At 40.3% G+C, this 288,358-nt stretch overlaps 9 protein-coding genes, 1 long non-coding RNA gene and 1 other non-coding gene across 13 annotated transcripts in view; 5 read left to right on the top strand and 6 right to left on the bottom strand.

Annotated features, from left to right (window-relative positions):
- Positions 1–293: 293 nt before the first annotated feature.
- On the bottom strand, positions 294–44,155 carry LOC108875761 (nucleosome-remodeling factor subunit BPTF). The gene is given in 38 exon segments (XM_018664878.2): positions 294–2,817; positions 5,147–5,333; positions 7,604–7,688; positions 8,327–8,519; positions 8,767–8,940; positions 9,614–9,936; positions 10,120–10,345; positions 13,175–13,257; positions 13,755–13,916; positions 14,222–14,335; positions 14,762–15,045; positions 15,189–15,429; positions 15,637–15,854; positions 15,983–16,097; positions 16,421–16,551; positions 19,349–19,498; positions 19,711–19,936; positions 20,228–20,267; positions 20,584–20,734; positions 20,970–21,098; positions 21,552–21,676; positions 23,746–25,843; positions 26,037–26,100; positions 26,102–26,340; positions 26,789–26,924; positions 27,581–27,710; positions 28,560–28,691; positions 28,940–29,121; positions 29,424–29,603; positions 29,767–29,942; positions 30,270–30,452; positions 31,501–31,707; positions 32,468–32,719; positions 35,212–35,380; positions 35,643–35,694; positions 38,825–39,647; positions 42,247–43,122; positions 43,964–44,155. Coding segments are annotated over 38 exon segments (9,363 nt in total). The 5' UTR covers positions 44,034–44,155; the 3' UTR covers positions 294–2,780.
- Positions 44,156–44,238: 83 nt separating this feature from the next.
- trnas-aga (transfer RNA serine (anticodon AGA)) lies at positions 44,239–44,320 on the top strand. Its single transcript has one exon. It is a non-coding gene; the product is annotated as a tRNA-Ser (tRNA).
- A 462-nt stretch (positions 44,321–44,782) lies between these two features.
- Positions 44,783–53,217, bottom strand: nol11 (nucleolar protein 11). The gene is made up of 18 exons (XM_018664870.2): positions 53,039–53,217; positions 52,415–52,528; positions 51,833–51,889; positions 51,464–51,612; positions 51,169–51,226; positions 50,787–50,928; positions 49,930–50,136; positions 49,450–49,526; positions 48,860–48,983; positions 48,550–48,641; positions 48,105–48,170; positions 47,800–47,984; positions 47,439–47,564; positions 46,919–47,170; positions 46,602–46,680; positions 46,291–46,383; positions 45,709–45,816; positions 44,783–45,513 (listed from the first exon to the last, which is right to left on the bottom strand). The coding sequence occupies exons 1-18, from the start codon at positions 53,183–53,185 to the stop codon at positions 45,400–45,402; spliced, it is 2,190 nt and encodes a 729-aa protein (XP_018520386.1). The 5' UTR covers positions 53,186–53,217; the 3' UTR covers positions 44,783–45,399.
- A 599-nt stretch (positions 53,218–53,816) lies between these two features.
- LOC108875760 (beta-2-glycoprotein 1) lies at positions 53,817–58,446 on the bottom strand. Its single transcript, XM_018664875.2, has 8 exons — positions 58,223–58,446; positions 57,616–57,792; positions 57,234–57,330; positions 56,754–56,830; positions 56,361–56,549; positions 55,272–55,451; positions 54,641–54,838; positions 53,817–54,360 (listed from the first exon to the last, which is right to left on the bottom strand). The coding sequence occupies exons 1-8, from the start codon at positions 58,296–58,298 to the stop codon at positions 54,296–54,298; spliced, it is 1,059 nt and encodes a 352-aa protein (XP_018520391.1). The 5' UTR covers positions 58,299–58,446; the 3' UTR covers positions 53,817–54,295.
- Positions 58,447–59,220: 774 nt separating this feature from the next.
- LOC108875759 (beta-2-glycoprotein 1) lies at positions 59,221–62,818 on the bottom strand. Its single transcript, XM_018664872.2, has 8 exons — positions 62,651–62,818; positions 62,290–62,469; positions 62,010–62,106; positions 61,793–61,869; positions 60,813–60,998; positions 60,542–60,721; positions 60,092–60,289; positions 59,221–59,603 (listed from the first exon to the last, which is right to left on the bottom strand). Exons 1-8 carry the CDS (start codon positions 62,724–62,726, stop codon positions 59,506–59,508), a joined length of 1,092 nt encoding a protein of 363 aa, XP_018520388.1. The 5' UTR covers positions 62,727–62,818; the 3' UTR covers positions 59,221–59,505.
- Positions 62,819–65,866: 3,048 nt separating this feature from the next.
- prkcaa (protein kinase C, alpha, a) lies at positions 65,867–202,959 on the top strand. 2 transcript variants are annotated; one of them, XM_018664871.2, is made up of 17 exons: positions 65,867–66,255; positions 68,716–68,747; positions 117,828–117,910; positions 141,517–141,628; positions 142,862–142,990; positions 154,411–154,567; positions 154,877–155,011; positions 155,898–155,991; positions 162,242–162,385; positions 162,521–162,694; positions 165,213–165,304; positions 165,539–165,601; positions 165,878–166,016; positions 183,827–183,907; positions 185,433–185,540; positions 191,956–192,096; positions 201,933–202,959. In XM_018664871.2, exons 1-17 carry the CDS (start codon positions 66,089–66,091, stop codon positions 202,095–202,097), a joined length of 2,016 nt encoding a protein of 671 aa, XP_018520387.1. In that variant the 5' UTR covers positions 65,867–66,088; the 3' UTR covers positions 202,098–202,959. The 2 variants fall into 2 exon arrangements, with proteins under 2 accessions (XP_018520387.1, XP_050926670.1); XM_051070713.1 differs by lacking the exons at positions 65,867–66,255; positions 68,716–68,747 and adding an exon at positions 88,873–89,083.
- Positions 178,099–179,663, bottom strand: LOC127142492 (uncharacterized). The gene is made up of 2 exons (XR_007813277.1): positions 179,172–179,663; positions 178,099–179,043 (listed from the first exon to the last, which is right to left on the bottom strand). It is a non-coding gene; the product is annotated as an uncharacterized LOC127142492 (long non-coding RNA).
- Positions 202,960–210,561: 7,602 nt separating the features above from the next.
- Positions 210,562–231,404, top strand: cacng5a (calcium channel, voltage-dependent, gamma subunit 5a). The gene is made up of 6 exons (XM_018664898.2): positions 210,562–210,760; positions 220,352–220,596; positions 224,652–224,738; positions 227,229–227,369; positions 227,577–227,722; positions 228,611–231,404. The coding sequence occupies exons 2-6, from the start codon at positions 220,401–220,403 to the stop codon at positions 228,872–228,874; spliced, it is 834 nt and encodes a 277-aa protein (XP_018520414.1). The 5' UTR covers positions 210,562–210,760; positions 220,352–220,400; the 3' UTR covers positions 228,875–231,404.
- A 13,966-nt stretch (positions 231,405–245,370) lies between these two features.
- On the top strand, positions 245,371–255,492 carry LOC108875768 (voltage-dependent calcium channel gamma-4 subunit). Its single transcript, XM_018664895.2, has 4 exons — positions 245,371–246,043; positions 251,340–251,423; positions 252,775–252,915; positions 253,354–255,492. The coding sequence occupies exons 1-4, from the start codon at positions 245,821–245,823 to the stop codon at positions 253,926–253,928; spliced, it is 1,023 nt and encodes a 340-aa protein (XP_018520411.1). The 5' UTR covers positions 245,371–245,820; the 3' UTR covers positions 253,929–255,492.
- An 8,064-nt stretch (positions 255,493–263,556) lies between these two features.
- Positions 263,557–279,271, top strand: cacng1a (calcium channel, voltage-dependent, gamma subunit 1a). 2 transcript variants are annotated; one of them, XM_018664899.2, is made up of 4 exons: positions 263,570–264,217; positions 271,809–271,883; positions 275,151–275,297; positions 275,413–279,271. In XM_018664899.2, exons 1-4 carry the CDS (start codon positions 263,980–263,982, stop codon positions 275,643–275,645), a joined length of 693 nt encoding a protein of 230 aa, XP_018520415.1. In that variant the 5' UTR covers positions 263,570–263,979; the 3' UTR covers positions 275,646–279,271. The 2 variants fall into 2 exon arrangements, with proteins under 2 accessions (XP_018520416.1, XP_018520415.1); XM_018664900.2 differs by lacking the exons at positions 275,151–275,297; positions 275,413–279,271 and adding an exon at positions 273,730–274,032 and having other exon boundaries at positions 263,557–264,217.
- helz (helicase with zinc finger) overlaps positions 278,178–288,358 on the bottom strand; it is a 52,439-nt gene continuing 42,258 nt past the window's right edge. The window contains 9 exon segments of the mRNA XM_051070714.1: positions 278,178–282,569; positions 282,646–282,776; positions 282,930–283,221; positions 284,185–284,563; positions 284,565–284,876; positions 284,982–285,258; positions 286,983–287,496; positions 287,653–287,735; positions 287,876–288,080. Coding sequence (XP_050926671.1) covers positions 282,336–282,569; positions 282,646–282,776; positions 282,930–283,221; positions 284,185–284,563; positions 284,565–284,876; positions 284,982–285,258; positions 286,983–287,496; positions 287,653–287,735; positions 287,876–288,080 — 2,427 coding nt within the window. The 3' untranslated portion in view covers positions 278,178–282,335.

Here is a 288,358-nt window from a genome sequence, read left to right on the forward strand (position 1 = left end):
ACTTAGATTTGCTTTTACATATTTTTTGTATTTTTTTCTATTTATGTTGTTTTTTTTTTCTCCTACAGTCTGTATTTTATGCTTGTCACTATACATGTTTCTATATTTTTTTAATCATGAAGCACTGCTCTTGAAAGGTGCTGTGTAAATAAACATACTTTTAATTCAAGAACTACATAATAATACAGTTCACAGTTACACAGTAACTTTGTATGATGAAGTAAGATAAACTACACCCTAGTGTGTTGGTAATGAGCAGAGGCAACCAAAGAAAACACAACTCGTTTAAAAACTGGTGTCAAAAACATTACTTTATTATCTAGGATGAAATGTCCTATCAAGTACAAAAGAGAATCTCTTCAGAGTTGCCACAATCTGTTAAAAACATAGAGTACTTTTTTTAATCTGCAGTTTTGTTGCTTCAACATTACTCAAAAAAACTGAGAACTTTTCATTGATATGAATAAATAATACAAGAAATGCAATGTCAATATAGAAGTTATGTTGAACTGGTTGGTTTCTTACAAAAAAAAAGAAAAACTCTTTACAAGAGTTACTGTGTCACTCTACCTCATTCAAAACCTTTATGCTCACAATATGCAGCACTTTTAATATAAAGGGCAATTTCACCTAAATGTAGAGTTCACTTCAATTAAAGAGAAAAATAAACAGTTAAAATATACAGGCGGGCTTAGTTGCTGGTTCAAAGAGTGAAAAATAAAAGTTTCTACTGCTCTAAAAATCTTTCATCTCTACATATTTGGACAGCAATAATATACAATAGAGATTACAAACAGTGGATGAAACACATCATCGTCAGATTACAAAGTGAAGGACATTTGTGTGAAAGACACACAAACAGAAAAGAAGACAGAAGCTACATTATCTCTCAACTCTTACACACAGAAAAATAAAATTATGATCGAAACTGAAACGTTTGCTGAATTGAAAGTTGTTTTTCACATCAACTTAAGAGACAACTGTGACTGTGTCTTATAACTGCTCCCCTCCTAAAAAACTGATAATCACACGTTACAAAAATGTTCCCAAATATGCTAAAAATGCAGCTATAAAATTTTCATACAAACCCCGCGGTACAAAGACTCCCCAGTCCCCACTCAAAGTTTACTCCCAGACATGCTGCCACAGACCGCAACATAACTGAGTTGATGCTGAGTGGAAAAGTCCATTATCCAATTACTTAACCACGCTTTGAGGGTGAGTTGAGAGACATGTGTGAGCCAACCTGTCAACTTCAATGAAATATGCTGGAAGAAGTGGCTGATAGATAAGGAGGAGAGAGTGACTTACAGACTCAGCCACCGACAGAAACAGACACAGAGCTTTGAGGAGACTGTGTGTGTGTGTGTGTGTGTGTGTGGAGGTACAGTACAACATGTGGGTTAATTAAGCCTTGTACAAGTTTCACCTTCCCTGAAGGCCTAACAGTCTCTTTTCCTCTCTGCTTGTCTTTGACCTTCTTCAAAAGGTCAGGTTTCAAAGGAGATCAGGACTTCACTTGCATTTGAGAAAAGTTCAGAATGGGAAATGGTTGGAGGAGGAAGGGGGAGGATGTGGTGGCTGGCATGGCCTGGTCTGGGTGGTTCCCTCTGGAAATTAAGGTGAAGGCAACACAGCCCTCAGACAGAAGAGGACTCCTTAAATCACTTGACTAAGTGCTGTCTACACCCATAGACGGTGATGTTACCCTGACAGAAAAAGACTTTTTTTTAAAAACTAGCTTATGATAAAGTGGAGCATCTTAGCATCAGGCTACCGTGATAGGGAATGTAAATGAAATGTACCATTAACAGACATATTCAGATTCTATGTGCCTGGTTCATGCTTCGAACAGGCCTACACACCTGAGGGTATAGTAATAGCATGGGCTGGGTCCAGTGGAGTTAAGTGTGAAACATGACACTGCAAATTCGACCAAGACTGGCTGAATAAAGTTGGACCTGAAATCTGACTGGTGTTGGGGGTGGGGGGGTGGGGTTGACGAATACTCCTACAGCACCAATAAAATGCTGCTTTCAGGCATGCGGGTGTTAAATATGAGAAGAATGAACTCCAAGCTACTGTATATGGATGTTACGCCTGCAGATCCTGCGCATTTAGCCTCATGTGAAGCATGAACAGAGCATTTTTGTTTGACTGTGCACGCTTGCAGCCATTTCCATTTGAAGCAGCTTTCAATGGGATGTTAGAAAGATGAAAATGTGACAGGATGAAATTAAAGTTGGACCTCTGGGTGGGAAGAACAAAGCTGACACTTTGCTATATAGGATACACAAAAATAGTGATCAGCTACAGAATGAACACAACTCTTTAAGAGTATGCTGCTGCTGCTGGGGGACCAGATTGCCACTGCACGTCCAACCAGCTGACTTATCAATCCTATCCGCCATCTTGCCTCCCCATCTGGATCTTCCCTTCTCATGGTAAGAGTGGCTGGTTGGGATGAAACAGGCTGCCGAACAGTGTCCGCGGCCGCCCGGCCCCCTGGTATGAAGGTGGGACTTCTCTGTCATCATGTCCCACTGATGCTTTGGATGATAAAGGGGCCATTGAATTTGCTTCTTACCCCTTAGCACTGAAGTGGAGGTGCCAGAGGTTGGGCTCTTTTGACACCCATCTGAGCTGATTTTTAGGTGGGAGTGCGCTCTCCTCTAGAGAGGGCTCAGGTTCAGGTGCAGCCTGACTGGGACCACAGGGCTTAATCATTCAGAGGAAACCACAAGCCTTGTCTTTTTTGACACTTGGTTTTTAGGAGGGAGCTAAGAGGCTGCTGATTGTAGTTTGTTGTTATGAGACCTACAGAGACGGGCAAAGAGAGGAGGAAGAAACAGTTGGAAAACTTCTTTTCATTTCCCTTTTTATTAAAAGTTTTACAATATGACAAAAATATGCACTAAGGGAAATACAAAAAAACAAAACAAACAAAAAAAAAAAAAACATGTATTGGATGCCAGTGGGTCAGACACTTTGACAGAGACCAAGCAGCCATGTTGGTGAAATGTTATCGAAGTGTATAATGTGATGTTGGCCCGACAGTGTATATATACAAGGGCTTTTTTCAAATCGGAGACTGCCAAGCTTGCCATATTTAGAACAGGAAAGCTAAACTAGATTTTTCTCCAATCTATTTTTACAGTTCCTACCATTATTTCCTTTAGAACATAAAAATAGTCCTTCACAAAAAGATATACTATGCACATAAAATAACATTATACATGGGTACAGCCAATAAAAAGAAACTAATAAATGTTGCATGCTTTTTTAAAAAATTCTCAGCTAAGAAATGAGGTAAAAATGTTCTGCTGCAGCATGTTATGACCAGTACAATAAACAACAGTTCTGTCAAATTAAAAGATAAGTTATCTGTGTGTTTGTGGAACTTAAGTCAGATTTCACAATAAAAATCAATAGCTTTTTGTTTTTGTTTTTTTCTAAATTGACTCTCAAGAAAGAGAATGGCAAACCTAGGTAAACTTCATATTTTGCCTCATATCTAACTCAGACATAAACAAAATATCAGTCATCTGTTGCAAGAAGTGTAAGAAAATACATTTTCCCTTGAATGCTTTGTGTTACCAACATGGCTGCCATTATTAGACAGTAGAAACTTTTTTTTTCTTTCATTTTCTTCTAAAATAAAAAAGGATCACACCTACAGTGTGGCTTAATATATGCACTTTTTTACAAAGTTTGTAACGCTGTTTTAAACAAGTAAAAACAGCAACACCCGGGATAGCAAATTATTACTATGTTTTGTTTTGTTTTAAGAGTGACCCCGGCACCCAGGAGTTTGACATCACAATCTGCAAGAGAGGGAGAGAGAGAGAGAGAGAGGGAGAATGGATGGTGTAAATACATGCAGGTGAAGCACATCACCGTTTTAGGCACATAAAGCTGGATGCAAACCACAAGACTTAACATCGGAGCTGAAATATTCAGACTGAGATCCACTATGAATACCTCCACTTAACTCACCATGAAGTGTTTAGCTTCATCTTGAATAAATAAACATAATAATCAATGAAGTTAAAAGCTACATTAAACCATGATGTGCATAAATCGATCGAAACTGCAGTTAAATGTTGCCAGAATCTTGTAGTATGCATCCACCCAAAGCAATCACATCACTCAGCGAGGGTAATGTAGTGAGGTGAGTTTAGAGGAATAACCAAGCACAAGATAGTAGAATTATTAGGGCTGAATCGTTGCACAGGGTTCAAACAGCTGCTTCCGTACTATGGACAGCAACAGTGGCATCAGCATAAAGGCCAAAAAGACTAGGAGCTACATTCCCGCTCGAAATTAGGTTGCAAATATCTGTCTCTAACTCACAGCCTGAAACCAAACAGGCCTGAAAATGTTGGCTTTTCATTGGTCTGGTTTCACTTAAAATATTAAATAATGGCAGAAACTGCACCTTACATGGTGAAAGCTGAAGCAGACATGTTGTTATGGGTGTAAAATCAGCTGACTGAATGTGTGTGAAATGAAGATCCCAGTGAAATGGAGCAAGAGTGTGACTGAAATGCTCATACTGTGCGCAGAGAAATGCTCATGTCGGCAAATGCCAAGCATCAACTTCAAAACTTCAGCGCAAAAGCAAACGAGGCTTTCAAAATGACACAAACATAATACATCACTCTTCAACTCGTACATCTGCTGAGATTTATCCGTGTCAGTGTTTTATGCTGACTTGTTCCGGAGACAGAACAAGCCTGCTGGTTGTATGAGCATTCAATCATGACATGTGGATGACAGAGAGGCCTGGAAGAAACACAAAATGGCGACCCAGGAAATCAAAGAGAGGAAGGAGTCAATGAACTCCACTGGTGTTTGACAATGTGTTTTTTTCCATGAGCAGTTAAATTTTTATTGCTCTTTCTGGAGAAAGCCTGTGTCTAACGAACCTCCAGGGAGGTCAGGGGTCAGAGTCAGCTACACAGCAGCACAGCTGGAGCCGCTAATGACTTGGTCTTTTTTCTTACGGACACTTCATTCACCAGGGTGGATGCTCTGCGACTCAGGGACTTAACTGTCTCAATTTCACCAGCTGCCATTTTGTGTTCCTTTTTCTAATCATTGCTCATCTTTATCTTTATTGTCACCACCACCAGCACCATCTTACCTGCTGGCTTTGAAGCCTTTGAGCTTCTGGACAAAGAAGTTCTCCAGAACCTCGGCACACTGGTAGAAGGGCGAGTCACTGGGGTTGTAGTAGCGGCAGTTATCGAAGATTTTGGTCATGTCCGCTACAAACTCTGTCAGCTTCACGTACTCGCGCTTCTGTAACCTCTCCTCCATGGTGGAAAGGTCTAAGGAAAGGGGATTTAAAAATTATATTTGGTTAAAGACTGTATGTACAGTACGCAAAAGTATCGAAACGAACCTCACAAATTTAATCGCGAAACAAACATCATATATGTGGAAGCAGCAGATAAATGGTTTTTCTAACTCGACTTTGTTCCACAAATCAGCTTGTCTGCTTCAAAGTAATTGCAGCTTATGTGGCATGTTTTTGACAACTTTGAAATATGTTTCCTGGGAGCACAGTTCATCACTTTATATGTGACAGCAAAAATCCAGAACCTCTGCCAGCTTCAACCTCGATCTACTCAGCCTTTCAGATCAGTAACTGAGATCTGACCGATTTGTCATTCCTGAGGAGAGCGTCATTATCCGAGTGTCATTCCTGAGAAATAAAATCCACGCGAAATTAATGGAACCTTTGAGAGTCCAATGGATATCAGTTTCGATTGCCCTTGAGAAGGAGCTTTCAGCGTTACTAACCTGGTTGAATCAAGTTAGAAACCGAAATGAAATTAAGATTGAGTTAGCGAGGAGGCTAACTGGCAACAGTCGAGGCTTCATATAATCTGCTGCTGCCGGTGGGTTGCTCTGCTCTGGGTTGCTCGGGCTGCGTTTTAAACAAACATATCCGACTCTTAACCTCCTTAACCCCCACCCAGCTGGCCCAGGGTCTTACAAACTTCATGGTCAATATCAAAGACCTCCTTCTTCTCTGTCATCAGATTTCAACTCAAAACCTTCCAAAAACTACCAACGGCTGCAGCTACACCAGCCAAATGCTCTTTTTATTTTTTGAAAATCAACAAGGACTTTTTCTTGCGGTGGAAGGGAGAGGGGAGCGCTAGAGTTTCCAGGACCAGGCCAACAGGAGCTGAGTGTGGGGCTGGTCCCTTTCCACAGGGAGCCCGGCGGACCTGGACCAGCTCATTAACGGTTTGTTTGTGTGGAAGTTCAAAAAGGCCCTGTTGACGTAAGTCCCCATTTACATGGCCGGTTTGATCTGAGTTGGAGGGCTTCCTCCCCGCTGGCCTCCTGGCGGCTGTGATTTAATGTTCAAGATATAGAGAGAGGGTGTTACTTCCAATGCCTAAAGCAATTACAAAATGAAAACAGTACTACTGAGGCAATTTTATCTACCAAAGAGGAATTGCTCCCAAACCCAGAGTAATTCAGTATTAAGTATCTGCTGATTCACGAGTCATGATCTGATATTTTCCTACATACTACAGCCACAAAGTGCAACACTAAAAGTAGGCACACATTAAAATTAATGAGGCAAGCCTACAGCTGATTTTCAGAAAATTCATTCAGAAAATATTGCCTGGACCACTGCTTTCCTTTCATAGTTCCCCATAGCATTTTGGATTGTGCCCTGTAATTATTTTGTATGATATAATCTATGGCTGCAACTTTATTGATTACTTTCATTATCAGTTACTATGAGTGTATTTTATTAGTCTGTAAAGTGTCAGAAAATAGTGAAATTCCTGTAACATTTTGCATGAGCCCAGAGAGAAATTGTTAGGTTACTTATTTTGCCAAACCAACAGTCCACGTATTATAGTAATGATGATAGAAAAGACAGAAGAATCAGCTGATTCTTCTGTCTTTTGTATCACATATGTATATGTGTGACATATATCTATTATTATATTTATTATTTACATTATATGGGTTGTTTTTTTGCCGTTGCAGTTCAATAGTTAACAATGCTGTGTTTTGAGTGTTGAACTACATTCAACTACACTAACCTGCAGCACAGATAAAATGAATGGAAAACAAGGCTGAGCTGATTGGTCAACTTCAAAAACAGATGGTATGCTGTGGAAAATAGTCACCACCTAAGTATACACAATTTTAAGTAAATGAGCTAAAGCATGCAACATCTGTACGGTGCTTTATATGATTATCATTTCAAGATTTTCCTCAGCGATAAGAATTTTATTTCAAAAGGCTATCAACAGGAAACAGTGGAAAAAACACTTCCCGAGTGGGTCAGTGATAATACTCGGAAAAAAGAGGGAGAGCCATCAAAGTGAGAAAAGTTAATATGCTCAATATGTGCAAAAATACATGCCCTGGGTGGCATAAAGAACACGGAAAAGGCTTGAGTCCAACAGTAGCTGGTGACCTAAAAGGGAATGAAGGCTAATTACCAAATATTGTTGGACTACAGTAGCTGGGAAACGTCCAATTACACACCTTGTCTTCAATATTCACTACTGCGGTTGTGTGTGTTATGTGGACAAAGTCTTTCCACATTTCCTCCACTCACCCATTGGTTCCTTGATGACCCTGTAGTAGTCCGGGGCGTCATTTGTATCCACTGGCTCCAGGAATGGCCACGCCATTTTATGTGCCTGCAGATGAGGGAGGGCCCCGAAAGAGAGAGAGATAAAGAGAAAGACAAGACAGTTGAGAAAGCTGAAACCAATGAAGAAAAACAAACAGCACCATGAAAATGACACTGGAAGCAGGTGGGTCAACACAGATGTTCTCCCTCGCTCTCCTCCCCATCTCTCTCTCCCTCTCTCTCACATACACACACACACACACCACTGGACAGAGGAGGAGGAGAAAATGAGAGGAAAAGAGGTAGGAGGTGGAGGAAGAGAAAAGAAAGGGAAGCTAGAAAAAAAAAATGCTGAGGCCAGGCAGCTGTCCAAGTAGCGCTCTGGGGAGCCAAACCCATCAGATAAGACACACACAGAGGACTTTTGTTTGCTGCTCTTACACTGTAGTGGGGCGACAAGGAGCTGTGTTAGTGTTCAGTCTATTGCTGGTAATAAGAAGAAAACCACTACAATGTTACTGCTGCTTCAGCTGCTGCTAAGAGTGTGTGCCTCACAGATTTTTTGGCTATACTGCTGAATATGCATTATGATTATCACCAACCGCTCTGATATATATACATATTTTTTTTACCATTTCATTCACCACTGCATCTCTGGATACAGTACACTGTAAGCATGTGCAGTAACGCATGTCTCCTCTTTACCTGTAAAGAACGCAGGATTCTCCGCAGGCCCTCGTAGTCCTTGTCAGTGAGCGGAGTGAAGACCGTCATGGCGTCCTCTGTCGACTGACATTGCGGGCACACGTACTCGTCGATGTGGTTGGCTTCGCTCTGCAGGATGCCCACACAGCGACCGTGGTACCAGTTTTGACACCGATCGCAGCCGATGTAAAACCTAGAAGGACAGGAAGTGTTTTTAATACATGATTTTTCTTACCTGAATAACAATCTACAAAAACTAACTTTTGGAATATATTTTCACTGTACATTCATCTATTTATGTCTCACAAGTCTTACTACTCATATTTTACACACTCACAGTACTGCAATTTTTCAAATCCTCATGTCTCTCTGTTGTTTTCATCTATGATTTTCTGGAGCTACAACCCACCCCACACACACACACAACTGCAAATGCTTACTGGGACTCATCGTATGGTGTCTGACAGATGCAGTATAACTCTTCTGTGCTGCCCTCCTGTCCCCGTTTACACTCCACGCAGATGTAGTCGTCCATTTTCTTGGCCTCCTTCTCTGTGATGCCTACACAGTCACCATGGTACCAGTTGGTACAAAGGTCGCAGCCAATGTAAAACCTTTGAAGAGAGCAAGGACACAAAATTGTTGTCACTTATGTCTCACAGTAGATGGTGACTGGTTTACAGTGTTTCCACTGTTTTTAAAATATACAAGACTATGTCTTTTATAATTATGTTGTTATGATAAAGTCTGGAAAGAAAAGGCTTAATGTAAACTGAGAGATGGGTTTAATTCAATGATATCAGAGCAGTAATGATTCAAAGCTACCACACCAATGTATGTGTTGTGTTGGAGCTACGAAATTTTACGTGCAATGGATTACACTTTAGTATACGTCCACATCTAATGAGGTTAAGTTTTGGCTTCACTTGTTTTCTTTTTTGACTACTCAGGAAGTGAGCCACATAACTCATGTTTAAACATCAGTAACTTTAAACTAAATTCCATCCCTTGTCCTAATATTGGTTCTGCAACCGCTGCTTGCTTATAGGCTGAATGAATGCTCTACACATGTTGCTGCGGTCTTGAGGCTTGTGTTTGACTGCAGGACCTGGGACTGTTAGGGAGTCAAGAATCAAAATCCAGGAACCAAACTGAAGGTACCTGAGGAAGTTTCTGTGTTCAAAAAGGGCAACCATGCATAAAAGTGCCTGCTGCTGTCACCCATGGGGAAATGCCCCTGGGAAATAAAGTATTTCATGTGTGAATTCAAAGAGAGCACGATCATACTTGGTCTCGTCATAAGGCGTCTTGCAGATGCAGTAGAGCTTGGTGTCCTTCTTGCTCTCCTTGGTACTTGTCGTCGAGATCATCTTCTTCTTCTTGGACTTAGCTGACGTTGCGGTCTCCCTCTCCTCCTCCCGTTTCCTCTTGTGTGTAGAGGCGACGGTTGTGGTGAGGTGGTGCTGAGCGGCGATGCCATGTGCATGTGCCAGAGTGTGTTGCTGCTTGTTGTGGGCGGCGGCAGCTGCAGCCTGGGCTGCCTGTTGAGCTGCAGCCTGAGCCCTCTCCTTCTCCCTCCGCATCCGCAACAGGTCCCGCTTTAGCTCCTCCTGTGTTGTAATGTTGGGACAGAAGGGGTCAAAACAAATAGAAATCACCTAAATTAAAATCTGATTCAGTCATTTCTGTTCAATGATGGGATAAAAACGTTTCCAATTAAATTCATCATACACACTGAGAATTTTGACCTAATTTTTCTGCTGTTAAATCTCTCCCCCTCCTTTCCTCCGTACCTGGGCCTCCAGTTGCAGTTCCTTGTCGAGAAGCGCCCGCTTCTTCAGGATCTCCATCTTGAGGCTCTCTTTGTGCCGATAAAGGAGCGAGGAGAGCTTGCTGGCGTTGGCCAATCTCCTTTTCGCCTCCACCACCTCCTCCTTCTTCCTCCTCTTGGCCGCCTGCCTCTCATCCTTGTCTATCCGGTCCAGGATGTACTTCATCACCTGGTTGCATACGATCATCCTGGACAGGCACAAAAAACAGGAGAAGGGAAAATGAAAAAGGACTTCATTACAGATTTTTATCCTACTGACCTTTTAAAAGTTACAGTGGGCCACAAACGCATATTGTATAGAATAGCAAAGTACTGTATATTGAGGATGAACAGTTCCTTTAATGCAGTAGAAAAGCTCAAGAAATAGCCCTACTGAACCTAATGAGGACCCATGTGAAATAGGGCAGTGGCCCATTAAGGGTATTTTAAAATGATGTAAAAGACAAATAATACTCCTGCTGAGAGAGGAGAAGGATAAAAGAGCAGGGAGGGAAAGGATTATCACATATCTGAATCTTGAATTCAGAAAGCCAGTACAGTCAAAGTCACAGAGGAAGAAAGTTATCCCTCTGACACACCAGTGGGAAGGAGCCGAATATTAATCCAAACAATGCTTCAATGTTTCAGAAAGTACAACCTGCACAACTACTGGCTACTTCAAAAATGTGAACATCTAACTTTCCACATGTAAGAAATAGCAGTGCGTGTCAATGAACAATGAGAGCATTTCTCTCAGCACATGTCCTTGAGGCATTCCGGTGGCTCGCTTGTGTAAAGTATGCGACTACAAAGTCCTGGGTTTGACTCTGTTTCTGGAGACTCTTCTTGTATCGCATCCATATCTGGCTCTAAATCTTTCCGTTCTCCACTGTGAACGATCAAACATGAGCTAAAATGCAAAAAAGAAAACAAAGTCTTGGAAATCCCAACTGCTTGCTTTCCCCAACAATTTCTATCAGGACTGATCGGAAATGCTGCGGGGGTAGACCGTCTCATTGCTCTAAAAACAGGAGTGTGAACACTTTCGGCATGACTTGACAGATGAATCACACAATCAAACAACACAGCCTTTTAAAATCCTGAACCCACAGGCTTCACTTGTTTTCACGCTACCTTGTGAAAGTGATGAAAAGTAGCAACAGTTGTGTCGTCATACCTAGTCCCCTGGTTGTGGTACTGGACCAAGTGTCTTACAGATGTTAGAGGGTTATTTGGTTGTCCATTGTTTATTTGTGTGAGACTCTGTGATTGAGTAGCAGGGAGTGGAGCTGAGAGTTGGAAGAGAAGTATGGTGAGAGATGGACAGATAGAGGATGACTGGGAAGCCACACTGCTCTTGTAAACATTGTAAAGTGAGGAAGAGGGGTCAAACACACAATTTCAAACAAATTAAAATGCATTAGGGGATTCAGGGTTGTGTGTAAGGTCCAATACTGTGTGATGATGTAACATCCTGGAAATCAAATGGAACTACAAGAAATACAAAAAATTTTGGGAGATACAGAAACAGATAAAAACCATCTCCACTGTCAGATTATGACATATATGTAACTCTAGATAATTTATGGCTCTGCGTCCACAGTATGTTCACTTGTGTTCGCCAACATTCACAACTAAGATTGAAAATCGCTCCGAATGCCTCGTTCAGGGCATGTTTGTGTGAATGACACACAAACACGTCCATGGCTGCTGAGGTCAAAGATGGGCCAGGGTTCCTGCAGCATGTACTGAAGTACACACTGCAAATGCAGCATGTACTGAAGTACACACTGCAAATGCAGCATGAAAGTGGAGGAGCCTAATGAAACGGGACACGCAAACACAGCTGATGTCAGAGTCCCAGGTTATTGCTGCGTTTTCAAGGAAAAGCCAGAGAAAAGGATGACATGAAGGAATGGAAAAAGGATGAAAAGTAAGCAGAGAGACAGACAACAGACAGAGTGGCTGTAGTGATGTCACGGTAGTCTGGGTTTGGTATTTCAGGTCTGTGTGAATGGGCACAGTGTTGACACACCTGTCTGTGGACATAAACACGGGGTTGTCAGAGTCAACTGTAGGTCAGCGTATAATCTATCTACAGCATATGAAAAGGGAAGGAAGGAGGGAGCACGCCTTTCTAAATATTCCACTACTGGTTTTGATTTTATAGATTTTATTTGGATGTTTACAGAAGTAGTAGCTCTCCTAACTCCACTGACAGAATAAACAGCCCCTCTTTGATGGTAAACATGAACTAAAAAACATCTCTGCTATAAAGATGTCACTCTGGGTCTTCGGACACTACTGAACATAATATATATAACAGTGCTTGTACACCAGCAGTAGAACCGGTCACTGGAGTGATACAAAGACAATCAGTACCTCAGAATCAATGCATGTGATGTTAGTAATAAAAGTGAGACTGCTTAATTTTCTGCCCATTTTAGACAGACTGAGAGGGAGGCTACAAAGAAAAACATATGATAAGCTGAGAGATTGTTTATATAAAAGTGAACTTGCTACATCCCCACAAATCAGTAGAGGGGCTGTTAGGGCCTTGCTCGATGTTATTGTACAACTCATCTCATTTATAAATGGATTTGTCTTTGTGTTCATGCTTGTAGGGTCACAGTGAGGACATGCAGCTGTTGGTGGTTACACACCCAAAAGTTCCCATGCTGCGTAGTACCTCCCAGTGTGGTGCTGAATCAAAATCAAATGGAGAAGAAGAGAACATAGCGTATAGAGTGCCTAAGTGATGAAGTTACAGTTCCATATGATCAGAGCACAGACACACAAAGGCGTCACGATTCAAAGAAGTAGCACTGTCCCACAGATAAACATCATTTTCTCTGCTGTTATTGTTCGCCGCTTCAAAAACATGTCACCACAGTCGTTTATGTGAATGGTGAGGAGAGTTCAATCCTTCCTATGACCCGCAGCACTCCAGGATAAACCTCTCCAGTTTCCAAAATGACGTCCCTGAACATGAGCAAAATATCATGCCTATAAATTTTCACACACACTGTGACACAAACCTCTGGTTCTCTTCTCTCTCTGCAGGCGTCATGGTCTTCTTCTGCTTCAGATGCTCGATCACAGCGTTTTGCTTCATCACCACCTGAAACACACGACGCAGGGAGATGTCAGAACAAACCACATGTTGAAGGACAGAAAAGATATTTACAGCTTGAGGGGAAATAGTTATACTGATGAATAAAGATCATGTTCATATAACACACTTTAATCAAAGACTGGCAAAAATGTGGATTTAAGTGATGTTTGATATGTGCTACAATTATAAATTAAAAGAATTATTATTAAATAGGACCAGGTGGAAGTATTAAAGGTTAACTAATAATCAGAAAGAAAAACTGAAACATAAGAACACACACACACACACACACACACGCACACACACACACACACACAGCAGTAGCAGTATTAAGCCCAACAAACAGAGACAGGGGCAGAGCTGTAAAAATAAACCCAGTCTTAGTGGAGGGCTGCAGGTTGGAGGACGGTGACTGTTTATGTACTGATGGCAGGGAGACAGAGAACTTTGGACTGAGATGGATGGCCTGGCTGCGATGGCTTCCTGAGCGCTCACATACACACCTGTTTCTGAATGATGTCGCTCTGGCTGGCTGCGTTGAGGGCTTGCTCTCTCTTGGCCTCTGCCGCTTGTCTCTTCTTCTGCTGCTGCTGTTCTCTGAGCTGCTGAATCCTCTGCAGCTGCTCCTGGACAGAAGCTGCCTGGATGGTCACAACGTTCCCAATCTGTGCAGATAGCATAGTGTGATAATCAAAATGGAACTTCTATAACTGTAATTTACAAAATTTAAAAGAATAGTTTGAAGTGAAGAGCTCTCATTATGTTAAATTTACTCTTCCATCATGTCATGAGCTAGATGACACACTTTGTGGTAAGTAGTCATCAAACTTATGGATTATGGATCAGTTACAACTAGTCAGAGTATAAAATACAAAAAGCAAAACCCAATTTTCTCCAATTTTTTCACTGTGATCAAAACCCTAAAAACAAATATAAATTTGGCTCTGGTTTATCAGGCTTGCTGCAATACCTGTCCTCCCTGAGCTGAGGTGGTCCCAGTCTGTTGTATCTGGATAGGAAGCTGCAGTTTGATGTGCTGTGGCAGTGAGCCTCCGCCCTGCTGGGCCTGCAGCTGAGCCAGCACCTGCAGACACGACACAGGAGATACACAGATTTAACAAAACTGAAAAGAAAGTCACAGTTTTGCTTGTACATTTATATAAAGCATTTATTTAGATGGTTAGATCACACGGTCAGCTACATCACAGGTCAAAGCTGTTGTTACAAAATGTAAAATGGTGACAAAGAGCAGACTTTGTTTGAACGGCTGAATGAATGGCTGGATGGATCAAATTAGCAGCTCACAGTATGACCTCTGTTTACCAGTTTGAGCGACGAGAACTTTTTCTCAGCCTTACCACAGAGCTAGTTACACTGCCCAGTACAGTGAGGTCTCCTTCTGCTGGACACTATGCAGTTTCACCTGAGTGTTAAGTCGCTGATTTGGTCAGGTGTTTGGGGAAAAGGACTGAGGTTCTACTTAAGTTTCCAGTCTCTTTGCTAATCATACCTGTACCTGCTGCTGCAGCCCAGACATGCTGATGAGCTGAGGCGTCTGTTGCAGCTGCAGCTGGGCAGTTCCTCCCTGTGTTTTAACCTGCAGCGAGGTGGGTGACTGGATGGGCATGTGGGCCTGCGTCTGAGGGGGCAGCTGGCCCTGCGGGGTGGCTGAAGTAGGGCTGCTGGTGGTGGCCAGTGGAGACGCCCCTGCCTGGACGGGGGCTGCTGCCTGCTGGGCAGGCTGGGCCGGGGTTTTGGTGGAGGTGGAGTTGGGCTGACCGGGAACTGTGGTGGCTGAAGAGAGTGAGAGGGAAAAAGCAGAGAGAGCATTTTAGAGATAAGCAGGAAAATGTAAGTGTTAGCTGTCAGCTTTAAAACATGGCACATATGCACAGTCTGATAACTGGCAGGTGATCCTTGCTCGTGTGTTGCAGTACCTGTGCTTGATGTGGGTGTGGCAGCGGAGGCCAAGGGGGTGAAGAGGAAGCGCTGCACCTGGCCGTTGGGCAATGCCGCCTGCATGAGCTGCTGCCCGGGTCCTGGGATGACCGTGACCCCGTGAGGTATGACCTGCAGCTGGCCGGTGGTCTGGCCCTGGCCCTGAACCATCACCGTCAGAGCCTGTTGGGCACCACTGACACCTGCCTGCCGATCCACACCTGACCCAGCCTGCTGCTTCTACGGGAGGCAGAGCAGAGAAGAGAAGCTTGTGAGTAGGTGGATAAATGAGAACAGTGCTGTTTAATCCAAAATAAGTTGGATCTATTCTTTGTACAAACTGCTGATGACAGCATCAAAAACACATTCCTTTTGTCAGATTGTAAAAAGAAGTCACAGATTTGAATCTGAATACTGTATACATTTTTTTGTATCTCCCTCACTAACCTGTGTGAGCTGGGTGAGCTGTGCCAGGGTGAGTTTAACCTGGCCTTGCCCCTGTGCCCGTGGGGTGCCGGGCGGTGTTTGGCCCGTTGCCTGTCCTGCTGCGGTGGGGCTGGCCGCCCCCTGGCCAGTGACCGTAGCAACAGGGCTGGCACCAGATATTGCCGTGGAAACAGCCTGACCTCGAATGATCTGCGTCACTACTTGCTGGCCACCCTGACCTGGAACAGAGAGGTGTGGCAAAGTTGACACACAGACAATGGACACGTACAGACACCATACAAGTCATCAGTTATTCTTTGAGGACAAGTTGCTCTTTGTTCACAAACTCTCACGAGGAGTATACTACCTTGCTGGACCACGAGGGGTGTTCGGAGTATTGTCTTTCCCATGGGTCCCGTCTGCTGGATCGGTGTTCGGATCACTGTCATTCCTGGACGGATCTGACCACCAGCTGACAGAACCTAGAGGAATATTTTCGTCAAGATTTTACTAGTAATTATTTCAATGCCAGCAGGTTGTTCCCTAATCTGACAAAAAAGTGAGGTGTAGGATAAAGGTACACATAAAATTCATAATCTTCCACTGTTAAAAGTAACATACAGAGACAGAGAAGGTAGATGTTTTCTGCTGTGTAAAATCTTAAATGTTCAAAAATCAAAGACAACTGAGACAGTAATGCATAACAAAGCAGAAAGCAATAGATGGAAAGGAAGGAAAGAGACAAAACTGATTATATATATATAGATTATATAGATACCTCAGAGCAAAAAGAAGGCAGATGTACCTGTTGCTGGGAGCCTGGGGTGTTGGGCCTGATGTTGAGCGTGGTCGTGCGGGGCTGGAATGTGGTGTAGGTCTGGGCGCCACCCGCTGTGCTGGATGGGATGATACCCAACACTTTCTGCTGAACCACACCTGCAAAGAGCAGAGGAGTAGAAAGACACAAGAGTGAACAAAGAAGAAGAAATGCGAGGAGAGAGGCACGAGGAGAGGGGTGGGGTGAAGGCGAGGAGCATTTTGTCAATTTCAATTATTAAGTAAGTTTAACTCATAACTGGAGGAATGATGAGAGAAAGACGATGAGAAATATTTTGAGCAATTTTAAGATATAAATCTATAATCTATCTTTGTAGGATTGCTTATCAACTTTTGTAAAGATCAGTGATATTTATGTCACATACCTGCCTTTAATTACACCAAACACATCAATCAACAAATTCTAAAATGCTCTAACATCTCTAATACAATTACATGTTTGCATGTTAGAGAGCAGTTGTACAGAGCTCCTACATTGACACAACTCAATACATCAGTTGTGGGCTTCTCTCCTTGCTAGATGGCCAGCTTTTGATCACAGCAATGGTAAATATTAGTTGAGCAGGTAAACAAAAATCTTCAAAGACTCACTGAAAGCTTAGTTGGGTTTCCCCCAACATATCTGAACTCCCTTATAAATTATGCATGAGTTCAGATCCTACTTTTAATCTGACAAAGGGAGCGTTTCATATTTGTTCACCAGGCTCTTTGCCTTCACGAGCTCACGTGAAGCTGATGGCAGAAATGGAAACCATGAGAGTGTAGCTCTTTTTCCTCTGCTGCCTTGTTGCTGCGGTTTTTCAACCACAACCGAGCAGGTAAACCTATACATCAAGGGTTTCCCTCTTCAAACAGGGATGTTAAGCCCGGTCATAAGACGTGGGGAGTAGCTGCTCTGGTCACACACATCAAACACTTGTTTCTATGGACTGGCTGTTTGGAGAGGTCGGGGAGTTGGGACTCCGGTGAGTGGAGAGGTATACTTCTATTTGAAAAAAACGGAGGGGAAAAAAAGAAAAATGGAATCCCACTATAGAGGGCTACCTGTCTGGGAAGCAGACCTCAGGGTAAACTTGTTTTCCTCCCTAACTTCCTTAAGCCCTTCCAAAACAAACAGGGCGCCCAACAGTCATGCTGGATAAACACACATGTCCATTAAATGGCTACACTCCACCTGAACTTAGTTTCTCCTTCATGGTAACTTCAAAGGCAAGAAAAGTCACTTTCTTCATACCCTTGGTGAATATCATTCTCTTTATCTGGTGATTGCATGTATGTATTTAACAGTGCATTTACTGTATATTGAAATGCTCTTTTCAATGGCACCATCATTTTTTTTTTTTGCTTGAAAATTCTCTTCAGTGTTTTCTTTTCCAATTTTCAGTTTTTGTGTGAAATTTTCAATCTTGAAATAGGACATTTTAATTTTAAAAAGCTACATTGAGTGTGTGCAGCATTTAGTCCAGTAATTGATTTTTGAATACTGAAAATGACCTATGTGACTCACACATGAGCAGTCAGCAGCTTTAATGGAGCCTGTCAACGTGTCAGACCACCTCTGCCAAGTGTTGAGTGGTATCCATCATCTGATAACTTGAAAGGACCACAGACAGGCCAGACGGTGCTTACAACAAACCAAGGCCTCATCTGCGGTGTCAATATTGACATTTCAAAAAAAACACCTAACTTAAGATAGCCCAATTCTGAGTCCCCAGTCTGGATTCAGAACCTCAGACTACACAAGCCTACCATCCCCAAAAACCATCCACCCAAAATAACAGCTTTCTATTAGATTACCATGCCGACAAGACACAACCAGACATGATGTGCCACTCCAAACTGAGCTGCTGACTCATGAGGTTGGCACATTATGGGCACCACAATGGGGTTGGTGCAGAGCGTGCTGCCACAGTAGCACAAAAGACAGTAACCGGCTGGCTGCTTCTCAGATGGAAGCACCTTTTATGTCTGTGGCATCTGGAACCAGGTGGAACAAAAGGCTCAGCTCAGCTTTACATTTCAAGTATTCTGTGTTCATTTATTTCACCATCTCCGTCCTCCTTTCTTACTTAGGTTGTGGCTTTAAATTCCTAAATTACATTTTTATCATTTGAAAAATACATTATAGAGTTATAAATCTGTGTATACCACAAATAATAACCACACATCATCCTTGAATATCTTTATTCATTCTATTATCTAACTGAATTTCAGGGAATCCCTATAACATCACTTAAATACAAACTGAAACAGATGGTAAAATGCTTAACTAAGCAGGGATGTGGGTTATGACTCTGAGGTCTGGAACCAGGCTAAATGAAGTGTGTGTAATTTCAAGCATTTAGGGGAAAACACAACTGCATTAGGGCCGTGGTAAAACTAACTGTGACAACTGTGTGACTGATTCAGAAAAAGTGTATTTAGTTTAATGTTTAATGGAGGTCAGCATCTGAACACTTGAGCCCTATAGTTCTTCTAAGATGTGGGGTTTTGAAAATGATCGTCTACTTGTGTACTTGGCTCACTGACAGCGGCAATCAAGGGCAGGGGGAATGTCTAATTTGTGTCTGATTTGTAGATTTCAAAATATTTGGGCCTGCGGTGGCTGGCAACAGCAACATTTAAAAAGACTGAAGACAGGCTCAGTCCCTCCAGAGCGCCATACGCGTGGTTGGCATGCTAATTTGCTTACACAATGCCATGCAATTAACGAGCCAGATCTAATTTGGCTCCTTTGACACATTTGAAAAGTCTCAGCTGTGGTTCCGAGGTGAAGAAACGAAAACACAAACGCATCCTGAAATGGTGGTGGATGGAAAGAAACGTCTACACTGAATAACTGTAACTTGTGCTCTGTGTTTGCCTCGAAGGTGTGACTTATTAAAATCTGCCATACCTCCTTGTGAAGTTGGCACGTTGACTGTGACGATCTTGCTGTTGGCGGGCAGCGGCAGTTTGGTGGTCACTACCTTTCCACCCACTGAGGTTCCTGTAATCTGGAAGGTGTGCCCACCAGACGTGGCCACTGTGGTCTCCGTGCTTGCTCCTAATAAAGCAAACAAACAAACAATTACAACAAATTCTGTTACTACTGTCAATCCAGTACTATCAAACCACGATGACTACCCTGGCACTACTGGCAGTGGTGATCACCAATCATATACATGAAACAAGAAAACAACACATTTACATGAAATAGAAAAAACAAGCCATATCCTGCTCCTTGAACACTAACAGTTACACTCCTCTATAACACACCTTGTGTGCTTTGACCCTGCTTGACCCAGGTGGCAAATGACTGCTGGAAGTTCTTGTTCTGTTGGAATGTGACAGGGGTGCCCATCTTGGTGGATAGCACCACCTTGGTGTTCGGGGTGCCCTGGCCTGACAACGAACCGACAATGACTTTGGGTGTGACAGCAGATGTTGCCGGAGTCCCTGTTGGAGTAGCTGTGGCTGCACCTGGTTTCTGGTCCAGTCGTTTCTGAAATGGTAAATAAAATGGTCAGAACATTAATGTGGGAACCAATGACAGAAGTACTGAAACTAAAAACCAGAACCTGTAATGGCAGTAAATGCTCAAAAGACTTAAATGGGTGAAAATCCAAGTGATAGAACATTAACCGAAGCTTTTTCCTCCTAAAAACAGTAAGACACAAGCCTCACTTGCACCAAATTTGAAAAAGACCTACTTCCACAATCTTTGTTAAAATAAACACATATGCCTTTGAAGTGAAGTTTTAGTGGAAAGATTATTGAACTAAGCCACACTCACCTTGGCCTGTTCTGCTGCCTGAGCTTTCTCTTTCTCCACCCTGTCAAAGAAAAAAGAACCTTCAAGCTTAAAACACAGCAAAACAGACATAAAATTAATAAGACAAAAGAGATATTTTTTCCACACACTTTACAAATCAGAAACAATGATAGTTAGGGTAAGTTTAAAAAAAGATAAGGTTAGCAGGACAAAGCAATTTCACACTAGAAGAACACCAGCATTCACCTACTTAGTCAGTTAAAATCTCCACCCGTGATAATATCTGAATGTATAACATGTTCATTCTGACAGATTACATGATTGATGCTCCAAGGCAAGTGTAGGCAACACATGTTTGACTGTTGTGACCCTCTGACCTTTCTGAGAAGGCTCTGATCTCCCAGAGGTCCAGCTCCTCCTCAGCGACCCATGTCTCGATCACCACCGGGCCTGTCTGCTTGGCAGGCTCTGGCTTCTTGGGACGCAAGGCACTGGAGCGCAACCCCTTCCTCTGAGGGGTGTGGGTTTCTGGAATGGTGGACAGATGGATAAATTAAAGGCAAGAAGGCTGTTTGAATGTTTGTATTTTGCGCTTGGTTACAACATCAAAAAGGAGCAATATGATCAATGGATAGACGTAGAAACATCTGGCTGAATTCATACTTATTTCTCAGCATGGTTTTGTTAAAGTAGTCCAAAGCTTCCATTTTTTTGTTTGGGGGCTCTTCAACTCTAAAATAAAAATGTAAAAAAAACACCTTACCTTTTGGAGTCTCAGGCACTCCAAGGGGGCAGATGATTTTGCGGATGCAGTACTCTGAGCGAATGCCGTAAGGTCCCACGTCACGGCGCTTGATGATCTCTGTGGTGGTGATTTCAGTATCCGATGTCTCTGTAGCAATGAGTGGGGATAGGGCTGGGTTGGTATGGTGATGAGGAGGAAAGCCCGAGAAGATGGAGGAAATGCACTCCAACATAAAAACAGTGACACCCAAATGAGACTGAGGGCTGTCTCGTTCAGACAGATGTTTCGGTGGGTGCCGAAAACATCAGGGTTTTTTGATTATCGGGGTGGAGTTCAGCAATTTTTGGGGAAACACCAGCTGCATCTACGTCAGTCGACAAAATACAACTAAAAATGCATTAACTGGAAATACCGGTAAGTACGCAGTAAATATCTTATATCTTACATATCAAACAACACAATCAATTCCACCCTCAAAAGCAGCTGGTGATCTCATTCAGCACCAGTTTTTTTTGCTTTTAGATTTGTTGTTGCATTTTACCCCTTCCTCCCAGAACGAAGGAAATCTTTATTTGATGATTTGGGAGGGTATGGTTCTACCTGTACGTGTGGTGCCGACAGCAGCGGACGGTTTCACAGCCATGTCGTCCCATCTCAGACAGGCCCACAGCAGCCTCAGCATCAGACTCACACCGGCCAGAGACTTCACAGTCTGCAGGCGATATCTATAACACAACCCAGAGAGTCAAGTATTAGTCATAAATAATTGCATATGTGTGTTACTCACAACTTTGCACCTACACAACTGTAGAACACAGCAAAAATACAGCTATATTGAAATAAACTCCTTGTCTGTTATGTACACTTTTCTGAAAATTGGAAAGATTGAAGGACCAGTTGTTCTACAGCTGTGGGTCGGAGGAAGGGTAGCTAGCGCTCCCCACTACCCAGTGTCATACAGTTCATTAGAGCAGTGCAACAGACCGCCACTGACTCGCTCAGCATTACAGAAAACACATTGCAGCACAATCATGGAACAGGAAGAGGCAGAGTAAAAACAGACTGAGGTTTTTTTTTGGTGATGTTGCTGTCCTCTCATGACCACTTCCATGAAAGAAACAGAACAACTGTCTGCCATCTTTCATAAATCATTTTAAGCGCTTATTTGGTTGAGGAAAAGATATTATCTCTGATTACAAAAGCACATAAAACAACAGTTTTAAGTCACTAAGTTCAAAGTGGAATCTTGTGCATATTTCATTTGGTCCTTTTTAATTTAATAAACAATTTTGGGTGTAACAGACTGTTCTCATTGTAGAATTAGCTGACAAGACGTCATCCATCAATGAATAATTTCCAAAAGTTTTATCTTGGATGAAATACTCCTTCCGTGCATCATTACGGCCGGGGTTGCCAGCAATGAACTTGTCATAGAGGATATGGTCATTTAAAATATCTTGAACATCTACACAAACATGATCACAAGGCTGTGTGTGTTGTACGGGGTTTGGTAGATACTCCTTTTCCCATTTGTGACCACAGGCGGGAAAATATCCCTGGGTTGCAGGGCTGGGTCATTGCACAAAGTGAACATCCTGACACTTCCCCCCGACCGCTGGATGATTCATGTCTGCTTCGGAACTCTGAGGTCCGGTCAAAATAACCAGAGGTCCCTTTGTGACACCCGGCTCAGAGCCACAACATCGCTCAAGGCCAAAGCCACGAATGGCAGACAGGGAAGGAAAAGACATAACCAACGACAACTCAACAGAACATTGTATTCGGACAACCAGGAGAGAGTTTAAAGGTGAGTAATGAAGATAAATAGCATTGTCTTTAGGCTTTTAGTCCTTTTCCTGTAAATAACACAAATATCCTTTTTACATAGTCAGAAAACAGTGTGGTTAACATTTCAACTTAAACATGTAACAATCTCTGACGCACATAAAGCTACCACAAGAGACAGCATTTAGATTGTTTCCTTGTTTTGAGTAAATTTACTGGAGACGGATATTCCAACAAAAACATGTGACACGCAATTACTATGAAATTGATTTTTTTTGGTTCAAAAGAAAAATAAATGTACAAATGTAAGGCACACAAACCTGGTACAAAATACAAATAAACTTTTAAAAAACATCAGAGGTTGTCCTCTGATTTGAGTTTTTTTTTTTTTAAAATATATATTACCCTGAAGTGGTCATTCATAAAGTAATGCCATAAGTAAATTCTAAATTTTCCTAATTTTTATTAAAAAATTAATTTGCTATACTGCCATTGTGGGATTTTTAATAAAAAGTTTTCCTGGGAGTTGGTAGATATAAATCATGTCTCACTGTCAAACACTAAAACTTGTTCTGTTTGAAATAAATCAAAAATTAGATTTGAGCTATGTATATGGGAATTTCCCTCCGTGTATCTGGATAAAAGTTGCACAGTAATTTTGTGTTGTACCTGTCGTGCCTTGTGCCTTTCTGTGTTTGCATGTCACCTGACTTCACTACAACCGTTGCTCCTGAACAAGAGGTTGGCCTTAAAAGTCCCACTGATCACTGAAATTGCCGTGATCGATTATACAGGATGAATTTCACCATGGAGCTCAATTAAGTGCTACTTACCTAGTGACTTTCTCAGTGAATGCAGTGCATATTATGTGCAAAGTGAGGGGGACACTTGTCACTGTTAGGACCATAACAGCACAGACAGGAAGAAACTTTTATAACCACATAATGATTGTGGTTTGGGTGGGTGAGAAGCTCAAGTGAGAAAAACAGACAGAGAGAGCAAAGCTTACCTCCAGGTGATGCCAAACGTGGGCCTGGGTGACGGGTATGGCCAGATATCCAGGGCTGGCTTAGCATTGTAGCTAAACACGGGCACCTCACGGAATCCGCCTCGCCTCGCCAGCACCTTCAAGTCGTCATGTGGCAGTACAAAAATACTCTTGCGGTTGCTCTTGGTGACAAACTTGCGGTAAGAGGGAAGAGCCGTGTCCGAGCGTGTCTTCTTTGTGCGGGAGAATTTGAGGAGGCGGACGCGACCCCGTGTTGATGAAGAGTCCTCGTGACTCACGGCAACAGATGTTACCGAGGTTTTACCGCTGCTGTCAGTTGTTGACTTACTGACAGAGGCCAAGAGCATTGTCCTCTGTTCTTGTGTCACCGTTTCACCCTGGCTGTCTTCTGACTGACCATCAAGCCCAGACGAACAGATTTTGGTCACAGTTGTTTTGGTCATGGTCGTAAGGGTGGACACTGCACTGCTTTCAGTTGTTGACACCATTTCTCCAGATGTATTCAATGGTGCGTTGGCTACCCTCGTCTCTGTGGAAACTACTGTTGTGGTGGTGGTGGTGGAGGTTGTGGTTACCTGGGTGATGACAGTCTTGAGTGGCTCTGTCGTGCCACTGTTACTATTCTCCTCTGCGAAGTCGTCACTCAGACTGGACTCCTCTGCTGAAGGTATAGGAGAGGGTGCCATTCTGATGATCTTTACCACAGGACTGGGTTTGGTCTCCACAGACTGAAACGGTGATGTGCTGTTGTGCTGTAGAGTGCTCTGAGTATTACCTCCAAGTGCATCTATGTTGTTTTCCAGCCTTGTTATCTTCAGTGGAGGTTTGTAGTCCTGGTCCGATACCATTGTCTTACCCTCTACCTTAGAAGCTAGGCTTGGTTCTGTACTATCATTTACAGGGGCCACATCTCCATTGACCAAAGGCTTCTGCTGCGTGCTGTCCTTCAGCGAGACAGCTAGTCCCTGCTCTTCGATTTTACCAGTGCTGTTCACCTTGGGCTGGGGACTGTCGGCGAGCACACCATTATTAGAGCTCATAACCGAGTTACTCAACATGCTTTCGCTCCCCAAGCCATCATTACCGTTTACCTGAGGGAGAGGAGAAACTGGCTCGGGAGTGCAAATGCTTCCGGTTCTGTGTTGTCCAATTTCTTGCATATTTTCTTGGTTTCCCTCTGGGCCCATGCCATTTTCCTCAGTGCCCGAATGCGCTGAGCTTAAAGTTTCTGGGTTTTGCTGAACAGTTTTAGAGGGAGATGTGGTTTGACCGCTTTTTTGGTCAAGAATACTTGTAGAGGTCCTTACAGGGTCCGATTTCAAGTTGGGTACCTCGCACCCTGTATTTTCAGTATGTGCAGCCTTGGTAGCATCTGATGGTACACTGGCTGTTTGTTGCTCTAAAGAGCTATGAGTTCCCACTGCTGTTATTTTCTCTACATCAGGCTGTTTGACACCCTCTTGCCCTGAAATGTCTGAACTGGTTTCTTTTGGCCCCGTAGTCCTTTCCACTAAGTCTGCCTCCAGTTCCTGGGGCAGGGAGGTGGTTTGGTTTTGTGGTGAAGCTAAATCTCCACCTGTACCTGTACTGCAACTGTCTTTGGATGTGGAGTCCAGAACAGGAGAAGGAAGAGGAGGAGTGAAGACATCCTCTGTAGTTTTAGAGAGTTCAGCCTGACTCTCCCCTTCAACTTCTCCTCCTCCAACGTCTCCTGTCCCTGGAGTTTGTGTCGTGGAAGATTTCTCCTCCACTTTCACAGCGCTGCCCAGCGCAAGCTGTGTGTGAGCGAGAGTATGGGGCTTGAGTGGTGACCGTGGCCGGACTGGAGTGCTCAGAGCAGGGGTTGAGGTGGGTGAAACTGGTGCTGGAGTTCGGGGTTTGGAGGCAGACGCTTGCTGCCGCTGCTTCTCTTCAATAATGTGCTGCTTCACTCGGCGCTCCAGCAGGCTGTCCAGCTTGGAGGACTTGACCTTCTTCTTGTAGGCAACACGGGTGAGGAAGCCCTTGCTGACATCCACTACATCGTAGTTAAATGGTCGCTGAGGGTCTTCTGTCGGCTCCTCCTTCATGGAAGCCTTATCATCCTGAATACTGGACCCTGGAGAGAAAATGAATTTAGATTTGAATTTGTATTGATTAAAAAATGGATACTTCTACACAATTCTCAATATTAAGGTGAATGTATTTCAAACTTGGTAATTAAACAAGACAAATATGACATGGAGCACTGCTCATACTGTACATGCGATTGAATACAATGCTATTAGACACTAAGTCGCACTCTGTCATACTTTGCTCTTCATCTGATGGTGATTCTGTGGGGTCCACCTCCATTTTTGCAGGTGATTCATCAACTGATAATTCCTTTGTCTATTTCTTTTTCATCTGCCTCTTCCGTCTTTTCTTCTTCCATCTTCTCATTAGATGCAAAACCTTCATCAGACAGAAGATGATCTGTTGCTGATTTGGAGGGGCTACATAATCCTTGATCTTTTGCTTCACTGCTTAAAGCAGCAGCTCCCTGAGCTTCTGGTGCAGCTACACTGGGCCGTCGACTCAAGTCCAGCAGGGTACACTTCTTGCCAAGTTTAGCATCTTTGGGAAAAAAGAACGAGAGTGAGAGTTTATTTTTCTAAATAGTCTAAGGGAGCTACAGATAATTGCTATTAATCAGGCAACTCAGGAGCACAAGCCATCCATTATTATCTTGTGGTCTCTGAGATGAAAAAAAAAGGTAAAAGGTATGACTCTGCAGTTTGACACCACATTTCAAATAATTACACAAAGTTAAAAGTGAATGAATAATAAAAACATTAACTATCTGTGAGGTCTTTGATTGAAGTTATAATATACAACTCATCCACAGAAACATCAAAAGAGAGACTTAATTGATTAGAGGCCAACCAACACACAATGACATCGTTGAGATTACTAAACGAGAGACTAATTCCCTCTCAGAGTCAAAGAGACTTTAAATTCGAGAAACCCAAATTCCAAATAACTAAAAACCACATTTTAGGCCCCAAAGTTTCTCATTCCAGACCTTCCAGTTCTTTGCGGTAGTTGGCATTGGTGTTGCCGGGAAGCCTCGGGACAAACCGCTGCACATAAGTCTTACTGATCCAACTCCAGCCCCCGTAGCCCGTAACACGATACTCTTCTCCTTTCTGCTTCCACACCTTCACATAAGGCAAGGAAGGAGAAGCGACATGAGAAAAGGAGGGATAAAGAAACAACAGGAGGTGAGAGGTTTAAAAGGAGAAAAGTGAATTTGGAGAGACATTAAAAAGTGGTGGGAAAGGAGAGAGTGAAGGTATAAAGAGAGATTAAACGTTTACAGGTTATTCACACATTGATCACTAATTGCTGAGGGAAATGACTCACAGCAGAGCTCAACTTGCTGCATCAAAGAGCCCTTGATAGTCAGTCATGCATGTACGCACAACATACACACCAGTGTTTCCCACTGCAATGACTCAGTTTTCCAGGCATTAATGTCTCACCCAAGAGGCAGACTAGACTGAAACAGTATTACCGCCATCCCATTATCAATATGTGTTTCATGCTTTGCTGGTGCAGACAACAGATCTAGAATAGTTAGGATAGCTGCACACAAGATATCAACATTTCACAGATCAGTAACAATATAACATTATCTTAAAACTGTAATGTCAGCCATTCTGGACATCAAGTGTCTATATACACTGTACAGCGACAGAGTGGATTGTCTTGGGTTGTACGTACACCTAGAGAATGTCAGACTTGCTTTCAGCCTTTGCCTTTGTGCAACCTAAACTGCTTGTGACCAGGGGGTCAGCCTCAACACTGAACCTACCTGGTGTTTAATTGGGAAGGTGTACTTGACCCAAGTGGCCTGCTGCATCGTCTCTTCATCCTCCAGCTTCTTCTCCCTCTTTTTCACTTTCTCCTTCTCCTCACGCTCCATGGATGTCATGCGATTTAACCTGAAAATATTTTTGAATTGTCATGCAGCTTCTTAAACTGAAAATCAGCTGTATTTACATGAAGTCTGATGATTGCTTCAAGTTGTGTTTTAGCAACAGAACCTTTTTGGACTTCACAGACAACAATGTGATTTGTTTACTTGCAAAAATCTATTGTATGATGATCACAACCATTTCTATCTTTTAAACCCTCAAGTCTACCTATTCAGCAGTGTGGAGCTTATACATACTCAAGTCTGTATGACAACCTTACAACATTAATAATTATTTTCCATATAACTGGAAACCTTACTGAGAGAGTATAAAGCTCTGATTAAAGATGAGAGGATGATAGTTGCTCTTGGAACAGTTCCATGAAACACCACACACTTGTCCGAAACATTGCTGAACTGCAACGTGTGGAGCTTGCTCTCTCTTCCTTTGATGCTCACAGTTGAGTCACGCACATACACACACTTTGGGCCTGACCTTGTGAAATCTTGGACAATCGCTTCTTTAAAGGGGCGTTGTGGTGTTGAAGCAGTAGTAGAGGCAGAGGTGGGTGGTACTGGTAGTGGACTCGCAGTCTAAATATTATGCCTCACAGCCAGGGTGGGCCTTTTGATCTGATCTGGTTATGATCGCCTTTGCCTGCTAACCTGACCACACATCCCCAGTGTGCAGGCACTGAATGCTTGTTTGAGTTTATAACTTTTTTTTGAAGTATTTGAATGTGTTGTATTTAAACTGAACTTGTGGATGATCGTATAACTATTATTTTGTTTATGTGTCTTTGAGAAATTATATCAGCAAGTAGAAGCACAGATTTATCAATATGTATATAGTATAGTGTATATACTATGTGTGTACCTGGTATGGCCCAGTGAGTCCTTCCAGACAGGCAGCATAGCCACAGGTTTAATGGCACACTCCAGGATGGCCAGAGCCAGTGCAAACTCTCTGGCCTTACTGCACATCTGAACTGCTTTGATCCAATTGGTCCTACAAAACAAAAAAACAGACAAACAAACACTTTTCAACTTCTCTATTTTCTCTAGCTACTTTCACATTGAGTCTACATTTGGTTTTATGGTATGCTTTTGTATGCTTTTGCTTTTTGGTTAGAAAATCACAGTTCTGACCGTGCTTTCACTCTCACATGAAATGATAGATTTACCACACTTAGTGTAGTTAAAATCAAATAGATAACATACATAGCATACAACATACACAATTCTCTAATTCTCTACCTGTGTGAAGCCCAGTTAGGGTGCATGAATGGTGCTGGAACGTTGTTCTCCAGCTGGATGATGGTGAGTCTCAGTGTAGAGATGGTCAGAAGCTTAGAGCTATGAATAGACCCATTCCACTTAAATTCTCCTGCAGGTGTCATGCAGAACTTGTGTGAGAGATGCCGCCTCTTGTCATGGTCCTGAGGAAAGACAGATTAAGTGTATTTTAGTCAGGAAATGAGCTCAAGAATCTGAAAGACTGGGGACATTTCACTGTCCCATGGTCAATATCTGTCAAATAACTGTTCCAGTTTGCAAACTGCTAAGCACAACATAGCATAATCCATCCAATCCATCTGACTTGGGCGTTTTGGTAATAGAGGAAGAAACCGTTGCAATAATGAGAAGAATTACATGTCTAGAAAGGTCGAGCAACCACCGGGCTTATTTTTGTATTAATGAATGTTCAAATGGTAAAAGCAGAAGTTGTTGTGCTACTTGCCTCTCTGTGCTGGTGCTTGTTGAGGGCTAGGGCATTGGAGCTGTACTGGTTATGATAGACGCGGTACTTGCCCTCCTGGCCAAGCTTGAAGTATTGGCTGAGGGTCCCCTTCATCACCACCTCCTTGCTGCTGCGCGTGCTGACACGGGTGACGTCACCTTGTGCATTTACTACAAGTACCTATGGAGATAAGAAAATCCAGTCAGAACTCATTGCAGCTTGTTGCTTTGAATCAGGCGTCACTGTCACGATTGTTTCAACTTTGAAATCAGCTATAGTTTCCTTGTTTTTGCTTGATTTCTTGCTTAAACATTGCTTAGTCATTTTCATCTATGTTTCTCACCTCTTTGCCCTCTTTAAAGCCCTTGTTGGCTTCATGAACAGCAGCAGCCACCTGTTGGTTCTTCATCTGGCTCAACTTGCTTTCTGGGTTCCTCAGCCTGGTCACCATGCGAGTTGCTGAAGACTTCTTACTGCTGAGACCTGTCGTCTCACCGTTGGCCGAATCTTTACTGTCCCCTGCAAATGCAATGCCCGTTTCAGACAAAGACATGAGAAGCAAAGTCATACACAGTGGTAAATTCGTCTGGAACTACAGTGGTATACAGAGATTATTGAAGGAGAAAATTCCTTGATGGTGATTCTATACCATAAAACATGGTGCATGTGCATTTCCCATGTAAAATGTGTTTAAGGCCTGTCAATAGGCGTGTGCAACATGTAGATGAATAGTCTGACATAGGGGACAGTTATCCAAAGCTTTTTCTGGCATCATTTTTAGCTATTATATTTAGCTATTACATTACAACTCAACAAAGTGTAATTATAATGTTTTTATTGCCAGACCTGTGTCATCGAGGCTCGCCAGGGATGACTGGGAGGACTTGTCAGCCAGGTCTGGGGGTTCAGGGCCCCTTGGAGGGACCCCAGCTCCCACACTGCTGTTACTGTTCTCTTCGCTGGGCTGGGGGGGCTGGCTCAGGCTCGGGATTCCATCTCCACTGACAGAATCTAATGATGGGTTTTCTGCTACACAGACAGAAAATCACAAACGTTATTGACCATTAGATAAACACGGCTTGCACGTCTCGACTGTGCTATTCGTGCTGTCGAGTCATCATTTGAGACATCTTTCATGGATTGGTTTGCCCAGCTAGATGCAGGTGTTAGCCCAGACTCAAATTACTGAACTAGAAAAAACATGACAAATTGTAGCATCAAAGCTGTCAACACTGACAAATAAACACAAGGTTCTGCACAAGTAGAAGCTCAGTCTTAGTGAAGACAGAAACTTTCATGTGATAGTTCTGAAACAGTTAATAGTTAAGGCTGTGGCTCCCTCTACTGATAAGTCATACTTAATGCATGCACCAAATAACCACTTCAACTGGAGGGATTGGTCATTTGAAAAGCAACCAGTCTAGTCCTGGCAGGCCAAGGCTTGTGCACACATGACCACAACACCAGACTAGAAGAATGAATGGTGTTCTGTAATTTTTACGGTAGAGTATGTGTGGATCATCACAGAACAATTTTACAACAAAAGCACTTCTTAAACAGGACGCTATCTAATCAAAGGTGCCAATAACAAGCAAGCAGCTGAAGAGACATTTTTCATAATTGCTGCAATGCGATCACTGTCCCCAGTTGACTGAAGCTCGGTGAGGCCAGTCATGCTGATTGCAGTGACAATGCCACCTGATTGCAAATCAATTGATGCAATCAGCTTCTCCGCTCTTTGGAGAAAAAGAGAGCACGAGGGACTACAAGTTCAAGTGCAAAAGGCGCTGGTGTGTTCCAAAAGCTGAAGCCAGAATTCAAGACATAAAAATTGAACGACTGAACACAAAAGCCAGCAGATGGAATGAGAGCCACATGCAAAAAAGAGGCAGGCTGGGAAATGGTCAGGAGCAACATCAAAGCACTGGGGGTGTATGGCGGAACACACAAGTCACAGGTGATGTTAGGGTTATGGGATTCATCACACAATCTGGTAAAGCTGCAGACTGTGGCAGTAAAGCGCATCCCCAAAACAAGCTTAATGTGGGTAACTTCACCCTGAAATGTCCTTGTATACCTTCTGTGTTGTTAGAGGCCTCCATATGGGAACACCCCTCTGTCCGAGCCTCTATGGTGGAGGCAGTGAGGGGCTTTGGAGCCTCAGTGGCCATGCTAGAGCTCAAGATGGTGGTTTGTGTTGGAACAGAGGTTGCTGGAGGTATCGGTCCATCTGAGATGTTGCTGCCACTACTGCCTTCTTGGCCAGCGGGTGGAGCTTCAGCGACTACAGATGAACAGCAGCAATGTTGTAAATATTGTAGATTTTAGTTGATAAAGCATAGATAACTTGGAGACACTGGAGAGGAGCAGTGATGGTTGAGGCTGACAAATATGGTCAAATCATAAAATCATACAACATACATCACCAACAGGTGAAAAAAAGAAGTTTAATTTTAGACATTGAAGGCGAAGCCACATAATTTACCTGCAAAATGCTATTTTATCTTCTAGGATTATCTAAATTAGCTTTTTAAGATTATGCAACCATGCATTCATAGGAATACAGACATTTATGTTCATTAAGCTCTCAAGGCTAATTAGACACCCCCTACCAAACCTGTAATATTTACTCTCAACTCGCTTACAGCAAGATGTTTGTGTTTTGTTCTGCTGCCAGTGCAATAAAGGTCTAGTTATTCTGTGTAAGAGCCTCTTAATTGCACTGGATACTACATATCCAGCAACACACCAATATAAATTAACATATGTGCTTTGTGAGTGCCAAACTTGTCACTTGCATCTTGAAAAACAGCATTTCTAATTGGTCTAGCAGCCAGATAACTGTGGAATTGATTTTCAAATCAATAACTAATTACACAATTGTGATGATGTCCTTTTTTCCAAGGCTCAAAAAACAGAATAGAGCAGCGGCACTGGTGGTTACAAAAACAGCTTTTCAGGTTGGATGTTACGGTTTTTATGCTACTTTCATTATTACTTTGTGCTCCATATTTGTCCATGTGAAATATAAACATCATTATTACCTCCAGTTTTGACCCCATCCTTTTTCTCCTCCACAGCATCTTCGTTTGTCTCCTCCTCCTCCTTTGTCATATCTTTGCCCCTGCCCTCCTGTTGTCCCTCGTCTTTCAGCTTGACCTCTCCGTCCTCCTTCTCCACATCTATGTCCTTCTTCTCTTTCTCCAACCGCGCTTTCTGGGCCTCCTCAGCAGCCCGTCTTTTCACCTCCTCCAGCTCCTCTTCCTTCTTAGCCCGCAACCGCTCCAGGATCTCCTCTGGATGAGACAGGAAGAGGTAAACAAATGAAGCTCGATAGTTATAACAACAGAAATAGCCCAAGAAAAAAAAGTGATTGAGAGATTTTATAATAATCCTGCTCAGGAATGTGATCAGTGACACAGCACAGGGAAAAACACACAAAATTATCAATTCAACAGTGTGTACAAAAAGACAGAGTTTTGTGAGACACTCAGAACACCCTTCACAAAATTGAGAACAAAAAACTTCTAAACTTCTAGACATAATAATTAACTATGTGAACAGAAAAGAAAACAAATCTAGATTTCAAGAATAAACAATAGCATCAAACTAAAATTCAGTGTAAGTATAGGCATCAAATATAAAATATAACTTGAAAAAAGCATGAATGGTAATTAAAAAAAAAAAGGATGGGGTGTTTTGGGGGCCAGATTATGACACCAAAACTAGGAGAAGTCACAGAATTACCTTCCAACTGACCTCCTTGTTAAGACTTTGCAAATGGTATCGGCAACATACTGTTTATATGCTGATTTAAATGTCATGATTTGCATGTAAAATGTTTTAAAAACCTGCTGTAAGACTCCACAGTAAAGTTACATTCTTGTGTGTGGTCAGAGAGCACAGTGGCACCATGCTGCGTCTTAGATTGATCACTCCAGTGATACTGAGGAGTAAGCATGTTGGGTCATTAATGCACAGTGGAAGACTGTGAAGCCCTTTATGAGAGTATGACTCGTCAGTAGCACCATTACAGATTAACATAAAACGAGCCATGTAAAACCACCATCTGCACTGATAGGCAATTTGTATAATAACAAAGCAGAACATAGATTATTATGTTTTGTTTTGTTTATTATCCTACTCCAGCTATTAAATCACAGAGGACGATGTGAGCAGAGCAGCACAAACAAAATAGAAAAAGAGAATTAAATGCAGGAAGGAAAGTCATCTCTCCAAAATACTGAACAGACAGGAAAATCTAAATCCTGAATAGAGAGAAAAAAGAAAAAAAAAAACACTGGAAAGTGGAAACACCAAAAATGTGAACGACTTGAATCTGTCTTTTATTACCGAGGCACACAAAAGCTCTGATGGACGACTCTGTGGTTGAGTTGTTTTTGTTCAGTACATCAAGTCTATCTTTGTGTAATGTCATAATCTGTGTTTACTCTGCCTCCCCTGAATAGGAAATTTTGAATCAAGCAGAAATAACACTACAGTATGCAAATGTTTTACTGAAACACAAAACAGGAATCACCAGCTTGTTCTTTCTTTTTTTCCTCTTAAAAATCTCCTTTGTTTAAACACCGATTTACCAATGCCGAGGCAGGACTGATACATGCAGAGCCACTAAACAGGTATGAAACTTGCAGGAAAGAAAAGGACAATGTGTGATGATAACGTGAAAAAATATGTCAACACTAATCTTCACACCAAGTTTGAGGAAATACCACACATTTTATATGTGATAGTCATAGGGTGTGTGAAATTGAGCTTAAACAAAAATGTAACTCTAACTAAATTTATAAAACTCTATCCATTTTCTACATAATGACACTATTACTTCATTTTCTGTCTTTTTCTGTTTTGTCATTTTAATGAAGCCTCATGGATTAGTTGTGAATATGGCTGCACATATACAAACCACAACAAAGCAATGAGTGCATACTTTCTGGCCATTAAGTGCCTTTTCTAACTTACTGAACAATTATATTCAGAATGTTGCTGAGCTAGCTTGTACTGTGCAAGAAAAAGACCATAGTGGCAGCACAGGGCTGAAGCTGCTGTAGGCAGTCTGAAAAGGTTTGACAAAAGCTGCATTTATTCTTTCAAGTGACATGCTTTTTTTATGCTTGTGTTATCTACCTCCTGGGGGGTGAAAAAGGGTTAAAGACGCCTGTCAGTGAGAACCTTTAATTTATCTGTGCACTGCAGATGCTTGTTCGGAGGGTTAGTTGACACTCAAGCTGTTGCATCAAAAGTTAACACCACATTCTGCTACACCATTTAAAGTGTATCACTATTTCCCAAAGCTTCACTGTAATGAACTTGGATTGCACAGCAGACTGAATGCTATAAATGTGTTGTGCTGACTATGTGCTCACAAGTGGACCATTTTCACCACCGCCGCAAGCCAAAAAAACATACACATGGATTTGGTGGATACTCTATGGACAGAAAGGAAGAGATGAGGAACTGAAGGGAAGCTTAAGACCTGGATACTGGCCAGAGTGGGACCAGAGTAAGGTTACATAATAGCTGGGTTGATTCCTATGGCCCAGCCATCTATGACTGGGTGGCATTCATGAGCACTGGGGAGAGAGCAGGAAGAGGAGTGAGGGGGAGAAGAGAGAGAGAGCAAGAGAAAGAGAGGAGAAATACTTTGCGCTTAAAGAGATCCTTCTTCCACTCTGATAAATGATTAAACTCTGTGACAAAATGCATCTCAGATTCTCCGGAAATGATTTTATTGGATTGAAAGGAGAAAGAATTATGGTCTCTTTACCATTGGCGGCAGTAAGAAAACACTTGTTGCTGCCACGGGCCTTGTTTGTTAGGTCTTCGGTGATGTCCATATGCGTGTGCACCTCGTCCCTTATCTCCTCGAGGGCTGCATACAGGTCGGCCTCCCAGTACTCCTTATCCAAGCAATCTATCAGCTCAGCCAGCTGGACCTGGGAAGGACAGAGTTAAGGGAGAGCTCGAGAAGTGCAATGTAAGATTACCTCAATGTTACGACAGACCGCACTGCCAAAAACCAGGGAATGTTTGGATGTATTTTGTTAATTAAAAGAAATAGCAGGGTTGTGACACACACACATATACATATATAAAGGAAAAAATAACTAGGGAGGAAGAACAAAGTTATCAAACCTGACTGTATAAAGAAGATACAACCGCAGTTGGAGAAAATGATCACACACAATTCACATTTACCTTGGTGCTGTAGTACCAGATGGCTTTGTCCTCCTGCTCACCATCCTCTTCACTGTAGGGGAGAAATGAGAGAGGAGAAAAAGGAGAAACAATTTGGTAAAAAAAAAAAATTAGGAGACACAACAGGGAGGAGTAGAACATATGCTTGCTTTCTCTATGCTGGTGTGCATCTGTATGTGCTTTGATAATAACTGCTTGTCCTTTGTTTTGTCAGTAGATGCAATTCTCTTTCTTTATTTTAATTTCACATCAAATTATCAGGGTCTGCAGATGTAGACTTGTTTAACTCTAAACTTTTAAATCACACACATATGATGTCACCTTATGTGTATTGCACCTGTTAAATAAACAAATAATATACTCATATGAAAAATATATAATCAGAGGCAACGGCGAATTTATCATGTGAGCAATTATCTTTTGAAGTGTCTGAGATAACAGACATTTTGCTGAGAAGATCCAACCATTATAAATGTTCATTTTACAGTTAGCCTGCTTAATTTACTATCAGCAACAAAGTGGACCTTACCAAAGGTATTAAAGCACATTTCCATCTCTCTGTGGTGACACAGTGGTGTCTTTTTCTCATCACAGACAATACACTTAACATCAACTCATTCACTCCTCAAAAAGAAGAGCAGGTGTGAACAGTTGTGCAAAATATACAAGTTGCCAGTAGGAAATGGAGGACAATAAATCCACTGAAGAATCTTTCACACTGTAAAACTGTTCATCCGACTGTCATTTCTTTAATTGTTCTTCAGAGTGTTTTTCATCTGGGTTTGCCAGACTCACTCATCAGTATGTAGTGTGTGTGACAAAACACACGATTAACAACAGATGCGTAGTATTTATATGCTGCAACTGTATATGCAATATATACAAAATATTTCAAGAGCTATGATAAAGATAAACATGTACAATTATTACAGCCTCAGAGCTGGCTCAGGTTTTCCCAAACAACAACAACAACAACAGCAGTTCAGAGCCAGTGCACACGACTGGCTGTTAGGAGCATCTTGGAGACACTGGCTGTCCATGTTGAAGAGAATTCTCGACTGATGTTAAAGCTACAAATTGTGTTAAACAAATGAAACAATAGAAGCATTTATACAGAGTGAATAATCATGCTGAGTGGGGCTGGATGACATGATTAAAATCAATATCATTAAACATATTTTTGATACTGATATATGTAGCAAATTCTTCAAATATCTTAACTACTATGTCATAAATGTTTTTGGTTGCTTTTAGTTACTCTTTGCTTGAAATCATTAATCTTCACACGGACACTTGAGTTTATGTAGCAGCAGCTATAGAGTGGCATATTTGACAGCTTTTTGCTCAGCGTGATCCATGCCCAGGGACTATAAAGCCTGAGGCCGTGTAACAGTACTGTCTATTCAGCATCCTTCCAGAACTTCACTGGAGGCCCGCGCACGCGGCGCACACACACACACACACACACACACACACACACACACACACACACACACACACACACACACACACACACACCTGAACTTTGTGCACATCCATCCAGTTAAAAAACTATTTTCCTGCTCAAATTACTTGTGCACACACACACAACCTCTGAAGGGACACTGAATATCAGCACCTGCTGGGGGCCAATTTGGTGAGCAGTTCGTAGCAGAAAAAGAAGAGAGGTGGTGAAATGCAGCGATGACAAACCTCAGGCCACCTACCCTTATAAATCTTATACTGTTCAAGTGATCCATGCTCCTTTATGGTTTATGTAGCAGGCCTTCTGCTGCTGCTGACCCAGCACACATACCATCTGTGACAGCTCAATACCAAGATAATTTGCTAACATACAGGACCAATACTGCTGATGGTCAGGTTATGTTAGATACTATGGAGGGATGCAGTTATTTTGGGTTTATTAAACAGCAGGTCTACCAATATGCAGATCTGTACTCCTCTGCAAGCCTTTAATTAAACCTGTGGTATGCTAAGATCTCATTGCGTTTTGTCACTGAGAGCTGTCACAATATTCAGTCCTGTATCCTGTTTCCTGACTGTCTGCCACTACATAATAGTTTGAAACACAGCATATGGAACTTGTTTGTTGTAATAGTCCTACAATAGTGTATTATCTGTTCTACAAATCTATTCTCATTTAACAAATCTGTGGTATGAATGTTTGACTTTTTAAGTGCTGGCCTATGTTTTTCAAGTGACACAGTTCATTTGTAGTTCAGTCTGAATGGGTCACTGCAGGTCATTCAACCTAGCTTCATTACTTTCCTCCAGACCTGGGTGGGCTCAGAGTGGACAGGAGCCTGGCTCTGGACTCTAGGCAACTCTTATGGGATGGGAATTTTATTTGATATCAGCTAACACTGACAGTTTTCTGTGGTTAAGCAATACTGTGTAAAATATTCTGGCGCTAACATGGGGATTAACCTCTGACAACAGTCTTTTATGAATGGAAGGTGTGTGGGGGGGGGGTCAAATGCAGGCTGAACACATGTTCAGTAAAGCACAGGTCTTTTAAATCAAATTGGTATCATTAATGTCTTGGATTAGCAAGGAGACTACAGGCTATATAAAGCCAGCCACGCAGAGCTTCACAGACATTGTAACATTACATGGAGTATCTCGAGAAGATCACAGTTCTCACAATTGGCAATCTTCAGATAAGTGCTTGGGACAAAGTAAACTGACCCACAGATAATGTGGTGCATCAGCTGCACAGACAGCAGCTACAATATCACATCAGGAATGAGCAAAGAGGAAATTACAGAAATAGTGGCCATATCGCTCTTCCTTATGGTGTTGTTTGTAATTGTACAAGCAGATGATTTGTGGTATTCTTTACTACAAATTTGCTATGAAAAGGACACTGCTTTTCTGCTGATTACCCTCACTGTGTGAGTTGGTTGTGTGTTGGTAGTGTACTGTAACTGTGCTACTCTTCTGGCAAGGACCCTCTTTAAAAAAACAAGGCTAATGAAGATCAAACAAACTTGCTTCACAGAATCACTAAGTCCTAATCAAATGTTTTAAGTGATATTTGGATATTTTGGATGTTAACTTTGTTAACTTTAACTTTGTTGTAAATGGCATATTATCAATGTTCAGGAGTGTAACAAGATTCAGTCACTCATACTGACACCTCTAATGTTGAATCACACATAAATGAAACATCGTAAACTTACACAACAACGCGGCGGTTCAGGAACCAGTATTTGCGGTGGTGTCGGTCATAGCCGACTGGCAGTTGACGAATGAACGGCCTGCTCTTCTGAACTTCAGGGATGCAGTCCGCAACACCAGGTACCTTGTGTGCTACACACACTTCGCACTGCCACTCGTCCTCCGGCACTTCCTGCAGCGGCGGCTTCACACACTCCAGATGGTAAACGGCTGAACATGTCTCGCAGCACAGCAGGTCACCAAGACGATGACACACCCTGCAGTGGTCATCATAGGCAACCACCCCTTCTGACATAAGCTCCTCCCGGGCAATATTTGTCGCCAAGAACTGGTCCACCAAAAACTGAAGAACTTTAATTTTGCTTTCCAATGGTTCATACGGATAATCCTCACCCTCCTGGAAGGGCAGAATATGCCGGTACTCCGGGTCACTCTCACAGTACGCCCGCACCACCTCTGGCCAAGTCATACCATCCACAAAATACAGAGTGGAGTTAACGGAGTCCTTCACGTCAGCAGGACCAAATGTGGTGTTGGAAGTGTCCTCTTCTCTGAGAATAGCTTTGAGCAGGGAGATGTGGGTCTCTGCCAGCAGCGTGCACTGCTCCTGGCTGGCCAAAGCTGCACAGAAATCCTCAAAGCGGAACGGAGAGAGCCGCAGCACTGAGCCAAAGTTGCGGAGGACCTCGTAGACGGCAGAAATATTGAGGAGTTGTGAGGTAGGAACCAAGAGGTCCTCGGAGGACTTGGGAAGCTCCAATGGAGGAATGTCCTTTGCCTCAAGGATGGGAGACCGCGGTCGCATAGCCCGACTCCTTCTCCGGCCTGTGAGAAATGAAAAGAGCCAGGAGATGAGGGAGAGAAGGGAAGCACATAAACAAAGGGAAAAAATTAAAAGGTGATGTAAACCACTTCAAGCACTGTGTGTCTACTCTTTACAATAAATGGAAAGTTAACAGACAGTAACTCTAAGCATGTGAAATACATATATTTTGAAGTGTCCAAACATGACAACTATAAGCATTTTCATGAGATACACACAGTATACCCCATGTTTAAGTCAGTTATTAGTCAGTGCAACCTAATGCCTGAACTTATCAGCATCCTTGATGTCTCTCTGAACTGTAGTCTCTGATGTTGGAACAGCACAGTGCTTGCAACAATGCAGGCACTGGGAGGGTACCCCTGGGCTGAACAGTCTGGGTAGATTCCCTCTTCCAGCTTGCCTGGTGGTACTTGGGGATCCCCCAAAGTGCCACTGCATACTCAAAGAACTCAAACCCAACTAAATCTAACGTGCCGTCCCTTCCAGATTCTACAAAGGACTAGTGGAATGTCTAATTTGGGGGAATCACAAGCTAGTGCTGATATGAACGGGGTTATTTGTAATACAGTGTGACAGTGTGGACATGACATTAGAAGAGGTAAACAAGAACATTCTTGTCCCAAGACAATAAGCTAAGTACTGCCTCTGTTTCTGCAAGAGAAATATATGCATATGTTGCAGCATAACTGCTGTACCTGTGTATTCCCCCTGGACTGTGCAATTCTGTGTACATTAGCCTTGCATCATTCATTACTGAACACAGTAATGCGGAATAAGCCTGTATTTAAACTTGATCTGAGTGGGTCAGTTTAGGTCGTCTGACCCAGCCTCATGACCCTGCTCCTGACCAGGTTTATTCACAGTTTGTAAAATTAGCATTATATAGTAGATATCGCTGTGCAACTCTAGCTTTCTCATGAGCATCTTCTGTAACATCCCTGTGGAGTGCAAGTTCCTGCATTAACTTTTCATAAGGAGACTGAATAAACAAATCCTATAAAATTACACCACTACAACTGCACTGTCTGCCATGTTGTATCTTCCCTGTAAACACTGCAGCAAATAAATTGGACAAAGATAAATTGGATTTTGCTTTATTTTTAGGAAATGTATTTATGTTGGGCCTGGTATGATTGGCTGGTTTAGCAGTGATGTGTAATCAGAGAAACTGATGCGACTACAGCAGCAGAAATGGCTGTTTCACAAATGGTGATGGCAAGGAATTAACCTGTGACAGCAGTAGGGTATGAATAGGTGAAACAGGGGTTGATGGTGGGTTTATTGTTCAGAATCAAACACAAAGTTATGTGTACGTGCATGCATTGTGTTTGAAAACAGCAGGGACATATGTGCCTATGTGCCATGACAGTTAAAGCATCGTAATGTTTGTCTGTCTGTCACCAATGGTCTTATGAAAGACCCCTCTCACTCTGCTGCACAATACTTCCATGTTCACATGTCTTTAGAAAAATCAGACAGCCTGACCACTGGAAGTTGAGAGGTATGTGTGTAATCCCTGAACCACTTAAATTGCAACTAAGCCGGACCAGAGAGTTGTTAAGTGTGTACAGCGAACAAATCAAGAAATACAGTCTTCACATTTGTTTTCCCCAGAGAACATTTCTGTTTCAAAAACATATTTATAAATGCACATAACACTCAAGTCTGGATCACCATTGAACTATTTTTCTAATCCTATTTAGAATTACTTCTAGTGGCTGGGCCACACTACCGCCAGTACATTAATTTACATAACATGATCTGTCAATCGGTTTTTGCAGACACAACTTTAATAACGTGACTGTTCATAACTGGGAACGTGATGGACCTAACTTGCACACCTGATAAACATTAAGAGTGGTTACTATGGTAACGGTGTACCGCGTAATACTGTAATGAGGCGTTTGCAACAAGTGAAAAAAGAGCGCCTCTCTTCAAAACAAAGGCCTGTCAAACTCATTTAGCAGCATTAAGTCACTAAAATATGTCGTCTGAAATCGAGCTCGAAAAAGTACGTATCTATTGACTTTGCATAAAAAATACAATGATTATCATTTATGTAATGGGTAATACTTCAATTAAGTACGAAGCTTGAAAATAACTATGAACTGTCAGATAGCGGTTAATGGGGAACAATGTTTACAAACTACGTATTTTGATAAAGCGTAGTTCACATAGTAAAAAGTGCACGTACTATACTTTCGCATAACTAGAAAAGCTGAATGAATGAAATGAATGGAAAGTAGCAAACGCAGTCTATACATCTTGTTTCTCATTGTGTGTGTGAAAACACGTAACTGAGTTGCTAATGAAAAAAGGTCCGGTAAGAAAAAAGGGGGTAGGAATTCTTCATTATAAATTGACAACAAAAATGTGCTGATCCCGCAAAAATTAAAAACGTGAGAGCCGGTTGAAGCGTGGAGCAAATCTGCAAGCCAGCGGCCAGCAGAGCACACGGTAAACAAAGGCCTGTTTCTGAGTGCAAGCTCCATTTTGAACAATGCGGCTTCGTTTCTGTACTGAGCTAAAAATAAAATGATCACTTTTGGTAATGCAAACATGCTTTGCTAAAGTGCGTGCACTTGCAAACGAACGTACCTGGGGTGCTACCGAGCGTGCTGTGGCTCCTAAAACTACTCTCGGTACAGTAGCTGGCATCATCATCATACGGTAGTTCCTCCAGATAGTCAGAGTCGTTTCCCAAGGCCTCCTCTTCTTCAAGATCCGACGAGGGGTTGTCGTTCAGGAGTTCATCTTCGTCTGACCTGTAGCTTAAATTATCATCCTCCTCGTCGCTGTTGTCGTCGTAGACCACCTTGGTTTGAGGCCGCCTCACCCCGCCTCTGCTGCCGCGGCCGCCTCTCGACCCCCTGCCTCTCCCTCTGCCTCCTCTGCCCCGCGATGCCGCGGCCGCCGCCGTGATGGAGGCTCCAACTTTCCTGCGGCCCCGGGACGAATGAAAGTTCTCTCGGCCGGAGATTTCTGTATCCACCTCGGCTGAGCCAGTGCCGCAAACGCCGCCACTTCCTCCCCGTCCCCGACCCCGTCCTCTGCCTCTTCCCCGTCCACGCATCCCTCTATTCCTGCCGCCCCGCGAGCCGCGGACTGGCCCGGGTGAACCTTCCCGCATCACGGCTGCTTGTTTGGGCGGCCTTCCTCTTCTCCCCCTCATTGTAGGAGAGAGTCTCTTCTGTTCCGCTTCAATCTCGGTGCTTGAATGAGCCACGCACACCGGAGAAAAACGGGGTAGAAAAAAAATTGTGGATCTGGCGACGGTTTCCGATAAGTCCCCGCCAAGCCCCGGTCTCAATTTCAGGGCGGAAAGCTCAAACTGAATGGCCGGTGTCCCGCTCTGGGTCGCCTGCAGACGCCATTTTTCTTCTCGGCTCTCCCTCCGTTGAAAACACAGCAGGCCCCAGAGCTGCGTCAAGTTACACGCAGATAGAGTGGTGGTACTGGAAGTACAGTGCCTTCCTTTCAAAGTAAAAGCAAGGAAAACGTTTAGAAAATATATAATAATAATAAATATCTTGGTGTACAGGACATAACATAAGTACAAGAGCCGATCATATTTATTATTTGTGTTCACAGCGGCAATTTAAATAATCAAAAAACGAGCTTTTGACGTCTTCGTTTTAACGACCTCACTGTCGGGGAGTGGGAAGTGTTGCTTTATTCTCTAACTTGACCGAGTTACTTGACGAGGCCTGAATAGATGCGAGGTCACGTGATTCACTATTCTACAATAGACGCAATTGCCGTGCTAGTTCATAAAATTAGTTATCCATGCAAACGCTGTCCGGCAATAGTGTCTTATTAGCGCTGGCCGGTCTTACAAGGTGGTTTTGGTCACAGGTGGGTCGAGTGTATTCAGTAGAACACCATCGTTTATTTCGGCCCTGTCGCCATCATCGTCGCAGCAATGCGAGGCGAGAAGATAAGCATACGTCCGACATTGAGCACTGTTACACGGACCTAAATAAGTCCTCGTAAAAGTTAACGGCGCACAAATTTTAAGCTTTAAAGTGGCGTGAATGTGTTAACTGCTGTAAATTATTACTTGATCAAATGCATCTTACACAGTGTTCAAATTACTCATTAATAATAACCATTCATATATCTGGCTCAATTTACAATCATTTCAGTAAACCTAACTGTTATAGAGTCAGGAGCGATGCCGAGCTCCTGTTCAACAAACACACTATGATCTCTTGCAACACTGAGCCCACAATAACCCAGTAGCGGGTAGTAGTAAGTGAAACATCGTGATCCGGTGGCCCGCAACACCCTCACTTTTACCTTTATTAAGACTTACCCTTTGGGCTTGACGTGCTGTCTTTAGATACGTTAGAATTGATATAAATTTTTGAGGTTTTCCGCTGCATTCATTTGCTTTCCTTTCCTTAATCCTACCTAAGCCTAGCTTCTTCAGCAGTAGAAAAAACACAGCACAAGTAGCTAGTTAGCCGGTTAAACACAAGGAAATCTCTATCTGTCTGCTGCTATCGCAGGATAATTTCATAAACCAATGTGGTGCGAGCCATATCTGTGAATGTTTATAGGGATACCAGAATCCCTTTTAGTACAACAGTTGTCGTGGCCGAGTGGTTAAGGCGATGGACTAGAAATCCATTGGGGTCTCCCCGCGCAGGTTCGAATCCTGCCGACAACGTAGTGGTTTTTTGTTGGTGATTACAACACTTGGGAGGGAAACAGTCACAGTGTAAACATACATACCAATTAATAACTTAGTAAGCTAAAGAGAAACAAAGCAACCCAAAAGCAAAAAAAAAAAACGTACCGCGTACCACGTGGCATAAAATGTAAACCAGCACCTAACATTTTTCCATCAATATAGCAATTAGCACAGTTTCTTAGCTGTTGGATTTACTCTAACCGCTTGTACACTTTTATCTCTGCCCTCATAACCCTCCCCAAAAAAGTCCAAATGTTTTACTGTAGGTAATCTGTATGGGTGATGTGTTCCTGTTCCAAGTACAACTGATGTGTCAAATGTTAGGTGTATCACATCAGCTCAGTGTTTTAAGGACCTAATACTACTACTGCCAATAAACAACTAAAATATTAATATGAAATAAATAAAACAATTAAAAAAATAAATCACAACACTAACTTCCATGAATCCAACACTGATTGACTGTGCTTGTATGTGAGCTTGATCTTTTAATAAAAATAAAACATTCACACGTGGATTAACAATTTTCTCATTGTTATATAATTGCATTCAACACAAAAAGGCTTTCCTGTGGAAAACCCAGTACAGTCACAGTTGAGAGATTTACACATATTCTGCTGTGTTGGGACAAATACAGAATACAGCCATTCACTCTCACCAGTTACATATTCAAAGGCAGAGTCCTGTTATGAATGTTAAAAACCTTGACCACACTGCTGGTATTAGGTTGCTTTTGCATCTATTTTACAAACCTATCATCAACCAGGTTGAAACATGAGCAGAGTGTAAATTAATCATGCAATTCATGTTGACTGAATGGGCAAATTGTCATTGGCTTGAACAAGTTTAAAACACTGTTCATACACATCTGCGAGTTAATTCAACGTCTAACAGTAAAACTCATGCAGCATGAGTTCTGACAGCTGGTGGCATCTGTGCCAAAAAGCACTTAAAATATCAGTCGAGACATGTAAACAACCCCAAAACCACTTAAGGTGAAAAGTTGGAAGGAGACAATATGCTCGAAGATTTATTAAAAGTATTCTGTACACATTCTAAAACAGTTCAATGATTTCAATGGAGTATTGTCCCACGTCCTTATTCACTTTCATCTTGTTGAGCTCCTGGAGGCTGCCCTCGATCTTTCCAAGCTCAGAAACCAGTCTCACCTGAGGACACAAGAAAGCAAATTGGTTCAAATTCTTTCCCAGATACAACTTTTTTTTCCCCTGCTAAAACTGCCATACTGTACTGGCTATTATAAACAAAGTCTCCACACAACTACAGTAACAGAGTCTCACAGAATGAACATTATCAAACCCACATGCAGCCGGTTAGAGAGCAGACAAAGGGGAGACTGTTACCTGAGACTTGACAAAGCTGTGGAGGTTCAGCAGTAAGCCTTTGGCCTCTGGAGTCATCACGAGCACTGTGAAATGTGCATCCAACACCAAGCATACCCAATCCATGATCTACAATCAAATGTAAAGAAAAAGTTAGAAGTGTTAACAGTGTGTGAGGTCTGGGAGTTTCTTGAGAAATTCTGTCTATCACGACAGCAGTGATTTTACATGTTAGATATCAGAAGGTTCTAAAAATGATGGGGAAACTAAAAATAAATGTGATTTTTGAGATCAGGCCATATTGGCAAATCACACTGTGGCTCTATTTCTTTGAGCCTATCTCATTATAACCCTCCATCTCTTAACACCAATATATGCGCTGTGGCTTGCACTGAATTCAGTCTGCACACACTCAGGTTAAAATAAAAGTCTGATAAAAGTCTGACCTTATCTAGATTTGAAAATACGTCAGCAAAGTGAGCGAATACTTTTTTCCCATGCCTCCAGCTTTGTCACACAATGTGTCCTGCTGTGACAGAAACTACCTGTACTCCTATGTCAAGTGTGGGCACCCTCATTATCTAGTTTGACACTGATACAGACCTGAGTCAGACTTGGTGATCTCAATCCATGCATCTGTGGGAAAGCATCTTGGGAATATTTCAGGTAGAGGAACTGCAGATACTGGAGGAAAAGCTGATTGGATGAGAAAGAAAATTAACATTATAAATGCAGGACCTATGGTTGGACTGGCTAAGAATCTGACAAGTTACAGACCATTACACATGTAGCATGAAATTAAGTATGTCTACTATAACTATCACTGGTTTAACCTGAATACAAATGTTGGTAAATTGTAACTACAGTTAACACATGATGAACTCCCACAATAACCCAAACTATCTGTTACTTACAACAACATGCTGGGAGGAGAGATCTTTTAGGTGTGGGAGGAGGAAATTGTCGCTGTACGCCGTCTGCAGAACCTCGTTTCTTTACAGCTTGAGTTAAGATCTCATACTTTTGAAATTGACCTATGGTTTTCTTCCTGACTACTGTACCTTTTTACTTTATAACTTTTTTTTTCTTTTTTTTTTACTAATACATAAAATGTGAAGCAACGGAGGATACAAGGTATAAAAACAGACGAATGTTCAGTTGAGTGTGAAAGCTGCTTCACAGACAGAATGGTGAAATGCTGCATTTGAGTGACTACGCATTAGGAGGATACAGTAGAACAGCCTTGTGTAATCCCATGGGACAGATCAGTTCTGATGGAGCTGTGGTCGTCTTCTTGTCCTCCGCTCCGGTCTTTATGACGTCACCACCTCCGCTGAGGGCGTCTGAGCGGTCCTCGTCGTAGGAGGTGGGGCTAAAACCATTCTGCAAGCCAACCTGACCACGCTCTCTAGAGATGAGGGTTTCCATGAAGGAGACGCTGTCAGGATCCAGGCTCGCTTTCTCTGCATCGGTGTCTGGCATACTGCAAGATGAAGGTGCAACCGCACACTGTTATTTTATCAGTTTATATTACACCAAGTCAGGCTAATGATCTAATCATTAAACAATGCAGGATATTATCTACATCAACACTTCAATCACCTGTTGGAAGCCACTAGTTGCATAATTTGAAAAATGTATTACTTTGGTGCCCCCCTGTGGTTGTATCAAAGGACACTGGCAGAGGCATCAATTCATGCCTGTGTCATAAAACCATCAGTTAACATACTTTATAAAAATGTTCATTTTACCTGATAAAGGCCTTGAGGCAGGCACAAGTGACAGCCTCAGGGATGTCAGGGAAGAACTGCAAACAGAGCTGACAGAGAAAATAATCCTTCTTCTCCAGGGCCAACAGCACAAGGTCTGGACACACACTGTAGAGGAATATAATGGTAAGTGGTCACATATAACAGAAATAATAGTTGATTTACTGGTTGTTGTACAATTTGTGTTTACCACATCACTGCAACAGCAGTGCAAACCATCGCATTTTCATTCAATGGCAGGTTTTGGTATTTACCAGAGTATTAAAGTTCAGGAATACTTTCTGTAGAATAAATTCCTAGATACATCATTTTAATCTTTCAGTTAATTCCTGGTCCTACTGACCTGTGGCAGAGGCACTGAGTGTGTACTAGCTGTGCCAGGGTGCTAGGGGTGTAGAAGGCTGGATCAGTCAGGCTCCGGGACACAAGGACTGATACTAGCTGCCCTACTGAAGGCTGCAAGTCCTGGATGTCTGATCTGGAGAGAAGCCCTTCCACTTCTTTCTCGACATCTTCTACTGGTGCTGTCTAATTTGGGAAAATAAAATATTTTGTTAATTACTATAGGTTAGAATTTGTCAACCTAGTTATGTGAAAGCATGCAGATTCAGTATGTTGCTATTGAGCCATGAAAAATGTCATTTTTACCTTGATGAGCTCCAGAACTTGGTCAGTTGTTAAACTAGGTGTTGATTGAGTTTTACGGCTCATTCTCTGCATGGAAAGAAGAGTAAAATTTATTTGGTTTGCCATTATAGATAACACTACAAATACAGTAACAAATCCTACACAATACAATGCAGTTGTTTTTTAGCAGTATAAATTTAGCCAAGTTACATAACTTAATACATTTTGTGAATGATGCACCACCGTTTCAGGCAGCAACTACTGTAATTCACAATTTGATATGGAGGCAGTGTTAATTAGTATAATGAATAAAGTTCTTTGGAAACACTGTTGGTCCGACACTGTAAGCCCAATTGGGGTTAATGCACTAGCAATTCATGCAGCAAAAAATCTGGCCTTGTTGTAACTAAGTAATTTGCCTTCTTTTGCCTTGAAAACTCATTTAAAACACAGTTAGCCAACATACCGTCTTCCTGGTCTCTACTGTTCTGGAGGGCTGAGCTTTCTCTCCATGCAGAATGTTATTCCAAGATGGTACGGAGGCTGGAGCTTTGGACTCTGTGGCAGTTAGAAAAACACATAGACTTGACTATCAGTGCTGTAGCGTCAGTTGGGACAACTGACCACATGACTGAACATATGATAAAATAATATGTTACTGCTGTATTAATTACTTGTGCTAAATCAGGCACACAGGTTTAGTAGGTTACAGGCTTGTGTCTTGTGTATGTCATTTGTTCTTTTACAGTCACAGTACTAAAACTGTTTTAGCTCACCTTCAGTCTTGGCCTGCTTTAGCTTTCCCAGTGCAGAGGCCAGGGAAGATTTGGGGCAAACAAATGGTATAACAGAGAGGGTTTTCCCATGTGGAATGAATAATTTGTTGGAATAACACCAAAGCTAAATCGGAGAGAGAAGAACATGAATACAAATTGGAATTCCTGGTACACATAAGCATGACACAGATAAAACAGACTGCCCAACCAGTCTATTTATGTGTCTATTTTAAGATTGTAAACTGCCATAAAGTTGTGAGGAGGGACAGTGAGCCCCATCACAGTGGAGTGCAGGCACAATGCTCTACCAAAGTCATACAGTCCTCCATCAGCACCCAGCAGCTGGAAGGACAGGGAACCTTGGCATGCAGTAATAACAATGAGGGAAGTCTGAGTGGGTGGATCATGCATACTTCAAATGTCAGCAACTACAGCTCATTTACACACTGATGATTGTGTATGAGCTCTAAGGCCCAGCCATTGACATGGCTAAAAATCATTATCAGTATAATGTTTCATCTGCTGATTATGAAACAAGAAACATTAGAAAACTTAATATTTTAATATTTAATACACCAAAGCATCCCTACCTGCCCGTAGATTTTACCCGCCATCTCTTTTCCTGCCTGGAGTGTCTGAAAATTGGTATTCCAGATGCAGAGAAAGTCTGAAAAAAATCAAAGACAGAGCCATTCAGGAACACACACAGACACTGGAGTCACATGGCTTCATCGCTCTCATAGATTTATTCTGACAACATGATCCACATGGTCAGAATTTAATGCAGCTCCAGACTACAGTATTGTTGGCCTTAATTTCAGTTCTAATAATTTTTGGACCTATAAACTCTTCTTCAGTGTCAGTAAACAAAATTCCCTGTTTATATGTGGAGATCATACATGCATCATAAATTGAATTCAGGTCAGTCAGACACCTTAAAAACCTTTTAAAACGTGCTCTAAGCTTGTATCAAGTGATGCTTGCTTTTCTACTTTTCTTAGATTTCTAGTGTGAACTTTTCATACCTAAAACATTTGGGACACAGACAGGTGACTGGCTGTTTACTGTACCTTTACCAGCTCCAGCAGAGGGATGTGGAACCCCCACGACAGCTACATGGGCTTCATCCAGGACCATGGCCGACGCTGCCTCCAGCAGGCCCTCGCCGACAGGGAGACTCAGCAGCAGGCTACGGGGGAGCGGGAGGGCCTGAGTCCCCTCTTCAGTCCCCAGGCCCCGCACAGAGACCACACTCTGGTACACATGACCGTTAGGGTCTGGATGGCAGGAAAATGAAGAGCCACAAAAAGGTGAAAAGGATTATTGTTTATCTCAAGCAGCTAAGGGCACAAGGTCCTGAATTAATCCTTTCAATCAAGATTATGCTTTATATGTTACTCCCTGAATCAGATGGACACTTGTGTGTTCAAGAGGGTATTGAACTCTGTGTGAGCAAAACCACAACTCAAACTGTGAAACACTTGTAAAGAATTCACATTCACTCTTTCATACACCCACTGATTTGCTGTTGGCCTTTCTGCCCCTAGTGGCCATTAGTTGGCTTGTCAATATCTGCTGATAATAACATACTGAACCAGGATCGTTCACTTCTCTCTGCAGTAATCCTGAACTGCGCAGGGTGTCCTGTCCATGTCTGATCTCCATTAGTGGTACTACTGCACCAAATTTAAATGGTGCACAATGGTGGTTCTGGAGAGCACCAGTTCACATGTCCTTTACTGCAAACCTCCTACGTACAAAGCAGCAAAATTGGCTAGCACAGTCAGCAATTAAATGTTATTTCACTGCCTTTAGAAATTCATGTCACCCACTGTGTTGAGCCCATTTTCATTCCCAGGTCCATGAAACTTGCCTGTGCTGTCAAATACCAACACTAAAGATATTTTAACAGGAAATTCAGGCTTACAGAGATAAAGAAGGTGGATGTGTTTATCCCTGTAGGAGGCAGAGAAGCTGAGCGGGCCAAGACCAGGCTCTTCTCTCTCCAGCCGATACCTCTGTAGGGTGTTGGGGTTCAGTCTCTGCAGGTAGAGGAAATGATCCCCTTTCTGTGGAAAGACAGTAACAGCCATTTAAGGCAAAAGGGTATTTAGTAACTAAGAGTTCACACTGATGCCTGTGGAGAAAACAAAGACAGACTAAATTATGTTTGACTAAATTCATGTCGTTCACATGCAGGCACATAAACATGCCACTGACTTAATTGTCTTTATGATACAAGTCCAATGAATACCTAAAATCAAATTAACTGAACTGTGTTGAAAGCCAAACATTTAAAATGTATTTACCTGTTCAGTTGTGAAGATGACAAACTGCTGTGTCTCTGCCACTATGTTGGTGCTCCACCTAAAGACAAAAGGAAGACTCATTAAAATGGCACAAGGAAATGACAGGTCAAACTGCAGCACAACATTAGCAATCAGGTTATTCTATTTTGTTGTCTGCATCAAAATTGGGAGATGTAGCCTTATAATAAATATTAACTGATGAAATGTAACATGACTTTGGGGGCAGATTCTGAACCTCACTCTGAGGACACAACACAAAGGATTCACTGAGGTTGTAAGGCATGATGATACTGACCTGATGGCCTCTTCTTGAACCAAGATTTCCTCTATGGGCTGCTGGGGAGCAGAAAGCAGAGAGTCCAGCAGCCTTACAGCTCCTCTCTGGAACAAGACCACGGGCTCCCCTCCATGCACACAGTGGACCCTCCAGACATCAGACGACACCTACACAAAGGAAGCAGGTCTGAGAATGACTTCAGTCTTATTAACAATCAGTGAGTGCTGCACTTATAATGACATTTTTGGCTGTTTGCTCTGCATACTATGGATAAATTTTCAGATTAATGAGTACAATAACGTAGTGTGTTAAATAATCACAGCCAATAATAATACCATGTACAATGTGAGCAGATGTTTTGAGATGAATATCCATGTTCAGACTTACAGTTGCTTTGAAGGCCTTATCTAAGAGAATGTCTTCTTCCTTCCAAATTCTTATCACCTTTAGGACAAAAACAAAAAAGAGAAAAGAACGGAAGAATGGACATTATAAGGTGCCAGATATTTCTGAAAGACCAGCTCTACAGAGACATCTAGGAGTTAATATAATAAAGTAAGATACATATTTGTTTACGATCAAACTATAAAATACAGTAAATACAGTAATAATACAGTATAACAGTTTAAGTACTAAAACTGTGTGCTGGATCGGTGTAACAAAATGGAAGAGGGAAACTGATAATGCAAACCTGGTAAACAAGTGAATGGAAGAACAAAATCATGCAAAATGAAGCAGTGAACTCACAAACACAGTTAGCACAAGTTTATTGAAAAAGCAAGTTTTCCATAATTGCTTTTCAATAAACGTGATGATAAAACTTAGACGATCACTGGCTTTAATTGTACGAAAAATGAAAATAAATGAAAAAGCTTGGTTGATTCATTTTTGTACATTTGCAATCTGACAGCAAGTCGGTGGGGCTCTGTACGAATATGTACAATACAGAAATAGGATGAGAAGTTTTACCCTGTTGTCTGAGACGGCCACATATTCCTTGGTCTGTGAGTTGAAGACTGCTGAGCAGACCAGAGATTGACCTTGTTTGACTGTCCAGCTGCCCAGGGGCTTCTGGTCTGACACCTGTCAGGATCACAAAAGGCAGCAACAGTTAATATCAACCTTTTCTCCAAGACTGTGTTACCAATGGTATCACCGTTTCCCTTTACCTACAGCTTCACTGCTGAATGTAAAACAGGTCGCACAACAAAGAGAAAAAAAAAAAAAGGTCAGGAAGATGGAAGGAGAAAGCTGATATTGAAATGTGCGGCTCTATATCAGCTAATAAATGACCTACCGAGTAGAAGTAATTATTAAGCAAAATGTGTGTGGATACAGCTAACGTTAGCTAGCCTACCTCGCCTGTTTTGGTAAACTAGCATGGTTTTACTGCAAGCTGCGCGACCCTTACCGTTGGTTTTCATGAAAAATGCCTAAAATAACCATCACAGCTGGAAGCTATGTCTCCTCTTGTCTATGATTTCTGTCACTGATGCTGAAAAGAGCCGATAATGCGAACACGAGTGTTACAGGTCGCACTGATCAGCTGGCCCAGGGTAGAAGAGCCTCCTCAAAACAAACACTAAACCCTACCTTGTACAGAGTGACGGATCTGGTTGAGTCCGTGACGACGACATGATCGCTGTCTCTCTCCTGTTCGATGCCCTGAATGCCTGAATGTGATAGATTTTGAGCTGGAACAAGTCCGCACAACGTGTATCCCTCATACAGCGCGGCCATGCTGGACGAGAAGAGTAGAACTCGTAAAATATCGCGAGAATAGACGAAAGCCACCCGGAACCACGAGACTGTGTAGTGCTGCCAATATGTCCACGCTACAGCTACTTGAGGTTGTGTACATTGAATTTAGCCTTAGCTTTTATGTAGTTTCTTGTTGGAATTGAATGTTACTTTGAGTTTGTTACTTGTAACGAATGAAAGAAGAAATTCTTCTCAGTGGTTAAAAAAAAAGAAATTAGGTTGTCAAAATAACTTGTGGCACACTGACTAATTAAATGCTATATCAGCTTGTGCTGACTTGAAGCGACATGATGTTAACACTAAGTGAAATAGTTCAAACATGAAATGCTATGTTATTTTATGGCTGCTTTCAAGAACATGAAAATATTCCACATTTCTTGATGTATTAACCCAAACTCTACAGACAAAAATCCTCCAAATTCATCTTAACATGTGTGTAACAGTATAGATAAAAAACACATATTAATTCAAACCAAACCCCAATAAATGTCTGAATGATGCATATCTATTCACAAATTATAATTACAAAAGCTTACTATACCCTAAGATTTATGAAGTCCATTATGTTACATTCATTCTGAGATTGTGTCATAGGTGTTAGAGATCAAGATATGATTCAAATTTTTATTTGTATAGTGCCAAGTCACAACATACATTATTTCAAGACACTTTACAGAGTAAACAATAACAATTGCAAGCTTAAGGAAAAACCAAATTCCTAGCACAGGGCTGATCCCACTATGGATCTCTATATTCCTCATTTTGTTGAGGACAGTATAGAGGAGGTTTTGTTTATTTGCAGGACACAACAAGAGATTAAAGAGATGTGACAGACCACCTCATAAATGCCTGGTGTATCTTCTCCAAATTCACATTTTGAGAGGTGAAGTAGCGGAACAACACACTTTTAAAGCAGAACCGAGTCAGATAAAATCACGTCTGAAATGTTAAATTTGTAGGAACTGTGTCACATACAACAAAAAGACAGCTTAAGTTAGACCATGTTCTTTATGTTAAGAGACCAGAACACACCCACATGTATTCCATATTACAGTGGCTTAATCATCAGAGAAGCGATCTGCTGCTGTTTCAGCACTGTTGAATTTCTGATGGGAGCGAACTTGAATGAAGGTTATAATCAAGAGAGCCGGGCTCTAAAAAGAGATAGACACACACAGATACACAGAAGAAGTTAGAAAGGGCATAAAAACTGTGAACTATGATTTGACATTCACCAAGTTACAAAGAACAAATTCAAGTCATGTTTATCATTCCAGGAACAGCTCTAGAGAATTATGCCCTGTTGGCCATCTGGAAAAAACAGACGCTTCAGGTTATGAGGTTGAGGGATGATGGTAAGTTAACAAAACTACATGTATATCAATGAGTAAAATAAAACAGATATGTTTTGCTTTTTAATTGCATGTTCCTTACGTTCGAAGCATTCTGGTATTTTGAGTTTTCCATCGATGCACTGGGTTGGAACTGCGTAACCACAGTTATTGACCTTGTTCATGCAGTAGAGTGAGACAATTTCTTTGTGTAAGACTCTGTTAGGAGACAGGTCTTTGATCCAGACTTTTTGGCCTTTGTATAATATCCTTCCTCTCTGTATGCCAACACTGCAAGGAGCTATAAGTCACAAGGAGTAAAAAAGACAAAAACAAATTACACTGGAGAAACTAGTGTTGTGCATTTTGATGAGGCAATAATAATGAAATACATTAACTGATCAGATTGATTTTTAAATGTTAAGCTCTGGTCCCCATGAGTCACTGTCAGGGAATTGTGAAGAATTTAAATAATTTTGTGACTGACAGGTTATTTTATTGTGCTACAGTTCATTAAGGTAATGTTGTTTAATTAGTAACCTTAGCCCTGACCTGATAATCACTAACAAAAGTCACAGAACAACTCAGGAACAGAAATACATTATTTCAAACTGCATGAAAAATGTGAAGAAAATTCCACCTCTATGCCACTCTGTGCTATAAAGGTAAACTCTCAAAAAAACAAACCAAAAACATGAAATGTAAAATGCCTATAATATTAGCTGTGGTTGTACCCTTGCAGGATGGCTTTTCAGACCAAGTCCCATCCTGCTGACAAACAATCTGCAGGTTTCCTTCTAGTACATAGTGTCCAGTGCAGCCATATTTGACTGTTTCCATGTAGTCGTAGTCTCTCTGTTCGTCGGTTGACATGTAGCCTTTGTCAATGTTCTCTGGTGGAGGGCATGTCACCACTGTAAAGAAACAAATTTAGTTCATCCATTACAGAGATAGCTGATGAAAGTGGATATTTCATGTTGTTTTTCTGCTTTTATCATTTGGTTGCTAATTAGAAAAGTGTATTGTAAAATTTCCCCTAAAGATAGTTCTGACCAAATTTGCATCTAATTTATTCTAATGTGTTATCCTTTTCAGGTCCCACTGTTACATAATGGCCTTCTAACGGTGAAAGTGTTTTCTTTCCCCTGCTAGAGTGAGAAATCCACCCATATTCTTTTTTGACTCTCATACAGTCTCATACAGTTATATACAAAAAGACATACAAATGATGATTATTAGATTCATTGGACCAATCACTGAGATTGTGTGATTTAAGTTGAGGTGGATGTCTGCAGTGACTGCAGTTATATTAAGGAATGAAATGTTTTCTTTGGTGTACAGTTTTGGATTGCCCTGTAGTCTCTAGTAAACAGTTAGCAAGACCATATCTAACATCTAAGTCAGAGTAACTTATTCATTTCCCAACTGTCCAATACCTAAATGATGAATCTTTGCTGTACTTATTATGGTCTCAACAATATGTGTATCTTATGGGTCTGACAGCAGCAAAACAGCCTCTAGCTGTCTACTGGACTCACATCTCAGAGTCATTGATTACTTTTCTTTACCCGGAGCAAAGAATAGCAAGCGAAGAAGCAGAACAGGAGTAGTAGAAAAAGAACAGTTTACTTACAAAAATGTGTGCAATTCAATTTTATGTTAGACAAAATGGAAATATGAGCATTTACAATAACACAAAATCAGGACAAACTACATAAGAGGACCTTGCGGTGAGATCGTTCTCCCATATGCTGATATAAGATCAAAAACATTATTAAGAGGTTTGACTCTGAATGGTGAATATGTCTTGCAGTGCATCATACCTTGACATTCAGGTATCTTGGTCCAGGTGCCGCTGGCTGTGCACTCTGCTCTTGCATTGCCAATAAGTACATACGGAGGCAGGCACTTGTACGTCCCTGTGACGCCATAATCAGTTGTGTTCCCTCTTATCCTCTTGTCATAAGTTATCATCCCAAACTGTGGGATCGGAGCGAGACCACAGGTCACAGCTGTGAGAGAGGAGACAGAATACCTCAGTTTATGTTTTGGTACACTTGTACTGTATGTGACTGTGTCTATAAACCATCACAAATTGAGTGATTGTTTTCACTGGCCTACTAATGCCACAGAAAATTTTGCATGAGAGCATCTATACAATAACATCTGTATCTTTATTTTCCTGGTCTCTTAGAGGGATGCAATTGAGTACATACGCTTGCACTCTGGTACTGGTGCACTCCATGTTCCATTGGCTTGGCACACAGCAGCGCTGGCTCCAATCAAAATATACCTGCAGAGCAGCCACCTCATTCAGTCAGTTCATGCTTAGATTGCAAAGACACTGCACACGCAAAATACTTGATAATTGATTCAAATCAAGTAAAATGCATTTGAAGACAGATATTTGTAGATCAGAATGTTAAAATAGCTGTTAAAATAATTTGATGTTATGGACTTCAAAGACTTCCAATTCCAGCATTACATTTTTATAAGGTTCATCTTTACACTCAACTCACAGGATGATATCAGTTGCCAGCAAGGTGACTAAGGGATAAAAGGACAAAATTTGGATTCAAACTGCACTTCAGACACTAACAGCAGCCTCTGCATCTAATTTATCAGGGAATCTCATTCAGGTTTATTAGCAGATTATCTCCAAGGTTATGAAATTCAACTAGATGTTCTTGCTTTACCCTTCTTCACAAGTGTAGTTGATCATACTCTGGTACACAGTATCCTCGTAGTACATTTCTCCATTAGTCAGTGGATCAGGATAGGGACATCGCTTTGCTGCAGGAGAGAACACATAAGAGAACGTGAGTGTAAGTCAAAGTTTTTTTTTTTGTTTTTTTTTACCTAAATATTGACAATACAAATAGTCAAAGAGTATAATTATAAGAATCTGTTAGAAATGGTTCACACTGTTTCACATGCTTGAGAAATATTCCTCCCAAAATGTTTTTTTCTATTTTGTCTCAGCAATACATGAAGTAGTGAGTATTAAGTACAGAAATTTGAAGTACAAGATTTTCTGTTGCAAGACCTTAAGTTCTCACTAGAATAATGGAGACCCACGTAAGCACATTAATTTGGTTTTTGTCCACTGTCCACTTGCGGAGCAAACAATCATCCGAGGGCCCGACACGGGGGTGTACCCTGGTTTACAGGACAGCACTAACTCTGCGCCAGGGTTGTAGAACCTCTGGACCCCATCCATCTCAATGTTGGTACTCAGCTCAGGCCTCATACACACTGCAAGGACACATGGATTTAATGATGATTGTGGACACATTCTCAAACTAAAAAAAAACCTTTGGAGATTTGACAATGTGACAAAGGGAATCAGAAACAGAAAATGTATATAAACATAAAAAATTAAAATCCAAATCTATTTCTGTAAAATGAGTTAAAGTATCTTATACAGACAAGAAAAAAGCTTTTTCTGTCAGCCTCTTGTTAGAAGAACAACAGAAGTGAAACAAATCATTCCAAATACCAGATGAAATGAAATAATCACCTTATATCCCTGTACTTAAAACTAAATATGATCATTACTACTTAAACAAATGCCTCACAAATCTATCTTGTCAGATACTGAGACTGAGCAGTGAAGTAACAAATGTGCATTCATGCAGTTCAAACCAAATAATGTCAAATAAAAGTCAGTAATACCAGCAAATACCATTTTCTTGTTGGGTTGTCACAGTGGTAAGAAATACAAATGAACATAGCAGAGACAAAGTCAGCATGCGTTCCATCCTTGTCTGTGTGCAGACGGTCCTCGGTTCTTTCCTGTGGTCTGCGGTTCAAATACTGAATCTCTGTCCGCTCTCTCACTGCTGTTTGTGTTTCTCTAAAAGTAAATAGATAAGAGCAGCATGAAGTAACTGCTCACTGCTGATCCTCATTTTGTTTGCTGTTTATTTGCTGGCCATTTGCAGTAACAGATTGAAATCCATGTGACATTTTACTGGAAGTGGGAAGCTCCAGCAGTGGACTTTCCCTCCTTGATGCAATATTGTGAAACAGGAACAGAAGACTTTTTCTGCTTGTTTTTTTTTTCTTTTGCACAATTTGTGTATTTAGCCTCATTTTATGTGTTTTTAAATCCTTTATTAAAAGCTTAGCATTATCTGTCAAAACAAAAGAATACAAAGGCATCAGGGCATCACTTAAAATGTAATCTCAGGAGAAATAAACTATAGAGAAGAAAAAAATCTGTTGCTTTCTCTCACATTCACATTAAGAAACACTTGTCCATGCCTTTGTCACCAGAAGACTGGATTACTTTAATACCCTTTTTAGCTAAAAGTCACTCACTGGCTTCAGCTCATTAAAATTACAGCTGTCCCTGTATTGATCAGCTACACTGTCTACCTGTCTATTACGGAATTTAATTTAAGATTTTGCTCCTGATCTATAAAGCACAAATTGGTGTGGCCCAAAAGATATTCATCTGACTTGCCTTCATTTTATCAACCTGGCAGATTCCTCAGGTCGTCTTTTTTCCCCCAAATGCCCAGAGTTCATTCAGAATTTGACAACGGAGCATTCATGCACCTGTGCTCTCTTCATTTAAGAATAAACTCAGGATATTTTTGTTTATTTTAGCTTTTAACGAGATTGAATGTCAGCATAAAATGATATTGTTTTGGAGACAATAAAAATAGCAGTAGAATATTTGTGTCATGATAAAACAGTTTTTATTGTAACCTGGGTCCTGGGTACAGGTATGTACATACAGTATGTACTGTATGTATGTGTGGAAGCTACACAGGTTCTTCAAGTTGTCGACTCTCTCAGGTCCCACACCACCATTTTACTGAAAACTTTCATTATATTATTCACAATTACAACTATCACTTTATTATTAGATTAAAATTTGATGACAGATTTATTAAGTCTTGATCTGGTGATTCATATCCTGTCAGTGTTCGTGGTGTTTCATGTCATTCTGGCCGAGGTCTAGTTGGGGTTCACGGGGCTTGCTGTGGGTGAAGCGCACATTGTGATTTCTGATGGAAGGGTTTTGGGCCTCAAGTTGTACTCCACCTTGCCTGGTTCTGAAAGAAAGAAAAAGACAGGCAGATATATCACTGCGATCATAAAATATTTTTAAAGTGACTGCATGAAACATCTCAGACATCTCACACAAACATCTGTCAGCCACCTGACAGACTTATTATGTAACAATTTTATGGGGAAAAGCACTGTATTGCTACCAGTGTGCAGACATTAGAAGAAGTTGTATCCAAATTATGTTTTGAAATATCTTGAAGACTTTCTTTTCCAATGGTCGCTCACCCCAATATATTCCAAATAAAAACTACTTCTTCTGCCTATTAGAAAACATGAAAATGTGTAGGTATAGATGTGTTCAACTTTTTTCCAGCACTAGACACAGTTTTAGGTAGATGTTTTGCATCTGCACTCATACTTATGGTGTCTAGGTATAAGTTTAAAGCATATCTCCTCTGTTGAAAGCTTTTGAAAGTTGATCATTGGTTGGTTGGTCTTAGACCATTAGATTTATTGAGCAGCAAGAACTCACCCTCAAAGCACTCTGGGATGGGCAGGGTTCCATCGTTACAGGTGCTGACCACAGGATAGCCACACCTCTCAGCTTTGTTCAGACAATAGAAGGCCACGTGTTCTCCATGGAGGACTCTGTTGGGTTTCAGGTCTGCGATCCAGAGCTTCCTGGCATTGTAGAAGATACGGCCTCTTTTGATGCCAACTGTGCAGGGAGCTGGATGGAAAACATTAGAGCAGTTTTCATCAGCCGTTGCAGATCCAGTCAGCAGTTTGTAAAATTAACCTCAGCTTGATGCTCACTTGAATTTCCACTCCGAGATTTGCATGAATTTATTGTTTCGCTTTACCACTTACTCCTTTTCAGAATCAGGGGCCTGGAGACTGTCAGCTTACAATGCACAACTGAATCCATAAATGCACAAATTTAGCTCTGAGGGAATGTTTTTAAGATTTCTCCATGACTCACCTCTGCAGACTGGCTTAGAAGACCAGTTTCCTGTGTTTTGGCACTGTAGCTCAGCCTCACCGTCCATAACATAGTGCTCATTGCAGGCGTATTTGACCTTCTCCTTGTAACCATGAGGTCTCATCACAGCAAAGGTGATGACTCCATTGGGTATACTTGGTGGAATGGAGCATCTCACCTCTGGGGTGATCAAAAACAGATGAAAAGCGTTAGGCTGTCTGCCAAAGAAAACATTTTTAAAATGTTGAGAATATCGACATCTCCTGTGCACCTCGGCACACTGGTGGCTCAGTTGCAGTCCCATCAGCCCTGCAGGATCCCCTCTCATGACTTGGTGCTTTAGGTCGGTCACACTCATATGTCCAGCTTTGCCCATACATGATGGTCCTTCCAGTAACTGGTTTATCATGGACAATTCTTCCATCTCTAGGTGGCGTGGGCAGAGGACAGTTCACAGCTGTAAGGGCAAAAAAACAAACTGGCATTAACTCTGAAAACTTTGAATCATACCCTGCACCTGCACTCACTTGGCACTTCGTTAGAAACACCCAGCCAAAACTAATGCAGTCTAATGCAAAAGTATTGGAACCAATCCTCTGTCGTGAGGGTTACAATGTTCAGTTTTTGTTCCAACTGTTTCAGAGAGGTGTTGGTTCAACTGTATAATCATTTTTGGGGGGTGGAGTTTGTGATGTTGTTGAACTGTGTTGCATTATGGAGTGAAGTATTTTTGTTATTTAGCCTGCCCTCAATGATTTGAATAGGGTGGACAAAATAATAGAATCACCTCTCTTCATAGTGCAGTGTAGTTCAACAGCACCACAAATTGCAGGCACCAAACAAAAACAACCAGACAGTTGAATCAACACACCTCTGAAACAGTGTGAAGAAAAAACATTAGAACCTTCATAGAAGGAAGATTTATTGCAGGACTATATTAGCTTCAGCTAGGTGTCCCTAATAAACCAGCAACTGGGTCTATGTCACCATGTTCACACATCACTTTAAAAGTCAGACATATTCTGCCTTCTGCTAACAATGAACATTGAACAAAAAATAGCAACTTTATGAATACAAATCTACAGTAACAGAATGAAGCAAAGAGCATTAATAAAAATCAAGAGAACAGATTTTTGATTGGATCAAAAATATTAATAAAATTCAGTTCTTATGCCACACAGTGTGTAATGGATGCTGTGTGCACCGATCAAGTCTGTTGCCATTTCTATGATGTATATTTTCCACCAGTACCTTTGCAGAGAGGTGGTGGGTTACTCCAGGTGCCATCGTGTAAACACTTGCTTTCATTGGCTCCTTGCATGACATACCTGATGAACAAAAGCTCACATGACTCATATATATATATATATATATATTTATCATATATGACATATATCTTACTGTAACAAACAACTTGGAATGATCTGTTTGGAACAGGAAAGTGATCCTTCCTGCCATTCGCTCTTACCCATCATCACATGTATAGTTAAGCACACTCTTGTATGGAGCTTCTGTCCTCCCCATTGCTAATGGCTGCAGGGGTCTGGGGATCGCACACATCTTAGCTATAGAAATATAAGATAATACAACAATGACAACACTGGTTCTACATCTCATTTACAGTGATATTGTGGAGAGAAACATCAGGACAATAGACAAATATAGTCACAATACATTGCTGTTCATACAGCTGTTCTATTGTTGCACCTCTGTGATTAAGTATTTCTAACACCACAGTTCCAACTCACGGGAACATGCCAGGTTTGACTGTGTCCATTCTCCTGTGCCGGTGCAGGTTATCCGTCGAGGGGCTGTTGTTGAAGGCAAGTACCCCCTCTCACATGTGAGGGTCACCCCTTCTCCGACCTCATACACTCTTTTCAGGGTTGTCTCGTCAATCCCGTCAGTGATAGGTGGGCGACCACATACTGGTTACAGACATAATATGACAAATGTAAGATGTGCACATTTTACCTTTGATTTGACACCATACACCATGTGCATAAGGTGTGTAAGACACAAAGGATAGTTATCGACAGCCAGTCAATCAAGAATATTTGCAGCATATTACCAAACAACCAAACACATAACTGTCCTTCTCCATTTTACCTGTCTTAGATGTTACAGTTGTGTATAAAGTCACTTGGCAGAGGAGCAACAAAGCCAAAGTCGGAGCCATCTTCATGAAAGTGGAGTCTCCTCAGTATCACCTGCACCCGGATGGGGGGGTGGGGGTGGTGCCAACATAAGGGCTGCTGGGTAACAGGCCCATGATACCGTGATCCAATCAGATGCCGGTGCAAGCTGCTATTGATTGAGTACAAAGGTCTTAACTCCTGCATATTTACCTAGAGGTGATCGATAATCTTGATTTGGTATGAGAGCCAGTTGGAGACGCGCGGCGAGATGTGAACCATCATGAGAGGGAGACTCACACAGCACTGTGCAAACACACACACACACACACACACACACACACACAAAAGCACATACAGATTTTCAATACACAGTACTTCAACGATTTGATGGCCTTTTTAGTAATGCTCAATTGCTGCTCTAATGAAGCAGAGTAACAACATTACAGCAATAATGTCAAACAACACAGGGCGGTGTCGGTTAACAAAAAGTTGTCGTTGGTGGTTTGGTTAGGGAAATGTAGACGGTCGACTTGAATGCGAGATGAGATTGTTCACTTTATTGAAAAATAATAAAAAATAGAAACTCTTTGTCTGTGACCTGCACAACCATAATCACCAAAATGATGCAATATCTAACTGGGTCAAATGATTTTGTTGATCAGTAATACTGTGTGTCCTTCCCATGGGTGGCTTCAGCTAGACAGATAGGCTGCATTGTTTGAATGAAATATATACATTATCATGTCAGTGACAGCTTAAAGCTTTCACTCCTCAGTACTATTTTGTTACTGAAATGGTGGATATTTTCAGTGAGCTTGAGCTCAGTATCATATGATTTCAGGGAATGGTAGATCTGGTTTATCTAACCTGATTTCATTTGCAAATATTTGTCTTTCACAAGGACTGAGACGGCTGGGCTGCTCTGCTGGTCAGTGAACCTGCAGGAATTGGTAAAGAGTTTGTGAGCTGTGAGAAAATGTCTTAAATGGGAAGAAATGTAACCCAGCCGAGGCAAACACCAGCAGTGTTGTGTGTGTAACTAAGTAAGTTAAAGACATATTCATTACTACAACAGGAGAGCTTTAGGGACAGTTTGAAAAACACAGTAAAAAACATTATCAGACACTGCAAGCTTAAATGGATAATAAAACATTATTCATCAAGAAGGAAATGGATCTGAACAGTGGCTCATGTTGATATTCATTCATAAAATACCCTGAACAGGTGTAGGTGTGTATCTTATTCTAAAAGGCTACATGATATTTCACTTCAGCATTAGGCAGCCTCTCTTCTCAAATGTTGGTATAAATTGTATTGCATGATAAAAATGTATGATAAACTGCGTAGAAAAAATCTGTATGAAGTAGCACAAAAAGTCACTGGAACACAGCTCTAATATGTGTGAACATAATGAACATTTTCTCCTGGGTGGCTACAAATATGTAATGCTTTGCTTTTCCACACGGTGACGCCTCGATCCCAAATTCCTGCAGCGGGACCAGGGGCCTCCTCCCTCCCACGGTGGGTCCTGTTGCGTGACATCAGCCGGAGTGACAAGGAGGAAGAGGAGCGCAGAAGCGTTAAATTACACAAAGATACGTAGACCACGGCCAGGAAGTTTTCCTTCAAAATAAAACTAGTAACAGAGCATTTTTTTTTAAATCAACTCTGCCACAACTATAGGATTAAAAGACTTATTTAAAAATAACCAAAATGCTGTATAATTTGATTGGTAGCTCCACAGGGTTGAGATTATACTGGTACATAAAATAAGATTAATTTGGGCAATATAATCTCAAATTTAGCTTTTAAATCCACTGAGTTCTGGGCCTGTATGTTCTTACCTTTCTCACTGACTTGATTAAAACTAAAACAACTGCTGTAAAAACCCAGGAAATGCAGCTGTCTGGCTAAATCTGAGATTAATACTAATTTCCTGTTCATTCCATCTTCTCCAAGAACTAATAGTAATCCACAGTGTTCAGCATTTAACAGCAGAAGACTGAATATGTAGAAAGGTTTCCTGGGTTCTGTTTTAGAATTTAAAAGGTTGGTGGGTGTTTCTTTCATGTATTGTTTAACAAAAAGGACATAGTGAACCCCTTTGTGACAGTGACAGAGATTAAAGGCTGCACAGATACAAGGCTACACTGAGGACACAGTGAACCATTTTTTATTTTTTTTTATTTTTTAATGGCACTTTGAGGATTTTCAAATTATAATCCAGTTATACACTCAACTGCCAGTTTATTAAGTGCTCCAGATTATTCCGGTCTTCATGAGGCTTATAAAATTCACTTAATGAATCAGTTTTGGAGAGCTGTTCAACTATCCATTTGTGGTTTGTGGTGCTGTTGAACTGTACTGCATTATACTGGGAGGTTTGTATAAATAGTTTACCCTCACTGGACAATGTAAATGGGGTGGACACTCAAACACAGCCAAAAAAGTCTCAGTAAAAGCTTAGCATGACATTAAAAATGGAACTATTGTATTAAACTGTATAGCTCGTAACTCCACTCAGTTGAAAGTTGAGCAAGGCATTGCATATGTAACTTCAAATAATAAAAATAACAGTGTAGTCTGACTGTACTACTTGTGCATTTCTAAACTAACAAACAAAGCAAACTCTCAGCCATAAAAGCTCCACGTGTACGCTGCACATTTGCTGCTTCAGACTAACTCGCATTTATTTCTAGAAATAAATCAACTATAGAACAAATCTTCTCCTTATTTTTCTCGCAGATGACACACTTGATTCATCTGATATATTTCTCAGGTGTAGATCAGTTGCTAAATAAACTGCAGGGAGTAAAGGTCAGAACAAGTGTGTAATTACATGTCCATAAAAAAAAAACACACATTAGTTAATCTTCAAACATGTTTCTCTGTGGTGAGAGCTGCAGTCACGGTTTCAATAGTTCTGAAGTCTAAACCACGGTCCTGCACATAAACCTGCAGTGACTGAACTTATTGAACAGTGAGAGATTTTCATTCCATCTGCGATCCTACCGGGCAGCTGCCCGGTATGAATGTAGACACTTGTGTGTAAGTTAGTAGAAAGCAGCCTCTAAACATCTGACTTGGGGGAAAAAAAAAAAAAAAAAAAAAGACAAGGAAAATGGGCTTTTAATTTGAAGGCGTGGCCGGACGTAATATTTTCCCACCGTGGCCAGCTTCACGGCGCTCAGAGCTGTCAGTGGAGCAGCCCAGTGGTAACGACAGGCAGGGAAAGCCCTCAGACAGTAAATACAGTGTCTCCGGTGAAGACTGCCGCTCTGCACTCCGCTGGCTCAACACCGAGGGCTGCGCGTCTAAACGGACTGAAAGAAAGAAAGAAAATTAACAATAACACTTCGAGACAGCAAAGGCGAAGCTGTAGCATTGATTTGTTTTTAAGAGGGGGGACATGGCTGATGGAAGTTCAAACGAGTCGTCCACCGGGGACGTAGCGAACAGGTTTGCTCGCAAAGGTGCTTTGAGGCAAAAAAACGTCCACGAAGTCAAGAACCACAAGTTCATAGCCAGGTTCTTCAAGCAGCCGACTTTCTGCAGCCACTGCACCGACTTCATCTGGTAAGGCTTCCGTCTCCCACCTCCACCCCCCTGAACTGCTGCTGCCTGTTGCATATTGGATAACTTCGGTCGAGTAGGCTACACTCTGCTCGATGATGTAACACAACTTCAGGCTAACTTTCCCTCCTTAATCCTGCAATCCCTACATCTCTGGCAGACTTTCTCACTGGTGAAGTAGCAGTACACGGGTGTTTGAAAGTCTTCAGCCCCCCACCCCCACCCCTTTAGTTGATTTCCATCCAGGGATCCCACACTGTGGAGATTTTTCTCTAAGCAGTCCCATATGGGAGGAGTTGGGCTGTTGTTTATGTCATTAGTTGAATTTAATGACTGGTTTTAGGTGAGTCACTGGAGCTTGTATTTAGGATTGTAGGATCTGATAAAGAATCACAGACTGGGAAAATTCCCAGTGAGGAAAAAGTGAAAATAAAGCAGTTATTTTCATGTTTGTGGCTCCAGGATTCGTGTGTGAGAACACCTTGAACTGTGCATAAATATAAGTTAACACATTTCTGCAGGAGTGGCATTGTGTGATGTCTTTACAGGCGACTAACTGATAACAGGTCCTGCGGTTAAAGTCCACTCTTCCTAGTGTATTTCCTGATTAACTCATTTGGTCCTGGTTTAAGTGTCAGGATGAGTAATAGGTTCCCCTTCCTTGGCATGCAGCGGAGCTATTAAAACACTCCACCTACAGCTACTGGGTTTTAACTGAGGAGAACGACTCAAGTATTTACAGTATTGATGAAAAACTCTGGTGCAGCTCCTCACCAGCTTTTTTTTTTTTTTTTTGGGTGGGTGGGTGGGTTGGGGACTCTGTAGTTTACTGGCAGTGAGAACCTGTACGGAAAAAAAATTCACTTTCCCCAGTGAAATGTTTCGACATATGCACATGATGTTTAGCTGAAACACGCTTGAAGTGGGCAGTAAATGGCAGAGGTGCACAGCTCTGCCTTTATGCTGCTGTTCTTTCCATAAGTGGCTCATGGAGACAAAATGTATATGGAAAATATGACAAAACATTAACTTCTCAAAATTATATCCAGACTTATTCTAAGTACATGTTTGGGTCACTATGCACTATGCCTTCTTTTTTCTTTTTTCTTTCTCCCAGTCTGTGATATGATAATCAGAAGTTAATATTTCGACATTGAGAAAGTCATCACATAGTGTTAAATGTCACCTCTCAGACCTCTGTGTAGTCTTCAGTTTAGCTCTAGGTGTTTAAATATCTTGTTATTGTGAGGTTTTTCTAGTGAAATATCAACTTAGTAATATCTCAACTGTGAGAGGAGTGAACTTGTAGACAACTTGGTAAGAGTTGCACCCACGTTGGCAATCACCCTCTGCTGGTACAGGTGGGAGTGTGATCTCAGGACCTTTATAGCTAGTGGCTTATAACCTTCATTGTTTGTCCTTCTAAACTCCACTCCTTAACACTCCAGAAACTTTAAGCTAACATCTTGTTGTTTTGCTTTATAAATTAAGGCAGAGAGCGCCTTCATTCTGGTTTCCATGTTCAATAAGATTGTGAATCTTCTTTGGGAAGCTGTGTTATATTTAGGTGTCAGCATTTATCTCACACTTTTAGTTTCAGTTTGAGTCCTGGGGTTTGATATTTTTGTTACAGGCGGAGCTATAGAAACAAATAATGCTCTTTCGACCTGTCATTTAAAGGAATATACTAAAAATACATGCACGTACAGTATTTATGTATGCATAATGAAATCTACGTATATTGTGTATATATGTGCTAATAAGTGTCAGTTTAAAAACAAGTTTTCTGCCCTGACAATTACTTAGACTGCAGTAGAGCTATATGGCCAAAAGTATGTGGACACCTGAACATTTTGCTCATATCTGATTGTCCATTGTTTTTATCTCCTGCTATAACAGCCTCCACTCCTCTGCTAAGACCTTCTGTAAGATTTCTGAACTCGCTTCATTCGGTCACAGTCATTAGTCAGGGTCAGGCACAAATGCTGGACAATAAGGTCTGACACTCGCTTGGCGTTTAGGTTCATCCCTGAGATGTTGGATGGGGCTGAATTTAGAGGCTCTTTTCTGCAAATTAAAGGTCCTAATGTCTAAAATATATCACTGTACACTGACACAGCAAGATTTTATTAGAATTAAGAGAACCTATCTCAAACTATGAAAAACAGTGGGGTGTCCACACACTTTTGGTCATAAAGTCTAGTTTAAAGTTGTGTTTTTTGAATATTTGTCTCATTACTTTGGTTGGGGACAATAGTAATAAATGCCACTAGCTCCACATTCCTCTTGTTCAGTAGTGGTGTACATTGTGCAACACCCTGTCCCTGGAATTAACAAACAGATCTATGTATGAATGAACAAATGTGCTATGTGTATGAGAGAGAGAGAGAGAGAGAGAGAGAGAGAGAGAGAGAGAGAGAGAGAGAAAACCACTATTTAATTCAGCCTTCTTTGTTTTCACAGGGGGTTTGGAAAACAAGGATTCCAGTGCCAAGGTAATATAACATTGACTGACATCTGACTCATTCAAACATTATGAGAGCTGTGTGTATCTCTGTGTGTGACATACAGTATTATAGTTACTCCTTTGCTGCTTTACACTCCACTGTTGTAAAGCCTGTCACATAAACCATCACATTTAGGACTGATCTTTTCATATTTTTCCTATTGTGTCTGATGCTTTTGACACAGTAGCTCCATTTAATTTATGCAGCTAACATAAGAGAAGGACATTTGGTGGCCTGTCTTATGAAGAGAATCACAGATACATATCAAAGATAACGTAACAGAATTATGAACAAGCTGACCACCCCAGCCTAGAGGGAATATTCATCAAACTTATTGTGTCCAAATGTTCATAAACTTCATTTTCATGCACCAGCACTATTTCCATTCTCCTCATGATTTGTTTGCTATTTTGCAAACATGAGATTATTTGTTTACCCACAGTCAGGGTAGTGTTATTGTGGTCATGATGCATCTAAATCATGTGGCCTGAAGGAATCAGCCTAGAATAACATTGTCTTTCATAATTTTATAGCATAGCTGGCAGTGTAGAGAGGGGTTTGTTGTTCATTTCTGGGGTCTAACATCATGAATTAATGCTTAGGGTATCTATGACACTATGAGCAGTCTCTGTGAAACTTGTGATATGGTGCTAGATTACATTTAAAATTATTATCTCAGTGATAAACAGAATTAAATAAGGTATTATTAGTGAAGTGCTTCCTAATATGTGAAGCTTTTGCTTAGTAAAAACAGGCCTGTTGGAAGGGATCACTTTGGCAGAAAGGGAGCGTGTTGGCTTTCAGCGGTGCAAGCTGAAGACAAAAGAATGGCACGTATTTTACAGAAAAGGTGGGACAGAAAGTCAAAGATGAAAAAAGAGAGAAGGATAGAGAAGCACAACGTGCACAAATATGGAGAGATGTTGCGGCTCGCATCAGCTCCTTAGTCGCCAACCTCACACTGAAGGTAGATTTCCTATCAACCCGCCATTTTGAGTTTCAGCATGCATCGACTCTCAGAATTCCTCATCTGATGTGGAAACTTTTAGGCTTGCCAAGGTCTGACTCTGACTGCGAGTGCCCAGGTAACAGTGCAGATGATGTCAAACTCCTGTTTCACTTAGCTATAGACACTTAATGTCTCTAGTGTGTCAGCTCCTCAGTATATACACTACAGGCAGCATTGAAGTGCATTGCAGGACTTCTTACACTGAATTAAAGGTGCCAAACAAAAGTTACATTTATATTCAGTATTCCTCACTAAATCCACTGTGTGTATATCCTTGAAGTTCAACAAATGTGTGAAGTACATTTCCTCATGAAACATTTGCAAAGCCATTTTTAAAATAATTTCAAAGCCTGCATTGTTTACATCCATGTTTCCTTGCTTGCGATTTTCTTCTTTGCTGCCTTTGTCGGTGCATTTTTAAATTCACTGGCATGTTAAAGTAACCAACTGTTGATCAGTGGAATGACATGAAGTAATGTCAGGATCTAACTTGTATATGTGCGTCCTGCATGCAAACAAACAAGTCAGTGATCCACTCATAAAAACACTGCTACACAGCGAAACAAGGTGCCTTTAACATCAGTACTATCACATGTTGACTATTGACAATGTCATCTGGAATAAGTGTGATAAAGGGAGATGATAGAGTGGTAAAGAGTCAGAACAATAAACTTTACATCCAGCGAATGACTTGATTGGAAAAACTTGATGTATTTCTTCTTAGGGAGCAGAAGACAGTCTCTCTCTGTTGGAGACTTAAACATAAACACTCTGCCATGCAAGGCGTTTGATCTCAATGATTCAGAAGCTCCTCTCCTGAGAGCATCAGTGAGTGAGATATACAGAAGTCTTATTACTCATCATACCAGTAAATTTAGATGGTTCATAGCTTCTCGTGTGTCTGCAGGGGCCTTTGTCTGTACTGTATAGGACCACGCATATTAACCCATGTCTGCATGTAAATCCATCAACAACCCGTCACCCCATCCTCTATGTGATCTCCTCTCGCAGAGGTGAGATGCAGTCTGCTCTCAGGCTTCCAGTATTTGCTCCCACTTGGGTGAAACCAGGCTCAGCAATGAGTCAGTCCAAGGTGTCGGAGTGTTGACAGCTTAACGTGTTTTTGCATAACCTGACAATATCGTCAGCGTATCCGCCAACACGCCTCCTCTGCTTTCACAGCAAATTGTCATTTTCATCCTGCCTCATTGTTACGGTCACACTGCTTTTGGTACAGGAGATGAGAAAACTGAATGATTAGAAGGAAGTCAGAAAACAGCAGTGCTGCATGAAAGAGGTCTTGAACACAAACGGTGCTCTGGAGCTTTTTCTGTTGTGTGAAACACAGAGGCCGTTTGCTAAACTCCTTAACTGACCACTTATTTTGTTCTACCATAAATCCTTGCCTCGGGCTGCTGAATAAATAATGTCTGACTTATCAAGATGAAGGTGATTGGTTACACTGCAGCTATTCAAAGAGAGAAAGGTCCCCGCTCTATAATACGCTATCTGTTTAGCCATCAAATATTAATCTTAAGCTTCTATAAAATGAGGGTCAGGTCCTCCAGCAGAGACGGCGAGCCTCACAGTCAATGCTTGAAAATGACAAAGTGATAAACTGGAGAGTGGCATTTCTGTAACAAGAGTGACATTTAACTTTCAGCCCTGCAAAATGTCCCTTTTCCAAGAATAGGGCGGGTTTGTGTTGCATCACAAGTGTTGTTTATAGTGTTGTGAGTTTTGAATCAAATTTGAACGTTATATTTGCGAGCTCATGTATTGTGTTTTTGCTTGTGTGATTATTTTTTTAAATCAAATTTATAATCTCAAACTGGGAATAAGAATCAAAATAATAAGTCAATGAATTTATTAGTCAATTAAGTTTTTAAAGCAAAAATGCCAAAATTGAATCGGTTTCAGCTTCTGGTATGTGAATGTTTCCTAGTTTTCTTTATGATCTTTAATGCACTTTGTGTCTTTTGGTTTTGTACAGTGGGTTGGACAAACAGTGTGAACGTAACTCGGACTTTGGGAAATTGATTATTTGCTGACATTCTACAGACAAATCAGAAATCAGATCATCCAGGGAGTAATTGTCAGATTAATGAAAACAACTCTGAGTTGCAGCACTAATGATATTATATATGTGTGTAGGATGTAGTGATAATGCTGTATTGCACTGCACGATGTGAGGGTATACTGGAAGATGTGAGCATTGTCCACTGAGCAGCACATTCAAATCATTAGAGTTTATTTATTAGTGCTGAACGTGAACTTATGTAAATGGAGGTGGGAAAAAAAATCAAACCACTCTCAGTGTGACACTTGCAATGACATATTAGAGCAAAGTTACTGCTGAGGAGAGTTCATGTTGTGGAAACAAACAAGCCTATCAGTAACCACCTTTCTAGATGGTATCTGTGTTGTGAACGATCTGTCTGTCGTCTCCTGGCTACTTTTCCTGTGGAGTCGCATTTCAGGTCCCTGGCCTGCTGCCGTCGGTTGTGCGGCGAGGTGTCTCAAATCACCATTTAGTTGACATTGTAATACAGCCGGGCAATTTGTACCAGTGTCACTCAGCAGATTTACCCACTCAGATCTGGTTGAGCGCACAAAGTCTGTCTCTGGAAGCCTTGCAGTCAGGGGTTGAGGGTTAGGGATTCTCATTTGGTTTTTGTCTCTTGATGTCCCGATTTACCAAGGGGTTAATCCCACAGTGTAATTCTGGTCTCTTGACCTGGTTCACCTTCACTCAGCTAAACATATTCATAGTTAGCCACAGTCATTCGTTGGCCATTAAGCATCCCTCCTTAAGTGTTTCAGGGTCAAGTGTGTGCTTCATGGGCACCTGTGCAGACACTTACTGAATGAAGTGTCAGTGTAGTATATTTTTTCTTGCTCCAGCTTCTCTAGCCAGTTCAGACTTTCTGTCTTAAAATGGCTTTTCTAACAGGGTGTAGTTGGTTTCACGAGGCCATTGTGTCCTGCCACTGCACTCTAAAACACAAAGCCATTAGTAGAGCATACAGTCTCACATTATTGATCCAATATCAGATTTTATTAATAACAAGCTTTTTAGTCCATCAAACTCAGCTAATGCTCACTATTGTCTCTTTTGACTGAAGCAGGAAATCATTAGTTAGATCCTAAAACTACTTCTTGGTGAATTCAAAATCAGTTTAAAAACACCTCTGTAAAGTGCTGCTTTGTACTGACTATAATTTTAAAATGTCTCCATGAGATTCCTTATAGAAGCCACTTTTCAACAGAAAGATAAATGGATGTGAGAAAAGAAGGGAATAAATGAAAGCTAAGGTACCTTGGTATTCCAGGAGAAAAGGTATTCCAGTGCCGAAGTGACTGTAGAAGTTTCATGCCGAAGTCTGAGTCTCATAACACAGATCATTTCTGCAGTGTTGATGCAATCGATTTGTTCTCTCTTAATTGTTTCTTCTGGAGGACCGCTGAGTTCCTCAGTGGATTTGACATTTATTGGCAGACTATAGACAACTGAATTTCACCCGAAGCATTCCAATGTTCCCTGATGCACAAGAGGAGAAACTAATGAGTTTTGCTGTTGGCCTCCCCAAAAGAGAAGATTACTTGATGTCCAACCATACATGTGAAGTGAGAGTGACATGTTCAGATCAATGGTGGTGCATTTTTTACCCCTGTTTTAGCCTGCTTGCGACATGCAGTTTGGGCCAGCTGTTAATTGGTATGGTTGTGACTCTGTAATGAGGATGGAAAAAACTGTCCTACAATATGAGCCTGACAGCATGCATTATGACAGCCCTAACCAACCTGCCACCCATACCTAAACCAACCCTGCCTTTTTGCTCTTTTGATGGTTAGTGGTCTTCTTTGATGTGTTACATCAAACTTTGATAGTGTCAAATAATGATGACTACAAATGGTTTTATCTGCCAAACTCCATTGATGCACAGTGACTTTGTTAACCTTGTGCTGTTCAGTGTTTGGACAGTGTTCAGTATATCCTTGTGCACATCCGCCACATTATCATCCCAGTATGGCCTCTGTTGACAGTCTGTGGAAAGGTAAACTCCCTTAGTGTCCATGGTCCCCTTCCTGGCTGGCCCATGAATTCACCATACTTTCACTTCTTATTGTTGTTTTATCTTTCATTTTCATCTTTGGTTAAACAGTGCATGATCCATTTGAGTCCCACATCATGAAGTAGAGGCAAAGTGTCTCAAATAGAGGTTTGGTTATAATGCTCCAGGTTTAACACCAATGTATCGTTAGTGGTAGTACCGACAGCTTATCTAAACTATGGCCTGGATTCATTACATATCATTGCAAGGTTCTAGTGTAATGACTGCGGATTCTCCAACATGGTCATGAAAATATGGACATCACCAGCAAGCAACCAGCATCTTGAAAGCGCCACAGTTCCATCACGGTGATACATTGGTTCATGCTTATATTTCTCCAGGGGGTTACACAGCTGATAATAAACTCCATCTTTTCATGTGAGACGTGAGCGTTTATTACAATTTTGACCTCAGGTGGCCTGAAATAAACCACGCTGATGTGTGCCTCAGTGTAATAGTCAAGCAGGTATTTTTAATTGTGTTTTCAGTAGGCAGCAAAAGACATTATGAAAGTAAAACATCAAAATCACTCTCCATGTATTTGATATGTAGAAGTACAACAGTTTATTTTCAGAGATGTGTGCTTTGTGCAATTATAGTAATTTAATGGTGTTACAGCAATGAGCAGAAAACTAACGAGATGGAAGATTCAGTGTCAAAATTTGTGGGTTCCACAGATTTTGTTTCTCCACTTTATGTTTATGTATTTATTAGCTGACACAAGTACAGGGAAATGACGCAAACTTCGAACGAAAAAAAGGGCACAGCCTGTGCCTCTTTTTCCATTTCTGTAACAATTTCAGCCATGAAAAGCTTAAATTTCATTCCTTCAATTGGCCCTCCAAGAACTGATTCTGAGAGGAAAAGATTTGTGACCGAGAAATGAAAACCCTGTTTACTGTGGTCCCAGGATTCTCTCATAAGCCCTCAGCCTCAGTCAGTCACGGATGTGAATCCACAGACCACCCTGCTGCATCTGTTGCTTTATCTCTGCCACCTTAGTGGCCGTGCCTTTGTTTGTGCCATCGTCTCTGTTCTTTTTTACCCTCTCTGTTGTAAAGCATCGTACTTAGAACAAAGACGCAGATTCAGTGCTAAAAGCTTTGATGCCAACAGCTGAATTTTGTATCTGTGCTTCCCTGTTTCTTCTCTTTTCGTCTCTCTCTCGGCACTTAGTTGCTTCTTTCTCTGTCATTTCTTGGGCTCTCTGCTGGAAAACTGCCCTCTACAGTGTCCTCTGCCCTGGGTGGCTGCCCATGGGGTTGCTCCAACATGACCGTTACCCCCCTCTCTTTCTACACACACACTTTATACAGTAATGTTGCGTGGCAGTGCTCTCAGGGTTAAAATGTTCCAACTGCTTCTTCCTTGATACTGGTTTGGCCCAGAGTTAGATAGACATGAAGATACAAGATTTAGAGATTGTTTGAATGGAGCAGAGCAGAGAAGAGGCATCATGACGTGTGTGTGTGTGTGTGTGTGTGTGTGTGTCTGCACACGCGTGTGTGTTCATGAGACGGAGAGGGAAGGGGGCAGAGTTCACCATAGGCTATATTTAGAGCTGCTTCTCGGTCCCCTGAAGAGATACACTGCTATGCATAGCGTCGGTTCTGTTTATAGGAGGACACTCGCCCTATCTTTTTAGATAGCCACTGTGTGATTACATAAGGCTTTTGTCTGGGGACACACACATCGGTTAAGTTCTGCAGATGTTAGCTACTTAGTGACTTGAGTCGGGATTTACGGTCAAGCCACACCCCCTGTGGCTGGTTTATGATTTTTAGCTTCTTTATGTTGTTTTCTCAAAACAATCAAGATAGTCAGATGATAGCACTACAAAAGGAACTTTAGGTTTCAACTGGTAATTTTGCAATTTTTATACTGTTTCAGTTTCAGCACATTGGCTTCAACTAAATCCACATGTTCTGCTGTATATAAACTCTGTTACCCTACTGACGGCCACTGGTGGTTATTTCTAAAGACATGTATTTGTCTTTTACACAAAGGAAACAGAGGCAGAGTCGCAAATCCAGTTCAGTCAGTTGAAAAAGACAGAGCAGTAAACTGATACAGTCTAACAGTGCATGAAAAAACATGAAAAAAGAATGCATGCCACTCATCTAATTACCCTTTACTTAAATACAGAGCATATAGTAGCTTCTGTTATTAATTATGAATTTCACAAGATTTTAGTATGAAAGATATTTATATGACAAAACCACTGTTACCACTGACCAAAGAGTAGCATTTTTTTGATAAGTCTGTGTGGGTGAATTAAACAGTTTGATATGTGATTTGCTATAGTGGTCATTAAGAAGTAGTAGTCTATTAAGAATTTCAGGGCAAAGATATACTTGCTATAGATCTGCATTTTGTCCTAAGCCATAAAAATAGTAAATGTGTATCCTGATAAGGCTGTTATCACCAGTATCAACCAACAATATCACTGTACCAGTACAGGTGTGGTAATTTTCCTTATTACAGTTGGAACAAGCGTGTCACGTTCACTGACACTTGTACCTAAAATATAATTAGCATTACTGTGATTGACAGCTTTAAATTGTGCACTGTGATCATGACCATGACCTGTGCAATATTTAAAGGGACAGGGAGAGATATGGCCTCTCTGACAGTGACCATAATAACTAATGCTGCTCTAGCGAATCCCCAGCATTAAAACAGCTTAGTCCTAAAGCCTCCCGAGCTGTAAAAGACTCATCACTGTTCACCATAGAAAGTAGTTAAAACAACTTTAAGCTGTCAGTTTTTGTTGTTTTCTGTCCACACTACTGTCTGGTCAATAAGCACAAAAAGCAGTGAAGATTTCTGTAAACTCAACATTAATGGGGCAGTGAGTTACTCACTGGCAGTGATAGCAATGCATCAAGCTCCAAGCTCTGGAGGTGGAGATCTCAGGAGTGGCTTGTCAGACGAGAATGAAACGGCAATGAAAACACACAAAATCTCTTGAAAACCTCATTAACTATGTGCTGCTCATTTTTGTCTGGCTGGTCAGTGGTCACTCAGTCTTCAGCTGGAGACAGCAGTAACCTGCAGAATAAATATGGACAGCAACATTGCATACACAAACTGTGCCTTAATTCTACAGTCTGTGGAGCACTGGTGGTTGTGATGCAACACCACTCTTCTGAAAGAAAAGAAGCTATAATATCAAGTATTGTCTAAGACCAAACTGACATTGTCCACCTCACTTGAAAGCTATTCTTATTTTGGCCCATTCTGCAAATTTGACCCATTTAGTTGTGTAAGTGTTAGCCGCTACCATCACATCCTCTTTCAGTTATGCTGAAAACTGAATTAATTCCTTCAGTTTGTCTGACCTCTTTCCCTGTATTTGTAGAACAGATGTAATTTTGCTGTATACTTAACAGAAAAAATACTGAGCTGATTATATTCTGTCATCAAGGACAAAAAATACAGATAATTTCAGTTTTCTTGTTTAATCTCTCTGCATTATTTGGATGAATGTGTTGTTTTGGGAATACTGGGTGCTGTAAACTGGCAGAGATATAGATTTTAATGTTTTCTATTAGCATAAATCTGTTCCAGAGGATTATATGTTTTGATTTGCACAAGCGTGAATCACAACACAATTCTAGATAAAATTGATGTAAGGCATATGGCTAAAAATGTATGAGATGGTGGACAGCTAGTTTACAGTGCCTTTGAGCAGCCTCACTGTTAAAAAAAAAAAGCGTAATGCTTTTTAACAGACATACATATTTCCTAATTAGGTGTTTTGTCGTTAAACACCAGCTGAATAAAGCCTTAATAGTAACTGAAAATAACTGAAATGAAAACTGACCAGATATAGCATTGCCAAAGTAAACTGTAAGGCCAGTTTGGACTTCCCTGAAAGCCTCTCATCTCTCTTCCTGTTTCTCAACAATCAATGCAGACCAGCTGCATTAAGATTAGACTAATCCATCATGGCGGTCTGCATTATTTATCACCTGAATTCCCACTATGCATTTGGGGGAAATGTCGTGTTGCGTTCAAAATATGGCTCATAGCTCTCACATGTTTGGCACTATACATAAGCGAGTGTTTGCAGAAAAAAATGCTGCTGTTTATCATATTTGTCAGCCTAGAGGGAGTGTGTTGGAATATGTAAATCCCAGTGCTTGCAGAATGAGCATTCATTATAAACATAGCTTTAAAATTTATGTGCCTGAGCACTGATGTTCAGTCAAATATGTCAATATTTTAAATGGTGTTGTGATGTTTGTTGCTCCCTTGCTGCAGTGCTTCTCTCTACGTTTCTGAGTCTGTATTAGATTACCTCCTGGGCTCCCATGGAGCCCTGGACGACACGTTGATGCAAACCTCCTTGTCTCTTGGCACAGGACGGCTCCTGCAAGGAGGGAAATACATCCTCTGACACCTGCATGTCATGAGATAATAGAGCCCTGTTCGGTTCCTGATTGCATGCTGTCATGATGCAGCCCAAATCTGTTTCACAGTTTGATAAGGGGATTTGAGTGCAGGAAGGGGACTGACTGAGCAGTCCCAGGTGGGATGACGTCCGTGTTCCTGCTGTCATGCTGATGTCACATGGAATTTGGATGGTCAGATTTTTCTGCCTCTCGCTGTCAGATGAGAGACACAGCTAGGGCAAAGCCTTGTGGGGCTTTTTAGTCAAATTTTGACAGACAGCTCAGAGCTCCTGGATTTGTGTGTTTGTTGCCTCAAACACAGGATTTGACCTTAATGCCCACAGCCCTCTTCACGTCTAACTAAGGTATGCCCATTTATTTTAATGGGCTTTCAGTGTGTTAGTTTTATCCTTCTTCCACTGTTGGTATCTTCTGTAGAAGAATACATGCATCTATTTTTACTATAAAGGTCATATTTTTTTTCCATGTTTAGAGTGACAGAATTTGTAAAGTTAGCTTAGTTATTTAGTTTTAGAGAAAATTGGCAAATGTTAAATTTTCTCCTACACACAGTCACAGTAATAACAAAGATGGAATAGCATTTTTACATAGTAATGCCTTTTTTAATGATGGGCTGTGCAATTCCACACATATCATTGCTTGATACTGGAGTAGTCTCCATGTCTCCAACCCTTCACATGTAATTCCTGGGAAAACTGACCGACCGTCTCAATAATACGCCCACACTTTTTAAATGTGGGAAAACTTGAAGACAACCAGAGTTGATACAAACAGCTGTTTGGTGTTTTTCTGACACACTGATGGAATAATGTGAACCACACTTGAGTATCATTCATTAGTTTCTATTGGATGAATGTTACATTTCATGTAAACATACAACACTGCAGTCTGTCGCTACTTTCAAAACAGCCCTTTTAGCTTCTGCATTGACTTGTAAAGCAGAATTATGTGTTAACGTGTGTTTGCCTGCACTGATGCATGTGGAAGACATTTGTGTGGACAGTATTCCCATGTAGAGTAAGGTTAAAGAGCTTTATGTTGTGGCATCTGCTCTATATTTCCTCTGGGACCTTGAGCTCCTGCAGGAGGAAGCATTTGGCAGTTTGGTCATAATGGACTCAGGTTGAGAGCATGCAGATACGGCATGGTGAGCCAAAGTCTCTTAGTCTCAGCTCATAGTGTTTCCCCCCCTTTGGCTTGTCTAGAATGGTTACAGTTGATATTTATCTTGCCTAGCTAGGGCTTGAATTTGTCATATTCATCATGGGAAATTATTTTCGTTATTTTGCTCCGGCACTGTAACATCTAAATGTAATAGATGACCATAAAACACGTGACAGCCATAAAACAGCCATAAAGCATATGACACTGTTTATTACCAGTAAGACATGAGTGTTTCCCAGGACTAATATAGCAGTGGCTTATTTTATGACTCACTGTTTTGCAGCAGCAATTTAGCAATCTTACATGTAAAAAAAAAAAAATCATTTTGGAAGAGAACTGTGATACTGTTTCTGCACTGACAGCAGCCTGTATACTCTACAGCATAATGCAATGCAGCCACAAACCATTTTGCATTTCCAGTAAGGGGTGTGACATGTTTTTTCTCGACTGGAAAGTCAGACTCGTATGTTGCCCGCTCTTACCTACTCTTATGCAGCGGTCTTGCCGAGTTGTTTGGGTGTTGTTGAAAGGCATTCAGGGAAGTGTGGGAACATAACTGAATTTGAAGGAGATGAGGCACGCTGTGGGCAAACGGAAACAACAGAAGGGCAGCTTGCAATCACAAGTGTTACCTAGTGTCATCACACATTATCCCTGCAGATACAGTGTCCTTCCAGAATGCACCAATTTGTAGTAGTTAGGCTAGTTTTGACTTATTAAAGTGACGTCTGCAGCAGACATAATGGTTTATAAAATCATCCATTTAGATGATTAAAGCCATGTCTATGGTTTCATTGTTAAATCTACTCTCAGATGGTTGATGGTAATGTTTTAAGGGGCAGAATGGTATCATAGGTGCTTAATGGGAGCTTAACGAATGGTAGCTTTTACTTGATTGAAACACTCATTCATCCTGTTTTTTTTTTTTTTTTTTGTGAATGGAACCACCTGTTGTTCCGTCATTTGCTCGTAGGAAGTGTGCCCACTCACTGGGATTAACTTTTGGGCTGGATGTGAGCACCAGGGAACAGTCCTTCCCTGCACTTCTGAATGGATGCTGTAACATCGACAAGTCACAAATCCCACATCTGTCTGTATGCAAAGTAGGCCTCTGGCTGCAGTGTCCCTAAGCTGGATTGTCTGCCTTGTCATTTAATACAGACCCCATGTTTCCCTCTGCAGTTAAATGAAATCTTTGGTTTTAGCTCACTGTTTTACATCAATGGCTGGTGATCTTCAGAGATCCCCAGAGGTCAGCGTCTCGGGACCAGGCACTCGTAGGATTTATCGATCAGTGTTGGTCTTCCAAATCACTGTGGCTCTATAAGCTGCTGGTTGGATTGAATTTACCTTTAATTAATAGCGTTTATCTCATCAGCTTTAAAAGGTAGGCCTGACATAAAGACATGAAGAAAATCGAAGCAGGAAATATCCTCCTCTCCTTCTGAAAATAAAAAGGAGCAATGTGATAGGGTGTGGGTGTTTAAAACAAATGGAGGAAAGAATGCCTTTTAGGACCGGCTGAGTCAAAAACAACAGGCTTTGGAAATATCACATTACAATAGTTTCCAGAGTTTTCTTTTGATAGATAGGGTGAATTGCCTGTGTATGAACAAGCTATCTTAGGGGTGAGTGGGTGCACAACCTCCTATATTTTTCCTCTTAATATGGTGAAGTAACATTGGACGACATGACTCTGAGCCTCCTGCTACTGCTAGTCTCCTCCCTCCTGCCTCTCATGTCTTTGAAATTTGATCTTGGCAGCTGCAGAGACGTGGAGTGGTTTTTCACCCTAAACACAGCTTGAAAACCTGTTGAAATGAACCTCTTGTCCGCTCTTGCCTTTTCTTCACAGTTGCTTTGCTGAGCATTTGAAATACCTAGTGCTAGTGCTTATCTGCTCTCTCAAAAGCTTTTTGCAGTAATGAGCTACTGCAATTCATAAAGAGGATGCAGGTTTCATCAATCAGTTACCCAAACAGATTTCAAACGCCTCTCTTGTCATTTCCTTGGGGAATTTGTGAATCAGGCACATCAGGTGTTTCTCTTGAGTAAACAGCCCCACCCTCCTGTGCATTACACCACAGCAAAAGTTCCAAATCACTGCCATCAGTGGCACTGAAGTCACTCATGGATTACAGAGTGCTGAAAAATCCTGATGATGATAAGTTTCATTGGGCTCTATCGTCTCTATCATCACCAGTAGTTACAGCCGCATGTGGTTCGCTAAGCCTCTGTGTAACCAAATGCGCAGTATGTCGTCCGTCCTGCTGTATTAGTTTGCTCCAGTTTTTACACAAACAAATGCAGGGATGTACAAAGACTCACTGACACACATTAACTCATGCACACAGGCAGATTGGTTTTAAGTTATTAAAAGTACCATTTAGGTCTGTATGTCAACATCTGCTCCCTGAAAGTGATGAGTGATGGCTGACAACTTAATCCATACACAGAGCATATGGCTTGATTTGTAATTGTTGTTTTATTCTTTCACCTTCCTTGTGGTTTTCTACATCGTTTCTTGTTTATCATGCATTTTTAATGTATTTTTTTCTTTTTTTATTTCCTCCTGGCATGATTTTATCCACATGTATCATTTTTAATCTTTTCCTATTTACTAATGCATGGAACACACATAATCATATACCTTACAGGTGGATATCCTGGAAAAGTGACAAGTTATGATGCTTGATACAAGTTTAGAATTGCTGTCCTCATAAAAAATACACTACAGAGAGATTTTAATACAGGCACATGTGTGTGTTGAGGTAGGTATGGACAGCAGACTGATGATCTTCTCCTGCCTCGGACTCGGTGATGGAAGCGTTATGTAATCATTTCTGGGGTAAAATAACTAGGGAGTATCAAGCTCATCCCATCATCCTCATGCCTTGGATGCAATGAGATGGAAATCTGCATGAAAACAGCAGTGAATTCCGAGTGAGCTTTCACTTAAGCTACAGTTTCATCAAGAGGTCCAGGAGAATGATAGCCTTCCCATCTGGACTGGAAAAAAGTAAAAAAAAAAAAAAAGAAACCTTTGAAAACTTTGAGTTTCACTTTCAGCCAAAAAACATTGCGTTTGAAGTGAATCCATGCCACACAGCGACAGACAGAAAGCCAATTAAAACTGTATTTTTTAGCTCAGGAGGTAAACATTTTCCTGAAGAGGAGGGATTTCTTTCTTTCTTTCTTTCGTTCTCTTTCTTTTTTGCTTGCTTTTGCCTTCTCCCCAGAGTTTGAATTGTCCACAGAGGCTGAGGTTGGTTTGACAGCAAACACGTCAAAGGTTCTGAGGCTGACACCTTGTCGCCCTAGAATAACCCAAACCAGAGTTAACAATTATACCGGATTTTAAGTTGAGTCACAGGATTGACATGGTGTTGCATAAGTGATGATCCACAGGAATTCATGAACAAATTTCTGAGTGAGTTCAGCTGAGGTGTAGAGTAGAAATTAAACTTTACTGGATAAAAAAGTCCATATTGTGGAAAAGCAGTTGTTGTTTTCTGGTCATGTATTGCTTCCTCCGCTTTTGATACTGATGTAGAACAGGCATCATTACTTTGTACTACTTCAGGCCAGTGTGCTGTTGGCTGATGAGGATGGCAACTCTGTTTCCTCTTTTAAGCTAATGACTGTTAAGCCTTTTATTTACAACCGGTAGACTTTTCTTGTCTGTATGTTTATCTCTCTGTCATTCTGTTTACACAGATCATGCATATACTGCAGCTCTGTGATTCAGAGGTAACATGAGCGTGGCGATCATAACAAGACTCCTGCTAATGCTTGGCTGGGTGAACTGTTAAATTGGTCTGGCTCTCAACCATCGTCATTATGGTTGTGACATGTCTTTACACGCGTGTTAGGATGTTGTAGTGGTGAGCAGTTCCTCTTCTCCAGTCTCTATTTTTTGCCTTTGCTTTTATGTCATTATATCCAAACATTTAAAAAACACACACACAATGCCCCAGTGTAAAGTAAAAGTAACAGATTTGCACTGTAATATCATTTGGCACCCAACTGGGAAAACATCCAGGAAAATATGAAAGGCTAGTTGTTACCTTTCTGCCAGAATGCAGTAATCGAAATCTGTGGACAATGTGAAGTCAGTTATCTCAATCAGAATTCAACCAACAATGACATACTAATAATTAATTACTAATAATTTGAGCATATCATACATTGTTAACACAGGAGCATCATTTGGCAAAATAGCTTGAGACATGATTACATCTGGCTCCACAGTAAGGGCACATAGAAGTAGGCTTTTATACAAGAAATTTGTCGTGTTGAGTTGCTGAAGGTTGTATATTGTATAATGTTGGAGGAGGAGTGTCCTCAAAAGCTTTTCAAAAATGAAGCTTTTGTTGAATGCTGATGTTAACATTAACATTAAGTGGAACATTAAAGACAAACTGCAGCTCAATAGATTCAGGTGTGTAATAGTTTCTGTATTAATTCTGTCTTCATTCTAATTTAGTAGCTTCTGTGCAGCATTCACGTCTTTAAAGGAAGAGATAAATGCGTGCATGTTTTCAGTTATGCATATCACATGGACAAGGCCATGTTATGCGCAACCAGATATACTGCGCTTTAAGAAATTCTGACACAGTGATATAATTTTTCAGATCTGTGTTGACTGTTGTATTTTCCCTTCCCCTTATTTGTGGGTTGGAGCTCCCCTTCATATCTCTGTCTGTGGTGATGTTTATTCTTTCTGAACAAGAGTGCAAGGTAAAAGGCCACAGCAGATATGTGAAAACATGTTGTGTGTTTCCATTTTCACATCAACTTCACTTTAATTTTATTGATGAGCGCAATAAAATTTCTTTATAAAAATAAAATAAAATTTCACTTCCACATTAACCCTAGCAAATGTCAGTAGCATCCATAACTGGAGGAATGAACTGGTTTCACTCTGACGGACCTGAATTTACCCCTTGCAGACTATTTCTAATAATGCACATTGGTAAAAATACCGCTTTTCAGAGAGACATGGATTCAACTTAATAAAAGGTGTACCTTCCAGAGGTGCACACCACTTTGGGTACGGATCAGAATGCTTTTAAAACTGAGAGGGTTTGGTTAATCCATGGGGAGGTGCAGCACCGAACATTACCAAGGATTATAGAGGGATATTACTGTCTGAATGCATTAGAGGTGTATTAGATAGCTCCATGATGGAGCACAGACTAATGCACCAGGCTCTGAATTACAGCGTAATCTGCATTTAATTGCCCTGAGTTTTGTTGTGATAATGGCATTATCTAATGGAAGAGCTCTAGAAGGGTTTGTATGAAGAACAAAAAGCTAGGGGAAATGGAACGGGCTGAGTTGCAGTTACAGATGTGGGACTCTCACTTTATGATGATTACACAGGCCAGCGAACTGGCGAGATATTTTCTGACCTCAGTTACACAAAGATCCCTTTCATTAGAACAGAGATGTTTCTCAACAGTGGAAATGTCAAGAGTGCAAAAACAAGATTTTTTTTTTATTCAATACTATTGAATTACATCGTACAGCATGGAAATGAAACACTTGTTTTAGAAGAGGTCCTTTGTGAGTAATTTTCATGCCTTCCAGCTATTGTCAAGACTTACAGGATCTTGCTGACGCCCAACTAAAATTAAAACCAAGGGCATATCAAGTTAGCATAAGTCACTCTGGCAAGTTAAGAGTGCTAAGAAAGACCAATAGAAAAACAATAAAAACATAATTTGTGGAACTCTGTGTCAGTTTTTAAGATCTGAGGGCTCATTGTTTACAAGGCATTTCATCTTTTGGACATGATGCATGTGACTACTAACATAAATACACAAGCACACACAGAGCTAAAGTAAACGAAGTATTGATTTGCCCAGTCCCTCACTTGGTTGTCCTTGAAAAAGCCACAAACATAGCCTGATTATCTCCCCTGTGTTCACCACTGTCTGTGAAAGAACAGGGATGCCTTGTATCCCCTGTATCCTATTAATAATAATTTACTGGGTCTTGAGTCTACAGAAAATACTTCATGATTCAAACATGTCCTTGAAGTGTCAAGTCAGATTTATTTCTATACCGCCAAATCGCAACAGAAATTATTTCAAAGCACTTTTCATATAGAGCAGGTCTGGACTGTACTCTTCACATTTAGAGAGACCCAACAATTCCTACCATGAGCAAACACTAGGCATCATTGGAAAGGAAAAACATCCTTTTAAGAGGCAGAAATCTTGAGCAAGTGTGAAATTGTAGCAATATTTGGCTGTCAAATTGAAACAATAATAAATTAATTTTCTGTTTTTTTTTAAATATAATTTGTCAGCGCCTCTGCCAAGCTCTCACAGTCAATTGGCTCTAGTACGGAAATCTTCTTTGTCTGTTACAACAAGTCAACCTCTCTGTGTGAGGACATGAAAATACACGATGAGGGGATTTCAGGACTGGTATTTGCCCAATACAACATGGACTGCACTGTTGACTTACCTAAGATGAAAAATACCAAGCTTGAATGTCGCAGGCTGAGAAACGGGGTTGTTAGCTGAAGCACCAAGACTGATCACTGTTTCAATTTATGCAGTGAGGGATCAATGCAAGTATTGTTGGTTTGATGAACATTGATCAGCATTGATGAGCTGCCAATACAGTTCAGAGTCAAAACGGTGTTGGTAATTTGGTAAGTAATTTGAGACTCTCTGGCAGCTGAAACCACAGACAATATCTGTGTTACTCTACTTACTGCAGAATGTTTCACAAACTCAGAATGAAACTGGAACTTGGACAAGTAATACCGCAAGACAAAATTCCATAGACTTTTTTTTATTTGTATCTTCTTGTGCAACACAGAAAATATTCAAGGGCTGAGCAGATTTTGAATATGACCTGTCACTGAAAACAATGAAGCCTCTACCTTGAAATTTCACAGCCTGAAGCCTCTCTCACAAAACAGTGTTGTAGCATTGCTTTCATAGTTTGTCACTGGTTGACAGTTAATTACTAAATCACAGAGCTAACTGACATTTTCAAAGTGCAAACCCGAAGCACATGTAGACCTAATAACATTTCTAAACTCTGACAGTCAGGAACATTTTCTTTATAGAAAACATGACAGAAATATTCATCCTTTCCTTTTCATCTTGGAAATCTTCCTGCACACCTCCCTTGCTTGTGTAAGATAACTGTCTGTAAGCTTCACCTTAATTAAACAAGACCTGTCAATCGATACTGATAAGATTCTGTGTGTTTGGTTCAGGAGAAGGGGGGACAGCGTGCTAAATTCCTTATCGGCTTGTAAGCTTGTAGTCTTACTGCATGCCAACAAGAACCCCTGTTAAAGCTACACAGATACTCATATTGAAAATTCAGCTGTTCAGTTCAATCATATTTTAGTCTGTTTAAATTTCAGTTGGAATTTAGGATTGAGTTATTCTGAGCATTGGATAGGAAGTAGCACGCCTTTTGAATAGAACAGTGATGCATTTAATGGGTAACACACAAATTAATGATCTAAACATTTATAGCAGAAGTCATGAAACCATAATGTGGTACCAGGGGATTTTCATCCAGTCAGGATTAATGCTTACTTGACATCCTTGCCTTTGATCTGATATGGGGGAGGAAACTTGCAAAACCGATTACCATAAATCACTGATGCACTGATAATTAAATGAAGCAACGCACGATGAGACTGTGACATACTTCTCCTTGCACCTCTTCTATTGTTTTACAGCTCTGATTCATTTTTTAACACATCAGAAACGGAAAAGTTCAATATCAATCTTTTTTTTTTTCTGTGTTTAAATAGTTAATGTTCATCTTGCAGTCCTTTTCTAAAATGTTCCCTTTGTTCCTCTAATAGATCATCTAAATGCCTAGTTAATCCTGCCACAGATTGCAAAGTGCTTTATAATCCATTTGCACAAAGACAAGATGAGACTAAAGTGACTTTAAGCCGATGTGATATTGTAAACATTAAAAAAAACAATGCTTTTTCTCAATACAAGGGGCAAAAATTGACCCAACTGACCCAACAATATAAACATACAGCTCATCTCTAATGCTACTCTGGCTTCAGTGAAAGCAGAGAAAGGGTTTTAGAGGGAAAAATAATCATGTTCTGTTCATTTTCTGTCCTGATATTTCAACGAACCAGGAGGGTTTAACCAATCCAACAAATTTAACTTAAAACCTCTCTCTTTGTTTTTTTAATGCACCCAATGCATTTTGTGAAAACACAGTGACTCCAGTGGTTTATAAAACATGATAAGTTTGTCATGTGGTTGGCTAAGATGGCAGCTGTCTGTCAGTTGTAATCCATTAAAACTAGCATAGAAAAAAGGAGATCATGGCTGCAAAGCAATGGGAGTTAACACTGTGGACATAGAGTCCTAGTTTCAACCATTAAGTTCTTCGACAATGGCCTGATGGTCGCACCTGGAGAACCAAGTTACACATGGAGACCTGTCTTAATTTCAACATATCACTGCTTCACCAAACACCACTGCAGAGATTTCTTTCAAACAGCACCATCACCATCCACAGTGCAACCCTCTATGCAGACTGACCCTTTGAGAGGTTTGTTTGAACTGGAGCATTTATTCACTTGGGCTGATTCCAGTGTCCATTAAAATGCAGTAAGATGCCTTAAAATGTGTCCCTGTGTTCTCCAAAGGAAACAGTGGTGAAGTTTGTTTGGATGAGGGACAAATTTCAAAACCATCAACAGGAAACAACTCCAATGCACAAGAATTTATCTGTTGAGGGAAAGATTATTGATGTCTGAAAGCCATCTGTTCTTTGTACTTAAAAAGCCCTGTAAACATGAGTCTAGACTGCTGTGATGGACTTTAAATTGTAAAACAAAGTTAGAGTCATACACACTAATGTTTCAACCCTTCACGTGTTTGAGTCTCCAGTGTTTTGCAGTCGACTTCCTGTAAACATGATTGTTGAACTGTCAAAGGTGAACTGACAACGGCAGAAACATGATTTCTGGGAAGTCATTATTTGTAATGGCAAATAAAATATTTATCTTGGCAGTGATTTCTTATGGCTGCAACTGATTTTCACTTTTTCTGTTTTTTAAGTCACTCTTGGTGTAGATGAATTGTGTTTTCACATCAAATACCCATTGGATGACCCTGAATCATAGAGAATTTGCTTCTGTTTATGGGTTCAGTGAAAAGCAAAATGGACTCCAAAAGTGAGATGAGAGCACTTGTTGTTGTCCACACTGTGAGTCAGCATTTGATAGTTGCCCTTTAGGAATGAGTCATAGAGGATATACGGCGTGAGGGGAAAAAGGTGTTAGAGCTGTTTATTTAGCCATGAGAGCTGTTCCTGTCATAACTCCAGTTGGAAAACGTCAGACTTATGTGTGTGTGCTGGTGTACGCGTGTACAGTATTCTGCACTCCTGGGTCCCTGCACAAAGTGGACAGCCATGTGTGTCTTTTAGCTAAGCTAACAGCTTCTTACTGTCACTGTTGTTTACAGGCTGTCTGTATGACTGTATAATCCCTGTGTTTAATCTGCACTTCTGAGGATTATAACTGATGGAGTACATTGTTGTGACCTGAACAAAGTTCTAGTTGGAGAGGAAGGATATGACAGAAACACACATCTGGAGGTTGGTCAGACCAGACACCCATGTAATTGTTGCACAATGTTAATATTTTTCCTGAAATAGTCCATGAATGCTTTACTCAGCTCATAACTCTACTTTACAATTTTGCTCTTATGTTGTTTCATCTTTTAGACAACTGACTGTACAGTAGTTTTTGTTGTGGCCCTGGCAGGAGTGAACAAAGAATTTGGCACTTGCTCAAGGTACCATTCTGCTAAATAAACACATGTGTCTTAGCAAGGCTACACCACACACATACACCATTTATTGGTGTGAATATTGGGTTGCGGTGAAGTGCTCTTAGCCAGTGTTGCCTGAGATGGCACTTGTAATCAAACCAAGCTCATTAAGTCCTCTCTTGTTTCACACACCAGACAATCTGACCAAGCTTTTACGTTAAAACACCCTATGGCAATACACACCAACGATTTTTATGTGTCTCATTTGCTGCAGACCCAATGGATTTTATTGAAATAACCGCTTTGGCAAAGCAGCAGTTGAATCCATTTCAGTCCAGTGTGGTGCCCCCTCTTGAAATGCTGCTTTGTTTACATGACAATTTGTCTGGTTTAAGATGTAATTTATCTCTCATAGGTGTATTGTTTTAAACTGATTTTGTTTGTAAGTTAAACACAGTTTATATTACTGACTTTAACTGGTAATCCTTGAGATTCTATTTTTCAGTAAAACAGCTGATGCTGTTGTAGATTATAACTTGAATTTTACGTTTTGTACTGTTATGGTTTTGTTGGTTCATCACCACTTTGGTCCAGTCTTAAATATCCCGACAACTATTGGATAAATTTGCACGCAAGGTACAGGCACAGACATTTATAGTTCCTGGACAATGAACCCCACCAACTTTAGTGAACCCCTGACTTATTTGTCTACTGCCACCACAAGGTTCAAATTTGTGGTTTTGAGTAAAATTTCTCAACAACTGCCAACGGTTACCATTTAATTTGTCTTATATATGTTACCTTCTGGACATTGACCCTGCAGACAACTTCAAACTGATTGTAGCTGTATGACAGCTACAAGTTACAGGTGGTCCAGACCACTGACTTGCTGTCCAAATGAAACTTGATTCACATTGACATAATGATCTTGTATTATTCGCTCATGATAAATCTCTGGGGGTAAAGAGAATACCTCTCTAAATGTACACAAGAGATAACACAAATTGGTTTTCCAGCCTCCCCTTTAGTTGTGATCTTTTCAAGCCAACCAAAACATTCCAAGTTGTATTCCTTGGAAATCGTCCATACTCTTCTTTTTCCTTCAGCTTTGGATACTTGTGCTATCATGAGGAAATAGCACAGAAATGACATCTTTAAGCTTTTCTGCTCTATTGTAGGACTGGAGTTTGGGCTCAGGCAAACTGCTAAACTGATCCAATCATCAGTAGAGTGTAATGATGAGAACATTTTACAAACTCATAAAAGGTTTTGTTAGTAGACCTCTCTTTATTTAGATTTCATGATCTTTCTTGCTCACCATTGTTGGACTTTATTAATGGTTCAGCTACCTGTCAAATAATATCCCCATTTTCCAAAACCTTATTTTTATACAGTAACTCATCCATTTTGCTCTTTTTTCCAACCTGCCCTCTCCTGCTTTTTTGCCACACATGGTTCAGAGTCATGTCCTATTAATAAACCTCATAATTTTATTTTCTGGTGCCATTGGTCTGTGAAAAATCACAGCCCACTGCTTGTTCCTTTGGCTCTAATGCACTCATCTTTAAGGCTATCAGACATCTTCTCCTAAACTATTACATAATTCATACCACATTTAAGTTACATGTGACTTCATTTTGTAAGTTTTGGATTGCCATAATCATGTGACCTGATCAGTCTGAGGGTTAGGGTTAGGGTTAACATGTTATTGCTGTTTATCACTTAGGATGGGAAAAGGCTGGCATGTGGCATCTTAATTCTCTCTTTCGGCCATTTACTTACATTCTTCATAAATGAGATTTCCATGCTTGTGGTTACTGAAATTTCATCTGCATGCCATCTGAGGCTCTTCCAGCTTTTCCATTCATTTATTAGTTATTTCAGTATGGCATTGCAGACAATGCTTTTGTCTTGCTTGCTTCTTTTCCTTCTTTCCTTCCAGTTTTTTTTTCTCTCTCTCTTCACTGTCTGGCTTGTCTCTCCCTTGATGTGTTCTTTCATTTAGACCCCAAGCTTTGTTTGAGGTGTCACAAGCTTAACTACGGTCAAAGGACTGACCTCTTTGACACCACAGTTAAGCTTATGGTTTTTACTAAAATGATGTTGTTAATGAAGCTTCTAATTCATGTAGAAGATAGCGGGACAATATTACTTTGATTGTTGCTTTACCTGGGGCTCATCCATCACTGCTTTATCTGGTGATATTTCTTCGCTGAGTTATATAAAGGATAAGTTTTATGATGGTACGATGGATGGAGTATTAGCGTGCTTATACTATAGCCATTTGCCAACAAAATGCTGTAAATAATCACACTAAAAATATCAGTCATTAGTTTACACATATAAATAATTTTGATCTAGCCTTCCTAACACAAACATCATAAAATACAGTTCCTGAGCCTCTGAATTTCTGTTGTTTATGTTGCTCGGCAACATATAGCTTAATGGGAAGGGGTTCACAAGGCTCAGCCAGGAGATCCTGACAAGTTTAAAAACTGTGAAAAATTACTTGGCATCAGTCTCAAGAACAGGGGTGTGTTCTGACATTAGTAAGTTACTAAAACTGTTTGTTCAGCAGATGCAGTGTTATATAGTTCTCCCTCTCTCTCTTTCTTTAAACTTAGTTTCCTCTTCCCATCATTAGTTGATCTGGACCTCCAGATTCATGCACATATGACCGGCTACACATTTTCAAATACATTTTTGTGGTTCTCTCTGAGAAGTTATACTTTTTTGTTGGTGGTGGTTAGGTAAACAACCCTAGCTCCAAGCTGTTCAGCTGAGGTTCAGCTGCTGCTGTCTTTACCTACAGTTTACATTCATTTAGAACAGAGAACAAACACCCTCATCATTGGTGTCTGATTAAACTGATGGTCACTTAAAGTTTATTCAGTGGCCATGGTATAATCTCTATCATGATGAATATACAAAAAACTCACAAATATCAGAGACACTCGCAGTGAGCAGTGTTGCTTTACAGCACAGTACAGGAAGACAAAGTTTGCATTTAACAACAGGAAACTGTGTCACAGTATTTATTTGACATCAAGCACTGTTTATCCTTCTTCCTGCTTTCACAAACAAATACATGTTTAATGGCACCCGGCAGTGGAAAGGTCTGAGGGAAATGCTGCAGGTAGCAACATCATTGCTGCGACAGGAAGCAACGGAATGTAGAGGAAGTGTCTTAAATTTGTAAAACATTGACATAAACAGTATCACATGCAATAGATTGAGGCTATAAATCATTTAATGTCTTTACTGCAAGTAAACCTGCACCAGTAAATTGCATCAGATTATATGCGTTTCTAGAGGTGCCTCAGTAGAGAAGAACTGTCTTACTGGCTGTTACCACAGAGAAGAATTTAATACCATTTAATACTTGAATACCATTGTGAGGAATTAATTGGGGATGTAATGTATCTCTCACCTTTTTAGTGTCCAGTAGTGATTTAAAAAGAACTGGACTTGCAAGTTGATTGTGATGTTTGCCCGAGAGGCTCCAGCTACTGAAATTGGCAACCCGTGTTAATGTTGTGTCAAGTCAGCATTACAAGCTCTCATTGGACCCTGATAGGCCTTGGGCTTGTTCATGTGTAATGTTAATGGGCAGGGTGGAGCAGCAGACATGGTACATAGTGACATGTCAGAAACATCCAAGGAATGCGACTGTGTAACATTATGTAAGGTTAAGCAGGTGAAGCAAACAAAATACACGATTAGCATCAGCGATTATGGGCAGAGAGGCAGAAATATTCTTAGCAGAGGTGCTAATTACTTTAAAGGTGAAAAGGCTTTGAGATGGATTAGATCGCTTTCTGAATACACCACAGACATATCCTGATCCCTCAGGTGGATCATCCGTGGGGAAATTTGGTGACTGTCGGTGTGACCAACACACTGAGATAGACCCTCCTGTTGGTTGACAGTTGCCATTCGCTTCTATTCGCTTTCTGAAGGCAAATATTTTTGCCGTCAAATGTGGCTGGACGACATGTTGCACACACCCCAGGCTTAATTTCAGGCTACCAGAGACTCTGACAGACTGTTTTTCAAATCATATACGCTTTTTTCTGTTTTCATTGTTCCGACCATTCCATATGTGGCATAAAAAATTAAATAAATGAATGAAGGGAAGAAGGACGGGAAGAGGCAGCCAGAAAATTAGATTTTTGACAAGACTGTGTTGACGCAACAGCAACATGCCAGCATCCCTATGAGACTGACAAAGATGGTGATAACGATCAAGAAGATGAAGATAGGAACACTGCCGCTGGTTTGGAGGCAAATATAAACAAAACTAAACCAGTGAATGAGATGCAAACTCATCGTGCCACACACTATTAAATCCTGGACTCCCTCAGTGCCCCTCACAGTGTGTAATTCATCCAGTGTGTCAAATAAATCTGTGCTTATTTTACGCAATGTCCACCCCTGTACACATTACAAAGCACAGCTATCACAGAGCGTATTAATCAAACATCTTCTCTGCTGCTGAGTGAGAGCTTGAGGCAGTGCCTTGAGCCGCGGCACTAATTTGACTAAAGCTTCGGCGTTCTTTGATAAACAACATTTTCATTCAGGGGCAGATAAAACCTGGATGAAAATAGAAAATGTGGGAAATGATTGCAACTCCAAGGAATGAAGCAGATTAGTTTCCGCTGATAGAGTTTCGTTTGCGGGCAAGCAATGTTTACCTGAGACATAAAATCAAAAACAACAAAGTTGGACTGCATGTGTGTGCACAAAATGCTACTTAAGGACTTTTTGTATCATTTGTCATGCCTTCTGAAACTCAAACCCGGTGCACTCTTAGGCACTCTGTGAGCTTCACTCAGCTGCACTGTCAGCGATTACTCTTTTTGTAAACGTGCAACACACACACACTTCATTGTGCAGCTAATGACTTCTGATGTCACCACCACAAACCTATAGCCCGCTGTCTCTCTTGTTTCATCCGCTTGTGCCCACAGTCTCAGACGTACATTGACAGTCACTGTGGAGCTTAGCTCTGTATGCTGCTGCTTCTATTCCTGCACCTGAACACGTAGATTGAACCTTTTTCTGCCTCAAGGGACACGGATGAGTGGCACATAATACAGAAAGGAGCAGTGAAATGGGAGCTGAATGAGGCAATAGCATTGTCCTGTCAGAGCTCTGGCCTCTCCCCGGGCGTCTTGGCCCTAGAAAATACCTGCTGCATTGTGAGACTTATATGGCGCCTCTACCTTCAGAAATGAACTTTGCTCAGGGAGGTGGTGGGGTGATAATGACATCTTGTCTGTATTTGTGTGTGTGTGTGTGTGTGTGTGTGCATGTGTAGTGGTGGGGTCAGGAAAAAGTCAACATACAGTGACTAATAGAACAGGCTTATTCAGTGATGTACTTCCTTACTGCATTATGAAGAGAGGAAAATATATTTGTAGAGTTATTTTTATGAAAGAAACCTCCAAAATGAAAGTTACTGTCACAGTTTTTCTTTATTTTCTCTCTCTGATCTCCACATCAGTGAACCCTCTGGGTGGGCAGTTGCATATTGTGAGCCAAGTCCGTTTACATGGGACAAGTTTGAGGTCGTATAAATAAAGAAATTTGGATATTTTCAGCAAAAGATAAAGGGCCGGGAAAAACACATGACAAAAAAAGGAAGAAGGGGGAAGAGACGATGTAGCACTTTGCCAGGAGACCTGATTTCTGTGGCAAGGCGAGGTGAAAGCCAGCGTGAGGTCATCTGTCACTTTCTCAAAGGGCGCTAATTTTAGCATCATCACCCTCATCTATCTACTCCTTCTCTTCCCCTGCTTCCCCCCACCATCACGCCACTTAGCACCACCCGCCACATGCTTCCCTTTGTGTCAGCCGTGACTTGCTGGTGGTTACAAGGGTGACACTTTCGACAGTGCTGTGTGTGTGTGTGTGTGTGTGTGTGTGTTTTTGTGTCTGGTTGTGAAACAATGAGAGAAATAGAAACAGTGCACACTTGGATAGGGTGCGTGCCTGGGCTTGAACTCGTGACCTGCAGAAGTGGCCATTGTCTCTCAGACTGTTTACATGCTTCACAGCTCACGTCATCGTTTTAAAAACGTAATATAGTGGTATTGTGGTGCTTGTGTCACAGACATGAATCAGCATGAAGCAGTCACTCAATCACTTCACGGGCGCTGTGAATGACTTCTGTTGGTTCTGTTGACTTCTGCGGTGTGTGCATGTGTGTCTGTGCAAATGGAGCGTGTATGAACGTGTGTGTGAAACTTTGTGTGAGTGCGTGCTGCTGACAGTGAATGAACGATTTGTTCCTTAGATAAACCCCATTCAGTCCCTTTTAAAACTGTGGTCTGTCATGTGCTAACAGAATGCAGACTGCCTGAACACAGTGTAGAGTGCAGGACTGGCTTCTATAAGGATGCAAATTCCCTACACAATTTGCACAGTCTGCAGCTCACAAACACTGTTTTGAGTGGACCAGATCTGAAACATTTAATCAATCTGAAATAAATTAATCAACAGTGATTTTTATGATCAAAATGTTTTCTAGTAGCTGCCTCTCAGACATGAGGATTTACTGCTTTCTCATTGTGTTAACTTTTAGAGCTCTGGTTGGGAAAAACAAGCTGAGATGTTGCTTTGACTTTTAGGAATGTTTGATCATAATTTCTTACTGTTTTAAAGGTTAAAGGTGCTGTATGTACGTTTTTGCAGTCACTACATAGCCAATAAGAGCATTAATAGATGTTTACTTACCAAGAGCTTCAGCCATTGTCGTGTTTACAAGAATTTACAGGTTAGAGTACACGCTCTGGGCACTGGCTTGTTCAGTTTTTGTCAGAAAGCAAATTCCTTCAGGGGCTTTGACAAAACTAATTTCTGCCTTCAAATGCCACTAATGGTCATTTACCTCAGATCCCCCATTTTGACTTGTCATCAAGCTCATACTACTCTTGTATCTGAAATTTCAAATTCAGGATTCGATGAGGGAGATTGCAGGTTGGTTTAATTTTATTTGAGTATGGCCCAATGCAAAATAATGCTGAGTTTTAAGTCACCTAATTTCAGACCAGCCTCAGAGATCATCAGTTGTGTTGCACGTCATCGACTGACTGGCTAGATATCCTGCTACTGTGCTGCATGATTGATCTGCCTAATGTCAGCCACTTATCCAGTCACTGTGGCGTTTGGCAGCTGGCTGTTATGAAGATGAACTGGAACACACCCATTTCCTGAGGTGTAATCAGGCACTGCTCCCTTTACACCAATTTCCTTCTTCCTGCTCTCCTATTATTGGTTGTTATTTTCTGCGACAGGAAGTTATAGGCGGATATGGATGGCCACAACTGTGTGTTTCTGGGGCTTCGGTTAACAATAAAACAAGCTGACATGGAGGGAAGACGCAGGGAAGACACATGCGCACACACACACATACACACACACACAGGGTTCAAATTGCCTAGCTCACCCATCATCTGCTCTGAACTGACATGTCTCAAATATGGCCATGTTGGCAGACCTTAATGCAATCTGTTGGGTACTAAAAGTTTCTAAGTCAACAGTTTTTTTTGCTTCCCATCTGTCCTGGTCTGCTTCCTCTCAGATCTAGTGTTTTACATAGAAATGGGATTAAAATCTAGTCAGATGGATGATGTTTTTTGATATGCTAAATGGATTGTATCAGGTTCTATGGTATCTGATAACGTGGTCAACCAATTTTGCCTAAGTAAGCTACACAGAAACTTGCCTTTAGATTAACACTGTTACTGAATATATGAGTTTACATTCAATAGTATTATTTTCAGGTATTGAAAAACCAATAATTTGCATTTGCCATTTAAGGACAAGTGCAGTGTCAACAACAAACATTGGTCCAAGGCTGTTTGCATTCAAGGCATCATAGCCATGTGAACTTGTTATTTGCATAGGTAGACCTGCTCTCCTCATTCCTGCCTTTGTTTGCAACATTGACAAAGGATGTGGTTGATTTTAGCAGCACGTTGTAAGGCAGCCTCCTCATAGCTGTGCTCCCTTTGCCTTTGTAGGCTAATGCAATTTCTCAAAACCACAGAGTAACTGTTAGAGCTCTTGCTGCCTTGGCGCTTGTTGCATCATGGTGTGACACTGAAGTATGAAGCAGCAACAAGCGCTGTTCAGTCGTGGTGTTTGCAAGTTGTGCGAGATGCCGAACATAAACCTGCTGTCAGAGAGGGAGAAGAGAGCAGGAAAGAAGAAATCAGGTTTTCTAAGAAATAGAAAGAGGATATAAGGAAATAAGAAAAAGAAAGTCTGAGTTATGTAAGTGGCAGTAATACTGTAGTGATATCTTGGAGCATTTCCAGCTCTGTGGTGCACGCCTCCCCACACATTCACACACGCCCACCCACACAGGCCCACTCAGTGGAAGGCTGTGGAGAGTAATGTCCCGTCTGACTGCAGGCTGTATGAACCACAATAAGCAGTTTTCACTGGCCAGCTGACCGCAGCTGAGGGAGATGAAGGAACAGAGGAAATGTCTGAAGAAGCAGACCATAAGCTGAAGCAGGCTTCTGTAATTAAACCGTGATGGAATGTTTTAAATTTCTCCTCACATTCTCTACACCTCTTCTTTTCCGGGCTCGTTCATTTCATTACCCAATTTAGCCACAGGGGACATTAAAGTTTTATCTTCTTCTCATTTGTCATATTCTAGCTATTATTTTCTCATATTCCACAGTTTTTCTCTTTTTTCCAACACAGTATGTTGTACTTTATGTGCTGTCTCCTTTAACTTTTCTTTCTTTCTCCTTCCCATATCTCCCACAATGTTCTCCTTTTGTCTAAGCCGACCCCTTCTTTTAAAGATCAAGGGGTTGTGCTCATCCTTTCAGTTATTCTTGTGTAACTTGCACTCACACTGCATTTTATTCCCAGATCTGTTCCAGGTCTGTCTCCCTGCACTAAATTTTTCCATCCATTTATTTTTCTCATTTTTTCCTTATATGCCTGTGTAGTTCAAAGTGGCTCATAATAAATTAGGAGAAATGTTCTTCTGTGGCACTTTATCAGCCTGGTAAAACCTGACATAACCTGCTCTGTGTTTGCCTGCAAACTTAGATGACTTCCCGACTTACAATCCAGGAAGCGTGTGTAGCATCACCACCTGTTGACATTTCTCTCCCTTTAGCACTTTCAAGCCTGAAATGAGGATGATCATATCACATTGCTGACATTTACACTGTTTACCATCTACACTGAAAAAGATGTACCCAAGGTATATGTACCTTAAGAATACACATATAAATCCATACATGCGATACATTATTCTAGTGAGCGCATGACAAGTTCTCCTCCTATGTGAAAATAACTACTGCATTCCTACACCAAGTGTTTAGTTGAAGTTAAACCATGACAACTTATCACAGCTGAAAAGATAAGTCGTGTCCAAATTTCTGTAATGATCTAATCATTTTTAAAGTGTGTTTATAGTGTAGAGTCTCCAGCAAGATACTGCGCCCAGTAGTCAATCACATAACCGCCTGTAACTCTGCAACATGATGTTTTGGCACTTATACGATACATTAAAATATATCAGATTTTGTTCATTTGGGGAAGTTAACAAAGTACCTGTGCTAAGCTAAGCAGGTGTTGGCTGTCACTTCTTATTTACCACACAGACAACTCTAGACAACAACTTTAGGTAATAATGTGAATGAGTGTATTTCCCAAAATGTCTAACTATTCATTTTAGTGTGATGTAGCATGAAGTAGAAATACTGTTGCTATGGTTACCTGCAGTTTAGTATCTACCGCACTGATACACTGTTAACTGGACCTGTGATAGAGGTGCCCAGTTATAACAGACACTTGCTAGCCAATCAGAAGTTATTGAAATAGTTTATACTTTCTTTGCTTGTTTAGTGTTGTAAGCATTGAGTTGTTTTCAGGTTTCAACCACTATGAAAGCAACATTTTATGATTCTGATTTTTAATTTTGCTTTTAATTTTACCTGCAATTGTAGGTATTTGGCCTGAGGTCTCTTAGCTGTCAAGTACTGCTAGAATGTGAATTGATCAACATATTTAATCAGGCTTATATTTCTTCACAAAGTGCCAACTTTTGGTGCCTTCAGGGCACAGTTAGTGGGTAAAGACACTGAGACACATTTGCAGACACACACTCTCTCTCTCTCTCTCTCTCTCTCTGTGTGTGTGTGTGTGTGTGTGTGTGTTCAGCTGACTGAGAGTGATGCTGAGTGACAGTCTGACTGATGGAGCCCATTATTTCAGTTTAAGTGTTGACATCAGGCCACCTCTGCTTCTGGATGAACTCACCCTGTTATTTTCACATGATAAATATATGTCTCTGCTATATCTTTTTTTGCATCATATTTCCCTTTTTGTGTGTGTCTCTTATCAATTAAAAGCACACCATGATCTGCAGTCAGCATCAGGTGAATGTCAAACCCAACAACGCCATGTCACTGTTTGTGTTTGAGTTTCAGCTTCTTGCAAGGAATAAACCTTTCAAGAAATCCAAGACAGACGTGTCTTTGCAACAGATACAGATCTTATTTCCTCCGCAGTCATTTTTTTGACAGGTTTTGTGGGAAAAACTGGCACCTTATGTATGGCACTATGTACTCTATTTCTTGGGTTATTCAGTCTCAGCCACAACAATTCAAATAAATTTAGCCTGCATATGGGAAGGAGACATACTTCTAAGATTTTGTCTCATTAACTCCCAAAACAGAGGATTCTTGTTACTATTGAATTAGCATTGAGTGGAGATAATATTGGTGAGAATGAAGCTCTATGATTAGAACAGTCATTATTTAACATTCTGTACCTGGGATAATATGTAGTGGATGAATTTTTAATAAAATGAATCCATTCCCCATTTAGTGAAATGTTCTCTTTAACCTCACATATAGGTTCAAGCCTCATAGTTTTACTGCTTGTTAGTGGCTTTTGAAAGTTATCTAAAGGGTTTTACTGTTTTTAACTGTGCAAGTACAGTTACTACTGATCAGTGTATAGCTTAATGCACATCCACTGCAGTGTTTACACTCTGATAAAGGTTGTGACATGAATCAGGCTGTCTGCCACCACGCCCAGTAATCTTCTATGATTATTTATAGCCTCTGCAATGTTAGACCCCCTGGGGGATGGAGAGAGGTTTAAACCATTGTGTAACGGTGTGTGTGCTTTCTTTGTAGATGAGTGTTGAGCGTGTGCATGCACCTGTATCTTTGTGCGTGTTTCTATCTGTGTATTTGTGTGTACTTTCCCATTGTGAGTTTCTTCAGTCTACTTCTATACTGCCTTGGTTTAATCCTACAAATTCAGACTACAAACCACAAAAAAGGAAATAAAAGGATAACCAGAATAAGATTAATCATCTTGTCATGACCAGCATTGGTCTTAGTGTAGCACATTGGCCCAGCATCTTGTGCAGAGCAACTAAATGTTGGTTTGCGCTGTTGTCTGGTTTCACTGTTCCCATGGGTGGGAATGCCTCATCTCTCAAGGTAGTGGGGGTTATACACCCTGGGCAACTCTTACTCACTGCACACATAAAGGCAGACTGCACACATACACACATGCACACACAGACACACCCCTCTACACTCCTGAGGAATCCTCATGAACAGTGCACTCTGGAGAAGGACACAGTAGAGAGAGATTAACCAACACCAAGGCCTGCAGTCGGCAAACACAGAGAAAGCAGGGTCACTATAGAGAGTCAAGGGGATGGAATGGAAATCTGAATGTAATACAGATATTACAGATTCACGTGAGGAGTTTTCACCATGGAATAAAGCTCCTTTTATATCTACCTCCTATTTTAAACACTGGTACTGTTAAATTTGCCATCATTAAGTCCAGATCCATAGGCTAAGCTTTCATGCCCGTGAGTTATTCTGCGTTCTGGCCTCAGCTGACAGAAATGAAGTGTTTTGCAGGCATTCTGGGGGCGTTGGAATAATGAAATCCCAGAATGCTGCCAATAAAAAACTATATTTCTCTGAAATGGTGTCACAGTGTTTTCTATTTGTTAGGCAGTTCTGTTGTTGAGTATAATTTATAACCTAGAGTAGTACCAGGAGCTGCAGAGACATTATCAGAGATCGATGAATTCGGCTCCATCTGGAGGTATAACTCAGCTGGAAAAGATCTACTATGCATGAAGCACTGGCGGTGCTGCCTGTGAATACAGAGGGACGATACAAATGAGGGCAGACACCTCAGTGCTAACTCCTAACTTTATATCTCGAGCCTCCTCCCTGTGTTACTCAGATTTGTGCCATTATATCTGCAGTGGGGAGTTAGTTTCCATTAGGATGCAGCAACAGGTACTGGGTAATGTACGTGTATTTTTCACAGGCATATCGTCCATCATTCAGGTACATTAACATCAAGAGTCGCAGTAGTTGTTCCAAGCATGCTGTTCGGAGGCCCAGCCACAGTGTGGGGGCCTCTTTGCTGATTCTGTAGTTCTTTATAGTCCTGCTGTGCTTTGCTCATTGATGTAGATCTTTTTACATTATACTGTACTTGTGGCTGTTAAATGTGAAAACACTGCAATTCTCCAAGTAAAATATTTTTTGTAGACACACACATCCCCACATATCAGATCCTGACTTTAAATCCTCTGTCTGTACCGCTTGTGTGATGTGTGCTGTTGCATTGTTATTTTCAGAGCAGAGAGAGGCTGTAGCTCCGACGCTACTGTTGCACTTTCTGTAGTGAATCCTGTGGATTTTGCTCCTCCGCACAATAGATCAATTAGCACATCCAGCCTTTCTTGTGTGGCTGCTTTAAAAGACTGGTCCCCCTAATTTCAACCTCTTCCTGTCAAATGTAATTGGGGAGCTGTGAGAGTTGATGAGGTGCTTTTAGACTGTCTGCCCCTGAGTTCTTATTGTCCGACCTCACAATTGCAGGTTGTGGGTCCAATTTCATCCTCTAGACACTGTCTAGAAGCGTATTGTTTGTACTGTGTTTTCTGCTTCTGAGAGCAACCTTTTGTTATATTTCGCAGATCCACAAAAAACATGGAATTCATTTCTCCCTCAATGCTCCACTCACACATCTTTGTGTCTCCTTCATCCTCCTTCCCCTTATTAAACCATGTCACTTATACATAAGATGGTGTTTGCCTGTCCCTACACCAAAATGGCCTTGAGCCCCTGATTAACTTAGTGATACTTGAAAACTGGCTGCCATTGAAAATGTTCCTGAGCTGTAATTGCACAAAGCAGACATAAGCTGACTAATTAGATGGGCAGATAAATGAGACAGCCCCGGCTGACGTCCTGTTGCTCATATCTCTCCCACCCCAGCATTTTATCAGTAGCAGCGCAGTGCCAAAAGTGAACACAGTTCTTCAGAGGATTCTAAATTAAAACAAACTGGTAGGAACAAAATAAAAAGGAGCATTAAAAGTCAGGCACAGTGTTATTGCCATGCAAACTCCTCTAGGGTTTTGGGGGGAGGAAATGCAATATAATATAATAACACAGGCATGCAGTATAAATAATATATATATGTGTAATGTATAGTAATGAAATTGTAGAGCACTACCAGGAATTCAATGGAATGATCAGAACTAGCCTCTAACCTAATAAACATAATACACACAACATAATAAAGTGAAATCACAATCAATACCCCCTGACAATGACCCAGGTCAAAATCGAACACCATTAAAATAGTCTCTTTGCCCTCTGCTACGACAGTTAAAATGTTAACTGCGGGGTGCTTTTTCACCAGTCAATGTGGTATTGATGTCCCGGTTTTGGCCTTTATGGTAAAATCCTTGAATGGTTTTGAAAATGAATTTTATATAGTGCCATTTTCAGTCTTTTTCTACCACATAAATGTGTCTCTGCAATACAGAGATGTCCCTTTGTGTCACTGTGTTAAGGTGTCACCCATTATGGAAGAGTTTAAATGTCAGTGCGAGGTGGTGAATTATTGATGGGGATAAAAACTGATCCTGATCCAATGTTCACATTTGTCAGCAGATGGCTGATAAACACACAAAAAAGTACAGTGACTGTCTCTTCACATATATGCTTTGTACAGGTCTAAGGGCTGTTTTTGTTGCTTCAAAATGTCAAGTTGACTCCTCTAGGATTTGACAAAAGCTTCTTCAAGGACCTGGTTTGAGAGGTGTTTTAAAGCCAGTCAACCATGATTGCATGGTTATAAAAGGTTTGAACTCTTTCTCCATGCAGTCTTACGCACTGTGTACAAAATAATTCCAAAAACTCTCAAAAGAGTAAATGAACGTTAGTTGAAAATCTTTTGGAACATAATGTTTGAAACTGAGTAAGCTTTAACCAAGGATTCATATCTGTTATCTCTCTATTGGTGACCGTGTAGCAGCTCATGTTCTTATGGAAAACATCCTGCCCAAATTTTCTTGGTGTAAACTAAATCCTGAAACTCATGAGCAGATGGAAACATCCTCATAAAATGAGACAATTGTTTGATTGTTGTTATGCAATTCCGTTGCACATTTCTTACAGTGCACTGGAGCTTTTCTAAAACGAATCCTGTACAAACAGTAGTAGACAGTAGTCTGCCCATAGCACACAGCTGTTGCACTGTGCAACCATTTGTCCTTTTTACACTCTTAAAGCTGTATTTTCTGCAAAAACTACATTAGAATGGCTTTTGGTCAATAAATACATTAACTGCAAATGGAAATGTCAGTTCTCGCCTCTCTGGGGTGTGTTTTCCTTGTCCTGCAGAGAGTTTACAGGCTTTGCTTTGGATTAGCCAAGCCTTTTCAAAATCCCATTAAGACTCTACCCTATCAGTTACTTTAAATCTCAGCCACTGTAAGCTTGCTTGTAGGTTAGCTGATTATAGACTGAATACATTATGCACTTCATGTTCGGTCAGCAAATAATTTTTGATTTAGTCTCTGAAAACCATTAACCCATTAATTCCAATGCGAGTACTGATAAACAGTTGGTGCAGCAAAGTTACAGTTTTCAGTTTATGCAAAATGCTGTAAACCCATATGTGTGTTTTTCCTTATAATTTTAATTGGCTACAAAAGCTTGATTGTTGAATTCTTGGTGCAGATTTTGCACAGAGTTACAAAGTCTATGCAAATCATCCCACACCAGTTTCTAAAGGAAACCACAACGACATTGTGAGGATAGAAAAGTTAGACTTATATGGTAAAAACATACTCTAAAGATGGAGTGTTATGGTCATCGATGCAAGCTTGCGTAATGTATCCTCAATTATTGTGCACTATAAAAATCTCCCAAAGATCAGTGTTGTTATATATTTACCAGTACTCTCTGTCTATCCAAAAATCAAATGGTCTATAACTTCGGACAAAACAAAAAGATCTGATGCATGGTAAATGTAAGCTCCTGTATGAATGCTGTGGAAAAGCTGTCCAAATAAAAGCCAGCTGTATCTGCCCTTGTGCTTGCCTGGAGCTTGAAACAGGAAGCTGGGGCCAGGCCTCTAAGCTTGCTGGGAGGAGGGCAGCATGGTTGGTATGAGATCCTCACTGGAGAAAGCTGCAGCAGCTTGTGCTCAAAAAGTCATTATTTCATCTGTTAAGGGCCTTAAATTAGGTGGAGAAATATGACTCATTTGAACTTTTACAACAAAGTTAAAGGTAACAAAGCTCAAGTGTGAAGAAAAATAAGGATTAAAGAAAAAAATGCCTGTCCAAACTGACACGGACTGCCTGGACTTTCTTGTTTAAATAGTCAAAGGATTTGTGTGTGTGTGTGCATGTGTATAAGTGTGTGAGGTCATTGCTAAGAGGCCAATATCATCATGGTTCATGTGGTACAGTATAGTGCCCAGGATCAAGATGAAGTCACCCTCTTATAGAGTGATTTAAGAGCACAGTACTTTCCCTAAGAGTAAGTTTCTTATCCTGAATGAAGGAAGAAAGGTCAGGAGAACAATGGAAAGTGATGTGTGTAGCTATAGTGTTTATTTATTTAATTTATTTTGCCAGAAAAAGACACAGCAGAAAAATTGACCTTGTCACTCCCAGTTAAGAAACTCTGGTTGTGTGCATTACTTGGAGCGTAAGATATTGCAAATGCATTACACTAAAAGGTATGATACTTGATACTAATTTGCTGCAGCCCAACTAAGGATCCCCAGAACCTATTTAATGTATTGCTCCCACTGAAAAATATTTTAGATTTAACGGATTGTTGGTTGGCGTATCCCTTCAGTATTCAAGACACAGATTGTCATACTGTATCACAGGAATCTCAATACAACAATGGAAAGTGGCCTGGAGGACTGCCTTATCTTGTTCCCCAACTCTATACAGGAGCCAGTTTTGTCCTGCAGCTGGTCAGTTGGTCTCTGGCATCCTGGCATAGATATACACATGAATACAAAGACAGTTTCTGCAGCATGTGAGCAAATATAAAGGAACAGTTTGTTCCAGTGAGAGAAAATACCAGATCTATGGTCACAGTCCCCCAGGGTATTGTCTCTGTGTTGCACATACACATTCTTTTCCTCCTAGTTTGAAAGAGGCTGTTATAACTTGCATAACCAAATAGACCAATATGCTAATAGGTAATACATTACCACTATGGCCTAACAACTCCCAGATTACAAGTTCTCTACTGTGTAGAGGTGTTGCTTGGTTTTTGCTCACAAGTTATTTTACTTTGTAAAAGGATGCTTCCTTTTTGGTCTCAGCGAATCATTAATTAATATCTTTGGTGTTCCAGCCAATCCTTTTTTGAAGCCCGGGACTGTTTTTAATTCCTATTTTTGATTTACGAGGGTCATTCAATAAATAAGGTGAATTTTCAGTATAAGGACTTTTAATACAGATAGAAGCTTACTTTTAAAAAAAAAAATTTTGTTTTACTTTTTTTTCACATGGATTTAATTTCTTTTGCAGATTAAAAAAAACTTTGAGAGTTTTGGCGATTAACAAAGATGGCCGACCAAAAAGCATGCTCCAGGATTGAACAGCGGTCAGTTATCAAGTTTTTGGTTGCTGGAGGGTGCAAACCCATTGAAATTCATAGGAGAATGTCAACTGTGTATGGTGCCACATGTTTCAGCCAAAAAAATGTCTACAAGTGGGCTAAATTGTTTAAAGAAGGACGGAGCAGTGGGAAGGTGATGCTCACCGTTTTTTGGGATATGCAAGGCCCAATCACCATTTCATTCCTTGAAAAAGGAAGCACTGTGAACAGTGCTAACTACTGTGAACTGCTGAGGCAGGTCAAGAAAGACATAAAGAACAAACGCAGGGGTCATCAGTCAAAAGGAGTCATCTTGCATCATGACAATGCAAGGCCTCACACAGCAGCCCAAACGGTGCAGACCATCAACGAGCTGGGCTGGGAACTGCTCCCTCATCCCCCTTATAGCCCAGACCTTGCCCCTTCAGACTTTCACCCGTTTGGTCCCTTGAAAGCGTTCACAAGAGGCACGAAGTTTGAAAGTGACGATGAAGTCAAAAGTGTTGTGAGCGACTGGCTGAGACATCAGTCCAAAGATTTTTACGCTGAGGGAATACGGAAGCTTGTGCACAGATGGGAAAAGTGTGTGACAGTGCTGGGAGACTACGTTGAAAAATTAAAAAAAAGTAAGCTTCTATCTGTATTAGAAGTCCTTATACCAAAAAATTCACCTTATTTATTGAATGACCCTCGTACATGACTGAGTTACACAATGTCCTCTGGGATCTTCACTGTACGCAATGTCCATAGGCACAGAAGCTGAAGTGGTTGAGGAGACACAGTGTGAGAGCTGGCACAAAGCCAGTTCAGGTTAATCCGCTGATGGGCTTGAAAGGAAGCGTTGAGTTGCTGAAGAGGAGAACTGCCTCGTCCATCTACAGTCTTCCGCACTAACTAGATATTTCTCTTTGGTTCACAGAGCTGTCCTTGTGGGAGAATGAAATGTTCCCACCAAGTGGGCCTGTGTCCTTTTCAAGTTCTGTCTTGAACCAGTTGACACAACAGACCTGATCAGTGCTGACTCCTGAATGCAGGAGTTTCCTACTTTTTTCCCCATAGTCCTGGTGTTTGGGATGGTCCCCAAGGGTTTATAATTTGCTTTAAAATCATCCAGAGTGACCTCAACTCCTTCATGCTAGATGGAAATTTATGCATCGTTTTGTTTCAAATGTCATGGCCGTGACATTTATTGACTCCTAAGACCTTACTTGGTAAGGAGAAAAGTCCTTTTGCTCGCTGTAGTTTTGCTTGTACATACTATCAGTCTCACGCGTACTAGAGAAATTGAGTATTTGAGGTCGTAAGGCTTAGCCTTGTATCCATCAGTGCTCAGACTTGTTTGACCTGTTTGGCTCTGTGTTTAGATGTAAATGTAACACTTGGCCAAGCATCAGACACAAACACACCATACTAAGGGAAAGGATCTGTTCTGAGGATACATGAGCTACTTGCCTTTAACAGTGAGGAAGAGCAGTAGAGGCCACAACCCTGAACATTCATGTTATTCCTTCAGTAAGATGCTCCTATGCATGTACAGTGTAACTCTAGTTTACTTTTTTATTTCAGTTTGCCTTAGAGCTGTAATTGTGCCAACCACCCCTGTTATAGATAGATTTTTGTGTACCTTTGCTCTTGCAAGTTGTGTATATTTGCGAAGTGGTTGTTATACTTGTGTTGTTCAGGATCTTCATTATCTGTTGATTTGCTTCTTGGAGAAACCATTAGTGGCTATTGAGTCATTTATTGTAAAGCCCAGAGCAATGCAGCTCTTCAAAACAAGTCAGCCAAGTGTGAAAAGCCTTTCTTTACCTCGAAGGAGTCAGTCAGGCATTTATAAGGCCAGTTAGCAGAGACCAGCATTTTAAGGAGGAGAATCCTAAGTAACTTTTACACTCACGCACACACACACACACACACACACACACACACACAAAACCAGTTTCATTAGATGAATGAATGTCCCACTGCATCCAAGCCTATCTGTGTGCACAGTAGGGATCACTTAGTTCAATCGACAGGATGGATAATGAATAACGGACCTGTCCAGGAACTGCTTTGTCATGATTGGATTCTCCCTGTCCTAATATCCTAAACAATCATAGACAGCATTAATGATCAATAATCAGTTCATCGTTAAAATTGTATAGAAAAAAATTGGATGTTATTCGCAAATAAAAGTTGTTTTTCTGCTATTGATCTGCTCTTTCTGCATCACAGGAGCATTTAATGTATTAAGTCTGTGCAAACTCCAGGCTGTATCGGAAACATGCAAGGCACTTAAAGTAATTTCTAATCCATTTTTGTAACAACAAAAGGGCTGTAGCCAACAACTGCTGATTAGAAAATTGAAAAAATAAAAATGGGCTGCTGTAATGCATTGTCTGGTCACTTCAGAATTATTAGCTCTTGCAAAACTGGATGAATTCAAAATAGAGAATAAATAAAAAACATTTTAAATTGGAATTTATCCAGTTTTGCAAGGGGTGATATTGCAAGGAAAGCGTAACTGGTATTGACATCTCCAACATGGCACAAAGGTATGCAACATCTTTATTGTGCTGGTCCTGGCATAGAGTAAACCATTCACTGTACCCACAGCATGGGTTGACTACCACTCTGAAAGCCATTATATATTTGCTTTTACTGATTTACTTTATTCAGTACTATGACAAATGATAAATGACATGCTCACAAATGCTAGCTGTTGACCTTTTTTTGGATGTTATCTTGCCACCATTATTTCCACAGCCTATAGGCCACAGGTTGAATGGAGAATAAGATGATTAATGTGCCCACAGCCCCATTCACCTTAGCGCAGCCTCTTACAACTGCCGTACCTCTGTCTCTCTGCCATACTGTTTCTGACCTACCTATCATACAGATGTCTGCCATTATGGCTGATTCAAACTGTTATACCTGCAAGGTTTCCCCTTGAGTGCCAATTGTGTAATTGGTATGGACAGCAATCACCATCCTTCCATTACAAGCCATGCTTCTTGACCGCTCTCTTACACAAGTGCTCATTATGTGTGCAGAGTGCATAAGTATCTGTCTCACTAACCAGCAAGAAAACCAGAAAACACCTATGAATTTTATTTATAGATTTCACTTATACAATCAGCAATCAATGTTTCTTGAGCTGAACACTGATTAAGCCTTTTAAATCCCTGTAATTGTTGCTATACTCAGGAGCATTTGATAACAGATGGAACATAACTGCCATTTTGAATACATTGGGCATTGATCCTGCAGTGCCCAATGGAGACATTTATTTAAGATTTCAACAATTTTGAGCAAGGATTGAAATATGATGAGCTTGATTTTAATTGGACCTTGTTACAAATGCTCAAAAACAGCAAGGGGAGTTAATGTATGGGGTCAGTCATGTAAAAATCATTACTTCAGTCTTTATGACAGGTTGGGTACAACTTTTGAAAATTTCCCACACTCTATAACTCTACAAGGTTTCAATCCACAGTGTTCCAAAATGCATATACAGTGTTTATACAGATGTAGCTGAAGGGGACCCAAGTTGCTTTTGTGTCTGTAGCAAATCAACTTTCCCCTCTTTAACCTCAGTTACATAAATGTCTGTCTGAAAGTTGCATAGTGCAGTTATAGGAAAGGAAATCAACCTCAGCCCTCACAGAAAAGACATTCAGCTCTGTGCCAGAATTCTCATATAACTGTTTGATGGAAATATTTAATATTTAATATGTGTTATATGTATGGGCAAAGAATATCTGTGATGGTGTCCAAGACCAGGTGGGATATATAAACTTTTCACAGCTCATTGCATATTCAATGTGAATAACGTGATTAGTAAGTGCAGCTTGAGCCCCATTTCACTGAATAGCTGACAGGTACAAACCAGAATATATTTGGACATGGCTAGAAATTCTCCCAGGGTATTGCAAAATGTCTATAAGACTAAATGACTCGTTAAAATTGTAGCGTATGGTGAATTAATTCACCTCTTTCCCTGTGTACTTTCACTGCCTCGTTCTCAGAATCTGCTATCTGTAAGGCAGACGAAGAACGAGAACATCATTAGCTTGAAGATAGTGCTAATTGTAAACCATCTGACTTATGATTTATGTTAATACAGATGGGATTATTACTTGATAAATGGCCTGATTCTGTGTATATTTTGTTGTGTGTCTGTAAAGTTGGCCTCTTAGTCAGTGTGAGTACAGCAGCCTGCAGTGTTTTGTTTATTTTCTCTTTCTTTGGAAGCGAGAAGTTCATGGTCATAAATTATCAATGTTTTCTGGTGCTGTTAAAGGTTTGTTTAGAATAGTCACTGTGTAAAACAGGCCTGTGTTTTTAGTTACAATCAGTTGAGAGACACAGATTAATCTTCATGCAAACATTTTAAGTCGAGGGTAATGATAATGAGAGTAATAATTTTCAGTTATACTGTCATAAAATACTGATTGGACTTCCTTCAATGGAGCATAAAGTGCAACTTCTTTATTTCTACGTGCCCTGGGTGAATACTTACTGTTGCCTGCCTTACTCAGACCAGTGAGAGTTGTACCATTCAGTTAGCATGCCCTTAATTCTTGCAGTGAGACAAGTACTTATATTTCCGACGATAACGTCATCATGGCTTGTTTCCGTGGAAACAACCCTGTATTTGCCCCAGTATGCCCATGGCTCCCTTAACATTTCATATTTAAAGGTGGGCACATAAGTGCAATTAAAAAGCAGTGTGGTGGAGGTCACTGTTGTGCTGTTTTCCTATCTGTAACTCTTCTCTTCTCTTCTCTATGGAGTATGTGCTGATGTTTGTGTGATGTATATTGATTAAAGCACACTTCTGAGCCATGAATGCCTTTTCCATAAAACATGGTCCAACCTCACAGAAAAAACAAAACTAATTGCCATTACAGCGGTCTCTGTCAACTGTCAAAGTTTATGACTGAGACATTGCCCTTAAACAGCTGAGCGCAAAGTGTAAATATCACTTGGGGAAACTGGGGCAGGTTCCATGATGCTCAAGTTTACATTTCAAGTTGCAGTGTTTAACTTCAACACAACAAGTGTACTAGGTTACATGGCAAATAGAGTTATGTCCATGTACTTCTCTGTACTGCCTCCAGCTGCTAACAAGAACAAACGGCTGATGGCTGACTTCTGACTTCTGTTATCCAGCTCATGTGGCATATTACCAGTGATCAACAACCACCTGCCTATCTGAATACCTGATATATACGACATGACATGATCACATTATGTTTCTTGATTCCACAAGTTTGCTGAATACTTCATTTAGCAGTTTACCAGTGTTCAATGGATTGTGAGATACTGAGGGCTGCAAAAGATTTGCAGTGTGTTTGTTGTGCCCTTCTTATTAATGTATAATAAAGTTGCATTTCTCAGCCACATTTGGACGAGCCTTGGAAGAAGATGGACCTTTATTGGGCCATTATGATGTATATTATTGTGTCTAGAAAGTCTGCTAAAGGCTTTCCTAAAAGAACTTATATTAGTGCAAGTTCAACGTTCTGTATCACTCTTTAGTTTCTTATTTGGGTGACTGGTGAATAACAAAGTTACTTGTAACTTCTAGCCGTTGTGCATGTTACTGTTTGTTTCCCAGCAGTTGTAATCCTACGTGTGTCAATGTTGAAGTATTTACAGTATGGCAGGATTGTAAACACTAAGAAAAGGGGAAGAACCTGTCTATGTGTAAAGTAGCTGCATAACCAGATGTGTTAGTTGCTACTGTACAACCAGTCAGTATGTAATTACAAATAGAGCCGACATGACAACCAGGTCTCCAAACTCTACACTCTGACTGAACTAAGGTTTTACTTTACTTCAAGAAATAGTGCACTTGTTACACTTTTTTCCTCCTAGTATCTAATTACACAGGTAGAGTTGGTTTTCACTGGGAATGAAAATGGATGAACCACAAGTCTCTTGAACATAAGTCTCTATGTATCAAATTATATGACATGGGGTGTGAGACCATTACTGTGAAGTTGATGACAGTCCTCATGTCTGCACCTAACACAATGGTACTCCGTTTTGGTGGTACTCATGCCCACAGGGAGGGAGGAGTATATGAATGAAACTTAATGAATGCAAGTCATGTGTGTTGACTGTAGAGCAGCTTAGTCATAACAGGATTTTGGAGAGTTGCTCCGCTTAATGCACTTACTTGCATGACAATGAAGAACTTAATGCAGACTCTTAAAGTACAAGGTTTATTGATTAATACAGTGATCACTGTTACTTTGAAGTAAATGGATGCTACTGAAGAGACTTGGAGAGTTTAATCAGTGTCCACAACAGTTGCCACTAATCCACAATAGCCCTTTTTACTTACTACTTAAAGGTAGAGATATTAGAGCCAGGTCCAAGCAGGAATACATTTCACAGTAATGTCTCTATTCATTTTTCATTTTGGTCTATTGTGTTACTTAAAATGATAAATGATCTAAGTATCAAACTGTATAATTTTCTGGTGACATGGGAGCTGGTGGTTGGTTTAAACATTACACAGATGTGTCAGTTTGAAAATAAACTCAAGCTGGCCTTTTGTTCAAAACTAGAAATTGTCACATCATGCCATCTGTGACAGCCTTGTTAAGGTATTTCCAGACTTCTAATTGTTGCATAAAAACGTTATGTACATTGACACATTTCGATAAAAAATATTTTAACAGTGCAGTACTGTTTAGTAGAATATGTCTCCATTTATAGATGGTAGAGTTTCCCCTATCACACCTATCTGTGTGGTGGTGATATGATTTATGCTGTCCCACGCTTACAAGAATAAAACATTTCTGGCAGACAAGAATTTCTTTTGGAGATGAAAAGATATTAGCTTTGTTGCAGCCAATTTGGATTAACCCTTGTATGAGCCTTTATTTCTATAGTAATTTGCCTAATGCTATATCCTTGCTAAACCAGTAGCTCTATTTGTCTCCTTTACTCTCTTATGCATTATGCCCATGTGACCACCATCCCTTCTTATGCTCAGTGCTCTAATCTACTAAGGGGTTCAGTTTTCAAGGTAAATGTTTACAGTATGAGGGCATACTCTGCTCTAAATGTAATGTATGTTTTGATCAAATAAGCTGGACTGTATTGTTTTAAAATGACAAGGTAGGCATGTTTAACTATATCAATAATAAACAATTTCCATGTGTATCATTTTCTCTTTGTCAGATCCAAATTGTCCCTGTTTAATGATTTTCTTCATTCACCTTTTCGTGGCCATGGGGTTATTGTTTAGTAACAGAGAGGAAAAATGGTTCAGGCATTCAAGTAGAGAAAAGAACCACAGGGAATAATGAAAGCTTCCCAGTCTGAGGGAGAGGCTTTTGTCAAGGCCACCGGTGGGCTGTTAGGCCTCTTGATAGTTTGATCTGAGAGATTTCTCTCCTACAATACCTTTGTTTTAGAGAGGAACCTTGGAAAAAAATCACTATATACATACAAACTGTTGAATAAAACCATCCCCTCTTTTTCATTTCCTTCCCGTATTCAAGAAAAAAAAAACTTCAGGAAATTGCTCCTATAAACTTGTGACCTGGAAAAAAATTTGAAAGCAATTGATTTGCCAGAGTAGAATAGGAGTGAGCCTGAGCTTTGTTATCTTTTGGGAAGGAAAGTGATTTCGTTTTGTGTTGTGCTGGAAGGCAATAAGTATTGATTTGAAAACCCTCATTACTGCCTCTCACTTGCTGTATAATTAATCCTGTCCAGAGTAAGGAAATTATAAGGTCAGAGGCAGACATATATCTCTAGTTAGATCTATTGGAACCACAACGACTCAGCTGCTGTCCTCTCTCAAAGGTGACTAATCAGTTGTCAGAAGTAACACCTCACATCCCCAGAACGTTACAGAAACTAAGAAAAATATTTCACCTGATGCTTACATGACTCTGTGAGCCATTATTGCCTTATATTAAACTGCAAGTCTCCAAAGTCCCTGTTTTAATCCAATAGTTCTTAATAGCAACAGCTTTTAATAGAAACTGATGACCCTGACCCTGATGTCCTCAGTGTTGGTCTTATTATGATGCTTTACAAGCATTACAGCTCAGTTGGTTTCCCAATGATTTGTTAAGATAGATTTGCTTGATTAATAGACTTAATAGACATACATTATCCTCTCACATATACGCAGTTATGGTGAAGCTAGTTTGATGTCTTTGCCACCTGATGGTGATGTTCCTCTAAGATGGCATCAGAGGTGATGAATGTGTTGAACCTCTAAGTGTTGCCCCAGAACAAGACCACTGGGACAACTGATCACATGAAGCCGAGCTCTAATGAGAACAGCAGAAGACAAAGAGCTTCGACCTCCTTGATCTTGCCTCTGATGACCTCCTTCCTTTACCTCACTCCTTCTCTGTAGCTCACATTTACACCTTCACTGTAACATCCTGTGTATCCCTGTAGTTCTTTGGTCTTCAAAGGGTGCATTGAAGGGACTCACACTACTATCAGCTATTTACTCTAGGATGAATTATGGAGGTAGTGAATCATTGAGATTTATGACCTGTCTGGTTTGTGGGTTGGCAGTGGTGTGAATTATGGGTCATGGTTTCATGTTGGTTATTGACCGCACTGACCGATAGCTTCTGGGATGCGTGAGGGGATAGTAGGGGTCGAGTTGTGGATGTGCGCTATGTCTGTATGTGGGGGTTGGTATTGATTTGCCATCGCTGAAGTACATGTGAATACCAACCTAACCAACCCTAACCCCTTTTGCTTTGTACAGTGTATATGTAGATTACCAATTATCATTTTGTCTGAATAAGGTCTCTTGCCTTGAATACGTATCTAAAACTATAGCATAAATTAATTTCAAATTGTTGATTGTAGCATCGTAGGTAGAAAAGCTGGTCCCTTACTTGTGAAATCCGGGCTGGGGAAGTGGATTATCTCTGCAACAACGCCTGCTACTAGGATGTATTTCACTCCAACTGGAGCTCAAGTGTGAACATTTACGACTGTAGCCATGGTGTCGGAGATAAAGCACATTCATGATCCAAAGAAAAACATGTCTGTAAATAATTGGCATGGGCTTTGTTGGTTCTGCCAAGTTCTTAAGAAGTGTTAAATATTTAGATAGCTATACTCTTGCAAACCGTATAAATCAAATATTCATGATGCACTCAGCTATGATACTATTGAGGCTGATGCTCTGACAGCCTTTGTGCAAAACTCAAAGAGGTGAAATTTACCTGTGTGTTTGGTATCTGGAGCGGAAATCCAAACAATACTGTTGGTATTGACCCAAGCATGGTCTGTGACACTGGGTATCTGACACCCACATAACAAACAACCTTATTCTGAAAACAGAACTTGTGCACTGTACTTTACACATGTCTGCATGTCCCTGATAGCTAATCACTCAGTATTTTGCACAAAAATGTACACATTTTCATATGTTTTACAGTGTTGTTTCTAGCAGTGCTTGACGTTGCCAATTCCTTGCTGAACACTGATTATTCCTACAGCTGTAGGCCAGTTAATATTGATTTCTATGCGGTGTGCTTCATCAGAAATGATATCAGAGTGACTATGCGGAATGCCAGCAACAAGCTGAACTACTGCTGCTGATTGTGTCTATGCAGCACGTGTGCAAGGAGGAACAGAGACAGTGTAGCAACTAGCTACACTAGTGGTACAAATGGTGCTGCTGGACAGGTGCCAGAGATGGGAGGAAGAGCTACATTAAGGAAGAGTGAATGTAAAAAGAAGAATGTGTCAGCATCATTTGCCAGTGATTTTTGCATCGTTTGAACCTGATGCCCATCGGCTCAGTTTTTAATATACTCTAACTGCACATTTTGAGGAGACAGAAACAATTCCCTGTGAGTAATGACTTGTACACAATAATGTGTCATAGAAACCTGATTTATGAGCCACATTTCAGTGGAATTGGAAAAAAAAGTTTTATATGCAGAATATGTACTTGTCAAGTACTATACATGTGCTAGGCTAACACAGTGTGACATTCATAAATAGCTGTCTTTATTCATGATTTTAGGGGAGGCAGCTCTGTGACAGGACAGATGGTGGATGGATGTACAGGGTTTGACTCATGCCAAAACAACAGTGTTCAGAAGTCAAAAATAATAACCATAATCTTAACAGCAGCACTGTCATTACTCGGTTTGTGTTGCATCTCTGAATCATAATTTAGACTTTTAGACTGAATAAGGACACATAAACGGGTATTTAACTGGTACTGGTAGCAATACATAATACATGAATGGTCCCCTAGTTTGCCACAGTAGACCAGTGGGCTCATGGTGAAAAACATTCTCAAATGGTGTTTGATTTTGATGACATCTTTGCTGCCACTGTCTTTTCACATATTACCTGTCAATCACATAGTGTAGGCGTTTATGTGACTTAAATTGCGATGATTTTGTGTTGAGAAAGTCTTGGTGCCTGTGAGAGACTTTTTTTTTCCTGTTCAGCCACGGTGACCACCACAGCTCATCTTAAGTACTCACTTATTTGTGTTTGGGTGGGGCAGTTTGAGAAGGATGCAGTAGAAGGACAAGAGGTGAATCTGTGGGTGGATGCATATGCAAGAGTGAGAGACACTGCACATTGCTTTGCCCTACTGTTGAGTGGAGCATTAGTGAAACTGTAAAACTGAAAATCAAGCAAGGTCTCGGAGAATGCATCACATCACTGACGCAACACAAACCACTAATGGAGTCTACACAGGGTTACTCAGTGCTAAGTGAAGACTATCGAAAACCACCTATTCAGATGCTTTCATCTCATGCCGCAAGTGTCAGCCTTGAAAACATTAAGTCCCAGGAAGAAAGGGAGGGGCACTCTTGTCTATCAAAAGGGGAGAGAGGAGCAGAAAAAAAAAAACACTTACCTAGACACATCTATGGTGAATAAGTGTCAGCTTGAACAGGCAAGGACAGGACAGTGAGAATATACACTTTATGTTATTTATGCTGGTCTGGCTCATACAATTAGCCCTCCTCATCCTGTCTGGTTTCGGTGTCAGCCGGCTCTTGAGAGCCAGTAACAGGCGCCTTCCTCCACCATGAGTCGGCTGCTTGCTTGGCTGCAGGCTAGAGAGTGCACTCAGTGGCCTTGCACTTAGACTGCAGATGTATTCATGTGTGTGAGCCTGGATGTGTTCTGTGTGGATACATATTCTGTTAGTTTGTGGATCTGTTTGTCTGTATTGAGCATACTCGCATGTCCATACAAAAGTGTGAGTGAGTGTGAGTGTGTGTGTGGTGTGTGTGTGTGTGGCATCTGCCTTAGCTCCTGTCATGTCAGTGAGGAGGTGGCACTGTACTGTGCAATAAGAGCAGTCAGCCTGCAGGCAGGACTGGCCATCTGGACACATGATAAGGAGCCTGGCCCAGGCATCAGTCATTTTTTCAATTCCTCTCAGTGTTATCCGATTTCTGTCTCTTACTGCTGTCTGTCTACATATCAATCAACAATGATACACTGTATTTTAACCATGGCACTCTTTTTCTCCTTTTTGTTATCTGTCTTTCTCCATCTGTCTGTGTATTTCATTCTCTCCGAATCTCTCTCCTCATATCCCTCTCCACTTTCCACTTTCCGCTCCTCTTGTCTCTTTTCTTCCTGCAGTTTGCTGTTTCGTGGTCCACAAGAGGTGCCATGAATTTGTCACGTTCTGCTGCCCAGGAGCAGATAAGGGGCCGGACACAGACGTAAGTAACCAAAGACCAGCTGTTGCCTCTCACGTGTTTGTTAGTGAGGACGTGCCTTTCCTGTCATTAAGCTGGAGTACATACACAGTGTCACCAGTGTGCAGTTGTATCAACCAGGCCACACTGGCTCTCTTTGACAGCTGTAGAGCTGCCATGTATTCTTCTTGTGTTATTAAGTAGCAGCCTGTAGCAGAGGGAGCTGAGGAAAACTGAAACGCTGCTCTTCCCCCTGAAAGCATCACTCTCTGAGCACCTAGAGCTGCATTTTGCATATTACTGCAATTTCAGTTTGAACAGTGTCTCTAAAAGTCAGTTCTCTTTAGACTGATTTTGGTGCCGAGATACATAATATTGATCACAGCAAATTGACTCACATAAAAAGAAAAAATATAGTTTATGTTGATAATACTAGCTTAGTGGCTCTGTTTTCAATAGATCTCAAGAGAAGAGTTGTCATCTTTTTCTCTAGTAACATCTGTCCATGTTATAACTTGATAACTTGTTCCATGATTGAATCACAGCAGCAGCAGGTGGCTTATGCAGTTCATTCAATGTCAGTGTTCCAGCGGAGTCACTGGGTGTCATTTTTAGGAAAAGTAATTTAAATATTCCACCCAGTGAGTCATTGTGCCCAGCCCCTCCAAAGACGAAGCAACTAAACGTAACCTCCAATCAAGGTCAGTCATTTTTCCCCTCAAACCATGGTTGTGACTTCATAACACACTGACAGTGACCTTCATCCCCAGAGGGGTCATAGAGTTCATGGTATAACTCTAAATAATAATTCTAATTCATCCAGCACGACTGAGTTCAGACAAAAGCCGATTGGCAGATTACCGTGCCATTAGCAATGACCTGATCTGGTTCAGAGACAGATGGGAAAAGTAGGAGCAGTTGCCAGAACTAACACACCTACATCTGTCTTAGCCAGGCCAAGAGATATTCACTGAAACAACAGCTGGTTGTTTGCAACTGCCTGAATTGATTGTAACTCTAGAATTAAGACAAGTTTCTAGATAGAGTTTTAACAGTAGTCTGAATTTACTGAGCAGCATTAGCTTTCTGCTGGATAACTTAACTAAAAATGGCCTCTAGCAGTAATATAATTTTCTGTTACAAACATTAAATACATTAAAAAGGATTTCTTTAATTGGACCATCCAAACCTTTTTAGATGCTTAATAAATATCAGCTTCTGTGTGACACGTTCACTGAGGTTTCCCTTTTTCCTCTTTCCTGGCTGCTAGTATCTACCAACCATGTGCCACCAACCACTGCTTGCTTGCTTGATAAGTGTGAAACTCCATTTACATGCCTGCTTGCCTGCTGGGCATGCATAACCTCTCAGCGTTACAGCAGTGCAGTCTGGCCTCTGTAACTGGAGATATGTCAGTGTGTCATTCAAGATCAACAACCCAGACCCTTTAAATAGAGCACGCCACGGATGACACGGAAGCCGTAACGGTAGAAAATAGTCCGAGCTGGGGGTTTCTTGATTTGAGCAGGCCCTGGGGCTCAGAGTTGTGAAGGAACATTAGTGACCTTTGACATCTGTTTGTCGTAATGATCCCAGTTTCCAGTTTTCAGAATGTATAAAAACACATTTGTTAATTAATAATCTACCAGAGGCTCCTCATTCATTCTAGTGTGTCACATTAAAAAGTCATATTATTTGTGGTCAAGCAGACCTTATTTAACTTTTTCCTTTAATGCTATTTCTTACCTACACGCTATATGGATAATGTGTTGTAACTGTGTAATACTCTGCATAATAGTACATAAGAGAAGAGGAACTGTGTAGAAATCCAGTTCAACTAGAGCCGATTTCACTTGGAGCTAAAGAGTGTTAAATTATTCTCAGCCTTTTGTTCATGCAGACACTCATGGATGCATGGTTTTATAACTCTAATTCTACAGCCCCTGACCGCATGATCACCACGAACCAAATCTCTGTCCTTTAAAAATGCATGAGTACATTATCTTGTGCCATATCAAAATATTTTATTCTCCCTTTTAATATACATTTCTGTGCACTTAGCAGTACTGTTGCCAGGGGCAACCACACATATTACATGGCTTGCTGCCTCCCGGGCATGCAATTCAGGAAGGCAATAACTCCCGTGGCCAGCAAATATCCTGAAGATCTGCAGTATCTAGGCTACCTGCATTTTATGACTCATGTCTGTGTTTTATAACTCCTGTACTGGAAGATGCAAAGTGTGCACAAAGATGCCAACAAGAGCCACCAGATCTTTTCAGTAGCAATCTTGTCACAAGTGGCTAGCCTTGGGTTGATGGGGGTTTGGCATGAATACATTCCTCCTCACAGCTACAGCCTCAGGGCATTGTTTCAAAAAACAAAACAAAACAAATGCAGCTATGTTGATACAACTGGTTATCTACTGCATCTTTTGAATTACATGTGAACACATGGTAGTTTGTAGTATGCTTCCAAGCACCACAATGGTTCATTTTCAAGGAAATGATGATGGATGTAATGAAGAGTAAAATGAAATAGAAAAAGTCTTAACATATATACATATAAATATGAAACTTTTTTGGTTTCTTTAGACTTTGAGAACAGTTACTGTATTATCTGTATAAATGGAGTTGCATGTGAAATTAAGTTAGTTTAGAAAATTTGGCCTTAAGGTGATACTTTGTAGTACTCTGTAATATTATCACTTGTAACCACATTCCATACCAGTATCAATTAGTCTGATTAAAACACTTAATTTAACAAAATGCCTTTGCTTGACTGCCAGGTGTAACGTTACCAGCAGCTTGAGTAAGTTCAGTGCTTTACAGGACAGGCACATCAATAATGCAAGAGCTTCCCGTTTCACTACAGGGGCTCAGCAGATGAAACTGAGAGGTCTGATGTGCCTGCGTTTGTGTGAGTGTGCAGCTACTGCATTGTTGAAGTCCACTTAACGAGTGCAGCACATATGACGCAGGGACAATCTTGCAAGTCTTTTTGCACTGATTTCCCCTGCTTGCTTCCTTACACACACACACACACACACACACACACACACAGACACACACGCTCAGACAGTTACCCTCATCCCCTCAGGGTTGTTCAGTGCACAGATAGCTGTGGCAGGGTAACAGAGTTAAGCAGCAGCACAGTGCCCTTTCTGTCTCCTCTGCTGGGAAACAGGCAGAACTGACCTCAGGGTGACATGGCAGCATGGCAGAGCTCAAACAGACACCCAGAAAATTCTCATTTTGAGTGGCTATACTGTATGTGAGTGAAGCACAATATCGACAAGTAAAATGGTATGAAAAAAACAGCCTCTTAATCACCCAAGGTGTAAGCAGGCCTTTGGTTAATCTGAGAGAAATCTAATTTGTAATATTAATGAGTAATGCCATAGGCAGGAGTGATCTAATATTTAAAAGGGCATATCACACAGGAGGAGATGGTTTGGGCAGACTCAAGCAGCTCTGGGAAAAATAGGTGTTCTGGTGACAAGGCTTGGGACACACACCTTTCATTACAAGGACCCTGCTTGAGAATTGAAAACAAGATTAAACTGGAGTGGGGCTAAATTACATCATCTGCGCCACAGGCATCTTGGGTTGTCACAGGCGATGGAGCCTTTCATCTGTATTTTTAGTGTATTTCCTTCTGGCGAGGGCGTTGGCCATCGTTTTTAAGCAGGCCTGTTCTGGCCCAGACGTTGTCTATAAACACCTTGACATGGTGTTCACCATTTCATAATTTGGGCAGCGACTGGCGCAAAGAAGTGAATCCAGGGAAAATTCACTTGAACACCTTTTCTGAGTGGCAGAGTTCCTAGGGATGGGATTCAGCTTGCAGTGATGTGGCACACCAGGTCATCCGCTATGAATCACTACCTGACTGTTTTCAATACAATTAAGTATTTAACAATATTGCAGATGTGTGTTTATAATTCTGTTGAAGTTTGAGGGAATATTTAAACTTCTACAAGAATTTTTTTAGAAAGCAGTCCTTTTAGAAACCATTCAGGCTTGAAGACCAAAGTCTAGGCTCATGTTTTTAAGAGGAAGAAAGAAACATTTTTTGGTGCCTGGACCCCAAAAATGAAGCAGTGCCTGTGTAGACCATACTGCAACAGGAGGATTAAACCTGTTTTTTGTTTTAGGAAAAATAAATGTGCAAAATCACACAATCAGAATCTTCATGTGGATGATGGATGTTTATTCCAGATTGCGGTTCTTAGACTTCCTAGTGTGTAGAAATATTCGGTGCATGTTGGACTGAAGGCTGATATAGCAACTCATGACTGTGTGATGTAATTGCCTCTGTATCAGTGTCCACACAAGTCAGCCTCCCACCCCCTTACTGAGTCGAATCCCAGCACATGCCTTTAGCACACGCCCCTATGTTTCCATGGAAACGCAGTCACAAAGAAACTTGACGCTGCATATTTGTGCTTAGTGGACTGATTTTATTTTGGTGTGTGAGTGTTGACATGTCCTGCAGGGCCCTGTCACACTACACTGTTTTAACGAAGTGAGATCATTGTAGACTCGAAAATGCCTAGAAACACACAAGACATTCACTTAAAATCAGTCTAGGATAAGTGCCAGACAGGATTATCTCTGTGGCTGGTAGCTAGAGCTGCAGCCCGCAGAACGGCGCGCATGAGAGGAGACACATAACAGCTACTCATGTCTTTCCACAGGGAATAAGTGAATGTACTCTACTAATATAGTGTGTCTAATGACGTTTGGCCTCTTTCACCAAGCTGTAATCATTGTCATAGATGAGCCGCGTCCTGCATGTGTTTGGAAATGTTGCTGCGTGTTTGTAAAGCATACTAGCTAAACTCTGCGTAAAGACACCGGTAGATATAGAATCAATAAAAAAGTGACAATATCTTTGGAGTTAAAACATACGAGCAATTACTGGTCATACTATCAACTGATGGACAAGAACAAACAAGAGGGGCAGAGTTTAGGATACAGGAGAAGTGGGAGGAGAAGGAAATGGAAAGGAGATATCATTTCCAGATGAAAGCAGATAAAGTACTGCATGAATGCCAAGTCCATTGCAGGATTTGATTTCAAGGTCTGTTTGCTGTAATGTGCTGCTGCATCCCTCTCCTGTTTGGAAAATCTTCCAGCTGATAGATGCACTGGGACTAGATCTGTTGAGGGATGAGTTTGTTTTGGCTCAGGATCTCTTCTTTTATTAACAAAAATTACTGTAAGCTATGAGAAATGTCAGCATTTTTAGTCAAAACCAAATAACAGATTGTGTCTACATTGTGGAATTTACCCATTTATCAGAAATTATTTTCCAAGAATGGGCCTGTTCTCCCATGCTGAGACAAAATTGCTGTTGGTAATAAATGATAATGAGTCTTTCTGATGTAGATCCCCTCAGACTGTTGGCCATGCATCATGGCTGTTTGTTGCTTATGCCTTGCAGTGGACTTCATGTCTGATAAGACGGAGTCTCATAAACTTTCTCATCTTAGACCCTGGAGGATTTAAGTCTCCTGAGGGGACGCCGGCTAATATAAACAAATGTGTGGGTCTTACCGAGGCATTCTTAAAACTACTTTATACCCACACATGGTGATATTGTCAGGCAAGTCCTCACGACGAAAATTGTTATTTAAACCTAAAACTTTTGTCACTGAAATCAGAGCTGGCCACATAAAGATGAGAATTGATGTTGTTTTGAATTCCCATGCGCTCTGACTGACAAAAATAAAAGAAAAATAAGAATATGAGAGGTTATTATTCTGTCTGGGAAGTGTTGATAAAGTTGGATTATGGATCTTAACAGCTCTCTAAGACTGTCTTTCCCTAGAGATTTATACATCGTAGACACTGCATACTGTAAAGAGAGTGTATAAGTTGGTTTATTGCTCTTTTGACACAGCACAATGTTATTATGCTTGCCTTTTATTTCAGACAAAAAGGGATTGCACATAGTGTTAAATCTAGGCAGAGGACATGTAGGGATCAAAGTAAAGGTAGTTCCCCTTGTTGTTGTTATGGATGGAACTTGTGACTGTCTGTGTGTGTGTGTGTGTGTGTGTGTGTGTGTGTGTTGCTGAAAAATAGTCTTTGTTCAAAAGACGCTTCCCTAGATACCAGAAAAAACAGTAACAGAGATCGAGTTCTAATCACGTTACCTGCACAACAGTACCTTTATCTTCATGTGATTATGAGGATACTGCTGCTAAGACACGATTCAAGTCAGCAGTTTAATTCAGTTAGGTTTAGTTAATGAGAGTCACATTCAAATACTGTGATTTGTATGATAAAGTCACATTATTATTATGATTTCTCAGGGCATGTAAACACTGGCACACACTCAAATAATATGAGCTACTGATGTGTAGTCTCAAGCCTCTGTGATTCTCATCAGTGATTTCAATAACTGGTTGCTGAGCAGTAAGAGAGAAATGATGGGAGCAACATATATATATATATATATATATATAATATATATATACTAATGGATATACTAATGACCTAATAAGGCTGTCACTGCACCAGAAATTGAGGAGTTTCTGTGTTTTCCATCATCACAATATAAAATAAAATTGTTTGATGATTGAAGATGAAATCTTCAGGTTATTTAATTATCATTTATTTTAATCAGGTTTTGGATATTTGTTTTTGTTGATTCATTTATATTAGATTCTCTTGTTCAGCTAATTAAATACTGTGAAATAAACTGTAGACATTACAGCTGTGAGTTGCAAGAAACACTTGAGCCTTTTAAGAAGATGAGAAATGTTGTGTTTGTTAGAGGCTTTTTACACTTCTGTTTAGAAATATATCATTGTGTCTTGCGATTATCTGTGCTGACTGATGGCTGATTTGAGGGTAGAGAGTCCCCTGGGCTGCCTGCTGATGGTATTTATATGCTCTGGGATCCTAATCAACACTAACAGATTTCTAGTCTCTCTTGCTAATGGTCTGTGACGTGCCTGTCTAAAAAGAGATTTGATCAAGGCTTTGCTGGGGGGAGACGATACAAAAGGCTGTAAGTGCTTCCATGCTCTCAAGTTCGTGTGTGTGTGTGTGTTTGGTGGAGGATAGAAGATGGGTGGGTGCACTGGGAACTGCTGAATCACTTCCTGGGGAAACATTCCACATCGGAGAAGTATTGAATCGGTGTTGATGGAGCACAGATCTCCGTGATCTTGGCTAAATGTTCCTGAGAATATCCTTTAGCATGTCCAAACTATTTTAAAGGCTGGTGTTTGACAGTAACGACAAGCAACTTTATAACTTGGAAGACTGCGTGAAGGCTTTATGCACTGTTATTTATCTATGATTATCTGACTGGTGAACTGAAGAGGCTTTTATTGCTCATCTGTCAGTTTACCTAACATGCATTTACTGTTTGGGACAAGTCAAACAAATTTTAAATGTGAACACACAAAGACAGTTTGTGTTCAGCCTGGATAGAAATCCAGAGGCAAAACAGAATAGGAAGAGACTGTTAGAAAGCTGAAAATTGAAAGAAAGCAATATATCTCTCTCTACCCTTCATCACTCACACACACATACCAAGCTTCTAATTCATGTGGCAAGATGCAAGCAAACAGATACTGTACCTCATTCTTTGCCAAATGCCACACAGATGAATAGGTTAACATGCAGACGGGGCAAGTTTGTCATCACCAGTGCCTGAAATTAATGTTTTATCATCCACTGTTCATTTGTACACTTTGCTAGAGATATCCACTTGTAACCTTTATCTGGAGGCCCCGGCTTTGACTGTAGACCAGCTTAACAGGAAGCCTAGTGAAGCGATTAAAGAGATAAAGTGTGATCCTTCACCTTTGTGACAGTCAAGCTTTGCTATATTGCAGTGGCTAGATCTGTCCTCGGAGGATGAGACATAGTCCAAGACATGCACTGAAGCTAAGAATGAATATGTATATATATATATTATATATATATGTAAACACAGTTGTCTCCACTACGACTTGAAAATTTATAAAAGGACTGACTCATAGCTAAACTTAACTGCCAGTCCCTGCCTTATGTTGCCACGCTCATGTATTTCCAGTCCATGTTTTATACTGTTAAATTGTGTGGCATAGGTAGCCCTGTGGTGTATGTACTGCACATTAATGGACAGTGTGAAGAATTGAAGATATGGGCTGAATAAGGATGCGTTTGGACTGTGAACTTTTGACTGTATAAAATTCATGTGTTCAATAAATAAATGGACTGTGTGAAGTTGCAGTCATTTGGGTCTGTGCTAGAGACCTTTTGAAAACCTCTCCGGTGGCTCTGTGGCAGGATCGTTTGCCAGTTTCAGTCACCTCAGAATCAAAGGAATTCTTTCTAGAGCTGCCATTTCACACTGACATTCAGGAGATATCAGCCAAAGAAGAGCCAGAAGCACAGTTTCTCAGCTTAAAATGCACTGCAACCTCAGCTTACACTTCAGTGGATCTAGTTCCAGTTGTGTTTGATTACTGCACACTCGGCAGTTTGGAGGACAATGGACTGGGAGTGGGATAAAAAATCTTGTTTGACAGTTTTATTGTAATTTGAACAACCAGGTATTGCACACTGCAGCATTGTACTCCCTCAACAAAATCACTTGCCTGTTATAAGTAGTCAACGTTGGTTGGTGGAAAATGGGCATGAAATGAAAGAAAAGTGCAACCCTTCATTAAGAAATCCTCACATTACAGATTAATAACTGAAGCACCCAAGATGCACTGGGCTTCTCAAGGCTCAGTGTTCATGTCCTTGTTTGCTCAGTAGGATGAGAACCAAAGCTAATCAAAATTCCTGTCTCCTTGACCCTGCACACACACACACACACACACACACACACACACATGCACACAAAGAAAACATACTTAACATGCAGATACAAAATTATCCAATATACATATACACACTTGCATACACACACGAAACAATTTCTATCAGTCCCTCCGAGGTTTGTTTACAGCAAGTATCTGGTAGCAAGTCTTGCTTCCAACCATGCTAAATATTACTAATGACCAGCCGCATGGGAGAGTTGGAGCTGCTCTTGACCCTGAATCAGCTTGGTGTCACAGATCCTGCAGGGTGGGAGTTTGTCCTCACCAGTGCATGCCAGCACACTACAAAACCTATCCATCTCCGTCAGTCTCCTTTACTGAGTCTTAAAGCACCTGGTTGTTTTGCATGTTTTAGCCCTATCCCGTTTACATTTTTTTTTTTACCACCATTTCCCAAAGTATACCACATGTTTTTACACTGACTTCTTGCAGCCATTGAGTTCAACTTTGGTCATTATCTTACCTCTGCTTGATTACCAAAGTATTGCTGTGTTGTAATCAACATGAGATGGAATCTAACTGATACCATCACTGTGTTAACAGCAGTCTATTACCATTGGTGGTAGCGTGCTATAACTGTCCTGCATGTCAGTGCACACAAAAACACTTGAAATAGAAGTCTAAACTTGACCTTGTATGTAAGAGTGAGGCCTGAAGCTGAACCAGCAGTGGGTCTGAACCTCAACCCCAGAAATAGAATGATACAAGTTACAGATAGGTCAGCCTGCCTCTCTCTCCATCTCCTTCTATATCTCAAGAGACTTGGATGCAGTTCTGTGTACTTGCATATAGGTGTACTTGCACTACATCAGGCAAAGAAAAGAAAAATATTTATTAGAGAGTGATCATCTTGCAGTGTTTCCAACACTTTGGCAGTTTGACTTTAGCAGTGTGCAAGCTGGGTAGTTACTGCTGCTGATTAATGTATGAATTGGCTTTAATGTAACAAAAAGTACTGAATTCCACACTGGCAGCAAATTTTTAAAAGACACTGACTTACTGACTAACCAATACACTTTCAGCTTTAAAAAACTGCCAGAGAGAAGTAACAGGTTAATGTCGGGCATGTGCATCACAGCATCTGAAAAACAAAAGAATTTGTTTGGTTCTTGTTAGGGATAGACGCCGATATTCGGCATTTAGAGGCATATCGGCATCGGCCGTTTTTTTTAATCCGACGGCCGATAAGAGATCAATTTAAAACTCGGTTATTTTGGCTCTGATGCAGCCGCGCCTCTCTGTCTGCAGTCCCTATGCATTGTCCCGCCCACAGCACCATCTGATTGGTTACACACAGAGCCACGGCAACAGCCAATCAGCAGTGAAAGCTGTGCACGCTACAGTGCTCACACACACTGAACAACTCTGCTTTTTGCACCACAATCTGGTGCTGCTCAATTGGGACTACTAATTGATTTGAGACTCACATTTCTGTGCAAATTTTATTTAACTTTGTTTTATTTGCTTTATAAAACTTCAGGAAGCTATTCATGTATTTATTTAAAATTTCATTTCACTTTATAAGAGATGCTGCTGACCCTGGGAGCTCCCTGCACTTTTTGTTTGAACTTAAAACAAAGAGAAGTGAAAGATAAAATAACATTTCAGTTATATTGAAATTTTGGAAAACTTAATTTACTGTAGAAAACTTTAGAGAGCTATTTATTTGTTTAAGTTTTCATTTAACTTTATAAGACATGCTGCTGAGCCTGGGAGCTCCCTGCACTTTTTGTTAGAATTTTAAACAAAGATGTCTATTGTTTAAGATAAAAAATCGTCGCAAAACTGAAAAGCTGTTTAATAAACATATGTTTAAAGGCATTTAAACAAAGTTAAGTGTTGGAGTTTGTATTATTCAAAATTTCGACAGCCAACATTTTCAATTTTACTGCAAATATCGGTTATCGGCCTCCTTGACTACTAATCGGTATCGGTATTGGCCCTGAAAAAAACATATCGGTCTATCACTAGTTCTTGTTGTAGCTCCTAAAGCGCAGTTAATCACTGGTTTCTAGCATTTCTGACCGTAAGCCACTGTTGTCTACACAGTGTGTATTTCTTGAGACAAACATATTCTTCCTCCATCAGACCTGAGCCAGACTTCAGTTTACAGAAAGAGGTGTGAGTTGGCCTACTGTATGTTCTACACATTTTTATTAGTCAAATTAGATTATAGATCCTTGGGTTGGAGGAACACTTGATCTGGGTCTACACCAGATATAGATATGTGAATCTTTCCTTCTCCTCTCTCTCTCCCTCTGTGCACACATTTCTTTTCACACCAGGGACTACAATATGTTCGCTGAATTTCCGGACTCTTGATTTTTATTTTTACTTATTTATTTATTTTTTTGCATCGCTAAAGAAGCCAAAGTATCTGTTCTTCCAGTGTATAATTAAATCCCCTCACAGACAAATAGCCAACACACAGAAAAAGCTGAAGACACAACATTGATTGCACAGACAAAAGCTAACTTTTATTGAGTTTCTGCTTTCCAAACCACAGAGCAAAGACCACAGAAAGCAGAGTTGAACAGCAACACCATTGCCCCTGTCAGCTGGCTCATTACAGTGAAAAAAGACTCTGCCAAGACTTTGGCTATTAGATAACTTTTTGGAACACATCTTGTGAAGTTCTTTTAATTATTAAGCACCTGACAGATGGCCTGAGTCTGATAAGCCAATTTATTCTGTCCTTTGACGTCTTGCAACATGACTGAATGAACCAGCCAGGTCTTCTTTTTTCACTTTTACCCCATGTTTTTTCTACTTGTTACAGTGCCGGAGAAAAGGTTGGCATAGGAGGTAGTAAACAGTGCAGTCATCTTCTAGTCGAAGTGACAGCCGTGACAGACCTCCTTGTCCTCTCCTGACCCTGTGGATGTCACTCACAGCGTGTGTGTGGCTATGCTAATGAGCTGGCGTCTGCAGAGGAGCACATCTCTGCTGTGTCCGTCTGTGTACCTGCTGCATTAACTGGGAGCTCAGTTTTCTCCAGCTGTGTAAAGGCAAGCAGGAGAGTTTGTTCAAAGGGCTCTAAAGTCTCAGAGCTGTAAACCAGGCTAATTCCTGAATTGTGTTTTGTAAGAACTTTTAGTTACTGTTAAGCTTTTTTCCCCTCTGTAGGAATTTTGAACACTGCAATTCAAATACTAGGAAACACTTTTAAAGGATTTCCCATGCTGCTTGTGCATATTTGTGTATTATGTGTTAGTGAGTGTTTTTTTTTTTTTTTTTTTTGGATTGGCTCAAAAGAATTGGGTCTAACTTGCAGCAGGGGGTTCATTAAGGTCCAGTTGTCAGCAGGAGTTGAGGATGCTGTTATTAAGAAGTAGGGGCTTCATGCTGGGTTTCATCATCAGCATCTTGGTTATATTTTTATGGCATATTAGTAACGGCACAACTACTAAAGCTCCAACAGAAGATTCCTCAGAATTCTATAGGTCACTTTGTGCAGCAACTATCTTCTTGGTTTTGGAACCATTTGTAGTTGACCAGCTAATTCTGGTGGTGAACTGAAGAGAAGCATTTCAGACCTGGTTCAGCTGCATGAAGCTTCTTGACATTCAGGGATATAACAAATGACTGCTAATAATTAGTCAACTGAAGCTGTTGTTGAGAGTGTTGCTAGCACAGCAATGCAAAGGTGAGGACCCGACCTGACATAAGTCATGATTTTATTTTGGTTACTTGACTTGGGTCCCACTAATTGGGACCTAATTTGGAAATTACTGTACATTTACACTGTGAACATCTCTTGCAGTGTATGCAGGGATGCAGTCCTGTGACCATTAAAAGAAATGCAAAACATGCTGATGTATCTTCATGTGCTCACTGTGAGGCAACTTGCAGATTTAGAAGCCGCTCAGGCACACCACATGGGGTGATTTGGTTTCTGATTGATTTGTTACTACAACTCAACTCAGGTTGCTCATTAAAAAAGGAGACTTCACCCGCTCAAACTGCCAGTAACAACCAATGAAAAAAAATTGCACAATGGGATAATACCACCCAGTAATGACACTACATTTTTCTGCAGGCTTTGTCAGGAAAACCTTACATGGTACTGTGATACTACTACAACAGTGCTGTGATAGATGGAATTCATTTACACAAAGTCAGTAAAAAAGACAACTTGTGCCCTGACAGTGGTTAAAAATGTCAGCTATTATTTCTATCTCTGCTAGTAGACAGATGTGTTAACAGATAACACAAAGCAAGGAAAACCCCCCGTGAGCAGTGGTGGCAACCTGCCCTCCCTCTCAGCACTCAGCAGCTTAGTGAAAGGCCAAGAGGAATCAGAGTGGTGATTTATACGCTAAAAATAGTAACCTAGCCTAGCCTAACACCTCATGTCGGGATAAATGATAGCTCCATTTTGTTCTCTTCAAAGCTTCTCCTCACCTTAGTAACCAAGGCTTTTACTCCTATAGCTGTGGGCCAAGACAAGGATATTGACTAGAAAGTAGCCAGCAGCAAAGTTTGTGTTCCTGCCTGTGTGTGTGTGTAAAGTGATACTTAGATTAAGTTAGTATTTTAATCATGCTCTGTGTTACATCCTGCGGTGCTTTAAACACGCCTGTGTGTCTAACCATGTGACTGACTGTGATGTATATGATAAGATATATGATGTAAAATATGATTTAAAGTTGAAGGGCTACAGTGTATTTGCAGTGACACAAGTAGGTGACATAGTAACACAGAGTGCTTTGTCGGTTCAACATACCATCAGGGTGTCATTAGTGCCATGTGGAGGAACTTTGACAATGATTCTTTGAAAATGAATAACAGGAGCTGGGCAGACAAGGGAAGTATTTAACAGAATTAGAGGCACTGTTGAAATTTAACGAGACCCAAATGAACCAAAATAGCTCATTAATCAATGGTTTTTAAAGGCAGTAAAAACATGTCAAATTGTTAAATATTTTAAGTATTGTTGCCATTTGTTTAATTGTATATTAATAATAATTAATAATCTTTTAACAGTGCTTATTCTCCTGGTTGTAGTCTCTACACAATAACAGAAAGTTGAATTGTAATGTTGCAGTTACACCACATCACACCAACCCACTCCTTGGATATCCTCAGTGCAAGCTAACATCTATAACTGCAGCTATGGATTTAGGACATTGTCCAACAGGGACACATAATGTATTTATCAGACATTCCCCCCACCCTTCCAAAAACACAGATTTGAAGCACAAGTAAAGTACTGTGGCTATACCTTTCCAAATTTTGCTTGCATACATACAATATGTCTGTGTGCATGTACAGTCACACAGAGACAGGTTAACCACGAGAGAGGGTGACTCAAAAACCGGTACAGGGAGGAGCATACTGCCACCTTCAATTTCAAATGTCATCTCTCAGTCAGGGATGATGGGTAAAAGAAGGAGGGGAGTCTTAGGTGAGAGTATGAACTCAGAGGAGAATTTGATGGTGGACAATAATTGTCTGATGCTGGATGTTAAGGAAATTGTTCACCTTCATGCGTGACTGTCACAATGTATTTCTTAGTCTTGTAGGGAACTGATGGGTCAAAGAGATAAGTGAATGAAGGATACAACCGAGATGAAATGATGTGTCTCATTTCACACATTCACTCTCTCCCTCTCTCCCTCTGGCTGCAAATGTCACACCAGGTGGATCTCTTTTGACTCTGTGGGATGCTGGTGGACTGAATTAGCTATCCAGCCCCTTTGATGATAGCTACACTCGGGTCATTCAATATTCTTCTATGCAATAAAATCCAAAAATAAAATAGTGAAAAACATCAGTGATGTTTTAATTTTGAATGGATGCTGCTTCACTGCCTGAAGCTGATTTTGAGGCAGATGCAGTTTTGTTAACCCTTCACAGTCGGTGATAGTGTCTGTTGGGTTTTAAATGAGAATAACATCAGCTTAAAGACAGGGAAACTTGCAATCTTTTATTTAGTGTAATGACATACACTTAAGTACAATCAACTTCCTTGCTGTACAATGATTACTTAAACATCATGTATATGAAAAACTCAGTTTCTGAAATCGGTGTCTGAAATCTGGATTGGATAGGGGATTAGAGAAACCTAATTTCGTCAGCCAGGTTTCCCCTGTCTGGAGAAAGCCAATTTCTCGGTTATATATACGCATAGCCAGGCTTCTAATTGGCTTTTCACATGTATGCACATGGCAAAGACTTCACACAGGGAAACTATTGCTGAAACAACAGAGTGGGAGGATGAAAGGAATGATCATTACACCGAGCAATACATGTATATCTGCCTTATTCAAAATAACTCCATGCAAAGTCTGCCTAAAACTGAAACATGGAGCTTTTTTGCAGTGTAGAAGTCTTCTAGAATAAGTTGGTTTCCACCACTGAACATCTCAGCATTTGTAAAAATTCAAACTCATTTTAGGAAGGAAATTATGTATTGTGCCATTACTATAGTTAAAATAAGCCACAGATGCTTCCAAAAAGGTCAGGAGTAGGGAAGAAATCTGATCACTGACCTGCTGCCTGTATATGTGGTTTTAAAGTATCCAAGTTATACAGTGCAGATAAACAAGTTGTACAATTTGTACAATCCTTCCTTCTTTGTCCTGCTGCTTACCATAGCACCAAAAATATACAAATTCTGGTGTCCATCTAGTTGAAATATGCAGCCAGCGCTCACTGACAATTTTTTTTCAGTGTACATTGCCCAAAGTTAACTGTCTAGAGTTTGTTATACAGTTTTTCTACTTCTTGTTATCATGGCCTTGATATTTACCCTCCACTCTGAGATTAGACAGAGTTATTGTTTGGATTACTGTAACTGTATGATGAGTGGTAGGAGCGATCAATGTGAGAGAGAAACAGAGAAGAGTTTGGACTAATTGGTATTTTAACGTCAGTCTCTCCATGTTGATAGCATCAGTTGCTCTCAGTGGAGGGTTTATTTCAGAGAAGAGCACAGGTCAACCTCTCTGTCTGCACCTTCAAAACACCCACTGTCAGAAATCCACAATGTACTGAACAGCGAGAATGTGTACTGGCTGCACAACATGGAACAGGCACGAGTTGAAAACAGATTTTGATTAGCGGTTACCAGAATGTATTATGCAAATTCAGAAACCTTTTCTCATTTTCTGTGCATATTTGATGTCCTGCCAATTATACGTGGTATGTATCTGAATTACTTATCATAATGCTTAAAAGTTACACTATATTAACTAATTTAGTTATAACTATTCAGTACCCATGAGTCGGACCATACCCGTCTTCAAACTGTGCCTTCATTTTGATGCCTGCTACACACCTATAAAGTTTTGTGACTGTATACTGAATGGTTGTGGCTACCATAGTGACATAATCTGTCCACAGACAAACACCTGCCAAAGTGCCTTAAACCGCTTCTGTGGTAGTTCCCACTTTTTTGTTTCCACATATTGCCATGATGACACACACACACACACACACACACACACACACATTAGCAGTGGAAAACACTAGCCTGTCACAGCTGGTAATAACTTGAACTGAGTCCATGTATTTGTAGAGGCTGTTAGCTAGAAGTGAGCAGCTTTAATATTCACTGTAATGAGAATCTACACATTCATTTTGTTCTTGATGTGTCTAATGCTGTCCAGTCTGCTGCTCTCATTTATCTTTGTTTACATGCATAAATGCATAGTACAAACCAAGTGCCCTCCCAGTTTAACCTGCAGTTGTTTGTTCATATTGGCACAGGCTGACCATATGCAGTCTACAGTACAATAATTTAGTGTAGCTTACAGGAGTTTTCTTCCGAGTGAAATTGAGATAAAACTGTAGCACCACACCATCTGTTCAGTACTACAGTAGTATTTTTGTCCTGATTATTTTTAATCATTATTGATTTATTGGATTATTTAGAGTATTAATATGCAATGTCCAGGGGGATTTGGAAACCAAGGATGCTGCTGTTATGTTTAAGGACACATGTCACATTGTCTGCTAATGTTTGAGTTAATAATAAAGATGTAGTTCTCTCTCCTTTTTTTTTTTTTTTTTTTTTTGGTCAAGTCCCAACTACAAATGTAAGTGGTGTAAAAGTAGTGGCAGTTTTTAATTTACATTTATATATATTCATTTAGTAAACAAGGTGAAAATGTCTTTGTTTATCTCATTGTGAGCAGTGCAGGATGGAGGGTGACCCTTGTCTTTAACATCATCCCCCACCTCCACCCACCCCTTCTGCTGGGAAGCCCCTGCTCAGCTTCACCCTGCCAAGCTGTTCATTAACAGGGGCTGTTTGGCGTCCTGCTTGCTAATTAAGCAGGATTGGAGAGTCTGGCTAATTAGCCAACATCACTGTGCTGACCCCCTGTGCTTCTGTTTTCATCACTATCTCCTGGTTCCCTCCAGTCTTTTGATCAGCCCTCTGCCCTGTGTCTGTTTTTGATCTATGACTTCACATGCAGATCTGCCAGGGATTACTACAGGGCAAATGCCAAAATACATCTAGGGATTAGTTAAAGGGAAATCTGATGGACGTGATTGAAAAATATGACATAATCGTAAATTAAAAGAAAAAATAATAGCGTGGCTTGTGTTGAATTTTTAGTGTTTTTCATTCATTGTTCGGCCAGTTCTGTCTTTCAGTAGTAAGTTTATGTTTGCTCTATCTTTGTCAACTATAGAGTGATAATATAAAATATAAAATCTACTATACATGCTAGTCAAATGCAAGCACCTTCTCATTTTTAACAAAGAGAGTTAGTGATGTAGAAAACAAGTGGGTTAGCTCAATCCACGTAGGTGGCCATTTTTGTTTATCTGTGAAACTCAGTGGTGGAGGAGTCTGTTCTTCTGCCACAAAATTGAAGGAAAACATCTGAGATTTGTTTTTTCCTCATTATCTTCATCACAGTCATAGCCAATATCCACCACTGTTCATCATCACTGCTTAATACAAAATTAGAGTCACTGTTCACCCCTCATTTATCACGGGATTGCATGTTTTTCCAGTGTCATGATAATGCAGTCTGCAGTTAGAGTTCACAAAAAAACAGTCTTTGCTTCTTGTTTTAAATGGTAAATGGACCTGTACTTATATATCGACCACTCAAAGCGCTTCACGCTACATGTCACATTCACCCACACATTCATACTCTATTCTACAAAGCGTTCTAACACATGCACACTCATTCACACACCGATGATACACACACATCGGGGGAAACGTGGCGTTCAGTATCTTGCCCAAGGATACTTCGACACGGACTGGTGAAGCCAGGGATCGAACCGCTGACCTTCCAATTTGTGAGCAACTACCTCTATCTCCTAAGCCACAGCCGCCCCTGTCATCCAGATTTATACAGTGCTCAGTGAGACCTGTTCTGGTAATTGCCTTGTATGTCAGCATCAACGTCAGTCTAGTTGTCACAATGCTTTTTTGCAACAGCTGGATACTCTGCATACTGAGGTACACATGTCAATACAAGCTATGCAGACACACTCCTTAATTGTCGAAAACAAACAGAGACTAATGCAGATGTTAGCCCCCCATATTGATGCAAAATGAATCCATGTCTGTGCCTGTGACATCTGGACAATCCTATTGGTTCTCATATTAGCAGTAGCCAGAGGGCAACCTCCTTGCTGCATCATCCAGTCAACACCCTCTGGCTTTGTTTTGTCATTATGGCCTTGTTGTGTTGAGCCAAGTGATTGAGTTCATCATTGCTTTCAGCGTCACACTCTGCTTCCCCTGCTGTTCTGGCAGGGCAGCGCCACCCAGTCTGTCTTGAATTTCCCATTAAGACCCAATTAGGCTGTAATAGGGGATAGAAGCCACAGGAGTAAACCCTTCTATCCCACAGCTTGCAGAAAGGATGTGTTAATGGACAACCTAGTGTGCCCAGTGATGTGTAGTCGGGTACACTCATTTACAGGTTTCATTTTCTGCACATTACAGCTTGCCCTAGTGAATCTTTAAATGGCACCTTGCAAATCACTCAGAGCAAACAGTTTACATCTGCTAGGCTGGGTGGTGCTATTAATTCATTTTGAGTGGTCAGCTACAAGTGGTTAAACATCAAGTTGGATGGATTACCATGAAATTTTGTACAGACATTAATGTTCCGCAGCAGATGAACCACAATGACTGTTGTAATCCCCTGACTTTTACATAGCGCCATTTTGCCATGTCAGGTCAAAATTACAATTATTACAATTTGTGCAGTGCTTAGATTTGTGACTAAATACCTGCTAAGACTAATGAGCCATCCTGACTCATCTCTACTTTGTGTTTAGTGGTGATTAGCAAAAATTAGCATGCTAACATGCCTAAACTAAGATGGTGAACGTGGTAAACATTACACCTGCAAAACATCAACAACAACATTTATATTTTAACTCAGAGAGCTTCTGTACCTAAGCACAGTTTTACAGAGTTGTTATTATGGCTGCAGACTCTTAGTCTTGTTTGACTTTTGGTCAGAAAAAATAAGCAATTTGAAGATATAATTTTAGGCCCTGAAATGATCTATCATTACATATTTTCATTGTTAGTTTGTGACATTTTATAGTCCCTAATCCACTGAACAGAAATCAATATATCAAGCAGGAACTGAGATTGAGACATTCACACTATACGATCATTTAGCCAATTTCGGAGGGCAAGTGGCGGTTTTCATGATCTGTACCAGTGATTGACCACCTCTTAGATTCTAGCAGGCACACACGTGTCAAGCATCTCTCAAGGCTCAAAGCACTGACGTTTTTGCTGACTCACCACCATCACCTTGGCTGGCTTTTTATCATTCAGTGTCTTTGTTGTGAGTATTTTCCATTATCTTGGAACATTTAAGCCATGTTTCAGCCAACAAAAGCTGATGTGACAGTTGATAAAAATACATGATTCATCTGCAGCTGAATGTGGCTCTTCATTGCCATCACTCATTCATGTTGTAGATGGAGGGAACAAAGGGAGGGAGGGGGGGGATAATCCTTCATGATCAGCTGTGTGTGGGTGGACATGAGTAAGTGCAGCTGGCATACCCTTTCCCTCTCTCTATCTACTGTCTGTCTACCTCTCTCTTTTTCTTGTCTGTCCTTAAGTAACACACCTACTGCTGGCCTGTACATTGTGTGGTCAGAGCCGCTTATTGAATGTTTATATGCATGTGATTCTCTGCATAAAACATGGCAGAGTGTGATTAATTTGGCCATGGCATTAAAAAAAGAACGCTGACCTGGTTGATTGATTTATCCTGTATAGGTACCTGGTTACAAAGCTAATGTATCTGCTGTGTGTGTTTGGACGACTTTAAAGTCGTTCAAAATGGTGGACATCTCAGACAGGCTGACCATCTCTAACTGCTCATGTCATGATTGTTTGGCAGAGTGAGATGTGCTGAATACTTTACAGTGAGATTTGTAGGAATCACTGATCAATCCAGAAAAGGACAACAGAAATGTCCACTTAGTTTGTGAATATCTATGTTTAATAAATATTGCATACACTTTAGGTAGGTGCAGACCATATTTTACTGTCCTTTAGTACGAAATTGCCATTTTGTATTTTGAGGGTTTGCGCTGTTGTTGATTAGGATGAATCAGTGATTTTTTGCATTTTAAAAAATCTTCTGAGATGCAGGCTGCTGCAAGCTGTGCCTAAAACCTGTTGATAATGTTTCAATTCCTTTGTACATAATAGAATATTCAAATTATGTATGTAAAGTTGGCTGCAGCATCACAACAATTTCAGACCAGGGATTCACTTACAGAGTGGACGACTGAAAGACAGACAAAGGAGGCATTTGTCTTTGTCCTGTAAAGGTGTAAAGCCTCTGCACACTGACAGGCAGGGAAATGGCAGGTTGGAAGCAAGATCTAAGGAGCCTGAGCCTCTGTTGCATTAGTCCAGAGTCCAGTGTCAAACAGACTGAAATGGCAAACAGCAGCACTGATCACTGTGGTGCCTCATGGTGCGATACTGTCAGCTCTCACTGAGCTATATGACATGCTGCTGCCCTTACTGATGATTTATTTCTGCGGGGTCAAGCTCTTTTCATTCATTTCTCATCTGACACTTTCTCAAGATACTGAAAAAAATAGGAGAGATAATCTTAGGGCTGCTGTGTTTCTGCTCTTTCTCTCTTTGCTGGGAGAATGAATCTCTCAGCAAATCTCTCCTCTGTTTACAGGGAATACATAGACAGGTGTTCTTTCAACTAGATGCAGTGAAAAAAAAAAACAAAAAACGGACTAGCCTGGATAATGTTCTCAATGCAAATCCACTTAAAAGGATTCTAACTCTGAAAGAAATTTACAGTACAGCACAATTTGAGAATGAGCAGGGAAGCACTTCCAACAGGTCCCTGGAAAAGTGGCAGTCCTCCAGATTTCACTTCCAGCGGAGTGTGCTTCATAAGCCGCAGGTTGAGTACATGAAATGAATGAATAAATGAATGCATATGACAGGGACCCTGCACTGTATGCTGTATACTGTAAGTGTGGTCTTAGAGTCTTATAGTACAGAGGAGAATAAAACAGGGTGGTAACTGGTTCTGCTTGCTCAACAGATCACATCAAAAACTGTCAGGCTTTACTTAACACCTACAGATATTTACTTAAGGTAGAGTTTTAGAGTGTGTTGTTTAGTTCAAAACCATGCAGTGCTTTGTTGAATTGTAAATGTTCTGCAGTGACAGGCAGAGTGCCAAATGAAATGGACTCGGCTCGTGAATTTTACATTACCATTTTAGTGCTGAATTGAATTGTCTACTAAAATGCTGAACAGGAGAATTCTATAAGTGGTACAATGTATTATTTACAGTTAAGGCCTTCACTATTGGTTCTGCTAAATCCACTGAATCATTCCTTGATGTGTTCATTTTTCTCAACCTGTGAAGCATTTTCTGTCAGTTGAGGTGAGTATTTGACCTGGCATCACTCTGCTGTATCTTCCTACATCTCTGTCTGTTCTGACTGTAGATAAAGGTTAGTCTTTATGCTAAATATTATCTAATTTGAGTATTCAAATTATCCACATTTATGATGGATGCTGGCCCAGTGAGTCGAGATGAGCATCTGATAAAAAAGATGGGTGCTGCATTTACTTGAAAAGGGGGGAAGGAAGCGACCAATGCAAATACCAGGCCTGTGTTCAAGAATGACAAATGCAAATGAAGCACAATAGATGGGTTGTTTTATTAGTGCTGTCTTGCAAGTCCACATAAGTGTGAGTACATAGCGTATGTCAAATATCAAATGTTACAGTTGCATTCATTTTTATTTTGCTATGGTAAGAACTTAATTATTATGCAGATCCATACATATGTGGTGATGGCTAAGGGTCTGAGATTTACTCTATGCACATTAATTTAACTGCTCATTGATACTCTGTATCATCTTTTGACTTCATAGACTGAATTTATGAAGAAAAATAATTTGTTTTGTCATTGTATCATTATCCAAAATCTAAATTAAAACTCTAAAACCTTTACTTATGAATCTGCTTTAGACTCCTTTAGACATGCACAGCCATGAAATAAGAGTCTCCATTCTGTTTTACATCCTGTAAAATGCATTATTAAAACAGATCAAACACTAGAATGATGGGTGATAAAATATTAGCCATAATATTTTCCTGTTATTTGGAGAACCTCTCTTCTTGCAGAAATAGTGTTAAGTATAAAAAACACACAAATATGAACTATGCAATTTTTGATAATACGTGGGAGAACAATGCCATAAACTCACCATATGCTATTGTTGTATGGTATACTGTAGTATATGTAGGAAAATAGGCAGAAACATGAAAAACATGGCAGCCTCTTGCAACCTAGCTAGCTTCTTCATTACCCAGTCTTACTACACACTCATTTGCACTGTTATACTCTTCATTAAACCCTGATGTTTTTCACACTTTGACTTATACAATATTTATGTAGAGAGCCTGGAGCAATGAACTTCAATAATGGGAGGCAAATGATGAATGAGAAGCTGCCATGGCTTTGATGACTGTTTTCACCCATTTACTGAACAAGCCAGGCAGCCAAACAGGTGTTCGTATCATTTGTACAGTGCCTACATTTTCATACATCAGTCTCTGACACTTAAAGAATAATGAAAATTGAAAAGCAGTATCTTTTTAATTGTTAAAATAACTGAGAATATCCAATAATTGTGCAATAATTCCTAGATGTGTTGGGTATACTTGAACGAGAATGGCTTTAAAAATTAACCATGTAATTGCAAGAGTTAAATGAACTGCATTTCCTGCTTTGGTGCGCTTGAATTTAATGTCAAGTGTACAAACAACTCAGTTCTCACTGACTGATGTGGTCAGGGAAAATGGAAAGGCAACCCCAAATCGAAGGGTTAATAAAAGGTCGTTACAGATTGATTGGTTGCCACTTGGAGTTGTATAAGAAAAGAAAATAACTGGTGATTGCAGTCAATTGGCAATCAGCAATGAATTCTCTCTGGAGTGACTTTCATTTTCATGACACACAGTGGTGTCCTGTGATGTAGGAGGATGATTTCATCTTCCATTTGTCCTTCAGAAACATTTGTAGGTGAGGGAAGTAAGGGATGGTGCAAATAGTCATTTTTGTTATGGCCTTATGCCAGAAAATATATCCAGTAAAACACTATACAATATATACACAATATTGAACTTTGAATGATGTTATGTTTTTAGTTTGTACAGAGCATCATGTTATTATGTATAAGTGTCTACTGAATTCAATCTGATTTACTTTACTTCCAAATTTATTTGCCCTCTTGATTATCTTGTTACTGCTGTTTTCTTATTCCTCTTTTTCTCTTTTGATTCCTTCAGGATCCCAGAACAAAACACAAGTTTAAGATCCACACCTATGGGAGCCCCACCTTCTGTGACCACTGTGGCTCTCTGCTCTATGGCCTCATCCACCAGGGCATGAAGTGTGACTGTGAGTAATCTCTGTAACATCTCTCTCATGATACAAAAAATTTTGAAATGAGCATTTCATCACATCACACCAAACAATTTAGACTGAAATAGTTTTTCTGTGCTTGTCGAATAATATATAACATTGAGTCTAAACTGTTGTGCCATGTTAATATGGTATAAATGGCTGTTTAAATCATAAGTATCAAGAGGTTAAAGTTGAGGCTCAAATAGTAAAGGGGGGAAATTAATCCTGTTCTGTTCTATTATACAGGTCAATGAGGCATAAGTATGGCATGCAAATGAAAATAATGGTTTGCTGTAAGTGGCTCTGCACACATTATGTTCTGTTTTAGAGCCACTTTATCAGCATCAGCCTCCTGAATAAAGCCTGTTGTCCCTCTTCACTGGATATCATAGGCTTATGTATTTCCCTTCCTCTGTGACTTTTACTCATTAAAATCGCACATTGTCTATTTTCAGTCTGCAGCTATGTTCGCTGCACCTCGAATAGACCCGCTATCAAAGCTTTACCAAGACTTTTTTAATATCCCTCCATCACTCTTTTTCTCTTTAATCTTGTGTTAGTGGATTAAAGTCTGGATGCCTTAATGAGCTTCTAAATACATTATCCACCACCTACTACAGACCACCAGTTATGCCTAATGACTGCTCCAGGGTGTACATAAATAGATGTGGAGCGGGAAATAATTTTGGCAGATCAATTGCATCTCTAATCATATCACAATAAGATTGCACTATAGTATTTTTAAGTGTTGTTGAGCCACAGAGAGTAAGGTAGCAGTGTGGCCATTTTTCATTATTTTTCACCTACTCACCTGGTGGTGTGATGATGTAACCACTGGAAACTGTTCCCAATCCAAGACAGGGCGGCTCAGCTGGCTGACACACATGCCATGTATGCATGACATCACAGGGCTGAATCTGGGTCATAACCTTGTTATCTCCTCTCTCACACAGCTTTCAGAAAAACAATCCTTAAATATTGTGGCAAGCACGTATAATACATGAAATGAAATTGAAATATGTCCTTATATAGGCACAGTGAATCTGGAGGACATTTTTAAAGCAGCTTACTTTATCGGAATTAAGCCATGAGAGGCCACGTACATGCACACATTGCTTTTAAAAGATGGTGTGAGCCAGTCAGTATGGTTTGATTTGGATCAAATGCCTTTACCTGCATCAAGTCCTCTTCCCTGATGTCCTTTATCTCCTCTCTCTGGCCCTCCAGCCTGCGACATGAACGTCCATAAGCAGTGTGTTATGAACGTGCCCAGCCTGTGTGGAACTGATCACACCGAAAGGAGGGGGCGTGTTTACCTCAAGTGTAAGGTCACCGGGGAAAAGCTGCAGGTCACAGGTAGGCCTTACAACACCCCCCCCCTCTTTGTCAGCACTCACTGAAATGAACTGGTCTTAAAAAAGTGTGATGTATCAGAAATGACTGAAGAGTGTTTATGTTATTCAGTGAAGACTTTTATGTGTGTGTGTGACTCCAGGTGAGATGGGATCAGGGTGTAGGTGGTTGCATGTAGATGCTATTGTTCTGTTTCGACTGTGAGCCTGGATCAGTTTCAACACTTTGCCCTTTCTGTCCATAAACCCTGACTGTCTAATTTCACACAGACATTCACTCTCTCCCCTGCTGCCATTAACCTGAATTAAACCCTGCTCTCCATTAACACTGCCTTAACTCTGCCTGCTTGTGATGCGGCAGATCCAGCTGCTAACTGCATGGTCGACCCTGTGACTATCAGCTATCAGTATGCTGCAAAGGCTATTCCCTTTTGGTGCACAGATCGATTAAGCCTCTCCTGCTAAACATTCTCCTGTGAGAAACAATTCGCAGTTACGACACACTTGGAAGGCAATCCCAATCCAAATATGTATTCCTGCAGTGGTGTGTGGTCTGCTGCGTGGGCCTTGTGTTGTTACTCTTTTTAAACAGTCACGACTTGCTCTGTGTTGGCTGGAGTTTTCTGATGCAACTGAATTGTCTCTGCAAAGCAAATTGAAAGCTTGACATATTAATTTATGTCTCATCAGAATCACAGAAAGACAGGATCTGAGTGCCACAGGATCATGGCTTTACAATCATCTGTCTGACATTATTCATTTGAAGGCCATTCTGATTACTGCCTTCGGGTTTCAAAGAAACACCTGGTCTTTGCCCACCCAATCCAGGAAAGGGTGTAATGAGATACTATTAATAGCGTTTACTTAATGTAATGTAATGAATAGTGATGTAATATTCCAAGTTATAAATCTCCTGGCACCCATTTGTTAGTATGATATGGTCTGAAAAGGCAAAAAAAAAAGAGTCAGGCTGCCAGAAAAATATGCATGTCATGTCTAGTCTACACATTAATGTTATGGATGAATATGCACAGTACTACTCTTCTTGTCAGTCCCTATACAACTAAATGTTTTAGTAAGAGAAATATCAGCTCAGTTAATTGTAATAAAAGCCATAAGATTTTTTTTTTTTTTTTTTTAACAAATAATGGCTAACCAGCTGCTGTGGTTAAACTGAGATAACTTAATGCATAATCTGTCAAATGTATCTGAGTCCCCTGGTTTGACTCTGCTGCGAGTGCAGTCTTCAGTGTTGAACGTGAAGCAAAAGGTCCTGAGAATCACTGGACAAAACTCTGCTATAGCTTTTAGTGTTTTAGTGATGAAAGCAACTGCATAAAACAGCAAAGCAATGGTTATCTGTGATTCTTTGTAATAAGACTTAAAAATAGTGGACGCTGCACACCATGTATCAACTATGTTCATATTGTTTTGCCGCATGAGTTTATTATGGAAACACTGCAATACAACAGTGTATTTTGGTGCAGGACCCCATTTTGCCTTGTTTTTCTTTTGAGGCATGCTGTAAATCCCCTGGCCATAATGGTAGCGCATTAGCACATCTGCTAGAACAATAGTGATGGCAGGGAGCTGACAGCAGGCTCACATAATCATTCAATTAGTGGGCTAATCGGGGGTCAGTGCATCTTAAGACCCTGGCACTGGACCTCACTGTCTTACTCACTGATCAAATTATTGCTAGAAGGAACTGGGTGAATTGTGGCTTGTGCTGGAACATGTTTACTCATGGTTAGCACAACACAAACGTTAAGCAATGAACAAAATGACTTGTTGTTTGTCTCATTCATGACAGTTCTGTGCTCATTATCTGCACTAAAGCACTCAAGTCTGCTCTCCATACTTGAGATTAGTATCAGTATTATTAGTATTAGATTATCTTTGTGCTCAGTTAAGCTGTTTTCATTCTAAGCACACTTAGCATTAGCTTCAACCACTAAGTAAATTCAAATGGTGGAAAAGATGGATACTTATGGTTACATAAAGCACTGAATGTGATTGATGATGAGTAATATCATCCGAGATCTTGCCAAATGCCTGGCATTCACCTTTGGCAAGTTTGCTTTTCTCAGCTAGTTCATTAACTGTCTGTATCACAAAAACACAATCACACACAGTGAAGTTTAGAATGTAATACTTGCAGTTAATGCTGCATATCCTGTCTAGGTCTTCAAAGCAGTTTATAAAAATCAGAAGAATGTCTTTATGGTCTTTGAGTGTTGAAGAGTTTGACATCACTTCCGAAAATGCTCGACCAGTCAAATAATGCACATATATTTATTCGAGATTTTGGGCTGAGACCTTGCATTTCCCTCCTCTCTCTGACGTTACCTCCTCTCTTGGATTTATCTCTCACAGACTAGTGATCTGCTTGAGTGCATGCCCTATCGATGCAGTTGATGCAGTTTTCTGCTGTTAAGGGATTCTCCTTGGGTTGAAGGAGCTGGGGCTATAGAAATGTTATTTGGCATTTTAAATTAAAAAGAGAACTGAATTTCAAGGTGAAATCTCAGCAACAGTGACAAAAACATACTATAAGGTACAACAGAATGCAGTACAGTACTTGGTTTATACCAAAGACTTTTTTATACTCCTCCCTCTCCTTCTCTCTTTTAACCTTCAGTCTCATCTTGTCTCTAAATTCAAGAACTCATAATGTCCTGCTGGATAAGCTATATTACCACTGACCCTCTTCACAGCTCTGCTATATCTACTTTAGAGACATTCCAGTCCAATATTACTTTTATTTTTGCTGAAACGTGCATTGCCACAGACTGCTTTCAATGATAATGATGTGTATGTACAGTAGGTGTGAAGATGTCTGCATATTTCACACTTTCATGTGCGTTCGTGTATGTGTGTTTCTGAGAATACCATGGAAAGGAAACCACCGCTGTCACCTACAGTAGTGTTTTGCTTTGAATGCAAACCTGCAGGCTCTTGGTTCTCTGTGTGTACATAGCATATAGCCTGCTCCTGATGTGGACAGAACATGCATGTAATCACTTTCATGCGTTCTCTTGTTTGTGTGTATGTGTGTGTGTAGGTGTGTGTATAGAACTGCTGTACCAGCCTGCAGCCCACTCAGGCCAGATTGTATCACAGATTACATTAGCTGCTGTAGACGCCTTGCAGACAGCCTGCCAAACGGAATTGTGTTACATGGTGAAGAGTTTAGCAGGAAGCTGCAGTGGACTGGCTGGCAGGAGGAAACTTTACACCATTTTCAGATCTATCAATCCACAAACACAAATGCAATCCTTTTATTTGGATATGTGTGTGCTGACTGTGTACTTGTGCATGCACTTTGTCAAGACACTGGGGCTAAGCCAGCTGCAGATGGTCATACCTGGAAACTGTTGGCTGGCTGCTATAATCCACAGTGTCTAATTTACTATGTATTCACGTGTCAAACACAGTGTAAAAGTAACATAACTATTTACTTTAGCCACAGAGTAATTAGTAAGTGATGTGATTATGTCTTTCATGTTACTTGCCCAGTGCCGACTATAAGTCTCGTCCTGAAACAAAGGTGAAGCTGTTGATACATATCTCTAGTCCCCATTGAAAAATATGTATTAGAGCCATCTGGGGGTCACTGAAAAACATCTGCTTGAATTACCAACACCTATTTTATTTGGCTTCTTTTGTGATTTTTTAACCTTCCTTGATTCAAAAAGTAGGTTCAAATGAGGTTTAAGAGTACTGCCATGCTGACATCTTTTATGGTCTCTGGAAAGTGTTCAGTTTCTTTGTTTTCCCCCAGGCAGGTGGGTGTTGGCTAGTGTTCCTTTATGTACACACACTCTCTCCTCACATTCCTTGACTGACATGAGTTTAACTGAAGCACATTTGGTCAGAAGCCCAAGCAGATCTTGTTCTAAAAAGGCTTATCCCTTAAGTTTGGACCTGAATTTACTTTTTTTTTTTTTTTTTTTTTTTTTACATGGAACAACAATTCTCCTTAGTCTCTTTGACACCTGCTGATCCTTTAATGAGGATTTTTGAAATGATTTCAGACCAGACCTCACAAGCAGACCACTCTACAAGCCAATGTATATTGTAACAAAACATATGAATAGACACTTGAATGTGCAGGATAAGCACGGTGCCCTACAAATTGAGAGGGAACACTTGATTGGTGGTGCAAAACAATTAGTGGAAGAGTCCCCCAACGAGCCCCACATTGCACTCACACTCAACTTTGACTCCCAGTTTCTTAAGGAATTCACCAGTTGTCTGGGGCCAAAAAGGAAGTGACACGGCTGCCATTAACCCACCTACAAACTCCAACCAGACCAGTATAGACAGACAAACAGACCTTCTGGCAACAGACACTGAAATGGCTAAATGGAATGAGTCACTCAGAAACACTGAGAGACATTTGTGCAGTGTCCAGAAACATGAGTTGTGAGAATGTGTGTTTTTGTCAGTTGGGGTGAAATGGAGAGAAGAGGGGAGGTGTTGAAGGAGACAGAACAAGTTCTGTTTTCTCCAGTGAAGGACAGACATAGCCCACTAACCTTGTCCTACGCCTCTTATTCCTGCTTAGACACAGCTCTCCTCTGTCCGTTGGTGCTGAGGAAGCCACCCTCCTGTTTGTTTCAGCATGCTATTGTTCATTGACTCTGTGCAAAGATCCACAATACAACTAGTCACTTGGGAGAGGGCAATTCTGTCATTTCTGACCATATTCTTTTATTTATACTTTCCTTCATGACTGTGTGTGAATGCGTGTGCGGGAACGTATGTCCACCCTTGCTGCCTGTAGGTCCTTTGGGAGTGTGTGAGAGACAGTGGTAATAATTACATTTCCGTTTTGTTCCCCCGTTGACTCACCCAGTTCTGCCGAAAAAGCCTCATTTAACAAGCCCTCTGTTCTCCCTCTCACTTCCCTCCTCTCCTTTTATCTCTGCTTTAACCTTTTCATTAGATTTTTCCTATTGCCTCAATGTCCAAATGTGCCTCTGCTATTTGTTACATTAATGCTGCTGTAGGAGTCAATGTGTTTTATATGTAGGTGCGATGTAGGTGTGTGGAGGTCAGATTGGTGCTCAGAGTAGATATAGATGTGGGTGGATCAGGAAAACCAGTTTTTACTTTTGAACCTTTTGGAGGTGTAGTAACACTTTACAGTAAAAGACAAAATTCGCCCTAAATACAGCTAATACCCTCAGGCTGATGGAGCCAGCAGCGATCTACCTTACATTTCTGGGTGTATTTTGCTGTGGCTTTTGATGTTTTCTTATTGTAGATAACAGGCCAAATGTAGAGAATGTAACATCAGAAAGAGATATTAACAGTGCTGCTACACTGGGAGAAAAGTGAGATATTAACAGTGAATTTTGGTGTCTGTGAAAGAGAGGATGCCAGGATGCACTTCAGTCTTTCATCTTTGTGAGCTGGTCATGGGTTGCATGCAAGAAAATATCTTCAGTGGTGCATGGCATCATTCTTTATGCAAATTCACTTGCAGTATAACTTCAAACAGAAAATCACTGTTCTCTAGCATTCTAGGAAATGTAGGAAATCACTAAATGAACAAAACAAGTCCACAATATGTTCCAATATTGAAGCCAGGTATCTACATGGGTGCCAGTCCAAGTTTAAGAAGGTGTTTCAACAACTCCTTTGTGTAATATAGTTGCATTTTCTCCCTATCTTCAACTCTTTCATCTCTTTTTTAGTCATCTCGATCTTGCTCCCTTTATCGCCTCAGTTTCATTCTTTTCGAGGCTATTTTTGGGTCGTTACTGTTGGCAGAGGCAGTGTCAAGTATCAGGTTTTAACTCTCAATACTGAACACATCCAAAAACAAGAGCAATTTCTTCTCAATATATTTATACAACAAATGTTTGTATTGCCTGTTTGTCCTTTCAACCCTAAATTAACATGGAAGAATGTGGTTTGTTTGGTATGTAGTTGTTGTATTAAGGGTCAAGTAGCCAGAAAGAGGGAGTGTGTGTTTATGTGTGATAGTTTTAGTCATATGCATGTAATTGCATGCACATAAATGGCTTGAGCCTGCAGACTCGCTTCATTGCCCTACTAGTATTTTCTCCATAGTTAGTTAGTCTCCATAGTTTTTTCAGTATATATCATTGAAATGTCAAAGTTCTCCCACTTTATTTTATTATTTAAGTCAGTAATTCAGTATTTGAATCAAGATACTGTTTTCTGTGCTGCATGCAGATCTCCACAGTCAGTGTGTCTCTCCATGTTACCAGTAAGTTTCTCATTCAGTCAGCCAGTCATTTAAACAAAAATGATATCCTGCCTTTCACTGTTGGCGCTCTGAATCCATGGAAGACTCGCTGGAAGGCAGAGTTGGGGTTGGATCAAGGCTCCGTCTGGGGTTTGGATGCAGCCTGCGGGTTGCCAATTGATGATCACTGCCCAATGATGTGAATGCCACTGACTTACTGCCATTGCTTCCGCTCTGCAGCCTTTTCTCGCAGTAATTTCCATGTCTTTGTAGTGTCTGAGTCATCGTGTAGAAAAGCCAACAGGTTCTTGCCAAGAGAAAATTTACTTAAAAATCCCGCCATTACATTTTCCTATTAAATCAGAGTTAAAATCGAGCAGCTGACAGCACTTGAGGTGGCACCCATGCCAGCACTTTTCCGCTGCAGGGAGTTGGCCACTGCTACAGCAGTGACTCCTGTTTTAATGTTATGTAGTGAGCTCTTTGGTTGTGTACTTGTAATTAAGATTAGATGTAATTAAGATTATGATTAAACTAGTACTGTAACTATTATAAAATTATAAAGAATATATCATTATTTAACCTGTAATACCTTGACATCAGTCCAGTTCACACTGAAGCACTGGAGTCATGGTCACTCCCACTTGGGCTGATGTAATATTACATTATGAAGCAAACAGTCCTGCTGGCCAACATTTAAGTAGTGGGCTTTCAAAGTAGCAAAGACTTAACACTGAGAGGGTGGAGAGTGAAATTCGTGGGTTAAGGTTTACAGACTGTGTTTACACAGGGAGGCTAAGAACAAACATGGCTGACCTAATTTTTAAGGAAAGGTCACCTGGTGTCAGCAGAAGACAAGGCTTTGTGTGTGTTCATGTGCAGCTTTTGCTTAAGTGAATGCTTGCTTACAGTTACACTGCTGTTAAACTAAAAAATATGTTGTCATGTCTGTATAGAACCACCTATAACTTTGTGTACACTGCAGGAACACAGATCCTAAAGAAGAAAACAAACCACTGAAAATTTCTCCTTAAAGATCAGACTGGTCTTTTTCTCCCACACTTATAGATTGAGATACCTCAAGTTCTGCATAAGCAACTTCTATAATACACTAACCTAACTGTACCATTTTTATGTATTAGACAATACATTGTTGACTGTTACCTATAGTAATGAACAGATGCTGTAGTTTTTTTTCTTAAAGACATAACTCAGTGACATCCTCCACATCTCGGTATGAACCATCTTTTGCCGTTAGTCTCTGTCATATTAGGATTCACACATCTACAGACTTTCTCCTTTCTTCAGTGTCTCTGTGGAGCTCATAGAACAGCTGAACTTTTGCTGTGTGATTTCTGCTGCCAGACTCCCAGAAGTCATGTCATTGGTATTCCCAGTCTGTCGTCGCTGCCCTGCCTTGGCTCCCTCCTCTCAGCATATCGCGGCTGTCTTCGTGCCATTTGAACATATGCCTCTGCCTTTTATCACCTCGTTGTTTTTTTTTTTTTCCCCTTCATGCTCGGACTTTCTTTCTTCTTTGTTTCTTCTGCTTCTTTCCTTATTCCGTTTCATTTTCCAAAACAGAAATGCAGCTTTATCGCCTGCTGTCTTTTTGAAAACAGAAAATGCAAACTGATTTATTTTTGCTCCAAGCCAGCAAGGGAGACCCAGACTCAATTTTCAGCCCAATGAGGCTATTTGTGCTGGTGCAACTCTCAGCTACTTAGTCAAAGTAGATTCAGTCTACATCAAAAAGAGCCCTCTACATGGCGTGCAACAGTCCAACATTTTCAACAGTGTGGTTGTGGAAGTCAACAATGAAATGTGTCCGGATATTAGCAGCATGTGCTATAGAGGCGTACTCATCTCGGAGCACTCATCTTATATTTGACTCTATAAAAAGGAGTAAAACTTTAGTTTATAGTTTGCAGTAGATGAGGTACAAACCTCAAAAGGAGCAGTCAGCATTACAGAGTGGAACCAAAAAGCTCAGTCAAGCTTGGCTGTATGAGAAATTTGATTATACAGAGGTGATAAGACATAGAATGACATTTCTATCTAATGTTTAGTAATTGTTTGTGTGGTTCTTGACTCAGATTTTCACCAATATTTATAATTAGATAAACAGATTTTTATTCTTCCGGGGTTTTTGGCTTTGAGCACAGTTGGATAGAACAGAGTTCAACAAGTTTTTTCTTTGTTTTGTTTTGTTTTTGGAGAAACTGCACCATGGTTGACTTCTTGCTTTAGTTTAAATGCAAGCCAACATAGTTGTGAAGACTTGTATCCAAGCAACTGTTTGAAGGCCCCTACACACACCCCTGCTTCCTCTGTCCAAATGTTAGTCTGTGTCTGTTCAAATATGCATTCTTAAACTCGTTTGCACAGACAGATATGGCACCATTATGCACAACACCCTTGCAGACATATGCTGTATGTCTATAAGCTGTATTTGCAAAAACATCTTCAGGTTTTTCTTTCAACACCACAGACTTGGATTGTTAGCTTTAGTCTTTGCAGCACAGCTGAAAAGAATTAGGACTGTACACACATCTTGTTTGGGTTATGCCATAAAGTTCTGTGCAAGGAAAAGCTCTGTGCAAGCCAGGCCAAATTAGAAAGTCTAGTATACCCCCTATTGGTTGTGACAGGAACTACAGTTTGTATTAGTTTTACTTAATTTAATGGTCTTTAGGCTGTAGTCAATAAACACATGTAAACAATAGCTTAATCTTATGGTCGGAGCAAACTTCAAATTCAGCCCATACACACGTTCTGCAAATTGCTTTTCAGTTTCAGTCATTTTCTCTTCCCATCCCACTTTCAATTGGTTTGTATTGTTTGACATCATGTTTGTGGTTACTTGAGATAAAGTCACAGTCACACACACACACACACACACACACACACAAGTCTCCACTTTTCCTGGGCAGAATGATTACCTAAAGCAATGATTATTTGATATTCTGAAATGATATTTTCATATGACAACCAAATTTATTCCACAGTCACAAGCAGAAGCAACTGAACAATGTCTTTTTGTTGGTCTGGTTAAGGCAGTTTTATAAATGTTATTTTGGTGCTGCAGCTTTGCATACATACGGCCAGCATATGAAATATTCAAAATGTGACCTTTAAAATGCAAAAGTTAAAAGTTCATGAATTCACATATTGTAGATGTAAAACAAAGTTTCTCTCACATGTAAGATATATACAACAAATTCTGTGTGTACATGATGGATGTCCACTATAACCTTGTCTGATCTACACAGTACATGTCTAGCCACTGTAAAATCACTCCATTTGTACATCCTCAGTCTACTGAAACCTGCAAAAATAATTCCTCTGATATACAGCTCACTATATGAGCAGACAGCTGGGTTTTCAGAGATACAGCACACATCAACACTTATCCCATGGTTATTACTTTTACAGCCACTACTCCAGTGAATTCACTGACTATTAGGGGCCATCTGCTTTTCCATCCCAAAGATGAAACAGACATAACAGGATCCCTTATTGAGCTCACATATTAAATTCATTTCCACTCCACTTCGCCTCTTTTTGTGAAATTGAAAGAGACGGGAATGAAGAGGAGGCAGCAAGGTTCAGTCTTTATCTGAACATCTAAGTAATCAGCAAAAAACAGTCCATTTGTGCATCAGTGTTTCCTTCTCTGCTGTAGAGTTCGTTCATATTAGAGTGGACTCCAGTGCAAATACAGCATGCAGTAAGTCGTTCTGTGCCTGTAGACTGACTTTTAACACTTTTCAGTTGGATTTCTGAGAAATCGGAGGGCTGCCAGCTTAGGATCGCTCAATACCTTCCCACACCTTGCTCTGCTTCTGTAACTGTCTTTCTGTCTGTCTGTCTTCTCAACTACTGTGCGCTCCCTGTCTGTCTCTCTCCCTCTCTCTCAGCTTGTGTGTATGTGTGTGTAAACTCTATGGCAGCTCACTCCATCACTCATCTAACTTCACACCTCCCTAACATCGCTCAGCACCCAAATCCTCCACCACAGGTGCTGAAAATAAGATCAAACAATGGGAAGCTATTTACTCTTGGCTTATCAAATAGTCATTTGATTCTATTGGCGCAACCACATTGAAAATAAAATGGGGCCACTTTTATCAGTGGCTCAAGTAACAAAATACACTCATAATATAAATGAATATTAGTATAATCATTTGCTTTGTCCTGTATTGTGTAACTTTTGTGGCATCCATACATAGACTAATAGTATATTTGTACTGTATTGTACAACAATTGCTGTATTAACTCAGTGGTGACAATCCCTCATTGATTTTGTTCGTTTGTCCCTCTTAATCCCATCAATACGGCATCTCATTCAGAATATTCCAGTTAAGACGGTGGGTTTAGCTGTTACCTAATGCAGTCTTAACATACTGGATTTGCACCTTCCTCACCAGGTCAAAGGTCAGTTAGCATCTTCACTGCTGTAGTGTGACTGACAGGGCCACATGGAGAGATTTCTGGGGGTCTCCAGGGGCCGAGCTTTAGCCAAGCAAGGCAGGCATCCGCTTTGCCCCAGAGGGGACGCTGGGTGCATTGTGTGTAGATAAACACAGAACATGTATGTGTATATCTCTGTGTACTGTGTGAGTGTATATTTGTCTGTGTGTGTGTTGTATTGTAGCATAAGTTTGGCAGTGCTCCAATGCTCAGGCCTAATGGAGTGCTAATGTTTCTAGTGTGCCCTTGTGTACTGAACAGCTAAATACAGCAGGACAAGAGGGCCTTCACCTACTTAAGCATGACACAGCCTGCAATTTTGAATCACTGTTCTCATAATGCTTCCTGCATTTGCTCCCTGTATGGCTCAGGCCATAAACAATCTCATAGGCTTTGACTTGCCGTTTGATCTTGAACACCTGCAGTTTGTTCTATTGATGTTCTCCCATTGTCTAAAAGAAAGCATCTGTTTTTCCTAACTGAAGCAATTTGTACTGTAGAAACCTGACAGAATATGAATATCTTCAGTGTGAACACGAGACAGCGTGTTCATTTAGCTAATGAAACTAATACATCCATCAGATATCACCTATATGTAGTATTGAGATGCATGGACGACTGTGCAAATTGCACGCACACAATTGTATGCATACGATTTGTGTATACGTATAATTGTCTCTATGCCTCTATAGGCAGATTAATATTTTCTCTCTCTTTCTTTTCCTCAGTGAGTGAAGGCAAAAACCTGATCCCCATGGACCCCAATGGCCTGTCTGACCCATATGTCAAGCTCAAGCTCATACCAGACCCCAAAAATGAGACCAAGCAGAAGACCAAAACCATCCGCTCCAGCCTCAACCCGACATGGAACGAGACCTTTACTTTGTGAGTAAATTAGCTGTTACCACTTACAGTCTACAGCCTACAGTACACTTTAACATGGCTTAATGAATAGAATGTAATATGAATTTGATGTCAGATATACATGTATTGGTACTACTGCTGCTGCTACTACTATTGCTACTACTATTGCCATCATCAGTGATGGTGTTGTTACTAATAAGGGTAATTAATTATATAACAATTTAATGATAATAATAATAGCATGTCATACTAAAGTGCAGTGTTTTACGACCAGCAGAGTTCAAATGTATACATATTTCTTTATAATACCATCTCTGTGTTTTTGCGCAGCAAGCTGAAACCTTCAGATAAGGACCGCAGGCTGTCGGTGGAGGTATGGGACTGGGACCGGACCACCAGGAATGACTTCATGGGAGCCCTTTCTTTCGGCGTGTCAGAGCTCATGAAGTCTCCAGTCTGTGGCTGGTAAAACTCACTTCCTTAAGGATTGATTACTGTGATTGATACTCATGTATTGTTGCTTCACAAGGGTGAAGTTTCCTGTTTCCAGCCCAGCACTGAAGCAGTTCCACCTCCATGAGAACTGAATTTCAAGTACTGTTATACTATTCATTGCATTTTTAAATCATGTCAATGTTTCTGTTTAATTTTCAATAATTCTGAATGCACCTCAGCCAATCAATAGTGTTGATTTATTTAATAAGAGCATAGTAAAATACCATATAATTTTATCGTTAATGCTCTTACAGGCACTAATAGGCCCATTAGTCATAAATAGTAATAGCAAGACGGACATCAATAGAAACAAAAGTGTCAGCAGTTTAGTGTTCAGTTTATAAAGCTGGCCGCCTTTACCTCCTTGTATCCAGTAAAACATTCAATATCAGAGCTTACATTGCAGGTTCCCAGCAGACACAGCACCCTCTGAGGTAAACAGTAGGCTAAGTTTGGGACTTTGCTGTGGGCAACATCTTGCTCTGTATTGATTGATGGCCACCCGGAGCCACAGCGTCAGTAGGTTTGTCCCAGAGGAGCAAGAGATATTTATTTCTCACTTATTTTTATTGACAGTTGTGTTTTTGTCTGCTCTGAGAATTGTGGTGTGAAGGGTGGGGCCAGTTACACCTGAGGCGCAGAGTCCGTCGGTTTACCATGAACTGTACCCAGACCCAGTAGGTCAAGATGAGTAAAAGGGTAGAACAGTTGAGTAGAAGGAGTGGAAGGTAAATAATGAATCTGCTAGTCTCTTATCTTGCAACATTTTTTTTCTGTGTTTATCCATATGTGTCCATCCTCCTTCTCCCTGTCTGTCCCCCTGCCTCCTCCCTCTCTTCTTGACTCCCTCTTCCAGGTATAAGTTACTGTGCCAGGAAGAGGGGGAATACTACAATGTTCCCATCTCAGAGGAGGATGATGGTAATGAGGAACTGAGGCAGAAATTTGAGGTGAGGATCACACTTAAATAATCACCACGGTGCATTATTGTCATCTGTTTGTCTGTTGTTTCTACAGTTTTTTAGTTCTGACATGTTTGTTGGTCTTTTTTGTAGCTCAGTATAAATACTTTTTTTGTCCATGAATGGCTGCTTATGAGACTTTTCTTTTGGTAACCTGTAAAATAGCACAGCTGTTGAATTAAAAGTGATACCGTGACAGCTGCAACTCTCAAAAGCCTCCTCAGCTTGAGGTTTTGCACCGGAGAATTAATTTCTACAATGAACGTGTGTGTGATGTGTGCGCTGGTGATTGTTTGCATTTTGTTCTTACATCAGAGGGATGCCGGCCTGGAGTAAAATCAAAGCAGCCCACGGATGGCCTCTTTAGCCCCGACAGCTGTCTTCTAATCTACAGAGACATTTTTTTACAAAGACCCAGTTGTTCAATGCAAGGCCTGAAATGTTTTGATATCAGATCTTGTTTTAAACTGGTTTTTCATAAGTTTGTATCATTAGTTAGTTAATCACTAATCACACTAATCATATTTCCAATAATGATGCAGTATTGCGACTTACAATCAGTATTTTAGTATCTAATATTAAAGTAAATCATAACCTTTAACCTTTTAAATGCCACTTAAAACATGTACACACACATTGTACAAGACCTTTTTAGGGGAAGTTGTTGATGAATCATGACTGCGAGCTCTCTTCTTTCATCCAGTTTGGCACATCAGTGTTTCTGGCCCGCTGAGAGCGAAGCAGCGCTCTTTGTGGTCCTCTGATTGTCTCTCATATTGTTCAGCCTCTCAGTGGGAGCCCAGGGCTCTGGAGGGGGACTTTTGGAAATTATTTTCCATGACATTTCTGCTACACACAGCGGAGAGTTGTGGGTAGAATGAGAGAAAATGGAAAGGTAGGGTGAAAGGTCATGATTTGGATTGAAAGTCAAAACTAATTTGTAGATTGTATATTATTTTGATGACAAAAGCAGTTAAAACAGTCTTGTCACACCCTGTTAATTTATGTCTTATGTCTTTCAAACATAGTGGTCACTACAGTGGACAGCTATTAAAAAGCTTGTATATGCATGGGTTTTGATGGTAGAACTGCACATCAGCTGCAGGTAAAAAAAAAAAGGTAACATCAAGTAACATCTAAGGAGTAATACTAAAATTTCCAAATTTTGATTTTATATTAGGAGGAAATTACTATTAATCGTCTGTCCACTAGATTGGACATCATGCATCGCTGGCTATATTTCAAATACATTTCATACTATTACTGTGACAAGATAAGATAATCCTTTATTAGTCCCACAGCTGGAGCTAGAGCTCAAGTACAGCACATGATAGAAAGGCCTACAGGATAGTGGAAGCAAATACCACCTGAGTCAAATGAGGATGATGCTAATGGCAGTGATGATGAGTGGCTGCCAGGAAAAGAAGTATTGACAAATGCTAGCAGTAGTGACAATGGAGCTGAGGATGCTGAGAATCTAAGGTGTCACGAGCAACATTGCATTGAACAGTATTAAAATATGTGAACATATTACATTATTAGAAATTCAGATTATTTTTGCATTTTAACATGATATATCATTTTATTGATTAGTTTGTTAAATACATAACTCTTCAATTGAAAACTCAAATGCATGCTGTCTACCCGAGTGGACATGTGAAAAAACAAAGTTCAAATTGTTTTTTTTCATGCCTAAAGATTAATAAAAATACTTTAAAAAAAAATCCTGACTGAGGATTTCATAATTCATGCACAAAAGGGTTAAGATCCTGTCTTTGCACTTTGAATTTATTAAAGCCCAACGGAGATTTTATTTGTGTATTAATGTTAATGAATGTAAAAAATGTAACATTTTCATTATTCCTGGGAACTTCATATAAAAATACTTTTACTTTTATGTCAGTTTTGGGAGTTTGAAACCTTTTTTTTCAGCGATGACACGACAGCAGGTCATTTTAGGTCTTCATACAGAAGGTGGTGTTCATGTAATGATGAGTAAAGACGGGGAGAGAAGAATAGGAGAGTAGATTTAGAGTTAAGGTCAGAGAGTCTGACCCCCTAGCACTTGGCTGCATGTGGTTGTCATGGTAACAGCTCCACAAGACCTGCAGTACATACTGTAAGCTCACTGAAATGAGATGTATGATGCATCGTGGTCAAGGTGATGGCGCTTTGTGTGTCCGGGTTCAACAGGCGGACACTCACCCTGCTCACACACACACACACACACACACACACACACACACACACACACACACACACAAGCTCGTTCTTATTTTGCACATGCACACGACGTTAACAGACCGTAAATATATATTTGCAGGGAACAGATATTTTCAAAATTTCTCTTTATTATTTTAAAGAAATGTAATTAGTGAAACTACAAAGGCACCAACACAGACAGTGAAACAGACTGGTGTTGATGGACATATTTCTCTCCATGGAGTATTTTCCACACTATATGCTCCCAGTTATTCTGCAGACATAATACAGTTTATTCAATTGAAACTGTAATTCAAAAATATCACCACAATGACAACAGTGTTTGGTATACCTAAAATAAAGATATTGTCTTTATTAAAATAAAGATATTGTCTTTATTTTAAAAGTTTTCGCATCTTCAGGTTTCCAAAATGTGCCATCCACTTAACTTTATTGTGTCTTTTTTGGAAGCTATACGGCCTGAAGAACCTTTCTCTCTCTTTTCCTTTTCCCTCTTCATAAACCCCTTTGTGGTTCTCTCCCCTTTTTTCCCCTAGCCTCCTGCTCCCTCCTGTGTGCTTGGTGAGACTTATACTGTACAAATGCTTCTTCATCCTGTGTCGCATTGTCATATTTAATGCAAGAGTTTCTCTCTTCCTTTCTCCCCTTCGTGCCCCTGCTCTCAGGACTGCCAAATTAACTTTAATCTAAAGGTAGCCCTCTCTTTTCCTCTCCTCTCCCCTCCTCTCCTCTCCTCTCTTCTCCTCCTTTTGTCTCATCTTGTTGTGGTGATTTGTTCCTTCACTCCCCCTCATGTCTGATCATTTGTATGTGGTTCCAAACTGCTGCAAGTTGATCCAGTTTACTAACAATTTGTTCTGGATGTGAGTTAGGTATTAATAAAAAAAATTAAACCATTTGTTTTTCTTAAAAAAAGAAGCTAACTAATATTACTTCAATAAATCAAAGTCTGTACCTGGAAGAACTGAAAATTTCAGCACAAATCAAGAGAGCTGAAGAAGATGAATTTACTACTTTAACAAAATGTCTTCTTCTTACATATTTGTGGAATATGTAGCACACTGAGTGATTGAATTGTTTATTTGAATCAAGTGAGAGTACAGTTCTTTACTGTTCCTCAAGAGTTTGTCAGAGGATTGTTAGTAAATCCTGACACTGTACTACTCACAGTCTATGGCTATACATTTGTCCGCATGTGTGTCTTTGTATTCTGTACGTGTATTGCCTGTCTACATCTTGTGTGCTTACATCAACCTGGAAATATATGGCCATCATTTTTTTTCTTATCGTTGAGCTCACTGAAGCATTATGTGTCTTCTACCAGCATCATCTCATTGTATCTCGAGATCAGACTTCACACTCCGACTTAACTAACACAGGAATTGTGAACTACAGAAGCAGTCCACAGTACATACAGAAAAACAAAACTAATTGTGACCAGTAGATGTCAGCATTGAACCAAAATACATCACACCGTAATAAGCAACTCTGCTGGTGTGTGGATTTGTGTGTGTGTGTGTGTGTGTGTGTGCGCACGCGCGTGTGTGTGATTCACTAGGCCCTCATCAGTGTGCTTACAAGGTAACACTTTTTTTTCCCATTCACAAATTTTCACCTTGCTTCTTCTTCATACCTGAAGATTTGATTTCCACACCAACTTAACAGTTTGTGATTCTCAGTGGCATTTCTTTTACCTCCAAGATTTCCTTTTTTTAATCTTCACGGTAATATCCAACTAGTCACATTTGGGGTTTTTGCTTGTTCAGGAAAATAACAGAGATCAGGTCATTTTCACTTAGTTATGTTATCTCTATGTGTATATGCCATGTATGTTTTTGCCATACTGTGAATTTGTACAAAATAGTACAAATCATAGTGACTACTATGATGGCAGCACTGTAAACTTACACTAAATCTACTATGGATTGAGATCTTCAATTTTCTTTTATGTCTGTGTATATGACCTACATTCCCATTGCCTCTCAACTATCTGTGTTAAAAATAAACAAATGAATAAATAAATTTAAAAAAAATCACACCTGTACTTAAGGGTACTAAGTGAGTCAGCCCATTTGGCTCACTTCTCCCTATGGTTTCAGGACCAAGCAGTTGTGGAAGACTCTGATCAGGTGCGTCTGAGAGGAAGGAAGTAAGGCTGCTGCTCGCTCGGCTCGGCCAGGCTCTCTTCATTGGCTAAAGCTTACAGGTGTGCTGTGGTCTGCTGTGGTCTGCTGCGGTCTGCTCTGCTTTGAGTTTCACTGCCGCTCTCAGATTAAGAGCAGACTATGGTAGATGCCATTAACCAAACTAAAGCTGCTCGGCATTGGTTGTCTCAAGTTAAATATCTTAATTTAATCACAAATAGTATGAAATAGTCTGACTTGGGCGTAGAATGAATCTCAACGTGATTTCCTGAACATGAGATGTGGTAAATCATGGAATTTGTTCTTGGTCTGTTGTTGGATAATTATGCCTAGGGATCTCCTTAATTTGTCAGTAGAGATTGAGAGGGTTTGAAAGATCTTCTCTCCACCCTACAGTAGTTGGTCTTTAACAGAGGTTTTTTCATTGTAGTTTTTGAATAAAAGTCACAGATTTTCTCACCATGTAGTGCAATTGTTAGTAATTGTGAATTTATACTTAAGTGATCTTCACTGGTGTAACATCTAGTGAAGATGGAGTGGGATCCTCATAAGGATTATGACTTAACTGTTACTTACATAGATCTAGATAATGATCTTCTATATCCACAAACATTAAGAAATGTTGACAGTTAAAGTGTTTGTTATAATCCTTGCTAAAGCTAAACAAGGAACCTTCTTTGTAGCATGTGGATGTAGATTATACATTTGATGCTGGGGTAAAGCATGACTTTGGATCTGTTTTGGCTGAGTGTGAAACCTGGACATGGCAATGTTGGGTGTGTTTTTGTGTAGAGACACAGTAAAGTATGGAAAATGATGTCATATGTGATTGTTGTTGTTTAGTGCTCAGGTCGCCTCGAAGGTGTGCATTTTCAACAGAATGCACTGTGGTTTTCTAGCAAGTTTCTTGAATATTCAGCATGAATTTGGCATGAAGGAGATACATAGAAGAGAATCTTTTTGCATTTTTGCAAATACAGGTCAACTTCAGGGACATTTGTCTGGGCATGCATGCATATGATGGAGCCACAGTGTGGCATCCTTTCCTTCACTTCTCTAGCAGCCATGCAGCTCTCTTCTAATGAGAAATCAGCAGTGTAGTTGTTTGGTTTGATGCAATTACAACAATAAAAATGTGTTTTTTTAAACTCTGCCTTTACCACACACTAATATGTAAGTCATTTCAATGATGTAATGCTTATGATAACATTATACCTGTTTACAGTTATGCAGGTGGATCTACAAAATATGTTAACCTCAGCCAGCACAGAGGTTGTTATTCATCTTAATGAGAATTATTATCATGCTTTAAGATTCAGCTGTTGTATCCTCTCGTTCAGCACATTTTATTAAATTGCATTTGTTTGTATGGAGCCTTTTTTTTTTATCACCTCAGCTCCATAACGGCACTGCAGTTTCATTTCATCCCCTTTGATTTCTAAATTCTGCATATCAATCAGTGTATTGTGGCTGTGAGTGAGCAAATAAACAGTGTGAGTGTGTGTGGGAGCACCTAAAGCTGTCATGTGTCATTTTAGGAATGAAATTCAAACATCCGAAATGCTCGTGTGTATGATAATGGCTGTGGAGGATATAAAAAGAAAAACGGGAAGGTTTGGTTTGGAAATATCAATCATTATATCTCACTACAAGAAAAAATAGACCACAAAGAAACTTCAGAGTTTACTGATGGTTCACTATCTTTTCAATTTCTGCATTTACTGTGATAACTTTTCAAATAAGGTCCACATTTTAGGAATTCAGGATCTAGTTTTCTTGACTGAACTCCACACCGCAGCTTTACATTATGTGTGTGTTACTTTTAAGACGTGTTTTCCTTACACACCTCATCTCCTGTGCCCTGAGTGTAGAAAGCCAAGCTAGGCCCAACTAAGAAGGTGATCGACGAGACGGATGACAACCGTTCCAGCCAGCTGCCATCCAGCAGTCTGGACCAAGTCAAACTCTGCGACTTCACTTTCTTGGCTGTTCTTGGGAAAGGCAGCTTCGGCAAGGTGAGGAAGCTGAGCTGAGATCAGTCCAAAGACAAAAAACAAACAATCAAAAAAGCATCTCTCAGTGTAGAAAGCAAGACATCCAAAAATTAGCTTTCTCCTATCTTATCTCCTCCTTTCACTGTTTCCCTCAAGGTCATGTTGGCAGAGATGAAGGCCACTGAAGAGCTGTATGCAATCAAGATCCTGAAGAAGGACGTGGTGATCCAGGATGATGACGTGGAATGTACCATGGTGGAGAAGAGAGTCCTGGCCCAACAGGACAAGCCGCCCTTCCTCACACACCTCCACTCGTGCTTCCAGACCGTGGTAGGTAAAATGCTTCTGGACACACATTGGGACAAGTCACCTTAGGTCAGGTCAAATTAATTCATGAAGGGGCTTTTAGCTAAACATCTTACTCATAAAGTGACGTAGAGAGCAGTAGAGGACGGGCATGACGAGTACAATTAAAAAAAGGAAAAAACAACAGAGGAGGAAACAAACAAACCCCAAATTACAAAGCTGAAGTCTGTGTGTGTTTGTGTGCGCATGTGTGCGTTGACTTTGAGTCATACCAAAACCAGACCACACAACCTGAGAGCACATACTGTAAGAATGAAGACACACACACACACACATATGCACACACTGTTAATAGAAGTTGTGATTGCTTATATAAGAGCAGACACAAATGCAGACATATGCACCCACGTGCATACAAAATAAGTCTGGGCACACAGACTCTTGCTTTTTTGTTTGACGTAGTAATTTGATACCATTCATGTTTTTTGTCCTCTCTACTCGCATCTCGTTAAGCTCAGCTAATGTGCACAAAGCTGTCGTGCACATAGACACTGCACAATAACTTAAACACAGTCCTTCTTCCTCCACATGTCTACGAAATCTTCGAGAGATATCTCTTACTGCTCTGTTTTAACACCTACTCAGAAATGGAAAAGGGATTTCCTAAATCCTGAGCCAAATCCTCCTCAGATTAAATTCCCTAATTTCTTCCTGTGTCTTGGAGAATCACTCAAGGTATCACAGACAATAGCAGCTGATCTGTTCTGGCTGAATGATGCTGTGTTCAAGGTGACATAATGTGATGGTCTGTGTCCTTTAATGTCAAATCTTCAGATCTGTCTTTTATCAGACCTTTTTCATGCCCCACTCTGTGCATGGATTTTAGCCTAAATGTGAAATCAAGGGTTAGCTTAATCACAATAATAATAATTAATATCGTAACTGTTCCCAGCCACTGGTTAAACAATAGCAAAGCTGAACGAGGCCATGAACTATTGCAGCTGATTAGAACTGTAGCACCAGTAGGCAGACAGAGGAAATAGGAGGAGATGCAGCCTGGCTCATAGCATATTCATGAATACACAAGCACATGTACACATACAAAGACAAACTTAACTTAGTCTCACACTTTAACAACATCTCCCACAAAGTATTCCCACAATTTCTTTGCAGACTTAGATTTATAAAAAAAAAAATATTGTACCTATATTCTAGTGTTTTTGTTGTCTGCATGCATACACAAGATAAGCAAGCCATCATAAACTGGGACTTGAGATTTGCATATTAAAAACAGATGTGACGTTCAGTGTGACTCTACTGAGTGTCTTGTTGTCTCGATGTTTTAGTCTGATTGTTGTACTTCAGTTTGGTATCCACTGTGGTTTGGTTTTGTGTTAGTAAAGATACAGAGCAAAGCCAGGCCCAGAGGCAGGTTTTGATCTCACTTAGCTGTTTCATACAAACGCTTTGAGATTTAAGAATTCCCATTTTGAAAGATTCACAGTTTTCACCAAAACTTTTAGCAGGTCACATAAGACAGTTAAGCCAGTCTTGGATGCCAGAGACATTAAGACATTTTCAAATAGGCTGCACAAAACCCATCAGTGCTCTTGTATTAAGATAAGGTAACTAAAGATATGTTTTGAGAAACACAAGCAGCAATAGAAAATGAGAAAAAACAAGAACATAATGAAACCAAATACATGAAATGAACATCAAATGTGCAAATTTCAGTGTATTATTTTAGTTTAGGAGGAATTTTATTTCTCTTTTTAAAGGAAAACATTTTAGTTTTCCCAGTTTCGAACAGAAAGTCTTCTCCACTGATTGACTTTGTAACATAATTACTTTTTTTAAGGTGGCATGTTGTCAAAATTCATCACAATGCAATCCAGATGAGGCACCTTTTGTTAGCCATTATTCAGTGGAAACACATCATTGTGTCAATGAAATAGAACAGTTTAATATGAGAGATGCAGAGCTGTAAAGGGGGTGTAGTGTGCATTTGTCTGTTTTGTCGATGGGTAGTGACAATCTGGCAAGCCAGGTGGAAAGTTCAGCTTTGCCATCAGTATGGGTATGTTGCTATGGGGCACAGTTGTTTTTTGTTTTGCTAGTAAGGGACCATCAAACACAACTCGACTAGGGTCAGGCCAAACTTGTCATGGGCTGTGAGGGACCAGCACTGTTAGACAAAGAGTATATTTCCTGACAGATGTCTGTGTTGAGTGTTTTCTTTTTCCATGAAGCGCTTTGTTGTGGGCTTTTTAGGTCACCTTGTCATGGAAAGTGTAGCAGGAACGATAGAGTGACTTGGACAGCGAGGCTAGGGGAGGCTGTAACACTGATCTGTATCTTTCTGTTTGGAGCTTTGACAGCGAATAGAAATGCTGCGTAATTTCACAGCTTTTGTGGAACTTGCAAATTTTTTTGTGTGTGTGCAAAATGGTGATGGTGCATATTTTTCCCCCCTGCCCTCCCCGCCCCCCATCTGTCCCTATCTCTTCTCCTTCTGTATCTATCTCTCTCTGTATGACCACAGGATCGTCTTTACTTTGTCATGGAGTATGTGAATGGGGGAGACCTCATGTACCATATCCAGCAAGTGGGCAAGTTCAAGGAACCTCAGGCAGTGTAAGACATGCCATTTTAAGAAAATTATTAATTTTTCATTTTTGATCTCTGTCTCTAATCATCCAGACATATCAACAGTGAAACACTAGCTATAACAGTAATGTGGCAATTGTGTAAAAAGTAGGATGTCTGTTGAATGATGGATGTCTGAATATATTCTGGAATATAGAAAAACTATGTGTTTTGAAGGTTAATTTTCCTTGAGAGTTTTTAAATGTGTGGTTGTTATTACAGGTTCTATGCAGCAGAGATCGCTGTTGGTCTCTTCTTCCTGCACTCTAAAGGAATTATCTACAGGTGAGTATTAACTAGTTTACACAGTTCACACAGCACAAGTACATCGCACCCTGTGTAATCAGAAATGTTGTGATATGCCAAATGTCTGTTTCTCTGCACTATGCAGTTGTTAGTCATCTTGTAGTTAAAGATTTTTCCTTTGTTTTTCTTTTCATGAAAACACCCAGCAGCAGCAACAGGGGTTTGTTTGGAATAAATAGTAGAAGAATTAGGTAGTTAGCTAAAAGAAAAGTCAACAGCTGCGAGGATGTTTTGAATGTCTGCCTGTGTCCTCAGGGATCTAAAGTTGGACAATGTGATGCTGGACTCTGAGGGACACATTAAGATTGCTGACTTTGGCATGTGTAAAGAGAACATGATAGAAGGAGTGAGCACACGCACCTTCTGCGGCACTCCAGACTACATAGCCCCAGAGGTACGTAAGGCCCAACATGGAGAGATGTGTGTGTGTGTGTGTGCGCGTGTGCATGTTTTTGATGCATGAGGTCATCCCTGTCGTTGTCTGGTCTGAGCCTGTGTCACCCTTGCGCTCCAGATTAAGGTCATTGCCTCGGGCAGACACACACGCACACGCACACGCACACACACACGTAGACACTAGCATTCTCTAATGACGTAAGCATCCCCAGTCAGACAGACGCCCAGTGTGTCTGCTGGCAAGTCCAAACTTAACCCAAACATACAAGCTGGGGTCTCTGTATATCCCAGTGGGTTTTCTCGCAAGCAAAGTCGACCCTTTATCACAATGTTGTTTTGATCAGTTTCAGAGATAATGATTTAATTCAAGACACCTGATTTGACATTTTGACCTTGTCATTTGTGATCACGATTGTGTTAATTTTGCCACGTACACCACATATATGCTGTGCTTGTTTTCACTATTGTTGACTGGTAACATCCATATAATATTGTGGACATGGAAAGATCTTGAAACATCTTGATATTCCACTTTTCAGCGTTAACTCACAGAGACAGGAATCCTTACCAGTGTCCACTTTCAGTGTTGAATGTGTCCTTGGTCTGGTTGATTTGGTTTCAGTCCAGGTGATTGGGTACTGATCCTGCCCTCACTCATGGAGGGTGTGTCAATACTTCTATGTCAATACTTCCGATATGGTATGTGTTTCAGTACCATTACCTTACTTTACCATACACATTGTTCTACAAAACCCGAACAAGATCTTTGACTCTATAAAATATATAGTTTTATCATTATAATTTCAACCAGGAAATATGTGATGAAAGTATGAATTAATAAGATCAAAAGTCTGGCCAAGCAAGTATTTGAAGAATCGGGAAAATGACATTTTGGAATACCCAATGCTATAGACATAGTTCAATAGAGATAACCATCTGCCTATCCCTACTGATGACATCATCACACTTGAAAAGCTAACGAGAGCTGTTGTTGGTAACAAGTTGGGATTTTACAACATATATTTAAAATTTGTCATTTCTCAGAAATTTATAAAAAACATTGACAAAAGGCACACAATTAGCTTTAACTTCATTTAAGCTTAAGCTAAAGCTCAGGGGAAGTGCCATCGCCTTTCTAAACACAGGCACAGCCTGTGATTCACAGCGTCTGGAAACCAGGCTCAGTAACCGTAATTCAGTGTCGTTTTTTGTGCCTGTTAATCTATTTATCAGTCTCTCTTTATTTCACCAAATATAGAAACAGGGAGGGTCTGACACAGCAGCTTTCAGCAGTTCATACTTTATGTACTGATTTAGTTTGTCCAACTCTCTGGCCATTATCAGTTAGTTGGCTTCTATTTAATGGTGGGCTGCGTTATTGATTCTCTCTAAAACCCTCTCTGACAGACTGGGAGGTTAATTCCGCCCCACGGACGCAGGGTGAACATGCTGTGACCGTTCAGAGTCAGACTGACACTAATGCGCCAGCCAGGGATGACACAGCAGGAGGTGGAGCAGCTACTATTTCCATAGCCAAGATACATATTTCATGTCACACACTAAGTCACACATACATGATGGCACAGTTACATGCATGATACATCCCATGCACACAGTTCTGTGTATCTTTACTCATTTGGCAGATGTTTTTAGCCAAAATATCTGATAACATCTGTATGCGTACATATTTTCAGTAAACACACAAAGCCAGTCATTCACACACTTGTACACACATGCACACACTCAAAAAATCTGAGTGGAGGCTGACCTTAAAAATGTCCTCACAGTGGTGACATTTTCAGAGATAATAGAGCGAAAGTGCTCCTCAAATTGCATTTGACAGAAATATCAGCCATTAATTATTTTATTAGCTAAATTTGACTTCATGGGGTGGACACATGCTTCATACAATTAAGTTTTGTTCTTATATACCTCTCATTTATTGAACGTGCTTTAAGTGTATACACATTGTGCGAGCTGTCAGTAGCAGCTCCAAAAGGCTTGTTTCTTTTTACCCTGAAGCTGCAGTGAGTAGTTTGCTGAACTTGAGAGTGTGTCACTGATTTTTGATATCACTAAGCTCATCCCTACATTGGGTAGTGTTTGATCGATCTACCACATTGATCTATGGACTTTGGAGGGATTTCATTTAAACCCCCCCACCTTTCCGACTTGTCGTTTTTGGTCTTTATCATCTAGGTTAAAGGTTGGCAGTAAGAGAGGAAAATAGGTTTTTGATTTTCTGGATCCAACCGTGAGTTGAGAACCACCAATATGGGCCTCAGCCAGAGAGTCTATTTACAGATGCAGGGTGGGGAGCACCTGCCACTCTGAATAAGGAAAACTCTCCTGAAATGTAGTGTATGTTTGAGCTGCTATGGTGAGGTCTCCTCTGCAACATTGCTGCGTTGGTGGGTTTGTGCATGCTTGTATCTCAGTATGTGTGTGATAGGTGTGAGATGAGAAATATTTTCAGTGGGTCTCCTGGTTGTCAGCACACATGTGACAGAATGCAGTAGTGTTCCTGCTGCTAGTCACCACATACACATGCACGCACATGTGCATGCGCACAGTTTTTTCGCTGTGTTTACTCTGACCTATATAGCCAGTCATTGGTAGCTCCTGTCTGGGAGGAATGCTCACACTAATGTGAATTTACACCTCAGTAACTTTGACACAGAGAGAAAGAGATAGTGAGGGAGACACACTGAGAGAGAAGGGAGCAAACAGAAAAAGAGAACAGAGGAGACATAAGGTATTAACTGTGAGGATAAGCGTAAGCGAACACTGAAGGAAAGAAGCAAAGAAAACAGGAATTGAAATGAGAAAGAGTCGTGTGTGTGGTGTTTCAGGAGTGCATTTGAGGATATTGAGCTGTCTGACACAGGCAATTTCTCTCTATGCCCAACTTGGTCCCCACTGCAGTGTGGCATTAGGAGGCATGGATGTCCACCTCACTGCTCAGTCCTCTGTGGGCTGAAACAGCAGCTGGGGTGTTTGCAGTGTCATGATGATATAATACAAATTTATTCCTCAACTGCTATCTACTGTCAGCTGGTGTTCTTCCAGAAAAGTGTTAATGTGAGATAATTCAGGAAAGTGAGGCTGAACCCACTAGTCTAATATATTATACTTTCACAACCCGCATATATAAGAGTTGTTAGTCAGTGACATTCATTTTCTCTGTAATCCAGTCATTTGCTTTAATGAAGGAAATTCATTTATTTAAACAAAAAGTTCACTAAGTTCTCACCCAAGACTCATAACTTTGAATGCTGTTTAGCTCATTTATAATCAGACCCAATTGTTTTGCTACGGGCGACTTGACTGTGCACAATACAGGGTTGTTTAAGATGCAGAGGTGCAGTGCAGCTCCATTTTTGTTGCTGAATAATGACTGTTGCTGCTCCTAATTTCTCAAAAAGTTTCGAGGACCAGGAATAGCAAGACTGAGTCATCACAGGACCTGCCGTCTGGCCACATGCTTTTGCAGTGGCAGCTCCATTTTTAAACTCTTCACCAATTACCGAGCACTCAGACCACTGTTTTTTGAGCAGAGCTATTAGTAGTCTTACAAAATCACTTCATCCGTGGTTAGGGAAGTGAGTGAGAAGTGAGAAAAAGTCAGGAGGAGGGGAAGGAGGAGGTGGAAAAGAAAAAGTGAGAAGGAAGCAGCAAATGAGGCAGAGGGGAGGAATTGACAGCAATACAGAGAGCGAGAGCATGAAAGCAGCCACGCAAACTTTCTAATGGCAGTTTCATCTCTGCCAGGTTATTTGAAAATTCAGTCATTTTAGAAATATTTTAAATTTGATCTTTTACTCTCCCTCTCCTATCTCTCTTATCCTCTCCTCTCCACCACAGGGCTCAAAATGCATACTTTTTTCTCAGCTGCTACATTATACTGCATTTACATGCATATGTAATAATATATTCCATACTGCCTATATGGAAATATAAACTATCTATCATGTACTCTGAACCTTTACTCTATCTTTACTTTGTCAAGTTTATATTTGTGTAGCTATTGAAATTCCATATTCCATATTCTTGACTGAGGGACTCAGCAAAACACTGAGCTAAAAACTGACACTGGGTACACACTGTGTATTTTTCTTAAACTCTGTGACTCATAAAATATTAGGCACTAAAATTCAGCACTTCTCCACCACAGCTGCATCAATTTTGTCCGTTCTTTTTGTAGTCTGTCACTCACAAGCCCTCAGACTTTCTGGAAGTTCAATGCCAAATTGCCAGAGTATTCTTTTAACTTGTCTTCTTGATCATAAGTGAAAAGGTGCTGTTCATCTGCCGTGCTACTCGCAGCGTCAGATGCTCATGTAAACCCCAAGGCTGCTCATTAATATCATCAGTGAATGAAACCGACCACAGCATACAGTACTGAGAAATGCTTTCAGAAAAAGACCACTAAAGCATGGCCTGATGCACACTGTATCTGCTCCACAGCACACACATTCCTCAAAGGGAGCTGATAACAATGGCAAGGCAGACAACACCCTGTAACAGTGTTGTGCATTGTAGTGTTCAACCACAAGGAGTTTTCTTTTTTTTTTTTTTTAAATCTGTTTCCATATGGAGGATAAGGGTTGTGGTAGCACAGGTTGGTGCTTGTGTGTGTTTGCATGCCTGTGTGTGTGTGTGTGTGTAGTGAGGAGAGTAGCCTTGAATAGCTAGCAGTCTGATCCAAAACTGTCATGTAGCATTAGGTCTAATGGGAGAGAGATGTCTGCTGCAATGGCCACACACATGCACACATGCACACATGCAAACACACACATACAAATACACACACAAATGCAGACTGTTCAAGCCACTAAAGTAGGTACATAAGTAAACACACACATGCTTAGGCATATTATAGAGTAAAGATTTCCAGAATCACATATATGTAAAGATTAATGAAAGAAAGAAAATCTCTTGCTCTCTTACCCACTTTCACTTGCTCACGCACACACACCCACACACACACACACACACACACACACACACACACACACACACACCCACACACACACACAGATTTGTACTGCAGTGAATCAACAGAGCTCTACTGGCCAGAGGCTTTCATACAATAAAGTAAAAAATAACAGGATGAGAACAGGGAATGTCAGGCACAGGTTGTCTATTTCCATCACTGGCAACCTGGTAGAAGGAGAGAGCACTTCATGTACTTATCAGCCTCATGCAAGCAGGAGAGCAAACAAACATCCCTGTACATAATAAATAAATAGAAAGCCGAATATCTAGACTTAACATGCTGGTTTGGAGCACAAAGGTCACCGTGCCTGAAACTGTAAATGTCCGCTGGTGTTGTTGCAGACTGGCGATGGGTGGCAAGGGCAGCGAGTCACAGCAGCGTCACATTAGGGCATCGCTCTGCAGGATGGCCTGAAACTGATCTAAACAGTCGCTTTTTGCTGAACTCTAATTGTCCTCCCTGCCTTTTTTTTCCTTTCCTTTTCTCCTTCTTTTTGCCTCACTTTCACTTAACCCAAATCTGACTCCTCTGCCCGCCTCTGACTCTTAACTCTCTCTCTCTAGCCATCTTTACATTTTCCACAGGAAGTAGTGATGACAAAAACTGAATCATCAGTTGTGACAGTGTGGTAGTAACATGACAATTCAACAGCAAATAATGTCGTGCTATGGAATGGAATGTATCATGTGTCCTCTGCACTACAAGGCTAGGAATCTACAGTCATGCTAGTACCTTTGTTAAGCTGTACTTAGGCAGCTAAATGCAAACGTCAACATGCTCACAATGAAAATACTAATATGCTGATGTTTAGTCGGCACAATGTTTGCCACGTTCAATTTCTTAATTTAGTGTGCTAGCATACTAGCCTATACTTAATAGCACTAAACAGAAAATAAAGCTGAAGTTGATGCAAATGTAGTTACTTTTAAAGTATTTGTGCATAAACCACAGCATTGCACAAATTAGAATATTGACCTTGGGACTAAAAAAGTCAATATGGTTCATCCTGTGGGGAATACAAATGTTCTTTATCAAATTTTATGACAAAACATTGCGCTCTGAAATGCTACTTAACCTTCTGGTCACTCCAGACAAAATGTCAGGGGATCAACAAAATCATTCAGATTCATTGTCTCAGAGTGATGAAGACTGTGAGATATTTCACCAAATTAAAATTGAGCTGTAGGTCGCACTAGATACAAGACAGGGGACTCGTCAGGTTGTATCCACTGACCTAAAGACTGTAGATGTTTGTGCAAAACGTCATGGCAATACACAGTTTAATATTTTAGTCTAGACCACAGTAGTGGACTGAGCAACTCACCAATTACTCAACTGATTTAACAACCAACATTTCCATCCTTGCCACCTTGCTAGCATAAAAATGGAGCACTTACTGTATACCTACAACTAAATCTGATTCTGAGAACCATTTGTAGCTTTTTGGTGATAGAATGCTACAATTTTAATATATTTATTTATATTTACTGTGGTAATTTTAACTTATAACCTCCAGAGCATGAGAAAAACTGTGAGAAAACAATGCATCTCATTATTTTTCATGCCATCTCCCCTGTCTATCTCTCTCCTTCCCTCTCTGTGCCTTTGTCTTTGCCTCTTTCTATCTCTCTTCCTCTCAGTTTCATTCCCATGACATAAGCCGACACGGCGCTATACAGATCTCTATGCTACACTGATCTGATGTGTCTATGTGCTTTCCATGCTTAAATTCCTTATTGCACAGAGAGACTGTGAGGTGATTTCTCAGTGACACAGTGCAGCAAATATTTCCTCGATGACACTGTCTAACACTGGCCTAGTTCACCTGACATGTTAAAACTGTATTAAACATCTTGACCCTTTTCTTTACAGATGAGGTACATCTGAACTGCTCAAAGATATTTTAGATCTGTTTCTTCAAGCTTTAATTTCTTTTTGTTTGTTTGTTTGCTTGTTTGGATGTGAGTAGAGAGATCCAGAATGAGAAAGTATTTTTGTTTTGCCAGTAAGATTATTCTGTCTTCAGTTTACAAGGATAAGTACTCTTTCATCGGAGGCAATGCAAATCTTATGTGAAAACAAATCTTCAGAGTGTGTGGCTGAATTTGTTGGCAGCTGTCAGGTCAGACTGAAGGTCAGCATGATTCCTTCAGGAAGTGGGATTTGAACAAGCGAGCTTAGAGATTTCACCCAGAGGGTTCCCTCACCACGGAGTCTTTGACCCTCAAGCTAATTAAAAACATCGAGCCACGATGAGGGAAAGGGGCTTTTCCCGACTGCACCTCCCTGCCTTCCTACCAAAGAACTAAGGAAAGCTGAGGATTAAGGCTTAGCACTTCTCACCTTCTAAAGGCACCTTGTTCACTTTCATTTGAAGGGAATCAGGATGTAGAGCCTTAAACACATTTTCTCATGCGCTGGCTTGTCATTTTAACATTAGACTGTCACTCTAGGCTATAACCTCATCCATATTCTCTTTTATGTTGATATGATCTTTAGCTCACACACGTTCACTGAAAAAACAATACGTGAGGTGGGTGCTGAACAGATCCGCACAGCTGTCATGATTTTTTTGCAGTGTAGGTTCAGTGAAACATGTCCGGGCAGCGCGTTATTGTTTTTTAGTAATTATCTAGATTTTTACAGAGAATCATAGAAGTCAGAATGTTAGCATAAACACATCACAATAACAGCCTTGTCTTAATTAATGTGAGGTGAGCTGTAATTCCATAAAGGTCTTATCACTATGTGCTTCCCAGAGATATTGATGTGGCTAAACTGACCATAACTGACCATAACAGGAAATAGTCCTAAAAATGACTGGAAACATCTGTTTATTTGAATAGCTTTGAATGAGTGCAGTTTAAATATGAAATAGTATGATGTAATGCACAAATACTCAGAAACAAAATTGATTTTTCTTTGATTCGTTTGGTGGGCTGTCCGCAAGTAATTCAGAGTTACAGAATGGTTTTTGGCACATCACTAGGCATACTGTAGAGCAGAATACCAGTGAAGGTACAGAGGTTGCGATTGCTATCTGCCCAGACCCAGGACCTGGCTTCCATATGCACATCAACCTGGTCTCCCTTCTGAAGAAGCAGCACTACGCCATTAGAACCGTTATCGGTGATGTCTGAGGCAGTTGCGTGCTCAGCTGTGCCCACTACAGCCTCACCGTTCTTGTACATCAGTAAAAAGCCAGGGTTTCCACCATTAGCATGAGAGTAGAGTGTGAAGTGGTAAACTCCACTGACCGGTGCTGTGAAGACTCCTGCACAGGAAGTTTGAAGAAGAAAAAGGATGACAAGTCATTTTTGAAGAACCAAAAGGCACAAAGCAGTAACATAATTGAGTAACTAATTGAGAAGCATCTCAGTGTCATTATGAAGTGAAGTCGGAAAACATATACAACAATATAGGGGCTAGGCAAAAATGTTTGGATCTTCTTAAGACTTTTTTTAGTTGTTCAAAGCCCTTTTTCCAGCATTGTGTTATATGACGTAAATTACTTCACTGATTACACGGATAGGTTACTGTTTTACATTACCTGTTGTGGGATCATAGCTGTCACCAATGTTGGTGATGACTTTCTTGTAGATGAGAGTGGTCTCAGTGTTAAATGGCCCAATGTGCACTTGGTTCTCTTCCAAAGCAGCTGAGAAGGCCACTTTGTCTGTTAAAAATAAATAAACAAAAAGACCCAAAAATATAAATTCAGCTGTTTTATTTCCTTAAAAGAGAAATGAGAGCCACAGCAAAAAAAGAGTATTTCATCTCTGTTTACCTTCAGTCATTGTTGTCTTCACCTCCTCCACTGCTGCAGCTGTTTGATCAACCTTATTCTTCAGCTCCTCTTGCACAGCTTGACTTGTCTCCAGTTTGGCTTCCAGCTCTGTCATGAAAATATTGTATATTCAGCACAAAAAAATCTCACAGAAGTCAGCTACATGACAAAAAACAAAGAAAAAAGTAACAAAATGATAATAATACAGTTTAAAGCTTCATATGAATATGTATATACAGGGAACAGATGTGCTTGCCTTGATCTGCTGTTTTAAGTGCCTCCATCTCAGCCTCTGTTTTTTCCAGCTTTGTGTTCATTTCCTGGCCCAAAATCTCAGCAGCATTCAGTCTGGCATCGAACTCTGTGGGATTAGTGGAAGAAATTGAAAACTATGAATTGAGAGATTATATAAAGTACAATACTGATTTATAGTGAGCCATCTATTGATACTGTGGTCACAGTTACTGTATAAACAGCACATTTAAACAAAAATTGTAGCTACAGTACACACTGAATATCTATTTTGCTACCTTTATTTATTCTCTCCAGCTCCTCCACTTTAGTTTCAGTGACTCCAATTCGCGTGTTCATTTCCTTAGCCAGGCCTTCACTGGCTTCTAATCTGGAGTTGAACTCTAGTGGAAGATATAAGATGGAGGGAAAAAACCTGCATGAATTCATTCATTATATCTCATTTAAATCAAGAGAGATCAGCTGGAACATACTGTTTCAATCACCCTAATAGCCTAATTACTCATTCATAATTAAATGTAATCTTCATCACCAACAGGCTACCTTGATCAGCTGTCTTGAGATCTTTCACTTCTCTCTCTGTGTCTTCAGTCTTGATCTTCAGCTCCTCACTCAGGCTCTCAGTGAGTCCCAGTCTGGCTGCCAGTTCTGTTGAAATAGATGAGGAGGGAAAAACCTAGAAAGTCATCAGTTCAGCAAATGTAGATCATCATGATACATTTCTCTATATCTTTACCTTGATCAGCTGTATTAAGTGCCTGCACTTGTTTCAGTGCCTCTTCAAGGCTGACCTTCAGCTCCCCAGTCAGACTTTCACTGGCTGACAACCTGGAATCCAACTCTTTGGTTAAGGGGGGGGGGGACAAAAACAAAATGACATCAGATCAGCTCAGATCAGTTCATAGTAACAGTAATAGAGATAAGATGGAAGAACGATTTGATAATCCTCCAATACAGCACAATCACTGGTCATAGAGGCCCCAGTGTTGTGTCTGATGTGCTGAGACATGGGGACTTTAAGGAGAGTGGAAACTTTTCATCCCCTTTGAGACAAATAATATCAACAAACCATAAAGAGATGAAATCTGTAGTGCAAAATGCTCCAGGTGAATCATGTAATGGTCATGGGAAATTCATTGAAATTTCCATCAGGGACAGACAAGTTAACCCTGCAAATAGTCTACATATGAATATCTTATACTACATATGGCAACTAAAGAAGCATTTCTTTCTCTGTTTACCTTGGTCGACAGTCTTCAGGGCCTCCACCTCTGTCTCTGTGTTTCCCAGCCGAGCAGCCAACTCCTTCTCTAGACTCTCACTGGTCTCCAGTCTGGACTCAAATGCTGACAGTCATAACAAGAGCACCAAGTAAATCTTGATTTCAACAACCTCATAGATCACTTATCACTGCACTAATACAATAATCTCTACATCTGTTAACATACCTTTAATTTCAGTCTGTAGTTGTACCACCAGGGCTCTTTGTGTCTCGGCCTGGACGTCGGTGGTGTTCAGTCTGGCCTCAAGTTCTGCTCATTACATAGAGGAATGAAATGTGATATCATCAATCACACAAATGATTCTATCAAGATCAACATCTGGTCTTACACTTCAAAACATAATTTGGACAGAGTTATGCAGTAAAAATACAATTTATTTACCTTGATCAGCGGCCTGCAGTGCCTTCACATCTGTGTCCACCTCTCCAAACTTATTCCCCAGCTCTGTCAGTCTGATGTTCAACTCTGTTTGTTAAAAATGTATAAATGAATACTGCATGGTTCTCCATTCAGCCAAATATGAATCATGAGGTGAGATTAGGTGAGCTGAGGTGAGAGGAAATCTACTTTATGAGGCATTAATAATTGACCTGTTTGTTGTATTACCTTTGCTTTCCTTCTGCAGCTGTTCCACATGTGTCTTTTGGCCCTCCAAATCACTGGCATTCAGTCTGGCCTCAAGTTCTTCTCAGTGAGGATGGGAGAAAGAATATTATGACAAAAATAAATAAACAAGGAAACAACAAGCAAACAAAGATATTTGCGTTAAAGTACATTGCCGTATTACTTTTTCCTTCTCTTTCACTCTTTACCTTGATCTGCAGTTTTCAGCGCCTCCACCTTTGTCTCAGCGTCTTTAAGTCGGTCATTTAGCTCCTTCTCAAGACTCTCGCTGGACTCCAGTCTGGACTCGAACTCTGACAGTCAAAATGATGAAAATTAAATATTATTCATCTTAAAAACAGCATAGTATCTTATCAGCATTCTTCAGCCTGTCATCTTCCAACTGTTCAATCATTTATTCACAAGGTGATAGCACTAACATAATAATTTGTTAATGTACCTTTAATTTCAATTTGTATTTGTGCCACCAGGGCTCTCTGAGTCTCTGCCTGGACATCAGTGGCATTCAGTCTGGACTCCAAATCTGGTCATTACATCGAGGAATAAAACATGGATTACTAATTATGAATTACTCATCCATAATTAAATGTAATCTTCATCACCAATAGGCTACCTTGATCAGCTGTCTTGAGAGCTTTCACTTCTCTCTCTGTGTCTTCAGTCTTGATCTTCAGCTCCTCACTCAGGCTCTCAGTGAGTCCCAGTCTGGCTGCCAGTTCTGTTGAAATAGATGAGGAGGGAAAAACCTATCAAGTCATCAGTTCGGCAAATGTAGATCATCATGATGAGCAAAATGTGGGTAATGTTACAGCATCAGCGATATAGGCATTTCTCTATATCTTTACCATGATCAGCTGTATTAAGTGCCTGCACTTGTTTCAGTGCCTCTTCAAGGCTGACCTTCAGCTCCCCAGTCAGACTTTCACTGGCTGACAACCTGGAATCCAACTCTTTGGTTGGGGGGGGGGTTGGAAAACAAAAACAAAGAGACATCAGATCAGCTCAGATTAGTTCATAGTAACAGTAATAGAGATAAGATGGAAGAACGATTTGATAATCCTCCAATACAGCACAATCACTGGTCATAGAGGCCCCAGTGTTGTGTCTGATGTGCTGAGACATGGGGACTTTAAGGAGAGTGGAAACTTTTCATCCCCTTTGAGACAAATAATATCAACAAACCATAAAGAGATGAAATCTGTAGTGCAAAATGCTCCAGCTGAATCATGTAAAGGTCATGGAAAATTCATTGAAATTTCCATCAGGGACAGACAAGTTAACCCTGCAAATAGTCTACATATGAATATCTTATACTACATATGGCAACTAAAGAAGCATTTCTTTCTCTGTTTACCTTGGTCGACAGTCTTCAGGGCCTCCACCTCTGTCTCTGTGTTTCCCAGCCGAGCAGCCAACTCCTTCTCTAGACTCTCACTGGTCTCCAGTCTGGACTCAAATGCTGACAGTCATAACAAGAGCACCAAGTAAATCTTGATTTCAGCAACCTCATAGATCACTTATCACTGCACTAATACAATAATCTCTACATCTGTCAACATACCTTTAATTTCAGTCTGTAGTTGTACCACCAGGGCTCTTTGTGTCTCGGCCTGGACGTCGGTGGTGTTCAGTCTGGCCTCAAGTTCTGCTCATTACATAGAGGAATGAAATGTGATATCATCAATCACACAAATGATTCTATCAAGATCAACATCTGGTCTTACACTTCAAAACATAATTTGGACAGAGTTATGCAGTAAAAATACAATTTATTTACCTTGATCAGCGGTCTGCAGTGCCTTCACATCTGTGTCCACCTCTCCAAACTTATTCCCCAGCTCTGTCAGTCTGATGTTCAACTCTGTTTGTTAAAAATGTATAAATGAATACTGCATGGTTCTCCATTCAGCCAAATATGAATCATGAGGTGAGATTAGGTGAGCTGAGGTGAGAGGAAATCTACTTTATGAGGCATTAATAATTGACCTGTTTGTTGTATTACCTTTGCTTTCCTTCTGCAGCTGTTCCACATGTGTCTTTTGGCCCTCCAAATCACTGGCATTCAGTCTGGCCTCAAGTTCTTCTCAGTGAGGATGGGAGAAAGAATATTATGACAAGAATAAATAAACAAGGAAACAACAAGCAAACAAAGATATTTGCGTTAAAGTACATTGCCGTATTACTTTTTCCTTCTCTTTCACTCTTTACCTTGATCTGCAGTTTTCAGCGCCTCCACCTTTGTCTCAGCGTCTTTAAGTCGGTCATTTAGCTCCTTCTCAAGACTCTCGCTGGACTCCAGTCTGGACTCGAACTCTGACAGTCAAAATGATGAAAATTAAATATTATTCATCTTAAAAACAGCATAGTATCTTATCAGCATTCTTCAGCCTGTCATCTTCCAACTGTTCAATCATTTATTCACAAGGTGATAGCACTAACATAATAATTTGTTAATGTACCTTTAATTTCAATTTGTATTTGTGCCACCAGGGCTCTCTGAGTCTCTGCCTGGACATCAGTGGCATTCAGTCTGGACTCCAAATCTGGTCATTACATAGAGGAATAAAACATGAAACGTTTAGTCACACAGATAATTCCACAAATAGCCATCTTACATTCCTTTTTCGAAAGCAAAGAATACTCCTTCTTCCCTTGAATCAAAATATATTGTACATACACTGATATATATATATATATATATATATATAATTATGCCATATGAATGCAATGAATTTACCGCGATCAGCCGTCTGCAGTGCCTTCACTTCTGAGTCCACATCTCCAAACTTTTCTCCAAGCTCAGTCAGTCTGGCATTCAACGCTGTTTGATAAAAATGGGTAATAAATACTGCATGACTTCAAGCATTCAGTCAAATATAAATCATGAGGTGAGATTAGATGAGCTGAGATGAGAGGGAAATCTACTTTACTGGTCATAAATAATTGACTTGTTTGTTGTATTACCTCTACTTTCCCTCTGGAGCTGTTCCACTCGTTTGCTTTGGCCCTCCAAATCACTGGCGTTCAGTCTGGCCTCCAGCTCTAGTTTTAGTGAGAATGAGAAGAGGATGATAATTATGAACAAATGAAAACAAACAAGTAAAACATGGCTTGATAGATAGCACACTGATTCTTAATGTTGTTTTGGGTAAATGCACATTACCTGTGTACTGCCGCACAACTTGCTGCACCTGCTTCCTCTGCTCCTCTGCCTGCATCTCACTGACCCTCAGCCTGGCCTCATGGTCTTTTTTTACATGATGGCAACAATGCAGTGTCAGACAGACATGCAAGTGAGCAGGCAGAAATAAAAACTTAACCAAAACACACAATATGATAATGCTTTCATTTTATTTCTATCCAGATGTACCTGTGTATCCTTTCTTCAGTGCATCTACCTGTGCCCACAGTTCCTCCACCAGGCTGTCAACAGCTGTCTTTTCTATACAGTAAATTATACACATTACATAATGCAGAATCAGTGACCATTAAACATTCAAACTTAGACATTCAGGAGGAGGATGCAGGAGATGCTACACTCTTCATCACCTTGTGCACATACCTTGCACTCTCTGAAGTTGCACCAGTTGCTCTTTGGTCTGTTGCAGCTCATTTCTCAGATCATCCAAAAAAGTTGTCATCTCTTTGAGCAGAGTGAAGCTGAAGGCTTCAGCGGGCTCATCCTGACTGTCTGTGATAGCAACAAACCTCTGCCCCAGAACGCTAGCCTCAGACAGGCAGCAGCCGAGCAGGAGGAGTAAAACAACCCTCATCTTCGTGGTCCAAAGAGCTGTGGCACCTGGAGGGGTCTACAAGAGCGATTTTTAAGCGTTAGGTGACCGTGTGAAAGGTTATGTAAGGTTTGTATGTTGTTTACATGTAGCTGACCATCTGAGGTTCACGAAACATGTCCACCAGGGTCAAGGATAGAGTCATTGTGATAAGAGGCTTTCACATACTTAAAGACCATGGAAAAGATTACATGACTCCCCTGTAAATGTCAAATGTGATTCAGATTGCAGTTCTCAAATGTTGAGCCAAAAGTAACACCACACCATAATAATTTGTTAGCACATTAGTTGAACTCTTCACTGCACTTTTACGGTGGAATGTTTCAGTGGTTCTCTTAAGCCCTGTCAAAGCTTACTTACTGTATTTCTGTCTGTAGAGCATAAAGCACAGGAACATCCAGGTAGTCAGATTTGACCATACAAAGTGACATGACTAGTGCAACATGGAAGTGTTTGGTCAAATGCTCATAAGGTAATCAATGTTCTGTAGCTACTCATGTAGCCTAGAATATGAATGAAATAAACCAGTATTTATACGGACCTCTCAGGGAGATAAATGAACTGTTGATCAATGAGTTCAGGGGCCTTGGTGATGTTACACTGTCAACATGTTGCTCAGTAAACATGGTTACATGATACAGAAACAGTGAACATTTTGAGGGAATTTGTATCTAGCTTTATGTCCATATGGAATTTCAGGGGGAAAGTAATCAAATACAAACGACACACTCTGTGACATTAAATGTGTGCTATATAAAAGCTTTCTGCTTCTAAAAGTCTCACAGTTACAGTGACATTCAGAGACACATTAGTGTACGTGCATGCAAGTTTGTGCACATGCTTGCCTTAGCGTATAAGGGTAAACACGTGAATGTACTGCATGTCCAGCCGGCTTCCATCAACCCTCAGGACAGCATCATGAGAGTGGAGTGCCGAGCTGGAGGTGTGTTTGTCCGCCTGTGTGTGTTTCATGTGCATACGTGGACTCCCATGGGCGAGACAGAGGTCAGGTGTTAAGCAGCAAAGGTTATTGGGTGACACAGGACAGACCTGCTTTCACACACCCAGGTGCACTGGTGTGTCTATATTTTTGTGTGTACCTCCATGTGAGTTTTTATTTATTCAGTACAGTATGTTATCCATGCGTGTTTGTATGTGTGTGTTGCTGTATGCGGTGTGCTGTGTGTGTCCCAGGGCTGCATGTGTGCAGCAGAGGTCAGATGTTACTCAGAATAGGTCATAGAGCAATGTACTCTTAGAAGTGAGCTGCTGTTACACACCTAAAGTTGTTTGTCAGTGTGGGTCACCATATTGTCCTGTATGTCTTGTGTGTGTGCCCGCATGAATCCGTGATCTTAACATATGTGCTTGTTTTCTGTATGTGAGTTCGGTCTGCATGTATACACATGGCTGCATCAGCTGCTGTTATATGGCAGAAGAAGCCCCAGAGAAATAAATGGATGTGGAAGTGGGTGTGAAGTGTAAATGTGTGTGTCTTCAGAATGGCCTGAACAGGGTCAGGGTGGGTGAAAGCGCTAACCTCAGCCAAGGTCAGACTCACCTGCTGGAAATCCTTCTCTCGCCAGAGAAAATGTCATAGTTGAGAGAGGCCTCCTGGGGATTTGTGCACTCTTTTTGTTTTTTTGTTTTTTCTTCTTTTTGTCTGTGTCATTGTATTTGGATGTTAAAGATGTGTCTGCTATAAAATTGCCCTTAATATCACTAAAAGTGAGGACTGTATTATTAGGAATACCATTATGGAGGTTTGGTGACTTTGTCTCACTTTGTAATAGACCTTCCCAATAAGACACTGAGATTAGGACTTTTATTTTGGTAGTGGTAGCTAAACTTTATCAGCAGGTACAGAAGATTGTTGAAAGGTAAAATTTGAATATGACAAATTCATATCCTATAAACCATATCAATAATAATTTGGAGGAGTCCTTTACCACTCAAAAATGAAACATAACCATTTCGGTCATGAAGGAATCACCAACTCAGAAAAGGGTTGTCAGTGTTCAGAATATTTGGACAAAAGTAGTTTAACAAAATGTGAACGTCAAGATAGCCCTTCCAATCGTGCCAACACTTGCCAGTAAGAGTTTTATTCACAACGACTTCTGTTGTTTACTCCCTTCTTGAACTTGTGCATGAAAATATGTGACGTGTGTTTTGCAGCTTCAGCTGCAGCCACATCATTCTATGAGAACTTTTTTTTGTAGTTCTGAGATACTCTTGTAAAATGGTAAATGGTGACTCTGTTTTGTTTCTGCCTTTTGTTATCTACTTTGCACCCAACCAAATGCTTGCTTCCTGTCAGAAGTTTTGAGTTTCCTATCTTTTTTGTTCAGCCATGGCAAATGTATTGTTGCAAATGATTGAGAATGTAGGTGATACGGTGGTTATCCAGACTCAAATCACTGTATGAAGTGAAAGGCAGTCATGTTGTCTGTGAGTTGCTAATCCATTAAACAGGATTTACAAAGCTGCTGTCAAACTTCATATGATTGTGTCTGTTCCATTTTAAGGCAGAGTTGGCTTAAAATTTCACCCACTCCTCTGTTGTAACGGCACCACAGTTTTTATGCTCTGCATTTAGCATTTGTGGGAGACCTGTTGTGTGCTGGATTTAATCGGAAGCAGGATAAATGGTGAAACTTGTAATGGGTGAATTATGCTTTTTCATTGAAATTTAAAATGTGAAATCCAATATTAATGTGTAACATTTTCTGTTTTAAAATGGATCACAGTCTGTAATGGTGAACCTCAAACTTGGAAACAAAATCAAAGTTCAAGTACTTGGAATTTTGGACCATTGGAATTTCTAACATCTTTGTCTTGATTGAGACTTCTCAAGTCAGGCTGAGCCAAACAGTTTGTCAGGACTGAATCTCCAATCTCCTCATGCTACTAAATACTTTTTTGGAGAGGTTTGCATCTGAGTTTCCAGATTTGATCATCACAGAGTAAAATCAGTTGGCCAAGTATTCCTCCAGTTTGTCTGCAGACAAACAGAATTATTTGTTTGAATTAAACTGAGTTTCTGAACCTTTTCTCTTACCTCCTACACAGATCATTGCATATCAGCCATATGGACGCTCTGTAGACTGGTGGGCATATGGAGTGCTGCTCTATGAAATGCTTGCAGGACAGGTGAGTGGTGTACACACATGCACACACACACACACACACACACACATACACACACACATACAAGGGCACACAGTGGTATTTCTTATGTAATTTTCTGCTACAGATTGTGTGACAACTTAACACACGAGGTTTCTCACAGATTGTTCACACCCACATTATTCCCACATGTACTCAGGTGGTGTTTCCTATAGTTCTTCCCACTAGCTATAATTATAAACCTTGACACGTAAGTGTAACCTCTCACCTTGTTTTAATGTAGTCAGTGTGTGTGTGTGTGTGTGTGTGTGTGTGTGTGTGTATTAACAGCTATACATATTTGTAAAGGTTGGTTTAAATGTCTTACCGCTGAAGAGTACCCAGTCATGGAATTGCCTGCGTTTGTGCACCATTTGAGCAACAGCTCTCTTAGCATCGAACAATTCCACTTTTTGCCTCACTACCTTGCAGCCTACATTTTCACAGTTTCTTTGTTTATTTGTGGATACGACATGGTGTGCTGCCAGTGGACATGAGTCAATACTCTGGACAGTATTCTTAGGTATTCAAGGGAACATATCAGTAATCTGTTGGCTGGCAAAGAAGTTCTTTTGGAAATAAATACACCAACTGAAGAGAAGGAGGACATGCAGCCAGTATAGCATTAACCTAGTCATAATTGAAACAAACAATAACATAAAAAACGTAACCAGGGCTTTGTTTTACAGTGTTGCTCTGTCTCAAAATATCATCATAACTCCTCTCTTCACAAACTATGAATACTGTTGAGAAAGTTCAAAAGCTCATCCCATCAGATATTTTCACAAGTTTTTAATAAAATATGTTTCAGAGACTCAGTGCTAAATGACTTATTAAGATATTTATGACTTATTAAGGTATTTTTGAAGAGACCTTTATTCTAAAGGGCCAAAAGCAAAGTGCAAGTACATGCAAATGTTTGCTCCTTCCAAAGCAAAGCATTAAGATGAGTATGTTTTTCATTCCCAAATTAACTTAGAGAAAGTGTCAGCTGTTAAACAATTAACAAAAGTTTTTACCTATTCAGATGCTCCCTTCGTCTGTCTCCTTGTGTGAAATCAGGTAAAGGGGGCATGACGCAGACAGGCTATCTCTAGCCGAATGGGCCAGTGGAGTGGAAATGACGAATAATTCATTTTATGGACTGTCATAACACCCACATTATGGTTACTGATGATAACCACCCAGTGAGGAGGGAAAAAAGCTGGGTCATCCACTCCATTTGCCCTGCAAGGTTTTCCTGTGAAACTTATTCTCACGAATTCTCCACTGCCGCTTGTTGTTTTTGCTCCTTTGTCAAGTCTTTGTTGCTCTCAGTGGCCTTTTTCTGTCTTCTCTCCCCTCGTCTTCGTCTTTTCACCTCGTTTAGTCACAGTTGTGCCCTGTTTTCTTTATTCATTAGGGGAATGAATCGGTGCTACACTGTGACACTTTACTTTTCACTTTACCTCTATGTGATAATGAATGACGCACAAACAACACTCTCCATATTGTATCGTCTCACCCCCAGCCTCCATTCGATGGAGAGGATGAAGATGAGTTGTTCCAGTCCATAATGGAGCACAACGTGTCATACCCCAAGTCCCTGTCCAAAGAAGCTGTCTCCATCTGCAAAGGGGTGAGTGGACTTTCTTTGTCACCCATGAATAAAATCTTCTGCTGTTCTCAGTTTTTGTGGCTAAGCAAAAATCTGAAACATAAATACATGCAAATATATTCAGTGTTTATAAAAGATTTACTTTGTGCCTGCAGTCAGTGGTTTTGTTTTTCAGTTTTAAACACAGATTTTGAAAAATGCACTTAAACTGTCTGTTATGAAACTTGCCTCTTCAGTCTATTGTCCTGTTAAACTGGGACTGCCTTTACCCACCTGGGCTGAAAATCCTGTAAATCAGCATTTTAAGCTCTGTGTCTTTCATGCTCTTCACTGATGCCAAAATAATACAACTTCTTGTAAGAGGGCTACAAGCCCTTCCTGCTAGTTCAGCTTTAGGGAGAAAAACTGACAGGCCGCGTCAGAGGCTGCTGTAAGGCTTTTCTTAGCTTTCCGGAGTTAGATGTAACATATGAGAAGTCTGGCTCAGTTTGCTGTTAGAATGAAGTGTGGGCTTTGTTAAAATAGTGTCTGGGAACTCATTTGGAATTTCTCTCTCCTCCTTTCAGTCAGTTCCTGTGTCTCTGACGTTTGAATTATTAAAACATTGAAGGGAAACCTATTAGGTCATCCAGTAGGGAACAGTAGCTCTGTGAGCTTGGTGTTTTAAAGGATTATTACAAATGCTTTGTAGCCATTTTTTTGCTAAATATTTCAGCCACATAACAGATATAATTCAGTAAAAGCATGAGATTTTGACTGTGTAAATATGATGTTCATATGTTCAGTGGGCAGTGAAAAAGCAGAAGTAGTATTGAAGTTATTGTTCCAAATAGAAAACTGGACCATAGAAACAATGACACTGCCTATTGGTAAAAAAGTTAAAAGGAAACCCCTCTCGAGCAAATTTAACTGGCATGTAAATTATTTAACAAAACACATTCACTTTTTGTACCAACAAGTTCTTTTTGGCTCATCAGTTTTGCAAAAGTGTGGACCTGCTTCCATTTTACAAACAATCAAAACTTGCATGTAGCATGGGGGCAGGAAACATATTGATATAATAACTCGTAAGGGTGTATCAAAGCATTTAAGAGAGAGAAACTTGCTGCAACATGATAAAAAAAGTTTTTTGGAATAAAAATGTTTTTTTCCACAACTTTGACACAAAAGTGGTTATGTGTTGTGTGTTTAGATGACTGGCTACTCTTCTATGCTTATGCTAAAACTGACTATACCAATAGAGCTGATGTAATTGTTAAGAGGAGGTTTTTCACACTCATCACTTGTGCTCCTGAACTCATCTTTCTATATCTCTGCACACATCTCCAAATAATATAACTGGGAAACCTGTCTGTGGACTTTGTCACAGTATATATAGCTGTCAGATCTTAATGGCCAAATTCAAAATACAGAGCGTGGTTTAGCTTCCATTGTGGTAACCCAGTACGGGCCCCATTGGTGATTATTTTTTATTACTGTCAAGTGATCTCCTGTGATGAGTTTATCAGGGATGCTAACACACCATCATTCTGAGGTTCCGTGAGATTGTTTTTCATCAGATAGCTCTTCCCCGTAAGAACTGAGGAGTATTTAAACACAACAGTCTCCTGGGATGCTGTTTTAGCGACCATGGGCCTGCTGGATCTCCAGAGACAGAGGGAACTGAACAGTTCAGTGGGTCACTGTAAGTCAAGCAGGCAGATACGGGGACATAATAACTGTTTGTCTCTTTTTATGTTTACTACAGATTGTTTGTTGTTGAAAGCAAATGAAAGAGGAATGAACATAGGTAAAACATAGCTTTTGTATTTTTTAAAGACATTATTCACATGGATTCACTGAAACTCACTAAAATACTTATTCTGTCCTATTATATGGACAGAATAAACAGCAAGCCAGAAATCATGCCAAGGAATTGTGCATAGACACTATTTGCTTTTAACCTGCTTGTTCGACCTTCATTGACACTTTATATGCACTCCTCAGATGGCAGAAAGAAACACTGGCATTTCAACACATGTTCATCCTCAGGAGAGCAGATGAACATTAAATATGGATGAATTTCAGAGCTGTCAATGGAGTCACAGTCACTGAAGACATGAGGTTCATCTCAGGACTATTTGGTCAATAAATTATGAGAATCATTTTAGACATATTCATCATATGGCTGTTTTTAATAGCAGCAGAGCTCCAGGTTCAGCTCCTGTGGCAGTGCTTTTGGCTTAGCTCCTCGAAGATAAGACCATGGTAACCGAAACACTGACATATGTAGAGAATGAATATATATTTACTTGCTATACTTGGAACGGAAGAAAAAAAAAAAACATTTGTGTGAGTGAGTGTGTGTGTGTGTGTGTGTGTGTGTGTGTGTGTGTGTGTGTGTAGGAAATTTAATGGTGAAAGTAGCAGTTTTATTTCTGTCCAGAGGCAGTGCAAAGTCAATGAGCTGTGAAATAATGCGCTTTGTCTCCCTGTCCCTTCCTCGACTCGTTTCTCTTTGGCCCCCTCTTTCCTTTCTGCTTTAATTTTCTCAGTCGTGTGTGTGTGTGGGTTGTTTGGGGGGGGGGTTTCTGGTCTCGGCCCAAGTCCCTCTCTCAACCCTTGTTTGGCATGGCTGTAGCACTTCCTCTTAATGGATACATAGTACTTGCCAGTAGCCTGACCCACAAAAGGGAGAGAAAGAAGAGATGAGAGAAAAAAATAACAAGAAAAAGAGTGGTTAGAGGGAGATAAAGAGAGGTAGATCGAGGAGGAGAATAAAAGAGTAAAATGAGCATAGAGCAGGAGAGGTGATGCTGGATAGAAGAACTGATTTTGACAGAAAACTGATGTGAATACAAAAAAGGAAGTTAGCGGAGGACAAAAGAAACTCTGTAAAAAGGACATATACTAAATAGAATGAATCTGTTGTTACAGGCATGTGGATTTTTAATGTTCAATACAGATAGCCTCTATTCTGCCTCTATTCTAAGCAAGCCCATACACACACACACACACACACACATATATATATATATACTGCACAGTTCATTACGTTTTAAATAGGTCACAGATGTAGATACACATTCATCTAAGTAATGGGATGTTATCTAAAGGTCGTCCATTTTAATTACATTGTAATTCATTCATAATGATTACTGGAAAATAATGAGACTGAGACAAGTATATATAAAAAATGTATTCTAAGTGTAAATTCTGATGCAGAGGTTCTGTTAATATGGGTGAATATTTCACCCTTGGTTTCTAAAGTGTTATTCCTGACTAATTGACTGAGATGAAGGCACTGAGGCAAAAGCAGCCAGGTAAAACCATGGCATAACTCACATCCTGTTTGAGTACTGCACAGTAGTCCCATTGGAGCAGTGCGTGTTGTGTTGTATTGTCCACAGGGAAGGTAAAACTGAAGCCCATTTATAATTTGCAAAAGATGATAATGATGGTGTGAGTGTGTTGATGTACTGAATCACACAGTTGTACCTGGCCAGACTCCCTGCTGACTTAGAGACCCCATCTGCTTCCTCTTTTACTCACTCTAATTCTCTTTGTCTCTCTGTCTCCCCAGCTTTCACTCTCCTCCCCTCACCTCCCTCCCGTCCCCGTCCAGTAAAAAACAGTTTGGTGTTCTCAGCAGAAACGGCAGGGGGGCTTCAAAGTTATGTACACTTTAAACTTCTCGTTGACAGTTCATGAAGCGGTGGAGCCACTGAGACTCGAGTGCTAACAGTTTGCAGACAGAATGATCAAACGTGCTCTATAAAATGTCAACATCACATTTTCTTTTTTTGGGAGATGATTATCCATCACGCCGATGCAAAATAATTCAAGTGCTGGAGTTAAAAAAAAAAGGAAAAGAAAATAAGGTTTGATTGACACGGTGGCAGTCCAGCAGTCAGTCACCATCAGGACATTTCAAGGTGCGAGGGTGTGTCATCTAAATGGTGACAGCCTTGTGTTTGCACCGTGATGCTTTCTCACCATCGGTGACAGCCCTGTGAACAGACAGAAAGCTGCAAATGACTTTTTCCTTCCTTGTCAACAACTGTCTGAAGTACTCTGCCAGCTTGATGATGCACTCTGCTTGTTCAGATGTGGCCCAGCCTGTGGCCTGTGTGTCGAAGGACTTGCAGACCTGTAGAAAGTCAGCAAGTTGAATTCCATCACTGATATAAGTAAGCCATTGTAGCATGTCATTTAATGTTATTGTAGCTCTTATATTTGATAAAGTAAGAAAACAAAGAATCACCTGACCAACATAGCACATATTTTCACTTAATATATGAAGACTAAATATGAGGCTTAATTACTTCTTGTGAGTAAAGATGGCATTATGTCAATAAAGCAAAGTTCAAGCTTTTCTAGGGTCTCCTGCTCTGTTAGGAAAAACCTACTGTAAGACAAACACTGATGAGGAGTTTGAGATTGTTTCCCCCAATTTATTCTGTGTTAGACAAAGTCATTCAAAAGTAAGAACATTTTGAGAGTGAGTTCCAAAAACAACACAGTCAGCTCTCTAGAAAAGTCAATCCAAAAGTTGCCTAAAAACAAATGAGTGAAATGTTTCCATTATGTATATACAAAGCTCAATAAGTGCGTCCATAAGCAACCACCTGTGTTTTTTTCCCCCTTTGGTCAGCAGCTGTGTTCATTTCACATCACCCCACATGCTTTCTCAGCCAGCGCTGCCTAGCAGTTAAACACTAGCGATGTGGAAGGTGTGTATTGATGGTGCGTATTTGAGTTTGCGTTGTCTCGTTCTGTTAAAGTTTATTTTTCCTCATTATTCCCACTGAGGTTTTCACACAGAGTTTATGATGAGATTTCGGCACCCTCAGACTAGGTGCAGACTAAACAGGTCATGCAGGGCACAAATACTATTTTGTCTGGTCTTAAAGTGTCCACTGCATTCTCTTCTTCAGAATTATGTACATATTTTCACCAATGAAGATGAGTTTAAATTGGCGGACGTGTTCAAGCTAAAAAAAAAAACAACCTCAAAGTGTGTGTTTGCCTTTGGTCAGAAACTGGAGTTGGACTGTACACTGGTTAAATAGTCTTCCCTCTGTGTAAGATCACTAAACACACAAAGGGTGACTGCTTAACATGTTATATATTTCAGCAGAACTGTCAAGGTGACTGAGCTGCATGTGAAGGTTTGCATTACAGATTAGGGATTTAACTGGAGGCCCAGCAGTCATGCGTGCTTGTGTGTGCCTGCATTCATGCATACATGTACTCTCACCTTGGGCATACCACTTAGAAAGCATACACTGTATTGAACACCAGAGCCAGGAACCCACCCTGTTTAAGCATTGAAACCAGCTCAATCAAACAAAGCACCATTTCCATTTCAGTCTCCAGTACACAAATAAGTCCTTTTGTCCTTGGACTGTCAATACTGAAACCCACTACGCTCTCTGTCCATCTCCAAACAACTCCTCTCCCTTCCTTAGCAATTCAATCTGAGCAAATCACTGCATAAAGGCAGGGGAGGTAATGCAAAATATTTATGTATGTATATATATATATATATATATATATATATATATATATATATATATATAGTCACTGATATATATATATATGATATATATATATCAGTGACAATGCTTTATTATGAGTAGGAATTGCTTTAATGCATTTAAAACTGTCAGTCAGCCTGTTTGTTTCCTCGACCAACCCAACTTTGTTGTTTTTTCTACGCAAGCAAGAATTTATAGGCTCTCCAACTGCAAGCCTAACAAACAAACATTTAAATTACTTGTAATCTTTGACACATTATTTAGATAATGACATTTAAGCAGTACCAGTGGGGTCCTACATAATCTAACATGGACACATTTTCTTGTTGGTCATGTTTCCTGTGGGTACTTTGTTTGTCACAGTTTGCTTTTTAACAAAGTGGCAATTGTGTCCCCGTGGTGTCTGTGGCGCGACTGGAAGTGGCAGCAGTCCTCTAAAGGCAGAGCAATTATGTCACTCTTTTTCAGACCCATCTGTTTAGTTGTCATTTACTGACCTAGAAAAGAGGTGGACTCATGTTACAGAGCACATCAGTGAAAGAACACAGAGGTGGGAGAAAACAAAGTGAGAGTTTTCCTGATGTACGACCACTGACCACTGTTGCGAGAGATCAAACCAAACATTAAACCCATAAAACCAATTTTACTTTGTACTGCAAATAAAATCTGCACTCTGCATTCCAATTATTTTAGAAAATTAAGAAAGACACAAAGTTTTTTATTTTTCTTTAAAGTTGAGAAAACTGGATTCCTTTTTTTTTTTTTTTTTTGCCTTCATACAACCAACACCATTTTTAGCTACAGCAAATAGGCAAATAGTAACTGATATGAGTGTAAGTGGAGTCACTACTGTGATTCAAACCGATGATAGCATCCATAGTCTCTTACTCTATGTTTTTCTTTCTTACTATGAGCAGCTGATGACCAAGCACCCATCCAAGCGTCTGGGCTGTGGCCTTGAGGGAGAGAGGGACATCAGAGAACATGCCTTCTTCAGACGTATCGACTGGGAACGCCTCCAGAACAGGGAGATACAGCCACCTTTCAAGCCCAAAGTGGTAAGTCCCGTGTTTAAGGTTTAATTTGCACTTCATGGTTTAAAGTATGTGTGATACCACTTGAAATAACCAAAGTTAAGATGATTAGTAGCTTCTCTCACATGAGTTTATCCTTCATTAAAATGAGGCCTCATTTCCCATTACACTTGTCTGTCACAAGGGGAATACTTGGGGTTCTATTTTCATTTGGGTGTATGGTGCAAAGAGCACTTGCTGAGATACACTGATGTGTTTTCTCACTTGCGCCTGTTCAGTATTTTGGTGACTTGTCGTGTTTCACAGCAGCGGGAGAGGGGCAGTAGGGGGGTGCATCATTAAGTGTGTTTCCATCCACCTGTTTTAATGGAATTATGCATTTTAAAAAAACAAGTGAAAATGCTAGATATTTTAGAGCAAGTTTAAATATAGTGACAAATTTTTTACACTTGGCTGAGGTGGAAAAGATGGAGTATTTGTTGGCATAACAGTAGTGAATGGAAAATGGTGTAAAATTTAGATCACATTTGGATGGAAACTATCAGCAATCCAGTAACATCTACAGCAACAAGACCTGAAGTGCACCACCACACAGCACATGTGGCTGCACATTGTGCCTTGCACCTTGATGTACAAAATTAGCAGCCTTCGTCTTTCGCTTACCTCACTGCCATTGGTCCAGGTGCATTTGTTCTGTCTTTGGCTTTAAGTTGTGTTTCCATCTGACATTTTTAGAAACTTTGCCTCCGCTACAAGAACAGTGCCATCTTCTTGTCATGTGCCATTCAACACCCTCCATTTGTTCTGTAAAACAATCAACAATGTTCCCTCAAACACAATGTCAAATACAGTTCATAGGCAGGCAGAGGCTGCCTGTTTTCTTGACAGCAGACTTGTATGTCAATAGAGGTTCTACTCTTACCAGCACATTAACGGTGGTAAGAGTAGGACTGACTGACTGATGAAAAATGCTACCTATTATTACTACCTGTCAGAACACAGGGTGTCACATGCGCATACAAACACAAAACACATAAACAAGAAAAATAAACAACTGCACACATTTAAACAGACAAGAACAGATGTGTTCATCACTACAAGACAAATCTGTTATGGCAAGACATTTTATGCCCCTCTGCTGTGTTATCCACTCCCTTGGGGACTATTTGTTCTTGGCTGTTTGTTTACCAACTTGTATGTCAGCCTTCAGTCAGATTTGTCAGAATACACACACAAACAGGGAGAGTCAAAAGTAAAGTCATTTTTTTAAACCTGTAACAAGTATTATACCTGATTATTTTGTGTTTGATATGTCAAGTAAAGAGTGTTCAAATGAAATTAACAGGTGTGCATAATGTAGCGAGCTAGACAAAGTTAGCTGTGAGTTATATAATGTTTTCAACACCAACTTTTAGGAAATATCTATGAGATACTCATAGATACTTTTACCTCTCTGTATAACTGATGCCCTTGACTCATTCATCTGGGCTGAAAAAACATTTATCTCTACATCCAAACTGCTCAGATGTGTCCAAGGTCCCCCATCCCCAAACAACATAAACACCCATTTCATCCAATCTCATTTAATCACTCCAGCAATTTCTTCTTGCTAACATAATAAAACTTGCTATAAAAATGGCCATGTGCCTCGAACAGGAAGAAGCAATAACATGAGAGGGATTTAGGGCATATTATGGAATATTATGCATTTGGTGTATTCATTTACACAGTTTATTGCAGTGAAAGTGAATTAACCACAAACAGCAAGTCATCCCCTCCCTCCCATCTTTCTCCCTGTCTACCTTATTTTACCTGGACATTTCGATGCATGTAAACACACACACAAACACACACACACAGTGTCCTCATGCTGTGTTGCTACAGACTCCAAACCAGGTGTGTTGCTGTCAGGACAGTGTTCTTCTTCTAAACTCTCTGAACGCCTTTGATAGAAAAAGTATGAAAACAAAAGGCTGTTAAAACTGGATTTCCAATACATAAAGCGATATTTAACTTTGGTAGGCTCTTGTAATTTTCTAGCATGTATATTTGACATCACTGCACATGTAGTCATCTTCGATGTTAGCTCCACCACAGAATATGCAGTCTTGGCCAATTTTTAGTACACAGCTGGACTTGACAGGGTACATAGTGGGAAAATTCAGGAGAGGAAATGCAGCAAAGAGATTGTATTTCCAACCATAATGTTGTAAGTACTCGCCGTATAGCTTTTAAACTTAGCAATCTACCACAAACCATGCCTCCAGGCCTTCTCAAAAATGTATCTCCATTGATAATTCTAGGAATTATTAAAAATTTTGTAACAGGTAAAACTACTTGTGAAGAAGACAAAGAAAGAACAAGGATGATGTGTTTCAGTTTGTAATGCTGTGGCTGTGAAAGTGCAGTATACAACAGTCAACAGCTTGAGTCTCAGATGGCAGGAATCCAAAACCGTTAGCAAATGTATTTGCATAGTTAGAGGAGGTAAGTGGAAAAACTTCTTTTTGCATGATATAGGTGGGCTGAATAAAGACAGCTGCTGGCAGTGTTTAATTGTGGACACAAATGGGTGTTAGAGTGAAACATTTTGATGTAATGTTTTCACATACACAGTGATTTTTACCAAGATGGTTTAGTTGCATTTGTTGTATGAGAGCCATCCATCCATTCATTTTTATACTTGTCCTGTGTTGTCCTGTATGTTGTTAGTTTTTGTCATATGAAGGTGACTGCATTAAAAAGGATATATTCATATATGGAATGAGCCTAGATACCTCTTGGCTGATGTAATACCACTGTTGTCCCTTGTAACATTCCCATCAAGAGTGACTGACACTGCCAATAATGGATGTTAGGAATGTAACACACAAGGAGGAAGTTATGCCATTGATGTGACCTACTACTCACCTAAGGATTTTCACTGATATGTGACAAAGGTTTATGTGCTTCCACAGACAGCAAAAGCAGAGTCAGGGCTACACCAGAATTGTACAGTCATGTAAAAACATTATACAGTTTATGATCAAAAAAATTAATAAACTTTGCTCAATGAACGGAATTGAAGTCACTCTGATGTCCAGTGATCCACGATGTGATATACAGTATAAAACAGCCTCAACATGATGCTGTTTTGTACAGTCAAAACACAGCTGTGGGAGTAGGCTACATATGGCATGTGTTATATGGGCCATAAGTAATTTCAAAGCCTTTCATCTTAATGTATAATTAATGTGACATCAATTTATTATGAAGGCATATCTCATATAGCTCATATTTGCTGCACAGTAAAGTGTAGTTTTGAAATCCCATGAGTTTACACATGATCATCTAGAGTGCACACACACACACACACACACATACACAACATATATACATATATATATATATATATATATATATATATATATTAAAAAACAAGGGGCAACAGAGATTGAGAAGCTCACTCAGTGCCTTGTGTGTGTACATACGTGCATGTGTGTGTCCCTTTCATATTCATTTTAAATATTGTAGTTTTCTTCTGTTTCACCCTCAAGGGCTCCAGTTTCTCTAATAAGGTGAATCCTGGCCTCTTTGTCCTTGTAGTCTCCCGCTGAGTGGATGTGCTGGGTGTCCTGGAAATGCTATGTGTGCTTTGTGTGTGTATGTGTGAGTAGATGCGTGTGTGTTTGTATGTGTGGGAAGGTTAAAGAAAGTGAAGGTTAAGAGAGATTGAGAAAAGCAGAGGAGGAAGATTTCCTTGCATGCACTCCTCGTCTTGGCGTCTCGATGCTTGCATAAGAGTTCAAGTTTGTTGGTGTGTAGGGGGAGGTAATCGATATGAGAAAGAGAAAGGAAAGCTTCTGTGCTTGTGTAATTGTCCACGTTTAAGCTGCAGGGAGGTGCAGATGCATGAAAACATGGATGCCCTTTGCACATTTGCATGCTTGCATGGGTTTGGTTGTAGATGCTGATATGGGTGAAAGATGAGAGAGGTGAAAAGCTGAATGCTCCCCGTAACCACCATAACTACTCTTTAATCTATCTATCATGTCCATCTCAATATGCCATGTAATGCACTGCTGTTTCTGAGTCCATTACCACCAAATGGCTATCATTATACACTTCCCTCTCACTCTGCACCAGATCTAACCCTGCCTCTCTAATTCATCCTCCTCCTCTTTCCTTTCTCCTTGTGCATCTATTCCTGCTCAATCTCACTTCATCCGCCTGTGACAGCTATGGAATTGCAATCAATACACCGGCTGCACCCAGCTGAGAGATTCAAACCATCTGTATCTATTGGACCGGGACCTCAGACAGCACAGAGGACACAGTCTGTGTGGTAGAATGAGTGTCAGAGCAGGCTCAGTTAATGTTGATCCACATTTATAATGCTGGATGCCGTCGCTGTGCAGCCATCTCCTGCAGGTAACACAACAAGCGCATAATTAAATGCCAGCCATATCCAGCGAGCAGCGTTGCTATGAAATCAGGCAAATTTCTTGAGATCACAACACGCTTGATGCCCACACGTTTTACACCCACTTGTGGATGGCTGATGGTCTTTGTGGCTGAAGGGAGCTGAGCAGGATGGAAAAAAGTAGGTCAAATAGGAAGCTGCTGATTGATAGTGAATGAAAGGAGGAAGGCAGGGCAAGAAAGAGTGGGAGGGCTTAGTCAGTGCACAGAAGTCTTGGAAAAAGTGTCCAAGGAAGGGATGTGCATGCCTGATGGGATACATGGACACTCACACACACACACACACACACACACACACACATATGCACACATGCACACACAGAGAGAAGATGATGCCAATATGGATGAGTTGTGACTCACTGTAGCTGTAAGAAAATGAGCGGCACAGTCTGTTGCAGCTTGACTGAGCATGTCTGCCTCTCCTCCTTTAGCTTATGGGACATAAGAGTGAGCATTTTCAGTTTGTGTGTTTATTTGCTCTTTTATTTCTTTATTTCCTAATTTGAGGTTCAGAGAATTTGAATTTCCCGTCACATTTTTCTGTCAATCTGTAGTTCATTTCTTCAACAGTCAAATACATTTTAGCTTCTGTATTAAAAACCCAATATGTAATCTGCATTGTTTTAATATTGTAGCCCTTTTGCTTTTTATAATTGTCAAATTTAAAGAAAATTTATTGGACTGAAATATTGTCCTGTATGAACTTTTGCATCTGTTTAAACACTGCAGAAGCCGATTATTAAAACAGTTGTAAAACTGATCCAAAGCGCAATTTTTTGGAGCATAGCCAAAGACACCGAAGGTCATGTAAGACCTGATTTTAACTTTAGCTTTCTGCACCAGTAACCAATGAATGCTTTGTAATTTAGTCATATTGCGCATTCATGAAATAAGATAAATAAATTTTCCTACAGGGCAGTGTTTCAAATGCTTCTCTGAAAAACTCAAATTCGATGCATGAAAAACTTTACTTTTTTCTGTTAAATGTTCATAAAAATCTAAGCTAAACAGAAAAAAACAGAGGAAGTTTGAAATGCTACTGACAAGCTAACAATTCACCAAAACAAAGCATATGTTTAGGATGATGATGACAAGAACGCACAGCTCCGCATGCCAGTGGCTTTAGGGAGAGGGAGGTAGAGAAAGAGAGAGAAGGAGAGCGTCTTGGCACGGCTCTTAATGGAGGCAGGCACTCATTTATCATCCTAAGTAGCTGAGTGTTCTTTTAATATGCTTGAGTGCAGAGGCGTGCGCGTCTGTATGTGTGTAGAGAGAGAGGGAGAGGGAGAGAGATTAAAGATGAGCGAAAGTAGGTCAAAAACCCATGTAGGACACTATGTCACCGTGTATGGGAGGATGTATCAACAGCATAATAGCTTTGGTCTCACCCCATAAGGGTTGTCTGAATCACACAATGAGACACAGGAGATGTAAGACCAGCTCAGTGCTTTTCCAAAAGGGCAAGTTTATGTCCCCCCCTAAAAAAACATCACAAAGGCAGTGCAGCAGATTTTCATAAGACCATAGTTCATAACCTAATTTTCTCCTTTTGTTCTCGTTGAGTTCATCTTTTGTGAGTCATTTATCTTACAATAGCAGCTCTTATAAAACAGTCTCTAGACTATTCAAGGTCCTTTATTTGTAGTGTGATGTTGTTTCACAAAAAAACAGTGGAGTTGCATGAGTAGCGAACACAACATCCTTGCAAGTCCCACATCCTCTCTGTTAAAAAATAACATTTATGGACCAGAGTAAATGAAGCGTGCTCATCTCAGCACTGTCAGTTCAGCAGTTTGGCGTACACACTGGCAGGAGTATCACTTGAGAGCAGAGGCCTGGTGCCACAAGGAGTAACCGTTTTTTTTGATTCAGAAACGGACATTTCGGTGCTGGCGAATGTCGGTGGAGGTCAGAGTGAAAAGCGTGCTTGTTTCACTCGAGCGACAGGCGGTCAGTGATGGATAAAAGAAGACAAGTAGACAGAGAGACACAGCGGTTGAAGGATCCTGGCATTTGCCCATCAGGTATACTGCTGTGCGGGAAAGAGAGAGAGTACATTCAGAGACGACACACACACACACACAGAGCCTCAGAGTGTGTCCCCTGCCTTCTATCCACTCTGACAGGGCGGTAGTGGCTTGGAGCAAACGTCACCTGTCAGTGACAACAATCATGGGAGAACTTTTTTTTTTTTTAAAGCCTCTCACACACACACACACACACACACACACACACACACAAACAAACACGCACCTTGTGTCTCAACATTTTATATTCTGTTGTGTTCACTTCTGTTAAATCACCTGACATGCGCTGTCTGGCCCTATGGTCTGGCCTCAACAATAAAAAAGAAATAAGGAGAAGGTAAAAATAGAAATGTCTGTACCTTTTATACCACAGTGTGTTTGCTTAACAAGCACAGACGGACGAGCCTAAACACATGCAGACTGACGCACAAGCACTTGGTGGTACACACATCGACACGCAAATACAAACAAACACACACTTAGACAGACAATGATGTCTTGTCTGTGGATGTAATGTAGGACAGCAGTAGATGAGCAGTTAGTCATGAGTTAGTCAAGAGTTTCAAAGCCAGGTCACAGTTGGGTTGTTGGTTTCAAACAGCCTGAATACCAACAATTAAAACTGACTGGAAGGGATTGAAGATAAAGAAGAGTGAATGTGTAATGGCATTCTCTTCTGTAAAACCATCCTTCCCAAATCAAATTGCCTCCCATTTGTAGCATTTGGATCTTTTGTGAATTCCACTGGGGACACAGGTCCCGGACTTCATCAGAACTTGTGTGAGTCAGTCACTCAGTTCCTGCATAGTCTAAAAAGAGTGCAGTCACCAGCGTTCAGCAGTAATAGCACTCATTATCCAAAAAAGAGACAGATTCTTCGATGGAGGAGATTTCTGTCTCCTGGGTTGTTTTGAAGAAGCACGTGATGGATGAGGCGGAAGTCAGACGATGCCAAGAGGGCTTTGCCTATGGCAGTGGTACTTTTGAAAAAACAGAGGAGCCTGGTTAGAAATGTCTCACAGACTCAGTTATCCTCACAGCCAGCTGCAGAACAGTACCTCCCTAGGGAACATGAATGCTTATCAAGTGGTGCACTAGGTCCCAGAGTGTGTGTGTGTGTGTGTGTGTGTGTGTGTGTGTGTGTGTGTGTGTGTGTGTGTGTGTGTGTGTGTGTTTGTGTGTATTTGGTTGTACGTGTGTGTGTGTGTGTGTGTGTGTGTGTGTGTGTGTGTGTGTTTGTGTGTATTTGGTTGTACGTGTGTGTGTGTGTGTGTGTGTGTGTGTGTTTTTGTGAGTGCGTGCACCCATGTAGGTGAGTCCAGTGTGTAGGTGGACTAGCTGATGAGGATAAAGACGGATAACTTATGCAGCCTTTTCTCTTTCTCTTGTACGCTCTTTCTCAGTTTTTATTGCTCTTTTCTCCAGTAAAGACTGAAGAATAATTTAAAACAGAAATGCATCAAATAAAGAACCAAATTGGACAAAAGGAGCAAACAAAAAGCCTTATATCTCCACCTTTTTAGGTTAGCCACATGCAGACCTTTAGTCACTGATCTGACACATCACATCTAAATGACAAATTGAAGCTTTTTTATATTGACACTGATGTGTAGGGTCTGAAAAGACACTATACACTATCCTTGGGTGTGGTCGAGGCTGGCATCAGTCAGGACAAATGAAATCACCTTGTTTTTTTCTCCTTTAAAAGAATGGTAAGAGCATGAAGGCACATTGTGGTAGAGAGTACACTCATGAGCAGCTCATCCACAACAGCTATCATAAAGGGGGGATACTGATAGCCTTGAAATATAGCTCAGAAAATATACAGCACCATAAATTAGATTAGCTTGGAAAGAGATAAAACGGCTGGTTTCTATGTCTTCTAGTCCCACAACCATTGCCTTGTGTTGGAAATGGTTGTAAGACAAAAATAGACAGTGGTGAAGCTTTTCAACAAGATCTGTTAATGTGTGCTTCTCTTGATACAACAGTTAAAATAGCATGTAAGGTGACTGAGCCTTTTACTACTGTCTGCAAATGCAAGCCTCAGCAGTCTCACCTGACATCAAAATTACTCTGTGTTACAGTCTGCACTGTGCCTCCTCCTTCAGAGGGAATCACCAAAATACAAAATGAGCACAAGAATGAGAAAACAGTACCTCAAAGGCACACACCCATGCCATGTCCAGTAATATAGCAGTACTTAACCGAAGACAAAAGCCACCTGCAATTATCAGTGTGATTTTTAGAATGATTTTTTTTTTTTTTTTTCAGTCAGGGTGAATACCAATTCAGCAACAAAATGAGATGCACACCCACACCCTCGAGCATGCACATGACCTTCCTTTGCTGAGACATTCTCTGAAGTGCTAATTCATCCACCGTGTGACATGATCCATTTCCATGTCTTTGATTTAATTTGCTTATCCTCTCGTCACTCAAACATGAAAACACTTTTGATGTCTCCAGTTAAATACTGATAGCTCGCCCCCCTCTTGTGAACTCACTAATTAACCCTTTCGTGACCTTGTTGCATCTTGATACTGTTGCTATTTTTACTCAGAGGAATCGCTTCACTTTTCTATAATATAATAGCTTAAATAGCTCCAACAGTTGGGGGTCAAATACGCAAAAGTACGTACATTTCACATCTGAGCCCAAGATAAAGGAGCTGCATCGCAGCAGGTTATGAGATAAATGCAAACACCGCGTGCCTTATTGCGGAGGTCCTGACACCGTTTTCTCTCAATCCTGGGCTTTGTTTACAGGGAACTGCTTTGCTGTTCCACAGCTGTGACAATGTTGATTTTGTATTCAGAGGGGTGCATTGTGATTCAGGTAAATGAGATGTAGAGCATGTAATCTGATGTTGTTAACTTCCTCCTGCATAAAGCAATGGGAAAAGTGGGGGATCAGGTGTGAAATGTTCTCCATTTTAATGTAGGCCAGGGGACAGGAAGAAGATGCCTCATAATTGGTTGACAGGTTGAAGTGGGAGAGAGCACACAAATGCTGCTTGTCGTACTGTCCATGCACATTGTTAAGTTGCCTGGCCCAGTGCTGATTTTATTAAAATGAATGGTGATGACAGTGGTAGTGACTGATAATGACTATGATGATATGTGTCTTGTGCTTTGGGCTCATTTGTGGAAATTTCCAGTAACTTAAAAGCAAATTCTGCTGAATGCAACAGCGGCTCTTGTCTTCTCAGAATTGTTGTGTACTGGCCTTCGCAGAATTGCAGTCTGCATACGTCTGCCAGCGCTCCAGATTTTTTCTGTTCTGTCTGGTCGGTCAGCTTGCACTCTTCATATTAGTTTACACACATCATGTCTAAACCCTCTCCTTCTTCTCTGTCTCTCTTTTCTACAGTGTGGCAAAGGAGCAGAGAACTTTGACAAGTTCTTCACTCGCACTCAGCCCCAGCTCACACCACCAGACGAGCTGGTCATCGCCAACATCGACCAGGCTGAGTTCGCAGGGTTCTCTTTCATCAACCCACAGTTTGTGCACCCATCGCTCAGCAACAGCGTATGAGAAGGATAGGGAACCCTCCCTGAAGAACCTCCCTGCTCACTGCCACCCACTTATACCAACCGCCAATCTAACATCTGACCACAACTTGATCAAGGCCCACTTTTATGTCTTGATTTTATTCATAAGCAGGAATTTAAGACATCCATATTTGTTCTGTACAATATCTGTGCCAGTCTAGATTATATAGATTAGCTTGTTTCTGGCCACCACTAGAAATAATTTCTTTTAGTTTAATGATGAGCATGCAGTGTAGACAAGGATGTCTCTCTTTAACCCTGCAATTTATCTTGAAGGTTTACTGTAACTGGAGGCACTGAGACAGAAGGGTGTCAGGCTTTATTTATCTATGCCAGTACATGATTAATTTAAGAAAATGAAGTAATCTCTGCCTGTGTAACCGAAAGAATAACAAAGGAGCATTAGCAGTTAGCACTTAAGGCATTGATTATTCTGGAAGGAATGCCTGTGCTAAAATTCATAGTACATATACATGAACATTATAGTCTACAGATCTAGTTAGTGGGTAATGAGGGTAATCATCACAGTCTAGAATATATTACTGTATGTGATGACAGGAAAAGACACCCATTACAAAGCAGAGTAGACGCTACAGCCAAATATGAAGGACAGGTGGTGCAGGTGTTGAAACAGCACCTTGTGATTCAATGTTTCCTGTATCATGTTTACAGTTTTCTTCCCCTTTGATTTCATGGTGATGGTGTAAAATTCTATTTTAGCATAAACTGATTCTAGCCAGTCTCAATTTAAGGTGTGTGTAGCAAAACAACTGAAGAATGAACAGTTGTGTATTTCAATTATTTGTACCCTGTTAAAAAAAAAAAAAAAAAAGCAAAATATCTGACGCATACAGGTTTGAAAGTGTCGGGGTTGGTGGTTTCAATTTATCAAAACTTCACTGAGCTTAACTCTTATCACCCTATTTTACCTGGTTTTTGAAAATAATGATTCCCAAACCTGTTTCTTTCTAGCCCTCATTGAGCTGCAGATTGTATACTATGTTAATGATTTTGTGGACACTATGTGGACACACCGTCAACAGTTATCAGTTTAGCATGTAGGCAGTGGCAGAATATATTATATCAATCTTGAAAAATCAAACCCAAAAAGTTTAGTTTGTCATGTTTTAACACGAGTCTGTGTTAATTACTGTCCCTGTATCACCATGCCCATAGCTTCGAAGCCTTTGTCATAAATGTCTTAACAGAAACAGTGCAAGACATTTAATAACTGTTATATTTTTTAGAAGTACATTAACTGATGTCATTATGTATTAACCATGCAATGTTTTATTGCATACAGTATCATGCCCTCAAGCGTAGATAAAACACATTTGTCTGGTTTCTTGGATACAGAAGTTGCAAATCAGAAATACTTTTGACATTGTTTTGTTCTCCTGAGAACAAACTCTTCCTTCATGAGGCGTATGTCGACATAACTAACCATTATTAGTTGAATATGATTTTTTTTCTTGCATTCTTTTTTGTTTCTTCAGTGTCTTTAAACTAGATTAGTTTTTACACTCCCCTCTTCTGTGAACTCATACATATTTTTCCATTAGATCAGATGAATATTTTAATGTATCTAATATCAGTGTATAACTCCTTTGTAAATAATCACGAGTTATTTTAAAAGAGTATAGCAAGTTACAGTTTTTATACCAACACCTGAATGTGCTTTTATTACATTAATTAGATAAACCAATATTTGTATGTGTAAAAAAAAAATAAAAATAAATAAACATCTAGGAACGTAACCCAGTACAGATCAACTTTGTAACAACTGGATGTCTTAAATAGAGTCCAGATTTAGCGAGTTGTAAAAATATCTGTTCTACTTGTGTTGGCAGATTTATCTTTTTTTTTCTTTAATCATATTCAATGATTTTTACAGCAATTGTGTGTTGATTGGATGCGCGTCTGGCTGTTGACTGACCTTCTGTATCTGCATGCTGTTGGTAGGCATCATTCATGCACGTGAGCCGCTAAATGCTGCATGCTACAAAGTATGAAACCCCAAAGAGTTACAACCTTAAAATGATTCTCCACTCAAAATCTGCCTTCAGAGATAAGAGTCATCTGTTGTCATAAGAATAATGGCCATGGGTTAGCTTAAATTCATGTTGATTACAATGGATTCCAATAGTGTCAGGAAAAACGTGTCAAAATGTCCACAAAAAAACGACTACTCCAACATCACAATCCTCTCATCTTGCTTTGTATCTGTATGCTCAGTTTATTTCAAACTTTCACACTTTGACTAAAATACACTGTTTCTGTCTCAGTCCTGCCCAAGCCGACAGGAAATGATTGTGAAATAAGGGAGATTTAGGGCGGAGTATCTCTGTGAACATAGTTCCAGATGCACCAAATTTAAAGTGGGCCATTAGACATCATAGTCAATTACCAAAAGAGTGCTGATCTTCATCTAGCAAGGCTCTTTTAGACTGTGACTGTTTCAGTGACACAACTGTGCAACAATGCTGAAGGTCATAATGCTCGAGCTGGTTGTTATGTGTGAACGCATGAGTGAGCAGCGATTTTGCCAAAAAGAAAAAACAGATCGCAGGCTTTGAAGAAAGTACAGATGATTATTACAGATAATGAATTTAAATATATACTAATACTTTTTTTCCTGAAACCTAGTCACTGGACCTAGAGCAATGCTCTTTTCTGTAGAAGCTTGATATATATACATTATGGTCCCTGGTTCTTTTTGCCTTTACCTTTTTAGCGCAATGTGGAACAGTGAATCCAGATCTATGGTGAGTTGTGACTCAGAAGCACTGCTCATTGCTAGGCCAGTGGGACCACTCACTCTTTAGTGTCTCATAAATGGAGTTTATGTTATAATCTTAATGTTGTGTTGTTGTCAATTTGTAACCTTTTTTTTTTTTTCGCTTTTGCCATTTGATTTTGTCTGTTGTCAGTTGCTGTTGGTGTTGTCAATTTTATTTCTCTAGCTTCTGCTCAAGAAATTCAGGAATGTTTCAAAGGATATATCACATTAGAAAACTCATATCTGATTCATAAAGATAGGAACTATTGAAACATAAATAATATTTTCTCTGTGCTTTTCTAAGAGACCTGCTCTCCTACCGTCTTTCCTATCGTATATAACCTTTTGCATGTGCCAAACCTGAAAAACGCCAGAACCCGACAATAGCAGCGTTGCACTAGCCATAGTCACATGGATGACTCTCTGCGGCAGCTTCTTCCCATACGGGCTGAGACCTGCCTAAAGCCACATCCGCTGTACACTCTGTTAGCCGTGTAACATATACTAGCATGCTGCCATGAGTATACCGGTGTACCGTGTGTCAGTACTCTTTGCAATGTCAGTCAGTTTGATAGTCTACTCACCGTACACCGTACCATATTTTCCTGCCTTTCTAGCCTTGGGCAGAATTGTGTCTGAAAAACATTTCAACTTGTGGAGCATTTGATTTGGCATCCACAGTGAATTTCTCAGAAGTGAGAGAAAATATTCCCTGTATATAGTCAGAGTTTACTCAGCAACAGTCTTGCCCTTGTCTGAGCTTAACTTGCACCTCTGCGTGTGCTGACTTAGTAGTATAGATCCATCCCTTTAACAGAATCTCCATCTTCTTTCTTCTCAGAAGTGTTTTTAGAATATTAAGTCACAGTCGGTGTGGGCATGAAAAAAAGATTAATACTCTCCCCTTGTGTGCCTTTCCCAACTTGAACAGACATACTTTACATCTTCCTCTTAATCCTCATTCTCCTTCTTCTACTCTAAAGTCTCTTCTCCATTTTTACTCCATACCATGATGCCACTTCATGGTATTTTTAACCCATTGTCAAACTAGCCTTGTTAATTTACTAGTAGTTTTTACTTCATTTTACTCTATGTTAGTGTTTCAGCACATCTCACCATTCTCATGAATGTAAATAAAAGATCTTGAAAAAAAAAACCCTCTGCACGCTTTATTCATATAAATGATCCATCACCTGCTCTGTAAATGCATGTTTTATTGACTGACACCAATTTACAAACTACGACTTGACTTATCCTCGTCTGCTTGCTTTACCTTTACCTCCCTGTGCCTATTAATGACTGAATGATGTAGTGAGTTAATTAATACGTGTATCGACAGTATCAACGGATGATATTCGGGGAGTGAAGGAACAGTGAACATGTGATGTATGGGGCTACAGTGAACTGAGTGAAAGGATAGATGATGATGGCTTGTTTGAAGGACAACCCCTGTGCCTCGTCACATTGAACCGCCCCTCCCTCGCAGTCTCCCATACGCCCTCTTTCATTCTACCTGTTCCTCCTTCCTCAGTGCCTGGGCCGAGTCAATCCATCATCTTATCGACAGTGTCCTCCTCCTTCCAGCCTTTAAAAATCCTGTCAGGTCAGGAAAGCAGTTGATTTTTTTCTTGTGCAATTCACTCCACACATCTGGCAGCAATTCCACTCTTTCCTCCATTCTGCTGGTTCCCCCCTAAATACAGCTTGAGGAACAAATTAGCCAAATGTATTTTTGTGTTTTACTGTGTTTACATTCTATTTGATGTCCTCACCTTTTTGTTTGTAAGTTAAGCGATAAGGACGGCCAGAAAATAACGAAGTAAATTTCTGATGTAAAGATAACAATGTAAGGTTTTGAGAGAGAGGTCTGGCATGATTTTTTTTTTTCAATTGGCACTTCTTACAATACTCCTTTACCTGTTTGCTTTAGGTGAATCTAATTTAACATCTCTCTTCTTTGTAGTAAGTCATTACTCTCTGCTGCGTCCTGTTTGCTTGAGTTGAAGTGAGCTGCCATCTCTTTGGCTGTACAGAGCACAGGATCAGTGATGTGCAGGAATGCCTTATCTCTTAACCCATACATTAACATGGTCTCCAACGCTCCTCTCTTTGTTAATTTCTAATCTCAGCATCCCTGTCATTGTACATAAATGACTTGCAGTAGATATCTACATAGACTTTAAAAGAAAGAATATATTGTATTTTGCCAATGGTGTATGTTTGTTTTCTTCCCTTGTCAGCCTGAAACCTTTAAAATGAGTCTGAGCTACTTACCTTGTAATTGATTGTGTCATTTGTACCTAATGTATGATAATGCTAATAAAAAAAAAGGAAAGGAAAAAGGAAAAAGGAAAATGAGGTCTGCAAGTGAGTTTTTTTTTTCTTTTTGCCACTTAAACTTAATCAGCACATTGTATATTGTTGCTGTCCTGTGATAACATTTAGTGCTGATTTTGTAATTTTTCCACTTCAGCTTTCACAGTTGTAGGTGTTCACATGCATCAGTGTGATCATACACAGTGCATAGTGTATGTATACAGGAGCATGTGAGAGTGTGTTCCTCTCTGGCTCTGTGCTTATGCAAAGGTGTGAGTTTGTGTGGGGGTGGTTGGTCGATCGTGTGTACGTTCCAGGCTCCTTCATTAGTTGGATGGCTGAGCTTGAGCGCTGAGAAAGGCAGAGGGGTGTTAGTGATGGAAGACAATAGTGTAGCACTCACTGCTGTCAGAAGTTATCAGGGTAGACTTGGATTGAGGAGCATCAGAGCCTAGTTGTCTTGAGAACTGACTGACACCACTAGATCCCCTCTAGATTTCAGTTAAATTGGGATGTGGGCAAACCTGGGGTTTTCCTCTTCAGCAAGAGGATTTATGTGGAGCCTAGCTTAGTCCAGTTGCCACTTTACCAAATACCAGTCACAATGTATAGGTGAAAAAGTGTTTCAACTCACAAAACACATGCTGTCATGGTAATTGGCAGTGTATACCTATAGCTATAGACTGACAAAAACAAAGACAGGTGAAAACAGTTTGCAGATCTCACTGTTCTTGTCCTTCACTGTGAAGTTTTAATTTCTTCTGACCTTGACCTCTTCTCATTTTAGACTTTCCTCCATCTTGTTAGTCAAAAAACTCCAGCCACTATACGTTTCCTCAGACTCTTCACAGCTCAGTCGATGGCTTTCATTGATCTTACTTGATGTTTTCTCAAATGAGGGCCCATAATTACTATTTCTGCTATCCCAGCTGGCGGGCGGCCAATATTCTAAATGGTGGCTTAAAGTGATAGGAAGAGGTTTGTAAGGTTTTACAATGTGGTGTGCTAAAGGTATGAGAGTTTTCAATCCTTGCTCCACTGTTCTTGAATGTCAAATGAGCCTATCATAAGTACTTAAATTTGACAATGTGCATCATTACAATTGCATTTAATGAATACAACTTAATTAGAATGTGTTAATAAGATTAAAAACTAATTTTTCCTCCTGGCTTGTAATGTTGTTGCCAATTAGACGAACATTTTGCAGCATTATTTAACTCGTGTTTATTTATTCACATATTTTCAGACAGTGCATATAGCTGTGATTAGAGGAAGCCCCGCGGTATGTTGACTGTGGACCCAGCTGGTGTGTTAGCTTTTGTGTAACACCTATATGTTTCAGTCCACTGGTTTTTCTCTCATTCTTCCTCAATCGCACAAACAGACAAATGCACACACGTCTTTAGGATTACTTCATCTGTTATGATACTGCCGGAGCTAAGTCATATACAGCCATATTGTTTTGTTATGAGAGCTGTTCTGGCCTTAAGTAAAACAGATGCATTACCATTACAGTCTGATACACATTAGCATTGCTGTGAATAATGACTAAGCCAGGTTGTATTATAGAGGCTGACTGAATGATTTATGTTTACATTATGTAAAGATAGAAAGAAACAAATAAAGAGAGAAGAAGAAAACGTGCTAGTACCATGTTTTTCTGAGTCTGCACATAGTCATAGTCAAAATTGTGTCCAACTTGCTCTGGCTAGCAAGGGCACAGAATTTCCCAAATTCCTGAGGGATGCCGGGAAAGTTAATGTTTTCCATTAGTGTTCAGCCTGAAGGATCCTGAAATTTGCTGCAGGCTTTGATATTTGATTGTCAAAGCAGATGAAAAAACAGCACAGGAGCGAATAAGTGTGCTTCAACAGCATATAGAGATGTAATGTGCAAGAAATAAGCTATTAAGAAGTGATGCACAGTAGGATGAGAGAGGTTCTGGTTGTTCTCCTGCGAGGTTAGTGAGAGGTTATGTGAAAGGCCAAGTCGAATCCAAGCTGATGAGAGCCTCTTCGTTCGCTCTGGCCTGCGATCAGCTGGGAACAGAATGTGGTGGTTTAGTCATACACACACATGGGATTCACCAGATGCTCTTAAATGTCTAAATAGATGTCCATATGCTCAGAGACAGTTTGTGCTGAAGTCAGTCTGACAGCAACTCAAACAAATCTGCGCTTTTTCCTGAACATGTGACTGCATCATGAAACTGTCACATTTAACACAAATTTAGCTATAGGCTACAACCTTAATTTGTCCAGTCACTGTTTTCTGCAGATACAGAAGGCTCCTGGCCTCATGCAGAAACACGTGTACAGACTATGCAGTACATCTGTAAGAGCCAGATGTTACATAGATGCATTTTATTTCGGGGTGTACAAAAAAAAGAAAGAAAGAAAGAAAGAACCAATGCAACTGAATGATTCTGTGTTGAAGGCCAATTTTCACTGGCATAATATACCCCTTTGGTTTTAGGAAGGCACAACATACAAAATCAAAACAAAGCCACAGGGAAAGCCAATTCAAATGGGCAGAAACACAGGAGAAGAATGTGAGGAAATAAGATAAAAAGGCAGAGACTGCCAAAAAGACTTCCCATCAGAATCAGCATTAACACTCATTATGTTGTGCCTTTCTACTGCTGCTCTTATTTTTTTCCTTTTTTTTTTTTTTTTTTTTTTTTTGAAGCAGATACACATCCATTTTTTAAAAACTGAGTCACTATAGCAATTGAAAGTTGTATGTTGTGATAGAACAATACAAATTTGTACAGAAAAGTGTCATTTTGGCAGCTGGAAACTCTACCTAGTTCATAACTAAGCTGTGTTCAGAGCCTACATTCATTATGTAGCATGTCCAGTATCACACTATGTCAGAGTATGACTAAATTTTTGCCATTAAGTCAAGAAAAAGAATAGAAAATAATGTAACACGTGATGACAAGAGGTATTGACAGAGTGGTAGCGTTTGTTATTGTTAATGTGTTCATTTATACCACTTGGAAAATGCACCTGACTTAGTGGGGATTTTGTGTAAAATGCAGTCTTGAAGTATAAAACCTAAACTATGCTGTTTCCAGGGGGCCACATAAATGTGTTCATGGAATAGAAAGTAAAAAGCTGAAAAGTTTCCCCACTTTGCGTGTATTTTCAACAACCGTATAAAACATATAAATGGTTTGCTGCAAAGAAGCTCACCACCCTAACATCTGCAGAAAAAGGTTTGTATTTGGTTTGAGCCATGAACTAATCTAAACTGTTATCATCAACATCACATGAACGCACTGCATCCCGCCTCCCGCCCCACACCTGAAGAGAGGTGGAGTGGGGAGTTGGGTACCCCACGTGCCTCGCGCCACGCGGTTAGTACTGCCTTGGATAGTATAGTGGTGCGCGAGCTACTCAGCCGCGGATTCCGTCCGCCACACACAGCCTTTATCGCGCGCCAAACCCGAGACAACACGGACTGACTGAACGAGGAGAGAAAAGAGAGGAGAGAGAATAGAGGAAGAGGGAAAACAGTGTTTTCCTCGACGAGTCTTCTTCGCGAAGGTAATAGACGCGGTTATTTTATTCATCTTTTTAAAACTCTGTTTTTCTTAGGTGCGTATTGTGAAGATAAACGTCACGGACGATCTTTAGTGGAGGAGAAAGAACTGCTTTGTTTGTTGGTGATTGTTAATCATGCCTCGGATGTTTTGTTTTGTGTCGGTTGGACTGAGCCTTGTTACAATACTTAGATTGTAAAATAGACACATTTCCTTTCTGTCATTATCAGAATGTGAGCTTTTACTAACCTACATAAAGTCACTTCACCCTCATTTCAATGTGAAGAGTGGAGTTCGTTGTAGGGGAAATCGCACATTATATGCTGCAGTTCGTTTTTATCAAAACTTAACGAATGCCAGCGGGGACACAAATTCAAGCTTTGGTTGACTTTTCAAGATTTGTATTTACTTGTACCCCCCGTGCGTTCACCACAGTCGTGCGAGGCTGAACTCGATTCTGTAGTTATGACACTTAATAACGGTGTCTAACTGTATGGAGTATGCTATTCGAGGTGTAATGCGCTGCAGACTGAAGTAAGAAAATGTGAAAAGGAACAAAATGGAGCTGCTGAAAATGTGTGCAACTAAATAACCTGTAATGCAAAAACCTACAGTCGCAGATACGGAAAATAACAAAACAAACAAGTCTAGGTTTACTTTGTATATAACAGCACCAGTAAAGAAGACGTGGACAAACGGGGTTTAGATGAGTTAGGCTGCACTGATTTCTTGTTTAACAACGCGCCGAATGGACTAAGTTTATTACTGACTGACTGTTAAGCATGGGAACGTCTGTGACTGGTTCAGCACCATGGACAGAGATTTGAGCTCGAGCCAAGGATTAAACGTTAGGAAAATCAAACAGCTGGCTCTGATCACACCACAGAGGATGTCGATGGAGCCAACAAATAGACTCTGGCTACATAATAAACTGATTTACCTGACCACTGAGCAGATTCACAATGATATATATTACAGTTCATAGTTTTAAATTATCTGACAACTGCTGACAAAATAACAGGTGGGGGGACATGCAGTCACCTACATTTATTGGCTTGTTCAAAATCGTAAATTGCTGCTTTTCATGGAAGTTTACTCATTTTGGAAGCTGCATGAATTGTAATCTTATCAGTGGCGGAAAAGTGATATCACATTTTTTCATGTACTGCAACACCATAGTAATTTACAAAAAGTAATCTGAAAAAGTAAACAAAACTGGAAAAGGTTTGCAGCAATAGGCAGCCCACAGGCCTACTTGGCTGACATCCATTCCTCAGTGTGCCAGCCAGACAAATACTGTTGGAGCACAAATTTAGACAGGGATGGTGTGGGCTGCAGGGGGATTATTCTTCTGCAATTGCAGAAGAGAAATGGTTTCCAGTCACCGTCCAATACAGGCTGCATTCTGGCTCCTTACACTGTCTCCAGATGAGAAGCTACTTGTTGCAGTGAGACAGATCTTGATACAATAAGTTGTCCATGTTATCTGGACATGACAGTGTAGTAGCTAGCCATTAGTCATGTATACTGTTGGTTCCCTTAATGTAAAAGCATGTTTATCCAAATACTTTTCAAAGAAACTTTAAAGGGTTTAAATGGGTTCAGCAGGGTTTAGTCAGTCGATTGTTTTTGACTCATACCATCATTAAAATGCTGAAGGCGTTGCTTTCAGCTCTATGCAGAATCTTACTCATGTTGTCAGAAGCTCAACTACTGACTTTAACCCCTCGCTAGCAGTCAGTGATTTGTTTTTATAGTTTCCTGATGTGTGTGTTCATGCAGCTTTGTGGGCCAGTCATAAAAGGCAGATTTTCAAAGATTCAAGGATTCAGAGATTGTGTTACAAATGGCTTTACAGCCCATCTATGTTCCCTGTCATTAAAATCATAACAGTCTTCTTCAGTTTCTCCTCCACCTCCACCTCTGATTGTTAACTCAGCAACATCACTGTTAACAGTTTACATATTTGTTACTGCTGCCAGAGGGAAAACAGGTCACCATTAATAGAAATGTCTGATACAAAATTCATATTGAGAAACATGGACATGCTCAATGTCCTTAATGTGCATTGGACAGTTGTATTATTGTACACTATGCATATGAGCTATAGGTCAGTTGGTGTTATGGCTACAGCCAGGTATGATAAAAAGCTTGTTTTGTCAAATCAGTTGTTTTTTTATTTTAGAAATACTTTAAATTCTAGTTTCTGTTTAGGTTTATGTCATGCTGCAAGGAGGATATGTATGTAGAACATGAGAAAAGACTAAGGAATATCCTGATGGGATGTGTCCTCAGAAAGTAAACACAGTGCTCTCTGGTGATTGGTATTGTACTGTGGCTTTACACAGACACTGGTAGTCATTGTTAAAGTCCTACAAAAACATCACACAGTTTCTTCTGGATGTGGACAAATGATGTCGCTGTAGAATAACGTATATAACTATTAGAACATATACATATAAAAAATGGCATCTACTCTCTCCAACAAATTGCATTTATTCCGTGTGCGTGTTTACTGCATGCTGTAATCTGCTTTTTTTCCCCCCTCTCTTAGATGATGTAGGTGCCTCTGTGTCATTATCCTGTTTTCCTCTGTATCCGCACTCTGGCATGTAAAACGCACTACCAGATAGGAAGCCTTGTTTTGGGACTCGCTCATCAGTTCATTCATGCTTGACTAATTCGGAGGCCTCTCTGTATAGTGTTGCCTGGCGACAGGGCCAAGTCAAGCACTTATAAATGGGAGATTTGTTCTCACAACAAACATGGGAAAATGGATGTTAGTGCTATTGCTGTGGGTCACTGTTTTTTGTACCAGAGTCAGTGGAGTGTCAGCCCTTTTAGAGATCACTACTGTGCCATTCACTTGGGGTTTATTAGATTAAATAGACCTGTCTGTCATCTTTGTTACACATATGTCTAGATAAAGTGAAGGAGTTAGAATAATTGTCCCTGATGCACACTAAGTTTTGGTAAAGCAAATGGGTCTTTGAAGGGTCTTTAGCAGTGCAGCTATGTAGCTGAAAGCCTCTCTTTAGCCTTTTGCAGTTAATCTTTGCTATTACTTATTCATGATCATCACAGGATATTAAATGCAGATAACAAACTGACTGACAAGCTACCCGTACACTTTCAGGTCATGATACTGTATGAAGGAGCACACAGGGGATGACAGCTCAAAGCCAAAACCATTTGCTAAAAGACATAAGGGAACTGCCTTTGGAACAGCATGAAAGGCTTGGGCTATATCCAGAGCTGCCCCATCCAATTAAGATGATCTGACATTACCGAAGAGAGATGTACAGCGTTTTGCAGGCTGCTCATGAGTCTTGAGGGTGAGTGAAGAGAAGACAGAGAACACCTCCTACATGAGGTCAATTGGTTCAGCTGTTTACATGAAAATGTGTGGCAGCATTGAGTAATTCTGTAACCTGAACTCCCTGATTTTAATGTGGGCAGGAGGTGAGAATATGACACAAAAATGTCCACTTCACTCTCTGTCTTGACAGCTTGCACCACCGCCACCTCACTCTGCGGTTCGCCAGATGATGCATTGTAAGTTGTCTGGCCTACAGCAGGGATTTGGCTTGAACTACTGTGTGTATTTTCTCATTTTTGGTAGGCATGCCCTCAGGGGGAGGGCTAAGGCATCTCCAAAATTAGACCACTGAGGAATCATTCTAGCTTGTTAGCTCACCCCTGGAAGCCAACATAGCTTGAAGACAATGGCTTAGAGTATCAGTTTAAAAAAACACAAAAGCAAACCAACAAACAAAACAAAACAATGATTACTATCCATAATTTGGAAGACTAATTTAGAATAAGGAATATAGTGACTGCTAACTAATCAGATAATGTAACTCAAGATGCTATTAACCATATAAACATAATAAAGGAGGATCAGTCTGACATACTTTTCCTAACTATACAAAATAACTTATTGTTCAGTTGTTACATATTTTAATAGCACATGTAATGTTATGTTTGCGTAACAGGATTTTAGGTTTGTGTAGGCTTAAGAAAAATATGTCTTTGTCATAACTATCTTCCTTAGAGTAAGTAACCGTATATAGGGTGGAATGGCAAAAAGACAGTGATACTTTTTTTCATTAACATGATTAATGCATGAAATAGTTTCTTTAAAGAAACATTTGGTTTCCTGATGGATGCTCACTGTTGCTTCAGAAATAATGATTGTCTCTGTCATTTTACTCTAGTTACTTGAGGACATTTTGGACCATCAAAATACAGAAGAATATGGCATTCTTTGTAATACTGCTCTGACCTGTTACATACTCCCTATATAATACTCATGATGCAGAGAAGACAACATAGAGTGGCTGTAGACATGTTGTGGCTCAGTGAATGTATGGTGATGCTTCATATGCATATGTGTGGTTTGTTCATCTGGTGGATGGTGATACAACTGCCACTTCGTGGTCTTATGTGGGTCTGAGAGAGAACGCATGATCTGTGTATGTATTTGTGCACTCACAAAGTAGGCTTGTGTCATGTTTTCCCTTTATTACATCCGTTGAAACTGTACAAGCAGATTCTCAGCAAGCCGATGATGGGGGCTGCCAGCCTCACCCAGCTTGATGACATATCTCCTCTCCCGTGCATTGGACTGCTATTGTCCCGAGGCTTCTCCAGTCAGCCCCTGCAACGTCAACCAACAGCAACTAATTCCCACAGTGTTAGTTGCCTGTCCACATCAGAGGCAACAGAGGGACTGCACTCACAGCCACGCTCTTACAGCCAAAGTAACTGGGTCAATAAGCATGCCAAGAGAGATCCATGCTGGGACACTGACAAACCCTCGACAAAGACGTACAAATACATAAATTTAGATTAGGGTGTCAGTTGTTTTGCAGTGACTCTCAGTGCTTTTACCACAGTCATGGGCCATATTCCGCTAATTTAGCTCAAATACAATTCTAAAACTCCACAGTGCACCTCATCTAGAAATCCTCATGTCAGACAAAGGCGAGGTATAAATTTCACAACTCATCATCATGTCTACTCAAATAAATACACATTTGTGATATTTTCATATTTGCAGGTTTCCATTAGTGAAAAAGAGAGACAGTCACTAAATTCAGAATTGTATTTAGCATTGCTGTGTACAATATTAATTATATTCTAGCAGCCTTTATATTTCGTAATCTTTTGTTGTGGCTGCTGTTGCCAGAAAGATTGGCGATGGCTTGCCCCGGAGGTATGTGTTTCAACATCGTACTTACAACAGTTACTCTTCTCCTTGCCTTAATTGTGTTTGGAAAATGTGGTATTTTTGGCAGTGAGCTCTTTAAATTAAGGTTGACAGGAGGTTAGTAACATGTAAACAAAGTAGACAGAAGAGGAATGCCCTACTTTTGGTGGTGACGTGCCCTTTACTCTAGCAGCGGTATGCATCTGCCGCACTTGGTGCCAGCATGGCCTCTGGACCCCTAGTGGCACTGTTCGGTATCTCATAAATGGTCAAAAATGTAAACATCTCTTTGTTACTTTTAGCTAAATCCTTTTGAATTCAGTCAAAAGCTGTAGTTTTTGTTTTTACACAAGAGAAACACCTTTTATAGTGACAGTAACAACTGCAAAGCCTCTGTTGAATTTATCATCAGATTTAGGCAGGAGTGGCAGATTCAAACAGGAAACGCTGATGTTTATGCAGACGAGGGAGTGTTTTGTGTATCCCCTTGCAGGCAGGGAGGGACAACAAGGCTTTTTGTTGGCCTCAGTGGCTTTGAACATTTAATGAGAAACATTTCTCAATAAAAAATAAAAGCCTTTTTCGCAACTGAAATTGGTCACCATTTATAATTCTTTAGATACCAGAACAATGACTGGAAGTATTAGTATTCATGAAGGACTGAATGATGATGATGTGTGTGTGTGTGTTTGTGTGTGTTTTGTGTCTGCCTTTGTGGAGTATAAAAGCTCATTTTTACTGTTGGTAATATCAGTTTCCACTCCATGCTGATCCCTGTCTTATTACCAAGCAAAGCAAGACGAGGCGAGCCCAGTGTAACCAGAAATTCAAACCTGCTGGAAATTAAAACCTTTGACTCGCAACTTTCTTGGTTGCAGCCTCACTGCTAACAGATTGCCGATGAGAGTTCTTCTGAAGTTAAAAGCTAGAGTTAATCAGAGGTCATTTTTTAGTCGATGGTCACCAGCTGTATCATCTTTTGTCCAATTAACATTTCAACTTCCTATAACATTAATGATTGTTCAGTTCTATTTGGGTATCCACATAATGCATGCCAGTGAGCCAGTGCACACAATTATAGGTCCCTGGATATGGGACCCATAATTGGGACACAGCAATTATTAACATGATTAATTACAAATTCCTTCCTACAAAGAACTGGGAAACACTAGAACATAAATCCTAAAGTCTGTCGAACATGTTTCAGAAAAACTATCCCCAACACATGATTAAAAGATACTGCATATTGCTACATTAACAATTCACCACTGAAATAAATAGGACCTGGGTCAATTGTATAGCATGGCCATAAACTACTTATTTCCAGAGCACTGGAAATAAAAAGTTGTACCAATGCTGAAAACAATCTGTGGCTATAAAACAGAATTTCCATCTTTTAGAAAATAAAGAGTTTGTCCATAAAATATGTCTCTTCATATTTAGTGTAAAGCTGTTGTTGCTGTGGTGCAGGTCTGTCAGTGGTGGGACAGTATAGTGACTTAATCCATAGCATCACCAGCTCAGTAACTTTCTTGGGACTTTGTTTTTGTATGAGGCAGTTTTGAGGTCTATTTAAATGTTTGGCTTCTGTTTGGTCACTCATCACTTCTCTGTCTAATTTTAGTTGGAGTCCTTTGAAAATCAGGTGTTGTTTATTCATATGCTTAGTTGTGAGTATTGCCCATTATACTTCACTTGATTTAGTGCTGTGAGCCATGGACTAATCAGTACACTGCTACAGTATACATTCGACAAGGTGTTCTAACTAGCAAGTGTGCTCTCACGTATTTAACTGGCCCATTCAGTGGTCTCATTGTGCTAATGTTACTCTGTCAACAGCCTAATGGAAGTGGTGAGGCATTTTTTGGATGCACTGTTGTTGGCATGGGGGAAACATTCTGCTAACCTCAAAGTGGAAGTTTAAGTTTCATCCACACTGCAATAAATATCTCCAGCTCTTTTGCTAAGCAGTTTGCTTGTGTTGCTGACAATAAAAAGCAACAAAATATAATATCCAAATTTGGACTTCTGAGCTTGGTCAACACCCAATTAAGCAAAGCTAAGCTACCCTAGGGAAAACGTCTCAGTAGGTCCTTATAGTATCCTATTCATCAGTCAGTCTGTCTTGACCCCTCTTGCTCGTGATCATTGTGGCTACTTAAAGCATCTTCATCCTGTCTATTTTTATATAGGTGCTTGAAAGGTACATTCAGCATAATAGCTCCTTTATTTCTCATTCTGTAATGATATTTGTGGCAGCCTACATAGATGCAATCAAGACTTGTGCTGTAGGACTAAAAAACAGCCCTCTGGTCGAGTGCAGTAACACAAAAAGGCCTGTTGAGTGGAGAGCACGAATCTGCAAGTTGTAGCTTGATGCTAAATGACTAAATAGAGCCCTCACATGGACATTGTAAATGAATGGCTGCTGATTGCACCACGGTTAAGAATAGCTGAGGTTTAATGACAGTCCCTTCTCATTAATGTTGGGCCTTTGTGCTTTAGTGAACTCTGATTGCTTATGCATGCATCCCAACTGCCTCCAATCACCATCACTTTTTCTGGAACAACCTACTGAACCGAGGTTCATAGTTCAAAAGTAGGCCCAGTCTCAAAAGACAGGAAAAGACACTTACAGTATTTGTAGCAAAAATAGTCAAGACTGGAGTTTGTCTTCTTTTTTACGCCACTGTTTTCTTTGAAATTTTAATAGCCACAGTTTAAACAAGTATAAAAAATATTTGTGACAGTAATCATAAATCTTTCCTATCCCAGGATCAAGGCAATTGATAAACATATATCTTAGAAATGTCATCTCACATTAGAAGATGTAGGAGGTCAAATATGCCTTGGTCTATTATTTTCAGGTCATCTAAATAAGACGAGTAAAAATAACTCCAAGCATGTATGCTTGCACATGTGTGTAGAGGTGAGAACATGCAAGATAAACTAATTCATATATTGTCATGTAAAGCAAGCAAGCATTCTTTTTTACTTAAAGGGGACAATACAAATATACACTTTTACATGCTAGGAAGAGACATAGACAAAAACAGAACTGACAAAACAGACTGCATGCATGTGTATAGCATGCAAATCTTATTTTTAGTTTGTGCTGCATTGGCAACAATAGTCTTCTAGGATTTATTACTCCTTGTATCTGTGAAGTGGGGCAAATGGCTTTACACCCATTAGAGGGATGAGGTTGGACCATATTATTATACCTGATCTGACACAGGAAGAGCTCCAGTATATATATACTGAATTTGTTGTTTTATGTAATTGTTTTTATAATGTATATATGTGTGTGTAACCTATGCGATATAGATATATTTGATACAGGAATATAAATATTTTTAGTGTTACTGTCTGCATGCAACAGTTAGTTAGTGGCATTAGTTGCCACATCTTAGATTTAGATTTATTTAAGACTGTGAGCTCCACACCTCATCCCCTCTACATCTGACTGCTCTGTGTGTTGAGTGCACTAGTTGTGCACTGCAAGCTGGCAGATGTGTGGAGATCTCCCTACTCTGTTCCACTGAGGCTTTACATCCAGTTATGATACAAGAAGTTGATCCACAGAGAGAGAGAGAGAGAGAGAGAAAGAAACCTGCCACAAATCTTATAAAAAAGTTCCAAATCCTTTCACATATTCACTCCATCTTTCCAGTCTCCCAGTGGGTGCTCGATGTGGCGGCACACTGAGAACTCATTATGTAAAATCAATTCCTTTCAACACGTATCCCATGCCAAGCTCCCCAGCGCTCCAGCTTCCGGCAAATATGGGCACCAGCTACCGTATGAATAGATCCATCGTTTTTGTGTGACGAGTGCACACATTCATATGCTGACACATACTGCACACCATCTGCAATGTTGCCTTTGCATCACTTGACGGAACACAGAGGAAGTGGATTTATATCAGATAATAGAAGTTGTTTGTGATTATAACGGAAAATGTAGCAAAACAAATTTTTGCTACATTTTGGTTTTAAAGCTCTTTTGGCTGGAGGCATTGTGAGGGCAGTCAAATGAAAAACTTTATGTAATGTTTTTTTTTTTTTTTCCCCAAACATGCCCCACTAAGCCTTTGGCCCTGAACAATGTAGTTATTTAAATTCTAATGGGAGATTTGGAAGAGAGAGAATCTTCCCAGATTTCTTTCTCAGCTGAGAGGATGAGTCCTGCTATTTGCTATATTTCCCATTTATCACTTTCCATTCATTTCCAGCTCATCTCCATTGTCAGTAATGAACTTGAATGAAGATAAAACAATCCTCAGAACTTTACCCAGATTTTCCCACCACCCAGCGACCCACACACTCACCTTCTTAGTGATGAAATTGGTGAAGATGTTTCATTTTTTTCTCTCTCTCCCAGCTCCCCTTTCTGCCGGCGGCGCCCCCCCCCCTGCTGTCGAGGCTGTGGTATGAGCCTATGTGGCAGGAAGGCGCTGACGTTGCTGAGCAGCGTGTTCGCTGTTTGCGGCCTGGGCCTGTTGGGGATCGCTGTGAGCACCGACTACTGGCTCTACCTGGAGGAGGGCGTCATCCTTCCCCTCAACCAGAGCACCGAGATACGCATGTCCCTCCACTCTGGCCTCTGGAGGGTTTGCTTCCTGGCTGGTGAGTTAGCATGAAGCCTGAAACATACATGACATAAAGCAAAATTATGTTTTACTCTAGTCAAAATTTCCATTTTAGAAGAGAGTGAGATTAAGCTTTTTGACCAACTGGTGGAGACTTACTCATCCATCATCTGTGGCTCAACTGTCTAGTCAACCCCACAGGTGTAGTGATATGGCAAAAAGTCATATTTAAGATGAACTGTATTAGATTTCTCTTTGGTATCAAGGCCCAGGTTCATGAGGGTTCGTGGGTAATTTGAACAGAGTGGAGCAGTTTTCACGTTATTCGTTAAAACATTATGCAAAGAACATGCTGTACTTTTACAGCCATGGTCCTTTCTGTTTGACTTTGCTGGTAATAATAATGGCTGCATCGTGCAGGGAACAATGCTCACAGCATTGTTTGAGTGTGCTCACTCCTGCACAAAGTTTTGGTGAATCTGGGCCTCAATGTCTTCTTTTCATGTAGTGTCTATTGAATATGCATAGTTATCTGTGTTTATTCCCTCTTTATGTCCTCCTCTTTAACCAGTAGACCTCTGCAAGTATAGAAGACTCGTCTTTGCTTATTGTTTGAAAACTTGGGCATGAATTTCTTTAACTTTGCCTTCACCTCTGTGCAGCAGTAGAACGAGTACCTCTCCTTTTTGTATGTGATCTTCAAACTGTACTTCAACTCTCCGCTGCACCCTTGAACGTGTTGAGTATTTTTGTTCCAGTTGATAGATGGCTTTGACTTCTCTCCTCCCAAGTTACCCAGTGGCTGATTTACGTTGTGTGGCACCAGGGGCACTTTGGATTAATACAGAGAACCCTTAGCTCTGTGGCTGCTTTCTATTTTTTCCTTCTCTCTGACCTGCACCCTTGTTTTCCCCACTGTAGCACTTTACATGAAATACACAGATTACATAAAGTTGCAAAAGCTTATGTATTTCCAAAGTGCATGCTCAAGCACCTTTTACCTATCAAAACATTGTTCCTCCCCAGCTCCAGCATTACAAAGGCATGCTCGAGGGTCTTGGTTGGAAAAGAGACACTAACTGTTAAGTTTTATTCTTTTCTTAGAGACACAACTCTCCAGACAAGTGTTGTCCCAGAGTAAACCAGGTATCAACTTTTGTTCTTATCCTCTTTCTCCCTCTGGCAATGGCAACAGTTAACTGTTTTACTGTATTATGCTCTTAATCTTGTCTTAATGTTGAAGTGAAAATCCATCATCTATCTGCTGTCATTTATTGTACTTGATGATACTACAGGACTTTAAGCACATTTCTAACTTGAAAACCTGGGAAAAGTTTTTATTCTGCAAAAAATTATCCTTTAAAATGATTCTGCTTATTGTTGACCTGCTCTGCCCTGTTTCAGGGTTAATTGTTCAGTTGTGGTAAATATGTAGGCATTCAAGTTGTGATTCGGTAACAAATGTTAGGGTCATTGCTATAAATGGACTAATGGTCCAGTGTGTTTTAGAAGCAATTGAGTGGCCTTATTGCCCATTTAACAGTTCTAGTGCATAGTGTTTGACCCAGAAACAATTACCCTGCACTATAACAGAATGTTGTTACGCCAGAGAATGTGGACGAGGTTATGTGGTGTTTTAGTGGGTATTGACGTCATTTGACTTCATCGGGTGTTCATGAGTTCATGTAGAGGATGTTTACATACAGAGCCAGCACTAACAATCTGTCATTGCTGTAAAACGTGTTAAATATAGGGCACTACACTACACATATAATACAGACTAGATGTATGAGTAGCAATGGTATAAAATAAATTAGCTTTTTTAAATGTTATTTTTCATTTTAATAGCATGATTTACCATTTTTGGAATGTGCATCTTGTTTGTAATGTAATGTAAAAGGACATAAACTGCCCTTAATACAATCACCATCTAAGCCTTGCGGTGGCTGCTAGACAGCACCATTAAAATTGCTTTCCTTACAAATCTGAAATAGAAGTGGAGTCCTTTGAGACTGACTGAAAATGAGCCATTATGTCTGCTAGGTAAAAGCATAATCAAAATTTTCAGTAATAGTTATTATCTTCCTCTTTTGAAATTACATTTGAATGGACTGAGAATCACTGTTGCCACTCTTGTACAGAAAAAATTAAAATAAAAACAACATGTAGCTTTACAGTCGTGCTACAGACTTCTACATCTTTGTAGTGATGTTTTAATAACTCACAGGAGGGAAACCTCAGAGAATCACCATAGATGTCTTCTCTTACACTACATAATGGTTCACTTTTAAATGTGAGGATGTTTTTCATTCAGTGGAATTAGATGCTGATTTTATGCAAAAAAGTTACAACTCTCTTACACATGAATCCCTGAATCTTCTTGTCTTGCCTGTTTTATTTTTACTCTTTCAGTCCTCATTAAACAACTGTAGTTATGATGCGTTCAGAGCATCTCTTGATCTTCTCCCCTCTTGCACACAAAGTTACATTACATTACAAAGTTACAGGCATACAAATGCTGGATAGAGTAGTCATTGTCACAGGAATGGCATTAAATGCAACAGTGCATTAACAACATGGTCCGGTCTGCAGCTACATCAGTCAGGCTATCATAGTTAATTAACTTGTACACAGAATATATAGATATTACACATACAGTGTGTAATGTCAGGTTTGGGATTAGGGACTCAGGAGTGAGGACCTCATTGCAGACACAGACCAGGCTTTGAACAGTTCAAAGATTTATTCAGAACCAAAAAACAAAAAACTTACTGGAACCAAGAAAATATACAGCACTGAACACAGGAGCACCACACACCAACGTAACACAATATTCCCAACAACTAAACAGAGGAGAGACATGACTATATATTCACAAGGGAACTAATTGCAAATGGAACACAGGTACTACTGAAAAGGAAGAGGAGGGAAACAGAACAAAGATGGGAAGTAAAGCACCAAGACACACCAGGGGAGTACTACAAAATAAAACAGGAAGTAACAAGGACACCAGAGATCAGAGTCACTAAGAGGGCAGATCCTTACGTGTAATCTCACCAAGAACCAGGCAGGAGCATGATCACCTGATCACGCAAACCCTAAAACAATTCATCAGAACTGAATTATTGTATTTCCTCAATGTAATAAGAATAGCAAGACTAATCGAGGACTACAAAATGCACTTCAGGTCTTCTACAACAGGCAAAATCCATGAAAACAGAGTTGTGTTCATTTTACTTTTCATATTCTCCATGAATAGCCTCCCCAGGCGCAGCCAACAGTGGGTTAGCTCTTCATCATGATGCACTGTAATCAGTGTATCATTAAAACGTTTAGTGGTAACATTCAATGTTTAATGTAAACACTTTGATTTTGGACCTGACTTGACCAAAAGCCTCAGGATTCATTGTTCTAGTATGCATCATCCAGCACATAATAGACATTATGAGAGCTGTAATAACATATGCTGAAAGACAAAATGTCACCTAATCCAACACCTCATAGTGCGTGGGGTTAATGAACTGATACTGTTACATCAGAGTGTGTATTTGTGTGTCAGTGTGTTTTGGTCCCAGAATTTTTACTGTATGTGACAAAGCGATAAAGGGAAAGGTGCTAAAGTCTAATGCTGGGTGTTCCTAAGCTGATGGTAGACACTGTGTATTATATCATACAAGCTGTTGAGTTCACACTCTCTTGCGACTTGCTGTGAGGTTGTTTTTAAGTAGAATTCAGCAGCTTCACAGATGAAATAAAGCTGAAATTGTTTCACCGCCATCACAAAAAGTTGACTAATCTCAGCACAAACAAATAACAAATAAACAAATCCTACCTAGTTACTGATAACTTGACATTTGTGGTGTACAGTTATCATTTTTGGCCGTGATAGGTATTGTCATCATGCAGACGCTACAAGGTGTCTACAGTATGTATTCTGTTAGCATATTGTACATGCTTCTGCTGCTTTGACTTTTCTTTATTACTGTGGGCTACTTAACAGGTTAATCAGTTCTATAGAGCTGCACCGTGTGTCCACTCCAGATTTATGTGAAATGTTATTGATTATCCTTTTTTCTCTCTCCTTTGTTCCAGGGGAGGAGAAAGGGCGGTGTTTTACCATAGAGTACGTGATGCCCACTAATGTCCAGATGACCTCTGAGTCCACTGTTAGCGTCCTCAGTAAGTAACTGTTCACACACTAAACAAGTTTGGGTAAAACCTCCAGGAATTCAGGAATAAGCTGTTAACTAGACAGTTAAAACAACACAAAATGAAAAAAATGCAGGCGTTCATCACTAGCTACACATGTCATGGTCTTTTTTTTTTTTTTTTTTTTTTTTGGACTGATATTATTTGATGTAGCACAGTTAATGTCATATGTACATTCTCTGAACTTTGATACATTAATCTGGAAGTCAGCCAGCTAGTTTTAGTGCAACAGATTAATTGTTTTATCTCCTGCATCACAATAATGGGTGGATACCGTGTGGAGGAAACCGGGACAGGGAACCCAGTTTTCACGCACTAACAGGAAAAAAAAAAGACCCCTGCTCAAGAATGGGAATCTAGCCTAGTCATTGTCACTGCGATAGTGACTTCTACTGGTTGGTTTGGCACCTGCACAGTGGGAAGAGGGGGGATAGCCTGGGCCTCCAAGGCATTACCCTCCCAGTGAACCTCATTGCTGGAAGATGGATGAAGTGTCTGAGGTGGTGTGTCAGCAGCCCTTCCCTCGCCAAGGGTAGGGTTAGTGTTGACAGTGCATAGTTAATCCTTTTTTGAATCTGTTAAGTCTAAAATCAGACCATACATGACCTCGGTTTGACCCAATTTCATGTAATGTGACTTGAGTCCACACCTCTGCACTACACCGTCATCTCCCTGTCATCATATCTGGTTTATGCTATTCCCTATCTCAATTCCCAAGGCCAGTCCACTCAAGATAAGAGCTGGATATGTTTGAAAAATTTAAGGGTACCATTTTCATTTTGTAGACACCCCCCTGCAGGGTGAACATGCATGGATACACTTATGTTATAGTAGTGAGCAGACAAGCAGGCAGGACTACAGAGAGTGATGCTGTCAAGACTGACACTTCAGATATTATATCCCTTGAGTCTGAAGCTGCGGTCTGTAACTTTACCACAACAAAGATCTAATCTTGACTCTAGTTCCATGTACTAGCTTATTCCAGAGCTTTCAATCACATCATCTTCCTCAGCTGATGGAGTTTGCTCAGTTGGTATCAAGTGACTTAAGTATGGAACCTTGGGATAAGAACTGGTCGTACATGGGGGGAAGATTGTAACCCTTGTTGTTTCTGTTAAAAAATTGGCTTTGGTGAGTGCAGCCATGATAAAAAAAAAATACCCCAGAGGTAAACTACATAATCAGCTAGTGTCTCACTACTCTCTTTAAAGGGTGTTAATTTTCTAACTGAAAGGTCAAGGGAAATTTTATTCAAAAGATGAATCCAACCCACTATTTCTTTTGAGCATAAAAGAACTGTATTACAGAAGAAAGGGAGAGAAGAGAAAAGAGAGGGAGACAGAAAAATTAAAGTGAAGATGTGACAGAAACTTGAATGTGATCGAGGTGCAATGAGTGAAGGAGTGTACATGTGAGAAAGGAACAAGAAGACTCCCTGAAGTGAGGAAAATAGAGGCAGACTTCATGTAGGCAGTGATAATAAGAGTAAATTGGCTCCTTTCTAAAAACGTGATGAAAGTTCAAATGCAGAAAATAATAATGCTGATAGTGTTTGTAGTCCAGTGGTCATGCCATAAATTAAAGTATACTTGCAGGCAGACAGGGGAAATTAAGTTAATATACTGTATGCATTAGTTATAACTCTGAATTATAGATGGAGGGATGCAGAAATAGTAGCTCAAATGCAGACAGCATGGAAAGTTAATACAGGACCTGTCAGATTGTGTCAGGTCACATGGCTTTGATGTATTGATATATGATGGCAGATTTCCTCTGTCTTATCATGCAACTTCATCATTAGAACTGACACTGAAGCAGCAACTTATTTCTGACCATGGCTGCACCTACCTACTAGATCTTCTGTCATCATTTAATTTCACAATTTAAACTCTTCCTTAATTTCCCCATGTTCCAGACTCAATATGAACCGGGAAAGACTCACTTTTACTTTGTTTTCTCACCCTAAGGAGACTTTAGAAGCTGTTGGATATCTGCAATAGATTGTAACAGGCAAGTTTACTACACAATCCAAGCTTTACCCAACTAAACCAGTTCAATTAAGGTTATGGCCTTAGACATCTGGTCCACTTAGCTGGAGGGGTGACTTTTTGTGTAATGGAGAAAACAATGGGGGTCTGGAAACAAGTACCACAGACTCCCATTACTTCTGGGAGGTACTGTACCATTTGCTCACAGTAGGGAGGTCCAGTTCGGTCTTAATATAAATGAGGAACCATGACCTAAACCTATGAAATGCCAACTCCATGAGGAATAAGACCAGCCTCAGTAGAAAACCTCATGCTGCTACTCTAAGAGGAAAAACCTCCATTAAAAGTTTGAGAAAGACACAGATGTAAATGCAGAAAAACAACAAAAAAAGAGAAAGTTTACGAGTATGGGTTTCTCATTCAGTCCCACTCAAACTGACCAGTTCCTATCTTCCATCATTTCTCATTTCAGAGATGATCCGTTCTGCCACACCTTTCCCCCTGGTCAGCCTTTTCTTCATGTTCATCGGTTTTGTACTCAGTAACATCGGCCACATCCGACCACATCGCACCATCCTGGCCTTTGTTTCTGGAATCTTCTTCATCCTGTCAGGTACTAGATTTGGCTTTTACTCACAATATATCCAAATGGATAAATTAAACACAAACGTGATATGTACATGTCAAATGTATTGTTATTGTTGTATGCACAGTTTAATTTCTGGCAACAAGAGTGATGCCAATCATATATACCAATATATTTTTGTAATCTACCTCTCTACCCACAGTCATTAGAACTCTGTCTATCTGTCTCCCACAGGCCTGTCTCTGGTTGTTGGTCTCGTCTTGTACATCTCCAACATCAATGATGAAATGTTGAACAGGACCAAAACTAATGAGGCCTATTTCAGTTACAAGTACGGCTGGTCATTCGCCTTTGCTGCCATCTCCTTCCTGCTCACCGAGGTAACTTCAGCTACGGCAAAGTTGGATAATGTAATATAGTATCTCACATTTCACAAGCATGGATCAAACAAATCCTTTAAACTATGCAGACCACCATTTTTGCCATGTTATATCTACTATCTGTTGTGTTCTTGATGTACATAGCATTTTAGATTTTAAGCATTCAGCTGGTGTTCGCATTGATGCTCAAATTAGTAGCCGAAGACACTAGTCTCTCCTATCCTAAAATCACCCGTCTGTGAACAAAAAGGGCAGAAAATAAGCGTGTCAAAAATTGGGTGTCTTTTAGCGTCCTCATTTTGACAAATCCTGTTCTTCAGATATGAACAGCTGTAATGCATTGTGCTGGGAGAAATAGTCCCCATTAAACACGATAATTTGGAGTTAATAAGCTGTGATTCATGTGTTTATCCAGTTTCTTTTGTGCTTAATGGATTCTGCCTTTCAACAGAGCAGTGAAGGGCTGCAAGTCTCTTTTGATGCTGTCAGTCATTCATAATAATCTGACATCTCGCTGACAGGAAATGTAGAATATGCATTTTTCTGTGTAATTCCTTTTCTGTGAAATTCTGACTTGTGTGTACTAATGTTGGCTATGATCTCATTTAAAGAACAGGAACAAAGAACAAAAAAAATCCACTCACATACACACAGGCACACTTGCATTAACATATTTAACTAAGCTATGATTCATGTATAGTCAGTCAGATTAATTTCTTGACTTGAATCTTATTTTACACTTGTACATGAGTGATAATAAGGGACACTGGCTAATAATGCTAACCATTAAAATTCTATTCACTGTTTTTAGGCTCAACAGAAATGCTGCAAATTCTACAAAAAAAGTACAAAAAAAACTTTGTGTCCCTTTGCCTCTATTCCTCCCAGACGGCAGGTGTCATGTCGGTGTATCTGTTCATGAAGCGATACACAGCAGAGGAAATGTATCGGCCCCATCAGGGCTTCTACCGGCCTCGCCTCAGCAACTGCTCCGATTACTCCGGCCAGTTCCTCCACCCAGACGCCTGGGCCGGGCGGGGCCGCAGCCCCTCCTCCATCTCCTCTGAGGCGTCCCTCCAGATGAACTCCTCCAACTACCCTGCCCTCCTCAAGTGTCCAGAGTATGAACAAATGTCCTCCTCACCTTGCTGAGGCAGAGGATGAGTGGTTGTGTTAGCACCATAGGCATCACTTTGATCTGCCTGGATTTTGGCATAAAATTGTCCAATAATTTGATATTATCCAGCTTGAATCACTACAAGTCCCTTGTTCAAATGTTCTGACTATGACCTGATTCTCTCTACCCTCCCTACTGCTGATTTTTTTTAGTTACACCTTTTGGTTCTGTGGGGAGTAAAACTTAAGTTAAAGGTTAGCCAGTTCACTTTATTCTCAGCTAACCTGTCTCATTCCAGGGAGAGCTGTTAGAAGATGAAAGAGGAAAGAGTTTGACAAGATTGTACTTTTATCTGCTTTTCCTCTCTAGCTTTTTAGTGATGGGTGACTGGCAACCCGCTGAACTGATCGAGGTAGGGTGAGGTCATCTAAGAGGAGTAACTTGTGTAGCTTCAGCCTGCAGTGAGCAAGTCCACCCTCTGCCTGTAGTACTGCCACAATCCTGATAGCTATCTGACAGGATTACACACTGCACATCTGCAGACATGGAGAGTTTAGAATAGGAATTAGAACTGAATAGGCAACTATGTGCAATGGAGTCTGCACATTTTTAAAACCAAACACTATAGTAGGTTCTTTTAGCCAGAAAGCAAAAGATAATCAGTGAAACCACCTTGGTGTAGAGGACACTTTATAAATCCTAGAAGTCGTTCTGGACAGAATGTTTCTTCAGTTTGATCATAAGATCATTGCTCAAACTGTGCAGACCTCTGATTTATAAAGGTTAAAATTAAATTGTTAAAGCTCCTTTTGTCTACAAATTGCATATGTGCAGCATATGAGCTGTTTGAGCTCACATCCTCAGTTATCACTATTCAAATGCAGCACGCTGCACTTTGTTCAGAACATGATTTGCTGTTGTAACATACAGTAGGCATTCTCATGCACATCACAGTTTCAGATGTGTTCATGTGTAATCAGGAGCTAAAGCTCTGCTTGAATTTTCAATGTTCAAGTGTAGAGCTTGTGATACACATGATGAATGTGAATTTACCACTCAAATAGATCATTTTAATTGACATGAAATTTTATAAACAAATAAGTGTTTGACTGGGGTTGACTTGGGGTTGCTGGGAGAGTTGGGTTTATAACAGATGGTATTTAACCTTTCACGTGAACCTCACTTTTTTTCTCAACTGTCAGCAGTTTAAGTATTGACGCCAAAAGAAAGGTTTGTATTATAGGCTGCTAGTCCAGATATGTGACATACATTCTATTAAATCTGAATATGCTAATGGTTATATAAACTTTTGAGTGTATTATTGTATAATCTTGTAAAGGAAACAGACAAAACAAAAATAATGCTTTATCTGCTCCCATAACCTGTCATTAATAACAACAGAGGACTGTTTTACATCAGTGTTTCAAACAGTACAGATGTAAACAAAGCTTATATGTTTACGGAGAATCTATGATTCCTGTGTGCAGTGGTCCTCTTAGTTGGTTATGTAATTAAATACAAACCAAACCAATTTTTTTTAAAAAGAAAACAAGCAGTATAGGGACAGCATTGCTTGTGCTTATTGGAATCATAAGTTTAAATAAGAAGAAAAGGCCAAAGGGAAGAAGATGGAGTTTTTAAGGGTTGTAATTTTGATGGGGAATGTGAATGAGTCAGGTTATATGAAAGATTATTTTGATACGGAGCCATTGTGAATGTAAGATGTACTAAGGAAAACACAAATGAGAATAAAATACCTCTCCTACAGAGATATATTTACCCAAATTATAGATGGATATTTTTGTAATTTCCCCTTCCCCTTATAATGATAATATAATATTCGTAAATGTTTGACCCACAAATATACTGCAATCCCTAGTGTGCCAAGGAAAAAGTTGTATCTGGGTTAAGTGGCAAAGTATTGAATATATACATTTCATGCAGCGTTAAGTGTGAGTAAACATATGACAGCAAAACATTTTGTCTTGTGCAATAATTTTATGTTAGTTTGATATATTACTAAAATTATAATTACTGTCAGTATTTAATGTTGCATGGTGTGAATTCCACATATTATTAATGGCATGCAACATTTCATCACTGGGTCATGGTATTCCACCTGCAGAACGTGTAAACAAAACATAGACTCATTAGAAAACTAATAAACACAAACTGTGCCAAGCTTAACTCACTCTCTTAAGCACTGTTCTGATATATAGACCAGTTACATTTTGTTTATTTTAAACATTGTAAATATGAACTCATCATCAGTGTGTATATAGACTCATTTTTGTATAGATGGCAGTATATGTAAAAAATGGTCGTTCTGTAGGGTAGATTGATCTGCAGTATATGTGACAGCTGCTTCGCCTCCTGCATCACATTGAGAATGTGAGCTTTTGCATAATGTTATACTTAAATAAATGTAAAGTATTCAGATGGTGTCATTGTCAGACATGAAATGTCAATATCTGTGTATTTTTACAGAGTCATTTTCATGATGTTAAATGTGCAATGGAATATGTATACTCAAAGAAATAAAGTTTGATGGGATTTGATAAACAATATGCCTGTTTTTCTGATAACTACTTATGTGTCTGAAATGTCTGTGTTATACAGTAGGCTATTCATATTTGTAGTGCATGTGTCACAGTGAATTACATTTATCACTCAGTACCTCAAAAAATAAGACCCAGTCTTTGGCCAGATATTTATATTTACCACTTTATCATGGTAGAAATGAAAATTATTATTTGTGTCACAGTTAGAAAGACATTTAGTGACTGTTACAAAACCCAAAATATAAGAGTCACATGATAGAAGAGACAAAATGGCTTTACATAGTAGTTGTATAAATATGGGTTATGTGCGGGTTCCTGTTTATCAGGACCATAAGACAGCAAAGGCTCGTCATTGCTACTGGGGCGGTGAAAACATTGCTGTGATATATGTTACAGTGAAAACAGTTCTAGTCATAAAAGAAAAGTATTTATGTTAAAGTTATGATTAATTTGCATCACAATGTCGCCCTCTATTGAGACAGAGTAGAAATGCATATCAATGAGATCTTGTAGGTGTTGACTGAAACAACAAATACCAACTATTGATTATATTCTCTTTTTTTTTTCTTGAGCTTGGTTTGAGTTTATGGATTAAGATATTCTAAGGCTACACTCTGAGCACTAGAAAACTACTTATTACAAAGAGTGAAATAGTGAATTCTCCTATGGATTGTCAAGCCACATTAGTACTGTACACCCCTCAAACAGTGACAGTCAGATCTGCCACAGAGAATTAGACACGGTGCCAGTGTGAACCCAGTGCTGCTCCAACTGTGAGAGCTGGCTCTCATCCATCTGGGTGAATGAGATGTAATGGGGCTATCAGCAGGATGGAAAAAGCTAATCTGCATCATGTACCAATGTGTCCACAAAGCGAATGAGCAGTTTCATGTATTGACCTGATGAGCTGGCACGTTCCCAACTGATTATCCACCAACATCGAAAGCACATGTTGCAAATTTCACTGTTGGTGGGAATTGCACATTTTGTGTTACACTCTTTAATTTAAACTCTTAACAGTTTATTTCCTACTGAATTAGAAGGAGAAAATAACTTGATTTATTGTCTTAGTAGACACATTCTTCACTACTACTACTTCCTCTGAAACTGTCACCAATAGGAGGTAGCCCAGTGCCTTTTGACAACAGCTCCATCTAGTGTAATTTCTGTGAAGTACACAGCTTTTTATAAGTCCTGAGTTTAGAGTGATAAAGAGAAAGCACCGGCCACCCAAACTGTACATCTGAAAAGAGACATAGAGCCCTGTATGGGGGAGACTAACTGACTTAACACAATTTCATGCACTTTTACTGAAAAGCACTACAGTGCTAAACAGGGAAAAACAAAAGATCATAGATTTTCTCAAACCAAGAAAAAAATATATAGTTATTGAGTCAGAAAACAAAAATCAGGACTGTCATTATCCACCTGCGAGAAGGATCCTCAGCATCATACTGTATCAATAAACTGACATTTAAGTAGTGTGGATGGGATAATGTAACTATCCATCACTTTTATTGTTTGCATTTTAGGAAATACAGATTCATAACTAGTGGTCAAGTTGCTCAGAGGCAATGAATGAGAAGAAACATGAAAAGTAAGGAATTAGAGGAGTTTTGAATAGTTTTATGGCTATGTAACACACTGAATACTTGAGATGTGAATGAAATATACCTGTTATATGTTTCACAGGAAGAACAGCTTGTAATATGGTAACAGACAGTTGTGCAGAGGCTTTACTTAAAAACTGAAAACACTGGGAATTTTCGATTTTCTAACATGTGAAATGGAAAGATGCCAAGGGGTCAGAAAAGGCTGTTGGGGTATCCCAACAGTGGTTTAACAAGCCCTGGCTGACTTTGCCTTGGAGTAATCTGTCTTTAGTGTTGTTCCAGTGAACTAAAAACTTAAGGGACTTTTGTGAGATTGGCCCTTCAACAGTTGAAGGAGTGGGTGAATGCTTCACCCTCGCATCTTCTCCAGAGGGCATTATGTTTGTTATGAAGGTCCTCTGCACAGTGTTCATTGAAAGAGAAAGTAATATGTAAGTGAGCAAACAATATTTTATTATTATTGAAAGTGGCCCATCTGCAATTCTTCCTCCTCACACCATCATCATTCATCATGCTCAATTAGTAGGCCTGCTGCAGGGCAAGTTTGCTCCATTTTCAAACCCTTGCAACCCATGGGCCCTGCCCCCTCACTCTGCAAGAGCCCACTCAATGTATGGAGTCTGTATTAGTAAGTGCAGAGGGGGAAGTGAAGGAGGAGGAAGTGGACAACGGTCACTGAGCTGCACCACTTAGTTCATATTTAAGAGGTCTGTGTGTTTTCTAAAAATCAAGGCCACAATAAATTGGTACATTGTTAAATTAAGTCTGGTGCAGCAACATCACCATACCAAGTATGAATCATCAATCAAGGTCTGCCTGTAACCCAAAGATAATCCAGAACAGATTCTGGGGTCTTAGAATTTAAATCAGCAGCATCTGTAAGATCTGTACCAGCAACAAAAATGAAATTACTATTTCTTTACAACATGTAAGAACTGCACCCAAAGGGAACTATGAAATCTGCTTTTCTTTTTAATGTTTTATTAACCAGCTATTAAGCAAAAACATATTTTTCTCATTTTCCCTACACAAATCAGCATGTTAGATTTTGTTCTATTTTACACTCCAGGAATACACACACACACACACACACACACACACACACACACACACACGTATATATACATTTAGACCCAAGAATTCCCACCATGAGCAAGCACTAGGTGACAGTGTCATGGAAAAAAGGCAGCCATCTGCTTCGACCGGTTGGGTTGAGAAACAGCATTACTAGCTTTATCAAAGACGAAAGTTTTAAGGTTGCTCTTAAAAGTGCAGAGGACTTCTGCCTCTGGGGCTCAACTGGAAGGTTCCACAGTAGAAAAGCCTTCCTCCACTTTGGGTTGTTGTATGCTTAATGAGATTTTGTTTCGGAATATTGTCACACTGGTGTGTTGGCATGGCTAAACTGATCTGAAATGCTTATTTGATCCACTTTTTACCCCACCAAAATCTCAGCTAAGAAGTTGATCCTGCTGTTTGGTTCTGCTCCAAGCAGCATATTTCTGTGGAAGAGGATGGTGAGAAAAACAGATTAATCAATTCTTGCGGTTTGTATTTTACTCCAGTGTGTGTGTTGTCTGACAGTTCCTTTGTGGAACTGAAAAGTGGCACCAAAAGAGGTTAGAAAGTGAGTTTTATCAAAAGTCAAGGCCTTATTAAATTGACAGAATTCTGAAGGCAGTTTGGTGCAACATTGTCCCCATACAAATCAATGTGTAGCATGTTTATTATAGTCTGTTTTACAATCTTATTTTTCAGCTGAATCCACTAACTGTAGGGTAAATACATACAATAGGATACATCTTTCATGCACTTTACATGCTTTGCTCCACCTCAGTGTTTTCTGTCTTTTCTCTGACTGTGTGTGGAGAAGACAAATCTATTATTTGTAAATACAGCAGGTTAATCTTCATTCAGTGGGAGGCCTGAAGGATGAGTAGATGGCAGCACAGACCTCAAGGCTCTAAATGTTTGTCAGGCTGTCTAATTAATGATGACAGTTGTGGCTTTTTTATGTTTCCCACTAGATTTCATCTGTGTCATGAGCTCTTTGCTCTGTGCTTTCTTAGTTAACTACAATTAATTAAAGAATATGACTTAACATGATCTGATGGCACTGCAAGCGAGTGTGTGTGTGTGTTACACTAATGGGACTGATCAGCTCTTCACTCTGTGACTGTTTATTTTGTTTCACTGCAGCTGTGAACCCCCTACTTTTTTTTTTTTAATCTCAAAACAGAGCAAACTGAGAATCTTTTCAGATTAAACATACACAAAGAATTGAGAAAGTTATTGCACAAAGAGGAAAAATAACAAAACATACTGTACTTTTAATCAAAAACAGGATAACTGAATTGTTTCTATACTTCTTTATATGCTTTTATTCTCTTGCTTCTGAAGGTGAACAAACATCTGTGTAGAGTTTTGTTGATGCTGTGACACAGTGGTGTTGGTTTCCTAATAATTTTTGAAGATATACATGTATTTTGTGATAGCTGTTATTAGACTGCGCTGAACTGTGAGCTGTTCATGCTTTAGTACCACTCCCATCACTATGATAAAATCAAAAACACAAGTACTAGTATTATATTCTTACATTAGTTGGGACAGTGTCTTAAAACATGGGTGCATATATGATTTAAAAAGTGGAGGAGAAAGAACAGAACAACAAAATAAGGCCCAGGGGTTATATCAGACAATTTGCTACTGTTCTTGAAGCAGACACTTGAACAAAATTAAAGACAAACAAGAAGGGGATCAATTCCATGAGGGATGTTGCTAACAAGCACCAAACACACACACACTTCTGGTACATTTGGGCCATGATTAGGCCTGTGTACTGCCACCATTTTTAAAAACTGATTGGAAGTTAAAAAAACAAAAAAACAAAACACTGGTCCTGAGAACGGGACAGTGCGCTACACACTGTGGAAGAAATCTCTGAGCCATGTTTACTCATTAAATCTGGAGAGACAGAGAAAGAATAAAACTAGCTTTCTTTTTGAAGTTCTATGGATGGTCACAACAGCTGAGAATATATGGGTTGTTCAGCAGAGTCAAAGAAATGCATGTGTCTCTGTCATGATGATGATGTTATCTACGTGTGTATGAGAAGTTTAAACATTTGCAGTGTGTTTGATGCTTTTATTTTAGTGTATGTACATGTTTGCATGGCAATGCTATAATGATAATACTCATAATTAACCATGTGTCTGTTACTTTAAGTTGAGAATGGAGAGTAGAAAAAAAATGTGGGGAGAGAAATGGGGAATGATATGCAATGAAGATGCCTCAGCTGAAGTCGAGCTGGGGATCAGTGTCACCTCTGGGTCACTGTGAGATAACCCTCTAACCAAACACTCTGTAACTGCTGCACGTTATTTACTCCCATTACGGAGCAGTTAGGAAAGCAGATGTAAGATAAAGAGGAAAACACATTTTCAGCATTCCTATCATTAGATTATTGCTTTTAAAGCATGTTATCTACTAAACCCAAACTCATTATTATTTAATGGAATCAATTCATTTGCTTGCTTGTTATTACCTTTTTTTAAATGAGAAAATCCCAACATGACTGCCAAATCAATTATCAACAAAGAAATTTTATTTGAAGATTTAACAGCTTGGCTTCCTGAAATATTCAGAGAGAACTCCCTGCTTTTAATCACTGATGTTGTGCAGCTGGATTCAAAGCCTGAGTGGACTAATGGGACTTGAAAATTTGTCTTTGAAGATCAGCCCTCCAATATGCACCCCTTTTCAAAATCTCCAAACCACCCACAGTAGTGACTGCTTGAGGCCACTGACCTGAACATGCAGGATTTTGAAAAGTCAGCGGGCACAGGGGACAGATGGTCTGCACCGAGGGCCTTGAAACCACCAAGGGGCCGAATGCTGCGGTGCTGATACCACTCTGTGCTAAACGAGAAGGAAAATTAAAAACACCAAAAAGTCTGTTTCTCTTTCTCCCTTCCTCTCCCTGTGCCAGCTTGTTCCATTTGGTGTAACAGTGGAGCACACAAGCATCTCTTCATTCAAAAAAAAAAAAAAAAAAGAAAAAGAAAAGAAAAAAGTCACCTTTAAAGCAAGTCCTCTCACTCTCTTTTTATTTTATCTCCTTCTTATTTTCATAGATTTGGCCATTGTTCCCATCAGTAATAATGGTTTTTTACTACTAACTGACACATTCATTTCTGAGATCTGAGATCATGGTGACATTGCTAAAAAGAAGTTACAAAGAGCAAGAGACACAAGCGTCAGACAACCTAGGTTAGCCAGACTATGCATGCACACAGTTTTCCAGTGCAATGTAAAGGTTATCATGGACATTTTAGGTGCACCCACTTTTGTGTTAATGGTTTTACCTCCAAGGACGGTGTGTGATAATCTTGTTTACAATCTGATTGTCTGACCACTCGTTACTCCTATCCAGCTTTGTTTCAGATCTCAGCAATTACCTTTTGAGTATGGTGTTATTGTAACTGTGATAAATGATGAGCAAAGTTATTAAAATAAGACCTAATTTGCAAAAAGCTGTAATTTTCCTTTAAAGCTATAGGTCTCTATGTCTTTAATATTACCATGAGAAATAAAAAAAAAAAAAAAAAGAAAAAGAAAAAAATTGCTTGTGTAAATTATATCTTGTAGCACAGCTAGCCTCTGGCAGCCTAAAGGCTGAGTCTGTGTTTGCTTTCTTTCAGCCCAATCTCATATGCTCTTTATCTCTCTATTCTGCTCTAGGCGCTGTCTGCACACACAACACCTCACTGATGGTGACTGCAGCAGGCAGCATCCATGTGTCTTTATTTCATCTCATCCCAGAGCAACACCAAAAGACAAGCAAGAGAACAGGGATAAAACTGTTCATGTTGGTCATTATTTTTTGTATAATTTGAATAATGAGCATGAATGTTTTCTGTTCCTGTAATTAAAATGTAAGGACATTCAATCTGCAGGCTGCACAGTACTAACTACATCTTAATGAATACTATGATCCTCTATCAAATTAACTGTAAACTGAGCAGCTTACAGTGCACAAGAGTATTTTCCAATTCTCTCAAACCCTGTTCACATTATAGGAAAAAAAGATTCTTTGGAGCCAGTTTTGCTGACTTCAGTCATTATGAGCAGTGTGTACAGAGACACACCATTTGCTTTCCACAACAGAGAAAAATTGTTATATTGAATACCTGTTGGGCAGCACTGTTGCCTCACAGCAAGAAGGTTCTGGGTTCGAGCCCTGGTTCGGGCTCGGGGCTTTTCTGTGTGGAGTTTGCATGTTCTCCCTGTGCCTGTGTGGGTTCTCTCTAGGTACTCCGACTTCCTACTACAGTCCAAAGACATGCAGCTTAGGTTAATTGGTAACTCTAAATTGGCCAGTAGGTTTGAATGGTTGTTTGTCTTTACGTTGGCCCTGTGATGGCCTGGCGATCTGTACAGGGTGTACCCCCTTCTCGCCCAATGACAGCTGGGATAGGCTCCAGCTCCACTCTGACCCTTAACGGATAAGAGGTATAGATAATGGATGGATGAATACCTGTTTGTCAGTTTTATAGTAACGTACACATACACTGATCAGCCACAGCATTAAAGCCACTGACAGGTGAAGTGAATAACATTGATCAACTTGTTCTACTGTAAAGAAGTGGGTCCTGGCATTCATCTGGATGTTACGTTGATGTACAGTCCATCTAATCATTCGCTGACCAGCACCCCCCAGCGGCCTCCCCCAGCAGGACGATGCGACCCACCACACTGCAAAAACTGCTCAGAAATGGCTTAAGGAACATGACAAAGAACCTAAGGTGTTGACCTGTCCTCAAAACTTCAACTGATCATCTGTAGGATGCACTGGAACAAGCCAGATCCATGGTGGCCCCACCCTGCAACCCATAGAATCTAAAGGATCCTTAGCCAATGTCCCGGTGCCAAACACCACAGGACACTTTAAGAGGTTCCATGTCCATACCTCAAGTGGGTCAGAGCTGTTTTGGCAGATGGTTTTAATATTGTTTGTGTGTGTGTTTAATGTATAGTGCTTGTTGTCAACTGTCAAACACTTTAGATTTAGGTTTTATACAACTACTATCTAATATGTATAGTGTATAGCAAACAGCTTTGACAAAATAATTAAAAAAAACATAAAAGATATATAATTTGGAAGGCAATTTCTGTAAAGAAACAGTATTCTAACTAAATGCTGTTACACAGCTGTGCTGATCTCTACCATTCTAAATCTTGTACATCCAGAAATAAAACAGCACACATCAGAACTCTGTCTCTGCTGGTCCCAGAGGCCTAAAATAATTTTCTTTGAATTCGAGTTGAACTTTTACGACACATCTCAGTTGGTTTATATCTCCTTTGCATATTCAAAGTTTTAATGTTTCCTCTCCTCTCGCCTCTGTCGATCTTTCATCCTCGTCTCACTTTGTCCCTCTTTCTCTCATTCGCTTTTCAAAAGGCACAAGATCCACAAGCTTCCGACTTCACCCTACAATTTTGCCAAAATCAGTCTGAATTTTGACAAAATAATTTCAAAAGAAATTACAAATTGCTTCCTTGATAGGGCATCCAATTTCCTATCTAAATAGCCCTGGTACATTGGCACTCTTAGTTATGCTGTGCACCAGGCAGCCATGGAGCATTAATCTCTTTCACTCGATAGGCCAGACTGTGGCAGATACTCAAAACAAGTGCAAAAAGCAGTTAAGACACACTATCAACACTGCCGTGTCAGTAAAGCAAGTTCAGAAAGGTCATAAGAGGAGATTCTCTTGGCACTGACAATCTGCATGGGAGAAGAAAACACCGTAAGAAAGGAAGCTGGCAGAGGAGACATCAATTACCAGAGTGAACAGGCAAGCTGCGCCAAAGCACTCTCTCAAGTTAAGCAGGGACAATGGAGAAGCTGGAAAGTGGAGAGAGGAAGAAATGAAGTTGAAAAGAACTTTGGAACATGGTGATGATGAGAATTAAACTCATTATCAGTGGCCCCTGTGTACTCCCATTACTGCAGGCATTTCACACAGGCTATCTGAAAAACCCACGTCAATTGTACTGAGAAAAAGCAGCAATCACACACCTCTAGTCAAAATGCAAAAAATAACCCAAGGACAATGCACTTGCAAGCCAAACCACATGAGGCAAAGGAAAGGATGAATCACAGACACACTGGCTGAGATGAAATGGGACAATGTGGCTGGAAAACCAGGGCACATACGGTAAGTCAGTATGGTACATTTTAGATCTGTTCTGCAGAGTCTTGAGGTTTGAGGGATCTCTTGGTATGCAGAGAAAGTCTTACCCTGGGCAACTGGACTTATTATAATTTGACTTCTTAATCTGATCCTGCATTTCTACTAAATGTTGCACATTTTCTCTTGTTCTTTTCTAATTTGCTTTTTTCCCACCCATAGTGCACACCAGACATCCTGGGAAGGGAGAAGAACTTAAATTGGTCTCCCCTGATGTTTCTTTCATGTTTTTTTCCCCTTATAAGCAGAGGATTATTTTCTTTGTCTTTTGTGGAGTTTTTCTTGCCTTCTAAGAGCTGAGGTTAGTTAAGAGCCGTGTCTATTGTAGGCTATAGCTGTGAGATTGTATATAATATGAGGAGACACAAAACATGACTCAACTAGATGATTGTGGAGTTTGTTTTTTTTTAATTGATATGCCATATTTCAATTAAATATGTCATTTTCCATTCTTAGCTCCTTCCATGCTCTTGTTACTCATGTATGCCATAGTAACAGTAGTGGATTGTAAGGACTTAAAAACCCAAAAATGGGATTATGGAACAAATAAGACTGAGCAGCTCCATACTACTGTTTTAAGGATGTGTGTGTATCAGAGACAAGGCATCATCTGAAACAGTCCAACATAACAGCAAAAAACAAGCTAATGGTTTCGTATCGCATGATACTATATGTGACATGTGAAAATGTTGTTCCCTTTTTTCATAAAAGCATTAAACATGTACACTTACACAGTTTGGGGCCCTGAACATTTTCAGAAATTGAACATCACAAACACACCTTGTGGTGGCCATTTTACTTTCTGGCATAACCAAATAATGTAATTTGCATCATAGGTCCTGCACCAAACATGATAACACAGAAAAGGTAACATTTGCAGTGAGCCTGGCAACCTTTATTGTAGCCAAATATCAATGGTTCAAGGATGGACTGACTTACCTACGAAAGAGTTCACCACGATGATCTCCAATCATTCCAGGAATCCTTCTTGCCCCTGGTTACTGCTGAGTGAAGGCATGAAACACCGGGAGGGCCTTGGATTTGTGAGGACCCAGAAACTTATCCGTTAAGGATCGCAGGGCTGCTGGAGCCTATTGCAGCTGGCATTGGGCAAGAGGCAGGATACATCCTGTATGGATCGCCAGTCCATCGCAGGGCCAACATATAGATACAAACAACCATTCACACTCACATTCACACCTACGGGCAATGAGTATCCGGAGAGAACCCACGCAGGCACAGGGAGAACATGCAAACTCCACACAGAAAACTCAAAGTCCGGCTCGAACCTGGAAGCTTCTTACTGTAAATATTTCTAGGGTCTAGGGTATTATATGGTATTTTTTCCCGTCCACTCTTGTGCTTGCCTGTGACTTTTAGCTGATAACCTCATAGCAGTCCCATCAAATATCCATTCTGTTGGCCCTTTCAAGTTTGTCTTGTAAGGTATGAGGATCTCGCTGGAAAAGTCATTGAAGATTTTTGCTACATCTGGTTTCGGCCTGTTGATGACTGCTGACCCATCTAGATTGGACCTCACTGTCTGGGGCACTGTCTCCTGAGGCACTATCTGGGGCACTGCTTATACTGTTTTTTAAGCATCTTAACAGATCAAGCTTGCTTCCCAAGTGTAGTCCACAAGGAACGGAGAGTGATGGAGGATAGGCACAACTGAGTTTTCTCTCTTTGTCTGTCTTTAAAGGACTGATATCCCTGTATCCCTGCAACATAGACTTTGTACTGCTCTTCGCCGATCCTCTTGGCAAGCCAAACAACATCCACAACAGCATGGCTCTTCTGTCTAACTCCAGATGGTTGTTGCCTGTCCTCTGCGAAGGGCTTTCCCATTTCCTCAATCACGTCAACTAATGCACCCATGTGTCTTTTGAATTTCAGCTGAACACTTTTGGCCTGTTCATGTCCATTTTCGGAAACACACATTTTTTGCTGAACTCCATGGCATTCTCAACATTGCAAACTCATTGTTGTACTCCTTGATTGATGACACTCATTCCACGATGAATCATGGCCACTGATTTGGAGTCATCATGGGAATATAGGAAGGAGAGCTGAGATGCCAGGGGTAAGCTCCTTTGGCTGCAGCTGATTGGCATGAAGGGTTGCCCAGGAGATGGGTTCTACAGGTTGATCTTCCGGGACACCGTTAGTCACAGACTCAGGCCATCTGAAAGAGAATGAATGTACAAACATTCAGTAAAAAAAACTGTAAAGATACTTCACTTACACAGACTACCTCACAACATCATAATATAGTATCAGAATTTCATTCACATACAAGAAATGAATATATTACAGTGTATTTGTTATAAGGAAGACACTACATTTATCTTCCTTTATCTGTCATTCCATCAGTGAAAGCAGACACATTTTCCTGCACCTGGCTTTAGGGATAGTCATTTCTGTGTTTCTTCAGACAGGTAGGTTGAATGGTGGTGTAAGGTGCTGATAGATCAGAGATTCTCCTTGAGAAAGGTGGTGAATCAAGGTCACATCTCACTCTGGTTTCATGCTTTTGTGCCTCAGCTATCTATGTTGTTGTTTTTCCCATTCACTGGCTTTCGGTCATGCCTTTTTTCTTTCTTTTTGTACTCATTGTGTATGTGTGCGTGCGTGTGTATGTGTGTGTGTGTGTGTGTGTGCATGACACACATTTACATCAGATGCATTTTTCTGGTGCTGTCACTGTCAGCATCACCATCTTTGCCACATATGGCAATTGTTAATCAAAAATAACAGAACGCAGCATTTCCATTAAGTGCAGTAATGCCACATTCCTCTGTCACCATGTCACATTGTGCTATCCAGTATGAACATGTAAAGTCAAATTACCATTAACATAATCCTATACAGCTCTTCCTTAAAGGTGATAATCTTTAAAGTTGATAAGTCTTTGAAGATCATTTAGGCTTGAACATCATGAATGTCCTGGTAGAGTGCAAATATTCATCACTCGGTGATGAGGATTACCGTAGGCAAAAGAGACTGCTAGCTTCTGACTTTTTTCATTAAACTCCTCAAGATCAGTTGAGAAAACGATCTCACCACAATCTCAACATCTGCATATATCTTATGATCCTCATCACCATTTTCCTGGAGTTGAACATGTTAAAATTTTCATTTCTTCTATGCACTACACAACAAATTTATCTTACCGCATGGTCCATTCAGAAGCTTTTTTCTTCTTTTTTTTTTTTTTTTACTAACACAACCAAAGAGGACCTAGTGTTTTGTTGGTCTAACCAACAATCCAAAACCCAAAGGTATTCAGTTTACCATAAGTCAAGCCAAAGCTGCAAGGTCAAGAAAACTGTCATATTAAACACCCTGAATACAGTCTTAATAAACATATGAACCAGCCCACAGTTTCCACACTGAATTATTATTCCCTGTAACTTTGTGCACTTTGTGTCCAAGTTTGCACTTGGTTTTCTTCTATTTCATTGTCAAAATTTTGCAGCAAGTATTCAGTTTATGTCTGCACTTCTTCATTTTTCTGCCAAAGAGGAAAAACAGTATAAATTGACATTGTTTTAATGAAAACTAGTGTGTTCAATGAGCTAACATACAAGAGGGGATTGATAAGTTCATGGCCTAAGGTAGAAGATGATTCAAACAGCCCTTATACACACATGCAGGTCAATTGTTGCATGTGAAAGTCTGAAGTTATTAACTTTTGTGATATTTCTGATACATCTTCCTTTGTGCACTCATCCGCTGAATGTAGATTTGAACTCATCAAACACCCGCTCTATTCACCTGATCTGGCACCCAAAGCCTACTACCTCAGAAAGAGCTCAGTGGCCTCCATCTTGACATTTTGTGAGGATGATATCATCACCACTGTGGATCATTTTATCAGACAGTGCTGACTTGCAATTTTCAATAACCTGAAACAGAAATATCACAAAAATGATCGACTTCAAACTTTCTGCACAATCACTCAAGCAGTTGAACTAATTTTATAACTACTTTATATTTTACACTTGTGTAAAATTTTCTAACATTGAATCTCTGATTGAAATCCAGTGAACATCTTCCAGTTTGATCCAATCCCACTCTTCTGCATCACAGCCGGAAATGTTGCACAACGTCCTCTCTTTTCTTAAAATGTAGAATATGAAACTTGTGAGCTCATTGACGTTCTCACTCTACCTGCTCCTCCTGCATGCACGTTTTTTGTTCTACCACTCTCATATACTAATTTTACCATCTCTTCCACCCTCTCCTCCACCCTTCTCTCCTTTCTTCCTCACTTTATCTTTTAATCCTCCTCCTCTTCCTTCTCTTTCTGCCTTCATACTCCCCATAATTCCAGCCTCTCCCTCCGTTACACACATATACACATACATTGAGGCACACATAATCTTCTTGCTCTCCTTGCAGGGACCAGGAAGTGATTCATATCTTGGGATCATGGGATGGGGCCCTGAGTCAAAGAAATGGAACAGTACAAACAGCAGCAGCCAGAGCCAAACACTGCAGGCCCTCTCTGGTCGCCTCTCTTTCTGTGCCAGTGTGAAACAAGATCGCTCCACAGAAAAAGACCCCCATCTGCAAACAGCCGAGGGCTTAAAGTGACAGGCCTGGCCCTAAGAAGACTGTATGAGACTGTATTCATTTAGGAATATGAAATCTGAGTTTGTGGTTACTTTTTTACTGCTTTTATTAAGTGGGTGATCTTGCAAGCAGACTGTTCCAACTTCAAAGTGGGTTTGATGGATGTTTAAAGAAATATTTCATCCGTGGTGAGGCTCTCAACATCTTTAAAGTTTCTGCAAGAGTGGTTCAACCACAAGTTAAATCTCTCTAATCTCCACTCTGCTGTCAGTGATTTATCCTTTTCTGGTTTTTTAGATGTTTTTGAAAACGTCTGAAACACAGTTTCCGAGCTGAACGCATGTTGATGTGTGTATGTTCTGTTTTTATATGTGGCTGTGGGGTTGATGACCTATGGGTTATTAACCTGCTTGCTTATGTGATATACAAACTGCAAAGGCTTTTTTCTCCTGACATTACTATATGTGTTAGTGTAGGTTTGATGTTCGCCTCTTCCAGCAGCTGTTCACTCCGCCGTTTCCCATTGGCTTGGCTACAGCAGTGGAAGGTGTGGTCTGGATGAACGATGCCGCATCCTTTGTCAAACCGTGCAGTTTAATATTGAATAACTGTAAAGAGAACCAGCAAGAGTGTGTGATCGATGTAAATGTTGCCGACTTCCTTCTAATTCATGATAAAAGTGTACTTGTTCAAGGAATACGTCTCCAGATTGTTTGCCACCTGTGGCAGGATGTAACATGTCCAGACAACTCAAAGGAATGAGACGAAAGCTGCCGTCGTGTCAAGCTCTGCAACTTGAATTGAACTCGGACTGAAGTTTAGGAGGGAGAGGAGCAGTTACGGGTCGAGACTTGGCTCCATGAGAGGAAAAACCGCGAGATGCGAGCGCTTCTCTTGACCACAATCATGAGCGCCATGCGCTCCTCGCCGTGCGCGTAAGCTGCTGTGGCGGATCCACACATTATGAGACGCCATGGCATGGTGTGACCGGGGGGTTCAGACTTTGCTGGCCATCGTGGGGGCCTTCGCCGCCTTCAGCCTCATGACCATCGCCATCGGCACCGACTACTGGCTTTACTCCCGGGCGTACATCTGCAACGCCACTAATGTCACCACGGACGAGACCCAGATGCAAACCAAGAAAGTCAAAGGCGACCTGACGCACTCTGGATTGTGGAGGATCTGCTGTATCGAAGGTAAAATAAAGTCTTGTAAGTTTTTATCCGTTAGTTTACAAACTTTTTGTTGTTATATACCAGGTGCTAATGAGTATTTTGTTTGATGGTGTGCCAGCTGATCTCCTTCTGGTTGTGTGTTTTACAGTGTAGAACTGGCGTTGTGCGCAGTGTGATTGTCATTCCATGTTATGTCGGTGGAATAAAACTGTATTTAAAGAAATGCTCTAACTGGGAACTGAGTGAACATATCCGAAACGCTTGTGTAGAAAAAGTATTCGCAACAAACACATCCCAGTTTGTGTGATGTGACAACGCACCAAAAATGGAAATCGCCCAGGGGCTGCAACATCATTATCAGTTATATTTCAGTTGCATGAAATAGCATTTACAGTGGAAGGTTACACGGGCGTGGTGTTTTATCAAAAGAAATTGGAGGGAAACTGCCGCTTGTTGCGCGCAAAGGCGGTGTTGTGTGTGCGTAACGACACGTTTACATCAGTTTTTCTTCCTTCCTTAGTTTGTCTCTGGAAAAAAAAAGAGAGACGAAACAATGGTCTAATCGTCAGATACAGAGGAATGCAATCATCATTTAATGCTTTATGTTTCGTATAACGAGCAGTACATTTTGCTCGTACAGTAATAATTTAAGGGCTCGTCCTAATTTCAATTAACGTGATACGGTTGCTTGGCAACTCCTTCCTTAAAATTGCCTGGAATTAAATAAGTTTTAGCCACAGGAGGAGAGCTTTAGCGAGAGACTGGCTTACTTGTCTGTTTTGCTGCGTAGCCTTGATCCCCAACAAACACGCCTGAGGAGGCTTGGACTGTTGATTGTTACGTTGTGAGAACAGGCTCGTTATTGTTTGGATAGTAACAGTTGCGCACCTATCGCGCGCGACTGCTTCACTGGAGAGAGGCCAGATCAATGAAATCAATCAGTCGGTCCATGAAAGTATCAGTCATCAGTCCGGCATGTTGTGGCGCTGTCCACTGCTACTGGTGCTGAAACCTCCACTTCGGATGATGTCAGTCTCTTTTAACTAACCAACCAACTAAATAACTAGGTTAAGTAAATAAATAACATTACATTGTCAAGACAGGCTCAGACGCAGAGGGCAAACCACAGCAAGCTGGAAGCCAGAAATACAGTTGCTGACCTGTTAAGAATTCTCTTTGTAAACACCATGATGGAGTTTTCTGCAGATCTTAAAATCATCAGGATTTCTGGGACATTTGACTTGCCTGCACTGTTTCCTCACTGATCACAAGAAAATAGTTATTGGGCATGTCATCATAAGAAATGGTTAAATCCCAAAACTGTGGAGTATTCAGATGCAGACATGACAACACTTTGTATGGACAGAAGCTCACATCTCCCATGTTTTCATGTGACACAAAGGCAGCAGCTCTTAGACATGTAAAGAGATGAGACAGTGCCAGGTTTCTGCCTCTTAAAAGGAATTTTTTCCTAACCACTGTTGCCTAGTGCTTGCTCATGGTGGGAATTATTGGGACTCTCTTTGTAAATTTTATAATATAAAGAGTATGGTCTAGACCTGCTCTATATGCACAGTGCCTCAAGATAACTTCCGTTGTGAATTGGCGCTATATAAATAAAACTGACTGGACTTGCTGTGGGTGGGGGTGGGGATCCAAGTGAGGCAACACTTGCCCACAGGTCTGTTTCACATTCTGATGTATGCAGATATTACAGAAGTGGCACTCGCTTTTCCGTGCACTTTTGCTCTGCGCTACCACTACTCTTACTGGAATTTTAGATTTTAAAAAATGCATTGCTATTTATGGGTTTCCTGTAAAGTAAATCAAAAGACGCTCTCCCCCTGTCTCGCTTCAAATCCTCGAGAGTATCATCAGCAGAAGTGAGATGGAGTGCTTGCTGTTCTTAAACATCTGCTGTCGTTTCCACCATCCTCTCTTTACTGGCTCATATCGTTGGTAGGGTGTTACAGGCAGAGCTGAAACTGAAGGTAACACACCTTCTCTTGCTCGTTCTCTTTTTCTTTCTCTCACACATAAGCACTTGTACCACACTGTTGTGAAAGCTGATCTAGCAGTAACTGGCCTCTGTTGGTACACCTGTATCTGCAGCTGAAGCTAGCTGAGCCAAAACACTTTCCACTTTGGTGTTAAAACAATCAAAGGCTTACTTTTGAAATTGTAGTGACTTCTAACCTAAAATGTTGAAATTTTAAAATTATTCCTTCAGTTCCTGTCAATCCCTTTGTGGTTGACTTGATAAAAAAAGATCTAATCTCCTCTAGGAACAAACAAGAAGATGGAGTCCAACCAGCTGTATTAGGTCAAATGAGTGGCATAAATAATGGGTAAGCCCCGTGATCTGTTGGCTAACCTTGTAGAAGGAATTACGTTTGTCTCCCGTGCGCCAAACAGACATCTGTATGAGTGTCGTGTCTTGTAGGATGGGCAAGAGGTTCATTGAAGGTGAGCGCTTGTGGCAAACGAGCTGTTAAAGGAAACAAAGTGAAGTCTTGCTCTGCAGCCAGTCATGCTGAAATACAACAAGAACTCTCACTTAAGCAACTCACCCCCCTGATCAGTGAACATGTTGGAGAGGCACTCAAAGATATGACGTGTTTCAAGCAGACATTTGGTAAGACTTCAAAACTCACCAAGTGTGTTTTTAGTTAATGTGATTATGTGAGGTTTTTTGTATCGTAAAGGCTGCTTTCTGGTTTTTGAGGCTTTGTGTGTGTGTGTGTGTGTGTGTGTGTGTGTGTGTGTGTGTAAGCCTTGTGAATGCATTAGTAAGATGTCAAAGGCGTCCTCTGAGAAGCGGAGCTAGAAATGTGATTCTGGGTTGCCGGGGGGAGGTTGCCATGGTGAAGCTATGCTGAGTAATAAAAGATGGGCTCCAGTCTCTCAGACAGATGGGCTCTGGGGAGATACCTCCCTGACTGAGCTCACTCTCTCCTCCCTCTATCGTTCTTACCGTCATTCCTTGGATTATTAACTCACTGGCCCTTCTGTGTATTATTTATTGACATAATAATTTTTCTTTGACATCTTCCCTCTCTGTTTGATTTTAAAAACAAAACCTTTTGTTTTTTAATTTCATGATTAGTTCTTGCTATCCTTTACCCCGCACCTGTCACTGCTTTTCCTGTATGTTTTGGATCACACAATCAGGAATAAAATCCAATTACTCTGAAACATTGAGCTCATAAATATATAAAACATGTAAGATATACTTGCACACCCTGTCTACTGAATATATTACACAGTGATTGTGCTTCTATATTGATCCAAAGAGTGTGCTTGATACATAAAAAAATCAAAGGCGAACCGAGAGAGGGCTGAAGAGGAAAACATTGTAGAACTCGAGATGGGAGAGAAGTGGGTAATTGAGACATGATAGCGGTAAGAGTGTGCTGAGGATGAGAGTTGAAAGAGACTGAAAGAGTGAGGTTGAGAGAGCAGAGTCAGTGAGGATAAACTGAGTCTGGGCTGTTAAGTATGTTTCATAATTTCATTTCTGTCTTTCTCCCCTATTCTTTCTTCACGGTCTCAGACATTAACCATAAAAAATTGCAGACAAATTCTGCATTAAAATTTGGTTCTGATGGCTGGAATTAAATCATGCTACAATATTATGTAAGAAACATGTTAAAGGTGCCATGGGTTAACAAACACTCACTCTTGTTTACATTCAGAGTTCCTCATCTAAACACACTATGTGTATCCTCAATGTCTAACAAACAAGGTGAATGCATTTCTTTCGTCATAACTTTCACCCCCAAATTTGTAACTGAGCTATATGAGCTGTCTACCACAAAATGCCATGCACCCAGAAGTGATGCTAACCAACCTATTTACAACAGTATGTTTCGGAGAGGGTGGATGTCAACAGTGAGATACAGACAGACCGTTACCTACAGTACAGTGGCTTTAAAGGTTTCCTGGAGTGGAGTTTTCTTGTAAACAAGCAAAGTTATCTCTACATTCAGTGTCCCCAAAAGTACATTATGTGTATCAATAAAACATGAGCAGAGCCAATATGTTAAATATTTTAAATCCTGCAGTATTTACATTCCTGTTTGCTGACTTGCAGTCATCTTCCTCCATATATATATATATATATATATATATATATATATATATATATATGGTGCTCCATAGTTCTAAGCAGTACAGTCAAAAGCTCCTCCCTTAGTTCAGGAAAATCTGCTGAATAGTTGGTCCAAATGTTGTAAAACTGATAAGTAGCTTGTTTCATGAAGTGAAAAGATGTGAAACTTCCCTGATGAAGTCATTTCAGAATATCCATATAAACACATCAGTGTTTACAGCTTTAATGGTGAATGTGAAGCGTGTGCTCAGAAGAACATTCAAATTCCCATTTACACTTCATCTTGGCACTTTTTGATCACTTTGACACTTCAAACAAGTCAGGCCAATGTTTGCAGTGAAATTTTGACAACATAGGTTTCTAGTGATCATGTGATTAGATTTTTTTTCCACATTAGCAATTTGGATTTTCCATGATTTAGTTATTATACATGATCAGCAGTGGGAGGCATGGTTTGAACTTAATAATTGGTTTATATGTATTTTAGTATTTTTAAGCTCATCCACCCACTGAGGAAGTATTATATTAATATTACTGGACCATCCAAACACTGAAAATGCTATATATATATATATATATATATATATATATATATACATACATACATACATACATACATACATATACATATAATGCCCATATCAGCCCATACATCCACAGGTGTGGTATGGGTGTCTAGCGTAGATACAGAGCAACTAACACAGTAACAAAGAGAGAAATGACAGGAAGCTGCAATGAAATCAGGCATCAGACTTTTAATTCAAAGTCTAACCTTTCAATATTCATAATGCCCCAATGTTTTATTCTCTTAAAAGTGGAGGGAAGATTTTCTCAGTGAAGAGACTAGGTCTTTGAATAGAGGGTGCCTGAGGGCTTGAGAACTTCACAATATCAGATCCACAGCAGCCTGTCCTCAAATGGTTTCTGACATGGTTAGATGTGAAAACAGGACAGTTCAGTACATATTATTTACCAAAAAGAGACTCCACTCTCCTATAAGTTATTTGTCTCAGGATCATGAAAGTTGTGTGTTGATCCACTGGGTGGTCAACGTGTAGTTTCGTTTGAATCTTCTGTCTTAACTGGAACTTCTCATGTCACACTCTATTATGAAGACACAGTATTTTGCTTTGACTGTTGTCATTTCTTCCCTGCTCATCATCATCAGTCACACTTACAGTCAGTGTGCTTTTGGCTTCTCCCCAGGTATCAACAAAGGAAGCTGTTTTCGGATCAATCATTTCCCAGAGGATAACGACTACGATACAGATAGCTCTGAGTACATCTTACGTAAGTCATTGCAAACCTCTTCATCTTCAAACGTTTCAACCCTTAATCCCCTCTTGTCTTTTTTTTTTTTTTTTTTTTTGAGTGGTGATGGAGTTATCACAAGGGTACTTAATGTGTCATGACATCTCTATCCCTCCCCCATAAAAGCCTGATGTCATGACAGTAATTGCTATAGAGATGATGAAGTGTGTTGTGCACTGATGAGTAATAGGGCTAGTCAAAATTATGACTTAACCCACGTTAGAGCACATCTCACATTTGACCAAGGCAGTTCAGTGAAAGCATTGGTAAAAGACGTCACTGAGCACAAATGCTGAAAATTGTCTACACTCTATGGTTAGTCTCACTTATTACAGTCAGTTTTGGCTTCAGGTTTCAAATCAGTTTCCATTTTGATGGCCTGCCCTCCTAGACAACTGTTCCCATCTTTGCTGTTGTCTGTATTAATGAATTTCAATAAGCTCATGGAGATTAAATCCTGCACCCACTTGGTTAGTGTCATAGAAAGGCAGGAACATGTTCTAATTAGGCCTTAGTGTCTGTGGAAGCATTCGTTCTGTTGAACCTGAGGCAGTTTCTTCTTACATCCCCTTTATTTCTATACTCCTGGCAGAATTACTGCATGTGTCGGCGAGGCCTGCCATACATTGTTATTTTCAGGACCAGTTAGGCTACTTAGAAATTTTATCAATTGGTATTTGAGTGGTGTTATGCAGGCGCAGTTAGATACTTATGGAAAAGTATTTGACAAAATTTGCCTTCTCTGAGAAAATAATTCAGTTAATATGGGTATTTAAAGGACTTCAACCCTCTGGAAATGCTGTAATAACAATTATCTATATTTTGCAAGAACCCCGCACTAATGTGTTTAAATAACCATATCTATAATAATTATGAAGGAATTATGACTAAGACTATTAATGCTGTATTATTTTTGCTACTACGACTAATACAATAGTTCTATATCTGGAAATAAATTTATTGGCACTAATGTCGTCATATGAATCATATGATGCTCAGCGGAACACGACTGACACTGTCTTTAGGTCAGTATCAATATTGATATTTCGGACAGTAGTATACAGACAGATTTTTTTTCTCAACATGAAAGCATAACATAATTAAATAATTGTTTTGTAAGTATTCTTCAAATTTGATTATTTAAAAGCTGTGACAAAGAGTCGCCTAGCAGGACATTTCACAATTGAAAACATAAACTCATCAGTGCTCTCTAGTGGACAAAATATGTAACAACAGTGTTTCTTGCTATCTTTGGCATTTGTACATTTAGTTGTAGCCAATGTGTTTTCTCATTTGTACTGACATAAAATTGTCTGTCTCCAATGAACAGGTATAGTGCGTGCATCAAGCCTATTCCCCATTCTCAGCACCATCCTGCTGATGTTAGGTGGCTTGTGTGTCGCGATTGGACGCATCTATAGCAGCAAAAACAACATCCTGCTCAGCGCTGGCATCCTGTTTGTGGCTGCAGGTAGGACGAGACTGACAGTGCACTGCAGATAAACACACAAACTGGGGCGAGAACAAATAGATTCTGTATTCTGTCACAGAAATGGAGACAGGACATAAGCCGACACAATATGAGAGGGTTTCCCTTTAGTGTCAGCGTTACAAATCAAGTTTTGTCACTCCAACTTCTATATTTCAACAAAAAGTACAAAATGTGTGTTTCTCTTTGGCATATTTAGTTGTTTTTGACACACAGCACAACAAAATAGGTGTCTGTGTCTTGAACCTTTATAGTGCATCTTCTTTTCCCCTTCAGTCCGAGCCTACAAATCTGTAGGCTTTATCATACATTGTTGTGCTTCAAATTTACTTTACACTTTATATCCATGTGCTGTGCTTTTCCTTCATCTTTCAACATGTCACCCTCTGTCTTTCCTCCTCTCACCCATCCTGTCCTCAGGCCTGAGCAACATCATCGGCATCATCGTCTATATCTCCAGCAATGCTGGTGATCCCAGCGACAAGAAAGATGAGGACAAGAAGAACCAGTACAACTACGGCTGGTCCTTCTACTTTGGTGCCCTCTCATTCATCGTGGCTGAGTCGGTGGGCGTTCTTGCCGTCAACATATATATCGAGAAAAACAAAGAGACACGCTACCGAACCAGACGTGACTTCATCAAAAGCGTGCCCTCCTCTTCACCTTACTCTCGCATCCCAAGTTACCGCTACAGACGAAGGCGCTCACGCTCCAGTTCAAGGTCGACCGACCCGTCCCGGGAGCCCTCCCCGGTGGGGATGAAGATCGGTGGAGGAAGTGGTGGTGGTGGAGGAGGAGGAGGAGGAGGAGGGTTGGGAATGGGGTTACCAATGGGGGATATATCCCTGTACACCCTTAGTAGGGACCCTCTGAAGAGCGGAGGTGGGACTGCGGGGCCCTACAGCCCTGAAAGGGACTCTGGGTTTTTACAAGTCCACAACTGCTTTCAGAAAGACCTGAAAGATGGAGTGAACAGGAGGACCACACCAGTATGAGGTCAGGAGTGTATTGCTGTGTAAAACAATAAGCTTGATGGAGCACATTAGAAATTGTACAGTTGATGAGAAAGGACAACTCCTCCCCGGGGCTGTTCAGGCAGCAGCAATGTTGAAAGGTCAGAGCTCAAAATTGTTTTCCTTGCGTCCCTCTGTGACAGAAAAGTGCCAATCTGTGTTTCATTTGGACGAGAAGGAAAACTGATATCAAAATAACTTTTTACGATGTGACTCAATATCTTCTTTAAAGAGTGGATGCAGACATTTTGTAGCAATATTTGAAGACTTTAAGTCTAAAATGTGATACCCACTATTTGTGAGTGACTTCTACTCCTACAGAAAGGCTGAAAACATTGTACTGGCTCTGGTATTCTTGAAGGGATAGTCACTTAAGACTTGATAAAAGGAGTAACTTGATGCTCAATATAATAAAAATTCTAAATATTGAACTTCAGGTAAAGATGTTTTTCCTCTGAGGTAGCTGTATAGTGTTTTGAAAATTAACGAATTTCTTTTATTCTGAGACAAAAAGAGATGTTTGTCTCCAAAATTGTTTGCTAAATTGAAGTGATTTATGTGAGTGTTTGTAATTAGAGTATTATTGTATTGTATCTGTTTGTAACTTCACATGACTGGTGCTAACTTAATCTGTACACCTTTGATAGTCTTAAGCCTTCTCAACTGCCATTTAAACACTTTTGCTGTGTCTCAGTAACCTCTCTCAAGCTTGTATGTGGGTCATGTGATAAGTGTGTTACAGTATGTGAAGTGTGTGTTGTATGGCTCTGAAACACTGCCACCCCATGACACATTCATACTATGAATATGATTTTCTGTAGATATATATATATCAGCAAAAATGACAAGGCACAAAGTAATGTCAGTACATTCCAGTATGACGTGTGATGTATCAGTATAAACATGATTTGTACAGACTGTCTGTGTAGCTTGCTCTCTATTTGCTCAGGGACGATGTATGGGACATATGAATTTCTTACCCTAAGTCAGGCAGACTGTTACAGTGGGTGTGTGTAAAAACAGAGGTGAGATCACACTGAATGCGTTGCTGTTAATTAACATGACTCCTGTCTCTGCATTTACCGCCTTTGTGTTCAGAGGGTTTTTGCCTGCTACAGATTTTTTATCTTTGATCATGCTGCAAGAAAACACTCATAATCGATGCAGAGCTCATATTTAAAGTATTTCTGTACTCGTACTGCTCTATATCATTTTTAAGGAACTGACAACAAGAAACAATTTTGTGTCATGATGTGCTTACGTGACTCTGTTTTGTTGAATCTGACATCTCTACCATTGCATGACAGATATTGAAAAATGTCACTATTACAGGAAAGGATGGTTAATATTCTATGATTGGTTTGGTGGTTATCAAGAAGAAGAAGTGTCTTTAATCACATTCAGAGAGACATACTTTGAGTTGTTTTAGATTTGAATTAAAGACCATCTATCACAGTTTATCCAAAACTCTGCTCTGTAATTACAGTTAACTTCACTTTGCTTGTGGTTTGATGTAAAATGTGAGCTGAGAATTGGTCAAACAAGGCAACACAGCCTTTGCTTTTCCTCATAGACAAAGTGTTTAGTTAATCATGCGGGGTTGATGGGCTCTGCTATGAAACTCTGTGGCAGACAGTCGGGCAACCACAGGGTGTTAAAGGAAATCTGCATCAGCCAACTTAATGCTTGACTGAGCTAACAGGCTCCCAAATGCTCACCCAGACTCTGGGAAAGCTTGTCTGCTTGTTTCCAAACAAGAGCTGGAGAAAAAAAGATGTTGCATGTGTGTGGAGGGCTCATAGAAGTTCAAATTATTCATTCTTGGTATAGCACATGCTTGACTGGCTTCCATCAGCTTCATGGTTTGCTTCCCAGTTGGAACATTTTTAGTAGCAGAATTTTAGGTTTAATTTGGTTGTCGGTGTGTGAATCAGTGTCACATACAGTGCCATAAGGGGGCATGTAGTCGCTGCGCTCTCCCAGTTACAGTTGTCATTCAAGTCACTGAAGGGGAGAAGGGGAAGCCGTGAATTAGAATAGACTCATTTTCATTCTGTGTGTGTGTGTGTGTGTGTGTGTGTGTGTGTGGTGTGTGTGTGATGTATTGTTATCATGCCACACTGGTCTGATGACCTTGTTTCCCCTGGTTCCAGTCTTGAATTTAACCGATTCCTCCTCACCCATCTCCTCTGTCCATCACCCAGGCTGTTAAGCCTTATGAATTTGAATGCCACGGACCTTTGCTGATATTTTCATCCACAAGAAAGCTCCCCACTCCCTCTAGTAATTGAGAGGAAAATGGTAGGGCCACCTCTCCATGCAGCCACAGGACCAGCCAATATGCTTGTTAGTGTCGGTACCTCGCTGTGCAGGGGCAGATAAAATAACGCTTTGGGGTCTCAACTCAGGTTCTGTCTTTGTAACCTGATTTGCTGGTCTGAAAAATGCTAGATGACACAGCAGTTCATACTTAACTATCTTTATCCCAAACCTAATGCACCCAAAGCCATAACAAAGCATTTATAGCCAGCTATTTTACTTGGAAAAGCAATTTTCTCAGCTATAATTTTAGTCAACAAAAGCTTCCCAAAAGATATTTCAGATTAGCTGTAAATCATACACCTCCTCGGAGAGCTTCTAGTTATGGTTTGTAACGTTTTGTGTTAATTTCAATCAAGTGACACATAGTTTGACTTTACCTGTTGGCTTCACTTCAAGGCTTTGTGAAGAGACTATTCTAACCTAATCTACAACACACAGAGAAAAGAATGTGTGTGTTAAAAACATGACATTCCTGCTAATTAAGGAAGAGGGTGAAGTTAGTGTAATGCCACTGTTACTGTCACAGATTATCAAGTCATCAATAGTGAGAGCAACATCATTACAACCACTGTATCATCAGCACTGATGTTAGTTTAATATTATGTGATCTTCATACTGTTTATTAGCACAACGTGTGCTTTGAGGTTACAGAATGAATGTGAGAGCCAAATGCAATTTCCTCCTGAGAGATCCCATCTCTACAGGCGATCTCTCTCTCTATCCCTCTCCTCCCAAGTTCTTCTCTGACAATTTAAAATGGCTGACATTTCTCCCAGCAGGGGGCTTGATTCCTCGCTCCCTGTTGATCTCGGTGCCATATACTGTCAATCCAGGAACCACAGGCATCCATTAGGATGACATCTGTCACTGCACTAAGACTGGATTTAGCCAGCAGCAGTTGCAGCTTAACCCTTTTTCATCTGGTATGACACATGAAAAACGTCAGATAATTTTCCAATTATTTTGCAATGCCTGCAGAAATGCAGCTTATCGGACAACAAGCAAACGTCACGTGACTGAACCTGTAATTATAACCTAATTAACCCATTAAATGTGGCAGACAAGAAGAGGGCATAACTTCTCAGCTGATATATGAAAAACTATTTCTAAACACAAAGAAAGTTAAATGACAAACATATAAAGGGCAAATGCAACTATATCTATATATATGAACATCTGCTTAATTTGCTTCAAGGGCATATATTTTGCCCTTGTGAATTATTTCTCAACAGCAATGGTCCTGAATCCAGCAATAGGTCTCTATCAAGGAGAGGGAAAACTCCTATCCAGTTTTTCTTAATAAATCACATTCGAAAAATCGCAAAGCTGGCAAAACAATCAAACTATAATCAACAAGTCACTCCAGAATTATATTATCAGCTACCATACAATTTTCATCCAAAAAAAGTGTCTGTCCCTAAGGATCAAATGGGAAAAAAAAAAATAAAAAATCTGCACTCATTAAATGAGTCACTTTCTCACCATATAGTGGGAAACTGATCACAAATATCATTATTTAGCTACAGATGTGCATGGGTATGTCTCTAATTGTAAATGTGAGACCAGATTTCTTGCTTTCCTCTCAAAGCAATAAAGACTAACCCGAGATAAAAGCAGGCTGTAGCTACAGTAATTAATCTAGGTCCCTCATTTATCAAAACCTCATAAAGACTGTAAGTAAATACCCTACTTTTAAACCCGTCAAGTTCATCTGCACTTAATTAGTAACGTAAAAATGATACATAATACATTTTACACTACTTTAAATGTTACAGAAACTTGGGCTAAATGAGACTGTCACACACCAGAAGCCTCCTGTTGTCAATTAACGAGTACATTGTGTAACATTTTATAACAGCAGGAAAAACTAAATCCTGTGAGTGACTACCTTCTTTTCATTTATAAAGTTGTATATATATAAAATGTATAACAGAGAATGTCCCAAATCCAAGAACATTCATCATTTTAGGAACAACAATAAATGATTTATTGCTTTTGTTGATTATTACAAGTAATTTCCAATAACACACTTCAATTGAAATTGTTAATTGAAGTCAGTGGCTGTTTTTAAATGTAGCTCCACAATAAGAACAATCCAAATAGTCTCTTCATAGATTAATGGCACATGGGCTTATTAATTTGCTCTTTCCACTTCCATTCATCAGGTAGATAATTGATTCTGTCAATTACTACACCACCACATTATGAATTCCATGTTATTGCACACATGGTTTCCAAATGTGAGTCTGTATGCAGCACTCATGAATCAGATCTCACTTGCATACAGGTCTAAAGCTAGACCAGATCAGGACAGACAAAACAAAGCTGGATTAGTTCTCATTTACTCATTAAACACTCAGGAAGACGCTGGCTTCAAATTCAGGGTTACAATGCATTTTGAAGGCACGAGCCTTCAAACTGAAATAGACTGGCATGGGGTTGTAAAGATATTTTGACCAAGTGCAGCTACAAAGCCAAGGCAATGGTATTTCATAGTAATATGATACATCCCAATATACTTTAAAGGAAGTACAGGGTTATTGCGGGAAGGCAGGATATACCCTGGACAGGTCACTGTCTATCCATATAAGGATAATTTTGCAATTTATGGGCAATTTAAGAGTCACTGAGCCACCAAATCTGCATGATAGGTGAGGAGAGCTACACAGATAATGACGGACAATGGTCTGTCATTATATTATCATATAACAAAGTTAAAGGAAAAATCGGAAAAATAAGTGGAGAAACAGGATGACAATTCCCCTATCCATAGGGCATGAGGGATAACTGATAACTAAAAAAAGGATGTGAATTATGTACTATTGCCTTCACAGCCACCAGATCTCATCCCAACTGAACACCTATGGGAGCTTTTGGACCGACGTGTGAGACAGAGATCTCCATTACCATCACCAAAACACCAAATGAGGGAATATCTTTTGGAAGAATGGTGTTCCATCCCTCCAGTAAATTCAAGACATGTCTGTATGTATAGCTTGACAATCAGATGAAATTTAATTTCACTTCAAAAATCCTGAACAAACATTGAAGATGTTCATGTGATAAAGAGGTCTTGAAAAAGGCTAATGCTAATGGAAAACAAGTCTAAAACTAGACTAGATTTGGCTGTATTACCACCTCTCAACTTTGTAAAGACAAAATAAAACCAGATTAGGTCAACTGAGACCGAAGATGACTGCCCCATGATTTAAAATACAAATGGACCTTTCCAGAAAGTGATCAATTTCTTCTTGGACTGTAAGGTTAAGGTCTTATACCTGCAATTGAGAAACAGTCATGATAAGCCGTAATCAATGTAGCCATATGTCCTCTGTGATTACAATCAATAAGGTTTCTGTCCACACCATTAGTCCACAGGATGAAGTTATTTCCCTTGGTAGATATTTGAAGCCAAATCCTTCCCAGAGGACTCAGAGCTATACTTACAACTCCACTGTGACTGCAGCAACAAAGGTCAAAGGTTGAACCAGCCAGTGTCCACGAGGTCAGAGGTTGTTGCTCCAGTGGAAGTCATTATGTCAATGCCATCATTCAAAATGAAAGTCAGTTGTGAGAGGAGCTGGATTGATTAAGACTTCACTGTTTTATGTGTATACCAGTATTGACTCCAAGTACCAATCAAGGGATAATCAATAAAATATGGACAAAAAGAGAATTGATCAGTTTAGGGTGAAGTCTTTTATCTGAATAAAGATGATGAAATACAGTATAAAAGACTACTGATTTATAGTCCTTGTATAGCAGATGGTTCCATGACAAGTAATTGGTTCTTATTTTCATAACCATATCATATGATCGCAGTGCCTGGGAAATGTTGAGCCATCCACTATATATTTGAGTAAAAGAATATTTATACTTTCTGGTCTTTGAAGTTGAGAAAACAATGCACAAAAAACAGATTACAGACTTCTGTACTCTATATTACATATAAAACATTTAATGTGTTATTTCCACCAGTTCCCAATAACTGTAGGTCCATAGCTATTACTGATTGGAACAGCAACTCGTACTGCAAAGATTATTCTCATTATTCAATTATTGATGAATCAATGTTTTTTATGATTAAGTGATAAATAATTCAGTCAAAAAATATCTCATTAAATAGTGAAAAATTGTATGATTTTTAAAAATCCTCACATTTTGTGAAGCATAAAACAGCAAATGTTCAGTATTCTTTGATATATGACTTGAAACAGTTAATTAATCACCAAAATTGTGGGTGATTAATTATCTGTCAAATTGACTCACTGATTAATTGACTAATCATTTCATCCCTAAAAATTACTTTAATCTACTATAATATTGTGAGAAAATAAAGTCTCTTTTGTTGTCAAGCTCCCTTACCTCACCTAACATGAATCTTACTCATTAAATACTCAGGAATACATCAACTTCAAATCAGGTATTTAGAGGGCACAACCCTTCAAACTGAAATAGACTCATTTACTCATTAAACATTCAGGAAGACGCTGGCGTTAAATTCAGGGTTACAAGGCATTTCAAAGGCACGAGCCTTCAAACTGAAATACACTGGCATGGGGTTGTAAAGATATTTTGACCAAGTGCAGCTACGAAGCCAAGGCAATGGTATTTCATAGCGTCATCCTGTTTCCATAGTATACTTGAAATGAATTAAGGGGCAATTCCAGCCAGTGCCAGTGCACACTGGATGAAAGGCAGGATACACCCTGAACAGGCCATTGTCTATCCAGAGATGTCACATATGGAGACAATTTTCCAATATATGGACAATTTAGCGTCACCAAGCCACCAAACCGTGAGGAGGACCATGGAAATTTGTTAAATCCTGATAATGAGACTGAATTTCATCTCACGTCATAAATCCACAAACAAACAATAAAGATGTTGGTGGTGATTCAGAGATCTGGAACCAGGCTAACACAAACTCAGCCAGCCTGATTCCAGGACCTTCTTACTGTGAGGCAACAGTGCTTGCCACTGCATCACCTCTCTTAAAATCACTGGCTCAAATTGTTTTCAAAAACCCTGTTGAAAACAAGAGACATCTAATCATGGCATTTACAGAATAATTTACAGTTTGGTCTTTATTGCACTGACAGCAGAGAGACAAAACATATTGTAGTTTGCAGCATGGAACTCTGTTATTCTCATAGTTTGGGCATATTTTATGTACAAACTGAAATGCTCACATACAGCACAGAGAAATATCAGCTGAAGGCAGCTTTACAATGGAGCCAATGAAGCATCACAAACATGAGCAGTCAAACAGGTTTTGAACATTTCCATGTTAATTCAATTATCTAAATTACCTATTTGGATGTGAAAACAAAAGCAAAAACTGCAGAAATGATTACCCAAATATTCATTGGATTTGGACTGCTGATTGGATGGATAGATGATTATAATGGACACTTTCATGTCCAAATACTGGTAGTGTCTCCTGTGTGCTGTAATGTAAAGCTGGAGTACTCATGCTGCCATATCTGGGTGGGTAAACAGTGAGTGAAAGGGTTTAATTTCCCCAGAGGATAAGTGACCAAAGCGAGACAGGTTGTTAAAAGAAATCCAAGACAGTAGCACTAATTGCAAAAAATGGGAATTAAAGCAGATTTTTGTTGTTTCATTGAGGATTTGTTTGAGATTTGTGGAGGGGAAGTACTACAAAGCCTTCAGGGACATAAGTGGGCGGATGTAGTTGACTGACTGATCCCTCAGCTGGAGACTACACTACATGTGGTACCTTGTCGTCCGTGCAGGTTTGCAGTTATTTCTCGAGTTCTACTTTTGTTGCTGTGAGGACTTTTTGACTTTCACTGGCGGCTGTGCTCACACCAGGGGGAAGTGGGTCACAATTCTTATAAAGAGACTCAAAGTGGGCCAAGGCTTAAAAAAGATAAACAGAGAGACGTACCAACGTGATTTACTGTAGGGGAATTATCTAAGCAATTAGCACACCTTTTGGTATTTCATATAATCTTAAGTACATTTTCTATCTCTTTTTCTCCTCCATTCATTTCATAGGCCTTTAAAAAAATCCCATTTACAAGAATATTTTCTTACACTTTTACCATGACAGTATTGGGACAAAAAAAGTTGAGCCGTTTAAATCTGTGTACAACTTTTTGTGATTTTGTTCAATGACCACGTTGTTGTTGATAAAATTTGGTGTTATACATGAGATTATGCCCACTATTCTCACAATGTAGTATTTGTGTCATCTCTGGTAAGCATCAGGGTTTTGTGTGAGTGCCTTAGAATTAAAGTGCAAGGGCTTATGTCTCAACTTGCCATTTTGCACCAACTGTGAACACTGTGCTCTGCTACGACCAAGGGAAGTTACTATTTTCTGGATTAAGTACAGCAGAACAGAGCAGGTCCGAGCTCATTTAAATGTGAATTATTTTCCTTTGAGGTTACTGGGCAGTTTAAGTATCCTCACATTATATCATATTTGTATTATCATTACCAATTCTTTAGGACAGTGGAATAACACTGAAACAACAGTCTGTGGGGCACTTTCTTAAAGTCCACCTCTGTTCATTATCTGAACTGTGCCTGCCTGTAACACCTCATTTGCAGTAGACTTGGTGAACTTTGCACAGTATAACACTTGCAAAAGCTCAAGCCTCCTTTTCTCAAGAGATAAGTATTGTTCCTTCTCCAGGGGTGACCTAAGGCTTTTCCACTCATATTCCCTAGTACAACAAAATTAATTGTTTGTTCCAGCAAGAGGAGATTATTTATGGATAGGTGGACTTACTGATTTCACCTTTTAAAGCCACTTGTGAGCAGAAACAATAAAGCAAAATTTTACCTTGCCACAGGACTATAAGGCATAGTGTAATGGGGGCACCCTGACCTGACAGGAATTACTCATAGCAGCATTGTTTCATCAGGGAAACTCCTCTGTTCTCTGACAGCTGGAGTCATGCTGCTGCTCTTTATAAACACATCCACTTTCTCCTTATAAATAGTTTACAGAGACCAATCCCCACCCAAGGCGGTGTTGCAGTGAGACAGAGAGTAAAAACACAGCCACTGCGGATGGGTGGAAACTAGAAGTATGGGAAACTATTCTCACAACGCATTTTGAGAAGGTTTGTGCGTAAATATGGGCGAGACAAAACGGTTTATGTGAGTTCACTTGTTATAGGACGTTACACATCTCCACCCACTGGCACTGTAACCGGATAAGCGGACAGCCTGACAACTTGACTCACCGGTCACATTTATAGCATCCAACCCCCCTCCACCCCTCCGCCCACCCAACCCCCAGCAAAACACTTACCAACACATGCAGCAGCCTCCATGCCCATTGCCCACCATGGCAGACAGTTGGTTTGGTCATCAACTTTACTGATCTACCTCAACAGCTGTAAGTCTAAACTTGCAGTCCCTCAGTTGTGCAGCAACTCATAGTGAGTAGGGAAAAGGGGACTTGAAACTAGGACAGGAGCAGTCTGGCCCCTTTCCCTTCGAACCAGAGGCACAGATTTGCGACAGGGGGAGAGAAGGCACTAGTCTTAGGCGGAGAGAGAAAAAGAGAAGAGACTTTCTGGGAAGCTTGCTGCAGTCACTGAGGAAAGAAGCCCCTGGGACACAGACCAGTGTGTCCACATTGCAGAACATCCAATTTTATAGATTTTTTTTATCATTATCATATCAAGGGAAGAATATTCACTGAACAGAAATCTCACTACCTGGAAACATGCACAAGCGCACAAAGATAAAGATTGCCATCTTCGTGCTGCTGGTGGGTATGGCTTGCATGTTCACAGCGGTGGTAACGGACCACTGGGCAGTGCTCAGCCCGAAGGTGGATAAAGTCAATGAGACCTGCGAGGCAGCCCACTTTGGCCTGTGGAGGCTGTGCAAGAAGCACATTTACATGACCTCGGAAAACTACGTGGACGGGCATGGCTGCGGACCCATCAGCCTGCCTGGAGGTAAGAGAAAACCGGAGAAAAACCTGCGCTAGATGGCACAGAAAATTACATTAAAACTAAAAGTCACATTACACTTTCTGTCTCTGTATCAAAAGCTGTGGTTCTGTACTGTAAGAATATTGTTTGCCTGGGATGGTGAAGTGCCTCTGTGCAATCCAGCCCAGTGCTCATAAGGTACAAAGCTACTAAGAATAGAGGTCCTGATGCAGGATCACCAGACATGTCATATGACATTATAAACTTCCCTTTGAAAAACAGATCCAATTCCTAGAAACTTGTGGTATTTCATTATATAATTAACTTGTTTTGTCTTTGGAAATTCATTTTCAAGTACTGACGCCACTTGAAGTCTGCTTGATTAGACTTCAGAGTCACATTTAAAGAAAGACATTTGAATGTATCCAAATGGTTTTGCAATGAAATTGTCAATGGTAATGAAATGTGTTGGTGTAAAAGTGATAGTCTGAGTTTAGGCTAAGTTTAAGCTACTTTGGTGGTTTGCAAATCTGCCACTGAACCTCAGTCAGCTGGGCGATTGTCTTCAATGCCCCTCCTTTGGACAGGCAAACGGGGCAATGGTGGAAACAACATCCAGCCAGACCAAGTTCCATGACAAGGCCTTGAGATGATGCCTTAGCTATCAGTTAGCTGTAAAGACTTAGCCACAGTAGATACCCAAGCATGTGCCATGGAGTCCCAACAGGCTGCAGACTATCAGTAGCCAAACATTAAACACCACAACAGCTGATACTAGTGGCTCCTCCTTCCTGACTGAGGATGTGTTTATTAGCAAAAACCAGCTGGCACAGAGTCTACAGACAATAAATGCACCATACAGCATGGGTGGCTGTACCACAAACACAATGTAAACCATCCTCAGTGAACTGACATTAAAAATCGGTGATGGAAAGTTGCTGAAAGCTTTTACATAAGTACTGTACTAAAGTACAATTTTGAGATATATTTCCATTGCTGACACACATTTTACAGGTCCCATAGTTTCCAGATCATTTTCAAGAAATTAAGTGAATCTAAAGTTGGAATGACAATGAAATTAGGTGTTAAATGGGCATGCTTTCCATTAATTTCAGTAATTTATTAGCATAAAGGTTTACGAAAGAAACTAGCTTTTAGCCTGAAAAATAAAGACTGTTGTTCGGTGTAGCTGTAAATTAAGTAATTCATACTATTCAACAAGTATGAAAGAATCCAGTTTTGAACATATAAATGGATATTCACTGTGGCGTAACTTAGAATTTAGTCTTTGACGTGTAAAACTCAAATTAATTACTTTTCAGAACACTCCTGTAGGAAATAACAAAAACCATAAAAAAGCGCCGCCTCTCCATTTTATGTTAATAACACACTACACTTCAGAGAGAACTACTGTAGACTGCACACTTCTTGTTACTCCACTAATAACTCCACTGTATATTACATTTATAGTAAGTGATGATGTTAGTTACATGGGACTTTGCCATTTGAGATTTTATTTGGAAAAAAAAAAAAAACTACACATCCAATGCATGTTTATAGATAATATGAACTATATGTGCTCTATATAAAGCAATTAACACCAACTCAAGCTCTAATTCGACCAGCTCCAACATTAAAATGCTGCTTGCATGTTAATTAGTCAGTAATAATAGCCCAATAATTTAATATAACATATAACACAAGACTCTAAAAGGGGCTGCTCTGCTGCTGATAGAAGTAATTTTGAACAAAGGAATTTATCCTGTTATGGAGTATGCTTACACTGTGTTATTAACACCTTCAACTAAGTGAATGATTTGAATACTTATTCCACCACAGCCTTCAAGGATGCTGACATAATGTAGTCCGCTAATAGGTCATGTGTATCCCAATGTCCTAACAAGGGTTCACTTTGCTATGAATGTCTCAAAATAAACTTTGTATGGTAACAGATGCTCTTACATCTGCTTGAATAAAAAGCAGACTGTAACTGGATAAAGTAGGTGTAAACAGTATTGAGCCGTTGTTGACTAGCAGTGACTTACATCTCACTGGCTTGCGATGAGGGTCACTCATTGGTAGAATGAGAAACGGTTGACCCTGCTGGCCTGGTGACTGTTTGAGAGGCCAGTACCTGACTATGGATTGTTGTCTGAGGCTGGTATTTTCCCCCAAATCTGTCCTGCTGCCAAAGCTGAAAGAAACTCCCAAAATATGTCCTGACTGATAGCGGCTGTCAGACTTTTGGGAATCCCTGACACTGTCTGCACTGCAGGGCGATCCCAGGAGCAGATGAAATGCCTGAGGGTGATTCATTTGTACAGGCATGGCAGTCATGGCAGGCATGTGCTGAATATACTAAAACAGCTCAGCCCACCCAGATATACAGGCAATTCTTCAGACTGGCAATGCTTCTAATTATGGAGCCTTTATCTGTAGTTTGCGATTTAAGTGAGAATTACATTTAGAGCTGTCAACTGATTAGAAATGGCGAAAGTTACTAAGTAAATCATTAATTAACTTTGTTTAATCACCTTAAATCCCAAGTTTAAAATACTAGTACCTACTTGTATTCTGTGGAGATATAAGACAAATACATGTATGTTTAATAGGTTACCTGATGCGATCTGGATAAAGCTCTGAAGCCCTTGGTCTTCAACAATGTTGATGGGTCTGCAGCCTGTGGCGATCCATTTTGCGACAGCATTTGTTGTAGCTCGGTTGTTGCCGTGTTGTTGACAGGCTCTCGTGGTGATCTCTCCCAGTGTAGTTTGACGAGCGTGGCTACATCCAGTTTCGGTGCTAGCATCTGTGCTAACATCAGCGAAGATGTGTTTTGCCAGAAGATGGTATTTCACGCTCATTGTGCTTCCGTGGAGAGACAGTTCATCACTGCGCCGTGTACACACAACTTTGGTTTTATCTAAACTTCCATCTGTAAGCTTTTTAAAACGTCAGTTTCCGTGAAGCACGCCAGTAGATGTCTCGTCACTCATCGCGGTAGCTCCTCACCTTTCACCTTTCACCCCGAGCGGTAAACACTCACACTGGAATAATGGGAGGAAGTTAAGGTTAACGTGTTGTTGTTAACAACCCTAATTATATTAGTATATTCAGTACATGACACCTAACTGTCACGTTCATGGTTCAAATCTGGCCAGGCACCATTGTTGCATGTTATAGCCCTTCTCTGTCACCCATGTTTCCTGCCTCTTAACAATCAAATAAAGACAAGAATACCGGGGAAAAAAAAAAAAAAAAAAAAAAACCTAATACAATGCATGTGATTTGTGAGGGCCACCTTGACAGCCTTTACTTAAGAAGTATGTAAATCTAGTAGATGTTTCTCTCTGGGAGTTTCTCCAGGCCCAATAGCTGTATTTGGAGAGGAACATTATTGTTTATCATAGCAACACGTTTTCAGAGAGGTGTCACCCTCTGATCCAAAGCAGGACTTCAACAGTGTGTGAGGAGGTCCTGTTCGCTGTGAGACACTCATGTGGAAAATATGGGCTGAACTGTTGATTAGGTTGACTGCTGACGAGGCGCAGATGGTGAGATGATCTAAGAGAAAACTTTATGTGTATGATGCACATTTACATTATATGCTGTATCAGCTCTGAAAAAGGAGGTGTCATCCAAGCCTAAATTTATCTGAAGAATTTTTTTTGTTAGTTTCATACTCTAGTCCCTTGTCCTGCTTTATTTTCATATTGGAATATCATTTATATTGGCTTTCTGAGCTGCTGAGAGCTGTAAGTAAGCACATCAGATATTCTGTTAATCAAGTCAAGTCACAAAGCTCTTCCCTGTTGCTCGCCCTGTGTTTCATTTTCAAAGAAAGTTGCAAACACATTGAATTCTGTGCTCTGGCTGACTGAATATTGTGCAAACTGCTCAGCAAGCAGTCGTTGTAGATATAAATATAGGCCACGTAAATACTCAGCTGTCTTGGGTCGAAGCCGTGAGGGTCGAGTGTTCGCGCCAAGTCCAGCGTTCCTCTGAGTGACGGGGCCACCTGAAAGCATCAGGCATAGCTTTGAGACCTGCTGTCCCACCAAACTGTTCCCACAAGACCTTCCTGCAGCTTCACATCTCCGTGCAGCTCACATAGCCACTCAAATTACTTTACACTCCCCAGGGATGGGACGCATAGTCCAAAAAGCAAGTGGAACCACTGGTATTTTGCCTTTATAGGCACTCAAGTGACATAGCAACCCAGGGATAGGCATCGTATATAGGGATGGGGAAATTCCAGTAAAGTCTTTGACACTTATATAGACATGTGTCCACATGCTATTGTGGGTTTATACTGGATCAAAACTCTACATATTTGGAGTATGAGTGCTTAGATTTACATAGCCTGACTGATATCAGTAATGATATATGTTTTAAAAAAGCTTTTTGTATTAAAACCTGCTGCTAACCGTTGCCCTAATGGACCTACAGTGAATGTAATTTTAGTGGCATGAAACGATGTAACTGGATGTGTCTTCATTTTTCATAGCTGATAGACCTAAGAATAACAAAAGGAAAAACAGTCAAATAATAATAGCACAAGTTCAGAGGTCTGAGCCAAACTTAAGCTGCAGACAAAACACATTGACACTGCACATCAAAGCTATAAAAGGTGCTGCTGTGACATGTGCAAAGATGCTGCTAATCCAATGTCCTCACCTGATCTTTGGAAAGATGACGGATTGCCCTATTAGGAACAAGAGACTTTACAGAGCTTGTCAGCACAGCCCAGCAGGATGAGGACCAACAACAAGTGGTTCAACAGTGGCTAACTGTGTGTGTGTGTGTGTGTGTGTGTGTGGTGTGTGGTGTGTGTGTGTGTTCGCCTGTGGCAGCACGCTTCCACAGATGAATACAGATTAATTCATGACCACCAGCTTATCCTCATATTTTTGTTGAAGCTTGCACTCTAAAGATGGTACAAAAAAGGTGTAATTAGGCAACACACACCGTCACATGTGGGAATAAAACGGCTTGATACAGATAATGAGCTCAAAGCATGCACTATGAGTTCTAATAAATGCTGAGTGGCTCCACTCAGACCTACATAACAAACCAGATATGCATTTAGTGAATGAGGAGTCACTTGGCCTGCTGGGAGTTCGACTCTCTTCAACCCGGGAACCTGAAAAAGACATTTTATCTCAGTCAGACACCATGTTCCCCACTATTGAAAAAGTTATCCTGTGTTACAGCGGAGGGATAAAGTAGACTGAGAGGTGGATTAGCATTCCTTTAAAAACATGAATATTCACAGTTTTGGGACATGAGCGAAGTTCTGTGATATTTTTCAGCCTCCCTTTTGAACACAAGGTTTCGCTCGGAAGTACAACTATTCGACAAACCTCTATCACACCCTCATGTGTGCCCTCCGCAGTGAAAAACACTGGAGCTTGTTGCTTAGTAACAACCTCTGTGTTTTCTTTTTCTGATGGCCAGTCCCTGTCCTCATTCATAAAAACATCTTTTTTGTATGTGGGCCCACGCAGTATGGCAGTAAAAGCTTGTAATTTCAATGGAGGGGTTTTTGTAAACATTGTAATATTGACTTGGCTTGGAAAAATATGATTCAGAGATATTGTTTGCGTCTATTATATCAGATTACTCTATGTTATTTCGTTTTAGGGCTACCTGAAATCCCTTTTAGCTTATTTTCATTGTTTGCAGGGTACATAGGAAAATTATCTACCCTCCCAGCATGGGTCATTGAGCTCTAACAGTGATATGATGCCATGCAGTATGACATATTTCCACATGAAAGCATATCATTGATGTCCCATGGTGAGATTGTATGGAAAAGGGGATTAGGAACATGCATGTGAGTGGAGACCTCATAGCATAACTAAGATCACTGACATGCACTTGACTTTGCCTAAGATTAAGTGGCATAGTGGTGCTGCAAATATGATCATGAACCATAAGTGTTATTTCTTTTTTATGTCAGGACGTTCTTCTGCTTTCAGAAACACATGTTACATGAAGTGGAGCATCAGATGTTAAGTGTGAGCCTCTCCGTGTGCACTTAATCAACTGCTTTTAACCACGTAGGCCTATAAATTTCTAAACCCCAACGGCAAGTATATAGCATGTCAAATGTAATCCAGATTTGACAGGACACCGAGCCTGTTTCTACACTGGATTCAACTGTTTTTTGTTTTTTTTTTTCTTTTTACAGTTTTTTTACACTTAACATTGCATCAAAGAGTATTTACTCTATCCAAACCACGCCCTGATCACACACATAAAGCAATCTGGCTTTATTTGCGCAAATCCCCATGGTTTAACACCTCGTCTGCCCGAGCAAAATTGAATGTGATGTCTGCTGTAGCTGTTTTTACTTTGACAGTCAAACCACACAAAGCAGACCAGGACTCTGCACAACATCACGCAACCATTTTAGTGGTAATATTAAACCCAGGGGTGTCAAGCTGTGAGATGCCTTTGGAAAAACAATGTGAGATAGATCTGAGAGAGTGCAAAGTGTTCAATAGAAGTATCATATTCACACGGTATACCACAGCAGGTGGAGCAGAGCCATTGGTACACAAGTATGTGGGGCAAGGCTCGGACAGACGGGTGAAACGGTTCAGAGGTTGAGCAAAGAGAAGTATGTGGCCTGAACACAGCTTCAGACTATTCTGTGAAATAAAAATGTATTTTAAAATACAGATTATTTGGTTGAATTTACATTATAAAAATATTTCAACACAAGGGAATTAAAGAATGAACACACATCAAAATCTTCCACGCAACAGTCTCTGGGCCATCAGAGTTGGAAGCAGTTAAAGGCTTCCACTACGGTGCCATTTTAATTAACTAATTAACAATCATAGTCATGTCTCCACTACATGACCTTCTCTTGATGGTTCCCTCGCTTTTTATGCATGTATTTGCATATTAAGACATTTAAATTATATGAGAGCTCATGACACAGTCCTCAACTTTTTCAGAAGTTTTGATTATCGAATCATTAGTGTGTACAAGTTGTGAATTCATGTACTATCAGATCAAATGACTATGATTGATGTGAAAGTCTCTCATCCAGTTCTGCAGTTCCCCTCAGCTCGGCAGTGTTTTAGCATCTTACTGCTCATTGTTTTGGTTTTAAGGGCCACAGCTTCACTGTTTTGATTCAGTCTCACTGTTCTCATCAACCCTGTTTACAACTGCAAGCAGCTAGCTAGCTTTTAGCAGCTAGCTAAAAAAAGAAAAGCTCCAAAAGCCCATAGCAACTTGCCTAACTCCAAATTACAAAGTTAGCAGCTAGCTAGTCCTTATATTGGAGCATTTAGCAGCAATAGAGCCATAAATATCCGTCAGGAGTTGGTGAAGAAACAAAGGCTAAAAGAAGTTTTAAAATGTGACTTACATTAATCAGGTGGCCACAAACACGACTCCAGATGAATGCTGATGTTGCTCCATGTCTGTTGGGTATGTAAATAGGCTGCTGTTTGCTAGCACACTAGCCATTTAAGCCTTATAAGGCAATAATATGGAGATTTTGTTTTTTGCAGCTTGTTGTGCAGTCCCAAAGTGGATTTAAAAATCAGTTGCATGTTTAACTTTGAACTAAATCCTGTTTTCTTTCTTTTCACAGAGGAAAACTGCACGTACTTCAGGCACTTCACTCCAGGGCAGGACGCTGAGATATTTGAATATAAAACACAAAAAGGTATGTGAGAGAGAGAGAGATTAATTTGTGAGTTCATTTTGTAAATATGTTCTTTGAGACATTAGGACATCCTAGTCTGTGTGAAGTTCAACATCAAACCAGCTGCACCACAGTTTCCCAACTGCTGCTGCTCTGCTCTCTGTGGGTTCAGATTTTCATTCATGTTTCACTTCTGACCGCAGAACAGTGGGCGATGTCACAGCAGGTGTATTTGACCGTCTGTCAATGTCATCTGAAATTCCAACCCACTGTCCAACTGTGGCTAAAAGTCAGTGTGCCTGCACAGATCATAATTGGTAACACTTTTTGTCCCTTACCATCAAGAACAGAGACCATATATACAATCCACTACCACTGCACTGCATGTGACATATTAAGTTTTTATAGTGAGATATTGTGCCTCAGACATTTTTGTCAAGAACTATATTGGAAGATTCTAAGGCATACACTAATGCTTTTGGAAAATATATCAGGGTTTTTTTTGTTTGTTTCCCCCATGGTGGTCACCAGCTGGGGGTCATAGGTCACTCAGTAAGTCGCAAAATTCACAGTGTGCACTGACACAAGGCTGAGTGTTTGTACAATGCCTTAGAAAGTGCATGAGATCTTCTGTATATACAATGCAGTCAGCATTTCACAGTTGTGTGTGTGAGTGCGTGTCTGTTCTTGCTCCCATTCTCTCTATCTTCCATTCCTACAGTGACCCTGTAACAGCTGTGGCGTCACTGTGCCCAGCTAACGCATGTTGTATGACAGCCCTCCCATGTAATGTGTGTTAGGGGGCAGAGCACATGTGGAGCACTGTCAGACCCAATCACTGGGGTATAAATGTGAATAGGCTTGTATGTGAAGTTGTATACACCCCCACACCTTAAACCCTGACATACTAATGCAAGCATTCATTTGTACCCCTAGCCTCATCCTACAACACATACACTCGCCTGCACACACACACACATGCAGTATCCCAGTGCTGACGGCTAGCCCTTGAACAACACGCTGCACATTTGCTGGGATGATTTCAGCACAGACCTAAGTCCCCTGTAGTGTTATTCACTCTTGACTGAACCTTTTGGTTATACCATAATGGTTTATAAGGTTGAATGAACATAGTAGCTGTATATCACCACAGGCATGTCTATTCATACAACAAGACTTATATCTGCTATAGGGGCTTCATCATTAAAAACTTAAATGAAGTGTAATGAAACTCTTGCATGTTCAGAATAGTTGAGGACTCTTTATGAATGGATCTAGACCCTTGGAGGTTCATACATTTTATGAACATATATAAACTATGCACAACGTCTGCATAAATGTTATTGCGCCATTTCCTCAGGGCACATGAAGCATGAATGAGCCAAACTGACAATTCTTCTTCAAGCAGATAGAGATAGATAAGATTAGCATGTGCCAAATCTACTCAAAAGGAAACTAAAGGGAACTAAAATAAAATTTGAAATTCTGAACTTTACATTTTTTCAATCAAATCTCTCTTCCAAGAATGAGTATGTGTATGTCTATATACACATAGCAAATGTATGAAGCAACTATATATGTATATACAGCACATATGCATACATGAATATAAAACACATACACATACAGTACATGCATACACATGAGGAGCAAAGAATATGTACAGAGAGATCAACATAACTCACAAAAATCAACATGTATACTGCAGTACTATGACTATGACCTGAATGAAGCCTCAAAACGTTGACATTTGTCACATATACAGTTCATATTTCTGAGGAACCTTTCATCAGTCTCATAAAGCGAGCCCTGTGTGGCTGAAGCGCTGGTATCTTTTTGATGTCTGCCTCACTTTTGGTGTTTTCAGATCGAGTTAGCCAACGAGCTGCGCAGACATACATACAGTATCTCAGAGAACACAGTGTTCAGGGCGCGGCCCATCCTCCCCTGCCAGCAGAAGATGAAGGCGCTGTCCCCCAAAGGAGAGCCTCTCCCCTGGGCACGGTTCACAGGCGAACAGGAGGCAGATCAAAGGCCTCGCATCCTATCCACCTCTCTGCTCAGAGCCAGCCAGCTGCAGTTCCTGTTACACAGACTCACTATATCTATCAACACAAACACCAAAGTACATTCATATAATATATTTATAAAGGTAAACATCATTGGCTTGATAGCACAAAACATTAATGGATAACTCTAGTGATATTCTATATTTTTCTCATGGTCAAAAAGTCACAGGAAAAGACCAAAACCAACAAAGAAATGATCCTACCAACAAGTTCTGTACAGCCAAAGCTGTATTTTTTCTGTAACATAGAGCTCTAGTGTTGGGTGACATGTCCCTTCATCACCATAAACATGGAAACTGTAGTTTTCTATGAGTCAGTCCCACATGTACTGTCCAGCTGCTGTAAAAACTTCACCACAAAATAAACCACACTAAATATGTATTAGTCCACTGCTGAAAATAGTCCCCATAAATGCACTATTTACTCTGTGACATTTGATCAAGACAACTATGCCTGGCTTTATTGGGAAATGATTTGCCTTTAAAAAAAACACACTGTATAAATGTGTGACCTGTTTAGGAACCAACTGGCTTGAGGCTGAATGTACAGTAAAGTCAGACACTCCTGGTTTTGGTGTCATGGGATTTGCTGACAATAATAAAAACATCAAATGAAGCAAGCCTTATCCTTTAAGCCCAAATGACGCGGTTATTCTCCAAAAACATACAGTGGTAGGGAAATGAAATCAAAACAGTGATGTAGAAACAGAATAATGTGTAGTAGTAAAAAAATAGTGTGACAAAAAAGTGTCAAAATGGAAGAATATATGTTGACATTGTTTTAATTCAGTTCAACTACTAAATGCTCAAATCTCCCAAGTGCAGTATATGCCACTGTATTGCTGTTGCTCAGTTTGGAAAGGAATAGCACGTATCCTCTCAATAATTCATCAGTGCTTGTTAAAGCAGTGCCTTCTTATTGATTTATAGGAACTGTGATGCATCTCATGTACCTTTCCAGCCACTGGTTACCTTCTTTGTATTTGGGAATCATAGCGATATATTAAATTGTGGGTTCAGACCTTGGGCTTTTTTTTTTTTTTTTCCTTTTTTTCTTCTTTGCCTAGTTGAAGCATATAAAGAGAGGGTATGTGGTTTAGTTAATTTCAGTCCAGTTTAAACATATGCATATACATTATATTATGACAACAGGGACAATTCATAGGGGTTAAAATGTTTGGTTTCATAATGCCAACACTCTGGGGTGTCTTTCTTTCCAGAGTACAACATCTCTGCTGCAGCCATCTCCATCTTCAGTCTGACCTTCATGATACTGGGGTCTCTGTGTTTGCTGGGATCGTGTACTGGTAAAGGCAAAGGAAGAGACTACCTCCTCAAACCTGCTGGCATGTTCTTTGCATTTGCAGGTGGGTTCGGTTAACCTGCAAAATTTCCCCTTTAGGGCTTGGGAATCTCCAGCCACCACAGGTGTTACTACGTCGCTGACTCTGACTCTCTGACGCTGATCTCTCTCCTTCCCAGGTCTCTGCGCCTTCATCTCGCTGGAGGTGATGCGTCAGTCAGTCAAACGAATGATCGAGAGCGAGGACACCATCTGGATCGAGTACTACTACGCCTGGTCCTTCGCTTGCGCCTGCACTGGCTTCATCCTCCTCTTTCTCACCGGCATCGCCCTCCTGATCCTCTCCATGCCCCAGATGCCCAGGAATCCATGGGAGACTTGCATGGACGCTGAGCCAGAGCAAGCAGAGTGATAGCTACACGGACAGATGAATGTTGGATGAGAGTGACTTTGTCTATTGTTTCGAGTACAGATGTTAGATTCATTTCAAGAACAAGACCTGGCCATAAAAGGGTACGGTCATGATGACAGAGACTGGCTCTGATGTGGATGGGCTATAACCATGATGGGAATTCAACCTCCCTACAATTACACAGCAACCTTGCCTTATCCTGTATGCCCACCAAGGGTGTAAAATACACAAGTCCTCTCCATTACCTCCGTGGGTATGGTTCATGTTGGAGAGCAGAGCTCAGATCTGACCTGTGGCTTAAAACCCATTATACTTCTCAGCAAGACCAGCAGACCTGGGCCAAATGGTATTTGCAAATATCTGAAAGCACTTTTAGTGTGCTTCCCTTTCTCTTCATCCTCAACATTTCATCCTTCATCATCTGCATATATAGAAAAAATTTTAAAAATGATTGATCACTGTTATGTGTTTATGGTTTTATTTGATCTCCCATATGTCATCATCATGCACACCTTAGTTAAAAAAAACATTAACATACATACAACAATAACATTTTGAGACTATAGTAAATACAGTTATGGCTTGACAACAACTTGGTTTTATGTACTGCATTATGTATGATATCTTGTACATATCTAATGTTCTGCTGTTGATTTTTGTATGGTGTTGCTCAAAGAATCACTCACTCACAGTAAGTAAGACAAGTCAAGATCTACATGTCAAGTTGTATATTTATTAGATTTATAAAGAACCTTTCAAGATGAAAAAATGTCCCATTAAAATAAGAACTTTGTGGGTAAATGAATGATTTTAGAGCAAAGCAGTAGCACAGAGCAGGTTTGTGTGTGTATATGTGGCAGGCTGAATGCTAAACACCCACACAGTCACAGCACAACGCTGATCGTGCTGGAAAAGGTTCAGTTCTAGCAGGTGCACATACAAGGCCTTTTACTTTTTTTGCTGACGGCTTCCAAACCGAGCCGATACAAAAAATTCTCTGTTCATTTTAATGTGTCACGGGCCCACTTGATGTGCGAAAAATTGATATTTGCATCTGTCCCTGTTACTGTATTTTCAAGGTGTCAAACAAACGTACATATGACACAACTCTATTACTCAGCTGCAAGTAGCAATGCAACCGTTGCTGCACATCAAGTGCGTTATTTTTAATTTACAGCCGTCAATAAAAGTTGACACTTTGACTTAGAGTTACAAGTGTATTTCACTTGTAATTGCTTACAGTATGAATGACAATGCTGCTCAGTCACAGCTTTGCTAACTCAGTTTTTGGTATGAGATACAGCAACAAAGGAGGAAAGTGAAAATGTGGACCAGTGCTGCAAGTTAAAACCACTTTGGTCCAGCTGCGTTTTTTGAGAAACTGTACAACTTCTGGAGGAGATATGAGGGGCCTCCACAGCATATACATTAGGCTACATCTTTTCTAATTTAGAGTGTGCCACATTAAAAAAAAGCAAGGTAATAGAATGAAGACATTCAGGGGGCATGGCAGAAAGATAATTATTTGTGATGATGATAAAATGCAAAAACAGTATATCCATATTACAAATTGCAAAGACTTTTTCTAAACAGGTCCCTGTATGATCTTGCAGTTGTGTTGTACTGTAGCTGTGGGTATTCTGAGACAAACCAACAGTCTCTCAACCAGACATTTGTTTTTACTTTGCTTGGCATCGCCCGTGACATAACTGCTACTGCCCCGGCCATGTATATATAAGTGAGCAGTTTAGGAGTTAATAGATTTGACCTTTCTGTGCAAAACCTGGTGTGATGTCAAAGCAAATCGCGCTGCTCTCAGTTAGGCAGCTGTTTATGAGAGCTGCAGTCATCCATGCACCGAGCCTCTTCGGGACAAAAGTCCATTTAATACGTTTTACTTCTCAGTTCATTTATTTTGTCTTTCTTTTTCCAATATTTTTGACTGATTTAAAAGCTGAAATCAAACAGGAATAGTGAAAATTGTGGCAACTGCTGACATGAGCTTTCTATATATTCTTAGTATTTCTTATGTTTTGGACTTTTTCATTGAATATGGCATGCAAATCAAACAAGTTTTGGAATTAAGTAGATTCTGTGTGAGTGTGTTTGTTATGAACTATAACTTTGTAATGAAAATTAAAACTTGATAAGCTTTAGAAAACCTCTGTCTGTCCTCTGAGATCCCTTAGTGTTCAAGTTTCCTTTTCCTCCATGTAACACAACACGACAGGTAACACCTCCCCTGTTGAGTGGCTATGAGTAGATGTTGATTAAAGGAGAAGCTGCTGATGAAGTCCCCATTATGACCATTTTCAAGGTGCATTTCAATGAATACGATGTCTAATTGCTGCTTTAGAGGTTTTTAAGTAACAAAACGCTCAAATTTAAATAAAAGAACAAATAAACTTTGATATAAGTTTGACATTTTCCAAAACACAAAGTAAACCGTATGACATACAGCATGAATTCTCTATAGTGCAGTCTTTTAATGCAGAGAATGATGTGGGGAAAAAGACACAGAATTCAAGAATGTTTCAATAAAAACACTTTAATAGAGAAACAAATAAAAAAGAAAATAAACCTTTGAAACACAGTCTAAATCCTTTATTATAACCACCACCAATTGAAATGAAGAAGAGTAAAACAGATCTATTCATTATTTTGTACCCACGAGGGAGGAACCAATGGGACTGGGAAGCTGGGAGAACAGGTGTGCCATTGATTCACTGCAGCGAGGGAAGAACAGAGGAGAGCAAACAGATAACAAGAAGAGATGTGGCGTTTATAGAAGGCTGAACACAGTGCTCTCTACTGGCTGGGCAAAAGGTTGCTCCCTTTTCATGTGCCTGCCACCTCCCACCCTGCCACCCCCCCCCCACACGCATACACATACACAAGTTGGTTTCGCTTTTTTCTTCAAAAGGCAACGCAGAATGTTTTCAAGAAAAGAATAAACTTCAGATGGTGATATATGGTGCAATACTGGGAGGTGAAAACATTTCAAATCCAACTTCATTTGAAGAGTCAGTGCCCTTCATTTCCGAGCAAGGATCCTGTCAAACTAACTTTTTTGAAATACAAAGATGTTTTTTAGGAAAAAAAGAAAAAACATTGTAAATAAAATCCCTTTAAAATGTCTTTGGCTCAATCTCTTCTGCTTCAAAAATAAATAAAAGTGTAGCTGGAGAAGCGGTGAAATATTAGTATTGCACAACTTCAGAGATTAGCCAACGACTGCTTTGTGGAAAATTGATCGCCCAAACAAACGTGTCTGAAGCTTTTCGGGAATTCAACACACGCTAGGGAGCAACCTCAGCTTTAAGCCCTGCTAAGTAACTGCAGAAAAAAAAGAGAACTTACATGACCATTACATATTTGATTGACATGTTAGTAAAATATTATAATAGTTTCGTTGATAATGTCACAAGTTATTGTACACATCAAATAATATACCAAAATTTGACTCTGTAGGTTGAACAAAAGCTTTTTTTTTTTTTCTTTCTTTTTTTTCATCCACAAATCAATACAAACTGATAAAAACAGGGATAAAAACCAGCCAGGTCATCTCAACATGCATGAAAAGAAAAACAGTCTTCACATTACAAAAAAAAAAACAAAAAACAAAAGAAGAAGAAGAAAAAAAAATCCATGTAGATTGTTGTACAGCTGTAAAGTGGTGAGAAAACAGGACAAATCCAGCAACATATACCTAAAAATATGTATTGTACAGTGAAATAAGTCATCTTTTAACAGCTGCAACATAAAGTCTCCTCTTTGTCAAATCAGCCAGACACCGTCTTTAAAAAAAAAAAAGAAAAAAAAGAAAGGAAAATTAAAAAGTTACAACAACACGTTGCAACTACCAACTGGGTTGTTTTTGTCCATTTCTAGAATTATTAATAGTATTATTTTTTTTGTGAATTTGCATAATTAAAAAGGGCATACCTCTTCTTTGAACAGCTTCTACAAAATTGAGGCGCTCCCAAAGTTCTTGTTTGTAAATACCTATAAAATGCATATTTACAAGTATGTGTTGTTCTCCGCTAAGTCAAAAAATCTGGACCTTTGAATTACAACGTCAAAACTTAAAAACAAAACCATAGTTTGTATGAAGCTCTCCGCTGACTTGTTCAAAACACATCTAAGTAGTTAGCTGTAGGGTATTAGCTTGTCTGGGGAAGTGACATTTTTATAAGATTTCATAGTAACTAACTGAATTATGAAAACCATGACATAGCCAGATGGTTTAATTACAATTAGACCAATTTGCAGATAGGGCAGTGGTGTTTTAACAACTAATGAATTACATATAACAGGACCCAAGCACTGGATGACGGTTTCCAGTATTGCTTTTATCATGAGGGAAAAACATTGGCAGATATACTGTATCAGCATCTTTTTTTATATTTTACCTGCAGTGAAATGCATGTGCACGTAGCTGTGTGGCCTCCTTGTGTGTCAAACAATAACAAGCAGCGCTCTGACTGGAATTCAAATACGAATGTTCCTGCGTTACGTTTGCCGAGTGTTTTTGGGACGCAAGAGAAAAATGTATGTGGCTGGAGCAGATGAAAAGCGTGGTCAGCGCTTTTACGATTAAATTAAAGGGAATGAGATCCATCTACCGCTGTAATGTCTTTATATCAATCAGGTCAACCTAAAAAAAAAAAAAAAGTGTATAATTCAATTCTCTGAACGACCAGGAACAACTTCCACGACGTTACCAATTCATTCTTATTATACACAGCCTAAAAACACACAGACACACTACAAGTCAGACCTTTTTGAACAGCTTATTGTAAAGTTACCTTTGCTTGTTTTTTGAGTTAAATCTCAAGCAGTGTGTTGAAAGGGGCAGTAGAACTGTTTGTTTTAATGCCCTGCAATTAGAAAACATGATTAAGAATAGGGACGTGCCTCTGACTTTCAATTTTATCAAAAACGATCTATGCATGTGGTGAAACTGCAAGCAAATACCAGCTCAGGAAAGAGATAAGTGGTCATTATTTACCAAAAGATTCATATTACTCAGGGATTAAAAGATTGTCATAGAGAGAAAATTAAGAAGGATCTTTGGGCAATCCATCTTACTCTAGGAAAAGGCATCTATGAAGTGGGAAAATCTCTGATTGCAAAACATCTGTGAGAACAACAGCTATCAGAATGGTACACAGTATGCTATTTGCAACAGAGTGTCGGAGAGCTAGACCATTTCCAATAAAAAAAAGGCCATGAACATTTCACACACACAATATTCTTTAAACATATTTTCAAATTGCAGGCTATATGTCAGAGTTAATATACTTAAGATTTAACCAAAAACGCAAAAAAATTATTGCGTTCAAAAATGTTTGACTGGCAGTGTTGATCACACCCTCAGATTCAACTTGCCTATTATGACACGCCACTCTGACCTCACCACTCTCTTCACTTTCACAAACCCTCAGAGTACTGCAACCTCTTCAAAAAACTCATTGTCCATAAAAAAAATCAACAACCAACAAACAAAAAAAAACAAACAAACAAACAACCACATTTCATATCCCCAGCAGTTATTTCCCTGGTGAAGATTTTGTTGACACCCCATTTGACATGGGTTGAGAAGTAACTCTGCCATAAATGTAATGACTTTCTCAAAGAACTAACTCAAAGAACCCCCCCCAAAAAAAACAAAAAAAAAACAAAAAGAAGAAATAAAATAAAATAAAATGACTGAGCATCTGCCACAAGCGAAGCAGTTTGGGATAATCTTATCACAGAAAGAGATGTCTGGTGTTCTCTGATCCTTAAAGCAAACCAAAGGAGGAATGACATCGTTGTTGCTATTTTGACATTTTCATACTTTATCTATTGTTGCTGATGAGGCATTGGTGAAAAGTGAAATGTGCTATCAATATCTGTATTGTTATTTTTCGGTAAATAATCACATTTACCACTAAAATCACTGAAGATGATTCCCAGGTAAAGATGTCTAAGAATTAAGGATCAGAAGCCAACAAACGGAAAAGAATTCATAATGCAAATGCAAATGCTAGCATGATACAGGAATTTAAGGACATGTCTGTGGCATACAATTCAGTCTTTTATTTTCTTTGTTTCTATGTACAGATTAGAGGAAAAATTATCTACTTCTATACACTGTTCCATGTAGTTTCTGTGTCAGTTGACCGCTTAGCTTTCGTCCATTACCACAACTACAGTAGTCTGAAAATCAAGACATAACGTCCACGCAAAACTGAGGAATACAAAATGATAAAACTTCAACATACTTATATAGTAACCAACAAAACCAACTTCAGTAAGGAAAATTAAGCAGGAAGCTAAGTGGTCAACCAAGTCTCGCCTTTTTTTATTAATTTTTTATATCTTTTTTTTTAGCATTACGTACATATACAAGTGTAGATAATATAAGTATATATTCATATATACATAATGAGTATGTATATATACCAGTAATGCATTCATTATATATACTTATTTTCTTCACAGATATGTGAAACAGGAAAAACAACAAATAAAAAGTTAAAATGAAACAAAATGCATAAAACAATCCTACTGATAGAAACAATTTGTAAATGCACTTTGCACTATTTTTTTGTTTTTAGAAAAAGTTTTGCCTTTTTTTTTTTAAGTTTTTTATTATTTTGTTTTTTATTTCATCACTTATTTATTATGTGGGAGAAGTGACACTCATTTAAAATAGGAATAGTACCCATTGCTACCATTTGAACTTCCTATACTCAGCTCTTGAAGGAGGGAGAGAGGGTCGCTGTTCTTTTTGACCTGTTCAGGGCGAACAGCTCGGGGCTTGGGTGGAGCACGGAGGGCGCTCGCGTAGGACATTGTGGGTGGTTTGTTTAAATTTGGAGCCACCTGGCTGGGCTCTGTGGGAGCCTGTGGCGGCGGTGGTGGTGGAGGCGGCTGCTGCGGCTGCTGCTGTTGCTGCTGCTGCTGCTGCTGCTGCTGCTGCTGCTGCTGTGGCGGCGGCTGCTGCTGCTGCTTGTTATTGGGTCAAGAGAGGAGGAAACTGTCCAAGGTGCTGAAGGGAGTTGAGGGAGTGTGGGTGCGTCTGCTGTGCTGCTGTGGCCTCGGCCTTTGCCTGCTCCTCCGTCTGACGAAGGGCCTTGGAAGCTGCATGTGGAAAGATGCACCAAAATGACGGGAGAGGTAAATGAGACTCGGTCTGAACACTGAGTTTAAAGACCACACAGCTGTGGCTTAAAACCAACAACACCAACTCAAGTGACATGTCTACCTAACAACAGAATATCTGCTGATACCTACCCAGAATTTCCCGGTGCTGAGCGAGTGTGCCGGCTCCGTTACATGGAATGTTCTGGAACGGACCGGGACCCCCACCATTACTGGGCCAGGGGTCATGTGAGGGATAAACGTAGTGGGCATGTGGGTGTTGATGATGCTGTATGTGTGGATGAGGGTGGTCCTGGGGGTCTGATGTACAGGGCTGGGACTGCTGGGACAGGGCATTGTGGGTGTTAGCTGGAGATGGTTCATCTGGGTAGCTGGAGGAGATACGGCGCTGATAGAGAGGCCGGCCCGGACCCCTGGGTTCATACTGTGCAGACAGTAGAGAGAGAGGAGGTAAGAAGGATGTTTAACCAGACAGGAACATAAGCAATATGAGCGTGGGTGTAAAGTATAAATGAATAATTACACTTTTTACAAAATGCACCATAGCTGTGCACCTTTTCTGCTTAATGTGATGGCCCCTGCCCAGCCTGTGTGCCACATTCCAAAATATTCAGTTTATTTCCTTTACAATAAATAATTCAAATTTGTTGACATTTGCATGTCTGCTCATGGCTCACAAGTCAGGTTCTAACAAATTGGTTTGTAAAGATCAAAGTACCACAGAATCAACATAACCAGTCCTTTTGCAGCTGCTTACTTATTTATCAGATCATACTTGCCATAAATAGATGCAAACAAATAAAAAGATGATAGAAATGCACTGAGATGAGATTCAGCCTAGCAAACAACTGTTTATCTTCAAAATTCTTATTTAGTAAGAATAATTATATATGTAATCCATCCTCTCCTTGTAATACAGAATTTGAGCTGCACATCATAATACTACCTGTGCATCTCTATCAAATTTGGGTGATTTAAACTCCTAATTATCCACATTCACCAGTTAGTACAGAATATTTTGATATTATGAAGACACTTTGAAATGTTTGCTTAGTGCAAGATTTGCAGCTGAATATCTGAGAAAAGCCTGGACTGTACTTATCACAATATAATCACTTCACCGGTAAAACAGGACGGGTAAACAACTCATCCCTAATTTCTCACTCATTTCCAAGTAGGATGTAAGAAAGATAACGCAAGATCTTTCTGTATACATTTTGAAGCAGATACTTGCAGCACTTGTAAACACAAGTGCTGGGAATAAAAAATAACTATGGAATCTTCTTAAAGTACTTTTAGCATAGAGAGGTTTTAGATCAGTCTCACTGCTAATGTCATTGATTTATTAAATCACAGATTATAAGTGAAGTAAACAAATAATCCTTACCTCATCTACGTTGTGAAGGACTGTGGCTGCTGATGTTCTGGGAGACAGTGGGTGGTAGGACTCCTGGTCTGGACCTTGACTTTGTTGGTGGTGGTGTTGTTGCTGTTGCTGCTGCTGCTGCTGCTGCTGCTGTTGTTGTTGTTGTTGTTGTTGTTGTTGCTGCTGATGCTGATGCTGCTGGTGCTGATGGTGAAGTTGCATCAGGTGGACTTGCTCCTGCCTGCTGTGGTGAGCTATGATGGGCAGTCCATAAGGAAGGCCGTGGCCCTGGTTGCCTAACAGGTGGTTCTGTTGTGGTGGGCTTACTGATGCAGCTCCACTGTGGGACCACTGGGCCTCTTGCAGAAGGTATTTGACCTGGGAGGGAGGGGGGCTGGCAGGAGTGAGCTGGTGGCTGATGTGGGTAGCTACCAGTATTGTACAGGGGGTTCCCCGGGTGCTGCTGCAGAGCTGGGTTGTTGAGAAGGTTGTCGTTAATGAGGTCACGACTGGTGTCATGGGCGTAAGGTCCTGAAGGGAAAGGGCCAGCATGATTGGAGGTGGTGGCTAAAGAGGATGAAGGGTCACCTGAGGCACGGGACTGGGACTGCCGGTACTGGAGAAGGCGAGACTGAGGTGGGGGCTGCATCTCAGCTGCTTCCCTGGGTTCAGGCTGTTCCTGTGGGGGCATCTCTCTCAAAAGGCCAGGGTACCTGGGAATAAAAGGGGAACGAATTTACACATCTGGTACATGCGGTAGTAAAATTGTAATATATCAATAGAAATGACTAATAATCCAAACTGGTGTGTAGTTTAACCTGGAGTAAGGGGGTCCAGTGGAGGCAGAAGAAACAGCTTCATCCTCCATATTGGCACCAAGGCCCCAACTAGCTGCCCGGAGCAGTTGATGGGGGATGCGGGCCATGCCGGGCTGAGCAAGGTGAGCAAGCTGTTGGGGCAAAGGGAAGGCGACGCTGCCCTGAAGGAAGTGGCCTGCTGCCTCCCCCCACTGGCCCAGCCTGGCTGCCTGCTGCTGCTGTTGCTGCTGCTGCTGCTGCTGGCTCAGGGCCTCTAAAGCCAGGGGACCCTGGAGGTCTGAAAAGGCAACCACATGATTAGTTGTAGAGTCACTGGTGTTGTCCATTATGATTCTGTGGGTTACTGTACACACTGGAAGTGAAAATCTATTTAAACAAAGTCTCCATAAATCAATATCTAGTGAATAATTCAATATAGGACTGGTACCAAAGAATCAAAAATAATTGCATTCATATTTTATATATGAGAGAAAACCATTTGATTCTGTGCCATCTTAAGCAATGCAGTTTATATGTTTGTCAAGCAACTCGTCATTGATAAAACCTCGGAGAGCAAGATTAGTTGTCACAACAACATTCAAGTTTTCTTTGAGGAATGTGGAAGGTGCTGAGCACCTACAGTGTTCAGATGGAATCAGGGTGAGAACTGAAAGGAAACAGCATTGCAAAGCAGGCTGTTTTCTGAACAGACTCTCGTCCAAAGTGCAATCAAGTGGTGGCACTTGCAATTCTGAGGAGGGTAGGGCAAAGAGGGAGATTCCTTTGCTGCACCTGTACTGATAACAGTGAGAAAGCTACAGTGGATCCATCAGAAGATGAGGAGATGAGGGCCATTCAGACACGTTGTGTGTGTGAGTGATAGAAAAGTCTCCCGGACAGATCAAACCACAATGAATCACATTCTCCCTCTAGGCAGTCAGATTTCCTGCTGAGTTTGTCAAACCTCCATATCTAGAGAAAGTGCTTTCGTTTTTAGTTCAATGTTATGTGTTTGCGTTGGCCGTTTGACACACACAAGTGGAAGATGTAAAAAACATGAAGTAAGATTTGAAGGTATAAACATCCAAAGGTTTACATGCATCTTTGCTGAGTATTCAGCCTTAACATGGACACTGACTCAACATGCCCACAGTCTGTTGCAATTTAATATGGAGATTCATCATTAACTCAATTCATCTTTCAGCTAACCAGCATTTATTTGCAAATGTATGTTATAAAGAGCACCACTTCCATTCCAAGATAATTAAAACCAAGACAAAGAAAAATGAAAAAGACCCCCTAATTAAGGAGCATCAGGTTGAGTCTCATTATTGCCTTTTAAGTTAATGTAATGTTCTATGTGATCTAACTTTAATCCAATCTACTATCACATCACTTTCATAGAGAATTAATGATTGCACTGGGGAAGAAAACATTGCTTAAGCAGTATAATAAAAAAGCTAACTCTGGACTAACTTGTAAGTGTGAGCAAATGCAGCTTCTAATTAGCCTCTATGAAAACAAAAGGACTTTACAAACTAAGCCAGATCAGCTCAACCAGAATTCCAAAATACTGAATGCCTTTTACGTTATTTATTACTTTTGTAATCAATAAAACAGAGAGAAACATCAAAGTATCTGCAACAGAGCTGCTACAGGAGAGATACATACTGTATGTGAAAAATAAAATGGAGAATTTTCACATTTTCACAATTTTATACATAATTCAGTAAGAAACTGCAAAACACCTGAACAATGATGAGCAAGTCAATATAAATCTGGTTTAATGTTTTGCAGCTCCCTTCCCCTCAGCTTCTGTTCAATAACGCATTTGATGCCAGAATGGTTTACTGATTAATTTATTATTTACTACTATTACTGAAACTAAATTAGTCAGTGACAATAATCATAAAATTAATCATTTAAGTAGCAAATAAAAAACATCTACACTTGGCATTCTAGAGGTAAGTAGGTTTAGATAATTCCTCTGTGAAAGGGGAAAAATTTTAGTGTTGCACTCACCCAGACCATCTCCCAGGCTTCCATCCTGTCCATCCTCCCCAAAGCTATTGACCCTGTTATGCTGTGACAGGCTTGGGTGGTGGCCTCCTGGGTGGCCCATTGGAGTCCTAATGGAGCTACTAATCTCTTCCACCCCTCCAGACTCTGGCCCATCCAAAGTGGGTGACTGGACAGCCCTGTGTGGGGGTATGGGGCCACTGAAGAAGGAAGCGTTATGGCTACCACCAGTGTAGGCAGGACTGAGCTGTTGCTGCTGCTGTTGACTCTGCTGGGCCATCCCTGGGTGCTGAGGCTGGCTGACCCGATAAGGAAGCCTGGAGACTGGATACTGTGGGGGGAAGGGTCTTCCACTGGCAGGATGTGGAGGAAAAGCTGGGTTGGGTGGTGCCAGGTGGTAGTTGAGGGGTCTCTGGGCAGCTGAGGGGTCTTTTCGATGGAGCAGCGTGTTGGGGAATCCAACTAGCCCGTCCGTCTGTGAGTCTAGACTTCGACTTTGACCTGTGTCTAAATCTCCCTGCACCAAAAAATAAGGACCAACACAAACACCATTAGTAAAGATGTTAAAGTGGGGCAATTAAGTTATCATCACCCCGTCACAAAGCTCTTACCGTATGTGTTTCAGCTTTGATAATGTAAGTACATGAAAAACACATGAATGCCAATGACTTACCTGTTTTTCCTTCATGTCAGTGGTTTTCCTCTCTGGTGTCTGAAGACGGCTTTGTTCTGACTTTGGACATCCTTCTAATTTACCTAAGAAGTCGTCAAAAGCATAAACAAATTTTAAACCTACTGGCTATTGTATACAGTTATTTCTGTCTATCTGATGACATAATATTACAGTAATGTGATTTGGATTGTTGCTTGATGTAGCAATTCAAATCAAAGCACACCATTTCTGATGGGGTCTGCTTGGAGCTCCTTGTCAGGGCTGGGCTGGCCCATGCCTAGAGGAGAGGGGTGGGCAACCCCGCTGTAAGGGATGGGGGAGCCTCGATTCTGGGCCTGCAACAGATTGAAGTTGTAGGCCATGGCTGCGGGGTGGCTCATGATGCGAGGGTCCACAGCAAAGCGATTCTGGTAACCGGGCCAAGGCAACTAGGGAAAATAAAAACACACATGGGCAGATATTGATCAATACACCATGATCGAAGACAGGGAGGTAAATACATACTGTGAATTATGGATCGCACCAATAATGGTGATAATAACATTATATTTGTAATTCCTATGTTTTATCAATCACATGTGCACAAACAATTGAGGAAGTATGACCTTAAGGGTTGAATGGCAATGCTTATGCATGCTTTTATTTAGTTTTAATTAGAAGAAATGTGAATTATGAAACTTTATTGCCCATACAATAGTACGCAAGA

Source organism: Lates calcarifer, linkage group LG5, assembly GCF_001640805.2.
Source record: "Lates calcarifer isolate ASB-BC8 linkage group LG5, TLL_Latcal_v3, whole genome shotgun sequence".
Classification (NCBI taxonomy): domain Eukaryota; kingdom Metazoa; phylum Chordata; class Actinopteri; family Centropomidae; genus Lates; species Lates calcarifer.

Bases quoted from the DNA above. Each gene is read 5' to 3' on its own strand.
- nol11 (XM_018664870.2), bottom strand. From the start codon at position 53,185: ATGGCCGCGCTGTATGAGGGATACACGTTGTGCGGACTTGTTCCAGCT. The intron at 48,984-49,449 runs GTAGGGATGCTT...TCTCCGATTTAG, and splicing joins CGGGTAAAATCTACGGGCAG to CTTTGGTGTTATTCCAACAA. The intron at 46,384-46,601 runs GTAAGTAACAGA...TCATCCAATCAG, and splicing joins TCTCCTCCCAGCATGTTGTT to CTTTTCCTCCAGTATCTGCA.
- LOC108875760 (XM_018664875.2), bottom strand. From the start codon at position 58,298: ATGGAACGCATGCTGACTTTGTCTCTGCTATGTTCATTTGTATTTCTT. The intron at 56,550-56,753 runs GTATGTACTCAA...CCTCTCTCACAG, and splicing joins ACCAGTACCAGAGTGCAAGC to CTGTGACCTGTGGTCTCGCT. The intron at 54,839-55,271 runs GTACAACCACAG...TGTGACTTATAG, and splicing joins TGAAAAGCCATCCTGCAAGG to CTCCTTGCAGTGTTGGCATA.
- LOC108875759 (XM_018664872.2), bottom strand. From the start codon at position 62,726: ATGAAGATGGCTCCGACTTTGGCTTTGTTGCTCCTCTGCCAAGTGACT. The intron at 62,470-62,650 runs GTAAAATGGAGA...GTCTGTAACCAG, and splicing joins AACTGTAACATCTAAGACAG to TATGTGGTCGCCCACCTATC. The intron at 59,604-60,091 runs GTGAGTTCTTGC...TCTTTCTTTCAG, and splicing joins CATCCCAGAGTGCTTTGAGG to AACCAGGCAAGGTGGAGTAC.
- prkcaa (XM_018664871.2), top strand. From the start codon at position 66,089: ATGGCTGATGGAAGTTCAAACGAGTCGTCCACCGGGGACGTAGCGAAC. The intron at 155,992-162,241 runs GTGAGGATCACA...CCCTGAGTGTAG, and splicing joins AACTGAGGCAGAAATTTGAG to AAAGCCAAGCTAGGCCCAAC. The intron at 166,017-183,826 runs GTACGTAAGGCC...CCTCCTACACAG, and splicing joins CAGACTACATAGCCCCAGAG to ATCATTGCATATCAGCCATA.
- cacng5a (XM_018664898.2), top strand. From the start codon at position 220,401: ATGAGCCTATGTGGCAGGAAGGCGCTGACGTTGCTGAGCAGCGTGTTC. The intron at 220,597-224,651 runs GTGAGTTAGCAT...CCTTTGTTCCAG, and splicing joins GAGGGTTTGCTTCCTGGCTG to GGGAGGAGAAAGGGCGGTGT. The intron at 227,723-228,610 runs GTAACTTCAGCT...TATTCCTCCCAG, and splicing joins TCTCCTTCCTGCTCACCGAG to ACGGCAGGTGTCATGTCGGT.
- LOC108875768 (XM_018664895.2), top strand. From the start codon at position 245,821: ATGGCATGGTGTGACCGGGGGGTTCAGACTTTGCTGGCCATCGTGGGG. The intron at 246,044-251,339 runs GTAAAATAAAGT...GCTTCTCCCCAG, and splicing joins GAGGATCTGCTGTATCGAAG to GTATCAACAAAGGAAGCTGT. The intron at 251,424-252,774 runs GTAAGTCATTGC...TCCAATGAACAG, and splicing joins TAGCTCTGAGTACATCTTAC to GTATAGTGCGTGCATCAAGC.
- cacng1a (XM_018664899.2), top strand. From the start codon at position 263,980: ATGCACAAGCGCACAAAGATAAAGATTGCCATCTTCGTGCTGCTGGTG. The intron at 264,218-271,808 runs GTAAGAGAAAAC...TTCTTTTCACAG, and splicing joins ACCCATCAGCCTGCCTGGAG to AGGAAAACTGCACGTACTTC. The intron at 271,884-275,150 runs GTATGTGAGAGA...CTTTCTTTCCAG, and splicing joins TGAATATAAAACACAAAAAG to AGTACAACATCTCTGCTGCA.